The 262315-nt window shown below is 43.2% G+C and overlaps 4 protein-coding genes, 1 non-coding gene and 1 pseudogene across 11 annotated transcripts; 2 read left to right on the top strand and 4 right to left on the bottom strand.

The window, feature by feature from the left end:
- Positions 1-22667: 22667 nt before the first annotated feature.
- Positions 22668-59628, bottom strand: scn4ab (sodium channel, voltage-gated, type IV, alpha, b). Its single transcript, XM_055896962.1, has 26 exons — positions 59482-59628; positions 59128-59265; positions 58642-58760; positions 51375-51464; positions 50972-51100; positions 48923-49014; positions 48212-48508; positions 45102-45165; positions 44777-44918; positions 44348-44560; positions 43840-44064; positions 43006-43126; positions 42307-42545; positions 41941-42114; positions 39325-39681; positions 38027-38503; positions 30789-30915; positions 29546-29700; positions 29275-29448; positions 28980-29102; positions 28411-28692; positions 27644-27697; positions 27400-27537; positions 27140-27244; positions 26482-26752; positions 22668-26345 (listed from the first exon to the last, which is right to left on the bottom strand). Exons 1-26 carry the CDS (start codon positions 59611-59613, stop codon positions 25072-25074), a joined length of 5712 nt encoding a protein of 1903 aa, XP_055752937.1. The 5' UTR covers positions 59614-59628; the 3' UTR covers positions 22668-25071.
- LOC129834044 (U7 small nuclear RNA) lies at positions 35546-35600 on the bottom strand. Its single transcript, XR_008756173.1, has one exon. It is a non-coding gene; the product is annotated as a U7 small nuclear RNA (small nuclear RNA).
- A 26007-nt stretch (positions 59629-85635) lies between the features above and the next one.
- On the top strand, positions 85636-94460 carry LOC129833902 (myosin light chain 4-like; annotated as a pseudogene).
- A 5274-nt stretch (positions 94461-99734) lies between these two features.
- Positions 99735-141625, top strand: LOC129832873 (microtubule-associated protein tau-like). Of its 5 annotated transcripts, XM_055896956.1 has the most exons (13): positions 99737-99909; positions 116785-116985; positions 118228-118314; positions 122342-122371; positions 123743-125044; positions 126666-126709; positions 127161-127340; positions 127617-127707; positions 128222-128457; positions 128895-128987; positions 131588-131669; positions 131861-131967; positions 138332-141625. In XM_055896956.1, the coding sequence occupies exons 2-13, from the start codon at positions 116802-116804 to the stop codon at positions 138542-138544; spliced, it is 2649 nt and encodes an 882-aa protein (XP_055752931.1). In that variant the 5' UTR covers positions 99737-99909; positions 116785-116801; the 3' UTR covers positions 138545-141625. The 5 variants fall into 5 exon arrangements, with proteins under 5 accessions (XP_055752933.1, XP_055752935.1, XP_055752931.1 ...); XM_055896958.1 differs by lacking the exon at positions 128895-128987 and having other exon boundaries at positions 99735-99909; XM_055896957.1 differs by lacking the exon at positions 118228-118314.
- A 2489-nt stretch (positions 141626-144114) lies between these two features.
- On the bottom strand, positions 144115-224320 carry LOC129832872 (KAT8 regulatory NSL complex subunit 1-like). The gene is given in 16 exon segments (XM_055896954.1): positions 144115-144552; positions 144802-145099; positions 145788-145900; positions 146186-146243; positions 146583-146707; positions 146859-147001; positions 147358-147540; positions 148444-148635; positions 150776-150947; positions 153972-154173; positions 155493-155599; positions 156197-156289; positions 156915-157056; positions 192256-193537; positions 193540-193618; positions 222974-224320. Coding segments are annotated over 16 exon segments (3582 nt in total). The 5' UTR covers positions 223100-224320; the 3' UTR covers positions 144115-144285.
- Positions 224321-225470: 1150 nt separating this feature from the next.
- On the bottom strand, positions 225471-258299 carry LOC129832871 (cell division cycle protein 27 homolog). Of its 3 annotated transcripts, XM_055896951.1 has the most exons (20): positions 258110-258299; positions 245554-245672; positions 244135-244210; positions 243484-243631; positions 243084-243209; positions 242109-242206; positions 241678-241847; positions 239647-239864; positions 238473-238584; positions 238112-238230; positions 237754-237853; positions 237020-237224; positions 236538-236710; positions 234506-234658; positions 234073-234281; positions 228559-228676; positions 228236-228364; positions 228024-228098; positions 227419-227581; positions 225471-227063 (listed from the first exon to the last, which is right to left on the bottom strand). In XM_055896951.1, the coding sequence occupies exons 2-20, from the start codon at positions 245578-245580 to the stop codon at positions 226975-226977; spliced, it is 2508 nt and encodes an 835-aa protein (XP_055752926.1). In that variant the 5' UTR covers positions 245581-245672; positions 258110-258299; the 3' UTR covers positions 225471-226974. The 3 variants fall into 3 exon arrangements, with proteins under 3 accessions (XP_055752926.1, XP_055752927.1, XP_055752928.1); XM_055896952.1 differs by lacking the exon at positions 258110-258299 and having other exon boundaries at positions 225471-227060; positions 245554-245730; XM_055896953.1 differs by lacking the exons at positions 242109-242206; positions 243084-243209; positions 243484-243631; ... (1 more) ...; positions 245554-245672; positions 258110-258299 and adding an exon at positions 240021-240106 and having other exon boundaries at positions 241678-241751.
- Between the last annotated feature and the right edge of the window lie 4016 nt (positions 258300-262315).

Here is a 262315-nt window from a genome sequence, read left to right as displayed (position 1 = left end):
CGGATAACACGTGAATGCTTTCAGCCTAGCAGCGTGTGTGCTTGACTACACAATGCCACCAGCCCAAAGCCTTCACTCTATTTGTGCCGCACCACCTTGCTGTGCTGAGTGTATGCTGCACAGGTAGGTGTAGGTGTACTGTGTCTTGACACCTCTAAAGGTTACCTGGTCAATAGTCATGACAGTAATGAGATCATGGTTGACGTGTGTCATTGTGGCATACGGGGGAGTAGACTGATCCGGTGTGAACATATTCAGCGTAAGTTGTGAACAAGGTCCATATTCAGCGTTCAGGACACCGAGACGTGCTGAATGTCAGGCTAGGCCCAGCGCTGTCCTAATCCTTTCCTGGCGAAAACAGAAATGGATCTGTTAACCCGCGTCACTTTGGAAGGGTGGCTGCAAGTGCATTTACTGACCACATTACCTTGTTGAATATGTGACATTCAAAAGAGCCTTATACAACGGGTAGTTTTGGCCATGCTGTTTGACTGGATGTAGTGATTACTTGTTTTGAGAGTCCAGCAAATCAAAAATACTGTATGTACAGCAGGTATCAATAAAGATTTTGTTCCATCAACCAACATCTCATCACCTGGCCTCCATTGTGGGATATGTATTGCCTGTAGCAAAATGTCAGACATCACTCAAAAATGTCAGACATCACTCAAAAATGTCAGACATCACTCAAAAATGTCAGACATCACTCAAAAATGTCAGACATCACTCAAAAATGTCAGACATCACTCAAAAATGTCAGTTGTTCTTTAGGTTTAGTCATACTGCATCACAGTGGTTCCTAAACTTCTCTTTCCTTTATACCCTTAATGACCCTTATGGAAAATCCACATGAAATCACTTGCGAAGTGTTCCAAAAACGCATGTTTTCATGTGATCACGTGATCTTATGGGAAAGTGACAACCTGTAAAGTAACACGTGTGAAGTGTTCCAAAAACACATGATTTATTTCCCACGTGTGAAATCAAGTGTTCTTTCTGTAAGGGGACCCTCACCTACTCTCTCCGTTATGTTATTTTACTCAATCGGCTGTATGGCCTCATACCCATTTATGTTTTAACATGTGTCAAATGATCTGGATTAGCCAATTTACAAATGAAGTGGAAATTACTCTTGAACAATTATTATCAGGCTATAGAAGAAAGATACTCTATATTACAGAAAATGTCCTGCATGGGTATTGTGTGATACTGTTTTGAGCAATGCATACAGTTGAAGTCGGAAGTTTACATACACTTAGGTTGGAGTCATTAAAACTAATTTTCAACCACTCCACAAATTTCTTGTTAACAAACTATAGTTTTGGCAAGTCGGTTAGAACATCTACTTTGTACACAACACAAGTCATTTTTCCAACAATTGTTTACAGACATTATTTCACTTATAACTCACTGTATCATAATTCCAGTGGGTCAGAAGTTGACTTTGCCTTTAAACAGCTTAAAAAATTACAGAAAATTATGTCATGGCTTTAGAAGCTTCTGATAGGGTAATTGACATCATTTGAGTCAATCGGAGGTGTATCTTTGGATGTATTTCAAGGCCTACCTTCAAACTCCGTGCCTCTTTGCTTGACATCATGGGAAAATCAAAAGAAATTGTAGACCTCCACAAGTCTGGTTCATCCTTAGGAGCAATTTCTAAACGCCTGAAGGTACCATGTTCATCTGTACAAACAATAGTACGCAAGTATAAACACCATGGGACCAGGCAGCCGTCATAACGCTCAGGAAGGAGACGCGTTCTGTCTCCTAGAGATGAACGTACTTTGGTGCAAAAAGTACAAATCAATCCCAGAACAACAGCAAAGGACCTTGTGAAGATGCTGGAGGAAACAGGTACAAACGTATCTATATCCACAGTAAAATGAGTCCTATATCGACATAACCTGAAGACCGCTCAGCAAGGAAGAAGCCACTGCTCCAAAACCGTTTGGCCATAATGACCATCATTATGTTTGGAGGGAAAAGGGGGAGGCTTTCAAGCCGAAGAACACCATCCCAACCATATAGCACGGGAGTGGCAGCATCATGTTGTGGGGGTGCTTTGCTGCAGAAGGGTCTGGTGCACTTCACAAAATACATGGCATAATGGGGAGGAAAATTGTGTGGATATATTGAAGCAACGTCTCAAGACATCAGTCAGGAAGTTAAAGCTTGGTCGCAAATGGGTCTTCCAAATGGACAATGACCCCAAGCATACTTCCAAAGTTGTGGCCAAATGGCTTAAGGACAACAAAGTCAAGGTATTGGAGTGGCCATCACAAAGCCCTGACCTCAATCCATTATAACTTTTGTGGAAAGAACTGAAAAAGCGTGTGTGAGCAAGGAGGCCTACAAACCTGACTCAGTTAAACCAGCCCTGTCAGGAGGAATGGGCCAAAATGAACCCAATTTATTGTGGGAAGCTTGTGGACGGCTAGCCGAAAAGTTTGACACAAGTTAAACAATTTACAGGCAACGCTACCAAATACTAATTGAGTGCATGTTAAGGTTAACATGCACTCAATTAGTATTTGGTAGCGTTGCCTGTAAATTGTTTAACTTGTGTCAAACTTTTCGACCCACTGGGAATGTGATGAAAGAAATAAAAGCTGAAATAAATCATTCTCTCTGCTATTATTCTGACATTTCACATTCTTAAAATTAAGTGGTGATCCTAACTGACCTGAGACAGTGAATTTTTACTATGATTAAATGTCAGGAATTGTGAAAAACTGAGTTTAAATGTATTTGGCTAAGGTGTATGTAAACTTCCGACTTCAACCGTATTTTATTGATTTAAGTCTATAACACAACATGTAGGGAAGTGTTCTGCCCATCAAGGTTCCCTTGGCTTAAACCTACCAAATTCTTTGAACACGTGTGTCATGACTGAGTGTGTGAGTTTCATGTTAAATGAGTGTGCGCTCCTTTAAGAGTATTTATAGGCTAAGGGAGAGATAACCGGAGCAAGAAATAGAACATACAATATAAGAGTATAGGACAGAATGTAAATAAATGAGCCCAGGATGCACATATTCCTCACACTGGGTTCCCCTCTTATTACTAAGAACAGCTACACTAAGTGCAGTATGTCTATGTACAGCAGCATGTGCTTATGGGGCTGTCACAAATCACAGGTGTGATGTGGTTGTAACTCACTCCAACTCTGCCTGGGCCTCTGTGCCACATCACACTGACCTTATAAGTAGGACGTGTATTGGCGCACTATAATACCTCTCTGTGAAGTGAAATTACGCTGAACCAACGTGAACTAGACGTTGAATTGACGTCTGTGCCCACTGGGTTGTCTTGTTACACTTACCGAGATATAGCGCTTGTGTTGACATCAAGGGGATAGAGGTGAGCTATCTCTACACTGTTCTAAGGAATGGAACTGCAGCCAGGTGCCAGTGGGTGATTATAGCACTCAGTTCAGCCTCAGCTGCTCAACACCAATGAGCGAGGTACACGACCCACCGCCACTCTGTGTCAAACAAGCCTGAGACCCTGAAGCAATCAAAAGCGATATGCACATCCGAAACTTGAACCTCAAACGCTGACAATGACTTGGAGCGGAAAAACCCATGGCCCCCGTAGCAAACGCCAATTCTCCCCCACTCTCCCATCCCCTGGCAAAGAGCGGTCCTCCCTGGCCCCTAGAGTCTCTCCGTTTTTGGTCCCAGGCCAAGATGTCTTCATGCCTTCTATGCTATTCAGTCCCCTGTGCCAGAGACTGTAGCAGGAGCTAGATGAAGGAGAGAGAGAGGATAAGTGCATGGTCAGCAGGCAGGGTTTTACCTTGTGAGTACTCTTATGTAAATCAAATGTCAGCTCCTGATATTGATTTGTAGTTTCTGTTCTTGACATGTTGAGTTGTTCAGTATTTGTATATACTACATGGCCTAAAGTATGTGAACACCTGCTCGTCGAGCATCTCGTTCCAAAATCCTGCGCATTAATATGGAGTTGGTCCCCCCTTTGCTGCTATAACAGCCTCCACTCTTCTGGGAAGGCTTTCCATTAGATGTCGGAACATTGCTGCAGGGACTTGCTTCCATTCAGCCACAAGAGCATTAGTCGGTCACTGATGTTGGGCGATTAGGCCTGGCTCGCAGTCGGCGTTCCAATGAATCCCAAAGGTGCTAATTGGGGTTGAGGTCAGGTGTCTGTGTAGGCCAGTCAAGTTCTTCCTGACCGATCTCGACAAAAATGTCTGTATGGACCTCGCTTTGTGCACAGGGGCATTGCCATGCTGAAACCGGAAAGGGCCTTCCACAAACTGTTGCAACAAAGTTGGAAGCACACAGTCGTCTAGACTGTCATTGTATGCTGTAGCGTTAAGATTTCCCTTCATTGGAACTAAGGGGCCTAGCCGGAACCATGAAAAACAGCCCCAGACCATTATTCCTCCTCCACCTCTTCCTCCTCCACAGATGGCACTATGCATTGGGGCATTGTTAGGTGAGAATTATCTGTTAATTGAATGATTAGAATATTCCGCCCTGAAACACATAATTGTATGGAAGTGATTAGAATGTATCAAATCCTAATCAATAAATGTGTAGTCCTAGTCAGAATGAGGGTAAAGACAATGTGTCTTTACGGTATTATAAACACAGACTGTCTGAGCTTGGTGCCGACCTGACTAGAGATTTGGGAGAGAACAGGGAGTACTTGTCAAGAACAAGGTCACTAATCTCCTTCGGCTGGGTAGCAGGACATGTGTGTGCGTCTGTTTGTGTGTGTGTGTGTGTGTGTGTGTGTGTGTGTGTGTGTGTGTGTGTGTGCGTGTGTGTGTGTGTGTGTGTGTGTGTGTGTGTGTGTGTGTGTTTGTGTGTGTGTGTGTGTGCGTGCGTGCGTATGGTTGTGTGAATGTGTGGTCGTGAGAAGTCAGTATAAAATGAATTGTTTTGTATTCTTGACTTTAGAACGTTCCCGTGAATAAACCTTTTTATCTATTTTAGCTGGGCCTCCGTCTGTTTCATTCGACCAGGATCTTACAAATTCCGGTTTGCAGACTGAGTAATATAATTAAATTGGGTTATGAACCTGGACAACAAAATTCTCTTATCAGGCATGTAGCGTTCTCCAAACCCAGATTCGTCCGTCGGACTGCCAGCTTAGGGAAGCATGATTCATCACTCCACAGAACGTGTTTCCATTGATCCAATGGCGGCTTGCTTTACACTACTTCAGCTAATACTTAGTATTGTGCATGGTGATTTTAGGCTTGTGTGTAGCTGCTCGGCCATGGAAGCCTACCACTTCGCGGCTGATCCGTTGTTGCTCCTAGAGGTTTCCACTTCACAATAACAGCATTTACAGTTGACTGGGGCAGCTCTAGCAGGGCAGAAATTTGACAAACTGAGTTGTTGGAAAGGTGGCATCCTATGACAGTGCCACGTTGAAAGTCACTGAGCACTTCAGTACAGGCCATTCTAATGCCAATGTTTGTCTATGGAGATTGCATGGCTGTGTGCTCGATTTTATACACCTGCAACGGGTGTGGCTGAACTAGCCAAATCCACTAACTTGAAGGGGTGTCCACATACTTTCGACCATCTATTAGTCTAAATCATGAGATTTGTTTTCATCCTGATCAAATGTAGCCTATTAAACATTCTAATCCAATGAGTGAACGTCACAGATAATGTCCAACCTGAATTTTGATTCTTCACAACAGTGGTGATTTTAGCATGTAGATATTGGTGGGACAAACACTTTTTTGGGGAGGGGGGGCAAAGCCATTACACAACACAACACTAAACAATACATTAATTGCACTATAACTGTGACAAACGGTGCCCACAAACTGTTTGGGCCTACATAAAGCTGTCCCAACAGCAGAGTTCCAACAGCAGTCCCAACACCTTACCACTGCTACACCAGGCTATCAGCGGAGCCTTGTCTGGCAGCAAAACAGTTTATTCAGCCTAATTTACTGCCTTTTGAAAAACCATAGTGGATATGGCTAACATGTTTAAACAAATGTGGTTGCTAATGACAATTGAGATGTACAAACTATGGCGTAAGGGGACGACAAGCCGATAAGTGGCAATCCGTAATTTCGATTAAGACATAGTCAAACGGACGTAGTCAAAATAACTGTGTTCAGCACTTTTGAAATGTACAGCAACAGAATTCAGAACCTGGGCCGTTCTTACAGTGTTCTCCCTGTACACCAAGTCAGAACCGTAGAATAAATAAAGGGTGCGTATAAGCAGACAATGAAAGCGCTTACAATATTCAATGATTACATTTCTCAAAATCGAGTCATGCTTCATTGGCAGCATGGACAATGTTGAATGTTTATAATTTTAAGGAAAATAGACCCTTAATCTTAGACTTGGGACCACACAGCCACTCCACTGAATAGCAGTGTGCACCAGCAAGTCAAACAGTAGGTGAAATTAAGAGGTGAAAATAGACAAAATTATTAAGGTGAGGCACATGGGCTACTAACAGAGTACTACACAACATACACTTAGTATTACTTTCTTAGCTACAGTATACATATCTCCCTGGTATATTACATAATTTATGCAGCAGCATACAAGCCATTTTTGGACCTTGTTGTGCTGTGCTCACTTGATCAGGAAGGTGGCGCGGTAGTCCTTGGTGAGAAAATGTTGTCATTAAACTTTGTCATCAAAGTCTAGCATTCTCTGGATTTATGGTTCTTTGAAGACAACTGCGAACTTGGGGAAAAAATCATGATGACCTCGGTGATCTTCAGGTCGTAGCTCTAGAAAGAGGCCCGAGTTCTGAATTTACAATTCTGAGTTGGAGGAAAGTTCAAAACGTATTTTACCAGTTGTCTTGAACTCACTCAAGTCAGATTTTGCAGTTCCCGAGTTAACAGTTATTTTGAGAGCGGTACAAATCATGCTTCATTGGCAGCATGGACAATGTTGAATGTTTAGAATTTTAAGGAAAATAGACCCTTAATCTTAGACTTGGGACCACACAGCCACTCCACTGAATAGCAGGCTAATGATTGTTTTACAATGCTAGCCACTGATTCCTTCCAAACCACTCATTGTTGAATTTGCGATTTAAATCTTGTTGTGTAATGTTAATGTCCAATAGCCAATGAGCACTGATACGTTTTATATATCATTTTCTTCATTATTTCTCTTCATATGACAATGATTAAAAATGATTTTCCAGTAGATTGTCGACTTGATTCATGATGATGTACAATCAAAGCTGTTGTAGATATCATTTGATTTGACGTCTTTTCATCTGTGGCCAATGACCTTGAGCCTTCTTGGATGGGCACTTCTAATGCACTTCTCTATGCAGCACCCAAGGGGCTTGAATTTTATAGCTCTACCCTTAGACTTGGCGGTGACGTAGTGTCCCCATGAGTGACAGAACACTGAGCCAATCACGGCGCAACGCTCTGTATTTTCTGCTGACTTGCCCCACCACCACAGAAAGCACTGAGCTAGGCTGAAACACCTGCATTTTGGAGCTGCCTTACTCAAGAAAACAAAAAAGAGACCATGTTTGTATGTGGCTTTATTAACTCAATGATATATACATTTTTTTTTTTACATTGTTTGCAAACTGATATGTGACACGTATTAATGCCAAAATAACATGCAAAATAGGCAAGCCCCCCCCCCCAAAATTGCTAAAAATATGGGGCTCAAAACAGGTGAGGCTCTGTACCACCTGATCTGAATGACGGATCGCCATTGCTTCACAACCACCATGACTTCTATCACCACCTTACGTCTTGAACTTTGATTAAGATCTTTCAGCAGAATAGAATATGAGGATGTGATACTATAGAATCCCCTATCGAAATCTAGACAGAGAGCTGAGGAGCAGCAAGGCAAGCTGTAGGTCATTAAAATTACAAGATCTATATAGAGACGCCTGTCAGAGAATATGCTTCCGTTGCTCAGTGCTCACTGTCACCCTTGGCATCCTAAGCGAGGATACCATTCAGGGGCGTATTTAAGTTTGGGAAGACTACCAGGCTTCGGTATTTGCTGGCACATGTCCAATGTCTTCCAGAGTGTTCTGCAGGGTCCAGTAAATGTGCTGTGACACCCTGCGAGGTCTCCTGTCCCCATACTCTGTTATCCAATCAATAAACATGTTGGTTGGTTGATGGACAGGAACGTCACCAGGACTGGGCTTTTGGTGCTTAAGCCCTGAATTATTTTTTGTCAGTCCCAAATATTTTGCGCTGCTGCTGCTGAAAAAAAAAAAAAAAACTGTATATACTGAATGTGTTGCTTAGTTCATAGAACCGTGGTTACGTGAAACTCCCAAAGTCATCCAATCGTTATAATAAATGTAAGGCAATTGCCGTGTGTGGTCAACTAGATGGTAAGGATATGGTTTGATTGAGAAAAGCATGGGAGTTCGCCTTTATAAATCAATCAATGGCAACAACAACAAAAAAATCACTGAATCTCCGTTTGGATATTTGGTTACAGTTAGGCCGGGAAATGTTAGCTAAGTTGAGTACTCATGATCATTCGTCTAGCAAACTGAAAGCAATGCAGATCTTCTCTACACACACAATTAGGCCTATATAACCTACTTGATGAGCTTCCCTAATGTTTTCCTGAACATTAGTCACAGCCGGTTTCGAAAGCACATCTGTACACTTTTCCCATTGGCTATTCAAGCCATTTGTCATCTTTTCTTATTAGCCATATGAACATAGCAACCAGTGGTGTAAAGTACTTAAATTAAGTAAAACATACTTTTAAGTACTACTTAAGTATTTTGGGGGGGTATCTGTCACGCCCTGGCCTTAGTTATCTTTGTTTTCTTTATTATTTTGGTTAGGTCAGGGTGTGACATGGGGGATTTATGTGTTTTTGTCTTGTCTAGGGGTTTTGTATGTTTATGGGGTGTTTTCTAGTCTAGGTGTTTGTATGTCTATGGTTGCCTAGATTGGTTCTCAATTAGAGGCAGCTGTTTATCATTGTCTCTGATTGGGAACCATATTTAGGCAGCCATATTCTTAAGGGATTTCGTGGGTTATTGTCTATGTGTAAGTTGCCTGTGTCTGCACTTTTCGTATATAGCTTCATGTTGTTTTTTTGTATAGTTTTTCAAGTGTTCTTCGTTTCGTTATAATAAATAGAAGAATGTATTACTATCACGCTGCGCCTTGGTCCTCCTCTCTTCATCCAAACGACGAACGTGACAGTATCTGTACTTTACTTTACTATTTATATTTTTGACAACTTTTACTTTTACTCCACTACATTCCTAAATATAATAATGTACTTTTTACTCCTTGCATTTTCCCTGAGACACAAAAGTACTTGTTACATTTAGAATGCTCAAGCAGGACAAAAATATGGCACCTATCAATATAACGCTTTGTCATCCCTACTGCCTCTGATCTGGCGGACTCACAAAACACAACTACTGTGTTTGGAAATCATGTCTAAGTGTTGGAGTGTGCCCCTTTCTGTCCATAATAAAAGAATGATACAAAAATAGTGCCGTCTAGTTTGCTTCATATAAGGAATTTGATGTATAGCATTTACTTTTACTTTGTATGACAATTTAGTACATTTTCTACCACTGTACTTAAGTACATTTAAAACCAGATACTTTTAGACTTTTACTCAAGTAGTATTTTACTGGGTAACTTTCACTTTTATTTTCTGTTAATTAAGGTATCTTTACTTTTACTCAAGTATGACAATTGAGTACTTTTCCCACCATGGTTAAAAAGTTAATAAGGCCTACATCGTTTCTATAACGATATAGCTGAAACCACTATTGGCTCAACAGGAAAAAACAATGATTAGATAAAAACATTTGTTCATTTATTTGCAGAAATTGTAGGCTACTTGCTGATAGACTATTTTAAATATTATTGTAACAGTACTGTAGGCCTGCCTATGCAATAACCTCACATTTCGTTACTGACCACAATCCATTAAATTAATACTAAGTGCTGATTATTTTTGCATTGGGTAGTGTTACATCTGCGCCTGCCACGCCCTCTACTGCTCATCCTGTGTCTCCCTAACCTGCTGCCACTCCTGCAGTGCTCTCTCCTTCTTTCGCGGTGTGTGTGTGTGTGTGTGTGTGTGTGTGTGTGTGTGTGTGTGTGTGTGTGTGTGTGTGTGTGTGTGTGTGTGTGTGTGTGTGTGTGTGTGTGTGTGTGTGTGTGTGTGTGTGTGGGATTGTGTGGATGGAGACAGGTGTGCTGGAGGCAGAGCAGATCCCCACCAGCTGCAACCTGTTTTATAATCAAGACCTCTAGAAATACTCAGCCCTGCTGTAACGGGTGACGCTCTCCTCATCCTCGGATGAGGTGAGGAGAGAAGGATCTTCAGACCAAAACGCAGCTTGCGGGAAATAAGCCATCTTTATTAGAACAACGATAAAGATGGCAACACGAAACGAAACAAAACACTTTCAAACTACAAAACAAGAAAACGACGTTGACGAGACCTGAACATAAACTTACATAACTAAACATAAACTTACGTACAGGAAAACAGACGACATCGAAACGAAACAAACAAACGCTACAGTCCCATGTGGTACGAACAGACATACGGACACAGGAGACAATCACCCACAAACAAACAGTGAGAATGCCCTACCTAAATATGACTCTTAATTAGAGGCAAACGCAAACCACCTGCCTCTAATCAAGAGCCATACCAGGCAAACCAAAACCAACATAGAAACAGATAACATAGAATGCCCACCCAACCTCACGTCCTGACCAACTAACACACAAAAACTAACATAAATAGGTCAGGAACGTGACAGTACCCCCCCCACAAGGTGCGAACTCCGGACGCACCAGCACAAAGTCTAGGGGAGGGTCTGGGTGGGCATCTAACCACGGTGGTGGCTCAGGCTCGGGGCGCGGTTCCCACCCCACCATAATCCATCCTAACTTCCTCCCTCCAAGAATGTCCACCCTCTTTTGACCCCCACAAAATCCCCTTAACAACATATCTAATAGGGACAACACCGGGACAGAGAGATAAATCAAGAAAGAGGGATAGATAAGAATATAGAGATAGATGAAGATAGAGAGGGAGATTAGGATAGAGGGGCAACTCCGGACTGAAAGGCAGCTCCGGACAGAGAGACAGCTCTGGACTGATGGGCAGTTCTGGGTATCCAGCCTTTTCAGGCTGAAGGGCAGCTCATGGCTGACTGACGAATCTCGACGCTCATGGCTGGCTGACGGCTCTCGACGCTCATGGCAGGCTGACGGCTCTCGACGCTCATGGCAGGCTGACGGCTCTCGACGCTCATGGCAGGCTGACGGCTCTCGACGCTCATGGCAGGCTGACGGCTCTCGACGCTCATGGCAGGCTGACGGCTCTCGACGCTCATGGCGCTCTGACGGCTCTCGACGCTCATGGCGCTCTGACGGCTCTCGACGCTCAGACGGCTCTCGACGCTCATGGCGCTCTGACGGCTCTGGCTGCTCATGGCTCTCTGACGGCTCTGGCTGCTCATGGCTCTCTGACGGCTCTGGCTGCTCATGGCTCGCTGGCGGCTCTGGCAGATCCTGTCTGGTTGGCGGCTCTGGCAGATCCTGTCTGGTTGGCGGCTCTGGCAGATCCTGTCTGGTTGGCGGCTCTGGCAGATCCTGTCTGGTTGGCGGCTCTGGCAGATCCTGTCTGGTTGGCGGCTCTGGCAGATCCTGTCTGGTTGGCGGCTCTGGCAGATCCTGTCTGGTTGGCGGCTCTGGCGGCTCCTGTCTGGCTGATGGCTCTAGCGGCTCCTGTCTGGCTGACGGCTCTGTAGGCTCATGGCAGACGGGCGGCTTTGCAGGATCATGGCAGACGGGCGGCTTTGCAGGCTCCTGGCAGACGGATGGCTCAGACGGCGCTGGGGAGACGGATGGCTCAGATGGCGCTGGGGAGACGGATGGCTCAGATGGCGCTGGGGAGACGGATGGCTCAGATGGCGCTGAGGAGACGAATGGCTCAGATGGCGCTGGGGAGACGGATGGCTCTGGCCGGATATGGCGCACTGTAGACCTGGTGCGTGGTGCCAGAACTGGAGGCACCGTGCTAATGACAAGCACCTTCCTACTAGTGCGGGGAGCAGGGACAGGGCACACTGTATTCTCAAAGCCTACTCTACCCCTGATGCGTGGTACCGGCACTGGTGACGCCGGGCTGAGGACAAGCACATCAGGATTAGTAGGGGGAGAATATACAGTGTGTACAGGGCTCTGGAGACGCACTGGTAGCTTAGTGCGTGGGGCCGGAACTGGAGGCACCGGGCTAGATACACGCACTACAGGGAGAGTGCGTGGAGGAGGAACAGGGCTCAGGATACGCACTGGTAGCCTAGTGCGTAGTGTAGACACTGTAGGTACTAGGCTGGGGTGGGGAGGTGGTGCCGGAAATACCGGACCGTGGAGGCGTACTGGCACTCTTGAGCATTGAACCTGCCCAACCTTACCTGGTTGAATGCTCCCGGTTGCCCGACCAGTGCGGGGAGGTGGAATAACCCGCACCGGCCTATGTAGGCGAACCGGGGAAACCATGCGTAAGGCAGGTGCCATGTATGCCGGCCCGAGGAGACGCACTGGAGACCAGACGCGTTGAGCCGGCCTCATGACACCTGGCTCAATGCCCAATCTATCCCTCCCAGTGCGGGGAGGTGGAATAACCCGCACTGGGCTATGCACTCGTACAGGAGACACCGTGCGCTCTACTGCGTAACACGGCGCCTGCCCGTACTCCCGCTCTCCACGGTAAGCCTGGGAAGTGGGCGCAGGTCTCCTACCTGCCCTTGGCCCACTATCTCCTAGCCCCCCCCCAAGAAATTTTTGGGAATTACTCACGGGCTTTTTTGGCTTCCGTGCCAGACGCGTTCCCTCATAGCTCCGGTTCCTCTCCCCGGTAGCCTCTGCTCTCCTCCGTGCCTCCAGCTCAGCTTTGGGACGGCGATTTTCTCCTGCCTTAGCCCAGGGACCTTCTCCATTCATTATTTGCTCCCATGTCCAGAAATCCTTTCTCTCCTGTCCCTTACTCCGTTTAGTTTCCCTTTGCCGCTTGGTCTTAGCTTGGTGGGTGATTCTGTAACGGGTGACGCTCTCCTCATCCTCGGATGAGGTGAGGAGAGAAGGATCTTCAGACCAAAACGCAGCTTGCGGGAAATAAGCCATCTTTATTAGAACAACGATAAAGATGGCAACACGAAACGAAACAAAACACTTTCAAACTACAAAACAAGAAAACGACGTTGACGAGACCTGAACATAAACTTACATAACTAAACATAAACTTACGTACAGGAAAACAGACGACATCGAAACGAAACAAACAAACGCTACAGTCCCATGTGGTACGAACAGACATACGGACACAGGAGACAATCCAAACAAACAAACAAACAAACAGTGAGAATGCCCTACCTAAATATGACTCTTAATTAGAGGCAAACGCAAACCACCTGCCTCTAATCAAGAGCCATACCAGGCAAACCAAAACCAACATAGAAACAGATAACATAGAATGCCCACCCAACCTCACGTCCTGACCAACTAACACACAAAAACTAACATAAATAGGTCAGGAACGTGACACCTGCCACTTCCACGCTGCCAGATCGTAACCTCTGCTCAGTCAGATTCCGGTTTTAGCCATTTGTTCCTGCATAGATTCTGTTTTCTTGGTGTGCCTGTTTTCCCTTGCCTGACGCTTCCTCTCCGTTACAGTTCTGTCTGCTCTGACACTGGTCCCTGTCTCCAGTCCCATGTCTCGTCAGTCCTGCTACCCTGTCCTGGACCCCCCACTCTACCGCTTTCTTGGATTCCTCTCCAGACCTGCTTACCCAGCCCCAACTCCCCTCACTCCAGCCTCAGCCTCAGCACCTGGCTCCCTGCAACCCGCCCAAGCTTTCCCTGGCCTGCACCCCGTCTTCCCCCTGTTTTTCAATAAATACCTTGGTTACCTTATCCCAGTCTCCTTGTCTGAGTCTGCTCTTGGGTTCACCTGCTCCGCACCTCGTAACAGGTAGAGCACAAAGCATGGAAGAAAACATATCTGTGGTAAGGGGTGCTGGAAGTGCTGCAGATACATTATATAAATGTTCCTAATTATATAATTACTCCTGTCCGTACAGAAATAAATGAAATCATTGAAAATACTACACCAAAGAGCATAATTTAGCCACATATGATCAATAACTTCTTCTTTTTCTAAAATGCTGTTGATTGTGTTTTGTCACATCATCAGCACATAAAAGCCTACAGTCGGGAATCCGGCAATTGGGCAGCTTGCCGGAAATATCAGACAGCTGATTGTTGATTTGTGGCTGTCAATGTGACTGTCAATGAACAGAAGGCAGCAGTTAAAAGGTCTTTCACAATATTTCAAAATACAAAAAACTGTGTGTATGTGTAACGGTTGTCGAAGTCGTTCTCCTCCTGCATGGATCGGACCAACACGCAGAGTGGAAAGTGGTCATATTTTAATAAACGTAAACTGAACACTTACATATACAAAAACAACAAACGTGACAAAACCGAAAACAGTCCCGTGTGGTACGAACACTGACACGAGATACAAACACCCACAAAACACACGTGAAACCCAGGCTGCCTAAGTATGATTCTCAATCAGGGACAACGATTGACAGCTGTCTCTGATTGAGAATCATACCCGGCCGAACACAAACATCCCAACATAGAAAATAACACATAGACAACCCACCCCAACTCATGCCCTGACCAACTAAATAAATACAAGAAATAGGAAAAACAGGTCAGGAACGTGACATAACCTCCCCCCTTAAGGTGCGAACTCCGGGCGCACCAGCATAAAGTCTAGGGGAGGGTCTGGGTGGGCGTCTGTCCACGGTGGCGGCTCTGGCGCTGGTCGTGGTCCCCACCCCACCATAGTTAAACCCCGCTTCCTTGGCCTCCTCCCAATGGCCACCCTCCAAATTACCCCCACTGGATTAAGGGGCAGCTCCGGACTGAAGGGCAGCTCCGGACTGGCTGGCGGATCCTGGCTGGCTGGCGGATCCTGGCTGGCTGGCGGATCCTGGCTGGCTGGCTCTGGCGGATCCTGGCTGGCTGGCTCTGGCGGATCCTGGCTGGCTGGCTCTGGCGGATCCTGGCTGGCTGGCTCTGGCGGATCCTGGCTGGCTGGCTCTGACGGATCCTGGCTGGCTGCTCTGGCTGCTCCTGGCTGGCTGGCGGCTCTGGCTGCTCCTGGCTGGCTGGCGGCTCTGGCTGCTCATGGCTGGCTGGCGGCTCTGGCTGCTCATGGCTGGCTGGCGGCTCTGGCTGCTCATGGCTGGCTGGCGGCTCTGGCTGCTCATGGCTGGCTGGCGGCTCTTGCTGCTCATGGCTGGCTGGCGGCTCTTGCTGCTCATGGCTGGCTGGCGGCTCTTGCTGCTCATGGCTGGCTGTCGGCTCTGGCTGCTCATGGCTGGCTGTCGGCTCTGGCTGCTCATGGCTGGCTGGCGGCTCTTGCTGCTCATGGCTGGCTGGCGGCTCTTGCTGCTCATGGCTGGCTGGCGGCTCTTGCTGCTCATGGCTGGCTGGCGGCTCTTGCTGCTCATGGCTGGCTGTCGCCTCTGGCTGCTCATGGCTGGCTGTCGGCTCTGGCTGCTCATGGCTGGCTGTCGGCTCTGGCTGCTCATGGCTGGCTGGCTCTGGCTGGTCCTGGCTGGACGGCTCTGGCTGATCCTGTCTGGCGGAAGGCTCTGGCTGATCCTGTCTGGCGGAAGGCTCTGGCTGATCCTGTCTGGCGGACGGCTCTGAAGGCTCCGGACAGACGGGCGGCTTTGGAGCCTCAGTACAGACGGGCGGCTTTGAAGGCTCGGGACAGACAGACAGCGCTGGGCAGGCAGACAGTTCAGACAGCGCTGGGCAGGCAGGCAGCTCAGACAGCGCTGGGCAGGCAGGCAGTTCAGACAGCGCTGGGCAGGCAGACAGTTCAGACAGCGCTGGGCAGGCAGACAGTTCAGACAGCGCTGGGCAGGCAGACAGTTCAGACAGCGCTGGGCAGGCAGACAGTTCAGACAGCGCTGGGCAGGCAGACAGTTCAGACAGCGCTGGGCAGGCAGACAGTTCAGACAGCGCTGGGCAGGCAGACAGTTCAGACACTGGCTGCGCTGGAGAGGAGGAAGGCTCTGACAGCGCTGGACAGGTGGGAGCAGCTGGAGAGAGAACCCGGAGAGACAGCCTGGTGCGGGGGGCTGCCACCGGAGGACTGGTACGTGGAGGTGGCACCGGGTATACCGAACCGTGAAGGAGGACACGCGGTCTTGAGCACCGAGCCTCCCCAACCCTACCAGGTTGAATGATCCCCGTAGCCCTGCCAGTGCGGCGAGGTGGAATAGCCCGCACTGGGCGGTGCCATGTATGCTTCATGACATCTGGCTCGATGCCCAACCTAGCCCTACCAGTGCGGCGAGGTGGAATAGCCCGCACTGGGCTAAGCACGCGTACTGGGGACAACGTGCGCTTTACCGCATAACACGGTGTCTGACCAGTACGACGCCCTCTCACTCCACGGTAAGCACGGGGAGTTGGCTCAGGTATCCTACCCGGCTTTGCCACACTCCGCGTGTGCCCCCCCCCCAAGAAATTTTTGGGTCTGACTCTCGGGCTCCCAACCGCGTCGCCGCGCTGCCTCCTCATACCAGCGCCTCTCTGCCTTCGCTGCCTCCAACTCCGCCTTGGGACGGCGATATTCCCCTGGCTGAGCCCAGGGTCCTTTGCCGTCCAGGATCTCCTCCCAAGTCCACGAGTCCTGTGTCCTCGGTCTCTGCTGCTGTCTGATCCCACTCTGCTTGATCCTTTTGTGGTGGGTGTTTCTGTAACGGTTGTCGAAGTCATTCTCCTCCTCAGACGAGGAGGAGCATGGATCGGACCAACACGCAGAGTGGAAAGTGGTCATATTTTAATGAACGTAAACTGAACACTTACACATACAAAAACAACAAACGTGACAAAACCGAAAACAGTCCCGTGTGGTACGAACACTGACACGAGATACAAACACCCACAAAACACATGTGAAACCCAGGCTGCCTAAGTATGATTCTCAATCAGGGACAACGATTGACAGCTGTCTCTGATTGAGAATCATACCCGGCCGAACACAAACATCCCAACATAGAAAATAACACATAGACAACCCACCCCAACTCACGCCCTGACCAACTAAATAAATACAAGAAAAAGGAAAAACAGGTCAGGAACGTGACAGTATGAGTGAGTGCCACTGGAAAGTTGGTGGACTATAATTTCCTCATATTGTACAATCTGTGCCTCTATCATTTTGCATTTAAGACAGGGTTGTTCGTTTTATTGATCTCAGTATGTCAGAGTAGCCTGTCATTTTGATCATTTGTGTGATATTTAAAAACAGACTTGTAATGTCTCCATGTCATGTAAAATTATATAGAATTGCATGAAATTATTTTACAAAAGGCAATTTTTCTCGAACCTGCAAATACAATGATATGCAATGCAAGGACTGAGCCCCGAATGTTATGAAACTCTGACGCCACTGTTGGTGGAGCTGGGAGTGAGTCAGTCACGTGGTAGAGTAGGAAGCTAGCTAGATAATCACCCGGGAATTTCCTTAACAACTAATGGGGATTGCAAAGCAGCGGGAAGAGTTCAGTGTCATTCCACGTTAACGAATGGTTATGTTTCCCTTACCACGCCACAGGGGTGCGTTTTTTCGAACTCATTCTATGAATAGGAAAGGGGGGTGTGGGGAGGGGTAGAGTTGAATGATCCCGATTCCAGTTGTCTCTATTACATGCACCATCACCCACCCATCTGCCCACTTTCTCCTGAAAGTGCAAAGTTAATGTATAGTGCCATGTCGTGTCCCTTTTAGAAGTGACTCCAATAACTATTTTAGACAACTATCAAGTATCTCTCCTATTAACATTTGAGACTGTTAATTCCGTTCCTGCTGCTCCTGACATCTAAAAAAATAACATTGGGGTTGATGTTGGAAAAAGGAAACTGTGTCTGGTTTTGTCTATCAGCAAACAAATCTTATTTTGCCATCCAGTGTCACTTCTGGAAAGGTTCCGGTGGACCATACATATCTAAAGCTGCCGCAAATAGGCCTAGGATATACAGAGATTATGAATTCGATTAACGTAAGAGTTAGTTGTTACTTAAAGTTGTTTTCTTAAAACAACCTCTTAAGGATCGGACCTTTTTTCTCTCCAATTTTCGCCTAAAACGACATACCCAAATCTAACTGCCTGTAGCTCAGGACCTGAAGCAAGGATATGCATATGCTTGATACAATTTGAAAGGAAACACTTTGAAGTTTGTGGAAATGTGAAATTAATGTAGGAGAACACAACACATTAGATCTGGTAAAGGATAATACAAACAAAAAAACATGTGTTTTCAAAAAAAATATCATCATCTTTGAAATGCAAAAGAAAGGCCATAATATATTGCGGTTTAGGCGCAATTTAGTTTCTGGCCACTAGATGGTAGCAGTGTGTGTGCAAAGTTTCAGATTGATCCAGAGAAGCGTTGCAATACTGGACAACATTTTGTATCATGTCTGCCCAAATGTGCCGAATTTATACATTTTCAAGTAAATATAGAGAACAAACTAAAATTATATGGTAATACAAAATGTAAGTTTACACACTCCCAGGAATGTCATACATGATGGATCATTAGCTTATACACTAACTTTCACACATCTAGATGGCCGGGCAGGGTGAGTGTGGAGCCAGAGACAGCAGGGGTTCAAACTGTAGATCCCAGTTCCTACATTTGAATATAAAAATGGATTTTATCAAACAAAACTACGCTACATTTTATCTCTGGGACCCTCAGGATGACAAATCAGAGCAAGATTACTGAATGTAAGTACATTATTTACCTCAGAGGTGAATGTATCAAACCAGTTGCCACTGTTAAAAGTTTGTTGTTGTTGTGCACTCTCCTCAAACAATAGCATGGTGTTTTTTCACTGTAATAGCTACTGTAAATTGGACAGTGCAGTTAGATTAACAAGAATTTGAGCTTTTTGCCAATATAAGACATGTCTATGTTCTGGAAAGTTTGGTGATACTTACAACGTCATGCTAATCACATTAGCACACATTAGCTCAACCGTCCCGGTATAGGGACATCGACCCCGTAGAGCTTTTAAGCTAAAACATTTTGTGTGACCCTTTTGAAGTAGCTTACATTTTTGCTACATTTGTAACATCTGTCCCCTAAACTAGAATAAGTGGTAACTCGAGAAACCCTGGAGTTCCTAAAGGAACCATTGTTAGTAAATGGTTCATATTTGCGCCTTTGTTTAGTTGAGGGGTTCTTGGCAGGAACCTTTAACGGTTCAATGTAGCAATGGGTTTCTTGCGGAACCCTGGAGTGGGAGAGTGGCTTAGTAATGGTGTGGCTTTTATTTGGGGGGGGGGGGGGCACCCGTTAGAGTAAATGTCATTCCTGTTCATCTGTTCTGTTGTATTGTCATCACATGTTAAGGTTGAACACTGACAGTTTTGTAGCTTCACTGAGTTCCTCAAGAGCCTAAGCAAATCCCAAAGTTGGAATAGTTACCACTTTATTACTGTATGTAATCATCAATATTAATATTATTAATATTATATTACAATATGTAATATGCATACATTTTCAAGGGACATTTACATTTGCAGTGTACAAACTTAATATGACGAACAGGAATGACATTTACGCGGGTGACGAAAAATAATTATCTGAAAGCCCGCTTCCAATGCCACTTCTACAATAAATTATTAAAAATGTTTTTTAGTTTTTTTACCCCTCCCATCACTAAAAGGTTCCAGTTTGAGCCATTAGAGATGGGTTCTTTTAAGGTCATTTAGGAAAATCCTGGAACCTTTTTCAACTAGAAAGCAACCCAAAAGTTTCTTCCAGGCACTTTTACTTCTAAGAGTGAGTGTAAGGTGTTTCATAGCTTCACTCCACAAAGTCGATTACTACTGTACTGTAAGTATTTTATATTTTCTATATATTTTTTTTTATATTTGCCCTTAATTCGTAGTAGACATGTGGTTGGGTTATAAATGGTGTCATGTTTTATGGCTGCCATTTTTACGTCTCATCAGAGCGGCGGAATGGTACCTACAGTGGGTACCATGCACTAGCTGGTTGACTTCTGACCCTAATTGCCATCGGAGATCTAGGACTGGGCACCAGCTGGTCCCAGAGGGGGCATACCCTTGTACCCTCTCACCCCTCCTCACTAACACCCCCCCACCCTCTCTCCCTCCCAACTATTACTCACATTAGAACGCTTGATCCCTTTCTGTTTCCCTCTCCACACCCTAACCTTCCTCCCGCTGGTCTGCCCCTCTTCCTCCCCCCCTCCCCCCTCAGTCTTACATCAAAACACCTGTCTCCTCTCATGTTGCGACTCCCAGGAGGCTGCTGGGACTCTGGTTTGGAGGAGATTCCACGTATTGACAGGACAAGCCCTGCCAGTGCTTCACTAGTCTCACTTTATTGGGCGAAATCCACGCCACTCCCTGGCTATGCTATTCCCCCACAATCACATACACACAAGCATGTATGCACACTTACACATACACGCATACACTTACACATCAGCGTAACGCTATAAAAACGTAAAGTACTAAAACAGTGCCATAGGAAGTCCCGCAGCATCATCAAGGATCCCACACACCCCAAACACAAGCGGTTCACTCCCTTATCCTCGGGGAGACGGTATCAGAGCATGAGGTCTGATACCAACAGGCTCAGAGAAAGTTTGATCCACAAGTCATCAGACTGTTGAACACTCGAACTGACCATCTTGTACTCACTCTCCACACTCTTAGCACACATGCAATCACTCACACACGCACACACATCACAATTGCTGTTACCAGCCTCTTCTATTGCACAGACTCAAGATTTAATACTGCACAATTTAAACATTTGCCCCCCCCCCCTCAATCACTTCTTTCTCTCATACATGTGTAAATATTGTACTTTCAATTGTGCATTCCTGTATTATACTTATGCTAAGATATTGATTGTATTCTACTGGGCCATTTACTTTATGTTCGTATTCTTGTCTTTTGCTATTTCTTATTCGAGTTACATTGTCGAGAAGGAACCTGACCGTAAGCATTTCGTTGGATTGTATACCATGTTTATTCTGCACAAACCACTAATAAAACTTGAAACTAAACCTTGTCCTAAGTGAGTTTAAGGAAAAGCCTCACCGCTCATTGACCGTGAAGTTAAAACATATAGACTACACGAACAAAAGTCACACTGAAATGTCTTTCTCTAACCCTTTATAGCACACTTACACATGACATATCTTTAAATGAAATGATAACATGATAATGGCACCATTTGTTGTATTTTGAAACACATTCATGACACTATCAGATTGTTAGACTAGTAAGTTATATTAGCTGGCAGTTGGGATGTGATAGAATTTGAGTGAGCCTCTATTTTGCTCATTATGGTCACCACACCCAAGCCCCTTCCCTCCAGTCATCACAAGCATGTAGATAACATCTGTAGCTAATCTCCTTGACCTCCTGGTCGGTCATAGGGCCAAGCTTGGCATGTGTAACAGGGACTGGTCGGTCATAGGGCCAAGCTTGGCATGTGTAACAGGGACTGGTCAGTCAGTGTGAGGAGTGAATGGGTGTAACATTATAGTCGTGGTCCCACTCCTGGTCTTGCAAACTAAAGAGAGACATGTAGAACACACAGACCCTCGCTGTCTTAAGGTCGTTACGCACCGATGACCCCTGACTTGTGCTGTATGCTTGGAACTCGGAGAGGAATAGTCCGGCAGACACTTCCAGCCGGAGCCCCATTGCCCCCGCCACTCTCCTGAAGGAAGGGCCTGGTTAGAGAAAGAGAGAGTGTGTGTGTGTTTGTGTGTGTGTGCTCGTGTGTGTGTCTGGGGAAGAGGAGAGGGGTTGTGCTTGGTTATTGGAGGACAACTGCTCCAAACCCAACGGGTTCTGATTACAGTACTGCTGCTGCTGCAGTCATATGCCTGCTGGGTGAGACGTCCTGAAGGCACGGCTTAATGTTTTTCACTTGAAGTGAACACAACCAAAGATCAGCACTTGGAACAGAGCGTTTTGTTTTTGAAACGTAATGCTGCATTGATAGTGTTGGCAGGAAACAAACTAAATGGTCTACCACTGTTTAAATATAAATTATGTTTCTCTTGAGTTGAATTATACATTCATCATATGCATAAGGTATTTTTAAAACATTTAGTGCATCCTGTAAGCCTTTTACATGACAGATAAAGCTATGGTATGGCTGTGAGAGCTATCTAATCAATGTCTTTGAGACACGATAATAAGGTGAGAGAGTATTTATGGACCGCGAACTAAGTCCTAACACTATAGGTTTAAATCGATATCAGACTGCTGGTTATGCACCGCCCCACAGGAAATAGAGAAATGAACAAAATCTACATCTCAGAATTCACAAATGCTTAAGGGATTACATGTATTCTGGTACTCCAGAGGAAAAACCTCACATCTGGGAATTGCTACTGATCATAACTGGGAACAGAGATGTCGTGACTGGTAAACGTGAGATAACTGAACGCTACTCATGTCTGGCAGACAAGCTGTGACATGCAAGGCTCTCCAGCAGATGGCATATCCAGTATGCGTGTGAACAAAGACATCAATCTCCGAAATATTTTTGAAGTACATTACAACTGGCAGAGCACCCAGACCCATCTTTCTTTTTTTATTTGAAATGTATTAGAATTGTTAGAAAGTAAAGCTTTAAAACAGAATATGTACCGCTGTGTATTTGCGTTTATAGTTCACTATTACATGAATGAAATGCTCTTTATATCGATAATACAATCTACAAAAACCTCCACAATTGAGCATTGAACATACAATATGTACAGGCCACGTTCAGCCTCAGAAAAAAAATACAATATGCCATCCTTCTCTACTTCTTTCACACAGTATTAGTTTTGTAAACAATGGTGCATGATATCTATATCATTTACATATCACAATTCCAAGGTCCTCCGCTTGAATGTTCACACTGTGCATAGAACATGATTTAGAGGCAAACCCCTCTCCCTTTGGATGAACTGCTGTTGTCGGTAGCACTTACGTATAGGCACACTTGGCTTAACAAACATGGAAGAGCGTGTACAAAAGTAAGCAGTTGCTAACTTAGTATTTGTCCTTAATTCAAACTCAAGACCCCTTGTATTGACGTACTAATTGGTTAGAATTATTGAATCACTGAAATAAGTAGAAAATGTTATCTAAATTGTCCTCCACACATTGTTTTCGAAACGCAAACGGACACACATTTGACGGTGCTGTTAGGAATTGTAGTAGTAACTCGAGCTGGTTCCATGCATGTGTAGCTAATCCATGCGTTTCTCATACAAGCTTCCAAAAAAATCGCAGTGTGCTTGACTGTGCTAATCGGAGTGTATTAGTATCAATAGTCAAATGTGCCTCTCCAAACAGAGATTGTGTAAGATCCTGTACACACATTTAGGTGAGATTGATATTAAAGTATCATTAAAAAGTAGTTAACATTCCACTTTTGAATGAATAAACGGCATTCCCAACAAGGCTTCATTCTCCAGTACAAACAACGTTTCAAGGTGCTATCCTACTGCATTCCCATGATTAAGACATTTCTGTGTTAAGACTTGTATGGTAATTTGAGCTGAAACGTTAACACATATAGTATGTGCCCCTTGTGAAAATCAAAAAGAACAACTCTGGTGTTAAAAGCCCCATGTTCCAAAAACGGACCAGTAGATTTTCAGCATGTGCTCCTATTGTGAAGATATGTAATTATGAATTTCTATCATCATACTGCTTAATACCATAAATAATTGCAGATTAAAAACCGAACACTGTTAGTAGTACTTGTGTTACTACAATGAGAAAAAAATAAAGTCCATTTCCTTAAAAATATAAAAATCAAAGGAAATATACAGAAAATTAAGAAATTCGACAATAAAAGAAAAATGACCTTATAAAAATTTGACAAATTAAGTGTTATTCAGCAGAATTAGTTGATTATTGCAAATGCTAATCATTTCTCCATCTTTTTTCTAAACCTGTTCCTTCATTAAAGTTTTTCTCATTTCATATGTTAAAGGCACAGGTCATATTTATTATTAAATATATTTTGGGTAAAAAAAATTATAAAATACTTTGTATATACTGTACATCCCATTGTGAGTATTTGCTTTAATACCTTAAAATGAACACACAAAAGTGTTGGCCAAATACGTCAAACCAAACAAATAATAACTTTTCAAAATACAATTGTATTCACTGAAAAATATATTTAACATTTTTATTTGACATTCTTGTACCGGTATTTGGAAAAGGCTAGGGCAGTAATAAAAGTTTAGATTAAAATGACAGATGTACCGAAAGTCATAATTCCAAATGAAAAAACTATAATACTTTTTGAGAATCTTGTTTTTGGAGTCATATTTAAATTTTGAAGAAACAGCTGAGAATATTGTTGGCCTTTTTTGTTGCAATTTAATACTGCAAGTGCAGATTTGATTTGAAGAATACATCTTGAATAAAAAAAGGCATAAAAATACGAAAAGGAACATATTTATTAAATTACTTTCAGGGGACTGAAAGGTATATTTTTGTGAGATGGAGTTTAATTCGCTTATTATTATCTTATACATTGCTACCTATCTCTTAGGTTATTTAATTCCCAATTGATCTCAACTATATATTACAAGGGGTCTGTTACCACAACTGGGCTTACATCCATAAATGGGCCTAAAACTTTCAGCTCAGGCTTTGGTGATTGTCTTGCCAACAATAGCTATGATTTCTCAGTCAATACATTCCAGGTTATCATCATCAACATCAATTAAATTGACTGTTATATTCGTTATATCATCATCTCTTTGATTCAGTGGGCTGGGCTCAATGTGTCCCTCAGTCTTAGTTAGCGACAACCTTGTCTCTGACCCAAGCCAAACGTACCAAAGTTAGACTTTGGAGACGAACAAGCAGTCTCATCGTCAAAGACAGAAGACCATGATGATGCGGTGTTTATCCATTGGCTGCACTAGTTATTCAAACATCGGACTCTTTCAGCTGTGAGTTACGGATTGAGACAGGGATGACAAAGGGGGCAGAGTGCAAGAGGATCTCGTTCTGAAGCTCCACAGGCGGCGGCTCTTCAGCGGTCTCCACAGGAGGTTGTGTCTCTGTCAGTTCGTTGCTCTCCCGTTTTTCATGAGAATCCATATCTACAACGGTGTCATCCACTCCGAGGGATTGTTGGCTTCCATACAGTTTGTTCATCCTGATGGCAATCATACCCTCCGTCTCTGGCGGCGCTTCGTCCTCCTTGGTTAACGCTTTCTTCTCGCGGTACTTGTAGGAAGCGAGTTTCATCGAACGTCTCAGCAGATGCTTACGATAGGCTCTCTGAATAACAACAGCTGCTACCTCCTCCTGCTTTCGCCTCAGGGTGGTGGTGATTGGCTCGTATGACACTTTAGAGGGGTTGTTGGCCATGAACTTCTCCTCCATGCTTTCTTTCATGGCATCCATCTCCGCCGACTCTCCCAGCACCTCTGTGGTCAGCGCCAGCAGGATGTCCAGACAGTGGATCTTATCCCCAGGGACAATGGGAAGGTCCATGGTGATCAGCTTGATTGCGTTGGGTTTGGGGATCCTGAGCGGGTCTTTAAGCGTGTCACAGAACTCGGACAAAATGTCATAGGCGATGAATTGTGACGCGTCAGGGTCGAACTTCTCCCAGGTCTCGTAGAACATCTCGAAGTCTTCCTCACACAGCGGGTCGCCACTCTCCTCTGTGGCCACATTGAAGTTCTCGAGAATAATGGCAATGTACATGTTGACCACAACAAGGAAACACATGATGATGTAGCTGCAGAAAAAACAAATTCCCAAACCAGGGCTGCCGCAGTTGCCTCTTACATCTGTGCCGGGATTTTCCACGTCCGGGTCACAGTCCGGAGGTCTACTATTCAGAATGGGTGAGAGGAGACCATCCCAACCGGCTGAGGTTGTGATCATGAACAGACAAATTATACTGTTGCCAAAAGTTTCAAAATTGAACATATCGTCTATTCCGGCCTCCTTCTTGACATACGCAAAGTTGGACATTCCGAAAATGGAGAAGATAAACATGATGAGGAAGAGCAGGAGGCCAATGTTGAAGAGAGCAGGAAGTGACATCATCAGGGCAAACAACAGTGTCCGGATGCCTTTAGCTCCTCGGATGAGTCTCAGAACTCGACCAATCCTGGCCAGTCTTATGACACGGAAAAGGGTAGGTGAGACAAAATACTTCTCTATGAGGTCCGCCAGCAGTAAACCTGGAATGGAAAGAAAATAACAACATTTTAGTTTTCATTGTAATTACTATGTTCTTCAATCATGTTTAATTTCAGAAAAAAATTAAGAATTCTGTAGCTACATGACTAATGAATACAATCATTTCTTCATATTTACCAACGATGGAGAGAATGACTACGACAAAATCAAAAATATTCCATCCGACGGAAAAAAAATATTGCCGCAGTCCGATCAACTTGAGGATACACTCTGTGGTGAAGACGATGATAAACACCAGGTTGATGAGGAAGAGTATATCCTCCTTCTCCTTGCTCTGGCCGTCCGTCTCCACCATCATCGTTACCATGTTGAGGCAGATCAGCACCATGATGAAGATGTCGAAGAATTGTTGGGTGATCAGGTCGAAAATAAGGCCTGCGAATTTGTTCTTCAACCAGCCAATCAACAGAGACCAAGAGAAGGAGAGGATAAAACCGACTGAATTAGAGGTATGTTAGGTCAATGACATGCACATGAAAATAACAGTACGTCTCTATACTTTGGAAGGAAAGATATTGCCATGGGGGAGGAACAGAAACGGACAAGAGCAGATAGTGATAAAGTCTGGGCAATACCTTCTCATTGAGTGGTACTGTATATAGCTGAATGTTTTCCTCTTAAACATTGGTGATGATACACTTGTATTTGAACTAAGAATACTGTCAATGAAATGATGTGTAAGGGGCGGGTCACGTAAGGTAGTACAGTAGATGCTATGGAATATACATTATTTTCTTCTTAAGGCAATTAGCCAGTAACCCTAGCACGTGCTTACCTGGGGTCTGGGAATGGGTTTCTGTGGCTTCTTGGAACCAAGCTTTTTCATGGCATTGTAGTATTTCTTCTGTTCCTCTGTCATGAAAATGTCTTTCCCTCCAAAGTATAGAGACATACAGTTACTTTCACGTGCATGTCATTGACCTAAAATATTAGTAGTTTATATGTGTATCGTATTGTTGTGATAATGTGTTTTAGAAATGTATTTGATGCTGTGTTTGGTATTTAGTAATATTAGGCTGTAGGACGGCTACTTATCTTCTTTTTCTGTTGGTTGAAGTTGTCGATAATGACACCGATGAAGAGATTCAGGGTGAAGAAGGACCCAAAGATGATGAATATGACAAAGTAGATGTACATGTAAACATTATCCTCATATATGGGCTGGTCTTCCACCTTGTTGGAACAGAGAGGATAAAATCATAAGAAATCAGTTGGTGGTCATACTCATTTCAAAGTGTATAATTATTATTACTACAGTATTAAGAAGGAAGTGTCTTACAAAACGTGAATCCACAGCGCCATACATTATATCCATCCATCCTTTAAACGTTGCCTGGACATGAGAAGAAAAATGTTTGAAGTAAGAAACAGCAGTGATGTAAAGTACTTTAGTAAAAATACTTGAAAGTACTACTTAAGTAATTTTTGGGGGGTATCTGTACTTTACTTTAATTTTATATTTTCGGCAACTTTTACTTTTACTTCACTACATTCCTAAAGAAAAGTATGTACTTTTTACATTTTCCATGACACCCAAAAGTACTCGATACATTTTGAATAGTGGGCCTGGACAAAGGTTCGATTCGCGCACTTATCAAGAGAACATCCCTGGTCATCCCTACCGCCTCTGATCAGGCGGACTCACTAAACACAAATGCATCTTTTGTAAATGATGTCTGAGTGTTAGAGTGTGCCCCTGGCTATCCGTACATTTTAAAAAACAAGAAAATGGTGCCGTCTGCTTTGCTTAATATTAGGAATGTGAAATTATTTATACTTTTACCTTTGATACTTAAGTATATTTAGAACCAAATACTTTTAGACTTTTACTCAAGTAGTCTTTTACTGGGTGACATCAGCTTTTACTTGAGTAAATTTCTACTAAGGCATCTATACTTTTACTCAAGTATGACAATTGGGTACTTTTTCCACCACTGAGAAACAGTAAGCTATGTACGCCAACACCCGTATTACCACTTTAAACAACTTCAACTATAGAACGGTAGTAGGCTATATGATTAGTAAGCAACCTGTTTTGAAACTCACTATTTGCAGGAGGGAGAGGTAGCCCATGGCCACGTTGTCGTAGTTGACCTTTGCGTTCATCCAGCGCACATCGTCATTACCCTCCATTAGTTGGAAGCATTCGGTCTTGTTGTTCACAACGTCAGCAGAGAACCTCTCCTCAGACGTGGTGTTGAAGCAGTAGTAGTACTTCCCAGCAAACAGGTTGACTCCCATGATGCTGAAGATGAGCCAGAAGATGAGGCACACTAGAAGCACGTTGAAGATGGAAGGAATGGCCCCCACCAGAGCGTTCACCACCACCTGTGGAAAGCGTTAGGGTTCATTTTTAGAAAACCTACCAATTTGAGAAAACCTACAAATCAAATCCCTCGTAAAAGAAGAGCTTGTACAGTATGTAAAAAGGGATTCAGGTTGAACTGCTGAGACTCATTGGAGTGAAATACTCTTTGGATTGTTGATCAATTCCTGAAAATGTATCAGCAAATGCATTTCATTTCTAGGGCCACAGATTTACATGTTTGGGACTCATCAAATACACCAGCTCTCTTGTTTCGGTTTTCTCGACTTATGAAAGACTACTCACTCACCCTCATTCCCTCAAATCTGGACAGGGCGCGGAGGGGCCGCAAAGCCCTTAAAGTTCGAAGAGATTTGATTGGTCCAAGTTCAGCATAGCCCAGGATGTTAGCCGTTAAGCTAATCAAAGACACCTTGGAGATTTGGGATGTGACAATAACGTGAAGATTAGCTTTCTCAAATGAACTGAAATATTGCTCATTTATATTGATTAAATATGACTTATACATGTTGATCAAATAAAATATAGCTTATTATGACGAGGATGCACCACACAGATGGCCTGGGGTTACTACTTTGACTTACATCCACAATGAGGAAGTCCAGCCAGCACCATGCGTTTGTGAAGTAGGCCTGGAATCCGTAAGCCACCCACTTCAGGAGCATCTCAATAATGAACACGTAGGTGAAGACTTGATCGGCATATTCCAGGATGATTTTTATGGTCCTGCGCTGTTCAATGTATATGTCTTCAAAAGCCTGTGACGAATCGAGCAAAAGATTATGGACAGCGGTTTCAAAACACCGTATGTTGGTTATTCGCGTTGCACTGGAAGAAGGCATCGCTCTATCTCACCAAAGCTCCACTACTCATCAGGATCATGAAGATGATGAAGGTCTCGAAGTAGTTGTGCTCCACAATGAGGAAGCATGTCTTCCTGAAGTTCCACCAAGTCTTCCCTTTGCCCGTGGTGATGTCAAAATCAAGGCAAGGGCATCGCCCTATGCATTCTAGCAGAGATTTGAGGAAGGAGAACATATTAGTAAGATTAGGCAAAACAAACCTCGCACCCCATCTACCAGTACTATCCACATTTGTCAAGTCGGGGATTTCAGAGTTACAATCAATGCAGGGGAAGAAAAAAGAATGAATGAATGGAGATGAGTGCTAATTAATTCATATTCACTTAAAGTGTATTCTACCATTTGAACCATACAAGGAACCACTTAAATAGGCAGTATAGCCATTGTCATATCAACCAGGGAAATGCAACATGACTCAAACAAATCTACACTAAGTAAGCGAGCCCTGCTCTCTCTCCCTCTCTCCTCCTGAACAACTAAGTGAATCATTGGAGGCTGATGTAGGTTAACTACAGTATTACTGAACAAAAATAGAAACACAACATGCAACAATTTCTACGATTTTACTGAGTTACAGTTCATAAAAGATTAACAGCACGGCAATGGGCCTCAGGATCTCATCCCGGGTATCTCTGTGCATTAAATTGCCATCGATAATATGCAACTGTGCTCGTTGTCCATAGTTTATGCCTGCCCATACCATAACCCCACCACCACCATTGGGCACTCTGTCACAACGTTGACATCAGAAAACCGCTCGCCCACACGATGCCATACATGTGATCTGCGGTTGTGAAGCCTGTTGGACAATTTCTCTAAAACGACATTGGAGGCAGTTTATGGTAGAGAAACGAACATTCAATTCTCTGGTTACTGCTCTGGTGGACAGTCCTGCAGCCAATATGCCAATTGCACGCTCCCTTGAGACATCTGTGGCAAAACGGCACACTTTAGAGTGTCCTTGTATTGTCCCCAGCACAAGGTGCACCTGTGTAATGATCCTGCTGTTTAATCAGCTTCTTTATATGCCACACCTGTCAGGTGGATGGATTATCAAAATTTGTGCACAACATTTTAGAGAAATAAGCTTTTTGTGCATATGGAACATTTCTGGGATCTTTCATTTCAGCTCATGAAACATGGGAACAACACTGTACATGCTGCATTTATATTTTAGTTCAGTGTATATTGACTCCCATGGTAGCATCAAGCCTGTAAGTGGGAGATCCTCTTACTCTCGGTCCAGCAGTTCTCAGGGCTGGTGGGGTCTGCCTCTTCTTCCTCCTCTTCCTCCACTTCAGGGGGATTGTCCACTGTGCTGCATATTGAAGAGGCATTGTCCGGTGCAATAGGTTTCTTTAACTGTAGTGGGAGAGACATCTGTATGAGATAATACGGGATATCCCATTTGTAGCTAATCTTACAGCAAAAAAAATACATTAAAAACATCAAATGTGAACTATCGCATTTGTGAACTATCGCAAATGTGAACTAAGATACTATCGTATCTTGAAATCAGAGGTTAATCATGCCCACTGGGTTGGATTGAGACACATGTAATTCTATATCATCAACTTACTATGACCTTTATTTACTCACTGTTTCGAGCAGATTGTATAAAGATCTAGATGCGTCTGCTGGGACACAGCACAAAATGATTTGGTTTAGTAAGACGAGTACTGATTTAAGTTACCTATGTGTCTATAACTCTTTGCCCAGTCACAGATTCATATGGTATCTCTCTTTCACATACAGTGCCGCTTGTCACGTTAGACTAATGAGTAAACACACTGTGGGAAAGAAGTAGGACATAGCAACTGTCGCCCTACAGTCTCCTCAAAGTTTGTAAACATGTCAGCTCCAAAGAGTTATACAACCCCTGCACTGAAGGACATAAACTGTAATTCAATAATGTTATATGTTAACTGCGAGTTAATATGAAAAAAAAGACTGGCTTTGTTTATTTATACCGTGCGTCAATATGCACTGTCTGATAATTTGACAAGATGTAGTGTCTGTCTTATTGCACGTTTTGTTTATGTGATCAAACTAATTGTTTACCCTTTTAAAACTCATTTACACCATATTCCGAGAAATGGGTCTCAGCTGGGGTAGCTAAAGCAGAGGTCAGAGTTGAAATGCCATGGGTTTAGCCGTAAGCGGAGCTGTCATGTGAAACATGTCATTTGATCCATTTTAGAGGCACGCCAAAGGTATGCATTACTCAATCGTTCAGGCTTCAGCTCCTGAATGAAACAAATGTTATATGACTTGGCCTGCTGAGGAACTGACAAAGGCATGCCCTGTATTTACAAGACACTAAAACAAATATACGAGGTATATATATATATATATATATATATATATATATATAACTCATACGTATATATATATATATATATATATATATATATATATATATACCTCGTATAATTATATACAGTACCAGTCAAAAGTTTGGACACACCTACTCATTCAAGGGTTTTTCTTTATTTTTACTATTTTCTACATTGTATAGTGAAGAAATCAAAACTATGAAATAACACATATTGAATCAAATACATTTTACATTTGAGATTTTTTAAATTAGCCACCCTTTGCCTTGATGACAGCTTTGAACACTCTTGGCATTCTCTCAACCAACTTCATGAGGAATGCTTTTCCAACAGTCTTGAAGGAGTTCCCACATATTCTGAGCACTTGTTGGCTGCTTTTCCTTCACTCCTGAGCACTTGTTGGCTGCTTTTCCTTCACTCCGCGGTCCAACTCATCCAAAACCATCTCAATTGGATTGCGGTCGGGTGATTGAGGAGGCCAGGTCATCTGATGCAGCACTCCATCACTCTCCTTGGTCAAATAGCCCTTACACAGCCTGGAGGTGTGATTTGGGTCATTGTCCTGTTGAAAAACAAATGGTAGTCCCACTAAGCGTAAACCAGATGGGATGGCATATCACTGCACAATGCTGTGGTAGCCATGCTGGTTAAGTGTGCCTTGAATTCTAAATAAATCACAGACAGTGTCGCCAGCAAAGCACCCCCACACCATCACACCTCCTCCTCCATGCTTTACGGTGGGAACCACACATGCGGAGATCATCCGTTCACCTACTCTGCGTCTCACAAAGACACAGCGGTTAGAACCAAAAATCTCAGATTTGGACTCATCAGACCAAAGGACAGATTTTCACCAGGCTACTGTGCACTGCTCGTGTTTCTTGACCCCAGGAAGTCTCTTCTTCTTATTGGTGTCCTTTTGGTTTCTTTGCAGCAATTCGACCATGAAGGCCTGATTCATGCAGTCACCTCTAAACAGTTGATGTTGAGATGTGACTGTTACTTGACCTCTGTGAAGCATTTATTTGGGCTGCAATCTTAGGTACAGTAAACTCTAATGAACTTATCCTCTGCAGCAGAGGGAACTATGGGTCTTCCTTTCCTATGGCGGTCCTCATGAGAGCCAGTTTCATCATAGCGCTTGATGGTTTTTGCGACAGCACTTGAAGAAACTTTCAAAGTTCTTGAAATGTTCCTTAGTGGCTGACCCTCATGTCTTAAAGTAATGATGGACTGTCATTTCTCTTTGCTTAAATCATATCACCTCCACCCTCCTGGCCACCCCCGACCCACTTCAGTTTGCATACAGCCCAAACAGGTCCACAGACTATGTAATCGCCATCACACTGCACACTGCCCTATCCTATCTGGACAAGAGGAATACCTATGTAAGAATGCTGTTCATTGACTATAGCTCAGCATTCAACACCATAATACCCTCCAAGCTCATTATCAAGCTAGAGGCCCTGGGTCTCAACCCCACCCTGTGCAATTGGTTCCTGGACTTCCTGATGGGCCGCCCCCAGGTAGGAAACAACATCTCCACCTCGTTGACCCTCAACACTGGGGCCCCACAAGGGTGCGTGCTCAGCCCCCTCCTGTACTCCCTGTTCACCCACGACTGCGTGGCCATGCACGCCTCCAACTCAATCATCAAGTTTGCAGACGACACAACAGTAGTGGGCTTTTACCAATAACAAGACAGCCTACAGGGAGGAGGTGAGGGCACTCGGAGTGTTGTGTCCTCAAAACAACCTCTCACTCAACGTCAACAAAACAAAGGAGAATGATCGTGGACTTCAGGAAATAGCAGAGAGAGCACACCCCTATCTACATTGAAGGGACAGCAGTGGAGATAGTGGAAAGTTCTAAGTTCCTCGGCGTTAACATCAACGACAAACTGAAATGGTCCACCCACACAGACAGTGTGGTGAAGAAGGCGCAACAGCGCTTCTTCAATTTCAGGAGGCTGAAGAAATTTGGCTTGTCACCTAAAACCCTGACTAACTTTTACAGATCCACAATCGAGAGCATCCTGTCGGGCTGTATCACAGCCTGGTACGGCAACTGCTCCGCCCTCAACCACAAGGCTCTCCAGAGGGTGGTGCGGTCTGCACAACGCATCACCGGGGCAAACGACACCTACAGCACCCAATGTCAGAGGAAGGCAAAAAAAGATCATCAAAGACAACAACCACCTGAGCCCCTGCCTGTTCACACCGCTTCCATCCAGAAGGGGAGGTCAGTACAGGTGCATCAAAGCTGGGACCAAGAAACTGAAGAACAGCTTCTATCTCAAGGCCATCAGACTGCTAAACAGCAATCACTAACTCAGAGCGGCTGCTGCCTACATGGAGAACCAATCACTGGCCACGTTAACGAATGGATCACTAGTCACTTTAAACAACACCACTTTAAATAATGCCACTTTAATAATGTTTACATATCTTATATTACTCATATCATATGTATATACCATATTTTATACCATCTATTGCACATTGCCTTTGCCGCTCGGCTATCGCTCATCCATATATTTATATGTACATATTCTCATTCACCATTTTTAGATGTGTGTGTATTAGGTAGTTCTTGGGGAATTGTTAGAATACTTGTTAGATAGAACTACACTGTCGGAACCAGAATGACAAGCATTAAGCTTCACTCACATTAACATTTGCTAACAATGTGTATGTGACCAATAACATTTGATTTGATTTGATTTGATTTGTTCTTGCCATAATATGGACTTGGTATTTTACCAAATAGGGCTAACTTCTGTATACCACTGCTATCTTGTCACAACACAACTGATTGGTTTAAACGCATTAAGAAGGAAAGAAATTCTACAAATTAACTTTTAACAAGGCACACCTGTTAATTGAGAGAATGCCTGGTTGAGAGAATGCCAAAAGTGTGCAAAGCTGTCATCAAAGCTACTATGAAGAATCTCAAATCTCAAATATATTTTGATTTGTTCAACACTTTTTTGGTTACTACCATATGTGTTATTCTGCTATTCTACAATGTAGAAAAAAAGTAAAAATAAAGAAAAACCCTGGAATGAGTAGCTGTGTCCAAACTTTTGACTGGTACTGTATATAGAGCATAAATACATTTAGCTTTCATAGATTTTGATTTTGTACCCCGACACAGTAAGAGTATGAGTGGTGTGAAGTGTTTCCTTTAGGAGTGTGTGTGAGTATGCAGGTAGCTGTGTGTGTCAGGTTTGCTTAACATGCTGCGCTGGTCTTCTTTCCCACGCTCCGTCTTACAGTCACATGGTCTCTCCTCACTTTGCAACCAGACGATCAGAGATAGATAGATGTTCTCTCTGTGGCAGTGATCTTTATGAGCTTCTATCTGGGTCTGATGGTGCTGATCCCAGTAAATTGTTTTGCAGTCTTTACAGCAGTATTCACTGTAGTGTTTTTGTGGATCAAAGTCTGCTGAAACAATACAGTGAATACTGTGGTGTATACGGTTAACTATAGTATAATTAATGTAGTTAAAGAAAACTGTAGTATATAGTATAGTAATTAATGTAGTGTTTTTGCGGGTTGTAGTATACTGTAGTATTTACCGTAGTGTTTTGGTGACTGTAGTATACTGTAGTATTTACTGTAGTGTTTTACTTTTATCTTTAACATAGAAGTGAAGGCTTTCTCCTTGAGCAAACCTACTGGAGAAATACTAAAAGAGCAAATGTTCCATAACCTGCTGGTAGGTCGGTAGGACTGGGGTCTGAACGGATAGTTCAGAGCTTCTGCTCTTTTCTATAACTTATATGATCTATACTTGGCATGTAGGTTTCTCACTTGTCACAAATTGGGATATGGGGGAGGGGAATGGGCAGGGTAATTGCAAATTAAATACTGTAGTATTTACAATAGTCATGTTTTTGCGGACTGTACTGTTTTTGCGGACAAAGTACAATTCAGCGAGGCAACTCAAAGGCGAAATCCATTAAAGCTAAGATAATGGAATTCATTGCCCTTGAGAGTCAACCGTTCTCTGTCGTGGGTGATGTTGGCTTTCGCCGACTGGTCGAGCAGTGATACACAGTATCAAGTGCGCTATTTTTCAAATGTTACCCTACCTACCCTTACCCTACCGTTTCACAATAATAGAGTCACTGCTATTAGCTTCACGACATACATACTATGGAATGACGTTTGGGTCTGCAAAGGTCTGCAAACAAGCAAACGCCGGCCACAAACGATGCGTTTACAATACAGCGTTGGTAATAAAGCATAATTTGTTTGACCGCAACTTCTGGGGTAGCTAGCTTTAGCTTGGTACCTAGCTAGCACCAATACAACCAGCCTGAAAACAGTGACCAGTAGAAACTGCAGTCATTTTGATTATTCTTAGCAATGATTTCGGAATCTTTGTGAATAAGTATTAGATAGGTTGCCACTTGTTGTTCGCCTATTGAAATTGAACTTCAGTTCATGAAAATAAATCGCTAGCCAGCTACTTAACCCTGTTGCCCGAAGCTAACGTTATAAGCAGCCAGCTAGCTTCATCTGGTTAGTGAGGCTCGACCAGACTGGGTTGTGTTGTGAAGCTAGCTGCAATAATGATTAGGCACAGTAGTGGAATTTGCGGATTGCTTTCAAAATAAAATGTCATTGACAGTGATGCAAATGAATACAAATAGTAGAATTATGTCATACCTTTATTTTGAAGGCTAAACGCAAAGTCCACTATTGTGGCTAATCCTTATTATGGCTAGCTTTATATAGATGGGTCCGACCACCATTAATCAAATAAGAACTGTCTTATAAATTAGGGTTATTTTAGATGACATCTAGCTATATAGTTAGCTAGCTAACTATAGCTACTGAAACAGATGCCGTGTTATTTGACAAGTGAAATACTGTTATTTGACGTGTATCTTTTTTGACACGCAAAGACCCAAACGGCGTTCTATAGAAATCCTGGTTGAGAATGAAACGACTGAACAAAGGAACAACGAAACAGCACAGCAAGTAAGTGAAAGAAATTGTTTTTGATTATGTTTTACTGGTAATAGGGACATACGTAAATGCCCCAAAAATAACTTTTTGGTCATGTGGTGTGTGTGTGTGTGTGTGTGTGTGTGTGTGTGTGTGACCTTTATTTAACTAGGCAAGTCAGTTAAGAACAAATTCTTATTTACAATGACAGCCGGACGACACTGGGCCAGTTGTGCGCCGCACTATAGGACTCCCAATCACAGCCGAATGTGAAATAGCCTGGATTCGAACCAGGGACTGTAGTGACGCCTCTTGCACTGAGATGCAGAGCCTTATGCCGCTGAGTCCATGTGTGTGTGTTAACTATTTCACTGTACTAGAATGCTTAAAAGGCCGCACATTTTTTAAATATCGGTAATCGTTTTTTTTTTGGCAAGGAAAATATTGGATTTCGGTATCGGCCAAAATGTCATATCGGTGCATCACTATTTACTATAGTATTTTTTGGTGGATAATATTGTAGTATTTATTATAGTATTCTACAGTATACAGTGCTACAACATTCTATAGTAAGTACTACACATGATTGAGGGATACTACAGTGTGTAGTACAGTATTCAACAGTATAATACATATTACTACATACTTCTATAGTAAGTACTGTAGTGTTATATAGTAAACTGTAGGATTTTTTATGTGGGTAGTCTACCCTGCATGTCAGCAGCAGACAGAATTCTTTTGATTGTCACCGCAGAACAAAAATACTGTAGTTTGCTTAAGTGATTTGGCCATGACTATAAGAAACCAAAGACCTCATCAAATGTACCAAAAGGAAAATGCTCTTTATCTTATCAGTATTACAACAATACTGATACTGAATAGACTAATACTAGTACTAATACAATTGGCAATAGATAACAATATATGATGTGCATGTGCTTGTACATTGGTTATTTCTCTTGTCAGTATGAAGCCTTAGTCTTGATAACTCTCTATATTGCTTGTAATGAACGCTCAAAATATAACCCACTGGGCACAGACATCAATTCAACATCTATTCCACGTTGGATCAACGTCATTTCATTGAACTGAAACAATGTCGACTCAACCAGTGTGTGCCCAGTGGGAACAGATGCCTGTGTCATGTTTAACTAATCCGTAATGCAAAGGTCTTACCTCAGTATCTTCTTTAGCATTTCCATTTGCACCTTCTCCTTCTTCCTCTTCAGAGCAGTCATCCTCATCATCATCCGACTCCATTTTGGCAATAGGCACATCCAGGGTCAAATTGTCATTTGTAAGAAATCCACTTGGGTTAACGTCATCTATCCAAACGTCCAGCATTTTAAGCTCTAAATCAGCCTTTGGGTTGTCACTGGAGTTGACATTTTTCAAAGCCAAGCTGTCCTTTGGGAGGCCGTCCACATCCCCGTTACTACCCCCATTACCGTCAGCCCCGTCTCCATCCTCCTTAGGCTGCTTCCCGATGATGATCCAGACCTGCTCGATGACGTAGGCCTTGGCCCAGTCGATGCCCCTGGTGATCCTGCTGGTGGCGATCTGCAGGTTGTTCATCTCCCCGTCCTCCTCTGGAGCCGCCAGGTTGTCACCGCTGAACGAGCTCAGCAGCAAGGCCAAGAAGAGGTTCAACACCTGGATGGAGAGTTAGAACAACTGGATTTTAGCACATAGTATTTGTTATTGTTGTCCCCTTATGCTCTTGAACCAGGCTAGTGAAATTATTATTGACCAAATTCTTTTCTGGTTAATATTGTCAGAAGTTTTCGAAAACGTTTTCCAGAGGTCAGTTCGACAGTAACCGTGTAACTTTACCTCTCAATAGTATCTAACAGTGGTATTGGACTGACCTCAAACGCCTGTTACATCATCAGTAGACTTAAGGCTGCCCCCTCCATGATTCCTGTAAGCCCTCTGCTATTTTCTCTATGCCACCTGCCCCAGTGGATCCCCAAACACCCCAAGGTCAGAACTGCTGGCGAATATCATGGAGCTAATAATAGCCTATCCATTGAGTGAATGGTGTGTATCCTATCCGATGCCCCTGTTAGTCTATGGTATTCTCCTGGGAGTTTAGACAGAAAGCCCTGTTTGTCTTTGGCACATCGTTTGTTGTCAGGCTTTCGCTACCTCAACTGACATAGCTATTTCCTCTCTTCGTCCTATGAATAAACAAAGGAGGAAACACAACCAGTTTCGTTTACAGTGAAGCACCGCCTGGTATCCATCAAAAGAATGGCGCCGACGTAATCTACTCATTATCTAACAGCAACGTAAGAGCTGCATCTGTGGGTATGTGCACTGTATGCATGGAGCACTCCACCCGAACACTCTCCCTGATCTCTCGCTGTATGTATATTACACCTTTTGAGAAATCCATGAATTAACTAAACACCAAAATAGTTCAATGGCCACCCTCCAGTGCCCACATCCCCATGGTTCAATGCATCACTCACCACTAGGTTACCGATGACCATTACCATCATGAAGACGACGAGACACATGCCCTGTCCGGCTACCTCCATGCACTCCCACATGGTCTCGATCCACTCTCCGCACAGCACCCGGAAGATGATGAGAAAAGCGTGGAAGAAGTCATGCATGTGCCAGCGGGGTAGCTCGCAGTCCAAGGAGATCTTGCAGACACACTCTTTGTAGCTCTTGCCGAAGAGCTGCATGCCCACCACGGCGAAGATGAAGACGATGATGGCCAGGACCAGGGTGAGGTTACCCAGCGCGCCCACTGAATTACCGATGATCTTGATTAGCATGTTGAGTGTGGGCCAGGATTTGGCCAGCTTGAAAACACGCATCTGCCCCCAAAACAATCAGAGACATTATTAGGTTACATAGGGCTGGTCAACTTGATTTTCCATTGAGCTGTGTCCAGAAAACTGGCCAATAATTAGGTTTGTAGGATTAGTATCACTTTACTTGTGCCTAATGTGATGTTAATCTTGCATAGGGTTGCAAAGGGAGGGGATATTACTGGTCACGTTTAAAGTTTACCAGTAAACTACCAACATTTTTGTAACTTTCTAGTTAAATTTTTTTTTTATCACATGACATCTAGTGATCTTTTTGGCTACTTCAGATGATCACAGGTGTCTGGAATTATCTATGGCCCTCAGTATGGCTTTATCACATGTCAACTATTTACTGAACAAAGATATAAACTCAACATGTAGTGCTGGTCCCATGTTTCATAAGATGATATAAAAGATCCCAGAAATGTTCCATACGCACAAACAGCTTATTTCTCTCAGATTTTGTGCACAAACTTCTTTACATTCCTTTTAGAGAGCGTTACTCATTTGCCAAGATAATCCATCCACCTGGCAGGTGTGGCATATCAAGAAGCTGATTAAACAGCACGATCATTACACAGGTGCACCTTGTGCTGAGGACAATAAAAAGCCACTCTAAAATGTGCAGTTCTGTCACACAACACAACGTCACAGATGTCTCAAGTTTTAACGTAGCACGCAATTGGCATGCTGACTGCAGGAAAGTCCACCAGAGCGGTTGCCAGAGAATTTCTCTACTATAAACCACCTCCGATGTCGTTTTAGAGAATTTGTCAGTACGTCCAACCAGCCTCACAACCGCAGACCACGTGTAACCATGCCAGCCCAGGACCTCAACATCCGGCTTCTTTTTCTGTGAGGTGGTCTGAGACCAGCCACCCGGAGAGCTGATGAAACTGAAGAGTATTTCTGTCTGTAATAGAGCCTTTTTGTGGGTAAAAACTCATTCTGATTGGCTGGGCCTGGCTCCCCAGTGGGTAGGCCTATGCCCTCCCAGCCCACCCATGGCTGCGCCCCTGCCCAGTCAATGTTAAATCTATAGATTAGGGCCTAATTCATTTATTTAAATTGGCTGATTTCCTTCTATGTAATTCAGTAAAATCGTTGAAATTGTTCCATGTTGCATTTATATATATCTATATATATTTTTTTTACTGAATATTTAAAACATGCAATATACCTGCAGTGAAGCCGCTCAACAACTACATTGCATGAGTAATCTAACAGACTCACATCCAGAGCGACACACAGAAGCAACCCTGTTTGTGGGTGTTTGAAGGATCTGCATTTATAAGTGCCATTGCATTGAGCAAAGCCAGTACACTTGAAATGTAAAGATCAGTGTATAGAACATTATCTTCACACAAGATCAGAAGATCAAGGAAACTGATTTGACGTGTATCAGATTGCATAGTAAATCTCAGATGCTCAGGACAGGAGTTAAGAAAAGCATGGAACACCTGGAGATGTTTTGCATCACCCCTCCATAGAACAAAAATATCATCAATGTACCGTTTCCAAATAATAATGTTAGGCAAAAAAACATTTGTGAGAGGATTGAAAATAGACTGTTTCTCCATGTAACCCACAAATCGATTCCAATCAAAGGTGTTATTACGTGCTCCACTCCCTAGGAGAGGGGGTGACCTTGATAGTTTATTGTTAAAACGAGAGGCTGCCTGGATCTTTAACTTAAAGACCCTTGCTCCCTTCAGTCTCAACGTAGACTTTGATCTGAAGCCATTCTTGTGATTATTGTGACTTTGCCATTGTAATTGTTTGAAAGCTTGTGTAGTCTAAAATGAATCTATGATCGTATGCTATCCATTTGTTTTTTGTATCCTGCTCTTTGTATGCCATTTTTATATTTGAGAATTAACCAATGATATTAGGCCACTCTTGGCCATGATTACAGACACCTGTGTGTCTTTTGACACTATATAAACGAGTCATCCCGCAGTGTTTGTGATTACACCCTGATGAAGACAGCTTGTCTGTCGAAACGTTAAAAATTCAATTTTTGTATCTGAGCTTCTAGAGTGTGCGGCTCTCCTTTATTTTTAAGTTTTCTACTCCGCTAGCCAGCACCTCGCCTAAATAGGTGTGCGTTTCTTATTCTTCTAGAGAACTTTGGTAAATGACCCAGTAGTTTGAAACCCTACTCTTGCAACTATTTTATGAAAATGCTTTGATCTATCGGGATCCATTCTCACTGCACAGTTACACTGAGAGAGTGTGTTCTAATCTTTGGGTGGAGTTACTCACCAGACGGAAGGAACGGAGCACGGACAGACCCTCGACGTTGGCCAGCCCCAGCTCCACCAGGCTCATTGTCACAATGATGCTGTCGAAGATGTTCCACCCGACCTGGAAGTAGTAGTACGGATCCATGGCGAAGAGCTTCAGCACCATCTCTGCTGTGAAGATTCCTGTGAAGACCTGTACAAGAGTTGAGAGAGGGGAGGGCCTAGTGAATTATATTGAAAACTGTGCCATGTGTAGATTCTGCAGATTCTGCATGGTAACCTGCATTTTCAACATGATCATTTTGAGAGAGAGATTTCTAAGGTATCCTTATCATGGCTTCAGAGGAGGTAAAGTGGAAGAGTATCATTAGGGAAGGTAACTCACCAAGTTCCCCACACTCAGCACGTCTTCAAACTCTGGTGTCATGGGGTAGTGCTCCATGGCCATGAACATGGTGTTGAGCACAATGCAGATGGTGATACCCAAGTCCACGAATGGGTCCATCACTATGAAGTACATCCACTTCTTGAAAGTCACCCAGGGCACACAGCAGTTCCATTTCAGGAATATGTCTGAACACTTGTACCAGCAAGGCGGACAAGGTCTCAGTTCCTCCTCCAAATCTGTTGGAATGAGGGTAAAGGAGGAGGGTGTTAGTTATTTTGTACACAACCCTTTCACGATAAGGAGTTTTTATGGGTTCATGATTTGTTTTCAACCTTTATTTAATGGTTGCAGCACCTAAAGTTCAAAACTATTATTAAAGTCTATGTAGGTCTTGAAAAGTATTACTTATCTTGAGCACCTAAAGTTAAAACGTGTAAGGTCTTGGGTTGAAGGTCTTATAGCGGAAGAAGCTGACACAATGCGCCATCAGTGCATTAGATGGGAAACTTTGATGATGAAACTCTGCATAACTCACAAAATAATATAAAAGAAGCCCTTGCTCTACTACAGTAGCCATATGGAACACAGGTATTGGTGGATATCACAGTCCTATACATCACATTCCAGTCCCACACGAGGATTCCTTAGGACATTTCATTTCTCGTATATAGATCCATTGCTATTTCTGACAATTACCGTCCATGCCATCTTGGCTGTAAACACTGGATGAACTGGGTGTCTTCCTCTGCAGGCCTGCTACTTCCAGCTGGTCCTCGCTCCCCTTGGGATCACTGGCCCTCTTCAACCCAACAGCAGACTGTAGAACAAAGAGAAACAAGACACACTTAACCATCAGGCGCATAGCAACACACTTCAAAAATATATCTATATTTTACGCCCTTTTTTTCTCCCCAAATTCGATCTTGTCTCATCGCTGCAACTCCTCGACGGTCTCGGGAGACGAAAGTCGTGCCATGCATCCTCCGAAACATGACCCACCAAACCACGCTTCTTAATAACACTCGCCCGCTTAACCCGGGAAGGCAGCCGCACCAATGTGTCGGAGGAAACACCATTTGCCTGACGACCGAGATCAGCTTGCAGGCGCCCGGCCCGCCCCAAGGAGTCGTTAGAGCGCAATGAGCCAAGAAAGCCCCCCCGGGACAAACCCTCCCCTAACCCGGACGACGATGGGCCAATTGTGCGCCGCCCTATGGGACTCCCGATCACGGCCGGTTGTGATACAGCCCAGGATCGAACACGGTACAGTGCCTTAGAAACTGCTGCGCCACTCGGGAGGCCAGCAACCCACTTTTTCAGAGCCAAACCGAGCCTAACCAAACCGAGCTGTACTGAGTTAGTTACGCATTCATTGGTTATGCATTCATCATTGTTCCTAAAACCGTCCTGAAAAGGAAAATGTGAATAAACAATATCCGAGCCAGCACAGTTTGGTTCAGGTCGGCACATTAGTGTGAAAAAGGTCAGAACATCAAGAGCACAGCAACCCATCTGAGCCATGCAGCTCACCTCCTGGTCTGCCAGGACCTTGTTGGCGTTGGGACTGATCACGAGGCCTCCGTTGGAGTCCTTTATAGCCTCGCTATAAAGGCTGGAGGACGTACACGCCTCATCATCAGCGACCTCTTGATCTGCCTTTTCACCTTTCTTTTTCTTAGACGTTCTACTGGACAGTGACGTCTGACTGCCAGCAACTTCAGCGTGTTCATGGTGTTCATGATGCCTGTCATGTCTCTGTCAGTCAAATAATCAGTCAATCATTGACCAGAATCAAACAAACCAAGGACGAGAACGACCAACATGAGCAATAATCTGCAAATGAACACTAGGTATTTTGTGTATTCATCAAGTTCGTTAGACATTTGAATCTAGAGTTGAATCGACTAACGAAATCTTACTCTATCAACCATCATCGGATCAAAGAGTGCAATTTATTGTTAGTTGATTGGATTTATATACAGGGCCTTTTCTTTCCGGATGCTCAAAGCACTTCACATACATAGTAAGTTGATCACACCTCTTTGACCTCCGCTTCTCTCCTTTCCTTCAGCTGCACCATGATCATGGCGTACTCCTCCTCCTTCTCCTTGGCCTCGGCCATGGTGGCCTCGTTCTGCTCCGCATACGCCATGGCCACCACAGCCAGGATCAGGTTGATCAGGTAGAACGAGCCCAGGAAGATCACCACCACAAAGAAAATCATGTATGTTTTCCCTGCTGAGCGAAGAGTCTATGGGTAAGGGGAGGGGGGGAAACGGCCAGTTAAATCACCATGACATCGAGCGAGTACTCTTTCTGTATCAATATCCCTGATGACACATAAGATTGCAATCTCTCAAATTCAAGCCTGGTCTACCGGCTGATGTTACAGATGTACATTTCAGGAAATGTCAGAAGCAAGTACATCTCTATGTCGTTGCCATCGAAGCACATGATGTATACGCACCAGCTGGAATAGATTTTCCCAGAAGTCCTGTGTCATAAGCCGAAATAGGGCAAGGTAGGCCCATCCAAAACTGTCGTAGCTTGTGTATCCATAGTTGGGATTCCCTCCGGCCTTCATACACGTGTATCCTTCAGGGCAATTTCTGTCAAAATGCCAATGAAGTGGCACAACAAGTTGAACGGGACTTATGATCTTCAGCATTCAAAGATATGTTATATTTGAATTACGTTGAAATACTTTGCACCATATATTGCATTATCAACAGCGACAAGGCAAGATTATAAAGCTACCCATATGCTCAACTCTGACATCCCAAAAAACCTACCCAGCATCAGAAGCGTTTCCACAAAGAAGAGGGTCTAACATTCCAGGAAGGAAGTAATGGTTCACTGGAGGAAAACAAAGAAGGGACCTCCATTAGAAAGTGCACCAAGTTGATATACAGTGCATTCGGAAAGTATTCAGCCTCTTTGACTTTTTCCACATTGTGTTACCTTACAGCCTTATTCTAAAATTGATTAAATTGTTTTTTTCCTCAACAATCTACACACAATGTCCCATAATGACAAAGCAAAAAAAGGTTATTAGATTTTTTTTGCAAAAAAAAAAAAAAAAAAAAGATATCACATTTCCATTAGTATTCAGACCCTTTACTTTGTTGAAGCCCCTTTACCAGCAAGTACAGCCCTGAGTCTACATGGGTATGACGCTACAAGCTTGGCACACCTGTATTTGGGGAGTTTATCCCATTCTTCTCTGCAGATCCTCTCAAGCTCTGTCAGGTTGGATGGGCAGCGTTAATGCACAGCTATTTTCAGATCTCTCCAGAGATGTTCGATCGGGTTCAAGTCCGGGCTCTGGTTGGGCCACTCAAGGACATTCAGAGACTAGTCCCTAGGGGCACTCCTGCGTTGTCTTAGCTGTGTGCTTAGGGTCGTTGTCCTGTTGGAAGGTAAACATTCGCCTAGTCTGAGGTTCTGAGCACTCTGGAACAGGTTTTCATCAAGGATCTCTCTGTACTTTGCTCAGTTCATCTTCGCCTCGATTCTGACTAGTCTCCCAGTCCCTGTCGCTGAAAAACACCCCCACAGCATGATGCTGCCACCCCCATGCTTCACCGTAGGGATGATGCCAAGTTTCCTCCAGACATGACGCTTGGCATTCCGGCCAAATAGTTTAATCTTGGTTTCATCAGACCAGTGAATCTTGTTTCTCATGGTCTGACAGTCTTTAGGTGCCCTTTGGCAAACTCCAAGCGAGCTGTCATGTGTCTTCTACTGAGGAGTGGCTTCCGTCTGGCTACTCTAGCATAAAGGTCTGATTGGTGGAGTGCTACAGAGCTGGTTGTCCTTCTTGAAGGTTCTCCCATCTCCACATAGGACCTATGGAGCTCTGTCAGTGTGATCATCGGGTTCTGGTCACCTCCCTGACCAAAGCTCTTCTCCCCCGATTGCTCAGTTTAGCCAGGCGGCCAGCTCTAGCAAGAGTCTTGGTGATTCCAAACTTCTTCCATTTAAAAATGATGGAGGCCACTGTGTTCTTGGGGACCTTCAATACTGCATAAAGGTTTTGGTGCCCTACACCAGATCTGTGCCTCGACACAATCCTGTCTCGGAGCTCTACGGACAATTCCTTCGACCTCATGGCTTGTTTTTTGCTCTAACATGCACTGTCAACTGTGGGACCTTATATAGACAGGTGTGTGCCTTTCCAAATCATGTAATCAAATCATCAGAGCAGCTCACAGATCACTGCACCTGTACATAGCCCATCTGTAAATAGCCCATCCAACTACCTCATCCCCATACTGTATTTATTTATTTATCTTGCTCCTTTGCACCCCCGTATCTCTACTTGCACATTCATCTTTTGCACATCTACCATTCCAGTGTTTAATTGCTATATTGTAATTACTTCGCCACCATGGCCTATTTATTGCCTTACCTCCCTTATCCTACCTCATTTGCACACACTGTATATAGACTTTTTCTACTGTATTATTGACTGTATGTTTGTTTATTCCATGTGTAACTCTGTGTTGTTGTATGTGTCGAACTGCTTTGCTTTATCTTGGTCGCAGTTGTAAATGAGAACTTGTTCTCAACTAGCCTACCTGGTTAAATAAAGGTGAAATAAAAATTTAATAAAATGTCAAATCAATTGAATTTACCACAGGTGGACTCCAATCAAGTTGTATAAACTTCTCAAGGATGATTAATGGAAACAGGATGAGCTCAATTTCGAGTCTCATAGCAAAGGGTCTGAATACTTATGTAAATAAGGTAATTCAGTTTTTAAAATGTATTCTAAAAACCTGTTTTCGCTTTGTCATTATTGGTTATTGTGTGTAGATTGCTGAATAATTACTGCAACTCGCTGTTGGCTGGGCTCCCTGCCTGTGCCATTAAACCCCTACAACTCATCCAGAACGCCGCAGCCCGTCTGGTGTTCAACCTTCCCAAGTTCTCTCACGTCACCCCGCTCCTCCGCTCTCTCCACTGGCTTCCAGTTGAAGCTCGCATCCGCTACAAGACCATGGTGCTTGCCTACGGAGCTGTGAGGGGAACGGCACCTCAGTACCTTCAGGCTCTGATCAGGCCCTACACCCAAACAAGGGCACTGCGTTCATCCACCTCTGGCCTGCTCGCCTCCCTACCACTGAGGAAGTACAGTTCCCGCTCAGCCCAGTCAAAACTGTTCGCTGCTCTGGCACCCCAATGGTGGAACAAACTCCCTCACGACGCCAGGACAGCGGAGTCAATCACCACCTTCCGGAGACACCTGAAACCCCACCTCTTCAAGGAATAACTAGGATAGGATAAAGCAATCCTTCTGCCCCCCCCCCCCCCTTAAAAGATTTAGATGCACTATTGTAAAGTGGCTGTTCCACTGGATGTCATAAGGTGAATGCACCAATTTGTAAGTCACTCTGGATAAGAGCGTCTGCTAAATGACTTAAATGTAATGTAAAAATGAATAAGGCTGTAAAGTAACATTACGAAATATGGGAAAAGTCAAGGGGTCTGAATACTTTCCAAAGGCACTGTACATTATATCATATAGTACTGTGACAAAATCCCAACGAATTTATAGTTGATGGTTCAGTAAGTCATAATCAATTCCCTGAATCAATGTGCCATCAAAAGCCTGTCACTACCTTAATCATTGACGTATGCATCGTCCCACGTGCTGTTGCCCCGCTCTGTGTCATTATTGCCCACAGTTTCACTGAAGCATGCATTGTTTTCTATTTCTTATCCAAATGTGTATACTTCTCATAGAAATGTATATACCTATACAGATGTCTATACATATTTAAAACTATCATACAGTAAGTGCCATGATACAGTCCCAATTAACGTAATACAATGGTTCATTGGGCCATTATCAACTCCCCTTCCACACGTCAATGTCCCATCAAAAGCCTGTCAATACCTTTATCGTCGATGTACGCCTTGAAGTCCCACGTGCTGTTGCTGCTGTTTGTGCCACTGTAGCCCATGACGTCATTAAAACCATCGGTGTCGTTGAAGGCCACAGTGATGTTGTCCATGTCGGTAGAGTTCAAACGCCATTCCACAGGGGGCCAGTAAACACACTTCTGCTTCAGGTTTCCCATGAACAGTTGAAGGCCGACCAGAGCGAACACAGCCAGGCAGAACACTGTCAGGATCATCACATCAGCCAGCTTCTTCACCGACTGGATCAAAGCGCCCACAATGGTTTTCAGACCTTAAAATAACCGCCCCCCCCCCCCCCAAAAAAAGCATTCAAATCATCCGTAACCTGAAAACGATTCGCCCGAAGAACGAATAACATAACGTTGAGAATATTTTGATTGTGCTTGATATCCTTGTTCTCCGCACGGCGTCATGAATAACCCATTTTGTGTTGTGTAGCTTGCAGAGCATTGTACTGTGTAGCTTGCAGAGCATAATATAATAACAGATGCAATTTAGCAGATGCCTTTTTTTCAAGGTGACTTACAATACGGTGCGGGAATACAACCCAAAGCCGCCCGGGGGTTGCTAGCACCACACACTTACCGACTGAGGTACACATGACCCAAAGCAGGTGTTCAAAAGCAGGTTGTGCAGTAAACAAACACACCCCGGTGGGATTTGGACATTCTTATGTGACACATACCGGGAATTACAGTGATCGTTTTAAGGGCTCGGAGCACACGGAACGTCCTGAGGGCAGACACGTTACCCAGGTCAACGAACTCTGTGAGGTACCTGCGCGAGCACAAAACATGACAACACAACCACACATTAGAATAGAGGAGGTGACAGTTGATGTGTCAGTTGAACCAAAATCTCTTCCGTTTCATGGACTTTAAATGTACATTTAATTCAATACCATTGGCTGAGTTGTTATTCTAACATAGAGGATCAGAGGGTTGCTATGGTAAAAGATATGGTTTAGCGGAGGATATGTTTAGCTCAGGGTAACTGTCCACTTCTAGAGCCAAATGGCAGTGTTATCTGGAAGCTGACTGCAGAAGGCAGGAGTGTGACTAGACCAGTAAGACACCATGTGGAGATTTAGTTATGAAGTGGCATACGTCATGATGTGGCTGGGACTCACCAGCAAAAAAGTTTCAATGTTCGAAGAAGGACGACACTTACAAAAATTACATTTGATAGAAACTAGATCACATTGGGCTCCACAGAAACAAGCTCTGTTTCAGATTTTGACAGTAGGATCCTTAATCCACTTATATGTACAGTAACTCAAATATTTGTAATCTTATATTTACATGATTGAAACTAGCTGGATGAACTGTATGGTGTTACTTTTCATCGGGGCTCCAAGGCCATATAGAGTGCAGTCATAGTGCAGCACTTTGGACCGCCACAGACCTTCAGCCATTTGGTACTGGGACAAACAAAGCCCGGGAAGGAGGTGAGCACCTATAAATAGACCCAGAGTGTGGTGTGTGACCGTCCGTTGCAAGTGGGCAAATATTTTCATTCATTGGGGCTCCATGATAAAGCGAGGCAAGTGGTGTAGAATGGCATTATGGAGAGAGAAAGAGTGAGAGAGAGAGAGAGGAGAGAGAGGGATGGAGAGATATATTATATATTTATATTTGAGTCATTTTGCAGACGGTCTTATCCAGAGCGATTTACAATTAGTACTCCTTAGCCAAACAAAATCAAACGTAGCTGCTTAAAAGAAAAGGAAATACATGCAAGCTTTGTACTGTTTACAAAAGACTAGTCGAATCTGAGTCACAGAGTTCACACTTTTAGCAAACTTCTGACCCTGGACGAGACACAGGGCAGGGAACATGTCCACAATAATGACAGGGAAGTGTCATGGTGGCAGAGAGTTCCATTTCAATCCAGTCAATTCAGGAAATGGATTGACATTCCGTCATGAATGAGACGTTTCCCAATATTTCAACTATGGTGAATACTGAATTTCACCTCACTTCCTGAATTGACTGAGTTGAAATAGGACTCGACCTAAGGTGAGTGCACAGGTGTGAGGATCGGAGGCAGGGGGGACTAGTCCTTTCTAGGTGGTTTTGAGCGGGTAAAGTTGTGCTCTAGATGGTTTAGACCAGGTCGTGGATGTGGAAGTCATCGTCGTATTTGATGTAGTAGACAGAGGGTTTAGAGACAGAGTGAATGGGGGAGGAGAGAGAGAGAGAGAGAGAGAGAGAGAGAGAGAGAGAGAGAGAGAGAGAGAGAGAGAGAGAGAGAGAGAGAGAGAGAGAGAGAGAGAGAGAGAGAGAGAGAGAGAGAGAGAGAGAGAGAGAGAGAGAGAGAGAGAGAGAGAGAGAGAGAGAGAGAGAGAGAGAGAGAGAGAGAGAGAGAGAGAGAGAGAGAGAGAGAGAGAGAGAGAGAGAGAGAGAGAGGAGAGAGAGAGAGAGAGAGAGGAGAGGAGAGAGAGAGAGAGAGAGAGAGAGAGAGAGAGAGAGAGAGAGAGAGAGAGAGAGAGAGAGAGAGAGAGAGAGAGTACATAGGGTGCTGGGGCCTGGGGGGAGGAGAGGTAAGGAAGCAGACAAGGCCAAAGTCAAACTCATTAAGCCATTGGAGATGTCCTTTGACCTTCCTGACCTTTGACCTTACTCCTTCACTCATGCACACAAAGAAACACAAATAGACACACACTCTAACACCTGCCCCCGTGTCTAATGGTACTGCGCTGACCACTGACGGCAATCACTCTCCCAATACTCACGCCATGCTGATCACCATAAAATCCAGCCAGTTCCATGGATCTCGAAGGAATGTGAAATCTCCAACACAGAAGCCTCTGGACAACACTTTAACTGTTGCCTCAAAGGTATAGATACCAGTGAAAACATATCTGCAATACAAAAGAGGGGAAGAGAGAGAAGCTTTATAAAATAGCTTTTGGTGAACCTTAGTAGTGGTCAAAATTACTCTCAATAATGTTATGACCAACCTTTTAAATAATTACAAAAAAATCACTGATATTTATATGAACATTTACACGTTTTTTAATAAAAGTGCCCCCACCCCAAAATGTAGGTACTGACTTGAAAATACATGGGATGCTGAAGCAGTCAATATAGTTTCGACAAAACATGAATAATCTCCTAAATAGGTTTGAAACTTACTCAACAGTTTTACTCCATGCCGGAGGGTCACTCATCGTCATGAACACACAGTTGGACATGATTGTTAACATGATGAACATGCTAAATAATGTACACATATTAAGGAAATAACATGGCAATTTAATGGTATTCAAATCTAATTCTATGGACCAATATAATTAGTCAATTTTTTAATAACACATTTTATTTTATTTATATATTTGATTCATATGAATATAGTAATCAGTAGTCGCTAATGGGTGACATACTGGATAGTAAAAATCAATTGATCAATTAGGTGTGTTGTAACTGTTGCCAAATAATGACATGAACATATATTGCTACGGACGTGTGAGTAGGGTGACTCGCCTAGCAGGTCTCAAACCCAAGCCACCAGCGCCAATGACGAACACCCTAACCACTGTCCCAATAAGGGATATCTCTAAGGCATGTGCTTATTGGGCCAGTATAGTTAGGCCCTGTCCAGAACAAACCATAACCCCTCCTCCCTAGGCACATATGTAGAACTGAAAGAACTTCATATGCATAAGTAATAGGGTGAATGCACTTTGAAGTAAATCTCATCTCTGTTAAAAGTACACTCAAGACAAACTTTCGTTGATCCTAGTGATTCAGGAGTATCCTTAAAACAGGTTAATATGCCCCACCAACATCAGACAACTATGCAGAAAAACTTGACATTTTGAAATAAGTAAATCAAATCAATAATGAGAGAATAGTCAAATTAACTGATAACTGACACAGACATGATGGTGTAGCAGGAATATCTGAATGCCGTGAACCATGAGGTTGTGAGTTCAAATCCCAGGTGTTGAATAATAATCACTGTATACACTGAAGGTGTACAAAACATCAAGGACAACTGCTCTTTCCGTGACATAGTCTATCCAGGTGAAAGCAATGATCACTTATTGATGTCGCTAGTTAAATCCCCTTCAATCAGCGTAGATTAAGTGGAGGAGAGAGGTTAAAGAAGGAGTTTTAAGCCTTGACAATTGCGACATGGATTGTGTACGTGTGCCATTCAGAGAGTGAATGGGCAAGACAAAAGATTTAAGTGACTTTAAACAGGATATGGTAGTAGGTGCCAGGCACATCAGTTTGTGTCAAGAACTGCAACGCTGCTGGGTTTTTCACACTCAACAGTTCCCTGTGTGTATCAAGAATGGTCCAGCACCCAACATACATCCAGTCAACTTGACACTGGGACAACTGTGGGAAGCATTGGAGTCAACATGGGCCAGCATCGTTGTTGAACACTTTGGACACCATGTAGAGTCCATGCCCTGATGAATTGAGGCTGTTCCGAGGGCAAAAGGGCATTCCCATGAAACGTGTCTAGAATTGTATACACCATGTCATTGTTCCATACTCCTTTCTGATTGACTTGAAGGACATTCTAGAGCATTTAGTATTTCCCTATAACGCACTGTATATTTGCAAGGTAGAATTCAATGGCTATAGTTCATTCTTACACGTTCTATGTTTGAGCTGCTTTTGAAAGCAAAAGTCGAATTGGAAACAGTATTGGTATTGTTGAATTCTATTTTCATAATAGCAAGCTAGGACTGATTGTTTGGTTAGCTAAGCTAGCAAGTCTGTTTGTTTGGTTAGCTAAGCTAGCAAGTCTGTTTGTTTGGTTACCACGCAACAATTGCAGCTATCTAGTTGACTTGCTGGCTCCTTCAGTGAATGTTGAACACATTTCTACCAGTAAATTAACACATTTCTAGTGGCAAATCTGTTAAAATATAGCCAGGGTGTAAAAGTGATAATCAACTCGGGGCTCTATGCGTTGTCTAGAAAATAATACAACTCCGTGGAGTATGTTTGTGGGACATTGATGGAAAATTCTCCTAACCCTCAGAAAACTGGACGCTCAAACATTAAGGGAACATTACGGGTAACATTACAAAAGCGTTCTTTCTCCCTAGAATTGTTAACTGGGATGTAAATAAAAAATATCTATGATAAGTACAAAGCCATCCCCCTTCCCCACTTCAGCCAATTAGAACACGTCTCTCTGTTCCTACTCCCTGACCTACAAGCAGCAACTCAAGAGAGAGACACCAACACAGAGAATAGTGGGGCGCTGGACAGAGAAGGCAGACTCCATGCTGCAGGACTGTTTTGAGAATATTCAAAGATTCATCCACTCAGGACTCATCCACTGACATTGAGGAATATACACTACCTACTCATTCAAGGGTTTTTCTTTATTATTTTTTTTACTATTTTCTACATTGTAGAATAATAATGAAGACATCAAAACTATTAAATAACACATATGGAATCATGTAGTAACCAAAAAAGTGTTAAACAAATCCAAATATATTATATATTTGAGATTCTTCAAATAGCCACCCTTTGCCTTGATGACAACTTTGCACACTCTTGACATTCTCTCAACCAGCTTTATGAGATAGTCACCTGGAACGCATTTCAATTAACAGGTCTGCCTTCTTAAAAGTGAATTTGAGGAATTTCTTTCCTTCTTAATGTGTTCGAGCAATCAGTTGTGTTGTGACATAGGGGGGTATACAAAAGATAGCCCTATTTGATAAAAGTCCATATTATGGCTAGAAAAGCTCAAACAAGCAAAGAGAAATGACAGTCCATCATTGCTTTAAGACATGAAGGTCACTCAATCCAGAAAATGTAAAGACCTTTGAACGTTTCTTCAAGTGCAGTCGCAAAAACCATCAAGCGCTATGATGTAACTGGCTCTCATGAGGTCCGCCACAGGAATGGAAGACCCAGAGTTCCCTCTGCTGCAGAGGATAAGTTCATTAGAGTTACCAGCCTCAGAAATTGCAGCCCAAAAAAATGCTTCACAGAGTTCAAGTAACAGACACATCTCAACGTCAACTGTTCAGAGGAGACTGCGTGAATCAGGCCTTCATGGTCAAATTGCTGCAAAGAAACCACTACTAAAGGACACCAATAAGAAGAAGAGACTTGCTTGGGCCTAGAAACACAAGCAATGGACATTAGACCTGTGGAAATTTGTCCTTTGGTCTGGAGTCAAAATCTGAGAATTTTTGTTCCAACCTCTGTGTCTTTGGGAGACGCGGTGTGGGTTTATGAATGATCTCCGCATATATACACTGCTCAAAAAAATAAAGGGAACACTTAAACAACACAATGTAACTCCAAGTCAATCACACTTCTGTGAAATCAAACTGTCCACTTAGGAAGCAACACTGATTGACAATAAATTTCACATGCTGTTGTGCAAATGGCATAGACAAAAGGTGGAAATTATAGGCAATTAGCAAGACACCCCCAAAAAAGGAGTGATTCTGCAGGTGGTGTCCACAGACCACTTCTCAGTTCCTATGCTTCCTGGCTGATGTTTTGGTCACTTTTGAATGCTGGCGGTGCTCTCACTCTAGTGGTAGCATGAGACGGAGTCTATAACCCACACAAGTGGCTCAGGTAGTGCAGCTCATCCAGGATGGCACATCAATGCGAGCTGTGGCAAGAAGGTTTGCTGTGTCTGTCAGCGTAGTTTCCAGAGCATGGAGGCGCTACCAGGAGACATGCCAGTACATCAGGAGATGTGGAGGAGGCTGTAGGAGGGCAACAACCCAGCAGCAGGACCGCTACCTCCGCCTTTGTGCAAGGAGGAGCACTGCCAGAGCCCTGCAAAATGACCTCCAGCAGGCCACAAATGTGCATGTGTTTGCTCAAACGGTCAGAAACAGACTCCATGAGGACCCGACGTCCACAGGTGGGGGTTGTGCTTACAGCCCAACACCGTGCAGGACGTTTGGCATTTGCCAGAGAACACCAAGATTGGCAAATTCGCCACTGGCGCCCTGTGCTCTTCACAGATGAAAGCAGGTTCACACTGAGCACATGAGCACATGTGACAGACGTGACAGAGTCTGGAGACGCCATGGAGAACGTTCTGCTGCCTGCAACATCCTCCAGCATGACCGGTTTGGCGGTGGGTCAGTCATGGTGTGGGGTGGCATTTCTTTGTGGGGCCGCACAGCCCTCCGTGGGCTCGCCAGAGGTAGCCTGACTGCCATTAGGTACCGAGGTGAGATCCTCAGAGCCCTTGTGAGACCATATGCTGACACATGCACATTTGTGGCCTGCTGGAGGTCATTTTGCAGGGCTCTGGCAGTGCACCTCCTTGCACAAAGGCGGAGGTAGCGGTCCTGCTGCTGGGTTGTTGCCCTCCTACGGCCTCCTCCACGTCTCCTGATGTACTGGCCTGTCTCCTGGTAGCGCCTCCATGCTCTGGACACTACGCTGACAGACACAGCAAACCTTTTTGCCACAGCTCGCATTGATGTGCCATCCTGGATGAACTGCACTACCTGAGCCACTTGTGTGGGTTGTAGACTCCGTCTCATGCTACCACTAGAGTGAGAGCACCGCCAGCATTCAAAAGTGACCAAAACATCAGCCAGGAAGCATAGGAACTGAGAAGTGGTCTGTGGTCACCACCTGCAGAACCATTCCTTTTTTGGGGGTGTCTTACTAATTGCCTATAATTTCTACCTTTTGTCTATCCCATTTGCACAACAGCATGTGAAATTTATTGTCAATCAGTGTTGCTTCCTAAGTGGACAGTTTGATTTCACAGAAGTGTGATTGACTTGGAGTTACATTGTGTTGTTTAAGTGTTCCCTTTATTTTTTTGAGCAGTGTATTTCCCAACATAAAGCATGGAGGATGAGGTGTGATGGTGTGGGGGTGCTTTGCTCGTGACACTTTCTGTGATTTATTTAGAATTCAAGGCAAACTTAGCCAGCATGGCTACCACAGCATTCTGCAGCGATAGGCTATCCCATCTGGTTTGTACTTAGTGGGACTATCATTTGTTTTTCAACAGGACAATGAACCAACACACCTCCATGCTGTGTAAGGGCTATTTTATCAAGAAGGAGAGTGATGGAGTGCTGCATCAGATGACCTGGCCTCCACAATCCTCCGACCTCAACCAAACTGAGATGGTTTGGGATGAGTCGGACCGCAGAGTGAAGGAAAAGCAGCCAACAAGTGCTCAGCATATGTGGGAACTCCTTCAAGACGGTTGGAAAAGCATTCCAGGTGAAGCTGGTTGAGAGAGTGCCAAGAGTGTGAAAAGCTGTTATCAAGGCAAAGGGTGGCTATTTGAAGAATCTCAAATAGTTTTGATGTCTTCAGTATTATTCTACAATGTAGAAAATAGCAAAAATAAAGAAAAACCATTGAATGAGTAGGTGTTCTAAAACTTTTGACCGGTAGTGTACATCGTCAGTCACAGGCTTCATTTGGAAATGTGTTGATGATGTTGTACCCACATTAACAATCCGAACATACCCAAACCAAAAACCCTGGATGAACAGAGATATCCGTACCATGCTGAGTGCCCGTACTGCAGCATTCAATGTCAGCAGAACAAACCCAGATGACTTGGTGGCTTGCGACACGTACAAGGCAAGAAGATACGAGCTCCGCAAAACCATTAGGGAAGTAAATAGACAATACAGACTCAAAATGGAATTGATGCTTGACAACTCAGACTCGTGAAGCATGTGACAAGGACTAGACTATCACGGACTACAAAGGCAAATCCAGCAGTGTGGTGCCAACCGAAGCCTTCCTTCCAGACGAGATTAACACATTCTACTGTATGCTCGCTTCGAGACAGACAATACCGATCCATCCAGGAAGAGTCTCGCTGCTACGGATGACCAGGTGCTTTTGCTCTCCAAGGCTGACGTGAGGAAAACTCTCAAAAGAGTGAATACTCTGGCCCAGATGGCATTCCTGGGAGTGTGTGCTGACCAGCTGGCGGGTGTCTTCTCTGACATCTTTAACCTGTCCCTGTCCCAGGCTGTAGTCCCCACCTGCTTCAAAGAGACTTCCATCGTCCCAGTGCCCAAGAAAAACAAGATGACATGCCCAAATGACGATCGCCCCATCACTCTCACCCGGTCGTCATGAAGTGCTTTGAGAAGCTGGTCATGGACCACATCAAGGCCAGCATGCTAGGCACAGTGGACCCACTCCAATTTGCCTACCGCTCCAACAGATCCACAGAAGATTTCCATTCCCATTGCTATTCACACGGCCGTAACACATCTGAACAAAAGGAACACCTACTGTATGTGAGGATGCTGTTCATTGACTACAGTTCAGCATTCAACACTATTGTTGACACCAAGCTCAGAACTCTGCGTCTGGACACCACTCTCTGCACTGGATGCTGGACTTCCTGACGGGCAGACCACAGACTGTGAGGATTGGCAACAACACCTCCTCCACACTGACTCTTAACACAGGGGCCCCCCAGGGGTGTGTCCTCAGCCCTCTGCTGTACTCCCTGTTCACACACGACTGTGTGGCTTTGCACGACACCAACTCCATCATCAAGGTTGTAAGCCTGAACCAACAACGACGAGTCAGCATATAGGGAGGAGGTAAGTGAACTGGAATTGCGGTGCCAGGACAACAACCTCTCCCTCAAAGTCAGCAAAACAAAAGAGTTGATTATTGACTTCAGGAAACAGAGGAGGGAACATGTCCGATCCACATCAACAGGACTGCAGTAGAGAGACTCAGCAGTTTTCAGTTCCTCAGTGTTCACATCACCAAAGACATGACATGGACCAACAACCCCACCACTCTTGTCAAGAGGGCACAACAGTGTCTCTACTCCCTAAGGTGGCTGAAGAAATTCGCAATGCCACCCGGGTCCTATTCATATACTACTGCTACACCATCGAGAGCATCCTGACTGGTTGCATCACGGCCTGATACAGGAATTGCTCCATCCATGATTGCAAGGCCCTCCAGTGAGTAGTGAAGATGCCTCAGTGCCCACACCCATCCAGGACATCTACTCGAAATGGTGATGAGGAAGGCCAGCCGCATCATCAAGGACCCCACACACCCCAGCCTCGAGCTGTTCACTCCCTTACTGTCGGCCACATGGTATCGGAGCATGAGGTCTGATAACAACAGGCTCAGAGACAGTTTATATCTACAGGACATCAGACTGCTGAACACTTCTGAACTGGACTAACCACCTGCTCTGATTCTCCACACCTTTGCGTGCACACACACACACACACACACACACACACACACACACACACACACACACACACACACACACACACACACACACACACACACACACACACACACACACACACACACACACACACAGTAGCACATTTCTTGGACTCTGAACATTCAGCAGGATCCTAAGTTATATGTATTTATAATGTAGATCAGTGAGATACTTGTATTGAAAGGATATGAATGTATGAGAATTTTGATGGATCCTCTCCTGAGAATACTGAAGGGTGTTAGAATATAGCAGGCAGGCTCAGCATTGAACCTGAATATTGTATTCCCTTTGGTGATGACAATAAAGGTCTGAAAAACAAGAAGTAAAGATTAGTGAGGAAGTATTGGAAGTCCAATATCATCTTTACTTTAATTGAATGTCTTGATGTTTGTTTTAAGGATATTAGCAAAATAGAGTTCGTTGTAATTGTTGTAAATCAGAGGGCATTTACACTCTGAATAATAACAATATGTTAATATTACTTGGAATGTGTAAATACACCTCTGATTTGAGCTTATTGTAAAGGAAATAACTTTGTGATGATGTCTGGTTCTGTGGACACTCAGTCCTCAGGCCACTAAGGGACATGGTCTGCAGTGCTCACTTTGTGATGATGTCTGGTTCTGTGGACACTCAGTCCTCAGGCTACTAAGGGACAGGGGCTAAAGTGCTCACTTTGTGTGATTTGTAGAAAGGATCCAGTTCCTCCAGGGGCGTGTTGAACAGCTCAGGTGGCGGGTCTCCGTAGATGAATGGCAGGGCCTTGCCGGCCTCCAGGTCGACGGCTGGCTTTGGCAGGTCCTCCTCTGCCACCTCCGGAAAGGTACAAAAAAACATGATCACAAACACTTGACCATTTCTTACGAGCACTGGTTTTGCGGATAGCAGCAATTTTGAAAGAACGTTTTACTTGCAATGGCTTGACTGTGATTTATTGTCATTTTAACTACCTTATTTAAATCCACTGATTGTAAAGTCACTCTGGAATCTGGATGAGTGTCTGCAAAATGACTCAAATGTTAAATGTACCTCAATGTTCAGGGCCTTTTTTCTCTCCTGCTCCTCTGCTTCTTCGGCCATCCGCCTCTCGATCTCCGCCAGCGACTCAAGGGTGAATCGGCGAAACACTTCGGTGCCTGTGGGAGGGAGCAGGGCGACCATCTTGGCATTCTGCTGGGCGAGAAATGCAACCACACCGGGGTCTCTCAGCAGGTTTTTTTTGTTGTTGAATGTAACCTTAATTTAACTAGTGTGCTGTGAGTTGGAGGGATGGATCAGGAAGATGAAAAGATATTAGGCATGAAAATGGAAGTTGAAAAAATACATCTTTAAAATGTTTTGGCATATTGTTTCATAAGGGTATTTCATGGAGAGGGACAGGTACAAAGAGAAAAGACTGGGTGAGGACACTGTGCAGCAGCTTCAGCTGAAATGTGAACTCAGACATGTGGGTCCTTTTCTGTGTTTTTGAGCAGCCAAGCCTTCATCTGTACTTTTTACAACAATCCGTAGCCTTGAAACTACTTTACAGAATCCTCTTCCCTTTCGTCAACAGAAACTCCTTTACAATGACAAGACAACTTCCAAATAATACCATATTAACCATACCAAGGCAGTGTGGCTGGTGGCTCCACAGGTGTGCTTGCACGCCAGTGGCGACCCATCATTCAGGTCAGGTCAGCCCGACTTGAGTCCCACATTTTTTGCCAAATGTTTTATCCCCCCAAAATATCTACATTATTTTTTGGGGGGGGCTTGCCTGTTTTGCATGTTATTTTGGCATTAATACGTGTCACATATCAGTTTGCAAACAATGTAAAAAATAATAATAATATATATATATAATTGAGTTAATAAAGCCGCATACCAACAGTCTCTTTTTTGTTTTCTTGAGTAAGGCAGCTCCAAAATGCAGGTTTCAGCCTAGCTCAGTGCTTTCTGTGGTGGTGGGGCAAGCCAGCAGAAAATAGGGAGCGTGATTGGCTCAGTGTTCTGTCACTCATGGGGACACTACGTCACCGCCAAGTCTAAGGGTAGACCTAGAAAATTAAAGCCACTTGGGTGCTGCCATAAAGTTACTTTAGAAGTGCCCATCCAAGAAGGCTCAAGGTCATTGGCCACAGATAAAATGACGTGAAATCACGTTATATGTACAGTAGCTTTGATTGGACTGATCATGTCAACTTAATACTTTCAAAATCTTAGCTATCAGTCATCATCATGTATCTAGTCGACAATCTAATCTAATCCTTTTTATTCCTTGTCATATGAAGAGAAAAAATGAAGAGAAATTATCGATAACATGTATCGGTGCTCATCGGCCATTGGACATAAACACTGCACAAGTTGGAAATCGCAAATTCAACAATGAGTGGTTTGGAAGGAATCAGTGACAGTGGCTAACTCTGCAAGTATTGCAAAGTAATCACTAGCCTGCTATTCAGTGGAGTGGCGGTGTGGTCCCAAATCTGGGATTAAGGGGCTCTTTTCCAAGTTTAAAATGATAAACATTTAACATTGGCCATGCTGTCAATGAAGCATGATTTGTGCCGCACTCAAAACAACTGTTAACTCGGAACTGCAAAAAATTGACTTGTGAGTTCAAGACAAATGAGAAGTTGGGAATAATCAAGCTCCGACTGGGAAAATACATTTTGAACGGTCATCCAACTCGAGCTACGACCTGAAGATCAATGACATCATCATGATTCAACCTTGTTTTTCCCCCCGAGTTCCCAGTTATTTTGAAAGCACCATAAGTCCAGATAATGCCAGACTTTGATGACAAAATTTGACCACGACGTCCGTCCTAGCTCGCTCATTAATGTCTTAATCGAAATTACGGATTGCCTCTTATCCGCTTGTCATCCCCTTATGCCATAGTTTGTACATCTCATTAGAAACTACATTTGTTTAAGCAAGTCAGCCATATCAGCTATGTTTTTTTAAAAGGCAGTAAATGAAATGGCTGAATGAAGTGTTTCGCTGCCAGACAAGGCTCCGCTGATAGCCTGGTGTAGCAGTGGTAAGATGTTGGGACTGCTGTTGGTGCAGCTTTATGTAGGCCCTAGCAGTTTGTGGGCATTGTTTGTCACTGTTATTGTGCAATTCATGTATTGATTAGTGTTGTGTTGTGGCTTTGATGGCGTGCATCGTACTTTTATTTTTATTATTTGCCCCATCAAGACTTACAGTCGGAAGTTTACATACACCTTAGCCAAATACAATTAAACTCAGTTTTTCACAATTCCTGACATTTAATCCTAGTAAAAATGAATTCCCTGTCTTAGGTCAGTTAGGATCACCACTTTATTTTAAGAATGTGAAATGTCAGAATAATAGTAGAGAGAATTATTTATTTAAGCTTTTATTTAGTTCATCACATTCCCAGTGGGTCAGAAGTTTACATACACTCAATTAGTATTTGGTAGCACTGCCTTTAAATTGTTTGACTTGGGTCAAACATTTCGGGTAGCCTTCCACAAGCCTCCCACAATAAGTTGGGTAAATTTTGGCCCATTCCTCCTGACAGAGCTGGTGTAACTGAGTCAGGTTTGTAGGCCTCTTTGCTCACACACACTTTTCAGTTCTGCCCACAAATGTTCTATAGGATTGAGGTCAGGGCTTTGTGATAGCCACTCCAATACCTTGACTTTGTTGTCCTTAAGCCATTTTGCCACAACTTTGGAAGTATGCTTGGAGTCATTGTCCATTTGGAAGACCCATTTGCGACCAAGCTTTAACTTCCTGACTGATGTCTTGAGATGTTGCTTCAATATATCCACATCATTTTCCTTCCTATTTTGTGAAGTGCAATAGTCCCTCCTGCAGCAAAGCAACCACACAACATGATGCTGCCACCCCCGTGCTTCACGGTTGGGATGGTGTTCTTCAGCTTGCAAGCATCCCCCTTTTTCCTCCAAACATAAAAATGGTCATTATGGCCAAACAGGTCTATTTTTGTTTCATCAGACCAGAGGAAATTTCTCAAAAAAGTCCGATCTTTGTCCCCATGTGCAGTTGCAAACCGCAGTCTGGCTTTTTATGGCGGTTTTGGAGCAGTGGCTTCTTCCTTGCTGAGCGGCCTTTCAGGTTATGTCGATATAGGACTCGTTTTACTGTCAATATAGATACTTTTGTACCCGTTTCCTCCAGCATCTTCACACGGTTCTTTGCTGTTGTTCTGGAATTTATTTGCACTTTTCGCACCAAAGTACATTCACCTCTAGGAGACAGAACGCGTCTCCTTCCTGAGCGGGATGACGGCTGCGTGGTCCCATGGTGTTTATACTTGAGTACTATTGTTTGTACAGATGAACGTGGTACCTTCAGGCGTTTGGAAATTGCTCCCAAGGATGAACCAGACTCGTGGAGGTCTATAATTATTTTTCTGAAGTCTTGGCTGATTTCTTTTGATTTTCCCATGATGTCAAGCAAAGAGGCACGGAGTTTGAAGGTAGGCCTTGAAATACATCCACAGGTACACCTCCAATTGACTCAAATTATGTCAACTAGCCTATTAGAAATTTCTAAAGCCATGACATAATTTTGTGGAATTTTCCAAGCTGTTTAACAGGCACAGTCAACTTAGTGTATGTGAACTTCTGACCCACTGGAATTGTGATACATTGAATTATAAGTGAAATAATCTGTCTATAAACAATTGTTGGAAAAATGACTTGTGTCATGCACAAAGTAGATGTCCTAACCGACTTGCCAAAACTATAGTTTGTTAACAAGAAATTTGTGGAGTGGTTGAAAAACTAGTTTTAATGACTCCAACCTAAGTGTATGTAAACTTCCGACTTCAACTGTACATGCTAAAATCACCACTGATGCACACACACACACAGACGTCACGCAGGTTTCCTGAACAACTAATTAAAAAAATGTAAAAAATTATGTTCCAGTTGATAAATCAAGAAAATGCAAATTTGTATCATATAATTTCTCAAATATTCCATTTGCAATGATTGTAAAATAATGCTTTGAATATCTCCTTTAGGTGTAGGTGTTCTAAAATGTTTGACCGGTAGTGTATGTTGTTAACTTTCATTCGTGGGCTAGGTTGTAGCAACCTCGTGATGGGTATAGGGAAAATGGGTGAATGGAATATGAATGACAGTCATCCAATATGCTGTAATAGAAATAAGGCCATCCTCATAAAAACATAATTTTGTCCTCCCTCATCTTAAACGGCATCTACCACCACTGGTTGGGATGTTGTCATGATGAGGGTGAGTGACTGTGCAGATTTGCATGATTTTTTACCCCTGAGGTCAATGTAGGGACCTCACATTAGAGGATGGAGTGGGCCTGCCTGGGTCATATCATGGCTGGCCTAGGAAAGTAAATGGTTCCAGGGGAAGTGTGGTTCTTCCACCAGTACCCCTCTCTACATGGTGGCTGCCCAGCTGCTACAGACAATCATGGTAAGGCGTCGGGTTACAGTACCGGCGATGACTCTGCTCATTCCTAGCTCCTCACTCGCTAGCCCTCCGCTCCCTCCCTGCCTTACATCGTGCCGATAAACAGGCCGTTGGCATTCCGGCTCAGAGCTTTCTGACAGCTCAGAACTCTGCCACATTCTATTTCGCATGGGGTTAAAATCCTATCCACTCTGTTTACACGTTCCAGCCCCCTCCACCCCCCTTTCACCCCTGCCCCTCTCCTAGCACTTGACTGCTTCCTTCAACACACACACATGTCAACCCCTCCCTCCTTAATGTATGTGCCTGGCCTGTGACAACCCCCTCTATCCTCCCCTCCTCCTTCCAACATGTCGCTCCCACTTTTGTCTTGCATTTCTCCTGGCAGAGATGGCTGCCTCTGGTTTCCCACAACTATTAGGCTACACTGCTCCATTCTGGTCCTGGTCTGCTGCTATGAAACAGGCCACTGCCAGATCCTTCACTGCTGTGAAGTCTGCAGCACGCACACACGGCACATCAACAAGACGCTTAACATCATCAAATCGAACATGCTTTCTGAAAGAGTCCTGTCGGTCTGTGGTTCTGCCCGTCTGCTTGCCACCCTGTCTGTCTGTCTGTCTGTCTGTCTGTCTGTCTGTCTGTCTGTCTGTCTGTCTGTCTGTCTGTGTAGGCTACCTGCACCTCCAACCTCTCTCCCTCTCTTCCCACCCGCCAAAGTTCAGTTGCATCTGCGCCCTACACTTGTCTTTCCAAAGCATGTCAACATCTATAGCTTGCAAGCTCCATAGCAAGCTGCTCGAAGTAATTCAATGTCAAGCTAAATATAATGTAAAGTTTAAAAAGGAACAGAGAGGAACGATATAAACCATGATTTTTTTGTTTGAACCAGTTCAGAACTTTAATTTACTGGTCGGAACAGTGAAACAAAAAATATATATCATTTTGGTTCCAACCCTTACTACATAGTGCACTACTTTTGACCAGAGCCCTAATGGGCTCTTTCTGTGTCAGGAGGCCTCCTTCGCGGAGTTGTTAACATGTGTAACTAACCTTATGTTGTAAAGCCCTGGGCCCCAATGTGTGACCTGCAGCCCAGAGTGCCAGGGGGGGGGGGGGGGGCTGTAGACGAAACTGAAGTCATCCAAACCGGGCACTATTTGATACCACAACATTTGATACTGTATGTAACAGCCGAGCAACAGGCAATAAGACAAACAGTGCAAAAACGTCTCCGTCAGTCAGCCTCAGTTATATGAGGCCGTCAGCATATGCTATAACAGGAAGAACAGGCACCTTGCAGAAAGCTTAGACTTTGTGTTCTACGGGGTGGTATTTATGCTTGAGGCAGCCCAGTACTCAAGGTATGCGTTTGTATGAAGTGTTCTGTCTCTCTTGTTGTGATGTGTGTTTTGTCCTATATTTATATTGTATTTTTATTTATTTTTTATCCCAGGCCCCCGTCTCCGCAGGAAGCCTTTTGCCTTTTGGTAGGTCGTCATTGTAAATAAGAATTTGTTCTGAACTGACTTGCCTAGTTAAATAAAGGTTAAATAAGATAAAATAAACGAAGGGAGATGTTTACACCGTTAGCCAAACGCTTGCAAGCTCTCCATTATAGTCCTGCAAATCGACTAAAGACGACAGAAACCAATTTTCCATCCAACTATTTCATGCGGATGAATTACCTGACACGTGAAAAAAGTCACGACGGTGCTGAAGAAACTATTTTATAAATGCTGATAGACAATTTGTTCCTTCGACATGGTGGGATCTTTTTGTGTCGGGAAAATGTAATTATGCGAGAAATGGTGTGGAAACACCTTTTATGCGCAAATATTGATATAATAACTATCATATCGAAGTAAACTTGGAGTCACGCGATGTTATGGTGTGTGGTCCTCCCGCTACTGCTCGGGAAACCATGCGGTTTATTAGGATACAGATGAAATAAGTTAAGATGAGATTCACAGGGTGGTGAACGTGCAAAGTGATGAGCTTTAATGCTCCTTTCCAATAAATATCGAGGGTCTTATTCTGCTGACATGACGATCGATGCTTGGCTGCCATTTGACAAATAAAAATAATATTACTTTTATCCATAATAATCTCATAATGTACATAGCCTACCCGCACTGTGTCTGCGAGCTGTTGGCTAGAGCACATGTGGCAAGACCAGAGTGGGCACGTTTGCTATATAACGCAATAGTGTTGGTAGTTTACTGGTAAACGTCAATCGCTTCCAGTAATATACCCTCCCTTTGCAACCCTAGCTGCATACAATGTGGCCTATAAACTACTTTCAAGCTAAGAAAATGTACGTAAATGTGTAATTTGAATACCACCCCTTTAAGATATTCTATACCCTAAACCTCATCTCAAGCATGGGCTAAGCACGGAAGTTAGCCTAAGCTGTTATATAAACTTCATCTCAAGCATGGGGCTAAGCAGTAAGCACGGAAGTGCACTATACGTTGTGCTTGTCAACATGCAGCGGTCTACAGGACTATTCTGACAAGAGACATACCGGAGGGATAGAAGCGGGTGGAAGAGAGGATACAGAGGCCCAATGTGTGTCACACTATCCAGCCAGGGAATGCAGAGTGATGGTATTCCTATCCGGAAACTAAGTTACACAGCTTTAGGCTTCTGGCTCCTGCGCAAAGATAATTTGGTAGACATTAAAGGCTGCCGGCGCTTACACGCAAGAGCGACAGGGGTGGGGGACAGGGGTGGGGGAGGCGCTCTGGAAGGACTGGGTAGGTATCCATGTTTCTGAGGCACGAGAATCAGGGTCAACTTCAGCCATGTCCAGAAATATCATCCACCAGCCCGAAAAAGTTTGATGTTTTCCTCAGGAGCAGCGCCAGCGACTGACCCCTTTACCCCTTTAACACCAAGAAAACCTTCTTTGTTCACATTTGATTGGACCAAATGCGGAAGACACTCTCCTCGCTTATGGCCGTCCTTCCTAACTGTCAAGCGCCAAGTCATCTCATGGCACCCACTCCAGACCCACAAGCCCTCGCCACGCCAGATAACGCATGTGAACTCCATGAGATCATGTCGTCCCCGTTGTTCCACCGCGTGATATGAAATACGGCAGGACCGTCATCTCACAGGGAGCCACCCGTCACCGACATGTCAGAAATCCACTTATCGCTGCGATAAGGGACGCCACACACCATGCCCGGGGAGCGTGTCGTGTCGGCCCGGGTTGTAAAGGACACAAACACTGGGAACTATGTTCCTTCTCTCTGTCCCCATGGCTGGCTGGCAGTACTCCCCTCAGGAGATACACAGCACAGGGGTGGCCTTTCCTGATTTTTTTCTACCCTCCCCTCCCCACCAGCCCGTGAGTTTCTCTTTCTTATGGCTCTCATGGGGAGCCATATCTCATACCTCTCGTCCCGCTCTTCAACGCCCTGTCACCCACGAGTCAAGCCCACTCAGCATCCTCACCCAGCAGAATGTTGTTCATCTAGACTGGACGTAGCTGAACGACCAGCTCCAGCACACTCAGGCCAGGGGACACGAAGGCAGCTGCGTACTGTTCTCGAAACGCTTGCCCACCAGGGATTTTAAGTCCCTTCTGGCCTCTTTCATAATGCTGTACTGTGCTGTATAGTATTACCTGAACTGTTCTGTGCTGGTTCAGACACGATCTTTTCACATTTGCCTTTCCATCCTGGTTCCCAGCGAATCAAAAGCCTGTTCAAAAATGGGTCATAATATAAACCTCAAACAGGTATCACAGTCATAAACAGAACTTATCAAAAAGAATAGCACATGGTTGAGATGGCAAAGTAGAGCCGTGGTGTGTGTGTGGCGCAGATTATACTGATGGAGGACCCTTTCAGAAATAGGTACAGTAGGTGTGAGGTTTAGACCTCGTCTTCAGTTGGTAAACCAATTCTCAGATTGCCCTTTTTCTATGGGGAGCTGACCAGAAGAGAAAAACTGATTCCCTAACAAACTCTCACACCCTCTGGGTCCAAGTGTACATGAGGCGTCTGCCACTCTGCATGGCGCCTGCCTGCCTCTCCCGTTACCCCCTCTGACCCTCATCCTCCACCCAGGGGACACACCCTGTTCCCACCACTGAGCTGAGCCAAACCAAGCTGTACTGCACCAGCCTGGTTACGCATCGGCCATAGTTGCTGGAACCATGCTGGAAAGGACAATGTGAAAGAAAACATAATCAAGCCAGCACAATATTGGTTAGGATTTGCCACGAAAGCACGAATTGCGTAAGTATCTTTCCTACTCTATCCCACAACAGAGACCAACAGCTACAGGAACCTTAGAAACACATCAGGTTATCCCCAAAACCCAAGTACCCCTTCCCAGCACAAGTCAGATGGCCTTCTTTAACTGTCACACACAGCCCACAGTCACCAGAGAACAAAAAGTCCCCCATGGCCCTCCTCGACTCCACAAGTGCCAAATAGTTTCCCCTTACAAACTGACCAAAAACTCCAAGGATCCCCACAGGATCCTCTTGTCTCCGCCAGTGACCTCCACAGAAAAGCCGCCAAATGACAAAACGACGTGTTATGGCCAACATCGTCTCCTCGAGGGAAGGCGAACAGGCGGATGGCGCAACACAAGAGTCAAGGCCGTAGGACAAGGCCCAAGGCCTCTCCACCAGCAACGGGACTTCAACGGAGGGGACAGTGCTGACAGTTAATAATACAGAAAGAGTTACAACCTGATCTACTGTACATGTCTAATGAGGGCAATCGGGGAGCGGCGCAAGGCCCCCAGAGACGTGCCTCCGTCTGTCTTGGACGCCAGAGGCTCCGATTTGCATGGTTTGGCATAGAGGGCTGGAGGAGCCGCGGTCAAAGCTTAGACACACGTATGCAGCATCTCTTCACCCTCCCTCCCCGTGTGGCTGGAAATGAAGCCATCATCTCTATAAATAAGACAACTGGGCCTAGAGGGGCAGGTGAGACAGGAGCCAAGCTGGGGGAGACAGGTGCAGGTGTCCTCTAGGCCACCCCCCAACCCCCTCAACACCTCCTCCTCTCCATCGCATGTACCTGTTTGTGGGGGCATCCCGCCAAGCACCAGAGACTTCTGAGAAGATCTTACTCACCCATACCAACTTCTGACACTGTCATACTCACTCATACCGCACGCAGACATTTGGTGCGTTTTCATCTTTGAATAACTCGGTCAGACAGACACACACACGCGCTCGTGCACGCACACACACACACACACACACACAGAGAGAGAGAGACTCTAGCCTCATACACTTAACTTTCACATCTAACTCTTCTAACCTGCTGTTGCAATGGCAAAGAATCACTCTCAATTTCACTTGCTGTTATCACTCTAAGCCATTGCTGTCAAAATCACTCAAACCCCCACACATATCTTTTGCCTGTAACAGAAGTACTGCACAGCACTAACACACAAACACAGTCTAATATGTGCCTCCCTCTGACACCGATGCGATGCACCAGCACGGTGGGACGCAACACAAAACCAAACCACAGAATGCCCGGCAGACAAAGCCAGCTGAGAGGCATTTCCCCTGATGCAAATAGCACCACTGAGATGGACAGAGATTCGATACAGGGTTGTCAGGATATAATGGTATCATCATCAAAGGGAATTCCCCTCCAACCACACACACACAAACACAGTGAGATCCTCCAGCGAGATGAGATACAGTGTCCTGTGCTTTTAGTACGCTCCTCTCCCTTCTAATCTGAGAACACACACACACACACACACACACACACACACACAGACACACAGACAGACAGACAGACAGACAGACAGACAGACAGACAGACATCTCCTTCTCCTCCGGTCTGAGATAATAAAATAAAAAATCTGATGGAGCGCCTACGCAAATAAAGCCCAGCTAGCTGCCTACTGCAATAGGATGAGGCGTTAAAGACTTCAAACGACGGACACTGTGTTCTAATGTTCAGCTTCCGCTTCCATCTTTCACATTGCAGAAAGAAACGCGCATGTGACAAATTGGGATTATGCTGTGACCTTTGACTCCTGACCTGTGAATTTAATAAGACCTTGATTGTTTTGATAGAGGCTCCCGGCCTGGTTGTGTCACTGAATTCACGTAAAGGAGTTTGAAAAGAAAGTAGACATTTTAAATACATTTTCATGATCTATACCAGGGGAATTAAACTTTTACCCTATGAGGCCCGGAGCCTGCTAGTTTTCTATTCAACCTGATAATTAATTCTACCCACCTGGCGTCCCGAGTCTAAATCTGTCCCTGATTAGAGGGGAACAATGAAAAAAATGCGGTGGAACTGCCATCGAGGTCCAGAGTTGAGTTTGAGGGCTCTATACTATACTGGAAGTTCCGAATCACAAAGTGGCATTGCACTCATCCATCATCTATGACGTACTCTGTAAAACCTAATAAAGGATACACGCTCACCATATGCAAGTTAAGATGCACTCTAAATTGAGCACGGCTGGCCAGACAACGTTTCCACCATTGCGTGCTCTACATCACGTTAAAGGGAACGTTCTGGTGTATTCACTGACTCCAATCTTGATGCTTTTCACACACATACCAGTAGTAAACTCCTAATTCATTGTCTGTAAGGGACATACACAGTTGTCTCCTGTGTCACAGCAGTGGCTATTGCATACACGACGTGCTATGTCCATGGCATGTTAACCTGCTGAGCATGCCATTTCTCCAAATCGCATCTCACAGCAGCCAGTACGGTACTTGTGTCATGGCATCGATCCTTTGATCCAAGTTAAGACGTCCCCATGAGTGTGTGTGCTGTTGTATCTTTACATCCAAAAGGAGATTTGTCTCACTGGTAACGAGAGAAACTGCAACAGAATTTCAAATGACGGATTACTTACGGAACTGGCAGAGAAAGTTGGTTCGTTCATGCAATTACCAGCAATTATAGGCTATTGCTGGAAATTCTTGGCTAAATCCACACCTCTGAACTTCGTGCCATTTGGCTCATAGAGGACCTTATTTTGTATTATCGATAACACAGTCAACTATAACGCATGTTGAAAGAAAAAAACATGATCAAGGATATATCACACTCTTAATATTTGTTGATATCCACGCAAGTGGGAATGTCCATATATTCGGCGTACAAAACTGTGTTGAGAGGACCTACTGATGACAGGTGAAATACTATGAAATACATCACAAGACGATGAAATACATCACAGAGCAAACTTATACTCAGCAAAGTCCAATATGGTTTCCCCCCCTGCTTATAAACTTGGGTTCAGTATATCCCATAATTAACCAGCAACTTAAGCAACATGGTTAGGATGTGAAGCACTGGGAAAGTAATGACCCATGGATGACTCATAACGTCTTTAGGAACTTAATAATATACATTTTCAATATAAATGACCAATGTGTCAGTCATTTAAATCATGATATCATAGAACTGGATCACAAGACCAGTAAACTAATCGACTGTAGCCTACTTGGGTGAGACAGGTGTAGGCTTGGCTATGTAGGAAACCGGCAATAGCCAAGGCGCTACACTTGTTTCTATAGATAGGCTATAAAAATAACTTCGAGATGTCAGTGATTAAATTATTTACTTGGCAGGAATAAATTCAATCTTGTAAAGCCACCGGCCATGTTGTCATGATCGCACCACACTGTAAACATAACACGAAGATTACGTGAAGTTCAAAACCCCAACTGATAGACTGACTTCAAAAAGTTCAACGGCACTTTTCCTCCCACGCAAACGAACCGCTCAGTGCCCCCTCAGCAAAAGACCACCGCGGCGCTAAAAGATGACGGACAACTCGGTGTTTCTGTTTACCCAACCTTTACCTTGTCCTGTCACAAAAAAGAAAGGTATTTCCACAAAAGCCAAGTCACCCGGTGGTAAAGTCTTCTTTCAAGCCTTCGCTGATAACCTTTCCTCCTTCTCAGAGACCGTCCACGCTGCAGGACAGCTGTTGCTGACGCATGGTGTGTCTTGAATGAAACCCGAGAGTTCTCTCAGGTAGGATCATCACTTAGTCCAAGCTTTTCACACTTTGACAGCGGCTCGTTTCTCGTGATTTAGTAAAGATAGGCTAATGCACTACGAAACTTTTTTTTTAACGCATTACGAAACGTTTATTTTAATTTGAAATCTATGACAATTGAGGACATGACAGCAACATTTACTACAGGAATAATAACACAGTAATGCAGTCGTGACTTGAGGAGTATTTTAGCGCGCTGTTCCAAAACTTTGTGGGATGCAAGAGAACATTCAAGACTATCCATTTCTATGGCTATCCTATCATTTATACTTAAAAAAAAAACAATACAGGCGAGGAATATGCTGCTGCCTACCACTCTGACTGGCCTGTTCTGCTTTTTGTCTCGAGTGGCCTAGATAGATTATCTATGCCAGTGTTCAAGTGGTAGTCTTTCTAAAGCTCTTTTTTAAAGTTTTTAAAATGGTGTTATACAATTTAAGGGACATTTGAGTGCCTGGCACTTGAGTTAATGTAATGTTATAACCTACACATGCATGCATATAGGCTACCTGCACTCTAACCTATATAAAATAACCCATGCAGTCAATCACTGCATCCTACATTACACACATATTATAGATATTTCGTAAAATGTTATTCATTTTAAGAAGGCATTATATAACTCTGAAAATGGTTTAGGCCTAAAACTCTTCAAACGAGGGAGCACTTGTAAAGGCATCTCCCCGTAGTTGCTATCTGAAAGAACGACTGTCTTGTTGTGAAGTGTGTCTGCCTGGCTGGGTGCACAGTGGGAGACATAGCCAGGCGTAAATGAATAAACATTTACACTCTGAACTTGCTTCAGATGGCTGTCATTAAATCTGAAGGATAGCTTTAGTTCCCATGATTTGTATAGCACACATTTTGAATAATCATCCTCAATTCCAGTTAATTATATCAATTATGGCATGTCACATTGTGCATAAACACATGTTTGATTGTATGAAATTACATAAAGTTGCTCTATAAATGTACTCTGAATGTCATCAAAATCTTGATTAATTAAATCGTTTTTAAAACGCGTGCTAGAAAACACAAGCGTGTTTTCTAGCATGGTAAATTAGTAGTTTGAAGATGCCGTCTTTTTCTGTGCAAACAGATAGTATTTCATCTCACGACAAGACAAAGTCACATTGTAACATAGCAATTATCACCAAGCGATCCAAAAATGATGACACAATTATCTTAAACCAGAAATCTAAACACAATATTTATTTGGATCGAGTTGATTTACAAGGAGTCTATTTGTGGATATGTTCTTTGGCTTACATAAATCCTTCTGGTTTGTCAATAACCAACAACTATTCCCTTGGTCAGTACAACTCCAGTAATACGATCTACCAACAGTCGGGTGAGAACATACCCAGTTTCTCACCCAAGAGCAAGACAGAACAAAACTCCATCAAAGGACCTTATGAAAGAAAGCAGTCCAGATATATAAACGTCAATGACACATTTTTATTCCATTTAGTAATGGTTCACGACGGTCCATATTTACCCTTAATCTTTACTGTGTCAGCACTGTGCCAGCATTCATCCCATTATCATTCTCATTGTGGATAAAAACAGGAATGAGATAATCAGTATGAGAGAATAGGGTTATATTGTAAATGGACTGGATGAATTCCTTCACATGGATAACATGTATAACCCATGTATCATGCATGGAACCAGAAACAGGATGCCTCGTCTTGTTTTCTCTTCCAACTGAAAAGTCTTTGAAGGTCAAATGTCTTCTGCATCTCACTATCTTTTAGTGTAATTCTCTCTCTCTCCCTCAGAATCTTTGAGAGTGCCAGAATCTTCCCCCGGCTCCTGCCACAGATAAAGCAGCTGAGCACAAATGTAACCCTGACCACCATCTCTCAACATCTGATAATGTTGCCATATCGTAACATAATGAGCACACATATTCTCAGAAGGCCTGGAGCGTTCCTGCATTGACACTTGCTCCTGAAAAGACAGACTCTCTGTGTGTGTGTGTGTGTGTGTGTGTGTGTGTGTGTGTGTGTGTGTGTGTGTGTGTGTGTGAATGTGTGTGTGTGTGTGTGTGTGTGTGTGTGTGTGTGTGTGTGTGTGTGTGTGTGTGTGTGTGTGTGTGTGAATGTGTGTGTGTGAATGTGTGTGTGTGTGTGTGTGAATGTGTGTGTGTGTGTGTGTGTGTGTGTGTGTGTGTGTGAGTGTGAGTGTGAGTGTGAGTGTGTGTGTGAGTGAGTGTGTGTGTGTGTGTGCGTGTGTGTGTGTGTGTGTGTGTGTGTGTGTGTGTGTGCGCGTGTGTGTGTGTGTGTCTGCTGACTCTCTGCCTCTCTCTGGTTGCACAAAGCTGCTGCAGGCATCATGTTCCGAAGAGTAACCGTCTGGCGTCGTGTTGGATACAGACCCAGGCAGACATGTCCACAGGAATTGTGAAGCTGTCACACTACTAGATGTGGCGGTGCTGATTGCAGAGATTTATAGAAAACTATTTAAAATATATTATGCCTATTGCTTGAAGTTAGGAACATGGCTAACAAGTCAATCTGGTTATGCTACATGTGTGTTAATCTCATTCAAAGTTGCATCACTGCAATAGGGAAACTTGTTAGAGCAGCTTACAGCATAGACAGAGCATACTCAAAATAGCACAACTCACTGGTGACATTGTAAAGTGCCCTCAGAAAATATTCTAATCAAAGCAGAGAGAAGCTTTTTCTCCCTATAAATTACGAAGTCTCGAACTTTCAGTTGCATCAGATCCAATAGCTTAATCATACAGTTATTTATGATTTTTTCTGACTCACTATTACAGGTAATAGATTTAAACCTTTACATTTAAACCTGATTTCCTACCTCCTGTTCATAGCATGTATTTCTTTCTTGTTTAGAAAGTAATTTAAGTCATATAAAAGTCATTGTATACATCCCTTTCCTGCAGTCGATCGCCCTCTAGTGGCCTCATGGGTGGAATGTTATTCATATTTTTCATAATTAATCGACTATGTCGAACTGTATTGTTAAATTTCAGTCTTCTGGGATGTATATAAAGTGTAATATTGGGATGCAAACTCAAAATTGAATACATTTCAACTCTATATCTGACATGGTACAGGTGTCTTCTTGTTTTAAACCCATAACCATGTGTGTGAGGTGTATACTTTTGTTTCAAAGTAGATTTGTTTAAGACTGCCAAGAAACACTCTGTATGACCCTGATTTAGCCCACTGCAGTAAAAGGTTTAACCAACTTTAATCCATTAACTCTGATGGAACAAACAAGTCCCCCGGATAAATGCTGGCCCATGGTGGGTTGAAGCATGGGACTGGGCCCGGTGGGAGGTTTATGGAAATTTATGGTGAATCACATTGCTTGGTGTCTCCTGGGATGGCCCGACACGTCCGCCACGTTACTGGCCTGTTACCTGGAGCTGATCCCAGAACCAGCTGGAGGGCCAGATCTGACACAGAGCCCCATGCCAGGACCCCAGGAGCCAAACAGAGGCTGAGTCTCAAATAGTACACTATTCCCTACATAGTGAACTAAAAGTAGTGCACTATGTAGGGAATAGGGTGCTATTTGGGACACACAGAGAGCGGCAACTGGTGCACCCCGACCCTGCAAGCCGGATAAACAGATGGCTGGATCTCTCACACCTTCCATCCCAGCGGGTCAAGCAGACACGCACACAACCTTTAAAGAGAGCAGAGAGCTGAGATAGGCTCTGTCCCAAACATCATGCATGGAGAGGAAACCATTTAAGAGTATTGGCAGGATGGTAGTCATAGTTTGTAATGATCATGTGAGATATTTAGGAGCCACGAATGGAACAAATTCCATATTGAGTGTAGTATCCCTTACGGAAAAACCAAATGAATTTCACGTGATCACGAGACAACATGTAAAAGCACATGTGAAAGTGAAAATTCAATTTTCACGTGAACGTTTTTCACATAGGAAAATGCAATTCCACACGAGAGTTAGGCTTTCACGTGAAAGTTCAATATTCAAATTCAATATTCACGTGAAAATTGTTCACGTGACACTGCAAATTCCATGTGAGTCTGCAATTCATGTGAGGTGAAAACATGTTATTCTTCTCACATGAAAATTGTGGTGTTAACATGTGAACTTTCGATTGAATACATGTGAGCACGGTTTAACATGTGTAAGGATATAATGGCGCCAGAGGGAATGGCTGCTGATTTATGGGCTCTTAAACAACCGTGCTATTTTGTTTGTTTGTTTGTTTGTAACTTATTTTGTAGATAATGTTGCTGCTACCGTCTCTTATGACTGAAAAGAGCTTCTGGACATCAGAACAGCGATTACTCACCTAGCAGGATAGAACAGAAGCCTTTGGTAACAAGAGGTGGCGGTCTGTGTATATTTGTAAACAACAGCTGGTGCACGACATATCTAAGGAAGTCTCAAGGTTTTGCTCGCCTGAGGTAGAGTATCTCATGATAAGCTGTAGACCACACTAATCTCCCAAGAGAGTTTTCATCTACAGTTGAAGTCGGAAGTTTAAATACACTTAGGTTGGAGTCATTAAAACAAATTTTTCAACCACTCCACAAATGTCTTTTTAACAAACTATATATTTGGCAAGTCGGTTAGAACATCTACTTTGTGTATAACACAAGTCATTTTTCCAACAATTGTTTACAGACAGAAATCAGCCAAGACCTCAGAAAAATAATTGTAAGCCTCCACAAGTCTGGTTCATCCTTGGGAGCAATTACAAAACACCTGAAGGTACCACGTTCATCTGTACAAACAATGGTACGCAAGTATAAACACCATGGACCACGCATGGGACCACCACAATCCTATAGAACATTTGTGGGCAGAACTGAAAAAGTGTGTGTGAGCAAGGAGGCCTACAAACCTGACTCAGTTACACCAGCTCAGTCAGGAGGAATGGGCCAAAATTCACCCAACTTATTGTGGGAAGTTTGTGGAAGGCTACCCGAAACATTTGACCCAAGGTAAACAATTTAAAGGCAATGCTACCAAATACTAATTGAGTGTATGTAAACTTCTGACCCACTGGGAATGTGATGAAAGAAATAAAAGCTGAAATAAACAATTCTCTCTACTAATATTCTGACTTTTCACATTCTTAAAGAAAGTGGTGATCCTAACTGACGTAAAACAGGGATTTTTTATGAGGATTAAATGTCAGGAATTGTGAAAACTGAGTTTAAATGTATTTGGCTAAGGTGTATGTAAACTTCCGACTTCAACTGTGTATTCTCCATAGCTGTCTATTTACCACCACAAACCGATGCTGACACTAAGACCGCACTCAATGAGCTGTATACGGCCATATGCAAACAGGAAAACGCTCATCCAGAGGCGGCACTCCTAGTGACCGGGGACTTTAATGCAGGGAAACTTAAATCCGTTTTACCTCATTTCTACCAGCATGTTAAATGTGCGACATTAGGGAAAAAAGCTCTCCCTCTCCCTCCATTTGGCAAATCTTACCATAATTCTATCCTCCTGATTCTTGCTGACAAGCAAAAACTAAAGGAGGAAGCACCAGTGACTCGATCGATAAAAAAGTGGTCAGATGAAGCAGATGCTAAGCTACAGGACTGCTAGCACAGACTGGAATATGTTCCGGGATTCTTCTGATGGCATTGAGGAGTACACCACATCAGTCACTGCCTTCATCAATAAGTGCCTCGATGACTTCGTCCCCACAGTGACTGTACGTACATACCCCAACCAGAAGCCATGGATTACAGGCAACATCCTCACTGAGTTAAAGGGTATAGCTGCCGCTTTCAAGGAGCGGGACTCTAACCCGGAAGCTGATAAGAAATTATTTTATGCCCTCTGACGAACCATCAAACAGGCAAAGCGTCAATACAGGACTAAGATCAAATCGTACTACACCGGCTCCGACGCTCGTCGGCTGTGGCAGGGCTTCCAAACTATTACAGACTACAAAGGGAAGCACAGCCGTGAGCTGCCCAGTGACACGAGCCTACCAGACGAGCTAAATTACTTCTAAGCTCGTGTCAAGGCCAATAACACTGAAACATGCATGAGAGCGTCAGCTGTTCCGGACGACTGTGTGATCACTCTCTCCGTAGCCAATGTGAGTAAGACCTTTAAACAGGTCAACATTCATAAGGCCACAAGGCTAGACAGATTACCAGGACGTGTACTCCGAGCAAGCGCTGACCAACTGTCAAGTGTCTTCACTGACATTTTCAACCTCTCTCTGTCTGAGTCTGTAATACCAACATGTTTCAAGCAGACCGCCATGTTCCCTGTGCCCAAGAACACTAAGGTCACCTGCCTAAATGACTGCCGACCTGTAGCACTCACATCTGTAGCCATGAAGTGCTTTGAAAGGCTGGTCATGGCTCACATCAACACCATCAACACCATTATCCCAGAAACCCTAGACCCACTCCAATTTGCATACCGCCCCAACAGATCCACAGATGATGCAATCTCTATTGCACTCCACACTGCCCTTTCACCCCTGGACAAAAGGAACACCTATGTGAGAATGCTATTCATTGACTACAGCTCAACCTTCAACATCATAGTGTCCTCAAAGCTAACCACTAAGCTAAGGACCCTCCTGTACTCCCTGTTCACTCATGACTGCATGGCCAGGCACGAATCCAACACCATCATTCAATCAATCAAGTTTATTTTATATATCCCTTCGTACATCAGCTAATATCTCGAAGTGCTGTACAGAAACCCAGCCTAAAACCCCAAACAGCAAGCAATGCAGGTGTAGAAGCATGGCGGCTAGGAAAAACTCCCTAGAAAGGCCAAAACCTAGGAAGAAACCTAGAGAGGAACCAGGCTATGAGGGGTGGCCAGTCCTCTTCTGGCTGTGCCGGGTGGAGATTATAACAGAACATGGCCAAGATGTTCAAATGTTCATAAATGACCAGCATGGTCAAATAATAATCAGGAGTAAATGTCAGTTGGCTTTTCATAGCCGATACTTAAGAGTATCTCTACCGCTCCTGCGGTATCTAGAGAGTTGAAAACAGCAGGTCTGGGACAGGTAGCACATCCGGTGGACAGGTCAGGGTTCCATAGCCGCAGGCAGAACAGTTGAAACTGGAACAGCAGCAAGGCCAGGTGGACTGGGGCCAGCAAGGAGTCATCATGCCCGGTAGTCCTGACGCATGGTCCTAGGGCTCAGGTCCTCCGAGAGAGAGAAAGAAAGAGAGAAGGAGAGAATTAGAGAGAGCATACTTAAATTCACACAGGACACCGGATAAGACAGGAGAAGTACTCCAGATATAACCAACTGACCCTAGCCCCCCGACACATAAACTACTGCAGCATAAATACTGGAGGCTGAGACAGGAGGGGTCAGGAGACACTGTGGCCCCATCCGATGATACCCCCGGACAGGGCCAAACAGGAAGGATATAACCCCACCCCCTTTGCCAAAGCACAGCCACCACACCTCTAGAGGGATTTCTTCAACCACCAACTTGATGAAGGAAAAGGAAACCGCACACTGCTCTTGATAGTATCACCGATATTTAATAAGCTTACGTATCGGCCACACGGCCTTCGTCAGAGCTTTTGGGATTTTTTGAAAGTTGCACCCTTATGTAGACCTGGCTCCACCCACATCCGTTCTACACATCGAAGGGGGTTGGAAGCAAAGGCTACATAAGGGTGCAACTTTCAAAAAATCCCAAAAGCTCTGACGAAGGCCGTGTGGCCGATACGTAAGCTTATTAAATATCGGTGATACTATCAAGAGCAGTGTGCGGTTTCCTTTTCCTTCATCTTGTTCAATTGATGCCATGCACCTGCAAATAAGATTGCTCAGATGTGCGAGTGCCTTTTTGTATTTGTTCAACCACCAACTTACCATCCTGAGACAAAGCCGAGTATAGCCCACAAAGATCTCCACCACAGCACAAACCAAGGGGGGGCACCAACCCAGACAGGAAGATCACGTCAGTAACTCAACCCACTCAAGTGACGCACCCCTCCTAGGGACGGCATGAAAGAGCACCAGTAAGCCAGTGACTCAGCCCCTGTAATAGGGTTAGAGGCAGAGAATCCCAGTGGAGAGAGGGGAACCGGCCAGGCAGAGACAGCAAGGGCGGTTCGTTGCTCCAGAGCCTTTCGGTTCACCTTCACACTCCTGGGCCAGACTACACTCAATCATATGACCTACTGAAGAGATAAGTCTTCAGTAAAGACTTAAAGGTTGAGACCGAGTCTGCGTCTCTCACATGGGTAGGCAGACTATTCCATAAAAATGGAGATCTATAGGAGAAAGCCCTGCCTCCAGCTGTTTGCTTAGAAATTCTAGGGACAATTAGGAGGCCTGCGTCTTGTGACCGTAACGTACGTGTAGGTATGTACGGCAGGACCAATTCGGAAAGATAGGTAGGAGCAAGCCCATGTAACGCTTTATAGGTTAACAGTAAAACTTTGAAATCAGCCCTTGCCTTAACAGGAAGCTAGTGTAGGGAAGCTAGCACTGGAGTAATATGATCAAATTTATTGGTTCTAGTCAGTATTCTAGCAGCCGTATTTAGCACTAACTGAAGTTTATTTAGTGCTTTATCCGGGTAGCCGGAAAGTAGAGCATTGCAGTAGTCTAACCTAGAAGTAACAAAAGCATGGATACATTTTTCTGCATCATTTTTGGACCGAAAATTTCTGATTTTTGCAATGTTACGTAGATGGAAAAAAGCTGTCCTTGAAACAGTCTTGATATGTTCGTCAAAAGAGAGATCAGGGTCCAGAGTAACGCAGAGGTCCTTCACAGTTTTATTTGAGACGACTTTACAACCATCAAGATTAATTGTCAGATTTAACAGAATATCTCTTTTTTTTTTGGGACCTAGAACAAGCATCTCTGTTTTGTCCGAGTTTAAAAGTAGAATGTTTTCAGCCATCCACTTCCTTATGTCTGAAACACAGGCTTCTAGCGAGGGCAATTTTGGGGCTTCACTATGTTTCATTGAAATGTACAGCTGTGTGTCATCCGCATAGCAGTGAAAGTTAACATTATGTTTTTGAATGACATCCCTAAGAGGTAAAATATATAGTGAAAACAATAGTGGTCCTAAAACGGAACCTTGAGGAACACCGAAATGTACAGTTGATTTGTCAGAGGACAAACCATTCACAGAGACAAACTGTTATCTTTCCGACAGATATGTTCTAAACCAGGCCAGAACTTGTCCGTGTAGACCAATTTGGGTTTCCAGTCTCTCCAAAAGAATGTGGTGATCGATGGTATCAAAGGCAGCACTAAGGTCTAGTAGCACGAGGACAGATGCAGAGCCTCGGTCTGACGCCATTAAAAGGTTATTTACCACCTTCACAAGTGCAGTCTCAGTGCTATGATGGGGTCTAAAACCAGACTGAAGCATTTCGTATACATTGTTTGTCTTCAGGAAGGCAGTGAGTTTCTGCGCAACAGCTTTTTCTAAAAGTTTTGAGAGGAATGTTAGATTCGATAGAGGCCGATAGTTTTTTATATTTTCTGGGTCAAGGTTTGGCTTTTTCAAGAGAGGCTTTATTACTGCCACTTTTAGTGAGTTTGGTACACATCCGGTGGATATTTGTAAGTCGCTCTGGATAAGAGCGTCTGCTAAATGACTTAAATGTAAATGTAAAATGTAAATGTAGAGAGACGTTTATTATGTTCAACATAGGAGGGCCAAGCACATGAAGCAGCTCTTTCAGTAGTTTAGTTGGAAATAGGATCTAGTATGCAGCTTGAAGGTTTAGAGGCCATGATTATTTTCATCATTGTGTCAAGAGATATAGTACTAAAACACTTAAGAGTCTCTCTTGATCCTAGGTCCTGGCAGAGTTGTGCAGACTCAGGACAGCTAAGCTTTGGAGGAATACGCAGATTTAAAGAGAAGTCCGTAATTTGCTTTCTAATGATCATTAAGTTTGCCAATGACACAACAGCGGTAGGCCTGATCACCGACAACGACGAGACAGCCTATAGGGAGGAGCTCAGACACCTGGCCGTGTGGTGCTAGGACAACAACCTCTCCCTCAATGTGTTCAAGACAAAGGAGATGATTGTGGACTACATGAAAAGGAGGACTGAGCACGCCCTCATTCTCATAGACAGGGCTGTAGTGGAGCAGGTTGAGAGATTCAAGTTCCTTGGTGTTCACATCACCAACAAACTAACATGGTTCAACCACACCAAGACAGTCGTGAAGAGGGCACAACAAAACCTACTCCCCCTCAGGAGACTGAAATGATATGACATGGGTCCTCAGATCCTCAAAATGTTCTACAGCTGCACCATCGAGAGCATCCTGACTGGTTGCATCACTGCCTGGTATGGCAACTGCTCGTCCTTCTGACCACAAGGTACTACAAAGGGTAGTGCGTACGGCTCAGTACATCACTGGGGCCAAATTTCCTGCCATCCAGGACCTCTATACCAGGCGGTGTCAGAGGGAGGCCCTAAAAATAACCTCAATTACCTCGACTAACCGGTGCCATTGTCTCTGTACCAATACCCCCTGTAAATAGCCTCGTTATTGTTATTTTACTGCTGCTCTTTAATTATTTGTTACTTTTATTTATTTGTTTGTTGTATTTTTCTTAAAACGGCATTGTTGGTTAAGGGCTTGTAAGTAAGCATTTCACTGTAACCTGTTGTATTCGGAGCAAGTGACAAATACAATTTGATTTGTGAATCTGCAAATTTCACATATTTTTTTATAAGGGAAGTCATGTAATGGTATGGCCGTTTAAGGTAAGTGGTACGCTGTTCAGCTGAAATGTGTTTTGAAAAAAGTGTGGAAATCTTTAATCAATATGATCCCTCAGTACTGACAAAATGGCTGCAACTGGAATTTGATCTCACAACCTCTGGACTTTGATTACAGTGATATTACTGCTGCACCACAAAGTCTGTAGCATTCCCAGAAGTCCCCTACAGATGTATTACCTTTAAAGAAAATATATTTTTTAAAGAGTGACATGTGCACTGCTATTTTAGTCATCAGTTTAATGAACTATTCTCTCATTATTGGTTAGATTTAGTTATCTCAGCAATTTCAGGGTTTTCTGTATACTTGTCTAATGTTGTTGGGGCATACTATTGTGTTTTAATGTTACTCTTGAATCACTACGATACATATAATAGTTTTTTTTGAGCGTATTTGACAAAGATACGATTTACTTTGAAGTCCAAAGTGTAGGAATACAGGTGAAACCAGTCATTGACACAGAAATGGTGGCAAAGCAGGACGATCAGAATGCCCTGAACCAAGAGGTTATGAGTTCAAATCCCATACGAGAACATATTGAATAATTACAGTATAAATAAATGTGCATAATGTCAAATATGTACGTGGACAACACCGGGGCTATTTTGTGACGTTACGGGGACATCCTAACGACTTCTTGATTGCAGGGCACCATGTGACAATTTGTATCTACATGTGAAATGTTACGTGATCACGTGAAGTGTTCCAAAACCAAATTTCACGTGACAGGTTGTGATCGCGTGAAAATCCAAATGGTTTTGGAACACTTCACATGTGATGACATTTCACGTGTACAAAGCATATGGACATTTCACATGTGAAATCATGTGATTTTCCAGATTTTCCACATGTGAAATCATGTGTTTTTTCTGTAAGAGAGGGAATAGTTCCATAGGGGACAGGCCTTGCAAAATGAGACATTATTGTATTTCAACAAATACAACTGATTTCAGTGATGCCCTGATAACAATGCAATAAAACTAGATTCAATTGACTAGATTCATTAATTGAAAAGTGAAAGACTAAAGTTACATACATGGGATGCTTTAGTGAATTTCAGAAGGTCTGGAATAGAAAAGGCAGAAATAAAACAATTCAATAAGCATTCGCAACCAGTCATCCAAAACATAGTCCTATGCAGTCGTTAAATTCCTATAGAAGGCTGAGGATGTGTGTTCAACAGGCAGACAAGTTTCAAACCATTTAAATGCCTTCAAATCATTTTTGTGAAGAACTTTATTGTTATTGTCAGGTTTCTGCATGAATATTTGTTTCACCGTTTAATTTTGTATTATTAAAATAATTAAGTCACTTCAAGGGATCTAGTCAGTAAGCAGTCTAACAGAAGACCAAGGTTACTCCAGATAGCTTTGCTATGTAACTGGGTAACACTGTTCCTCACAGATGCAGTGCTCTCCAAGGTGCTGGAAAATGCTTCTTCCAGGCATAACTTTCCTTGAACCTTTACTCCAATTAACATCTCATACAAAATGAATGTCAGAATGTTGAGTTTCTTATAGATCCTCACACAGCAGCCTCCAACCTAGAGGGCAGAAACAAAACATTAATCACTGTGAAATATTGGTCTACAGCACCCTCTTGTGATGAAAGATATTCAGTCCAAAAACGAAAGCGGTAGAACTGCAGAACTGCAGCACCAACATAAAGTGCCTTAATAGGGTGTTGGGCCACCACGAGCCTCCAGAACAGCTTCATTGTGCCTTGGCATATATTCTACTTAGTGTCTGTAACTTTGAGGGATGCGACACCATTCTTCTATGGGAAATTCCATAAGTGTTCAAATGGATTGAAATCTGGTGACAGACAGACAGACAGACACACACATTTTTATACATGGCCCTAAGCATGATGGGATGTTAATTGTTTGTTTAATTAACTCATGAACCACACCTGTGTGGAAGCACCTGCTTGCAATATATACTTTGTATCCCTCATGTACTCAAGTGTTTCCTTTCTTTTGCCAGAACCTGTACGTTGTAATACAGTGAGCTCCAAAACTATCGGGACAGTGGCAATTTGTTCTGTTACTTTTGACTCTGTACTCTAGCGCTTTGGATGAAATGATAATGACTATGGAGGTTAAAGGGCAGACTATCAGCTTTCATTTGAGGGTATTTTCATCTATATCGGGTGAACCATTTGGAAATGACAGCACTTTTTGTACATAGTCCCCCCATTTTAGGGGACCAAAAGTATTGGACAAATGCACTTATACGTGTATTAAAGTAGTCTAAAGTTTAGTATTTGGTCCCATATTCCTAGCACGCAATGATTACATCAAGCTTGTGAATCTACAAACCTGTTGGATGCATTTGCTGTTTGTTTTGGTTGTGTTTCGGGTTATGTCGTGCCCAATAGAAATGAATGTTAAATAACCTAATGTCATTTTGGAGTCAGTTTTATTGTAAATAAGAATCAAATATGTTTCTTAACACTTCTACGTGAATGTGGATGCTACCATGATTAAGGGTTATGGTTAAGGTTAGGGTAAGGGTAGGTTTTAACATTAGGGTTTAGGGTAGGGACGTCCCAACGACCCGTATAACACTGACCCTAACACATGTTCTGACAGGAGTTTATAGTTACTATGAACATTCTACCAGTAGCATACTTTCTAGTTTCTAAGCACTTGGTGGACTTAAGTGACTCAATTTAGAATCAGCTGTGTACAGCAAGACCACATAACCTTTCTCAATCCTCTAACATGAGCATAGCATAGAGAAAACAGTGGGTATAAAAGTCAACTGGCCTCTCTCACCGCAAGGTTAGAGGTCAGATATCAGAGTGATGCTGTCCCCCTGTCCATCAAAGCTGCCACAATAACACTGTATTGAGTAATGTCCTTCTAGATAACAGACTAGTTATAATCTACAAACCTGATTGCTTGGACAGTGAATGGGGATTCCAAGACCTTCACGTTCTCTCCAAAGGGGGAACTCAAAGACTGTTGGATTTTCATCCAGATGGCAAGAACACAGCCTTTTGGGCCGGGGGCGGGAGCTTCGCCCTGCCAGCGTCTCCAGGCGGTTGGGTGAGAGCGCACACACTGACCAGAGCACCCACTACTAGGAGCGGAAATTGTCTTTGTATTGTATTGTTTTAATAAAATAATAATATTTATAATAAAAACAACGCAGCCCTGAAAATTGCATGGGTTTAGAGGTGAGAGTCTATGGAGCGTTCGGAAATTTACTCGGGCTATCTACTCCGATTTCAGGGCACTCTCTTCTGAGTGTGCCAGAGCGCAGAATAACTGATGAATTTACGAACGCTCAACACCGGTTTATGGCCGGTGTCAGTAAATGTCGGCAAAAAAACGTCATTGCATTGTTGACAGCAGCACAGTTACAGTCACCAACGCTCTGGATAATATGATAACAAAGTTTGTTTTGATATGTCAACCTGCGTGTCCTGATGGTGTCTGGTTTGGGTGGACAAAATCAGCATGCGCGCGCAAGCGGTCTGGTCAGCATGTGTGACGATCACGTCGTAACAGGCTGCCTCTTACTGCCAAGTCCCGACCGCTAACGTTATAGCTAATTTACAACGGTCGTGAGAAGCCACTGGTTGGGGTATAGAGAGAGGAGGTAATAACTCGAATAGTAGGAGAAAGCTACATTTCTATCAAATTTTTTAAAAAATATACAGTTGAAGTCGGAAGTTTACATACACTTAGGTTGGAGTCATTAAAACTCGTTTTTCAACCACTCCACAAATGTCTTGTCAACAAACTATAGTTTTGGCAATTCGGTTAGGACATCTACTTTGTGCATGACACAAGTCATTTTTCAAACAGTTGTTTACAGACAGATTATTTGCCTCTAACCCTATTACAGGGGCTGAGTCACTGGCTTACTGGTGCTTACTGGTGCTCTTTCATGCTGTCCCTGGGAGGGGTGCGTCACTTGAGTGGGTTGAGTTACTGACGTGATCTTCCTGTCTGGGTTGGCGCCCCCCCTTGGTTTGTGCTGTGGTGGAGATCTTTGTTGGCTTTACTCTGCCTTGTCTCAGGATTATAAGTTGGTGGTTGAAGATATCGCTCTAGTGGTGTGGGGGCTGTGCTTTGGCAAAGTGGATGGAGTTATATCCTGCCTGGTTGGCCCTGTCCGGGGGTATCGTCGGACGGTGCCACAGTGTTTCCTGACCCCTCCTGTCTCAGCCTCCAGTATTTGTGCTGCAATAGTTTGTGTCGGGGGGCTAGGGTCAGTCTGTTATATCTGGAGTATTTATCATGCCTCAGGACTACCTGGCCTGATGACTCCTTGCTGTCCGCAGTCCACCTGCTCGTGCTGCTGCTCCAGTTTCAACTGTTCTACCTGCGGCTATAGAACACTGACCTGTTCACTGGACGTTCTATCTTGTCCCGGACCTGCTGTTTTCGACTCTCTCTCTACCGCACATGCTGACACTAACTTTGAATGATCGGCTATAAAAAGCCAACTGACATTTACTTCTGAGGTGCTGACCTGTTGCACCCTCTACAACCACTGTGATTATTATTATTTGACCCTGCTGGTCATCTATGAACTTTTGAACATCTTGGCCATATACTGTTATAATCTCCACCTGGCACAGCCAGAAGAGGACTGGCCACCCCTCAGAGCCCGGTTCCTCTCTAGGTTTCTTCCTATGTTCCTGCCTTTCTAGGGAGTTGTTCCTAGCCACAGTGTTTCTACATCTGCATTGCTTGCTGTTTGGGGTTTTAAGCTGGGTTTCTGTATAGCACTTTGTGACACCGGCTGATGTAGAAAGGGCTTTATAAAGACATTTGAAATTGGATTGATTGTTGAAGATAACATCTGAATGAAGTTATGTAGGAGGTAAATCAAAGTATATTATAAGCGTTCCTAATCAAATTCATATTTTTTGGCATTGGCAACTGGCATTCACTGTACGATCAAGGACTGTTGACGTAGCAGCACACATCCAATAAAACTTTCCAGACACAAATTCCTTCACAGTAGAATTGGTAAATGTGCTTACAATGATGAGCTGGGAAAAATCAGTAGCAATATTGCCACTATTGAAGTGTTCTTTTTTTTAATTTCAGATTGTGTTCACTGCAGACCAAATTGACGGTAAAATTGACGGTAAATCTTTTGATGTCAATTTTTGGGATGACTAGTTTTTTTGGATGACCTGATCTGTTGATGGCTTGCTAGTTACCCCAGCTAATCCTAATGATCTGTGTGCTTCCCCAGAGTTCAAAGAGACCTTCATGTTTTTCGACAGGACCACCAAAATCAAGATGAAGATCTCTTACGCCCGGTGTGGTGACGTGATGAGGGCGCTGGGCCAGAACGCCTCCAACGAAGAGGTCATGAGTCCTATGGAAACGCAAGCCATGGGGTCAGTGGGCACACCAGTATTCATTAGACATTTTTTTCACCTTTATTTAACCAGGTAGGCTAGTTGAGAACACGTTCTCATTTACAACTGCGACCTGGCCAAGATAAAGCAAAGCAGTGCGACACGAACAACAACACAGAGTTACACATGGAATAAACAAACGTACAGTCAATAACACTATAGAAAAAAAGTCTATATACAGTGTGTGCAAATGGCGTGAGGAGGTAAGGCAATATCAAAATAATTACAGTTTAGCAAATTAACACTGGAGTGATAGATGAGCAGATGATGATGTGCAAGTAGAAATACTGGTGTGCAAAAGAGCAAAAAAGTAAATAAAAACAATATGGGGATGAGGTAGGTAGATTGGATGGGCGATTTACAGATGAGCTGTGTACAGCTGCAGCAATCGGTTAGCTGCTCAGGTAGCTGATGTTTAAAGGTTAGTGAGGGAGGTATAAGTCTCCAACTTCAGCGATTTTTGCAATTCGTTCTAGTCATAAGCAGCAGAGAACTGTAAGGAAAGGCGGCCAAAGGAGGTGTTGGCTTTGGGGATGACCAGTGAGATATACCTGCTGGAGCACATGCTACGGGTGGGTGTTGTTATGGTGACGAGTGAGATGAGATAAGGCGGAGCTTTAACTAGCAAAGACTTAAAGATGACCTGGAGCCAGTGGGTCTGGCGACGAATATGTAGCGAGGGCCAGCCGACGAGAGCATACAGGTCGCAGTGGTGGGTGGTATATGGGGCTTTGGTGACAAAACGGATGTCACTGTGATAGACTGCATCCAGTTTGCTGAGTAGAGTGTTGGAGGCTATTTTGTAAATGACATCGCCGAAGTCGAGGATCGGTAGGATAGTCAGCTTTACGAGGGTATGTTTGGCGGCCAGTTCTACAATGTATAGTAGAAGTGGTCACTGGTTACATGTTCACACAGACAAAGAGATCACTCATTTGCTCTGCAAGTGTATCCATCAGGAGCAACATTTTAACTGATGGCATCACAGTTTGTAGACACATCTGCCTTTGGACAATGACTCCAGCCTTTGAACATGTGCATGGCCACACCATTGCTTAAGTCGCCATCTTTCTCCTACTTTCCGTTATCTCTTTATTCACCTTGAACTCTGTGGAGGCTTGTATGTCGATGGGTTGGGTTGGTTTCATCGAAAGTAACTCCTTCCCTTGCTCACTGTGCCACTATAGAAATGAACACCAAGCTGATTGGCTTTGAGACCTTCCTACCAATGTTCCAGCACATCTCCAAGTCCAAAAACCGGGGTACCTTTGAGGACTTTGTGGAAGGACTGCTTGTCTTTGACAAGGAGGACAACGGCACTGTCATGGGCTCCGAGTTGCGTCACGCACTCGCAACTCTTGGTTAGTACCCATGTTCTTTGTAGCTATAATCTCATGTTTATGATGTGATTATAGATGTGTAATGTATGCTCTATGAAGTTAATGTGAAACCCCTAAGGGTATCTGAAAGGAGGATTGGTTTGGGGTTTGTCTTCCCTTATGGAAAAACCACATGATTTCACATGTAACATTTTATTTCACATGTGAAATTTCACATGACCACTTAACCTTTCACATGTGGATTTAGATTTTCAGGGGATGCCCTGCAAACAAAAATCAGTCGTTAGGATGTCCCGGGAAAGTCACACATTGTTTTTGACTTACATATTTTGGCACACCTTTGCATACATTATTATAATAATTATGTATACAGTAATTATTATTCAACATGTCTTCACCTGGGATTTGAACTCACAACCTGTTGGTTCACAGCATTCAGATCTTCTTGCTAAGCCACCATTTCTGTTATGATGACTGACTCCACCTGTATTCCTACACTTTGGACTTCAAAGTAAATCTCAGCTCATGTTAAGAATACACTCAAGAAAAACTATTATATTTATCATAGTGATTGAGGAGTAAGATTAAAACAAAATAATATGTTGCACCAACATTAGACTTTACAGAAAACCCTCTAATTGCTGAACTTCTGAGTATGTGTAACGGATGTGAAATGGCTAGCTAGTTAGCGGGTACGCGCTAGTAGCATTTCAATCAGTTACGTCACTTGCTCTGAAACCTAGAAGTAGGGTTGCACCTTGCTCTGCAAGGGCCGTGGCCTTTGTGGAGCGATGGGTAACGATGCTTTGTGGGCGACCGTTGTTGATGTGTGCAGAGGATCCCTGGTTTGCGCCCGTGTCAGGGCGAGGGGACGGTTTAAAGTTATACTGTTACATTGATGCTGTTGACCCGGATCACTGGTTGCTGCGGAAAAGGAGGAGGTTGAAAGGGGGGTGAGTGTAACGGATGTGAAATGGCTAGCTAGTTAGCGGGTACGCGCTAGTAGCGTTTCAATCAGTTACGTCACTTGCTCTGAAACCTAGATGTAGTGTTGCACCTTGCTCTGCAAGGGCCGTGGCTTTTGTGGAGCTATGGGTAACGACGCCTCGTGGGTGTCAGTTGTTGATGTGTGCAGAGGGTCCCTGGTTCGCGCCCGTGTCTGGGCGAGGGGACGGTTTAAAGTTATACTGTTACACATGTTATAGACTTTGTGGTGAAAAAGATCAGCATAACCTAAATCAAGAGGTTCTGAGTTCAAATCCCAGGTGGGGTCATATTGAAAAGTCAGTACAAAGTGATCATGTCAAATGGATTCATATTGTCATTGGTTAAAGACTTTTACACTATTTTAGCTGAACAGCGTACCACTTACAGTGAGGGAAAAAAGTATTTGATCCTTTTCTGATTTTGAAAGTTTGCCCACTGACAAAGAAATGATCAGTCTATAATTTTAATGGTAGGTTTATTTGAACAGTGAGAGACAGAATAACAACAACAAAATCCAGAAAAACGCATGTCAAAAATGTTATTAATTGATTTGCATTTTAATGAGGGAAATAAGTATTTGACCCCTCTGCAAAACATGACTTAGTACTTGGTGGCAAAACCCTTGTTGGCAATCACAGAGGTCAGACATTTCTTGTTTGTTTTTTTCTGGATTTTGTTGTTGTTATTCTGTCTCTCACTGTTCAAATAAACCTACCATTAAAATTATAGACTGATCATTTCTTTGTCAGTGGGCAAACGTACAAAATCAGCAGGGGACCAAATACTATTTTCCCTCACTGTACCTTATTAAGACCCCCACACCATTTAATTACTTCCATTACAAAAAACATGTGAAATCTGCAGTTTCACATGTGAAATTTGGTTTTCACATGTTGAGCTGAAATGTTCACATATGAAAGCAAAAGAGACACAAGGTAAGGTCAGTTGTTCACATGTATTAAATGTAGAGATTTTCACATTTGAAAACTTTCACATTTGAAAAACTTTCACGTGAAAATCTAACTCTCACATGTGGAATTGAATTTTCACATAAGAAAAACATTTCACATGTGAAAATCTAATTTGCAGTTTTACATGTAGTTTCATGGTATCACATGTTGAAATGTTGCATCCTCGTGTTGTCACATTTATTTTACGTGAGATTATGTTTTCACATGTGCTGAAATGTTTTCACGTGTAGTTTTACGTTATCACATTTTTTCTTTTACATGTTGTCACATTATCACATACAGTAAGTACACGTGATCACATGTAATTATGAGAGATCACATGTGAAACATTCTCTCAACCAGCTTCATGATGTAGTCACCTGGAATGCATTTCAATTAACAGGTGTGCCTTCTTAAAAGTTCATTTGTGGAATTGATTTCCTTAATGCGTTTGAGCCAATCAGTTGTGTTGTAACAAGGTAAGTGTGGTATACAGAAGATATCCCTATTATTTAAAATAACAAGTCCATATTATGGCAAGAACAGCTAAAATAAGCAAAGAGAAATGACAGTCCATCTTTGCTTTAAGACATGAAGGTCAGTCAATCTGGAAAAATTCAAGAATTTTGAAAGTTTCTTGAAGTGCAGTCGCAAAAACCATCAAGCACTATGATGAAACTGGCTCTCATGAAGACCGCCACAGGAAAGGAAGACTCAGAGTTACCTCTGCTGCAGAGGATAAGTTCATTAGAGTTACCAGCCTCAGAAATTGCAGCCCAAACAAATGCTTCACATTTTCAAGTAAATCAAATCAAATCAAGTTTATTTTATATAGCCCTTCGTACATCAGCTAATATCTCGAAATGCTGTACAGAAACCCAGCCTAAAACCCCAAACAGCAAGCAATGCAGGTGTAGAAGCACGGTGGCTAGGAAAAACTCCCTAGAAAGGCCAAAACCTAGGAAGAAACCCAGAGAGGAACCAGGCTATGAGGGGTGGCCAGTCCTCTTCTGGCTGTGCCGGGTGGAGATTATAACAGAACATGGCCAAGATGTTCAAAATGTTCATAAATGACAAGCATGGTCAAATAATCAATAATGGTCAAATAATCATAATCATAAATGTCAGTTGGCTTTTCATAGCCGATCATTAAGAGTTGAAAACAGCAGGTCTGGGACAGGTAGGGGTTCCATAACCGCAGGCAGAACAGTTGAAACTGGAACAGCCTCAAGGCCAGGTGGACTGGGGACAGCAAGGAGTCATCATGCCCGGTAGTCCTGACGTATGGTCCTAGGGCTCAGGTCCTCCGAAAGAGAGAAGGAGAGAATTAGAGAGAGCATATTTAAATTCACACAGGACACTGGATAAGACAGGAGAAGTACTCCAGATATAACCAACTGACCCTAGCCCCCTGACACAAACTACTGCTGCATAAATACTGGAGGCTGAGACAGGAGGGGTCAGGAGACACTGTGGCCCCATCCGATGATACCCCCGGACAGGGCCAAACAGGAAGGATATAACCCCACCCACTTTGCCAAAGTACAGCCCCCGCACCACTAGAGGGATATCTTCAACCACCAACTTACAATCCTGAGACAAGGCCGAGTATAGCCCACAAAGATCTCCACCACAGCACAAACCAAGGGGGGGCGCCAACCCAGACAGGAAGATCACGTCAGTAACTCAACCCACTCAACCCCTCCTCGGGACGGCATGAAAGAGCACCAGTAAGCCAGTGACTTAGCCCCTGTAATAGGGTTAGAGGCAGAGAATCCCAGTGGAGAGAGGGGAACCGGCCAGGCAGAGACAGCAAGGGCGGTTCGTTGCTCCAGAGCCTTTCCGTTCACCTTCACACTCCTGGGCCAGACTACACTCAATCATATGACCTACTGAAGAGATAAGTCTTCAGTAAAGACTTAAGGGTTGAGACCGAGTCTGCGTCTCTCACATGGGTAGGCAGACCATTCCATAAAAATGGAGATCTATAGGAGAAAGCCCTGCCTCCAGCTGTAACACATCTCAAAATCAGCTGTTCAGAGGAGACTGTGAATCAGGCCTTCGTGGTTGAATTACTGCAAAGAAACCACTACTAAAGGACACCAATAATAAGAAGCAATGGACATTAGACCGGTGGAAATCTGTCCTTTGGCCTGAGTCCAAATTTGAGATTTTTGGTTCCAACTGCTGTGTCTTTGTGAAACGCAGAGTAGGTGAATGGATGATCTCCACATGTGTGGTTTCCACCGTGAATCATGGAGGAGGAGGTGTGATGGTGTGAGGATGCTTTGCTGGTGACACTGTCTGTGATATATTTAGAATTCAAGGCACACTTAAACAGCATGGCTTCTACACCATCCCATCTGGTTTGAGCTTTGTAGGACTATCATTTGTTTTTCAACAGGACAATGACCCAACACACCTCCAGGCTGTGTAAGGGCAATTTGACCAAGAAGGAGAGTGGTGGAGTGCTGCGTCATGACCTGGCCTCCACAATCACCCGACCTCAACCCAATTGAGATGGTTTGGGATAAGTTGGACTCTAGAGTGAAGGAAAAGCAGCCAACAAGTGCTCAGCATATGTAGGAACTCCTTCAAGACTGTTTGAAAAGCATTCCATGTGAAGCTGGTTGAGAGAATGCCAAGCGTGTGCAAAGCTGTCATCAAGGAAAAGGGTGGCTACTTTGAAGAATCTAATATCGTTGTTTAACACATTTGTGGATTACTACATGATTCCATATGTGTTATTTTATAATTTTGATGTCTTCACTATTATTCTACAATGTAGAAAATAGTAAAAAATAAAGAAAACCTTCAATGAGTAGGTGTGTCCAAACTTTTGACTGGTACTGTATGATCACTTGAAATTAGTGTTTTTTCCCCCAAAAGGGTTGTGTCTGAGGATTGTTTAACACCATTTGAAATATCTCACACCCCTCTGTTACACCTACAGGAGAGAAGAGTACAGAGGAAGAGGTCGAGGTAGTGATGGAAGGACAAGAGGACGGCAATGGCTGCATTAACTAAGAAGGTGCGGCAATAGACTACTTTATGCAGTGTGCTGTGGGCATCTATTGCTAATACAATTTCTGTTTCTATCGCTCTATTTCAGCCTTTGTGAAACACATCATGGCTGGCTGAAGGATCAAGTGAGTACAGCGTTTTAACCGTAAAGTGCATGACCTTTTTGCCTGCACCCTGAGTCCTGCATCAAAATGTTCAAACTGATGTTAATGACAGGTGTCTCTCTCTGTTGCAGAATTCAACATGTCGCTGACCTGAATCTTTCTTTTGTTCCTCGCCTCTTTTGTTCAAATCTTTGTCCTCAATGTGTGCGACTGATTCTGTCCATGTGTGTGTGAGTGGATGTGGGTGTCACAACGGTTTTCGACAATGAAAATAAATGTTCAGTGTCAAACATCTAGGTCCAACGCTATGTTAATCCTTATTTCCATGGTGTGGTTGCGTGACTGTTGCAAAGTGGCAATATTGAGAAATGGTAACTATTTTCTAAATGTTGTGCACTTCCTCTGAAATAGGAGTGCGGTGTAATCCCTAAAGTGGGGGAGATCCTCTCTTTCTTTGGTGGTCCCCATTGAAATCCATTACGTAATGGGTCTCTAGTGCATTCTGCGGTTTCACATGTCAAAAGCCTGTGTCTGTCACGTACGCATATTTAGACTAGCTAATGGAGCGATGACATTCCAAACAGGTGAGTGACAACTGCGCTTCTGTTTGTCAACTACATATCTGCGAGGGTTGAGGATTTACAGGGAGGGAGGGAGAACTAGTTGTGAAATGTGTATATTCATACATGTACAGCATATTATGTTGCTAAGGAACTGTTTTCTACTGGTTGAACATTAACTAGAAAGAATTACTTTGTGTCTATGTAAATTCAGTCGTATTAGCATTATATGTGATGGGATGTAATTTAACCTAAGCACAATTCATAACACTGAATCCATAAACCAAAATTATTATTGCCTCAATGGTAATGCGAACTGGCACCAGAACAGTTGAAGTGTGTAGCTACTGTAAGTCAAAGTAAATGAACAATAATTGGAAAATCCCTAGCTTTGCTGGTAAGATGGACTGATTTGGAGGCTTGAGAGGATCTGACCCTATACACAGAGGATGAGACAACTGTTAAGAGCTCTCCCTATTCAGTGAGGGATGCCAGAGCCATTGGGCGCAGCTGCTGTTGACCTAAGCTGGAGCTTAGGGACTGTTGTACCGACCGACTTAACACTGAAGTATAAGGATGCCCAGCCCTGCAGATGCAGAATCGTAAAATCTAACACACACACACACACACACACACAAACACATTTTTCTTAAACAACAAATATGTTTGCATGATCTAATTTCTCATAAATCAACCAACCTGTCTGTCTGCCTCCCTCCACTAATCACCTGTTGGTCATGATGAGACACCATAAACGTTGGCATCCCTTCTTGGCCTTTTTCACATGACAGTAGCTAATCCACATCAGCTGTTGTTTTCACTTTGTACTTGTAGGGTTAGATAATATGTAATAGTGTGTGAGTACGTGTGATTACGTGTGAGTCAGATGTGCGTACCAACATCTCTGGTCTTTACCCATTGTATGGAAGAGGAATCTGGAGAGGGAGGGGAGAGGAGGGGTCTGTGACACCACGCAAGTCTGGAGGTAGTGTAGGAGGGTAACCTGCCAGATTATCTTCAGGGACAATAGCCTTGGCCGGTAAACAGTCCAACAGCCGCACCATCTGCCCACCCAAAATACACCCTTGACCTCTCCCTGAAGACTGGGCTTGGCTTGGGCCGGAAAGGAGAAGATAGACATCTTCCAGGCATGGCTAGTCAGTTGGTGTAGCACCCTACAATTTGTGGTTTTACAGCAGAAAAGATGATGGAATGATGTGAAGAGTTTGAGTCACTGACCAGTAGGACTTCAACACAGTAATGCTAATGCAAAGTATTGAGCGTCACTAATACACTACGGTAAGTATGCGTCAATGCATGTAACTGTGGTAAACCACACAAAATACTTATACGAATACTCTGCAACTGTATGTTGTTTAGTACATGAATTTATCCATTATCAAAAGTTACAGTAAATGCATGATTATAATCCTTAATCATTGATGACATGGTTATATCCCTTGATAGTACGCATATCATTTAAGCACATTCCTCATCCTTACATATGGGACAGTCCCCCCCATCTGACACATTGCACAGAAAAAGGGTTCAGGATAATGAAGATGTCCATCTCGCTCATCCTTTGTACACCACTTGCAACGCCTTCCTTTACGACAAGGTTTGTGTACATGGACAACCTCATAACCATTAGACTCTGGGCCAAAGACAGGAAACCCTGATCAAGATAATCATGACAAGCATATCCTCCTCCTGGTGTAACTCCATATAGGCAGTTTGGGTTTCCAAAAGGACAGTCAAGTGGTCCTCCAAGAGCATCGCATGCTTTTCCATATCTATCTGTATATTGCCCAGGAGCCCCCGGCACAGTGTTTACTACCACCGGTGGGTTGTAATTACCTATCGCCATCTGTTTTACTGCAGTTTGAACCAAAAGAGATTTCAACAAAGGTAGGACACAGCAAAAAAAAACGTTTCCCATGACCACCAGTGCGACTCCTATCGTTATAGCCATCTTTGTAAACATTGCCCCCCATTTTCCCTAAGTCAAGTCCAGCCAATCCCAAGCATGGCTATCAAATCAAAATCCGGCATTGTCTTTTACTTCTTGCCGTAATCCTTTCAGCTTGGTCATAGCTGTCGTGAACGATCCATCTGGTGCAGTGTTATTGGGTATGAAGGTGCAACATTCGTCTCCGAACATTACGCAGACTCCACCTTTCTCAGCTAAGAGCCAATTCAACAAAGCCTGCCTATTCTGCCATGTCATTTTGCTAGCGGCCTGTACCTGCTCTCCTAAGGCTGTCAATGCAGAGTCGGTATGGTTAAACAGCATTGGTTACACTCATAAAGAAATTGTTCAGAATGCATGCATGTCTGTCGCAAAATGTAGGCCGCTAAAACGAGTAGCCGGCACTTGTGTATGACTAACAAATAAATGCCTGCTACAGTACGTTTTATCCATGTTGTGCATAGTGCTTTGACCTCACAATGACACAAGTTTCAGCGTGGGAGACATGCATGCTTGTACCAACTCCTTAGAGCAGAGTCTATGATCGCACACTGAGTGTACCAAACATTATGAACACCTTCCTAATATTGAGTTGCCCTCAGAACAGCCTCAATTCATAGGGGCATGGACTCTACAAAGTGTTGAAAGCGTTCCACAGGGATGCTGGCCCATGTCTACTCTAAATCAAATCAAAGCAAATCAAATTGTATTTGTCACATACACATGCTTCCCACAGTTGTGTGAAGTAGGCTGGATGTCCTTTGGATGGTGGACCATTCTTGATACACACGGGAAACGGTTGAGCGTGTGTAAACCGGTGAGCCTGGCGCCTACTACAATACCCTGTTCAATGGCACTTAAATCTGTTGTCTTGCCCATTCACCCTCTAAATGGCACACACACAACCCATGTCTCGAGGCTTAAACATCCTTCTTTAGCCTGTCTCAAACCCTTCGTCTACACTGATTGAAGTGGATTTAACAGGTGACATCAATAAGGGATTATGGCAGTCGATGTCATGGAAAGAGCATCATGTTTTGTACGCTCAGTGTAAGTCTGTGCTGGGGTATGTTATCCAGAGAAACAATGCCACCCTGTGGCTAAAAAAATCAAGGAGCTTTTTCTCTGTTCGTACTTGACTGCCTTTAGTTGACATCTAACATAAATCTGTCTCACGGGCCTAAATCCAGACCAGAACAGACTGACATATTCTGTCTTCTACACATACATTAGATTGACCCTGTGATAGACTAGTGTCTTGTCCAAGGGGTGTACTTGTACATCAAGCTGCCTCACGCTATAGAAACAGCCAAGGCTAATGCAAGGCTACTTACTTACACTAATATGACAATTAAATATTGCAATTAAATGAACAGTGCCGTACCATAGCCTACACGCGATTATGCAAAGCTGTATGGCATAGACAGAACTATTTCAAACCACACAACTGCAGATGAGGATTTATCTTATTATATTTAGCTTTGAATAACCTTAATCAGAAGTAAAATATTAAGATTTATTTCAAGGTATGTTAAGACCAATTGTTATATATTGTTTACAGTTTAAAATGAGGAATAATGTCAATCACCTAACAATAAAATGCAGACCAAACACACCATAGTAATTTCAGACATGTACCATCTGCCTCTTTCTCACCCTCTCCCTCCTTTGTCCCTAACTGGAGAATAAAATGCATGCTTATCCTCCAGTGGTCTGGTTGCTAAGCAACTCCAGGGGCTAACCTCAACCCTGCCTCATGGTTAAGACTTCGTCAATAAAATGTATGGCACAATGCAATGCTTTCTGGCAACACTCTCTGTTGCTTTGCAAAACATTAGTATGTGTTTCTAGGAGGCTCTATCTCCTAATAAACATACCAGACCTAGGGTGAAATATGCCAAATAGTTTCATATTATAAACTTGAGGTGTGCTTGATTTAGCTTGGCGTTTGCACTTTGGGGACTATTCCATTGGTTCCATAAGGAAACAAATGATATTCTATACACTGTAAGTGTATGTGTAGTCTAGTTACACACCATTACACCATTGTAACCAATTACTGCCCCCTAGGGTTGGTTTAGTATGGAGGAGTGTTAGATCAGTCAGTCTGCCAGAGCAGTAAAGGCCTATAGATGTTTAGAGGTCACTAACAGTGGCAGGCACAGTGCTTCCCTTGCTATACCCCACCCACAGGTTTTACGGCAAGAGGGGTATTGCCACTCCAGATCCTTCTAAGCAGGTTTTCCAGTAATTCTTACATAATCATTGGTAAATTGACACTAAGCCAGAACTAGAGGAATGGAAATTCAAATATATTAGATTAGATGAGACATTGGTTTAATGTGAGAAAATAACAAAAGATGGCCTATTGGTAAAAATGGTGTCTGTCACCTATTACATAGGGCAGAAGGCTATTTAACAAGTTAGGTCTACCATTGTGTCATTCGTTTGGGTTAGCATTGTAGATCATCTCTGAAGACCTGCAATTTGTTTATATCAGCTAAACTAGTTTTAATATCATTATCTTCTAACACCATCTTATCAACAGATCAGACAGGGGAGGCTGGTGGGAGGAGCTATAGAAGGCTCATTGTAATGGCTGGAATTGAATAAATGGAAAGGTATAAAACACATCAAACATACGGAAACTACATGTTTGACTCCGTTCCATGAATTCCATTCCAGCCATTACAATGAGCCCGTCCTCCTATAGCTCCTCCCACCAGCCTCCTCTGAGATCAGTGTAGGCCAACCTACACACAAACCTCTTTTATTCAAGCATCTGTGCAGAACGCTCAGGAAGAATTTCAGAACAATCTCTGCCTGTACTCTGGCGCCCTCCTCCCCTTAAGGCCGCCTAGCGAACTACTCTTCTCTGTCGGGTGTCCACTGAGTGACTGCAGCTGGAGAGACAATAACTGTCAGCCACACAGGTAAGAGAGAAAGACGCTTTATCTATTTATAGCAAGCCTAGTACATTCCGCAAGTCATTGCTCCTAGGTGTCTTCGAATGATGAAGAATTCGAGGAGTTGGCTTTTTTTTTTGCCGGGGTAAAACAAAAGCGCCATTCAGGCTTGTCATTTAGCTTTGAGGCACCGAGCTTATCTTTTTATCGTTGCGTACTCTAGGTCTGGGTGTGAGGAGAGGTTGGGCCTGGGTACTGTCTTGCCTTGGCTAGCAAATTCATCGCACCAGGCGGGAGCCCCAAACTAGCCATGTGGATAATTGGATCAAAAGTGGCTAAATGGATTTGTCCATAAACACGCACATTGTAGTTCAATGTTATATATTTTGTCTTTTACGTTCATTATTAAAATATGACAGCTGTCATGATGTGTTACTGAGGCTAAGCTAGCTAATTAATGTAGCCAAGGGGTGTAGCTTGCATGCTACAAAATGATCTAGGTAGCTATCAAACTAATTAGCTGAGCGTTAGCTATCTAACTCGCCAATTATTATGGCCACAGATTTGTAGCTATGATTTTAAGATAGTGGTGCCCTTCTGTTTTCCCTACTTGAGGCATGTCTTTACTTTGGGTAGCTTGTCTTGCTTGAGAAAACTGAAAGAAGAAATCACACAGTGTTCCTTACAGGATAGTTTTTTTTGCTTTATATAGTATCTGTTTTGATCCATGTACAGACAGTAGCAAACCTTTATAGCTACATCAACACTTGTGTGTCAGTTAGATTTTTTGTGCTGAATCATAGGCAGTAGCATTGCCTCTGGAGCCGATGAAATTGGATTTCCGCAGCTTTCCGCCGTCAATGGTGCTGATGTTGGCTTATCAGCTCGCCACTTGCTGCCTGGTGGCTACACCTTATCACCAGGCCACTTATTGTCAGTGGCTTGCCTGACTGTAGTTACTTGCTGTCCACTATAGAAATCCAAAAGTAGACTGTGAAACTAATGTTATTTCACCTGCTTATTACCTAATTTGCTAACTCGCTAATTATTCATATTTCAGAAATGCTTTGTAATGGTTTGGTCGGCACCTCCCTTTCCAGGGACGCATGCAATGTAAAGTATTGTTATTACAAGTAGTAGGCCGGGTATTCTTTTTAAGCCACTTTGTTATAAAATGTAGACCTCTACATCTTGGCTCAATGTCCAATCTAATTTTTGAGGAGATGCATTCCGCGTGCCCTTGCCATGTGGTGCTTTGTCTGAAACAAATCGATTCACTGTATAATCGATTCACTTTTTTCCCATACTATTTCGATATTACTCAGCACACTTGTAATTTTCATATTGAGGTCTATTTTTGCCAAATTGGGCCATAACATGATGGCGTTTTGTCGGTGTTTTCTATGTTGCGGACACACCTCATTCTCGCTCTGCTCTCCGTATTTTCTTTCATTGCTCTTGTGCTTTGAGTTGCAGTGAGAGATGAGCATGCATGATCTCACTCTGATTTCGCGACTTGCCGATAGGTCTGTACATTTTGTTAGATGAATCAACACTCCTCCATTTATCCCTCGACTATTTTTGCTCGAGGTCGAAAATCATAGGCAGAGTCTATTTCAAAGGAATATCGAGGGACAAAGGCTTATCTCCATCTCTCTCTCCTATTCAATTCCTCCTCCACGCCCATCTTGTTAAATGTATCCCGGGGAATGCTGTAAGAATTGGACTTCCCTGATCTCACATGTGGGAAATCTGTAGAAATGACATTGTCCTGTTTGAGTAACTCTTCAAGAACTAGACCTAATTTCCATTAACATTGTATTCTATGCTCATTAGTATTGGTATATAGCCTGACTTAAGAAAATAAGGTCAATGGTTTATTCCTAGCCATCATTTTATGGTTTTGTTGATACAAAAAATGCTGACAAATGGCCCTCTGCTCTCTGACAAACCTTTAGTTTTCAAATGTACATGCATAATTTGATTGGACCGCCCAATTAGGGAGCTCTGTAAAACATGTCTAAAGCCTAATTGGATGAGCTGGTCTGCAGGCTACATGCTACTGCAGTGTAGTATGATAGTCATACTACATACTATGATTAAATTATGCCCCTAATTTATGGCGGTGATTTGTTGTTCTGTGTTCTCGGCAGGGAATTTACATCTGCACTCGTTCGTTTTGACCTCACTGAATGTGATCAGAGGCAGGGACCATAATTCAGTTAGCCCTAGTTCTACGACGTAGCCCCAGTAACAATGCTTTTAGGGTTCATTTTCAAGTTAAGATTAAAGACTAAACTAAAATTGACAATCACCTAACTCTTTATAAACAATATGCACAAAACTAGAGTGCATCATTGTTGATTGGATGACGAAAAAGAGATCCTAGCCAACACTAATTGGCATTGGTCCAATATTTAGCCAAGGCACTCCTTACTTTCTGCACTTCTACACATGTCAGGGTGCACTATGAATCAAAGAGTTGTCTCGGAGACCCATGCTGAGTGCATTAGCATAGCCTGGCGTAAGCTGCTTCTGGACCCCAGCTGTAGGGAATAGGGTGCCATTTGGGACGCTGTCTGTCTGCCCTGCCACAAGCAGCTGTACACATGCAAATGTCTCTCACACTCAACCCCTGGCCAGATGAACAGGACATGACTTGTTAACTTAACATGATCGCTCACACCCGTGAAATAAACCTCAAATCTCAAACACACCGGTCCATTATTCTTAAAGGACATTGGATGTAGAGGAGACCAATGTTTCCAAGTATGTCATGATTGACAACTCTTACTAGCTCTGTTGGTTGCCTTTGAGGGCATGATTAAGGGACTTAGTTTCAAAGCTGTCTGCATCCTTGCTTTCTCTCTTGCACTCTGTTATAAAATGTACCTACGTTTAGGATTAGTATCACATTTTCAGTACAGAATATAGGTAAATGCCAGACATTATTTGAGGGCCACTCTCACTGATTGCTTGCGCCATGAGCCTCTGACATCTTAGCATATAAATACAGAATTACTTGAATGTGCTAGCTAGGGCTGGGCGATATGACGATATATATTGTGTGACGATAGAAAAACGTCTATCGTTTTCACATTATGCTCGTTTATTTCGTTGTCGCAAATCACACTCTTTACGGCAATATTTTTTGTCAATTGGACGTTGGTTTTCGTTCTTCCACACATGCCGCGTGGAAGGAAATTTGCAACACAAACAAACATGGTGGAGAGTGAACGTGACGCAGAGCATGGAGACCGTACCTAAAACAGGGGCCACTTCGGTCGCATGGACGTGGTTTGGGTATGAAAAGTCTGACAAGGGCAAAATATGCCGCAGGCCGGTCCCGACAACAGCCTCAAACGCCACTAACTTCTTTTACCACCCATGCAAGAATCATGTGAAACAGTACGGAGAGAGTCTACGGATAAGACCCCAAAAAGTATAGTTGAGTGCTCAAAACAAACCCCCGACTCAGACGTTGCAAGAGGCTTTTGCTCGCGGCACACCATATGGCAAAGAATCACGAAGATGGAAGGCGATAACAGCTGCTGTTACAACTTACATCTGCAGAGACATGGCCCCAATTTACACGGTCGAGAAACGGGGGTTTTGTGAGTTGGTGCTAACACTTGACCCAAGGTACCAAATGCAAATTGATAGTATGCGACACATATTAATGCCAAAATAACATGCAAAACAGGCAAGCCCCCCCAAAACAGGTTTTATTATATATATATATATATATATATATATATATATATATATATATATATATATATATATATATATATATATATATTTTTTAGGCCTATATTAATTTTGTTTGCAACTATAGTTGACGTGTTTTCTATTTACCTTTTTAGATTTTATACACTTTTATAATTTGTTACATGCTTAGTTGAAAATTTGCACAAAGGTTCAAAATAAAAGGTGAAATAATCAAATTTGAGTAAGTACCTTTTATTTGTTCAGTATAATTCAAAATGTAATAAGAACTAGTCCTTTACATGTGGTAATTTTATCTAAACTATTTATTCATTGAATTTACAGAACATATGCTATATCGTGATATGTATTGTTATTGGGATATGAAATGACTTATATCGGGATATGAGATTTTGACCAGATTTTGACCAGATTTTGACCATATCAATCAATCAAGTTTATTTTATATAGCCCTTCGTACATCAGCTAATATCTCGAAGTGCTGTACAGAAACCCAGCCTAAAACCCCAAACAGCTAGTAATGCAGGTGTAGAAGCACGGTGGCTTGGAAAAACTCCCTAGAAAGGCCAAAACCTAGGAAGAAACCTAGAGAGGAACCAGGCTATGAGGGGTGGCCAGTCCTCTTCTGGCTGTGCCGGGTGGAGATTATAACAGATTATAACAGAACTATGCCAAGATGTTCAAAAATGTTCATAAGTGACAAGCATGGTCAAATAATAATCTAATAATATCGCCCAGCCGTAGTGCTAGCTATAAACAAACTAGAAAAGCAGGTCCACCCTTATTTATACAGTCATTGGATTCACCTAACGTTTGAGAAAGAATAGGCTACGTACATTTTAGCCTGCATTTAATGTGGAATATAAAAACCTAGCAATAATATTGACTCAAGTACTTGAGGATACCTTTAGCCTAATTAATGAACCTATACCTCATGCAGGTAGGTGATCTCCAGAGCAGATGCTAGGTCTTGTCCTGGCTCTCTGTCAGATCTCAAGGACACGCATACTCTACTGTAGCACAGGAGGTTAGTGGCACCTTCATTTGGGAGGACAGGCTCGTTGTAATGACTGCAGCGGAATAGGTGGAATGGTGTCAAACGCACAGCTTCCGTGTGATTGATGCCATTCCGTTCCCTCCATTCCAGCCATTATTATGAGCCATCCTCCCCTCAGCAGCCTGTAGTGCTCTGTAGTGTAAGGGTGGTGTAGGTAGCAAGGTCACTGAGCCACAGCACTGCAAAGAGAGAGAGAGAGAGCCCAGATGAGCTTCCTTTGGTTTGGCCGGCTCTCTACTAATCTGGGATGTCTTGGCCTCGTTGTCATGCTGATTCTTTGAGTCGTGGTTCAACTCTGCCTGTAGGGATGTTAGGCTGCCTAGCCTATTTCCTCTTAGTTGTTTTGAGTGAAAATACTAAACTAGGCCTAATGGTATTCATTCTCCACCACCACTCATCACGTTTGTGCATTGAGGAGACTGACATCTCCTAACGGTAGGATCAAACGCACCCATGAGTCCTGATTCAGCACTGGGCAAACCCTGGGCTTCTGGGCAGGAACACGGTCAATGTTTCTCATGTATTTTTGAACCTTGGGACGAGCTGGTTCTCTAGCTCTGAGGAGTGGTAGCCTAATGCTGCACGCATGAGCGGTTTGTATATCCATTTGCAGGGGCACTCGGAGAGCATCTCTGATATGTTTCCAGCGGATACTGATGCTTCCAGAGGAAGTCGGCAGCACCAGCTCTCTCTTTCTCTCTCTCTCACTATCGCTCTTTTACTTCCCCCCTTCCCTCACTGTCTCGCTTCCTCACACACTCTCTCATCATGCTGAGCAAAGATCGCTGCAGAGAGCTGCCTATAGATTGCCTGCTCTGCCCTGGCCTGGCCTCTGAGGCACCCGGGGCTTTCCTTGCTTCCACAGACACGTCTGTAGTAGGAGACCGGTGTTCATGGTTCACATGGATGCCGTTAGAGACAGAGAGGGGAAATAAAGAGAGAGAGAGAAAAGAGAGCGTGGTGAAGTCCAGCTTCTATCCCATCCATTCCTAATAGCAGGGACTGACTGTGGAAACTAGGTCAGATCCACTGACTGAGGCAGACAATTGTGAGTGGAGCGGGCGGGCAGGACTCCTGGAGTGGGTGACCCTCTGTCTGTAAAGACGAACACACACACACACACACACAGCCCCATAACCCACTAGCCAAAACCTCAACTATAAACATGAACGACTCTATGATCTTGTCTTTACCGTCATCTTTACTCTTACAACATAATTGAGCCGATTCATGGTTACTGTCAGCCTTGAGTCGGATGTATTGACATCACGCAGCCTGACTCTGTTTGCAGACTCGGCACGGTAACAATGTTTCTTAACATGTCTCTGGGTCTTGGGGCTGTTCACTGCATAATGGAGAGGCTGCTTGTTCTATCAGTGGTCTATCTGTAGCAGACTTCGACGGCCAGTTAATTATGGTTAGCCTGGGTGGTCGACATGCTTAGTAGAAGATTCAGACCCAGCGGGCAAAACGGGTTGCGATGATATCATTCCAATGAGTTGATAATGACGCAGCTGCAGCCAGCTATGCCCGCTAGGGAGTGGTTCGTTTCTCTGGCAGTGTGAGGATGTCCTCGAGCTAACAGTAGAGCGTCTAACAGTAGAGCGTGTCCAGGCATTTTGGCTAAATGGGTGCTGCTATATTTTGGTGCCGGGGTGGGGGGGTGGGGTGATGACTACCTTGAAATAGATGGTTCACTTTGAGTCCATGAATGTCAACGGACTCGCCGGAGCCGTCCGTTTTATTTATGGTCGATCCTCTGTCACGTCATGGTTGACTAGACTGCGCCCCAGTTATCCTCCTCCTCGGTGATGATTGAAGGCTAGCTAAACCTTATTTAGGAATGTGGGGTGACGTTCGAAAAGGAAGGAACCCTTGTCAATTTGTGTTAGGAATGTTGCCTAGTCCCAGGAAATTCAACCGATTTGCATAAACCAGGCTGAATGGAAAGCAGCTGCCCTGATGACTTCTTCTCTGTCCGCGTCCTGAACAGATTCCTTTCACGTCCTAATCCACTGTAGACAGAGAGCACACAGGCCCGGGCCTTGTTTGAAATATGTCATATGTATGTTTGAGGATATTATTGCTTATTTGATATTGTAATACATTGTAATGTAATATATTGCAATACAGTGTGGTATACAGTGTGGTAATGATTCTCAATATCACTCTCAATAGTATTCCTGTCACATCAATTTCCCCCATTTTCATTTCGGCATACCCAGAAAGTGACCAAAACAAGGTTTCTAATAGAGCTGGGATGATAGACGGAAAATTACAGACATTGCCTTTATCTTACCGACGCGTTTAGTTTACGTCAGTAATTCGAGGTGATTTTGCGACACGACGTTCCTGTAGGTCAGCGGTACTCAAGTACTATTTGAGGAGGTTCGGGTCAAACACATTTTCTAGGTGGCAGGTCTGGATTGATGATTTAATTTATTTCCTGCAATTCTACACGTTTTGCATGGGGACTTTTTGTTGTTGCTGTTTTTAAGGGAATATCCTGCAATTCTACGCATTCTTCCATGTGTTTTGTATGTTTATATAAAACCAAGGGTCGAAGCCCGACCGAGTAAGAAAATAAAATACAATTATATATTTATTGAGGGGGGGGGGGACCCGCGGTCCGTATTGACCCTGTTCTGGGTCTGTATCCTTTTCGCGGTCAGCCAGTTGAGTATGGGGGCTGTAGATTGTTCTACATTTTTTGGTCAACAGTAATAGCCTATGCATTATGTTGATTCCTGCTATGAAAATGTCTTCCTGTTTCGCTGTCGGCTGTCGGCTGCTGTCTCTTACTCCCTCTCCCCCACTGTGGGCACTTTTTTATCCATAGGCTACCATCTCAGTTGCCTTACTTGGCACTTGGAAAAAAAATGTCTACAGCCCTGTCGCTATTGTAAAGTAACTGTCCATAAAAAAAATAAAAAAAAATGGTTGTATTTGTTATCAGGCATAATACTTAGATTTATCGCGATATGACTTTTTGTCCATATCGCCCAGCTCTAGCACCCCCCCAAAATAATTTCTTGCAGATTTATCATTATCGCAAACAATGGGTCAATTTATCAAACTATGGATATGTTCCTATATCGCCCAGCTCTAGTTCAAAACCACGTAGCACAAACAGGTCCTCCAACCAGCTACATAAATCCGGGGAACATGTTTTGCTAGACATTTATCAGGCCAATGAAACTTCTGCCTCTATGTTCAGCCTCTCTCAGCCTGTCCCTCCCCTTGCTTCCCAGAAGCCATCATCTTAATGCTCTGCTCTGTACTGTTTACGGGCACTACATCCATCACCCATCCCTGCTCTGAACTGAACACCGGGAAGAAGAGCACTGCTTTACCCACACAGTGGCATCGGAGGATGGTGCGTCTTTTTAATCTTGCCATGAAATAGCCTAGCCAAACCACAATAAACTAAGGCATTTGTACTTCCGACACGTGAGAGTGCCTTGGAAGATATCTTCGGAAGCTTTCCCACTTGTATACCTATGCATTGTTCACACAGCCAGGATCAACATCAACATGGCATCCCTAAGTCTATATATTGCGGTTACATTGCACAACCTTCAATGTTAAGTCATAATTATGTAAAATTCTGGCAAATTAATTACGGTCTTTTTTAGGAAGAAATGGTCTTCACACAGTTCGCAACGAGCCAGGCGGCCCAAACTGCTGCATATATCCTGACTTTGCTTGCACAGAACGCAAGAGAAGTGACCCAATTTCCCCTGTTAAAATAAATTCATGTTAGCAGGTAATATTAACTAAATATGCAGGTTTCAATTTTTTTAACTTGTGTATTGATTTTAAGAAAGTCATTGATGTTTATGGTTAGGTACACATTGGTGCAACGACAGTGCTTTTTTCGCAAATGTGCTTGTTAAAATCATCATTAGTTTGGTGAAGTAAGCGGTGATTCGATGATAAATGAACAGGCACTGCATTTATTATATGCAACGCAGGACAAGCTAGATAAACTAGTAATATCATCAACCATGTGTAGTTAACTAGTGATTATGTGAAGATTGATTGTTTTTTTTATAAGATAAGTTTAATGCTAGCTAGCAACTTACCTTGGCTCCTTGCTGATCCCGCGTAACAGGTGGTCAGCCTGCCACGCAGTCTCCTCGTGGAGTGCAATGTAATCGGCGATAATCGGCGTCCAAAAATGACGATTACCGATTTGTTATGAAAACTTGAAAATCGGCCCTAATTAAATCAGCCATGCCGATTTAATCGGTCGACTTCTTCTAGTTTGTAGTGAAGTCAACGTTGGGGCCCACATGCCCTGACTGAACTTCTGGAGAGTTGAAGCGAATGGGGGGGGGGGGGTGAGGGTGTGTCATGGAGGACATCACCGACAACAATGTCTTCTCCCTGACCCCCTGACCTGAGTGAGTGTGTAGAGCCCGGCCTAGTGACGGAGGAATGTCGAGAAGCATGTCGGTCAGTCAGCAGATGGGACGTGATCAGCATGACTGGAATGTCCCCTCTCCTCACAGCACGGCTCATAAATAGATACTTTCTTTGGCTTCTGTCACCACAGTGAGGAACACAAGAGCTCACAGATGAAGACCGTGTCCCTTGTAGAAGATACAAGACCTAGCCTACTTTTTGGGTTTGCGCGTCATCGTCCACTCCTGAATCACTGAAAATCATACTGTGACTAAATTCGTATTGGGACGGATGATGGTCAGTAGGTCTGAGTTCATGGGGTATTTTTATGCCTCTGTCAGTGGCAGCAGGTCTGTTGCCCTAAATTAAAGAGGCAGTTCACCAAAAATGACACATTGGTTTCCTTACCCTGTAAGCAGTCTATTGACAAGGTATGACAGCAATTCATGCTTTGGTTTAGCTTCCCTAGCACTGTTTCCAAATGCTAACGTTTTAGCATATGTGGCACAAATCCCAGTCAAGTCATGGTACCGATATTAGCATTGTTTGCGCATCTACAGTATATTCCATAGACTGCTTACAGGGTTGTAGTGGGGTAATATTTGACATATGCATATTATATGTACCTCCCCTGCGGCTCATAAGACTAAGCAATTAGCCTGTTAAAATGTTTTTCTGACTCCATAAAATATAGTTAAACCATGTGCAATCAAGTATTATGTGTTTGGCTGACTAAGATCAAGGACTGGTCATGAGGAGCGAATGTCACAGCAAGTATTATTTAATACGTTCTCAAACGAATGGACTCGCATACAAGGCATAAAGCTTAAGGTGCAAGGCAATACTGACATTAACAAAGCATCATTCTAGGCATAGACACTTAGTGTACAAAACATTAAAGGACACCTGCTCTTTCCATGACATAGACTGACCAGGTGAAAGCTATGATCACTTGTTAAATCCACTTCAATCAGTGTAGATGAAGGGGAGGAGACAGGTTAAATAAGAATTTTTCAGCCTTGAGACAATTGAGGCATGGATTGTGTACGTGTGTCATTCAGAGGGTGAATGGGCAGAACTAAAGATTTAAGTGCCTTTGAATGGGGTATGGTAGTAGGTGCCAGGCGCACCGGTTTGTGTCACGAACTGCAACGCTGCTGGGTTATTCATGCTCAACAGTTTCCCGTGTCTATCAAGAATGGTCCACCACCCAATGGACGTTCAGCTAACTTGACACAACCGTGGGAAGCATTGGAGTCAACACGGGCCAGCATCCCTGTGGAACACTTTCGACACCTTGTAGAGTCCATGCCCCGACGAATTGAGGCTGTTCTGAGGGCAAAATCCATGTCTCAATTGTCTCGAGGCTTAAAAAGCATTCTTTAACCTGTCTCTTCCATTTCATCTACACTGATTTGAAGTGGATTTAACAAGTGCCATCAATAAGGGATCGAAGCTTTTACCGTTACAGGCAGAAACGGATTGAGATTATGACGTCATTTCAACCAGTTTTGCCCAGTATTTCCCCGCTGAGTCTGGGTTCATGATCCGCATTATCCCCAAACAATACCGGCTTCTCATCTAGTCAGGATAATGCCTGCCTGAGTTGCACATCAACATTTTCATTCAGGCATCTGAAAATAGAGCCAACGTTAAGGGGATTTTGGTCCGATCACCAGAAACCTTGTTTGAATTTTCCCCTAATCTTCTCTGTAATTACACGAAAGAAGGCCATGGTTTCCTCTTCGGGGAGAAATCAATGCAAGGCTTTTGTGAACTAAATTGTGTAATACTGTGGGGGTAATTTCAGAACAATCCTTTCTTCTGTTTTACATAAAACCGGTCTGCTTTCCCTTAGCCTTGCAGCGTCACCCTCTCGACTATCGCAAGAGGGCAGTCTTCCAGGGCTGCGTCACATCACAGCTACTGTACAGAATGGCCCTGGCTGGAGCCAAACGGTGACAATGTTAAGAGCGGGCACTCGGACGGAGGACCCCAGAGAGGGCAAGGTGGATGCATTGCTGTAGCCTTTCTGGGCACTTTCTTTTCTGGTGTTTTCTGGGACAGTGAAAGCAGGAAACCCCGAGTTCAGCACGTTAGAAAGAAACATCCCACTGTTCCATATTGCAGCAGCTTGTTTTCATGTGTCATGCATTCCATCTCTGTCCCACACGATGCTCCACCCATTCTCCTCCTGACTCTCCCCTCTGTTTCTCAGAGGGAATTAGACTGAACCAGCTGTTTTTGTCAAACGTTCCTTGTCATTCTGTGCGTCCCAAATGGCACCATACTCACTGTAGGCACTGCTTTGGACCCTGGTCCAAAGTAGTGCACTATATAGGGAATAGGGTCCCATTGGAGACATTATGGGCAGCGAACACTCCGAGCCTCAGACTACAACCGTTTTTTCCCCCCTCTCTCCTCCTTTAAAATTCTGTCTGACTGTGTCCTGTGGTTCAGCTGCAGACCTCGAATGACACCTCGAACTCTACGGTTACACAACAGTCAGGTGGACTTCTCTTCGTCGGCACGTTCTGCTCTACTCTGTTGTCACACAGAGGAGAAAGTGAATGTCGAGGAAGTGGAAAGGACTCTACTTTCAACGCAGTCCGGCCTGGAGCCGCCTGTTTCAGGAGCAGTATATCACTAATCAGGTTCAACAATAGTCTTGCAAGAGTTTAGTGGGTTAGGGTTACGTGACGGGGGGAGAACTTTGTTTTGAAAGGGCTTAGCTTTAATCAAACCTCAATTGGGTCATTAAGCTCATCTCATATGGTCCCCCCCCCCCCCAGAAACGTCTCTTAAAAAATATTCTCATATTCGGCATGTGTTATGCTCAAATCACCCACGTACTCTCCTCTAGCCTAATTTCACATGGATATACATGGTATGCTGAAACCAATTCAAGTGGAAAGCTCTCGCCTAATCTGAGAGGAAAGCGTCTAGGCTATTCTGCAAAAAAAATGTTATTGGAAACGACACCATAGGAGAAATGTCTCTATTTAATCTCTAAAATGTCTCTATTTAATCTCTAAAATGTCTCCAGTTCATCTCTAAGATGTCTCTATTTTATCACTATCTACCGTCTGACATTGGGGATGTAGGCTAGATTGAGAGCCAAGCATTAGAAGACTGAGGAGAGTTCCTCCATTTCTTCTCTTTTGGATTCTGCTGTATCACGCCGCTGCATTGGGCTGGGCGTGTGTTTCCCCCTGTCTGAGCATGCGCCAGCTTTCTTTCTGCAAGGACCAGAGGCTTTGCAGGCGCACCTTCCCTCTCCCTCCCTTACTCCTTTTGCCTCTCCTCTCGCTCTGCCTTTCCCTCTTCCAACAGCAGTCTCCTTCCCCTTGTCCCCTTCCTCTCTAACAGTCTCCTTCTCTCTCTCCTCCCTGTCAGCATCAATCTCTGCCTCTTTTCTTTCACTCCCATTCCCTCTCCATCTTTTTTTCCCCCTCCCCTCGCCCTTTACCGCCCCTTATCCTCTCCCGTAGACACGGTCCCTCCCCGTCTCATTCTCGTTGTGTCGTTCTCTTCTCTCCATCGTTGAGCTGGGCTAAATCCCACGCGGCATACTTTGTCCTTGCCGTTTTCTATCTGCTGCTCTAATACTTTCTCCCTTTTAGCTTTCCCATGCCTTTCTTACAGCAAGGCAGTGGGGTAAGGGCTGGGTCGTCTCTGACGCGTTCGTGTTTAGAGTGGACCCCCCCCCCCCATCTCCCTCAGATTCCCCCTCTCTCTTTCCTTCTCTCTGCTTGCTGCAGCGACTGCTGATGAATATTAAAGAGGAGCGAGAGATAGAGAGAGAGGCTTCCTTTGGGCGCTGGCTGGCCGATCAGCAGGCTGGCAGCTCTCTGAGTGCAGCGCTGCTCTAGCTCCACCCCCCCCCCCCCTTCCCTGGCTGTCTCCAGGCTGACAGAGCTCCAGATCATCTCAGCCATTTTATTCCTCCCGCTCTTTAAAACTGCAATATGTCACTTTTTGGGCAACCCGACCAAATTCACAAATAAATGTTGAGTTATAGATCTGTCGTTCTCATTGAAAGCAAGTCTAAGAAGCGGTAGATCTGTTCTATGTGCGCTATTTCTATGCTTCCCGTTCTTAAGTTTCGTTTTTTGCGTCTTTTTACTTTTGATTTTGTACACCAGCTTCAAACAGCTGAAAATACAATATTTTAGATTGTACAATAAACCTGCTTTTTTTTTTCACAAACTGAGGGAAAAAACACGATGACACTTGCAAGAGCAGGTTTCTTCTTCTTTCTCATCTTATTCAACTGTTACCATGCACCTGCAAAAAAAGATGGCTCAGATATGCGAGTGCCTTTTTGAATTTTGTCACATAAACTGAAATTAGGTGAACGTTTAGAATTTTAGCAACCAGGACATGGCGGAGAAACTTCTGCATATTGCACCTTTTTAAAGTATTACAGAAAGACAATCCACAGAGGAGATGACCGGGAGGGAGAAGACATGGGATGAGAGACTGGGGCGTTTTTAAGGTGACGGTCTGACATGCTCTGAGATTTGACTACTTTTAGGCTATGTCCTAGACAAATAAGAGACATTGGTTAACACGTCTTGTCTCGATGCTTGGGTGTAAAACTAGAATCGGGACCAACAAATCAACAATCACATAAACGGGGTGTAGGCTAGGCTTACCGTGGCAAACATGGAGAAAGTGTTTATCCAGGCCTAGTGCTTTGCCTTTGATGACATGTTCCTCGACTAGGGGTGTGAACGTTTCAAACGGAAAAACAATGTTTATTTTGTTAGGGTTTTCTTCTCCGCAACATTTTAATCACAGTGCAGCTGGGTAGCTTGCTCTTTCTCTTCGCTAATGATGCGAGACGAGTGTGTTCAGTCTTCCGTCTGTTCTGTGTAGAATATCCTAGCCTATTTATTGAGGATTGGCCCTGCTTCACACAGGGGTGTGTGTGTGTGTGTGTGTGTTGGCCTGGCGTTGGAGGGTGCTCAGCTAAGTGCGGGACAAAGATTAGGTGTAAACGCCTGTGAGATGCTCAACAAAGAGGATTAACAAGAGCATCCATCTGCCCCTCTGGCATTTCAGATCAAAAATCATACCACCAATTTGGTCTCCTCTCTCCCTCCCCTGCTGTTTTCGGGTAGTTGCCTCGTTTCTTTGTGTCTCTCCAACTAGCTGAATGAAGGCGTTCACTTGTACAACTGACTAGGTATCCCCCTTTCCCTTAAATGGGGCCCTGCTCCCTCCTCTTTAGTAACCGAGTGAGCCTATTCACCAGTTAGCCTACGTCTTTCCCCGCACCTCTTTGTTCGAGCCCTAAGGCAGCCTAATTGCAGTAGATTGACAGTGCACAAGGAGGTCTGTGGTTCTGGTGATGGTTCTGGCTGTGATGTGATGCACTTTGTGACTGCTCTGTCTGTGTGTCTCTCTTCCCCTCTCTCTCTCTCTCTAGGGCTACAGCAATCAGCCCACAAAAGAGAATCCGAACACAGCTGCCAGACCAGTCACAGGCCAATACAAATTACAGGTTGGGCTTGGCCAGAACATGGTTTCAACCCTTCTCCCTTGCCCAATACGCCCATCCCCCGACTTCTGTCACTGGGAGAAATTCTATTCTGTCTAAAGATCACTGTAGTCCAGTCGTGGTTTGTTAAATGCTGTGTGCCAGTTCAGTTTGCCTTGTCCCCCTGACTATGTTTTTTCCTACAAACTTCACCAATATCATCTTGTACTATTTATACAGGACATAGGCTAGCTAACAGTGGCCAGGTGCTCCGACCTCACAGATCTCACAGTGGCCAGATCTCAACCTCCTTACTCTTGGTCATATGCCTATTTAGAGTGAGGTGAGGTCATATAAAAAAAATACTCTTAAGATAGGTTACTTGTATGGAGATCAAGTTATGATGGGGTTAGCTTTTTTTTGTCGGTACAGGGGTCCGAAGCAGGTCCGACGCAGATGCTGATTGTGTTTCGTCAGAAACTCAAAAGCAATCCTCTGTGCGGTATCGCTAAATGAACCAGTTCTACAGTCTTGTAAAGGCAGGCCAGAAAATGCACACATGGAAGAAGCCCACATCGTCAAGTGACCCCAAAGCACAACAGAACACAATCGCCCTCTTAATAATAAACACTAAAACACGCCCTCATAACACCAACCAAACCGCTGGACGTAAGGAAACAGAAACAGGAAACGCCTGGCAGGCTGCCATGTGAATTTTGAGAGGAACTTCCCCTTCGAGAAGACAGGAGGAAATCCCCCCCCCCCCCCACATTAATATGACCCTATTATTGGTGCATCTGATCTTGTAGTCTATGAGCTGCAGTGCAAAGCTTGTTTCTGCAAGAGGAGGGAGGGGCCCGTGTCTGTGTGTGTGTGTGTAGTCTCTAAGCTGCTGTTTCTGAAAGAGCAGCTCACAACCTCATGGTTGGCCAGTGTTTATCTTGGCCACGTCCATCATCTTGCTTCATAACAAATAGAAGCATGCTCACATTACAGTACGCCAACCCTGACATGATGACAATCCGTTAAAGGGAAGTAGCTCAATATCACATGTAACACGGATCACGATTCTCTACGCTTAGCCGAGGAAGAGGAGGATTGCCTCGAGTCTGTGGAGCAACTCGAAACGTTTCGACTAGCCTAGGTGTCGTCTCTCCACACTCACTATTGAGGGTGACAGCTTTGCTTGGGGACTCGAATCAGGGAAGAAACAGGCTAGGCAAGCTACGTTGAGACATTAGGCCTACGTTGCTTTGGTATGTCCCTCGGTACCACATTAGACATGATGGTACTTTAGACCCTACCTAGCAGGAACCTGAAGAAACAAAAGACACCTAGCCTAGTCCATTCAAATCACGATCACTGAGAAAGGGCATCAGACAAATGTTTCTGGGATTTCATCTCCCCCTAGCCGCCAGTTCGTTGTTGCACCACGTCTGCCTGCGTTGGCAAAGCCGAGTGCCCTTTCAGCTCCTAAAGTCCCTTTGATTACGTAAAGCTTATATAAAGTGAGGGGGAGACAATGGAAAAAGTCCCGATTGTCCCCCATCAGTCCCTATGAGGGGGCGACATAGAAATCGCAGTGTCGCAGCCCGTTGGTGTGACAATGGCAATAGGAGTTGGCAAGACAGCAGCGCAAACAGATCTGGGATCAGGCTCGGGCTGCCTGGGATGAGGAGACAAATCCGTTGTTGTTCTTGTATGAAGGGTCTGTGTTGGTGACTAAGGCCTTTTGGGGCCGAAAAACACTGCACAATAAAACTGTGGGAGAATTCAACAGTGCGCTGGTATCTGTCTGTCTTTAGCTCAGCAGCCATATCCCTCTCTGTGGGGAACAGCACAGGCCCAACAAGCATGTGTGCTGGGTGTCGATTTGGAATCGCTGTCAATGACCTCTTTCACCCTCGCCCTTTGACATTGTAGCCTATTACGGAGATCCCGCCAACTTTGGTTGGTTCTCTCAGGCCTCCGCTCCTCTGACTCCCTTTTGAAGGAAGCCGACAACAACAGCTATGTTTAGAATCCTCGCAGTTCAGTCCGTGTTCTGCGCAGGCCCCCCCATCTCGTTTTTTCAAGGCGTTATTGAAAGCAGCAATTATCGGTCTCCACCTGCCAACGTAGCTTGTGCGGATGACATCAAAACGGAGGTATCCAAAACTGAATGGAGCATTTAACTCCTTGTCTTCTTCTTCTTCTTCCCTCCGTCTCCTCTCTCTCCTCCCAGCCCGAACTTGCTTCGCCATGGATCAGCATCAGGACTTCAACTCGGGCATGGACGGCCACGCCGCCCTGCAATTCAACTCTGGGGAGACCACGGCCTCGGCTGCCCTGGCCAACATGACCCTGAAGGAACCCCTGGACCAGCGGGAGGTCAAGAAGCCTAACGGGATGCCAGACGCACACATGGGACCTGGGGACATGAAAGGTCAGTGATGGACTAGGTCACTAGGACTGTAGATTCTGACAGCGGGGGGTTATGGGAAAGAGAGCGCATCAGATACATATTCGTGGAAAATAAGTTTCTTAGAATCTGGTCAATCTGTCTTCGCATTTCTTGTAGACCTTAATAGTAAAAAGCAGACTGGCGATCTGTTTCATCCAGACAGATGGAAGTCGAGGATGTTATTGTTGCCTGTTCTCTGCAGTGCCCTTCCTTATATTGCATGGTTAAATAACCCTACAGACGTGTGTGTGTGTGTTTACGTTTACACTAATCCAGGCATTTTGGTCAGTCTCTCCTCAGACAGGCATTCTATCCTGTATTATACAGAGCCAGCCCTCTTATCCAGAAAACCGGATTCAGATGGTGAAACAAATAATCCTGACGGGCCACAAGAGCAGGGATGCATATGCTGATAATATAAACACGTTTTGGTTTTTACCCTCAGCTACGGACCTTAAAGGGATACTACGAGATTCTGGCAATCAGTCGCTTTTCTACTTACCCAGTCAGATGAACTCGTGGATAGCATTTGTATGTCTCTGAGTGCCGTGTGAAGGACGTTTGAGGTAGTTTCAACCAGCCAATGCTAACTATCGCTAGCGCAATGACTGTACGTCTACAGGTACGGTAGCATACGCCCGAATTTCCCGAGTGTCCCTCTAACGTACAGAGTTTTGCCCAGTTCTATTGGATGACATGCACCAGCTGTCTCAGCTTTTTAGGTTTTGGTTACTGTACTGTAGGCCGACAGTATGTCAGGGACCAGATGAGGCCTAAATATTACATGAGACAGTATCTATATCTAGAAAAGAAAGGAATACATATTCCATCAAGGATGTGGCTTTACGTTCTCCAGTCGGGTATTTTTATCCTCAGTTATTTCGCTTCACGTAGAATACTTCCTCTTTAGAGAGCAGACGGGCATTACTACCGTTCTTATTGTACAGCGTACACTACGCCACTGAAGATAAAAAGGAACAACTTCTAAAGCAAGGCATCTTGTGTTTTGAGTTGGAAATGTAGGGCACACTGGGACTGGGGGCTGTTCTTTAAAAATATATATATATTCCACTGTACCTCTTAACTGACTCACTGCGTCCTCAATATGTTCACCTACCTCAAAATATAGGCTAGCCCGCTCTTTTGTTCCAACTGACGTGATGTGATGCCCGTTTTTTGTTCTCTCTCTCTCACTATTTATAATCTTGCCTCTGTCTCACGTAGATGATTTGCTGGAGCTGTCACCTGAACTGAAATCACAGCCTCAAGCAGCAGTGTCAGAGGTCTCTGTGTCTAAGAGCGCCCTCTCGGGTATGCCGCTCCTCACATCCAAACCCTTTATTTCTAACAGGGGCTGTGTGAGCTGCAGGGTTGGGCTCAATTCCATTTAGTTCAGTGTCCATTCCCGAAATGTTTCAGGAATTGATTCATGAATCGGAAATACTTCATAAACGAATCATAAGTTGATCATGAGTAGATTATTATGAAATGGAATCGAGTCCACCTCTGGTTGTGATTGTGCCTCTTGTCGTGGCTTCAAAAGCAATTTGCTCATTGGTTCCATTTGGCCTCTGCCTCTTCGCGAATCATCATCCAGCTTCTTGTCACAACCTCGACATGCATTTGTTTCAGCTTCTTGCTTCACAGCTGCCTGCTTCACTTTTCACAGATAACCCTGTAGCACCTGGATTCTGAGTGCCTTTGTATCCCCCAAAGTAATGTGCTTCCTCTCTTTTCCTGTCTTCTCTTCCTCTCTTTTCCCGTTTCTTCCTCCAGTTTACGCAATCAGCGCCCAATGCTTCTTTTTAATGAGTTGCCTGTCTGTCTCTCTGTCTGTAGGAATGAGAGAGAGACAAAGGTCAGTTCTTCTGAGGGCGTCTGCCTTTCCTTCCTAATGCATTTTTAATGAAATCTCCTGTCAGGATTTGAGGATGATACCGCTGCTCCCCTGCTGCTGGCCTCACAACAATCCATGCTATTTCCTGCTTCTGTTCATAAATTGCATTTTTTTTTTTAAATTCTGAATTATTATGCCATGCTTCTGAGTTCTGTTCTGAGTTCTGTGTGGGTGAACTATCTTGTTGTTGTAGCTTTTCAGAGCACGTTTCATTCAGGTCACACTGATAGAAAAAAGCCAGCTCCCCCCCAGATCGTAGCATCATGCGTCAGGCCTGGAGTTGTGGTCTCTCGTAATCACGATTGTCAGCATCCTAACTGTTAGCATTACGTTTTAGGCTGTCGTCAGGACAAAGACAGTGGACGTAAGCTTCCTGTATTTAGACAAATGTCCCGTCGGCGGTCGGTAAGTTAAGAACCGTTGTGGTTTTGAATCTGAGAACACGGCGTGGCATAAGGGGCACTCTGCAGTAACATGCTCTCTCAACGGTCACGGCCAACAGGCCAACCTCAGAATAAGTGAAAGGGGTGGGGGGGGGGGTGTTTCTGGGCTAATGGGTCAATACGGTCGCCACTTAACCGGTGCTGTTGCCTTGGTCAGCACGGTGGCGCCATGGTAACAGAAGGCTGAACCTCACCGTCCCTATAGAGCCATAGCTAGTCACCCCAGAGCATTTTAAACATGGCTCGTAGGATTGATGTCATGGGACTTCGTTCATCCTCACACTCGGTTTTCATTTACCATAGGAAGTGATGGTCATGGCGCTCATAATGCTTCGTATAGTCGTGTCCTCGGTGTTATAACCCCTTTAGCTATTAACACACTCAGTGACTCCAGGTCTCTCGACTGTCACTGGGCCTTTATTCGACAATGATTTATGGTATTTGCCAAGGACAAAAGGCACTTTGGCCAGTGGTGTTGTTCTCTCAACAACAGCCCACAGCTAAAGATACCACGGTGTCTGCTCTGCTGTGCACTACAGGCCAGCCTTGGCTCGAACCCCTGTCCACGAAAACATGAAAGATTTGAGCAATTTCCATGAATGGAACAATGTGCGTAATGTAATTAGTTCCAAACCTTCCTTGAAACACTGGCATGAACAATATGCCGCAGGACACGACAAGAGAACACAAGGCTAGATGTCTAGATTCAGGCCTACGTTGTAGGAACTCATGTTCATTTTCCCGTGCGTACTGTAGGTCTACTACCAGCAATAGTCCATAAGTTACACTTGTCAATACAGGACAGCCAACTGTAATACAAGGGTCATGACTATGATGCATGTGTCTGGTGCTTTAGTCCTTAACTGGGGTTCGGTGTCTATGACTGCCCTATTAGCTGTAGGCAGAATCGTTTATAGCCACTTAGATGATGCTGAGCTTGCAGACTGAGAACTGTTAATGGTTGCCATGGCGGAATCATTAAGCTTTCCTGGAATGATAAAGCGTTTCTTATTAACACCTGTGCTAACCCCCCCCCCCCCCCCCCCCCCCCCCCGCCGACCCCAGAAAATGTTAGTTACAATGTCTTCGTGAAGTAATTAATAGCCCTTGATTTATTCCACATTTTGTTACTTTACAGCCTGAATTCACCCATCTATACACAATAGCTCATAATGACAGTGAATTTCTTTTGTTGACATTTTTTGCAAATTGATTGAGAATGAAATACAAAAATATCTTATTTACATAGGTTTAAGTCAGTCTCTAATAGCTTTCCACACCTGGATTGTGCAACATTTGCCTATTATTATTTTCTAAATGCTTCAAGCTCTGTCAAAGTGGTTGTTGATCATTGCTAGACAACCATTTTCAGGTCTTCTTGTAGATATTGTGTTATTGACTGTATGTTTTGTTTATTCCATGTGTCGCACTGCTTTGCTTTATCTTGGCCAGGTCACAGTTGTAAATGAGAACGTGTTCTCAACTGGCCTACCTGGTTAAATAAAGGTGAAATCAAAAAGTTCAAGTTGATTTAAGTCAAAACTGTAACTCGGCCACTCAGGAACATTCACTGTCTTCTTGGTAAGCAACTCCCAGTGTCGATTTGGCCTTGTGTTTTAGGTTATTGTCCTGTTGAAAGGTGAATTCATCTCCCAGGGTCTGGTGGAAAACAGACTGAACCAGGTTTTCCTCTAGGATTTGGCCTGTGCTTAGCTCCATTCCATTTATTTTTTATCCTGAAAACTCCCCAGCCCTTAACAACTACAAGCATAACCATAACATGATGCAGCCACCACTATGCTTGAAATGTTGAAAGTTGTACTCAGTAGTATGTTTGGGGCAAATCCAATAAAACACAATACTTTGTATTCAGGTAAAAAAATAACATGTATTTGCCATATTTTATGCAGTATTAGGTCTACTTTAGTACCTTGTTGCAAACAGGATGAATGCTTTTGTAATATTTTTATTTTGTACAGGCTTCCTTCTTTTCACTCTGTCAATTCGGTTAGTATTGTGGAGTAACTACAATGTTGTTGATCCATCCTCAGTTTTATCCTGTCACAGCCGTTAAACTCTAACTGTTTTAAAGTCACCATTGCATGGTGAAATCCCTGAGCGGTTTCCTTCCTCTTCGGCAACTGATTTAGGAAGGCCGGTTGTATCTTTGTAGTGACTGGGTATACTGATACACCATCCAAAGTGTAATGAATAACTTCACCATGCTCAAAGGGATATTCAGTGTCTGCTTTTTTTTTTTACACTTACCTATTTACCAATAGGTGCCCTACTTTGCGAGGCATTGGAAAACCTCCCTTGTCTTTGTGGTTGAATATGTGTTTGAAATTCACTGCTCGACCGAAGGACGTTACCTTAACTTGTGTGGGGTACAGAGATGAGCTAGTCATTCAAATATCAAGTTAACTATTATCGCACACAGAGTGAATCCATGCGACTTATTATGTGACTTGTTAAGCACATTTTTACTCCTGAACTTATTTAGGCTTGACATTACAAAGTGGTTAAATACTTATTGACTCAAGACATTTCAGCTTTTCATTTGTATTGAATTTATAAACATTTTGAAAAACATTAATTCCACTTTGAGGTTATGGGGTATTGTTTTGTCACTAGCCTACACACAATCTCAAATGAATCCATTTTAAATTCAGGCTGTAAATGTGGGAAAAGTCAAGGGGTGTGAATACTTTCTGAAGACAATGTAGATCAACAGATGGACGGTGTAGACAGTCGTGCCCCTTCATTGCCCACACTTGACCGAGAGTAAGTTAGTGGTTTTAGCGAGCTTTAGACTAGAGGATTTATTTCAGCAGTGTGTGTGTGTGTGGTTACGTTTGATCATAATTGTGTGAGTGCTCGCTGAACGTTGGGAGATCAGCTTACCGGTACCTGTAGAAAAAGTCTAATGAAGTCCCCCTTTTTCCTTTTCTCGTCTTCCCTATCCTCTTCCTCTCCCATCGAACCCTGGACCATGCAGCTACCCGAGGGACGACCGCTACAGGTCAAGGTATGACTACAATACCCATCTGACATGTCTCTTCCTCAGACTACATGTAGCCATGAGGAAGTAGAGTTTCTGAGACCAACTGCCGTCCATATCGAATCATCATCAACGTCTCTATTCATTCTATTCATTCCAATAGCTCATACAGCTCATTGAAACCACGGTTGGGTTTACCATTGAGAGTAATGGACAAACTCCAGTATCGATTTGAACCACAACTCATCTCAATCACCATTATAGTAGTACCACAGCGTGTGCATTATAGAACAGAGGACACTGTCCGATTTGTAATCTGTTTTACTATATAGATTCACAATTTTATATTGATCCCTTGAAATGTATTTATCTTAAGCGGGTAATGGAGTTTGATTACGAGAGCAAAGTCGATCCTTTTCAAGGAGGCCAGAATTGATCTTACGCCGAGTGATACCACACCGTAACTATAGTTTGTAGTAAACATGTCATTTGTTTAACGTCACAAACATTGGAGTAAAACGAGCTTATTTTGGGTTCTGATGGGACATGACTGTTGGAACTAAGATCTCGAGGCAAAAGTTATATTCTCCAAGAATCAATGGGTACATATCGCTCATTTCTAAGTCCAGAAATGGATGTAGCACCTGCAGATTTCCCCTTTTTAAAAGGAAGAGAACCATGATGTACTGTATGTGAGGCTAGCAGCCAGAAAACCCGCCGCAAAGCCCATTTGCAAATTGGACCGTGCGGCAGCCAGTAGCCTGGCATTGATTCATCGCCATTGCAATTTCATTTATCACATGGCTTTTCACAACAATCCAAGAGAGGGAGAAATACAGCGCTGTCGGGTCATTGTGAGTACTGTGTTGAATGAGAGACTTTTCGTATTGATGTGACACAGCTTTGCTTTGATTTCTGCTGTGGATTTGGTTGATGGCAGAAGTTGACAGTTTAGTGTTCGAGCTGTGAGGTGCTTTTTATGAACCCATATTTACGTACATAGTTCATAGCTCTCATTGCATAGTCTACCCATCTTTTCTGCTGTAAACATGGACGCAAAATGTTTGCAACTGCAAACTGAGCTTCTTTATTAAAAAACGCCTACAGCTCTCAACATTTAGGTGCAAAAACGATCCAGATAATTGTAGTTTATGCATTTGATGTTTCATTGTTGTTCCTGTTGATGCCAGCAAAAACGGTTCCTTTGCCCTTTGTTTTGTGTACCTTCTCCTTCAGTGGTTCTTTTCTTTCCTTTCGATTCTTTCTTTCCCTTATTTCTGTTCCTTTTGTTGGGTGTTGAATGTGTGTCTCTGAGGAGGAGGTAAGTGTCTCTAACACCACAGTCCTGCTGTGGATCTATCCCTCTGTCCCTTATCGTTCTGCTTCCCACCACACCAGAGGAGCTCACCGCGTCGCTCAGCCCCACGCCAGGAGGCCTCAGTCCTGCCACAGAGAGCGGCCGCAGTAGCAGGTCCGGCTTTGCCGACGGTGGGAGCGAAGATGGGGAGAGAGCTGGGTCGGTGAGCCCCCGGGCGTCTCCTTCAGCCCCTGAAGCCCCAATCGAGAGGGACACTCCAAGGCTCTTCTACCCAGACTCACTGGGGTCTGAGCTGAAGAGGAGCCCGTCTGACAAGGTCTCTGATGTCTCTGTGGGCCACAGCCTGAGCGGCTCTGGGTCTGAGGACGAGGATAAGAAGGACGTGTGTGAGAGCAAGGAGGCTCCTACCACGGCCTATCAAGACATGACCAGTCCTGGGAAGCCTCAGAGCCCTCTCTTCACAGAAAAAGAGGGGACGAAAGAGCAGGAGGATGAAGAAAAAGAGGAGGATAGCGACGAGGAAGAGGATGAAGAAGAGGAAGAGAGAACAGAGGTGTCAACGATCCGCAGGAGGCCACGGCGTGAAGCCAGCTCAGAAGAGGAAGAGCAGCAGAAAGATGAAGGTCGCACCCCTGTCATTCCCGTTGCCATGACCCCGGAGGAAGCCAAGCAGCGCGTCCTGTCCTTTGACTACACGGAGCCAGAGGGACACCCCCCTGGTCAGGGCATCCCTGCAGGGTGGCAGAACGGAGCAGACAAGACCCCCCCAGAGAGCAAGAGCCCTGACTCCAACAGGGCCGACCCTGGATCTCCCTTCTCCCCTAGCACCGCAGCCGACCGGACCCAGGACCAGTTTCCTCTCATCGAGCACCAGCCAGACACCCGCGACGAGGTGGAGCAGGTGACTGAGGAGCAGGTGACTGAGGAGCAGGTGACTGAGGAGGAGGTGCAGGAGGAAGAAGACGTGCAGGAGAAGGTAGCTAGTCCCCTGCCCATGATTGCTGTGCCCCAGATGGAGGTTGAGCCCGTCCAGATGGAAGACGAGCCTGTGAAGACCTCAAAGGACGCTCAAGGCCAATACCTGGAGTCTGCAGACGAGGACGACATCGCAGCGGTGACAGCAGCTCAGTCGGCGACCAAAGCCAAACCTGCAGAAGCCAAACCTGCAGAAACGAAGCCTAAGGCTGGCAAGCCTGCTAGTGGCCTCAAAGGTGATGCCAAAGGAGGTGCTCCCACAGCAGCCAAAGGCCCGGTCAAGAAAGATAAGAAAGTGACCGCTACTGCTGTTGCCCCTCCCACCGCCGCTAAAACTCAGAAAGCACCCCCAAAAGATGCCGCCCCACCGGGCAGAAAAGCAAATGTTCCAGGTGCCCAGCTCAAAGGTCTGTTGTCCGTTCTAGTTTATCAATCCCACCTCTCCACCACCTCCTTTCTTTTCTCTCACAGATATTTTTTTTGTTCTCACTAGAGCAACACAATAAAGCAGCACCCTTTCTGAAAAACACGCACAAAACGCAAAATATGAACGTGTTCGGTTGATGAAACGGACTGCTTGTAGCCACCACCACCGCCGGTTTCTTTCTTGTCTCTTCTTTGTTCACTTCGTTCTCTTTCGAGCTTTTTTATCTTCTCTGTGTTTGTGGTCTGTGTTCTGTCTGTGTTTCCAGCCCCTGTTTATGTCACTAACCCTCCTGTGCCCAAATTATTTTTGCTGGCAATGTTTTCCACTGGTCAGCCCCTTTTGCATGTCACTTGCATGTTTGTTGGGTGTGCAGCATCAGATCATCGTGACTGTGTATTTATGGGTCACCTTCCCGTCCACCTCCCGTCTTCTGACACACACACACACACACACACACACACACACACACACACACACACACACACACACACACACACACACACACACACACACACACACACACACAGGCTACTGTTTCCTAACCATCTATCATATTACCAGAAAAGTGTAAGTCAGCACAGTTTGTCAGTGTACATGGATGCCTACGTTAAACCTATCATCCCCATCAGTAGTGGTATGTGTTACACACTACCACTACTTATCAATAGATGGATCACTGGTTCTCTTTATGCGAATCATCTGAAGGTTGCCTTAATTGCCACTTATCAATAATGATCAGATGATCGCTGATAAGCACTTGCACATGGCATGATGACAAAGTGATTCCCGTTTCAACGGTACATTTTCGGTAAAAGCTTTTTTAAAAATGATTTACCGGACTCCCTAGAGTCTAAATAATGAATCGGTTTAATGGGAACCACCCACTCTATCAATACAGCCCTGTCACTCACTCAGGGTCCTAGTTGGACTAATGGGGGTCGTCTATTGATAAGAGATAAACGTTATTGCCTGCCTAACTAACGTTTTGCAAGCACCACAGTCACCACGGAGACCCAATTTCGTGCTTATCCAATAACACGCAGGCTTGACGTAAAAAAAAAAGTTTAGTTTATTTGTTTATTAAGCAGTTGTCTGTACCACATTCATTGGCCCTAAAAACTAATTTAGTTCCCCACTCAAATGATTAGCCTATTCCCAGACAGTGTATTATGATCTCTGTGATTCTCTGAGTGGACTGATTAGGGGGATAGAAATCAGGCCAAGAGGCTTGAAGTCATTTTTGAGAGTCTAGTTTTTAATATAGACAACTTAATGTGCTAAAACCTCCCCATGCGGTGTAATGTCAATACACAGATAATTGCGAATCTGGGGCAAGTTTCAAATGAAAGTTCAATAAAAGTTTATGACAAATGTACTTTCTGGCAATTAATTTCACGGTGCTGACAATTACTATGAAATCCAAAAGCAACTTTAAAGCATCCGGATACAGCAACTAGAGTAGTTAACAACACGCATGAACAGGCATTTTAGCGTCAGAGAGTTAGCCTAGCCTAGCACAGCGAGGTCTCAACGTTGCTGATGAGACGGGACTATGATATTAGCACTGACTCAAGTTGCGTTTCTTTGACCCTCTCTTGCAGCCAAGGCCGGTGCAGGGGCTGGAAAAGAAGCAGCTGAGAAAAAGGTAGGTGATAACAGATGTGTGGACCAGAGGTCTGACCTCTGGAGTGACCTTGCGATACAGCAGGCATCAATATATCTCAGTGCTTTACTTTACAGCTGGTAAAGGAGGTTCCAAACATGTTGGCTCAAATTTGACGTAAACTTTTGCATCAACCATCGGTCTTCAACTGAATGCCCTTAAAAAAGAACGGTTTTGCTCTGCAATTGCAGTACAGCACATCTGCATGTAAAGCCATTCACCAATCACACACAGTATTTGATTGATTTTAAGATTTTTACTGTTTACATTTTTTTTTAAATTGCTTAAATTGGTTTGAATTGTTTTCAAGTCTATATCGCTTATAGCTTTTTGTTAAGTTCCACCATCGTAATGCATTTCTTTAAATGTTTGCTTTCACTTTTGTCTTTTCCTTTGTGTTTCATAACACTTATTTACCACCTTTGGTCACAAGACACCCAACGCCACCACACCTGCCAAAGCATCCACCCCCAAACGACCCTCCTCGGTCCAAACCACCCCCAACAAAAAGCCTTGGTCCTCTTCCTCTGCCCCAGCCTGCAACACTAGCAGGCCCAGCTCAATATTTAAACCCAGTCCAGGCAGTGCAGGAGCCAGAGAACCCAGGCCAAGGGTAAGTAACACATGGACAGGCCTCAACTTTGACCACTATCCCAGACCCAGGCCAGCCTATCCATAGACTCATAATGCTCAATGGCATTATGACTCGAATACTTCAAACTTCCATGGTGTTTGAGGATCTTATGCAATGCCTCTCCTAAACCCCGAAATACTCAGTTAGTTCTTTCCCAAATTAGTCAGGAGTCTTTTGTTTCAACAGGTTCATCGCTTGTTGTGTAGTTTCTAGTCTTTCCCCATTCTAGAAGTAACCGTGCTGTTTGGTTTCCAGACTGGAGATGGGAAGACCGCCAGCACCAGGACACCGGGTGCAAAACCCCAGGGTGCTGGGTCCAGGATGCAGACCAAGACCACTGGTGGAGGTCAGTCAGTACTCGGGACATGTTCAACAGATGCTCAACTCTTAATTATGTTCCTTTAACTAAACTCGTACAGCAGTACCGACAACGTGAACAGATGCAATCACCTTTAATCCATTGAGAGTTCGCCAATTCGAGAGAGGTTAACAAATGGAGTGTGAACAGAGATGAGAGAGCATGGTAAGGACATGGTCCGACTCCATATCCCCATTGAAAAAGGTTCACCATACATTTGCCATCTCTGACACGTGGCAGCTTGACTACATTTACATCCCCAGCCCGTTGGATGGTGTCGCCACTGTTTGCTGTGCTCTCTTTGGAATGGAGTGATGGGGAGAAAAATGTACCTAGAAGTGTCTGGACATTTTGGCTTTAACTACAGGCTGAGCAAAACATCACCGTCACCTAGTTCAAATAATTAAACTTTTGCAGGTCTTGTTCCTGAAAACGTATTCTCAGGAGTACAACATAGATTGGAATAACCTAATCCAAGATTATGTTTCTCCTAACCTTGTAGTGGATTCCCCCAAGACGCCCCAAGACCGTAGTGGCTATAGCAGCCCCAGCGCACCCAAGTCCCCCGCCAGCCGAGAGGTGAAGAAGGTGGCGGTGGTGCGGACCCCTCCCAAATCCCCTGGGTCCATGAGGGGACGCAATCCGGTGCCCCTGGCCGTCCCCATGCCCGACCTGAAGAACGTCCGGTCAAAGATTGGCTCCACGGAGAACATCAAGCACTCGCCTGGTGGAGGACGGGTAAGGGCTTGAAACCGTTTACTTTCGTTTTTTTATGATATGTAGGGTCGAAGAATTACAGAAACCTTCCCAAAGTGTGCAGGTTTTTCAGAAACCCAGGTTAGAGGGGAAGGAATCTGCCAACAGAAAATCCTCCAACCGGAATTTCTGAAAAACCCAGGAACTTTTGAAAAGTGGCCTGAAATGTACAACCCTTAGTGCTGTTGTTCTTAGCTATCTTTCCCCCAAGTCTCAAGTTGTTTATCACAGGCCGGAATCCACGTACTACTCCTTAACTCCAGTAATTAGCCTTTCAAAGCTTTTGTTCGAGTTGTGATCACAAATGGCTTTACGGTATATGTTGAATATGTCCAGAACAATAAAAAAAAAATGGTTTGTTCTGTATTAGTTCCTTGGATGTTGTAAGGACAACGCTTTCTTCCCCCTGACTCTTCCAGGTGCAAATAGTTGAGAAGAAGATGGATTTAAGTAACGTTCAGTCAAAGTGTGACTCCAAAGCCAATCTCAAGTATACCCCAGGAGGTGGCAATGTGAGTAACACTGACGGCATGGCGGTCAAGAGACTGCAGACAGAGACATTACCCATTTCAGGACTCCTACAGTACACAACCCACAAACTTCCATAAAGACTGGTCACTTGATCATTGATCTGTAACTATTTTTGAGATCAGTGCATGTCAGATATCCCTGACCTGTAAAATAAGGACATTGCCTCACGCCTGTATGTTCTGTTCTGAGGGTGAGAAATCTAGCTATTGAATTGGTACCTGCAGTGCAGACACCAACCACGGACTCTGAGGCTGTCTTGTAGATCATCTGGTTTAAGTCAATTGTAAAATAGTAGTCAGCAGCAAGGTCCACATCGCAGCCTTGCAGCTGCTGCCGCAACCTGCCAGAAAGATAATGTTATTTTCGCCTCTCTACCTCTTCCAGATGCAAATTTGACATAAGAAGATCGACTTGTCTAGTGTTCAGTCTAGGTGTGGCTCCAAAGAAAATCTCAAGCATGTCCCCAGAGGTGGTGACGTAGGTAACTTGAGGATGAACTCATGGCTTGGTCTTGAGTCTTCCTGCAGTTAGGACCAGATCATGGCTTTGGCCAGAACATAAAGGCTATTCCTTCTCCGCTCCTCCTAGACTTCAAGGAAATGAGGACTTCGGTAGTTTATAGCTAGATAGTTTACAGAATGATAGTTACTTAAGTTTGAGGAGTTTACAGGCTGATAGGGTAAGTTTGTGTTTTCTTCATTTTTGTTCAATTTACTTTCCAAAATAGAAGAGTAGCAGACTAGAGTTGCATCTGAGACTAAATCTTACTTGCTTCAACTTTCTGCAGAGGGCAACACAAAAACCACCCAGAAAGCCAAGATAAAGACCTAATCAATCTCTTTCAAAACGTTGATTTCATTCAACTGCAATGGAACACTGGTTTAAGGTTAGGACATGGCAGGGACAGGTGCGTAGTACCTCGGCCCCTTTTGAGTCCCTGAAAACGGATGCATGAGTAAGGCATTACAGGGGGCAGGGCGTCCTTGCCTGGAGATGCCGTTGCCAAGTTTGTGTTTTCGGTCTGTCTGCCCTAGATCTGTCTCCTCAAATGTGTCTCCAATAACCCGTTTGATGCACCCCCAGTGGCTCTTGTAGTCTCGAACTCTCCAAGTCCAATATACGGTTCAGCGTCTTGAGCTGAAACCCTCCACATCAGTGCTGTTGTTACCTTGCATGACACGGATGACGTGAATGCAGTAGTGAGTGACAAAGTAGAATGTCGTTGTCGTCGGTGTGTCCATGGACTTATATTGACGGCGTGGTTCTCCAGGTTGGTGTACGACCGTGAGCATGCAGTCCCAGCGGGCAAAATCTGGGACGGTAAACGTCATTTTCTGGTTCTACAAATGTCTGATATACAACCAGTCAAAATCATCTCGTTCATGACAATATCAAGATGTCTGGGAAAGAGGTCATATTTGAGTTGTCTGGTCAGATAATCAGTTAAATGGCATCTTTTAGCTAAAAAAAAAAGACGTTAACAAACATGATTATAATCAAAATGCAACTTGACCATGACGTCACAAAAGACAGAATGACGTTGACCATTGCAACCAGTTTTTTGCCCGCTGGGCTCAACCTGAATCCTGTCAATTGTGGTATTTACATTCAACTCATTGTCCCCTCCGCCACCACCCATCAACCTCTGTCAATCAATACTGTCTGTACTATATAATCTACAAATCAAGAGAGCATGGCATTAGGAAAACCACTGTATAACTATGATGTATTTGTTTATATAGGCCGTAACTAGTGGCCTCTGTAATGCATTGCTGGTGGTGTCTAAGTAGATATGTAAGATTCAACTCTTACAACAGAAATGATGAGGCCAGTTTGTTTATAGTGGTACCGGTAAGTGGCTAGTGATTGGGCTGCGCTGAGTTGGATGTGGCTGCAGCGTCGCAGTCCTGCTGTAGTCGCGTCTCTCTGCTTGGAGAAACAGGGCTGGGCTTCTGTTCTGTGTCGATAATGAAGTGACGAAAGCCTGGCTCACTATGCAGCAATGACACCACCATGTGTCTGTACTGTGTAAATACACGTTCAAACTGCATACCAGCAAATAGCTGCATGCTTGGATGTGTATATGTTTGTGTGTATGTAGACTAGTGGGGTATGGTTGAAGAAAGAAAATCGGCATATTGTTTATTTTTTCATTTTATTCAAGAGAGTAAACCCATTTCGCTTAGGTTGCTTTGGGGATTTGATTTAGTCTAGATTGTTGTGTAGACTTGTTTTAAATCACGGATGGGGTGATTTTATGAGAGTTCACGGAAATATACTGAATACTGAATTCACGGAAATATTCCAGCTATCTTTTCATTTTTTAAGGAATTTCTCATGTGTGGGTGCAATCGAATAATCCCTCTTTCCCTTTTCCAACCAACATGTATTAAGGACAATGCCAGAAGCAAGTCTATTCAGGAAGCCGTTCATGGCGGTGTCCTTGTCCTTGCATGTGACTGATGCTGAGTCATTCTGTATTCTGCCTCCTCGCAGCGCCCAACAATGACCACTCCTCTGGTCTGGTTCTATCTGTGGTCTGACGATCTCCTTTGTTGTCTCTCCCCATTGCCATATCCAGGTTCAAATTACTCACAAAAAGATTGACCTAAGCAACGTACAGTCAAAGTGTGGATCGAAGGCCAACATTCACCACAAACCAGGTAACTTACGTACAAAATAAAACCTTGGTGACTGAAATGGAAAAAACGTGCAACAGAGATGGTCTATACTCGGCCATATCAGCAAATATATCAAATAATTGTTTGATGTGCTCCCTGACGAATGTGAAATACAGGAAAATGTGTTGAAAATACCCTTTGTCAATCTTTACCATTACAATGGTCTTGATTAGGTGGAGGCAATGTGGAGATCAAATCTGAGAAGATGGACTTCAAGGTTCAGTCTAAGATTGGATCCATGGACAACGTTGGTCATGTGGCTGGAGGTGGCGGGCGGAAGGTAAACAAACAGACTCACTATCTAATGTCCGCATTGACACACACGTCTTTCAAAACAATACTTTTCACGTTTCAATCTTTCAGAAAACAACATGTACAAACCTATTACAATCAATTACTCATTTCTATTCTGAAATACTGAATTATTCTGCCGAATCCTGGAGTCTGCACTCTCTCTGTCTTCAAATCTCGGAAAATCTAAACGAAATGATCAAACTCCTCTCGCTTGGCGCAAACTCTTCCTTAGCAAACTGAGCATGCCGTGAAACTTGCTTGTAAACATTTCTAAAATGTGATGCAAAAGAGCGATTAACACAGGGTCACATTGATTACTAAGTACGCCTATGTCTCTGCATTGCCAATAGGCATATGCCTAAGTTTGTTATGTACTTACAAAAAGTGTATTTACAAACACATTTTTTTATATCGATATTTAATATAAAGCCTAACAATAGATCATAAATATATTTTTTTATTGCAAATACAGACTTCCCTCAAGGTAACTGATCCCTGTTAAAAAAACCTCAACCTCACATAGTACACAAAGGCCAATTTTAAAGTCTATACAGTAAAAAACTGAGGTAGTATTTTCCCTAATCTTGGCACCCAGAACCAAATGAGATGCTCAATATTTTAATTATTAAGAGTATAGCAAGAGATTTATATTTTCTCAACTCTGGCGACCCATTCTCCTGCTCTCCTTCCTCTTCTCTTTTCCCAGCATGTTTGGGTGGCAGCACCTCTTCTCATTTAGCCTGTGTACCAGTCTCTTTAGCTAATCCACTCCATGTCATGTGCCAAAGAGAGTGGCCTTCCTGCCATCTTCAAATATGATCATTCTATCATTAATGAGCTCGAGGAGAACGGAGGATTTGATCCTGATTCGTTCACCCTTAGAGCTATCCTCCAATCACAACTGTTGTGCAAATATTTTAACTTTTTTTCTCTCCACAGAACACGTGAGTAGGGTCTACCTGCAGACCGCGCACTACATGCCACGCCCACTACATGCCACGCCCACAACACCCCACTTACTACATGTCACGCCCACTGCCATTAAGGCTGCTAGCTAGCTAGGAGACCGGCAGTTGAGAGGAACGAGCTTGTTTGAAATGGAAAAGCGTCGCGGTAGCTATTGACGAAGAAGAACATCAAGACTAAGCAGCTGCTTTACAAGTGGGATGAACTGTTGAGCGCTACATCCCGAGGGGTTCGTGCTGATTGTACGGCGATTATGACAGCCGGATAAATGGCGTCCCTTGACAAGGCAAGAACAAGACGTATGTCAGGAGAAGTGCAGTATTATCATAAGGAGATACTTGGAATATGGAGGAGGAATGGAGGGAAAAGGAGGGGCAGAGGAGGTCTAAGAGAGAGAGAGGGAGCAAGAGGGTGATCTTGAGTCGTTTAAAAATGGTGGGGGAAAAAAGGAGATGGTTGGTTAAAGAAGAAAGTTAGAAAGTGTAAGCAGAGTGAGCTGAAGACAGGAGGAGAAATGGAAGTGAATGAGGGCGAAGTATCGGAGGTGGTAGGTGTGGTGAAGTCCTCGGAGCCCAGGCTTGCACCGAGGGTCAGGATAAAGAGGAGTCTGTGACAGTAGGAGTGAAGTTTTTGGATAAAGTGGACCCGTGCCTTTTTGGCTGATCCATTTGAGGCTTCAGGGTGGGTGAAAACAGAGTTGGGTGCTGTGGAATCGGTGACGGTAACCAGAAGTGGTCTTGTAATGATTGTGTTTCTTCTGGTCAGAGGGAGCAGGCGCTCCGTGTTTTACTCATGGGGGCAAGAGATGTGAATTGTTTTGCTCTCAAGAAAAGGGCGCCATTGAAAGGAGTGATTTCCCGGTGTTTGTGATGCTCGTCGTTTGGTGCGACTCAGACGGGGGGGCGTGTGGAGAAACAGAAGAGTCATTGTCTGTTCTTTTTTAGTTTTGATGTTGAGTCTTTGCCCGACAAAGTGATGTTAGGATATATAAAAGTTATCCTGCATAAGCTTTTGTGCTGACTACATTACGTTGTTACAGGTGTCAAGCTCATGGGCATGTGGCAGCAGTGTGTAGGAGGGAGGTTTGTAGATGTGAGAAGTGTGCAGAAGGGCATGAGACAAAGGAATGTGTAGCATTGGGGAAGGTAGTGGTATGTGTTAATTGTAGGGGTGCCCATCGGGCTGGGGATCAGAAATGTCCCATGTGAGAGAGGAAGGTTGAAGTTTCCAGGGTTAGAGTAGTGCAGAAATCGTCATTTGCTGAGGCAGTGAAGAAAGTAGAGGAAGATGGGTCATGGGGGAGGGTTCCTGAGAGGAGTGGTGTGAGTAGTAGATCTGTACAAGTACAGAGGAATAAATCAACAAGTGATATGTTTCAGTAAAATTTGATTTTTGGGATGGAACGTAAGTCGCAGAAAATGGAGGTTGTGGTGGCAGCTGCAGAGAGGTATTTGGGTGTGCAAGACTTGACATCAGAAGAGTGACAGGGTGTGTTAAGTGGTGGTGTCCCATCCTTTCAGGCTGTTGGCCTGAAGTAGGACTAAATAGATTTAAATAGTGGAGTATGGTATTTATAAAACAAAATGTGAGTGTTGTGTTAGATGGTAGGGTATTTGTTGTCATTTTTGTATTATTATTTTTATTTTATTGAGAAAAAAAAATGATTCTGCTGAGTATAAGGGAGTTATACCCCAGTCTAGTAGGTGGCGGTAATGCAACATTTATTGGATGCCAACCAGCAGTTATTTTAACATTATGGTGAGGATAATCACTACCCGGTAGTGCTTGGCAAGCGGGGGAGAATGACACTGTACCGGTGTTCTAGTCAGCTAGCTAGCTACTTCCCTCGCCATATCGTTAACAGAACTGGAGGAAAGCAGTGCCCGGCAGGCGGGGTCGAAGGACACTGTGTACCGGCCCCCTTCTTAGGTGGGGGTTTTCGGCGGTTGGCATCCAACGTTGGTGCATTACCGCCACCTACTGTGCTGGAGTGTGTGCCAGAGACAGCGTTAGCAGCCGCAATGGCAGTGGGCGTGGCATGTAGTAACCGCAGTCTGCAGATAGACATTATTGGAACACATTGGTATCCGGTTGCTGAGCAACCATTTGTCCAGACGAAACTAGTCAGTCAAAAGTTGCTAGCTCATGTCTAAATTCTCAAACTAAATACTGCAATTCCAACCACAAAATAGATTTTAAGCCTCAAAATACAACAACTTGCCTAACTAACAGCTACATTTTTGATTTTGTTATTAAATTATATTTTGGAGGATCCCCATGTTCTCATGGAAAATATTGTTACTTCCAACAACTAATGAGCAACTCCGCCATAAATCTAGCGCATATTTGAATGATGAGATTGCCGAAAGGCCAGTCTCTTTGGCAATGGCAGAGTGTCAAGGAGTGGAATGTTAGCTAAAGACACTGATACTCAGACTACCTCTCTCTCTCTCTGATAACAAGTTGGCACTGCAGACCAATCTCTTACTCAGCTCATTCAAGCTCATTCAACTACAATTTTTCTTTTTAGTTTTTAAACAACTTGCATGTATTTCGTTTTTATTCTTCTCTCTCTCTCTCTCTCTCTCTCTCTCTCTCTCTCTCTCTCTCTCTCTCTCTCTCTCTCTCTCTCTCTCTCTCTCTCTCTCTCTCTCTCTCTCTCTCTCTCTCTCTCTCTCTCTCTCTCTCTCTCTCTCTCATTCTCTCTCTCATTCTCTCTCTCATTCTCTCTCTCATTCTCTCTCTCTCTCATTCTCATATATTTATATATATATATATATAGTCGAAGTCGGAAGTTTACTTACACCTTAGCCAAATAAATGTAAACTCAGTTTTTCACAATTCCTGACATTTAATCCTAGTAAAAATTCCCTGTTTTAGGCCAGTTAGGATCACCACTTTATTTTAAGAATGTGAAATGTCAGAATAATAGTGGAGAGAATGATTTATTTCAGCTTTTATTTCTTTCATCACATTCCCAGTGGGTCAGAAGTTTACATACACTCAATTAGTATTTGGTAGCATTGCCTTTAAATTGTTTAACTTGGGTCAAACATTTCGGGTAGCCTTCCACAAGCTTCCCACAATAAGTTGGGTGAATTTTGGCCCATTCCTCCTGACAGAGCTGGTGTAACTGAGTCAGGTTTGTAGGCCTCCTTGCTCAGACACGCTTTTTCAGTTCTGCCCACAAATTTTCTATAAGTTTGAGGTCAGGTCTTTGTGATGGCCACTCCAATACCTTGACTGTGTTGTCCTTGAGCCATTTTGCCACAACTTTGGAAGTATGCTTGAGGCATTTGTCCATTTGGAAGACCCATTAGCAACCAAGCTTTAACTTCCTGTCTGATGTCCTGAGATGTTGCTTCAATATATCCACATAATTTTCCTGCCTCATGATGCCATCTATTTTGTGAAGTAGACCAGTCTCTCCTGCAGCAAAGCACCCCCACAACATGATGCTGCCACCCCCGTGCTTCACGGTTGGGATGATTTTCTTCGGCTTGCAAGACTCACCCTTTTTCCTCCAAACAGCAAAGGACCTTGTGAAGATGCTGGAGGAAACAGGTACAGAAGTATCTATATCCACAGTAAAACGAGTCCTATATCGACATAACCTGAAAGGCCGCTCAGCAAGGAAGAGGCCACTGCTCAAAAACCGCCATAAAAAAGCCAGCCTACGGTTTGCAACTGCACATGGGGACAAAGATCGTACTTTTTGGAGAAATGTCCTCTGGTCTGATGAAACAAAAATAGAACTGTTTGGCCATAATGACCATCATTATGTTTGGAGGAAAAAGGGGGAGTCTTGCAAGCCGAAGAACACCATCCCAACCGTAAAGCACGGGGGTGGCAGCATCATGTTGTGGGGGTGCTTTGCTGCATGAGAGACTGGTGCACTTCACAAAATAGATGGCATCATGAGGCAGGAAAATGATGTGAATATATTGAAGCAACATCTCAAGACAGACAGGAAGTTAAAGCTTGGTTGCAAATGGGTCTTCCAAATGGACAATGACCCCAAACATACTTCCAAAGTTGTGGCAAAATTGCTTAAGGACAACACAGTCAAGGTATTGGATTGGCCATCACAAAGCCCTGGCCTCAATCCTATAGAACATTTGTGGGCGGAACTGAAAAAGCGTGTGCGAGCAAGGAGGCCTACAAACCTGACTCAGTTACACCAGCTCTGTCAGGAGGAATGGGCCAAAATTCACCCAACTTATTGTGGGAAGCTTGTGGAAGGTTACCCAAAATGTTTGACCCAAGTTAAACAATTTAAAGGCAATGCTACCAAATACTAATTGAGTGTATATTAATTTCTGACCCACTGGGAATGTGATGAAAGAAATAAAAGCTGAAATAAATCATTCTCTCTACTATTATTCTGACATTTCACATTCTTAAAATAAAGTGGTGATCCTATCTGACCTATGACAGGGAATTTCTACTAGGATTAAATGTCAGGAATTGTGAAAAACTGAGTTTAAATGTATTTGGCTAAGGTAAGTAAACTTCTGACTTCAACATTACATACATACATTAATTTAGATTTATTTTGTTTCATTCGTTTGTTATGTTTCATTTATTTTGTTTAACCCCAACGCATGTTTTCCATCCAAACTGGATATGGTATCCATAAATAGAGAGAGGAGGAGAAGGAAGCTGAGGGGGTTTCTGGAGGAGACACCTCCCTAAATGGGGAAGGTCCTAGCCCCAGCCCTACTGGCCTCTCCACTGAGCCCCCTCAATCACCCCGTTCTGAACACAGCCCAATCGAGGGGGCGTCCTGGTAAAGCTAGAAGTCTCCAGTAAGTACACAACGTCTTACTTCAGACCAAAGTCGTCAAAATTGTCCAATCAATTGGATGGATGCAGCCACAACATAGATACTCATCCTTGAAATGAAGGCCTAAATTCCCCCATTAAAAACACGCACCCACCCACACAGCATGTCCATAGGACTCCACACACTATCAAGAGGGAGATTTGTATATATTTAACCACAAGAGGGCATTAACACAAAGTCAAGAGCCTTTCAAACAACAGCATCACTGGTAATGTGTTCAGTGATATGCACATCCTCTGTTTGCCATACTACATTATGATGTCATCACATAGAAAATACAATACTGGATTTGCTCTGATTTTACTTCCACTCATCCCAGATGCAGATTATGCCTAGTCCTTGACTAGAATACATTTTTAATGGAATTTCTCCATTTAGAATACATTTTATTACACGACTAAGCTAAATTAACGGGAAACTTGGCCCTAAAGGTTTACACACATACAATCCACGAATGATGCATAATTACACATGGAAGATTTCGCTCATCACTAGGTGCCCATGCTTGCCATTCACACCTAATTTATCACTCCTGCAGATTGAAAGCCACAAATTGAGTTTCCGTGAGACGGCGAAGGCCCGCACCGACCACGGAGCGGAGATTGTCCCCTTGGAGATCATCACAGGCGGCTCACCCGCCCATCTTCTCAGCAACGTGTCGTCCCCCGGAAGCCAGAACATGACAGAGACGCCGCCGCTATCCATGCTAGCCGACCAGGTCTCCGCCTCCCTCGCCAAGCAAGGCCTGTGATTCGACCACGTCCCTCCCTGAAAAAAAGCATTGTAGGTTACCAAGGGAACCAACCGCGTGATACAAAAGAGAAACGAAGAGAAAAAGAAGCACCTCACTCAGTCTCTCCCTTCTTCCTTGAAATTCAAATTCGCTCGCAGGATTTGCCGACCGGGGTCCATTAATGAACAGCTGTTTATGGTCTTGATAGTTAGGTAGACACATGTCATGAAAAGATATACGTGAAAGAAAAGCAACATTATTCTATACCCATAAATTCGCAGCCAGGCCTGCTTATAAGATACATTTACCTTACTTTACATTTAAACAGTGCAATTAATTGGGCTGCTCAATTTGAACGCAAATGCTCGCATGAAAATATTGCGCATTGCCACGCTGTGGATGTTTTGAATATGCTAATTTAGGCCTTAAAATGTGAAGTAGCCAAAGACTCTCTTTTCTTAACTAGAAAAGGTCAGCTAAATTCAAGTGATACTGTACTATACCATTCAAACGATGTCAAGTGCCAAAAAGACCGCTGCCCTTTCGTGCTTAAATCACTCCGATATTCCCCAGTTGAGAAATCCGCGAAGATTTATTTACGGGATTCTGAAATTGGAACGTTGTCGTAAACAGTTGCTGTGATGTAATGAATAGCGTGTAAGTAAGGCACATTGACTCTGCCTTTGAGATGATTAAAATAGACATCGTTTGTGAAATTATAAAATAAACTATTTATGAGAAAACACCCAACGTATTTGACTTGGAGTTAAAGCCCATGTCCTGTTCAAAACAATTCAAGGATCCCATTGCTGAGCAATTGAAAGCAATGAAGTAATCAATGAATTATGATTTAATGGAGTAATTGGGCTACAACGTTAATCGATTGAATAAGATTGCTAATTTGAAGTTGAGGGTTTTTTGTTTGTATGGTATAGTCTACTTGCCGGTATGTTGATGGTGTATCATCAATACTATGTTTGAGAAATGTATAAATGCCTATTGGGAATATATTGACTGATTCCTTATCATAAACATAGCTCAAATTTGCCACAGAGTTAAAAAGTGCCTACCAATGGCTTATAAATTCACTGCTCATATCTAGTCAACATTTCAGAATAGTTAACGGTACAATTACGGAACATTCATAATTGTGATTTGTGATTATAGTATAAATTATAAATTGTGATTATAGTATTTAATGAATGCATAATAAATGCTTGCCTGGCTACCCAAACTTCTTGCTCCTGCTAAACTTCACGCCCATGGACATTAGTTTCTTCTCAGCAGTAGGTCTGGATTTGAGTAACTCCCCTCCGATTTGTAGAATGGAAATCCATTCTAGACCATCTGATTGGTCCAGAGCCAGAACACACCTGGGTATAGGGTCGTTTTGAAAATTCGTCATTGGCTTTGATACTCTGATTTGTTAGAGATGACCCAATCGCTGATGACTTTTTTTTGTACAACACCCCTCATATTGTCACCACAAACGACTTGAATGATGGCTGTCTCCGACTGAAGTATGTAGGAACGATAGAGCAGAGGAAGAATTCAGTTTGAGTGGCCAGGCAATAGAAATGCCACTGCATACCCACAACACACATGCCTAGACAATAGTCTTGATTTTCCCTGCATGAAATTCTAAAGCCTGACAGGTTGCGCTCCAAATCTCTACCCTACTCCCAAAGTGTGCACTTGCACACTCCCTCTCTCTTGTCATAGATGATCAAATGATCATCCTCTACCTACCCACAGCGCACCACTTACGTAGCGAATTTTAACTAAAGTAAATATTTCTTCGCAATGATCGAGCACCATTTTTTTTTAGTAGATCAAAACTTATCTTGCGCACTTTCTTTCCTACTAGTAGCCCTATTCTGTGGATGTAAGACATATTAAACTGATATTTACGAATGCTTGTAGATGCACCTGCTGACACCCCCTGTTTTTTTTTAAATTTTTTTTTTAAACTTCCGACCCTCACGATGCATTCTTGTTTTTGCAAGGTAGTTTTTACACTGAAGTTCTCAAGTTGACCACTACTAAATGTGTGGCAATGATAACTGGCTAGCTCTCCTCATTCCTCATGGTCAACATGAACAATATGTACTGTGCTGAACATATATAAAGTGTGTTAAGCGGATTATATTAATTGTTACGATTGAACAAATCTATTCAAGGTAAGACATGTTTGCATATTAGCCCCAAAATACTAAAATCAGAACATGACAGAGACGCCGCCGCTATCCATGAAACGCTTACTTATGAGCACTTCCCAACAATGCAGAGAAAAATAATAAGGAATGAACACACAATGAGTAACGATAACTTGGCTATATACACAGGGTACCAGTACCGAGTCGATGTGCAGGGGTACAAGGAAATTGAGGTATATTTGTACATATAAGTAGGGATACTAAGACTGATATTCACGTTAGTCCACATAAACTTTTAGACTGTTTTAGAGTATTCTAGAAAGGGTACCATAAAACAACCCTATGCACTTTGTGTGGTGAATGATGTTACGCAAAAGTGTAAGGCTGTTTTTCCCAAATGAGTTATTTCGAAGCTGAAATTTGAAATGTCATATCACTCTTCTAGTTTTAGAACCACATACAGTAAGTGAATCTGAAGGAGTGGTTTACTATTCTGAAAGGACAGCATAACCTCAAGTTTATAATTCATTAAACGTTTTCTTAAAATGACTGACATTTTAAGCAAACTGATAATTGTACTGTAGTTAAATATTTCGTGACAAGAGGGGGAGAAAGTTGGTGCAAAGGATGTTGTAGGCCTAGGACTTAATGTCATTTTAACTTAAGGGAAAGAAAAGAATGTGGAAAAGACAGGGTAATTTGAGGCTTTTCAGTGTAGTAAATTACTTTTCGCCTCTTAACTTGTATCATTGCTCCCTTTTTATCTAGCTTCTCTCTCCATGCTCTCATGTCCCGTTTTTTGTTTCTCCTTCTCTGCTGAGTTTGCAGTTTTATCTTGACAGTCGTGATTGTCCTTATTGTGATGTGCATTTTATTAATATTTGGTTTACACTGATAACTTGTTGCTGTAAACGTGGATTAGGAAATAAAGTCAGTAATGGAACAGCAATGTTAAAGGTTTCTTCTTTCCATTACATTTATGAAGACACTAAGGAGTGATGGTGTTTCAAAGAATGACAAGGGTATTTCCTGTCAAACTTACCTTGTTTGTGAAATATGCGAGGGCTTTCCACATGTAGAATATACAAGATAGGGAACACAAGGACACAGTTGATACAATATAATTCACTTTTATTTTGAGAAGCACAAACGCTGCCTGCCCGTCGGATTCGTCAATCATACACTTTCTTTTTTGCCTCTGCATAAAGAAAAGTGTTTAATATTTTGTACTTGTCGTGTCTTCTCCCTATACAATCAGGACAGCTACAGCCTGAACGTCAAACAGTTAAGTTATTTACAAAATATACTTTTTGTACAAACTATTACATGCTAAAGGATATACCAGACTCACCCACCCCCATACACCACGTTGGAAAGTATGAAAATAGCCCAGACAATACAATATCTGTTTAACGCTAGTCAAACCTTCTTGTACATCGAAACAGTTTCTGGTGGGTCCTCTGAACCCCACTCGCAGACAAACCATAGTTGATCATGATTCATGACGGGGACTTCTGTGAGGAGAAAAGGATAGGGACATGCATCGATGGTCCCTAGAAATTGAGTCAGGTTTGTCTTTTGGTCTGTCTGGACCGATCAAGGGGACAGACTCTGGGAGAATGATTCAAAGGATTCACCAGTGAAGACCTCACGTTACCTCCTCGCAATGACAGACAGCAGAATGAAGGAAGCGGGTGAAGACAAAAATAAAGGCTCAACTGAACAGTGATCTGAAGGATTTTCCCCCCACACTCAAACATGACATGATTCCAAACTAGCAGTAATTGGAACAAGAGCAGGGCATTGGTTGGGGCTAACATGTGGTTTTAACTGCTGGGGCAGAGCATGAATCAGACTTACCAAGTAGAAACGGCCAGGCGGCGGGGAGGTTTGGTGAAATGGTCAAAGTGACTCCACAACTGATAAATCCCTACATAGCCTCCTGTGTGTGATGGCCACAGCCTTCTGACTTAGTGACTCAAACATAAAAAGCCTTTTTAGATGGAGCGATTAGTCGAGAGGCTTTCTGTACAATGCTCCACTTCATCTGCTGGGAGGGACACAGCAGGGGGTGCTGGGAACTAGGGCAGCTGACTGGGCAGATCTGGGTGTTCAGTATGCACCAAACGGAATATAACAGGCAAGGACTACCTGGACTTGTGCACTTTTTTTTAACCATTACACAACATTTTCCATTTGTCTGCTCTAATGAACAACCCAAACTTGGAGTTTTCTTTTGCATTGTTACATGAAAAGCATTTGACATTTGAACACCCAATAAGACTCGGAGCTTGAGTGATTTTAATCCAATTGTGGAACTGCATTGACAATCCAACAGGTACACTGACATTATCTGCCTTGTGCAATTCCAAAAACAGTGACACAGGCACGAGATTAATTATGTACATTTACATATTTTTCCCTAATTTGTCTCATGTTCTTTTTTTATTATACCAAGTGACATGCAAATTGCATGGCAATTATGCATTACAAGCTGGAAACATTGCACCGGATGTGAACTACGCCAACCTGTGTCAATAGCTAGGGTACAGAAATGTAAAATAGAGCGAATAATGAAGGGCCTTGATTCAAGATAAAGTCAAAATACTACATTCAAAAACATAGGAGCTTTCTTTGTAATTGGAACCTGACTGCACGCTTTAGTAATTTCTTGCACATTCTCCAAACCAAATCAGAAAAGCGTGAAATAACCGCAAGCACACCACAAAGAAAACGAAGACAGAAATCCAATATGCACACAGTTGAACACTCATATCACCTCCCTCCATTTCTATAGGATCATTCCTATGTAGGACAGGTGATGCGTTTTTTCTTCTTCTGTCGTTATATTAGTTAACGTTTCACTTTGGTTTGTTCGATATCATATCGAGGGTGGTGTTACTTGCCGTGCTAAAATGATTTTATACACCGCCCGCAACCACTTGTTCCATCAGTCTATGTGACGGGGTTGAAAGGAAATATCTTATTAAACCTATATGTATAAAACAACTACACCAATGCAGACAAACAGATGAACGAACAGCACAGACAGACATCAAGGAAAATAGCTCTGTGGAACAAGTGCTTAAAGGAACATTTCAGGTTCACGCCGATGCTCTGGGGAGGGACAAATATTATTATGTTGATTCAAGGGGACACAACATAACAAGCTATGACAACAAGGCATTGCTGTTTTTTGTTTTACTCACTCCATTTTAAACTGACATGGGGCGGGGAACAGAAAGCTACAAAGGTACACACACTGCCTGAGTTGCTGCTTAGCCCTCAGCCCATTGGCCCAGAAACAGGAAGCAACTCTATGCCCTGCTCATCACAAATTCAGCTTAATTTCTCTCCTTTTTTCATTCACTTTTATATATATTTATTCATTTCAGTGACCAGGAAAAGAACAAAACGGATTTCTGACGGGGGGGGGGGGGGGGGGGGGGTCTCTGTCTATGTTCACTAAAAACTGTGAAAGAATTTGACTGATGTTTGAATATCAAACAACAGGAGTCCATTATTCCATTGTTGATGTAGTTCTTGTTTTGAGTCTTGTGAAAGAAAAAAGTGCAGAGTCCTTTATGCAATGAGAGCCTTCGTTCATCGGTGGGAGGGTCTGGTGAGAGTGGTGGTGAGGGTGGTGGAGGGGGCTTTCTGCTTGCTGCTGTCGTCAGGGGGAAGGAGCGGCGAGGGGGGACCTCCGGTGTCGGACTCAGACCTGGACGAGCCCGTCTTGCAACCGGAGATGTGGCGCATGGTTCTATAGGGGCGCTCCTCGGTGTTCCCTGGCTGCTCCTCGGGCTCCGGCGGCGGGTCGCTCTCCAGGGGGAAGCTCCTCCGGTCCCACGGGTGTACTGGGATGGGAACCTGGAGAGGGAGAGAGGAAACTCCCGTCAGAGACTGGACAAGAACCACACCACTTAACACAGGGCTATCACCCACTTATCAAAGATTATCGGTCTGTCTGTCCATTTATCCCCCAAAGGCCTGATGTCTTCTCATATATCCTCTACAATCTGCCACAGTATTCACAAAGACTGCATACACACTGATTAAACAGCTGAAGTGTGTCAACGTGTGTATAGTACGGAAGTGTATGTGCTATGGGGAGCCTACCAGTTCTTCGTAGGTGCCGTCAGGCGTGGAGCAGCGCGTGTCTTCGTTGGAGAGCAGGCGGTGGGAGTCCCTGGAGCCTATAGGGGTGTAGGAGTACCCTCCCGCTGTGTAACACCCTGGGGTGTAAGGGTAGGACAGCAGGTCAGGGCTGGCCGGGGAGCAGGGGGAGGCGGCGCTGCCGTAGTCCTGCAGGGCGTGGAAGTGGGCTGTGTCTGGAGAGGAGGGCTGCGGCGTGGAGGGGTTAGTGCTGCTCAGTAGGGGAGTAGTGCGACCGTCCAGCCGTCCACTGACATACGAACTGGAAGGGGGGGAGGAGGGAGTTAACTTGACATGGAGAACAGAAATTACTTCAATTGAACAGCTAGACTACAATTGAACAGAAAGGAGAATAGCCTTAAGTAGAGAAACCTATCATCTAGATTCTAGAAGGTCAAATAGGGGCTGATTATATTTGTCCTGTTTCACCTAATGTACAAGTGGGTAACCTGTATGAGTGTATGAATTGGAAATTCGTTTTTTTAATGCATATCCCAACTCGCCGAGACACCCTAGGAGAGTGGGATCAAGGCCAGGGATCACGGCGACGCTGGAGCAATTAGGGTCAAGTGCCTTGCTCAAGGGCACATCGGCAGATGTTTCACCTAATCCGCCCGGGGATCTGAGAACCAGCGACCTGGCCCAGCACTCTTAACAGCTAGGCTATTTGCCAAGGTGTTCCCTGTGCTGCACTGCAGTATAACGTGCTGGATCAGGCTATTTTAGGGAGAAACGACAGTGCAAAAATGTAAAGTTTCTGAGATAAGAGCATCACAATCAATATGCAGCTCAGAACCTCATCTCTGCTACAGATCGCATCAAAAAGACTGATTGCTGGATGAATAAACATAGAAAAACCTCCACACACACTGCTTCTTGGAAAAACTATGGTGAGTGGGTGGATTAGGGCAGACCGTGGGGGGGGGGATGTTTTGGTGTGTGTTACTGACCGGCTGCCTCTCCTCTTGGCGATGGCGCTGGCCGTCCAGCTCCAGCGGGAACGCTCCTGGTCCTCGCAGGGCTGGTGCAGCTGGGAGAACGCAGTGTCTGTCAGGTCCTCAATCTGGGAGGGAAGACGGGAGAGAGACCAGCACTCCAAGTTAGTGCAGTAACACTTGATGAACGCAGCTTGCGGTCAAACGTTGGTTTGGTTATTACCATTAAAAGGTATTGCGTCAGAGCTATACGGTGAAAAGAGAGCAGTTCTTTGGGGGTTGGTGGCAGCTCTACCTAGATGTTTGACTTCTTTGGACAACACTGTGCAGCTGAATCATACTTCTGGTCTGCATCGGTAAACTACACCAATTGAGATTCTGAAAAGGTCATACCAAGAGAAAATCCTTTTTACCTCCTCAATGTCAGCCTCCTCAGCGATTGGCTTAGCACAAATGTCAACCTCCTTCCAACTGCAAAATGGAAGCCAGATAATTAATACATCAGTAATACACCACCCACGTGTGTGTGTGTGTGTGTGTTCAAGTGAGTGTACAGCTGATGTGCGTAGCTCTGGGCAGTCTCAGATTTAGGATCAGCTTACAGACCCCCCCAAATCATATCCTAACAATTGTTATTTGCCCTTCTGGACATATCTAGGATCAGAATTACAGTCCCATATCCTAACCGTTATTAATCTATTAGATGGGGGGAAATACCCAAACTATCTCTGGATCTGTGCTTAGTTTCCTGACTTTAGGCAACTTCCTCATGCCGAGGTAGGCATGGCGGCCATTTTGTGTCTTGCGTACCTGGGGGTGAGGATCTCTTTGTACTGCAGTTTCTCCACGCGGGTGGTGGCAGCCACAGACATGGGGATGACGATGTTGTTGATGTCAAAGGAGCTCTCTCCCCTCCTCCTGCGGATGGGCTGATGCTGTACGGGGTAGAAGGGGAGCAGGGTCAGTCACCGTCAATCCAACTGCTAAAGTACTTCTACAAATTACGTCACTGTTATTGTTTCAATCAATCACACAGGACACGCATGCGCACACGGGTGTAAAGGCCAGATGTGGTGTGTATCGTACCGGGGTGCTGTTGAAGGAGGTGAAGGGCATGGAGCAGGTCTCTGAGGAGGCTGACAGCTGTCGGAGCAGGGAGCTGTGGGTGGGGAGCCCAGCAGATAGAGACTGGCACAGACTGCCCCCATCCAGGTACAGCTTAGGGGTGTCTGAGGAGAGAGAGAGTATGGGGGAAGAGAGAGCGAGAGTAGGGAAAATCATATTAAATACACTGGAATCCTCCAGACTGATTGATATACATCCATCTCTCAAGTATTCGAGCCTTAAAAATTCAGTAACTGACACTGGATAAAATGGATACTGAATAAAGATGGACCTTCTAAAAAGTTTAAGTGATATGGAAAGGGTCAAACGTAGAGTGAAAAACGGTGGAAGCGGTGTGACAATTACCCTTCAGAACTCATTTGAACTGCTCAAGCTATGAGACAAGTGCTGAGTGAGGGAGAGGGAAAGATACAGAGGCAGAAAGAAAGAGGGGAAAATAAATAGACTGTAGGCAACTTACTGTCCATACTGTCCAGTGACAGTGAGTGTTCTCGGGGTCTCTTGCGTGCGTGGCTCTTGTCGTAGGGCCCGTGGCCCTGCTCCCCTCGGTAGTGGGGGCGGCCCTCCAGCTTGGTGGACCCCAGCAGGCTGTCCAGCTGATGCCTGTGTAGCTTCTCTGAACGCACCTTGTGGTGGGACAGGCCTGGGGAGTGGGTAGAGCAACATAGGGGGGGGTTAGGCAGTGTGTATATTTTTCACACACACACAAACAAACACATAGGGATATATTGTCTATTATATGAATATATTTTCTACAACCAGTCAATATATATATATTTCCGATTTTGTCCAACAGTGTTAATTGACTGTAAAAAAAAATCCTCATAAAATAGACCCCACCACGTCACTAAAGCGGTCCTATTTTCAGCAAGGTCTGTGAGTGAGTGGGTCTGCGTGAGAGTAAAAATGCAAACAAAACTGGCTTAGAAATGTACATTTTAACATTGTGCTGAGGAACTCTGGAGAGCACTGAGCATCAATTATGTAACGTCGTAATGAAATGATTATCAGTGTATCACGCTCCATCCATCTGTGCTCTCTGAATAGGGTCCATGCATTCTAAGCAGAAAACTACATAAGCTTCTTTATCAATCACACAGAGGAAAGCGCTGAGTCACTGTATTTACCAGGAAATGCTGGGCCACACACTCACACCTGAATACTACAGAGTACCAAACAAAAGAAACGCTTGTTATGTAGGACTGAAATTTCAGGCTGGTGGGGCCTCGTACGTTTCGCGTTGTTACACAAGTATATGAACCGACAACTGATCATATCTCTAAGAGCTTTGTAAAACTAAGATCCTTCCTATGCGTCACCTTAGTTTACATTTGGGTCTGTTGCGTTACACAACATTTAAGGTGTAGAAAATGAACATGCTTAGAGATAAATGGCTAAACTAGCCTTCCCTACTGGGAGGCAATACCCCGGTGCTTGGCTTAAAGTCTAAGGCTTTTAGAGTTGATGAGCCTTTATCTACGGACTGTGGAGAGGAGGGAGTTGGTCATCTTGCGTATGTCTTTGGAGGTGAAGAGGCTTTACTTACGGACTGTGGAGAGGAGGGAGTTGGTCATCTTGTGTTTGTCTTTGGAGGTGAAGGAGGCGGAGGGGTCGTGAGGGCGTCCCACGGAGAGCTTGTGCTTCACGGAGAGCTTCTTCAGGGGTTTCATCTTCTCCAGGGGCCGGCTGTTCCAGTGGGACTTCAGGACGCGCTGCAGGTGCAGACTCATCGTCACATCTGCATAAACACACGGGGGGTTGTGGTTAGCAGCAGAAAATAACAGTTTTAAAAATACATGTTTTTTTACAAGCTCTCAAACTATGATGTTTATGACTCATGCTTTATTGATAATTCAATGTCCATATAGTTCAGCTGATCATTATCTTTTACTTGTGTTTTACATTGTATGACATCAAATGTTATGTTTGTTTCTGCACATGTAGAAGAAAAAGAAACGCACACCTATTTAGGCGAGGTGCTGGCTAGCGGAGTAGAAAACTGAAAATAAAGGAGAGCCGCACACTCTAGAAGCTCAGATGCAAAAATATAATTACCAACGTTTCGACAGACAAGCTGTCTTCATCAGAGTATAATCACAAACACTGCAGGATGACTCGTTTATATAGTGTCAAACGACACAGGTGTCTGTAATCATGGCCTAATATCATTGGTTAATTCTCAAATATTAAAATGGCATACAAAGAGCAGGATACAAAAAACAAATGGATAGCATACGATCATAGATTCATTTTAGACTACACAAGCTTTCAAACAATTACAATGGCAAAAGTCACAATAATCACAAGAATGGCTTCAGATCAAAGTCTACGTTGAGACCGAAGGGAGCAAGGGTCTTTATATTAAAGATCCAGGCAGCCTCTCGTTTTAACAATAAATTATCAAGGTCACCCCCTCTCCTAGGGAGGGTGACATGTTCGATGCCAATATAACGAAGAGACGAAATCGAGTGGCCCGCCTCCAAAAAGTGGGCCGCAACTGGGTAAGTCAAGTTTTTGCACCTAATGGTGCTACGATGCTCTGAGATACGTACTTTTAATTCGCGCTTTGTTTTACCCACATAATTTTTACCACAAGGACAAGTTATAAGATAAATAACTGCCTTAGTGGAGCACGTAATAACACCTTTGATTGGGATCGATTTCCCCGTTTGTGGATGCTTGAAGGATCTACATTTATAAGTGCCATTGCATTGAGCACAGCCATTACACTTGTCATTTCCATCTAGTAGGGGTGCAAATAGTGTATGTTTCTGCATATGTACCGAGATGTTCAAATAAACCTACACCTAAACACATTGGTCCGGCAAAACAGAAACAAAGCACCGGTCAGGTATCGAGAACTGTATAGGCGTAGATTCTAGAGGGACTACAGATCAGATCAAACTTATAAAAACGACAAACCCCGTCAACCGTGCACTATTAAAAAGGCCAACGCCGTTGTGTGTGCCAGCTACAGCAGGTGGTAGCCCCTCGCTGATAGCCCCTCGCTACCACCTTCAGACAGACAGTAGCATTGCATGGTCATAGACCGCATTGCCTGTTCAACCACCAACCATCGCCTCTCTCACCAGTTGACCTACTTGACTGCACCATCCATCTCCAGCCAGTCCTTTATACCTCATTACTCTGCAGACTTTTGAAGCTTTCACATCTCTCAGACCTAGCTAGCTGGCTAGCTCCTCTCGTGTGGAAAAGGCACATCTGGGACTGAGAGAGAGGGGGAGGGTGGATGCATTGAGCAGCAGTGCTTTGACAGAGCGTCAGAGTGGGTTTCTCACTCAATCCACCAGGGGGAGGACTTCAGCAAGTCCAGACCAGAAGCTCTAGAAGCCCCTCCACCCCTGCTGACCCCCCTGAGGATTTGGCCTGCTTTCATCCTGCTCTCTACATCCTATTTCCCCTTGCCTTAAATCTTAGCACTGGCAGGCCCAAGAGTCAGAATGAAATAAACGCTACATGACATGTGTCGAACAATGACCCTTGATTGGATTGAAGCTGGTGGTGCTGCAAGTTCTCAATACGTCAAAGCTACAGCTCAATTTCTGCCTAGAAAATAGTCTATATAAAATGGGGTGTGCCTAAGTATTCCATACTGGATCTTTATCACTTATAAACCAACTATGCTGCTCCACTACCCAGCAAGCACAGGATGGCACAGCAACCCCTGTCCCTTGTTAGCCAACCCTTGACCCAGGGCATGACGAGGTCGGAGCTACTTACAACTGTGAGAGAAAAGACGTGGTGCACGTAGCTACTAGGCGTACCCAGTTTTAATGCAACGTTGTCTCCGGCGGGAGCGGGTTTGGATGCGCGTTTATGATCAAATCAATTTAAATCAATCAACCAATCAATCTTACCGTCTGAGAGGGAGAGGATGGGGTGCACGCAGGGATCGAACTGGGACAGCCTCTCCAGTAGAGGGCGCTCGTACTGGACGTCAGAGGAGGAGAGGGTGCGGCCGCCACACGTCATACACTGGGGGTTGACCTCGCAGCCGCAGCGAGGACCCGGTACGCACAGCCTCTGGCCCTGGAGAAGAGAGGGAGGGAGGGGGAAGGAAAGTGGGAGGATTCTTTAAACATATTTAACCAGGTAGGCCTGAGTAATTGAGGGAGTACAAATCCTCAATGCAATAACAAGCGTGTAATATCCAGACACATGGGGAACATGTAAACAACAGAGGGAAGCTCGGATAGAACTAGTCATCATATTCCTGTTCCAGCAACAACTTACTGTTGCACAACAGCAATGAAACCGCTGCAAACATGGAAACTTTCTACAACGCCTGCCTTCTTGCAAGGCAACCAAAAATTGGACCAGATTCAAATGGTTTAAGAAATAAAACATGCACAGATAGCACCATTCGCTTAGCTTTTATTCGCCATAGCGTAGGCGAAGCCTTTGAAACTGCGGCGGTGCTGGTTTAACAAGATAAGCCAGAGTTCCTGTTTAGTTTATGGCGTTAACAACTATCTGAAACACTAGGAGCTGAGAGGACAGCTTGTTTACAGCGCGTTCCCGTTATGTCGGCGTTTCCTGTTACTGAACAGAGTAGGAGTGTTGATCTAGGATAAGTGCCCCCCCCCCCCCCCCCCATCCCGTCCAGCCAAACCTTTTTGAATTGTGGGTTTCTGTCAGGCAGCTCCTCCTAGTCGAGAAATATAACAACACGTCTGGTTTTAATAGAACACGAGTCAGCAGCATTCAGCCCTACCTGTGTCGTTGGAAACTAGCCACCTGTTCCAAGTCCACTTCGCACGAAGGAATAGACCTCTTTGCAGAATGCAGAGGTAGAAGTCTACTATGTACACACACCGAGGGTATGAGAGTTCTAATGCAGATCCTTAAATGTACTGGTGTGGAGGGCTGGTGGTCACTCCTCACTAACCCATATGCTGTAGTTAGTACATTAACAAAACACGTACACTCCCCACGTGGAATCACACTTAATGCTAGTACAAACACAGATGCTCGCATGTCCTTTTCACACTTGTAACTCAAGACACGCACAGACCGGCATACATTCACTTTTTTAGCCACTTGTCCTCTGGACAAGTAGGACCGATTTTGTACTTATCCAAAAGCTCAAGTCACTTGATGGTCTGTAACACCGTGGGCCAAAAGGGTGACTTGATGCAAGGTATCACTTTACAAAATACAATGACCATTATTATTACCATACAGAGAATCACAAAAAATGTAGGCTACCCTCTGCCAACAGGCTTCTTTGCATATTCAAGCCTGTCTGAAAATAGAACACTGCCCCTTTAAGGCTCTCCTGGAGGATGGTTGGCCGAAAACATATTGCAACTAAAAACATTGTCTTTATAACATAATTCCCAAATTTAATGAATCAGGGATCAAACGGCTACGGTTGGCTACCTCAAAGCAAGGTAACTAACATGTTTATCTGCATTGTAAGGCTAAACTATTCAGCTTTCAGTGGAGATCTATTGACAGCATTGGGAATAATTTGTCATTTGGGCTAGGTCAAATCATACAAATATTTTAACGCTGTCAGAATGACATAGCCAATGTTTAATATAGCTTTTCAAATGTGTCAGATTTATTTCTCAACTCCCAATTTTGAGTGCTTGAGAGGCGGTTTCACAACAGGAGCTTTACACCCGTTCATTATTCACGACGAGTGCTAGTGGAATGTTTGTTTGGGACGTCGGACATGACAACGACATTAATAGATGCAGCTTTTAGATAAATACTTAACTACTGAGATAACTAGCCAGGACACAATATGTTTTGAATTGGCTCTCTAGTTTAATAGGTTGTCCATCATTATTTTATAGGCCTACCTGCTGTAATGTCTCCCTCTCTCTCCTCGGGCCCAATCAAACAGGCACCAAAGCAGGTGATGCCCATGCCATGACTTTTCAAGGATTTTCATGACCATACGAACCCTGTTTGCTGACCAAAAAATGGGCTATACCTGGGCAAATAACTCACTAACTAGCAAGGGATATGAAGAAATGTGCAAACGTGGCTACGTGCGGCTCTGATCTCAAAAGTGATGGACATACCCAGCCTTTCAATGCAATACAATCATATTCTGATGGCGCTCTACATACATTGGGAGAACAGTGCACAACAACGCATGTGGAGGATACTCTGGTCCAATTCTGATGTGAGTAATTGTTTGATACTGTGACTTGTGTGATTTCTTTTACTTGTCCATCCGGACGACATACAATATTCTGCTTATATTCAGTATTCTATATTCTGCTTGTCTCACGTCTCATGTTGTGGCCTGCTGGAGGTCATTTTGCAGGGCTCTGGCAGTGCACCTCCTTGCACAAAGGCGGAGGTAGCGGTCCTGCTGCTGGGTTGTTGCCCTCCTCCACGTCTCCTGATGTACTGGCCTGTCTCCTGGTAGCGCCTCCATGCTCTGGACACTACGCTGACAGACACAGCAAACCTTTTTGCCACAGCTCGCATTGATGTGCCATCCTGGATGAACTGCACTACCTGAGCCACTTGTGTGGGTTGTAGACTCAGTCTCATGCAACCACTAGAGTGAGAGCACCGCTAGCATGCAAAAGTGACCAAAACATCAGCCAGGAAGCATAGGAACTGAGAAGACGTCTGTGATCACCACCTGCAGAATCACTCCTTTTTTGGGGGTGTCTTGCTAATTGCCTATAATTTCCACCTTTTGTCTATTCCATTTGCACAACATCATGTGAAATTTATTGTCAATCAGTGTTGCTTCCTAAGTGGACAGTTTGATTTCACAGAGGTGTGATTGACTTGGAGTTACATTGTGTTGTTTAAGTGTTCCCTTTATTTTTTTTAGCAGTGTACGTATATAGGCTATACACAGACAAAAATCAGCCAACCTCTCCGTAGTTCAAGGACACTGAGTCATACTAGCAAACAATGCACCCATTCACTACCCAGTAAACAACAAAAAAAGAGCTGAAAACACACAGAATGACAATGTAGCAGTGGAAGCGTACCAACAAAAAGACATTACAACACACACACACACACACACACACACACACACACAGTAAAGCGCAAACACACACACAAACAAACCTTGCGGTTGAGGTTGGTGACGGTGCTAGGCCTGACGAGGCGTCGTCTCTTGCAGCTGAGGAGGGGGCGTGTGCGGGCCGCCACACACGTGTCGTCCTGAGGGGAGCACGATAGCTGGTGCTGGGACGAGGGCAGGCTCTGCTGCTGCTGCTTCCTCAGCTGCTCCTCCAGGTCAGAACACTCTGGAGAACCAGGCCGCAGGCTGGAGGGAGGGACAGTCACTCATCAATACTACGCTACACGAAAGAAGAAACCCTGTGCACAGCAGTGCATCTAGACCTGACAGATGTTAGCGCTGAGTCCATTAGTGCTGTTTGAGGTCGGTTTCGATTATTTGGGTTGAATGCTGTAACACTGAAATAACACAATACAAGTCCCATTAATGGTAGTGACTGCCCATCACCCATCATTACACCACTACCCATTATTACTTATTAACCATCATTTATTCACATTACTTCAATAAAAATATTTCAGTTGTGTATATTTGACGACTATTTAATTCCAAGTCATCATCTCATCTCTATAGAGCCAATGCTTTCTGACAAAAATCGTTTTGTAGTTCTTCAATGTAAATAAGGCATACTTTTATGACTGCTGAATACCAACTATCAAATCACTTGGATCATGTATTTTCAGGTAGTGATACCTAGCGAAGCAACAGATGCTCTCTATATCACCTCACAATCGCGCATTCTTCTGCCTCTTCCCTAGCAGGCATAAAAGAAACAGAGATCGTACAATGGATTATGGTCATTGTAGTTAATTACCACGTTTTATGAGCTAAACTATGTAGAATATTGGCCTGTTGGAAACTACAACTCCCTACTACATCGCACAGTTCAGGCTGGATCTGAGTTATCTCTAGAGAAACGGTGCAATGTGCACATTGAGCTCACAGAATAAAACTGAACAACATGGAACTCAAGTAATTGAACCGCTGTCGGTCAACTAGTTTAAAAACCCAAAAATAACAGAAAATTCAGATAGTCGCCCAGCACTAACAAATATGGACAATCTATGTCTATAGACTTATGACATAAGCTGCAGGGAAGATCACTGATCAACACTGCAATACATGACTCTGTATATTACTACTACTACGATTGATAATGTTCATCATGATAATTCTGGATTTATGTTTTGACTGTCCATTGAGTAGCTTTATTTGGTAGGTCTCAATGTAACAGCATGGGGGGAAAACTCCCATCCCATTTATAAGGAGTGTGAATACGTATCACTCGGTGACAGAATGATTATGCCATTCACAGTTCTGCATTCCACTAGATGAAAAAGGCTGCAGCATGAACACATGTACGTACAAGCTTGTACAGTGCTGTGTGTACAAACCCTGTGGTATGTTTGGGAAGAACAGTGAGCAGCTGCAATTCCCACATGGATCATATCCCCTCACACACACCCCCTTTTTGTTCAGACGGAGTGGTTGGCATAGAGGCCGCCTTGCTGAAAGGACACAGACCTAGTGGACGGGTAAAGAGGGTTCATTCCATCGCGTCGTACCTGTTGATGATCCCGTTGACCCGTCTCCCGGACGCGCAACCTTTCCTCGGGCCCGTTTCCACGGAGACCGTTCCGGGACCTTCCGCCCCACCGTCTGAGCCGCACTCCTGGAACCAAAGACAAGGTTGGCACGGCTAACATGGAACTCCCCTTCGAAACTCTCTCCCAACCCACCCTCCTCAACTCCATTCCACTACAGCCTAGCCCAGAACAGTTGAATGACCTAGTGAATTCCTCGGGCCACAACTGAATGGATAGAAAGGTCAACACTACTTGGCATGACAAAACAAAGACCACCACTGTTTTGGGACCTCCCCCTCCTCTTCCCGAGATAGTAGTCCCTCCCTCCCTCCCTCCCAAGTCCCGGGGGCTGGTTGGGGTTCTGTGGGAGAGTCTTGTTCCCGTCTCTCTATTTTGGGCACAGTGCCATCTTGAGCGGTGTCTTCTCTCCCTCCCTCTTCTCTTTCTCCCCTGAACTGGTAGGGAGGGACCACACTAAGTGGAAAAGTCGCATCTGATTCTTTCTCTATGAAAACAGCGCATCATACTACATGACTTAAGAGGATGTCAGCACTAATTGAAATGTGTACCTATTCATCTAAAACTAGGACATGTTTAGGATACGCGAGTTGATGTCGAAGAAATGAAGACACACAGGCTTGTTGAGGATCTGATTGGACAGTTACATCGTCAGACTCATTTACCTTTATTACCGGGCAACCAACAGGCTCCGCCTTCACCTCCCCGTCCTCAGGTGACACGTCAAAGGGGGAGGTCTCTGCCAGCATTATGGAACCCTACGAGAGCGCAGATAGGCCAGGGTGAGCTCTTCAGTCCTTCTGATTCATAACACCAGAGGTAACAGTGGCTTTGCACCAATGTAACTGGTTTTGGTGTAGCCACAGACAAGGTAAGGGGCACCATGAACAAGCTACACATTTTACCAGGAAGGCTATGATATTCCACTGGGAAATTACAGTTGGATGGATGAAGTGAGAGAAAGAAGGAAAGAAAAAGTGGGAGAAGCAGAGAATAAGAGTGGGGAAGAAAATGAGGGCTAAAAGCAGACAGGCATGTCAGAGGTATCGAGGTTCGCAACATACTCTTGATAAGAACAGAGTAGAAAAGCGTTCCCACTTTTCTCATCCGTAGTCGAGGTGTGAGCTAAGCTAGTTTGAGCGCGGGGATTGAGAGACACGTTAGGTCACGTGACATGCTTCTACATCCCCATCTACCAATGACATGACTTTCACCCGGTCCGCCCCTTCCCTTCCACTCTTGAATGTGTTGCCAGGGCAACCAGGTGGCTGAGACCGAGGATGCTGACCATAGAGAAACACTGAATTACTTTTTAATTTTTTTAAAACACGTAACCAGTGTTAAGAACCAGTGTTGTATGTATTGTGTGGTGGTGGTGCTGACCTTGTTGGAGCGGAGCTGACGGTAGATGTCCGTCTGCTGGCGGATGCGGTACTCCAGGTCAGACACGTGGGCCTGCAGCCAGTTCCAGTGGCTGACTATGGAGGCCCTATCCACCGCGTAGCGCCCCTCCGCACGTCTCCATCTGTCGGTTAGAGCGAGGGGAGGACAGGGTCAGAGCAGAGAAGGGAGTGTGCGCGTCAGTGTGAGAAAGAGATTGTGTGTGGGAAGTGGGATTGCTTGTTTGGAGGAGGGTCCGCGAGGGCTCCGAGGTCAGTGACAAGGACTTTTGGAATGAAGTAAAGGGGCGTCACACAAATAACACTAATGGGGGGAAAAAAGCCTCAAAAACATCCACCCGCCTTCATTCACAACACTAGCCACAGACTTTTGTTATCACATCTAAGCCACCACACACACGGGATGGATGGGTGTGGTTATTCGAACGGGCGTTAGTATTTGGTTACTTACAAGTTCATAAAAAGAAAAAAGTAAAGGCTTTGTCTAAAATTTGATTTAATTATCTGTGACATTGCTACATTCTAGGACAGACCTTGCCACTCGAAATGTTTATATCCCAACAGTTCTGACGAATGCGCCCCATAAAAAAAAGACGCATCGGTAGCCTCGACACTTTTCACACGTCTAGCTCGTTATTGCCGGTCAATCAATCAGAGAAGCTTCACGTGTAGCAAGTGAATTGGGACATTTCTAACCAATGGAAAATCCCCCTCTCTCCAACAAGCAAAGTGCACCACCTCTCCTGAGTCACGTGAGCAAGTTGCCATTGAAGTAAAAAAATATATATATTCATGATATTATTTGAATAGTAAAATCAAATGCCCATGCCTAACACACACACACTTCCAGTCCCCCAGTGACTGATGACCTTTATTGTAATCAAATCGACACTTTCTCTTGGCTCCCCGAGCTGCTCGACTTTGTTTGTATTTCTTACGTTTAAATAGCAGTAGCAGCACAAAACTGTAGTGTTCTACACCTGGGCCTGCACGCCTAGTAGTTGCCTCCCCAACCCTGAATGAGCTGTGTTCAAGCCAAGATTTCGACATGATGGCCGATGTGAGCGAGGGACATTTTGGGCAGGAAATGACTCAAGATTCCCCTCGATCACTCTGTCCCAGAAAGAGGGAGAGAGAGAGAAAAACAAGGGTGGGAGGTTGCGACAGAGAAGACCGGGACAACGAGGGCAAGAAATCAGTGCAATGGGGGTAAAAGAGAGGGCAGGGAAAAGAGAGATGATTAGAAATGGAGAAAGTGAAGAGAGCGAGAGAAAAAGAGAGGGCTGCTATGTTCTTTCTATAGAGCCAACATTACATAACCCACTTTCCTATCAGTCTGGTGAGATGGCTGGAGACCAGTGAGGCCTCTGCTGTTACAGGCCCTCCTCCTCCTCCTTCCCCACCCCCTCATCTACTCTGACTGGAATTTAGAGGACAACCTCTCAACAAACATTGCATCCCAAATGGCACACTACTCCCTATTTAGCGCACTCATTTTGACTGTGGTCCATAGAGCTTTGGTGAAAAGTAGTCAACTATATAGGGGATAGGGTATCATTTGGGACAGTACCGCCGGTTCAAGACTCGCCCAAGCACCCATCCCCCTACGGCTCTCATTCTCACTCTCTTTACAGCTATCAATAATCAGTACAAACCAACCGAACAAGGTCACTTTTGGCTTAGAAGGGGCTGTGTTCTCTCTTCCAGAACTCTTATACTGACAAAGAGACTAGTATAGCAAAACATGCTGTTTTTTAAGAATGTGGCAATGTAAAATAGAAAACGTCTTTCCAAGAGTCAGAGACTTCATGTCATACATTCAGAAGAAGGTTCCAAAGTTTCGCCTGTCTACACGGGCACAAACACACACACACACACACACACACACACAGTTTCATGACGGCTAGATATAAATACACTCCTCTTCACAGTTCCCTTTAGGAAAAAGACATGATCAAATGGATGTGCATGAGAACATGCATGTATAATCCCTCTCTTTAGCACAATCACACACACACACACAAAACTGTAGGAAAAAGGAAAGTAAGGCAGCCTCCCATTTCCATTGGTAGTGTGATCTAGCAAAAGGAGCGTGACGTGGCCAGTTCCATAAAGGTAGCCAGTGAGCAACAACATATGGGAGGACTTCAGAAGACGGAATAATCAGCTACTCAGAGATAGTGTATTTTATATTCTGATGAGTAAAAAAGGACACACGGACTTATAAACAAGGCCATTGCGGGGCTGGAGGTGGTGGGGATAGAAACAATTAACTCCTCATGTTTAACCAAACAAACACAAATCTCAACCAGGACACCTGAATACAGCTTTTCCAGTTCATTATAAATTAACAGTGCTGTTTTCTACCCCAAGTCTTTTTTTTTTCAATAAAAAAAATTCCACATGGGCTGTGGTGGGTGTGGGGGAGGGGCAGTACTGTAGTAGGCCAAGTACTGCAGTGCCACAGTCAACCACCGGGGGCAGTGGATGGGCGAGAGAATGAACCATGCGTTGTAGGGCTATGGAGAGGAGGGAGAATGCTGTGTGTAGTAGGGCTGTGGAGAGTGAGGTGAGAGAGAGGAAGGGACAGAGGGAGGAGTTTTGGCTGCTGCTTGCTGCTGTAGCGACACAATGAGTCGTCGTCCCCCCCCGCCCCTCTCTGTGATCCACGCAGGAACAGGAAGCAGGCAAACAGGAAGTAGCCACAATCACATTCTCTCACAGACAGACAGACAGACAGACAGACAGACAGACAGACAGACAGACAGACAGACAGAGACAAAGACAGACAGAGACAGACAGACAGAGACAGACAGAGACAGACAGACAGAGACAGACAGAGACAGACAGAGACAGACAGAGACAGACAGAGACAGACAGAGACAGACAGAGACAGACAGAGACAGACAGACAGACAGACAGACAGACAGACAGACACAGACAGGTCTTGAATGATGCAGAGGTCTTAGTGTCACACTCCGGATGGAAACAATTACACTAGAGCTACCATTAACATAAAACACTGGCGACCTACTGGTGTAGGGGTTAGTCTCAGTGGAAAAGCACCAGTACAGAACACCAGCACAGAAACACCCACACAGGAAAACACACACAATCTAAAAAAATAAACGCCAGGACAGGAGCTCCGACAAAAAGTCACTCTCACACAAAACATGACGTGTGTGTATAATAACAACACTCTCACAGAGGGCATGTGAAGTGCCCCTGCTGACTTTCAGAAATCCAGACGAGGTTCTTTAGAAATAACAAGACATTTAAATACATTTTACATTTATTCACAACTCATTTCAATAAGTGCTCAGAGCCGGCGAGGGCGTTCGGCAAAAACAGGCCTCTTCCTGGACTTTCTGACAATACCATAATACAATTCTCTGTGGGAGTGTGACGGCCATCGGGAAAAACCACAGCCACTCTTCATCTCTGACTAGTGCAGTGTAGCTGATATTCACTAAACACACACTGTGGATTTAGTAGCTGCCAAACACATACCACTGAGTCACTCGCTTCTCTCTTTTGACTTTTAGCTGACATTCTCGGTTGCATGCACGCGGTCTCCGACTTGTCGGGGAGAGGTTAAGTGGCCATGTGCCATCCTCTCTGGTGAGGCTCCCTCTTATAGATCCATCCATCTGCATTGACCCTTTTTGCTAACTTTTTATTTGATCTTTTAGACTCATCACGTACTCTGCTTCTACTGTTTATTATCTATCCTGCTGCCTAGTCACTTGATTCCTAGTTATGTGTACATATCTACCTCAATTACATCATACGCCTACACATCGACTCGGTACTGGTACCCTGTGCATATAGCCAAGCTATCATTACTCATTGTGTATTTATTATTACGTGTTATTACTTGTCTATTATTTCTCTCTGCATTGTTGGGAAGGGCCCGTAAGTAAGCATTTTACTGTTAGTCTAGACCTGTTGTTTACAAAGCATGTGAAGAATAAAATTAGATTCCTGTGTGTCTGTGAGAGGCCTGACGTCAGAGACACATACAGAAGGGTCAGAGCTCTGGGAGGCCGTATCTGGGTGAAACAAGCCCTGGTGGAAATATAGGGATATACTGCCTGGCATTGAGAAGAAATCCAGAGTAACGTCGGTAAGGAGTATTACTGGCTTTGTGGTAGGAAAGTGTGTGTGTGACCTTGAAGCATGGGGTCCTGTCCTCTCACCAGGGATGAGTCATTCACACCTGTCTCTACTCTGCTCTCACCTAGGAATGGGAGCTGTTTTGCAGGGCCAAGACGATACCAGTATCAAGATACTCGTTAGTATTGCTGCAAGGAAACAAAACACAAAGTGGATTTCACTTCTGTAAGAGAACAGCCCTAATGTTGGAAACAAACATCATTATATGGTTATCCATGGTGACTTTTATATATTTTACATACAACAGGTTTTTAAATGCATGGCATTATCATTTTTGGCATGGACAAAATATTGCGATACTGGTATCGTCACAGCCCTACTGTTTTGTAGTGTGTGTTGTGTAGCTAGACAGTAGCAATGTCCATAGTAAAGGAATACCAGACCACAAGATGATGGCTAGCTGGTAAACCAGAGAGAAATAAAACGGAATCTCATGCTCAACATAGCACTGATAACATCAGATAGGAAGGGAGAGAGATAGGAAGGGAAGGAGAGAGCCCACCACTCCAACATCAAACCAAGTGCCTTATGATTTATGTAAAAATCTAACACTTTGATTAATATTTCAGATAGTTTCAGAAGTCAGCCAGTAGTGTACACACGCACACAAACGAGAAACCCGCCCAACCAGGAAATGAACGCTGCGAGCAGTGAGGCAAAACAAAAACACAGGATATAAAAGGCGGGTGGTAATCGTCATGGTCGCTGAGGTAACAGGGACCGAACCGTCAAAGGAAATAACATCTGACTGTTAAAAGGGTAAAGGAACGAGCGCAAGGGGAGAAAAATCATCCGCCCTTCTTTAAAATACATGAGCATATCTAAATACCATTAGCAGTGTGGGATGAGCCAGGAGCCTCATGCTGCTTTTAGCAGCAACAAAAGAGCAAGAGGGAGGGAGGGAGGGAGGAAAGATAGGAAGAGAGAGTAGATCTTCCAGTCAGCCTGTGTGTGTGTGTGTGTGTGTGTGTGTGTGTGTGTGTGTGTGTGTGTGTGTGTGTGTGTGTGTGTGTGTGTATGGGCGGGGTTTAGTGGAGAACAAAGGGTTTGATGTGCTGGGAGAGGGGAAAAAAATAACGATCCCACCCACCTCCCCTGTCACATGACTAGCCTTCATGGCGCAGCAAAGGCGGCACGAGTGAGAGAGACGAGTGAGAAGGCGGGAGTGAAAGAGCGAGGCGGAAAAAATTGCGGGAGAGGGGAGTGAGGAGCCGAGAGAGAAGCTGGTGAAAGAGAAGAGGGCGAGGAATGGAGAAGTCTGGGAAGGGCATTTACAAACCCATTCCATTCCTGCTGAAAAAATACAGGGAGCTAATCAAGGCTCTTCTGAATGGTCCGACTCCAACACTATTATTGAGTTTGCAGATGACAAGGCGGTGGTAGGCCTGATCACCGATGACGATGAGACAGCCTACAGGGAGGTGGTCAGAGACCAGGCAGTGTTGTGCCAGGACAAAAACCTCTCCCTCAATGTCAGCAAGACAAAAGGAGCTGATCATATACTACAGGAAACTAAAAGGTAAGAGCACGCCCCCATCCACATCGACGGGGCTGTAGTGGAGCAGGTCCAGAGCTTCAAGTTCCTCGCTGTCTACATCACCAATGAATGAATTATCATGGTCCACACACACCAACACAGTCGTGAAGAGGGCATTACAATGCCTCTTCCCCCTCAGGAGGCTGTAAAAAAATTGTTATGGACCTTCAGATCCTCCAAAAGTTAGACAGCTGCACCATTGAGAGTATCTGACTGGTTGCATCACCGCTTGGTATGGCAACTGGTTGGCATCCAGCCACAAGACGCTACATAGGGTAGTGCATACTAGAGGTAGACAGATTATGATTTTTCAACGCCGATACCGATTATTGGAGGACAAAAAAAGCCGATACCGATTAATCGGCCGATTTTTTAAATGTATTTGTAATAATGACAATTACAACAATACTGAATGAACACTTATTTTAACTTAATATAATACATCAATAAAATCAATCTAGCCTCAAATAAATAATGAAACATGTTCAATTTGGTTTAAATAATGCAAAAAAGTGTTGGAGAAGAAAGTAAAAGTGCAAGAAAGTGTAAGAAAGATAACGTTTAAAAGTTCCTTGCTCAGAACATAAGAACATATGAAAGCTGGTGGTTCCTTTTAACATAAGTCTTCAATATTCCCAGGTAAGAAGTTTTAGGTTGAAGTTATTATATGACTATTTCTCTCTATACCATTTGTATTTCATATACCTTTGACTATTGGATGTTCTTATAGGCACTTTAGTATTGCCAGTGTAACAGTATAGCTTCCGTCCCTCTCCTCGCTCCTACCTGGGCTCGAACCAGGAACACATCGACAACAGCCACCCTCGAAGCAGCGTTACCCATGCAGAGCAAGGGGAACAACTACTCCAAGTCTCAGAGCGAGTGGCGTTTGAAACGCTATTAGCACGCACCCCGCTAACTAGCTAGCCATTTCACATCGGTTACACCAACCTAATCTCGGGAGTTGATAGGCTTGAATTCATAAACAGCAAAACGCTGGCAAAACGCACGAAAGTGCTGTTTGAATGAATGCTTACAAGCCTGCTGGTGCCCACCATCGCTCAGTCAGACTGCTCTATCAATTCATAGACTTAATTATAACATAGTAACACACAGAAATACGAGCCTTAGGTCATTAATATGGTCGAATCCGGAAACTATCATCTCGAAAACAAAACGTTTATTCTTTCAGTGAAATACGGAGCCGTTACGTATTTTATCTGACGGGTGGCATCCATCAGTCTAAATATTCCTGTTACATTGCACAACCTTCAAATGTTATATCATAATTACGTAGAATTCTGGCAAATTAGTTCGCAATGAGCCAGGCGGCCCAAACTCTGCGTGCAATGAACGCAAGAAAAGTGACACAATTTCACCTGGTTAATATTGCCTGCTAACCTGGATTTATTTTTAGCTAAATATGCAGGTTTAAAAATATATACTTCTGTGCATTGATTTTAAGAAAGGCATTGATGTTTATGGTTAGGTACACGTTGGAGCAACGACAGTCCTTTTTCGCGAATGCGCACTGCATCGATTATATGCAACGCAGGACACGCTAGATAAACTAGTAATATCATCAACCATGTGTAGTTATAACTAGTGATTATGATTGATTGAGTGTTTTTTATAAGATATGTTTAATGCTAGCTAGCAACTTACCTTGCCTTCTTACTGCATTCGCGTAACAGGCAGGCTCCTCATGAGGCAGGTGGTTAGAGCGTTGGACTAGTTAACCGTAAGGTTGCAAGATTGAATCCCTAAGCTGACAAGGTAAAAATATGTTGTTCTGCCCCTGAACAAGGCAGTTAACCTACCGTTCCTAGGCAGTCATTGAAAATAATAATGTGTTCTTAACTGACTTGCCTAGTTAAATAAAGGTGTAAAAAAAATACATATAATATTTTTTTCTTTAAATTGGCGTCCAAAATTACCGATTTCCGATTGTCATGAAAACTTGAAATTGGCCCTAATTAATTGGCCATTCCGACGAATAGTTCGACCTCTAGTGCGTACGGTCCAGTATATCAATGGGGCCGAGCTTCCAGGATCTCTATACCAGGCGGTGTCAGAGGAAGACTAAAAACTGTCAAACTCCAGCAACCCAAGTCATAGACTGTTCTCTCTGCTACTGCACATCAAGCGGGAGTGATGCACCAAGTCTGGAACCAACAGGACCCTGAACAGCTTCTACCCCCAAGACTGCTACATTTTATTTGACTGACCGACTGAGACCAACATGCCATAAGCACTGACAGGGAAACATGGTTTAAAGGGGCAATATGTGTTTTAAATGAATGATATAGGCCTACATCCATTAAAACAGTGGTGGGGTGACCTGCTTCAAAACATGTTTTATAATGACGCCAGATCAAGGGTGAGCCAATCCGCTACAATGGCTTACAATCCTCAGGCCTACATATTCCTCTACCATCGTCCTCTACTATGTAAAAGTGTGTTTAGACCAAGTGATGGAGGACAGATATCAAAGGCTCTTGCTAAACGCTACTATTAAAGATGAAAGATTGTCACTGACCAACAACTCATTAAAATTGAAAGCTGAAATGTCAGTAAGTATTCAACCCCTTTGTTTTGGCATGCCTAAATAAGATCCGGAGCAAAAATGTGATAAACAAGTTAATGTTGTAGTGTGCAATAATAGTGTTTAACATGATTTTGGAATGACTACCTCGGATCTCTGTACCCCACATATAAAATTATCTGTAAGGTCCCTCAGTCGAGCAGTGAATTTCAAACACAGATTCATCCACAAAGACCAGGGAGGTTTTCCAATATATGCAAACAATTTTTTACATTGAATATCCCTTTGACCACGGTGAAGTTATTAATAGCACTTTGGATGGTGTATCAATACACCCAGTCACTACAAAGATACAGGAGTCCTTCCTAACTGCCAGAGAGGAAGGAAACCGCTCAAGGAATTCACCAGGAGGCCAATAGTGACTTTAAAACAGTTAGAGATTAATGGCTGTGATAGAAAACTGAAGATGGATCAACAACATTGTAGTTACTCCAAAATACTAACCTAATTGACAGAGTAAAAAGAAAACGTGTATAAAATAAAAAATATTCCAAAACATGCATCCTGTTTGCAGCAGAGCACTAAAGTAATACTGCAAAAAATGTGCAAAGCAATTAACTTTTAGTCCTGAATACAAAGTGTTATATATCGGGCAAATCCAATACGACACATTACTGAGTACCACTCTCCATATTTTCAAGCATAGTGGTGGCTGTCGCTCGCAGTCGCAAAAACCATCAAGCACTTTAATTAAACTGGCTCTCATGAGGACCGCCACAGGAATGGAAGACCCAGAGTTACCTCTGCTGCAGAGAAGTTCATTAGAGTTAACTGCACCTCAGAATGTGAAGCATTTATTTGGGCTGCAGAGTTAAAGTAACAGGCATCTCAACAACTGTTCAGAGGAGACTACGTGAATCAAACCTTCAGGGTCAAATTGCTGCAAAGAAACCACTACTAAAAGGACACCATTAAGAAGAGACTTGCTTGGGCCAAGAAACCCGAGCAATGGACATTAGACCAGTAGAAATCTGTCCTTTGGTCTGATGAGTCCAAATGTGCGATTTTTGGTTCCAACCGCCATGTCTTTGTGATTCGCAGAGTAGGTGAACGGATGATCTCTGCACGTGTGGTTCCGACCACGAAGCATGGAGGTTGTGTGTTGGTGCTTTGCTGGTGACACGGTCAGTGATTTATTTAGAATTCAAGGCACACCTAACCAGCAAGGCTACCACAGCATTCTGCAGCAATACGCCAACCCATCTGGCTTGTGCTTAGTGGGACTATCATTTGTTTTCAACAGGACAATAACCCAAAACACACCTTCAGGCTGTGTAAGGGCTATTTGACCAAGAAGGAGAGTGATGGAGTGCTGCATCAGATGACCTGGCCTCCACAATCACCCGACCTCAACCCAATTGAGATGGTTTAGGATGAGTTGGACCACAGATTGAAGGAAAAGCATCCAACAAGTGCTCAGCTTATGTGGGAACTCCTTCAAGCCTGTCAGAAAAGCATTCCTCATGAAGCTGGTTGAGAGAATGCCAAGAATGTGCAAAGCTGTCATCAAGGCAAAGGGTGGCTACTCTTAAGAACCTAAAATATATTTTGATTTGTTTAACACTTTTTTGGTTACTACATGATTCCATATGTGTTAGTTCATAGATTTGATGTCTTCACTATTATTATACAATGTAGAAAATAGTAAGAATAAAGAAAAACCCTTGAATGAGTAGGTGTGTCCAAACTTTTGACTGGTCCTGTATAATTTTTTTTTTGTTGATGAAAATAAATAACCTCTTATAGCCCATACAAGCACATTGAATAACAGATTCATGACATGGAACAACAAATCGTCCCCAAAAAAGCTCCTCTCTCAAATTTTGTGCACAAATTTGTTTACATCCCTGTTAGTGAGCATTTTTCCTTTGCCAAGATAATCCAACCACCAGTTTTCAGCTCATGAAACATTAGACCAACACTTTATATTTTAGTTCAGTGTAGTTTGTAGGCCAAACCGTTTGTGTGTGGATGCGGCAGATTGGGACGCATCCAATTTAAAAAAAAACTGACTTGTATGGGGATTTCTTTTATTATGCCAATTAGATTTCCGCGGGGGTGCGGACATCGATCTTAGGGCATTAATCCCACTTTGTAACAACAAAATGTGGGAAAAGTGAATACTTTCTGAAGGCACTGTGTGATTAAGACTGTCTGTAAATCAGAAGGGGTTTATGTGAGAATGGTAAACTCTCATGTCCTGCATACTGCAGCTTCTTGTCATTTCAGCTTCTCTACAAGGACAAGAATGTCCACCATCGAAATGCAATCAAATAGTGGCATTGTCTACATTTCCCCCCTCCCCCATCATACTCTATCCCCTTCCACAATACTTCTTCCCCTAACCCAGCCTCCACCCCACCCCCCACTATTAGGCAACTGGTGTGGGCGATAAGGCAGTAGAACCCAGTGAATAACTCCTGTTGTATGACGGTGGCGAATGGACCAGCCTAGCCGGAAGGCTCCTCTCTGGGTCCCCCGATAACATACCTGATTCTATAGACACCATGAGAGACATAAATCCCCAGCCATCCAAAAACCTGGTCTGCATCCAAAATGAAAAACTCTTGACGTTAATAGTAGTACACTATATAGTGATAATAGGGAGGCATTTGAGATGCAACCCTGGCCCAGCATATTCCACAGGTTCTAAACATGGCCGGATGGGAGAGGAGTGACTGGGGTCATTCTTGACCTCGCTGCAATGAGGGGCAATATCTCGCAGAGAGGAGATAAGCCGGGAAGAATAGCAGAGTACTGCATTTGGAAGTCTTGTAAACAATTGTGGATGTTTTAACTGGGGGCACAGACCCAGACAAAAACAACAAGGCTTGTTTCTACGACCCTACCAAAAAGGTAGGACACATCTGGTTTACATATTTGCTAGGTTCATAACATATCCTTCTTTGATTATTCAGACAATGGTTTTTGCATATGAATTGCTTTTTCTGCACACTGTTTCGGGGGGGGGGGGGGGGGGGGGGGGGGTGACCTCCACTGGAAAATAAAATCTTTGTTATAGAACAAGGTTGAGGATGCCTTCCTATCTGGGGAAGGAGACAGATCTAACCCCTGAAGGTCACATGCCTCCCTGTCTATTCTGCTGTAACCAGGCAGCTGAGGAATGCTGGAACACAGATTTAAAACTCTCAGGATTCTGTAATATGGGGCAACAGGCAAGGTTCTTGTGTTCCCAGCGAGAGTTACTTTGGGAAAATTCTAGAAAGGAACAGGAAACTAAGATTGACAAGACATGCTGTCGAAACCCAATTTTTCATGTTTGTGTTTACGTTTGTCTTTTAGCGCCTGGCTTCCTGGAAAGCATTTACCCCCTTTCTCTGCTAATAAAACACACATGGAAGCTTCAATCCATACAAAGAGAAGCACAGCTGCTTTCCAGGGGGAAAAAAAGACGGGGACGACGACACTAAATACCGATAACTCGATGCAATAGCCAGGCAACACCCACAGCGTTCTTTGAAAGGGGTAGGACTATACTGCAATACATTTGGGCCGCAGATGATTCAAAGCAAACGGTTCAACGGGTGCAGACCGGACGGGGATAAAAGACTGTCGGCCTGTATTCCCGGGGCCTTCTCTGTGCTCTGTGACGTCCCCGGCCGGCGTCTTGTTTCTAGGTGAACGGAGACACAGAATGTGTGCTAATGGGACGCCAGACCAGACCGTGGCTGGGGCCTGGGCCCGAGGGGGTGGGCGGGGGCCTAAAGCCCTGCTGCTGTGACTTTAACGGGGTTAAGTGGGGCTGGAATGTTGGAGTCATTACATAAAGACAAAATAATGAGCTAGAGAGAAGGAGTAGGGGAGAGTGAAAGTAGAAGAAAGAGGAAGTAGTAAAGAGCGAGTAGAGATATGAATTAGGGTGAGAGTTGAAGAGGGAGAACAGAGTGTGAATAAAGAGTGTGTGTTATGAAATTGTTGTGGGTTGGTATTGGGAAGGAGAGACGGTGTGTTGGCTAACCCAGTCCAGATGTGAGGATGGGAAAGGGGAAAATGACACGTTAGTAATAATATTGCGTGTCCGATTGCACAACCCACAGGGGTTAGGCAGGAACTCAGATACCGGTTTGAGGCTCCACTCCTCTGCATGTTCCAATTCCACACATCCCTATTGGCTCAGGCTTGTCCAGAGAAACATCACCATGCTGTCCAGAGATGGCCGGATAACCTCTAACGAGCACCTACCCCGGGTCCGGGAGCACCCCCCACCACACTGATTAGCATCGCTAGCATAGCGTCACAATTAAATAGTAGCATCTAAATATCATTAAATCACAAGTCCAAGACACCTAATGAAAGATACAGATCCTGTGAATAAAGCCACCGTTTCAGATTTTTAAAATGTTTTACAGGGAAGACAAAATATGTAAATCTATTAGCTAACCACGTTAGCAAAAGACATCACTTTTCTAACTCCATCAGTTTCTTACTCCATCAGGTGCTATCACCAATTCGGCTAAACTAAGATATTGATAGCCACTAACCAAGAAAAAACCTAATCAGATGACAGTCTGATAACATATTTATGGTATAGGATAGTTTTTTTGTTGAAAAATGTGCATTTTTCAGGTATAAATCACAGTTCTACATTGCAGCTGCAATCTGAAATAGTGCCGACGCAGCAAGAACAATTACAGAGACCAACGTCATATAACTAATTACTTATCTTTAAACATTTCAGAAAAAATACACAGCGTACAGATATTGAAAGCCCAACATCTGGTGAATCCAAACAATATTTCTGATTTATTAAATGTTTTATAGCGAAAACAAAATGTAGTGCTAAATTAGCATAGCCACGCCAGCCAGAACCAGCTGGGCGCCCACGACCAGTTCACATGCACGACAGATATATGAAATAACATCGTAAATTGGGTCTTACTATTGCTGATCTTTCATCAGAATGTTGATCAAGGTGTCCTTAGTCCTGATGAGTCGTTCAATCCATTCATAATGGCAACTTTCCCTCTTCATTTAGCATATGTACTGGTCGACTGGCCAAAGTAAAAAAAGTCACAGAACGGAACACGGCAAAACTCCCGAAAAAATTAAAATAATCTGATTAAACTATATTGAAAAAACATACATTAAGATGATATGGTCACATGTATCAAACAAACTTCGAGACGGAGATAGTTTTCATCCGTAACGGCAGCAAAACAGTAGACAATCGCACCTCCAAATCGCGCGATTCAGAGAACCGGAAGTTGTCGGTCACGCCAAAGAAATAGGTCTTATTTCACGTCAGTACAAGATAAACAGAAAATTTCTCCTCTGACGTCCTCTTGACACCCAGAGGAAGACGAATGAAGTGTGTTTCGGGTCATAGGTGGCGTGACCATATATAGGCAGAGCGTTGAAGCGAGCATACACATCTTGCATTCTTCTTCTTGGTCAGGGAAAGTGCTGTCAAATGACTTCTGTTTCACTCAGAGACAAAATTGAAACGGTTTTAGAAACTATAGATTGTTTTCTATCCAATGGTATTAATTATATGCATATAGTAAGAGAAATAATTGAATAAGAGGCAGTTTAATCTGTAGAGGAAATTATGCTAATGCGAAAACAGCACCCCCTGTATTCTCAAGAAGTTAAGAGAGATCACCATGAGAGGCAATTAAATCTAGTCCGGATGAAAATATTGAGCTAAATAACATATTCTGTTGACAAAAAAAAGACCAGAATAATCCAGATCTATCCTTTTTTGACACTGGGTGTTAGTCATCATACAATAACTTCAGTAGCCAAAATAAAATATTAGGCCAGGGATGTTAGCCGCAGACGCACCAGGGTTGGGGCCAATTCCATTTCAATTCAGAAAGTAAACAAAATTCCATTTAATTCCACATTTTCCTCATTTAATACAATTTGTATTGAGTTTTAGTGTACTTCCTGAATTGACTAGATTTGATCTGGAATTGCACACCACTCTTTTTCTGTCCTAATCCACAGCATATTCCTTCATAGGTTCCCCACAGGGAGGCTGGGCGGCTGCATGTTATGGTGAATCTTTCCTAGCAATGCAACACCTTCGTAGAGTGGTGCCAGCCAGCAACAGAGGAAGATATCTTGCCTTTAGCTGGTGATAGGTGGACGAGGAAGAGTTTCAGGTTCGGCTCCATGTGAACGTATTTCAGTGCCAACGACTTCAAACTACTTGTCCCGACAGCGCTCTGCATCGGCTTCGATAGGGCTGACAGCCTGGCACCTATAATTAAGCTGTTTTACCTTTAGTTCATCTTCAACCTATCACGTTGGAGCTACCGTCGTTGTTTTCCTGTCATCTCCTGTCAACCGACTTCTCATTAATCAAACAATGGAAGTCTTACTTATTGTGACACTTCAGTTTAAGTTGAATGCTGTGACATTTACAATCCAATTAAGAGAGAATTGATATACTGACGTATACTACTGTTGATGGGTGGTAAATCAAGTAGGCTGTCAATCTATGTTGTGATGGGTGGAAAGGTGACCCTCTAGATTGCTGCACAGGGGAGGTGTCAAGCCAGTGTTGCATGCTCTACCATTCACCTTTGGCCCATATAGGTCAATGAAAGCAAAATACAAAAAGGACCATTTGAATATTCAAATCGAAAAGCTAGATTCATGAACTCTCAACACAAATACCACCGAAGGCCAAATGCTCCCTGTTACTTGGCAACCGGACGTATTAATACTTTAATCGCAATAGAAATTTGCTTGACAAAAAACTCCCTCCTCCCAAGCACTCGACACTTGACAGCAGGGTCGTATTCAACCTAGGTTATATGCGCCGTCATAAAAACAGGTGTAATTGGGGGTAAGGCTTAGTATAGCCTATCTACCTGCATAGAATACAACCCAAACATTACTCAAAAGACTCAGACAGTACACAGGCCTTGAAAATCAGCCTTGGGCTACCTACAGTGTACCATACTCCCATTGTTCACCTCCTGCCTGTCTGTCAGAGAATATAACAAAAAACCATGACCCAGACAGAGCTGAGCAGAGCGGACACCGTGCTCCGGTGAGGGGTACTTGTGTGCTACTAGCTTAATTACCACAGTGACGCTGGTGACAAGATAGCAACAGGGACGGTGACGTCACCCAGCAGAGCGGTGACTCTGTTGAACGGGAGGGGGGGGGGGAGGCTGTGCATATTACAACAACAGATGGGAGCAGCGATCAAAGCAAGCCACATCAAAGTAAGCCACGCTCCTAGTCTACGCGTAGACAACAAACGCAGTACACAACACAAAGTCTATACTGGCCATACAAGCAGACAGACACAGGGACGTCGGCCCTAAATTCATACAACCTTGAAATATAGACGTTAACACTAAGAAATACATAGGCCTAGATGGGTCAAAAAGAGGTGGTGTACGAATCAATCTTACCAGCCATCCTTTATTTGTTGTATGAAAAGGATGACAGAGCTTACAGAACTAAATCTGTTACGGACATTAAAATGGTGGCTCACACAATAATCCATTATAGATTTTCAAAAGGACAAAACAACCACGCGGCGGAGTTAATATCAGAATCAGTAATACAAATTGCCTCCATAGGTTGTGAGCTATGACTCGGCTAGCCTACCCTTTGAACATCTTTTGCTATGGAAACCAAGCACCCTTTCCAGTTCGTGGAAGGCCTACACATTACATAAATGTCTTAAATAGAAGCGGGAGCTGTGAGGGCTGGGCTGCTGTGTCACAGGCGGGCGCTAGGCTCCACTCCTCCTCCAGACTACCGCACAATCTGACTGGCAGCAGCTCTCCTCTATGTATTATTGAGCAGGCCAGGCAGGCAGGCTGCTGGGCTGCAGCTAGCTCACCGCCAGGCCCGGGTTGGGCCCTCCCTCACTCTAGGCTTAGCACCAGCCCTGGAGGAGACCGTCAAAAGGTACCATCCTAGCCTAGCTTCCTCTCTGTGTCGTCTGGTTTTGTGTCCGATTTTGGCAAGGGAGATGACCAATTGTTTGTTGCCTGGGCTTGTATCAGTTGCCAACGTAAAAAAGTGAGGACAAAGACCAGCACATTACAATCACATCAAGGGAAAGAGTTGTGTACCAATGAAATAGAATGATCGAGAATAAAATATGTTTAAAAAAAATGTTTTATGGCAATTCAGCTGCTGAAAGGACTGCGGTTGAAATAAGGATTGGGGATTAAATGTAAATGACCCTATACCAGCAGCATTCCAAGTGGCATCCCATTTCCTATATAGTGCATTACTTTAGCCGTGGACTTTTGCCATAGGTCCAACAGGGAAGGGAGAAAACCCACGATGAGTCTTAGTGTCAGTAATGGTATCCCATTCTCTACCACAGACTCGTAAAAAGTAGTGCACTATATAGGGAATAGGGTGCAATTTGTTAAGTAGCCTTTGGCTGTTGCCTGGATATAACATCAGTCTGACTGCCGGAGATTCTCAACCAGTTGATTGGGTTAGTTAGCCTAGTGGACCATGTGACCTGCCAGTATTCCTCTTGGCCAATCTGGTTGGCTGTTGGTGCTGAAACAGGAAGAGGAAACAGAACGGTCTGTGTGCGTGCGTGTGCGCGTGATGAATGAGTCTCAGGCCTTGGTAGAAGACTAGGAGTGGGCGTTGTGAATGAAATAAATGAGTTTATCTGTGTAACAGTTGGAAAAAGTGTATGGGTGTCTGTGTATGTTCTCATGCCTTGTTTTGTGTGTGTGGGCAAGACTGGTACGTGTCCATGCATTCTGATTTTGGCCTATGCATGCACCATGTCCAGTGCCCACGCTGACTAACATACTCATAACAAGTCGACAGTAGTTCCAGTTGATTTTGCATGAAGGCCGAGGAGCTCGAGAGTCTGAGCTTCTGGCAGGGCCAAATCTTTAACACGGCAGCGTCAGGGCAGGAATCCTCTTACCAAACAAACCCTGAGCAGAGCCCAGTAGACTGTTCTCTCTGACCCGACTCCCAGCGTCTGTCCTGCCGGAAGGAAAATAAACTCAAGAACCCAGTGGCTTCCTCCATGGCACTGCCCACCGGTCCAGGAATGTGTATTGTTGTCCACAGACAATGTCAGAAAACAACAAGATTATCTCCAACGCATTAGTGCCTCCTCGGAATTAACACAAACACATACTCAGTGGAAAGTTTATTAGGTACACCACACCGTTCACGGAAATGGTTTGCTCCTACAGACAGTAAGTCAAGTGGCCATGGCTTGCTATATATAGCAGGCAGACAAGCATTCAGTTACTGTTCGATTGAACGTTAGAATGGGCAAAACGAGTGACCTAAATAACCTTTAGCGTGGTATAATCGCCGGTTCCAGTATCTCAGAAAGGTCCGGCCTCCTGGGCTTTTCACGTACGACAGTGTCTAGGGTTTATCAAGAATGGTGCGACAAACAAAGAACATCCAGTCATCGGCAGTCCTGTGGGTGAAAACAACTTGCTGATGAGATATCGGCAAGAATCGTGCAAGCTAACAAGCGGGCTTTAAAAACAGACAAATAACAATTGTGTTCAGAAAGGCATCTCGGAACGCACAACTCGTTGATCCTTGTCACGGATGGGCTGTTGCAGCAGACGACCACCCAGGTGACCACTTCTATCAGCTAAAAACAAGAAGAAGTGGCTCCAGTGGGCACGTGATCATCAACACTGGACAATTGAGGAGTGGAAAAACATTGCCTCGTCCGACGCATCCAGGTTCCTGTTGCGTCATGCTGATGGCAGAGTAGGGATTTGGTGTAAACATGAGTCCATGGCCCCACCTTGCCTGGTGTCAACAGTACAGATTGGTGGCAGTGGTATAAATGGTGTGCGGAATGATTTCCTGGCACACATTATTTTCCTTGATACCAATTGAGCAATGTTTCCACGCCTCGAAGAGTTCAGGCTGTTCTGGAGGCAAAGGGGGACCCAATACTAGATGGGTGTACCTAATAAACTGGCCACTGTGTACATATAGGCCTAAGCACAAGACAGGGGAAGGAGGCTCAAGCAGGGAGCATCAGGGCGTGTAGCTTTTAAAGTGCTTTCAACAGGTTAAGGATTACATGAGAATCTTAAGTAAAGCCTAATTCACAGACAGATTGATATACTACCCACCACCCCACGGAGAAAATATGCAAATTGTGAGTTATCTGCGGCCCCATGACTGATGTCATGCTAATATGGTTAACATACATGGTTTCTGTTGACTTTCTTTTTCTCCATAAAAATGTCATGCTATTTCAAATGTAGTCACAAGTTGTTAAACATATAATGGTCTAAGGAGAAACCACGTGAGGGTGTCAACTTGAGAAAAACATAACGAGACGATGCCAAAACCCTGTCCACTTACACCCTTTGCTTTGCTTTGCTTTTGTTTTCACCTTTTCCCCTTTCTCGTGGGTAACCTTTGAATTACACCATTTACAGTTACATTTTAATAGTTGTAATGTGTAGCAGTGTGTAGGCCTTTAGTTCAGTGTATATTTTAGTGTGTCAAATCTGCCAACCTCCAAGTTTGGAGGGCACCAGAAGTTGTCCTGTTCCAACAGATGTCTAGCGTGCAAAAATCTATTTGTTTACGGCCTGGTCTTTAAAAAAAAAAGGACTCAATAGCATCGTAATTCCTCAGTCACAGTGCCCGCCTGCCTCCATTTTGTAATAAACCCACTCTGAGCTGTGAGGTACAATTACGGAGGTAGTAGCCTACAGCAAATGAAAATCCACTGCAATATGAGGATGGTGTGTTTCTAGAGGATTCAAGCCTGGGGTGGTACAGTTTAGTGGACCATCGCCGTGCAGTCCCCAGTGGTCCTGAGGCAGCAGACAGGCTGGTTGGGGCTCAGGCTGTCTTCTCCTCGCTCTCTGCCCTGTAATCTCATTTTCCATCCAGCAGACCTTTCCGCCACAGAGCAGCAGAAACAGGACTCATTTGGCCCAGGGATGAAGCACGCTCCTGGGGGACTGAGAACGCCCCCCCCGCCCCCATTAATTATAAATATACTTGAGACTAAGCGATATGGAGACCAAATTAATAGCAGCGCCATCTCTTCTATTTTTAGATCATTGTAACAGTCAGTTCCTCAACCCCCACCATTTCCAACTGAAACTGAGTAAGTTATTAAAAGTCAGTGTTTTCTAAAACAACAAAGGAGGGAACAAGTACATTAGACATTAAAATGAAATAGGCCATGACCACCATGCGCAGCGGAATAAAAAAAACATACAAACCTTGCAAACTACACCCATTCACAAGCAATCAGAAAAGTTCCATATAGGCATGCGAGCACAAACACACTAGGCACATTAGCCTTATTCACACTGCCACCCACACACTGGAGCCCTTTCATTATGGGCCCGGCTCTGCCAGTTACAGATGATGGGGGGTGTGTGTGTGTGTGTGTGTGTGAGTGAGTGAGTGAGTGAGTGAGTGAGTGAGTGAGTGAGTGAGTGAGTGAGTGAGTGAGTGAGTGAGTGAGAGAGAGAGAGAGAGAGGAGGGATAGACAGGACTATAGGAGGAGGGAGGGACTCTGCTGCAGGTACTGAGGCAGCACACAGAGACGGGATGAGAAGAGCTCTTCACACACACCGAGCTCGGGCTAGGCCTATTGGGAGAGGGGGGAGGAGGAGGAGGCGGGGCAGCAGCACCCTCTAAATGAAACCAAGGGTGTGTTGCAGCTACCAACTAAAACCAGGAACTGATGAGCATACTAGCTCACACCTCCGCTGTTTCTCCAAGCACTTTACAAAGGTAGGCAACCGTAGCCGAAATGTTGACCGCATCCAACCCTATCCAGTACATCCATACAAACAAGCACGTTGCTCCACCGAACACGGGTAGGCCGTCTCAAATAGGCCTCGCTACTCAACGTCTGGAATAAATTGTCGTAGAGCTTGTTCAGCAGAAGATCACTTTGACGAACGCCATGCAAAGGGTAGGGAGACAAAGCCCAAGGCTGCCAGGTTCTGAAAGAATGAAAAACCGCAACATTGATATAGAGCATCCAAATGTCATATTCCATCAACCCTCTGTCTCGTAAAAGGTCAGAGGAGTTCTCGCCGATAAAGCGTTAATCAGACTGATGTCCCAAATAATTCTGCCATTCTAAGGAGGAAGGACCTGAAGAATCTGACAAGCAGAGCAAGAGAGGACATGCTGCTTGGCCTGAAAGAGAAAAGCCACATCCATAAAAAAAAAAAATATATAATAATATAGAGTTTGATTGACTAATAAAGGCTCCATTTTGTATTAGTTGGTAGCGCCGTCCCTGGTTAGCTTTTCTATGCTCTTTTATTTATTTATTTTAATTTAAAAAAATTACCAGGGTGCATTGGGTAGTCCAATGGGTATACGCTGTGAGTCACATAAGGCCTGTATTAGCCTGGGGTGAAGAAATATTATCATAGATGATCATGTTACTATAAAACGCTCCCACTGGACTAGTAAGGCGTAATAAAACAGAATATCCAAACACAGAAAGAAACCAAGCGAGCGTAAAAGGGAGGAGAGAAGCACAGGTCAACGAGAAATCTAACCTTATGGGTAATGATACACCACAGTTCACAATGGCGGCACTCCTCCTTCCTTTTCTCAGCTCCCAGACACACAAACTGGTCGGTCAGCCACCTTAGCTTGACTGGAACGAGATGCACAACAGGAAACACACCGCCACACACACACATCATCACACAAACACACTTCCTGTATCTGTTAAAGAGCGGGAGGAGAAACTGAGAAGGTGATGCGACAGCTGGTTTGTTGAGCGAACAAAGCTCACTCGGTCTCTGCGCCTCTGACTCAAAAACACACTGCCCACATGTGCGCACACACACACACACACACACAAAGATGGCAGTGGCTCACATTGACAGCTCCGGAGCAGTGCACAGAGGGAGCTGCCCTTTAAAACAAGTCAATCTCCTCTCTCTGCTGCAGGCAACAGGATACCTGAGCAGCCAATCTAGTCTATTTACACTGAGTACCACAGCTACTTCTCACGCACAGGCTCTATTATGTACTGTGTATGAGGGAAGCTCCACTTTACTAGGTTAGCACTTCTTTTTTTCTCTCCATAACATGTTGCTACAGCGTCACACGTTACAGGCTCATCCAAACCAGACACTAAACACGCCTAACCTTTCATACACACAAAAGAGAATATGAGCTGTGGTATTTGTGTTACAATAGCACCGAGACCAGCTACACTGTTATCTTGTTCCTGATACTTGAACTGTGACAGATGTTTTACATGTGTGACCTGCTCCCCTCTACACGACCCCTTCTCTTGAGCACACACACCATCAAGGGTAGAGGTCGACCGATTAATCGGAATGGCCGATTAATTAAGGCCGATTTCAAGTTTTCATAACAGTTGGAAATCTTATTTTCAATGACGGCCTAGGAACGGTGGGTTAACTGCCTTGTTCAGGGGCAGAATGACAGATTTTTACCTTGTCAGCTCGGGATTCGTTTTTGCAACCTTCCGGTTACTAGTCCAACGCTCTAACCACCTGCCTTACATTGCACTCCACGAGGAGCCTGCATGGCAGGCTGACTACCTGTTATGCGAGGGTAGCAAGAAGCCAAGGTAAGTGGCTAGCTAGCATTAAATTTATCTTATAAAAAAAACAAATCAACCTTAACATAATCACTAGTTAACTACCCATGGCTGATTATATTACTAGTTTATCTAGCGTGTCCTGCGTTGCATATAATCGATGCGGTGCCTGTTACGTTCTTATCGAATCACAGCCTACTTCGCCAAACGGGTGATGATTTAGCACTGTCGTGGCACCAAAACTAACCATAAACATCAATGCATTTCTTTAAAATCAATACACAAGTATGTATTTTTAAACCTGCATATTTATTTAATATTGCCTGCCAACATGAATTTCTTATAATTAGGAAAATTGTGTCACTTCTCTTGCGCTCCGTGCAAGCAGTCAGGGTATATGCAGCAGTTTGGGCCGCCTGGCTTGTTGCGAACGGTGTTCCTAACAAAGACCGTAATTAATTTGCCAGAATTGTACATAATTATGACATAACATTGAAGGTTGTACAACGTAACAGCAATATTTAGACTTAAGGATGCCACCCGTTAGATAAAAAACGGAACTGTTCCGTATTTCACTGAAAGAATAAACGTTTTGTTTTCGAAATTATAGTTTCCGGATTTGAACATATCAATGACCAACGGCTCGTATTTCTGTGTGTTATGTTATAATTAAGTCTATGATTTGACATTTGATAGAGCAGTCTGACTGAGCGATGGCAGTAGGCTCATAAGCATTAATTCAAACAGCACTTTCGTGCATTTGACATCAGCTCTTCGCTGTGCTTTAAGCATTAAGCTGTTTATGACTTCAAGCCTATCAACTCCTGAGATTAGGCTGGTGTAATCGATGTGAAATGGCTAGCTAGTTAGTGGGGTACGCGCTAATAGCGTTTCAAACGGTGACGTCACTTGCTCTGAGACTTGGAGTAGTTGTTCCCCTTGCTCTGCAAGGGCCGCGGCTTTTGTGGAGCGATGGGTAACGATGCTTCGAGGGTGGCGGTTGTCGATGTGTTCCTGGCTCGAGCCCAGGTAGGAGCGAGGAGAGGGACGGAAGCTATACTGTTACACTGGCAATACTAAAGTGCCTATTAGAACATCCAATAGTCAAAGGTATATGAAATACAAATGGTAGAGAGAGAAATAGTCCTATAATTCCTATAACAACTGCAACCTAAAACTTCTTACCTGGGAATATTGAAGACTCATGTTAAAAGGAACCACCAGCTTTCATATGTTCTTATGTTCTGAGCAAGGAACTTAAACGTTAGCTTTTTTACATGGCACATATTGCACTTTTACTTTCTTCTCCAACACTTTGTTTTTGCATTATTTAAAACAAATTGAACATGTTTCATTATTTATTTGAGGCTAAATTGATTTTATTGATGTATTATATTAAAGGTAAAAGAAAAGTGTTCATTCAGTATTGTTGTAATTGTCATTATTACAAATAAAATAAAAATCGGCCGATTAATTGGTATCGGCTTTTTTTTGGGTTCCTCCAATAATCAGTATTGGCATTGAAAAATCATAAATCGGTCGACCTCTAATCAAGGGTTCTCCAATTCCTTCTCGAGCAGCAGCAGCAGAGGAACTAATTTCACAGCGACATGACCAGGTTTTATAACCACTAACCAGTTCACCTGCAGCCCCCAGCATCTAACTGTAGAGCTAGGAGTTCCTCTTAAAAGGGAGGTAGGGTAGTAACCACAGGTTAATATAAGTAGGTGGGGAAACCATCCACAGTCCACACTTCCCTTTAAATTGTCCAGCAGAGGGACATTTGGCCAATCAAATGGCTTAGAGGTAATTTATATGCAGAATGCAGACTCATGCAGGTTCAGGCAACGTGTTCACCTGCAGCCGCAATGAATAAAGCACTCAACCATGAAGGAACACACATTTATTTTGAAAGGAAGCACTGTCCACCTGAAACGTAATCCAGGTTATAACCTCTGAAGGGGAAAGGAACTGGTCCGGTTAGGATGACTAATTTCTAACACATGCAGGTGTGGATGAGACACTGGCACACACACGCACGTAACCACGCAGGCACAGTGATGGGAGGTTCTGATCTTTTCGACTTGTTCAGTCAAAATAACTAATCTTTCGACACATTTAGTTAATTTGAGTCAGTAATACCCAGAGCACGCGGGACCCCCCTACCGGTGAACGATGAACAGAAAACTCACAAACCTCTTGGTCCCAATAAGGGGACTGTTTGAGATGTAATATGCAAAAGACGTGTTGTTGATTGCTAGGCATAAAAATAAGATCATTTCTTGGTACATTTGAAACGTGGTCTAATTATGGCCGCAACCAGACTAGATTGTGAACAACTGTTGGTGGATGCATTGCTTGACTGCCGTGAGGTTGATAGGCACAATATCGTCTGCAGCACCTCGGAGGTTGTTGAGCGGAGGTGGTGTATGTTTTTGTTCTACGAAGCTGTGTCCATTGTAACATTCAATATTCAATTAATTGAATTCATTCTTGCACCACACAATCAATTATCAGTTTTAAACATGTATTTTTCTTGTCTATGCTGCCTGCAGCATTATCTATATTGCCTGTGCACTTATGAGTCTTTCTATAAACTAGGGTACCAGTGAGGATTTACTACGCTGGACAACTTGTCATAGCTGTTGAGAATTTATTGATAATAATCTGCCAATTATTTTTTGATTGATTGGTTGATTTAAAACCTGTTTAACCCTTCCTCATGGTTGGCGTCTTGACGGATTTGTCCAGAATCATGTGACATTAAACATTAGTTTTCTAATGAGTTTACAGTGTAAGTTGTCGTTATATCATTTATTAAGCTGTTAGACATAGAACTTGAAACCTGTATGAATCCTGGATATAGCTGTCAGGTTTTTTTGTACAGAGATTTCAGAAATGCAGTGTAACTACGAAACATTTCATGTCTCCATATGTCAGTTTATGGGCACACAAATCCAAAATATTTTTTGCGATTGAAAAATCAAATGCTTCTAACCAAAAGAGTCACCGTAAAATAGATACTTAAAACAGATACGGTCATTAACGTTTCTCTTCAATAATTATGGATAATACTTGTTTGATGTGCATTTGGTGTCGAGCTGTTTAATTACACCGTGATAATTTCACATATCTTTTTTTACCTTTACCTAGGCAAATAAAATGAGATAGACCATAATGAGTGGGCTGGACATGCCGAGAGGTGAGTTTAGATTGGTTAACCATATAGCACGCGTCTGTCTATTGGAGCTGGTCAGTATGTCTAGCTAATCGTGTCAAAAGCAGGTTTTTTTCTCCCTCAAATGTATCGCGTAGTAAAACTGCATAAACCTAATGTCAAGTTAAAGTGTACTGTTAGCTAGCTAACGTTGTGTATGCTCTCCACTTTCTGGAGGACAGAGTTTTGAAATCAGTGGAATTCGAGAATGATAGCTAAGGAGATGAAGAAAACACCGTTCTGGATTACATCATCAAAGGGCAACCATTCATGGCATCATACAGGAGATGCGTCCAACCATGACGTATACAGGTAAGACAGCTACATTTTTAGATATTGCACGTTTCAATTTTGACAGAAACTGGTTTCATTTCAAGTGTGCCGTTAGCTAGCTATCGTTTCCTGGCTGGTTTGCTAGCTAACGTTATGTGTATGATCTTATTCTTCGTATCTCAGACACATTTGCTTGACTAGTTATAGCCATAGAACCTGGTTGGTTTGCTACCTGCAGATTCATGTAGGGTAATAACATCATGAGTTGTGATTATGGTCCATTGTTTAGCTAGCTAGCAACAGGTCTTAATTGTTTAGCTAGCTAGCTTCAGGTCTTAACTTCTTCGGGATAGGGGGCAGCATTTTCACTTTTGGATAAATAGCGTGCCCAATTTCAACTTCCTTCTACTCATCCCCAGAATATAAGATATGCATATTATTAGTATATTTGGATAGAAAACACTCTGAAGTTTCTAAAACTGTTTGAATCATGTCTGTGAGTATAACAGAACTTATGTAGCAGGCAAAACCCCGAGGACTAACCATTCAGATTTTTTCTTTTTGATGTCACTGTCTGTTCAACGAGTTTTCATTGGGATACTAGATTTCTAAGGGACTTGTTTGCAGTTCCTACCGCTTCCACTGGTTGTCACGAGTCTTTGGAAATTGGTTGAGGTTATTCCTTTGTGCAATGAAGAAGTACGGCCATCTTGAGTCAGAGTAACGTTATGTGTACTGTTTGAGAGTTGCGCAAGACTAGAAAAGTAGCGTTAGTTTGTTGTCCTCCTGTATTGAAAACAGATAGACCCGTCTTCAATTTGATCGATTATTAACGTTTAAAAATACCTAAAGTTGTATTACAAAAGTAGTTTGAAATGTTTTGGCAAAGTTTACAGGTAATTTTTGAGATATGTTGTAGTGACGTTGCGCAAATTGGAAGCTGTTTTTTTCTGGATCAAACGCGCCAAATAAATGGACAGCACAACCCCCACCTGTGGACGTCGGGCCCTCATGGAGTCTGTTTCTGACCGTTTGAGCAGACACATGCACATTTGTGGCCTGCTGGAGGTCATTTTGCAGGGCTCTGGCAGTGCTCCTCCTTGCTGAAGGAAAAGGAAACCGCACACTGCTCTTGATAGTATCACCGATATTTAATAAGCTTACGTATCGGCCACACGGCCTTCGTCAGAGCTTTTGGGATTTTTTGAAAGTTGCACCCTTATGTAGACCTGGCTCCACCCACATCCGTTCTACACATCGAAGGGGGTTGGAAGCAAAGGAAAATAAATAAGTGCTACCAAATATAACAATGTGCATTTCATAACTCTTACAAAAGTGTATAAATAAGGCGTATTGAACACTTCTGTATAATCTCAATGAGGACATAGCAAGTTCATTAGTCATTGGGTACATCATATGAAAAACGTCAGAATAATCTACAAGAGACACACATTTCATGTTCCAATTCACAGCATAACATACAAAGGCATTTCATCATTAAGTCCTTTTGGAAACAATGTCTGGAGGGTGAAAATCCAAAAACATTCTCTTTTACTCAGAGTATTATTAATATCACCTCCCCTGTCTGATATCTTAACTTTCTCTATGCCACAAAATCTAAAGGTGGAAATGTCATGCTTCATGTCATTGAAATGTACAGCGACTGGATACTCCCTGTCGTTTCTCCTGATTGAACTTTTATGTTCACTAATTCTCTGTTTAAGAGAGCGGGTGGTTTTACCGACATAACAGAGCCCACATGGACATTTAATAATGTAAATAACATGGGTGGTGGAACACGTAATAATGTCATTTATTTGGAACCTTTTTCCTGTGTGTGGGTGACAGAAATATTGACACTTCATCATGTTGTTGCACTGTGCGCATCCTCTGCATTTATAGCTACCATTTGGTAGAGGGCGTAAAAGTGCTTGGCTAATTTTCTTAAGTGGCTGGCAGTTGGCATGAACCAATTTATCGCGTAAATTGCGACCTCTCCTATACACAATACGTGGTGGATATTTAAATTCAGCCGGCAAAGCTGGGTCAGATGATAAAATATGCCAGTGTTTCTTGACCACCTCTCCCACTTTTCGCGAATTCAAAGTATATGCTCCTCCTTGCACAAAGGCGGAGGTAGCGGTCCTGCTGCTGGGTTGTTGCCCTCCTACGGCCTCTTCCACGTCTCCTGATGTACTGGCCTGTCTCCTGGTAGCGCCTCCATGCTCTGGACACTACGCTGACAGACACAGCAAATCTTTTTGCCACAGCTCGCATTGATGTGCCATCCTGGATGAACTGCACTACCTGAGCCACTTGTGTGGGTTGTAGACTCCGTCTCATGCTACCACTAGAGTGAAAGCACCGCCAGCATTCAAAAGTGACCAAAACATCAGCCAGGAAGCATAGGAACTGAGAAGTGGTCTGTGGTCACCACCTGCAGAACCATTCCTTTATTGGGGGTGTCTTGCTAATTGCCTATAATTTCCACCTTTAACGAGCCAAGAACAAGACATTTCAATGCCACTTCAGGCTCGTCTTGTACCTGTGAAAGGACGAGGCCCACCGGCTTATTTAAACGAAACAATTTTTCTGGTGGTTGCCCTAGCGAACTATTCAGTCAATGTGCTTGCGATTGTTTTAGTAGAGCCCAATAGAAATTCCCAAACCAGTTATATTGATCTATCTGGTAGCAACGGAAGGCACCGGCATCCTGTCCCTGGGATAGGCCTAATCTTGATCAGATGCATTGGCACAGCCTGCAAGACACAGCAAATCTTTTTGCCACAGCTCGCATTGATGTGCCATCCTGGATGAACTGCACTACCTGAGCCACTTGTGTGGGTTGTAGACTCCGTCTCATGCTACCACTAGAGTGAAAGCACCGCCAGCATTCAAAAGTGACCAAAACATCAGCCAGGAAGCATAGGAACTGAGAAGTGGTCTGTGGTCACCACCTGCAGAACCATTCCTTTATTGGGGGTGTCTTGCTAATTGCCTATAATTTCCACCTTTTGTCTATTCCATTTGCACAACAGCATGTGAAATGTATTGTCAATCATTGTTGCTTCCTAAGTAGACAGTTTGATTTCACAGAAGTGAGATTGACTTGGAGTTACATTGTGTTGTTTAAGTGTTCCCTTTATTTTTTTGAGCAGTGTATTTTTTGGTACACACACAACTCAATATTAGGAAGATGTTAATAATGTTTGGTATACTCAGTGTATTTAACCCCATATTTTTGTTGGCACAAAACTACCTCCATACGTCCATTCGTTTGTATGGGTTACCTTCAGACGAGGCCTCTGACACTTGTGGGGGCCGTAGAGCAAAACGGAGAACATCATCGTGTTTGTGAGTCACCTCTTTCCATTATCAATAATTTGTAGCTCAAACCAATCAGACGCTAGACACGTTGTTGTGAGAAGACAGATTTTCGGGATGTCTGAAACACCGCTGTATTTCTGCCACCTTCTCACAGAAGGTTTCAAAAGATAGCACCAAATATAGACCTACTCTGTCTACTGCACAAACAACTCCATCGGACAAAAAAAAGATGTACATGAACAGGAGCCTCTTGTTGACATGTTTTCCAATCCCCCTGGATTGTAAATAAGACTGATGTCATATAACATTATATAAAATGAGACTCCCCTTTTCATTCATTTGAGAAGACAGTCTAAGCCTAGTAGCCTACCATGCCCTGAAACCACACATGAACATGACCGTCTGTACCCCATCCATCTTTCGGTGGTATTCGTCCAAGGATTTAAGATATGCTGGTTTTCTGAGAGAACCTCAATGATCTTTGAATCCATTAGTGAAAAGCAAACACAGTGGTGTGAGAGAGAGTGAGTGAGAGACAGATGGTGAAAGAGATAGTGAGAAAGAGGGTGAGGGAGAGAGAACGGCTACGCTTCAAATCATGCAGTCACATCACCACATGTGTGGTGGTTAACTAGTATTTGTATGGCATTTCCTACGATCACAGAGTGTGAATGACTCTGGACAGCACTACTGCATACACAGAGTGTCATAGTGACTGCAAACACACACAATGGAGGACTTGACCCCCATACCAATTTGAACATTAATAGATTCATGGGACTACTGCCAGGTAATGTTAAAAAGCCTGGTTACCATCTACCATCCTAATGTGTGCCAAATCCCAAGGGCACATCCCAGGAGTATTCATGAGGCCAACATTATAAGACTCCCAAAGTGCACACTGGGAAACCCTGTTTCAAATGTAACAGAGAACAAAGAGATCCGAGGCCAACCTCCCTGGAGAGCAAAAAATTACTTAATGCCATTGCCTGCCTATGCATTGCTTGTTCTTTGAAGTTTGAGGCTGGTATCTGTATAGCACTTTGTGACAACTGCAGATGTGAAAAGGGCTTCACACATAAATGTGATTGCATTTGAGTAAGAATGAGTCTTACGACTACTTCATTATTTCACTATGTAGCTATTTCTTCCCATTGTCATTGTGTTGTGCAGCCATGCTGTGGGTGTGTCACATAGCAGCTTCCATTTCAATGAATCATAGGAAGCATTAACGAGCCAAGAACAAGACATTTCAATGCCACTTCAGGCTCGTCTTGTACCTGTGAAAGGACGAGGCCCACCGGCTTATTTAAACGAAACAATTTTTCTGGTGGTTGCCCTAGCGAACTATTCAGTCAATGTGCTTGCGATTGTTTTAGTAGAGCCCAATAGAAATTCCCAAACCAGTTATATTGATCTATCTGGTAGCAACGGAAGGCACCGGCATCCTGTCCCTGGGATAGGCCTAATCTTGATCAGATGCATTGGCACAGCCTTGCAGTAACATCAGTTGAACCATTTCAGCTGGGTCGTGTCCATTAGGCACTAAATGGAAGAAGTGAAAGAGGAAGGGACTAACCTGGACTTGTCCAATAAACGCTCATGTTCGTTTTCTGTTGCAAAAGATTATTTACGCTGTGCCCTAAATCAACACAACCCTGACGAGGAAAACATTACCATCCAACTCCCAGGGCGTTCATTATGGGGGGGGGAGGGGGTGAACCATATCCTACCATAAGCTACAGAAAGCCATCCTGAGAAGGCAGGCGTGTTGTCGTTTCAATCCCAACCCATTAATCTAGTGGTGGTGGTGGGTGTCTGCTAATCCAGCATGCTCGTAATCTCCAGACTGATTAAACAGACGTCTAATGCACCATGTGCTACCCAACACGGCCTTCTTTTCACATCAAGATTTTTCCGTTGGAAACCTTCTGGTTAGATAAGAATGATGAACAATAAGAATGATCTATAATGAAAAAAATGTGGCAAACAAAAGTATTACCTTTGTGGCAAAAAACTATTTTGTAGTGTACCCTTGCTTTGGGGCGAGATAACATGGTCATTACGGACATTACAGATAGACCTGTAGTGTGTGAGAGGAGCAGATGAGGGCCATTTGAGACGCCACATTACTGTTGAACACTGAGCAGCTAGAGTCAGTCCGGGTGGGTTTTTTCATTTCACTGCCCAGGGGTGCAGCTGAACAGGACCCAGGATATGGCGACATGTGGTACGGACTGCAGAGAGGACACGTTGTATGGAAACGTCAAGAAAAGGGCTAACAGAGCCTGGCGTCAGGCTGAGAGACGGATGAACAGACATACCAGGTGAACGCATCAACACAAGTCAGGGAAAGAAGAGACAAAAGGAAGGCAGAAAGAAGAGAGAAAAGATGGGACGGACATAAAGACGAGAACCACCCACACAAAGAAATCCAAACCAACCCGCTTGCATCGAGGATCCTGCGAGCTAACTGGCTCAACTGGAAAGCCAACCGACAGGTCAGCAAGCAGGAAGGCGCAAGGACGTAGTGGATCCATTTGTAAATGAGCAACTCGGGTCCTTAAATCACACGAAGGACTCTTGGCACAGCCCTGTGAAGCACACAGAATAATTGAAGGACAGGGCATATAAGACCAAGCCTGTTGTTCCATAGTTTGGCTAGAAGGAGCTTAGTTCCTCTCATGCTAACTAGCCTAATGTAGGCCTAGGCTACAGCTATGTGCCAAACGGCCATGCAATAAAAGGAACCTGAGCGAGCATGAGAGGAAAAACAAAATGTTGCAATTATGGTAATGTTGCAATTATGGTAATAAAACAGACAGACTGGGAACCAATCAGGACTAAGCTCTCACACACCAGTAACAGAAGGAAGAGGTCGGTAAGTGCTTGAGGGCTTTACTTATTTAAAACCTTGACACACCTCAGTCATCTCTCCCAATTTCCTTGCCATTGTTTTGGTGCAGAAGAATATAAAACACTGTTTTGCACTTACAGCAAATTGGGATGCCAAAAGTATTGGTACAAACGAATCTCACTTAATTTGCATTAGGTCAACATTCACATGCCCCACCATCACACACTATATTTCACACCAAGTTTAACATCAGTTGGCGCAAAAAGGATAAGGACCTATTTCTCCATGTTGCATTTGAAGGGATTGAAGGAAGAAAGGTATTGCACCGAGACCATGTGAGAATGAGTTGCAGCAGCGACACGACAGTACAATAATACATGAGGCTTTGTGGAGATTCCCCTTAAGATGAAGAAGAGCCTGTGAGAGGTGAGCACAGACGAGGAAGAGCGCGTGAGAGAGAAAAAAGCACTACAAAAAATATAAACATCCTGTTAGCAAAGGCCGTGGGTATGCATAATGGATGCTTGGCTAGTTTCAGGCTTTGAGATAGACAGCTGCTGATAGGAGGCGCTGGTCTCTGGAAGAGGCCAAAAAAATGGAGCGGACAGTGGAATGCACCAGAATAGGCCTATCATCATCCTGAGTCAGGGCACTGCAGCACTAAGGCTGAAGGAGTAGAACATCAGAGCCCATTTCCACGAAGCGTCTTAAGAGTAGCGAGTGCTGATCAAGGATCAGTTTTGGCTTGTAGATCATAATGAACAAGATTATATGGATAGATCCTAGATAAGCACTGCTACGCAGACGCTTTGTGGATAAGGGCCCAGAGCCTACTGGGCCATGTTGATCAGACACTTACCTGCACAGGTGACATGTCCTGTATTCCAAACATGCTCTCCAGGAGCAAGACAGGTTTGCCTGGGTGTGTTTTGACATGGGGAAGGGGTTCACAGGGAGAAGGTCACCAGAAGGCACATAATTCTCAAAGCAACAGTATTTCACAAACACATTGAGCCTATGGATGAGTAGATATGAACCTAAAAACAACTCCTGTTAGGTAGAACTGAAAGCAATAGAAGTTCATTGATTTTGCAATGAAATAGAAAAGTTTTATTCTTGAATGCATACTATTTAGGGTTATGGGAGTGAGTGAAACATTTGGCCTATAGGGTGCTACAAGACCTTGCCTGGAAGGAAGCCAAAGGTTAATGATTACAAACGGAGGATATAAGGCTAACTAACAGAGCCTAAAATGAACACCGGCCACCTGCCAAACACGGGTATATTTTGGCACGGGCGGGTAAGAATGTCTAATTCAACAGCCATGTTGGCGCGTGGTAACACTTCGGACTCTACAGTGTGAGTGCAACATAAAAACAAGTGCGAGTTGCGATTTATAGCAAAATAAATGCTGCAGTAGCAGTTTTCAAAGTATTTCTGTCGTTTGGTTTCATACCTGGTAACGCACAAAGAAATCTTAATCCTAACGTTATAGTTATCCCACCTCGCACAGCAACACTGCCCGTCTGGAGGGTTTTGAGCACTGAAAGATTTGTTTATAGAAGCAATGGGCACAGGCATAAAAGTTGGTCTAATTTACTTAAGTCTACTACTTTGTCCTTGTGTTTCTTGGTTATTTACATAGTTTTGTTCACAAGCTCGGTTGCTTTTCAATGTTTGAGTTTGCTCCCACAGCTAACAAAAAGAGACATCGTTGGCCTCTACTAGTGACATTGTTGCAGGCACATGTGATGACTTGAGTGGCCCTGTTACCAAGGTACCCTTAAAGGGGCAGCTAAACATTTGTTAAAATACTCCGGTCACAGAATATTAAATCGAACAATATACCACATTACTTGTTTTATAAACATTAAGCATGCTCATCCGTTTTTCTTTGTGTAATTATGGTAAAACTGATATTTTGGCTGGTAAAAAAATCTGAGTGGTTTGGTAAACCGCTACACCCCTAGTGTAATTACGTGTGGGCCAGGACAAACACCGCGTGCAGACGGACATACAAGACACATCACACAAATCAAACTCATCCTCAGGGGGTTGCTCAGAGCTAAAATGTTAAAATGATCTTATTGTGGCTGCATCAACACCACCATAGCGACATCAACTGGTTTGGAAAGAACAAGCTTTCCTTACACAAGACGCAACAGACATCCAGACACACACGACATGGTGGTACCGTCAACGAGCTGCCGACCTAAACTATGAAAAGCAGGAATAGGTCTGTCTGGTGAGTTGAAGTGTTTGCAAACATGTTATATCTGTTCATCATATCCACTTCCGTAACCTTCTATGAGTCATGTACAAGAAAAAAGAAGAAAAACAAAGTCCCCCTCCCTCGCAGCAAGAGGAGTGCCCTGTCACTTCTTAAAGGTGCAGGCGCCCCTATTTTCTTCTCCCACACGGACAGTCAGACAGAGACTGTAAAAAACAGCAGCTGTGTCATCATGCTCTCTCACTATAATCTGCCTGGAAGTAAGCCTATTTGGTCTTACGCAATTGGCCATGTGACCGACCAACTGCCTTCATCATGCCTGAATGTAGGTTATCCCTCATGCCGTCGGTCCGTCTTTAGCTCACAACATTCAAACAAGGCCACTGTGACTCTGACCCAGTCAGGCTCACGTGGAGTCCAAAATGGCTCCTTATCCTCTACATGGTGCACTACTTTTGATCCTAGCCCTACGGGCCCTGGTCCACAGTAGTGCACTATGTAGATTGATTAGAGTGCCCATGGGCCTCGCACTACACACAATAACCAGTGGGCCTTGTGGAGCCGGAGGAAAGCTGCAGGGCTGACTATAAAAAGATCCAAACATAGTTGAGTAACATGTGGGCACTGAGGATCATAAATAAAAGGCCAATCCAACTGAATAGGAACATCTAGCATAACCAGCAAAAGCTAGCCAGCGCTATTCAAAAAGGTAACATAGGACCAATACTGAATACTTGAGGGTGGAATGTCAATCTACTCCTACATCATTTCATCTGCATGTAAAAAAAGAGATTGAAACATCTATTAGGTTCAAATCTACTCGTGCGTTGATCACATTAAGTGCCTCATCCACTGGAGTCAACAAGGCAAAAGATCAGATATCGGACATAGGATAACAATTGCACTGGAATTAACCTAACCTGGGGCCATGCCAGCTTTTTCTGGATATCTCTGCCTTCACTTCTCTGAAAATGGTGGTTTCTTTCTCTGGTAAATGCCTTAGATCCAGGCTTATCCCTGAAGACATAAAAGTGTGTTTGAACCAGAGGACCGCACTGCACCGCAGCATCAGAACACAACAGCGTTTTATTAAACAGGGTTTTCATTCACTTTCATTACCCATCACTTCATCAGGGTCACCTTCCACACAAAGGAGGGTGCAAGCCACATCCTCATGAACACAGGAAGATGTAGCGCACACACATGCGCTTGTACGTAACATGAATGGGCCTGGATTGGGCTTACTTTCAGCAGCAGAGAGTGGTAAACTGGAGATGAACCCTGAAACTGGCAGTGTGTTACTGCTAAAACAAGGCTACAGATCCCCAGTGGCTAACAACCCAACAAACCAAGCCAGGATGGAGTCCCTCCCTGTCACTCACTCTAGCATCGTTGTATTTTCCACTACTTCAGTCGCTGACTCCCTCTCTGCTTTCTCCCCATCCTAAATTCCAATTTAGTCAACATTCCCCCATTCAAAAAGGCCCATTCTACTCTGTCTTTATCCAATACATTTTCTGTTAAGCGGGAAAAAATACCTAATAAACATTTTGTCCAGGTACTAGGTACTTACAGAGAGATGTGTCGCTGCTCGATGTCCACCCTGGTGAGCTCGTCCTCCTCCACGTCAGTCTCTCCTCCGGAGCTGCTCTCCGTGGCGTCTGAGTCGAAGGCGCTCTCCGTGGACCTCAGGTTGGTGGTTCCGCTGAGGGACAGGCGCTCCAGCTCTGCTGGTACAGAGCCGTCCTTCAGGAATCGCCCAAGCCCCTCCCTCTCCTGCGGGGTGAGAGGGGCGTCCTTGCCTCCTCGTCTCCCGCCAGTTCGGAGGGCATCCAGTGGCCCCAGTGTGCTCTCCAGGAGCCCCCCCAGCTGCTGTTGGACGTGGTGCTCCACCTGCTTGGCCTGAACCACCTGGAGGCGCTTCCTCAGGCGCCGCAGACGCCCCTCAATCTCGCCCTGCCGGCTCTGGCTCTGCTGAGTCCGCTCCTTAACGTCCACTCCAAGGCTGCCCAGGCCCAGGGAGGTCTGTCGGTCCGTTGGGGAAAGGGATGATGTGTCCGTGGCCAGCGATGGTGGCCGTTCGGAGGGTTTGCTGTCGGGGCAGTCCATGGGGGTGTTGGAGGCTGCGGGGGGTGCTGGCTGTTCAGGGTTTCCGGCAGGGTTGTAGGACAGTCCTGTGGGCTGCTGGTGCTCCCCTCCTCCGTTGAGAGGAGAGTTTCCTCTAGAGGCAGTCGTGTTGGGTTGGGGCACCGGGGAGTCCAGTCCATGTCCAGCAGGAGGCCTGTTATTACCTCCATTGACCGTTGTCATACTGTCCCAGTCTGGCCCGTTTTTGGCGAACTTCTTAGCCACGCCGTTGACCGGTGGCGGCGGGCTTGACAGGGCAGGGGGACCACCCCCTCTGCTGTTACTCATGATGCTCTTGAGCTGCTCCTCTGAGAGCTCCAGTGTCTTGTGTTTCCTGGGCAGGAAGCTGGGCAGAAGGCCGTGTTTCTGCAGCAGGACGCCTTGCAGCTTCAGTGACTCCTTGGTAGAGGGAACGGACGTCACGTCTGAGCACAGGTATGATGCCACCAGCGGCTGTAGTTTCCCAAGAGGTGTGGAAGAAGCCTCGTTGCTTCTCGTCGACTCCTCCTTCCCCTTACCTGTGATGGAACCCCCGTGAGGACCACGCTCTTCGGAGGCCTTGCGCTTGACGGCGCCGTTGCTGGAGACGAGGATGTGACTGGTGCCTCCGTTGCTCTCCACGCCGCTCGGGGAGAGGTTGGAGGAGGGCGGAGCCAGTTTGAAGCGGATGCGGTGAGCTTCGGCCGGGGCGTCGGTTAGAGCGGGCGCCATCGCAGCCATGCAGCACAGGGGGGGGGCGGGCGAGGGGGCCTCTCCCGGTGCCGAGGCCAGCTCCACACCACCCACCTACTGCCTCGCCAGAGGACAGCCTAGGAGAGAGAGAAAGTCAGAAAGAGGGAGAAAGAGGGGTAGAGAGTGTGTCAGAGATTTACATGAACACAGCACAACATCCATGTGCCATTTCAAACGTTCAACCTTGACAAATCATCATTCACGGTCATCCAAACCAGTCTTACACCACACCAAAAGCATTCTATGTAATGCTTCAAATTTGCCTATAGTAGTCATAATGATCTGGGCCCAATACCACATTGCTACTCTGCAAGAAAACCGGTTGCTGAAGCTTTGAACACATATGAACTCATCAGATATCAATGACATGTTTCTGGAGCATAGAGGAGCAGGTGCGTAGATGAAACCATAGCTGGAGGATAGAGAGAAGTGGGGGGAGGGGGGCATTTACCAGCAGAACTACATTGAGAGGAGCAATGCAGCTTAATTTATGTCTGCATGGGACACAAGAGGCAACAGCTGATCTCACCAAATGTAGGTCAGAGCCCTAGCTGGAGCGAAGGCCTACCGATACACATCCAGACAAGGGGGATTTCAGCAGCCAAGCAGTAGACCAACGGGGGGTGGGGGGGGCGTGTGATGGGAAAGAACCCTACCAGGGGTCACATCTGTATTTTCAAAGTATTCTCATGGAGCTCAGAGGGGCTTTTAAGACCCCATAGCCAAGCTAAGCTCACCGTTTCAATGTGCAATTTGGTTAAATGTTTGGCAGGCTGCCTGGCTAATGTAATTCAAGAACAAGGGAGGGTACAGACTGAGGAGAAGGCAGGTAAATCCTAATGGTGGAAGGAAAAATACGTAGGTGGCTGGCTAGCTTCACAAGTGCAAATTATTCTTACATAACTGCTCAATTGAAAAATCTAATATTTCTAAGAAATGTTCAGTCATGAATACAAACACAGGCCAGGCTGACAAGACGCTACATGAATTCACCATTCATTTCCTGAGAAGTAAACTAAGAGAGAGAGAGAGAGAGAGAGAGAGAGAGAGAGAGAGAGAGAGAGAGAGAGAGAGAGCAGATTGGTGTGTTATTATGTTCTGAAAGGGTGCCGTGCTGTAAAACTGCAGATCCGAAGGGTGTGGTGATGGATGACACAGGTGTTGGGTTACATTGTGCAGCTGCATAATAGGATAGGCTACATGCTCCATCATTTCCTATTAGATTAGGGCTAGGCTTAGAAATCACAAAAAAAGGCAGTGTTGTGTTCCGCTTTATTACATGTCAACAAAGAATGCAATAACGTAAAGAAATGCAATATCGTAGAGAATCACGTAGGCTTATCGTGTAGCCTACGTCTTCATTACAAGGCAAAAACAATGTCCCCATGTTTCATCTTCAACCTAAATGAAAGCATTTTTCTGGGCTATCGACCCAGTAAATCAAAAACGAGACATTCAAACTATTCCTACATGTAAAAATCATTTTCCCAATTGGACTCAAAACAAACATGTTGCAATAGTGATCGTTTCTCAACGGGGGTGTTTTCTTAACAGTCACAAGTAAATATTGACCTATCGCTGTTTCGCTGAACAGCTGCAATATTTTAAGCAACAGCGCTAGCAAGCAGAAAGGCAAGAACTTCCTAAAAAAGAAACTGAAAATGCAAATGGCAACACCTTCGAAATAAGGCCAGCTGCTAAGAACTGACGAGGGGGAGGAGGGACATGTCATAGTCATCCTAATCTTGTGATAATGTTTTACTCAAAATGCCTTGCGTGTGACAGCCATGGATAGGCTGGGACAAGCTGGGACGTTGAGCTGCTGCAGTAGGGGGGAGGGGAGAGGTGTGAGGAAACAAGTTGTCTGCCCCCCCCCCGTCTGGCCAACCACATCTTATTGACGGGAAAACACTGACAATCAATCGAAGCTGAATGACAGTCAGTGCAACCAATCAGACGGCTCTGCATGATTGGTAGGTGGGGAATGTTGAACAGCAATGCAGATGAGGGCATATCTCGTCACAAAATGTATGGAAAATGTAAGGGAGAGAAAGAGTAAAAGAGGGGGACGGGAAGGCCTAAGTCAATTGAGTTTATCTAAAGCCATTTCTGGAAGCACTTTTCAGAAATGCTCTTTGGTGAGTCGAAAGGCTGTTCCCTCATGTTGCTGGTTGAGTGGGGAGACGGCTTAAGTAGTAAACAGATTCTAGAACATTCTGGAGGGGTATGTTTATCTGACATGCATGAGAGGTCAACTTAACCGTGCTAATCTGAACCCGTCGTCTGTGCTGCTGCTACCATATGATGAGGGGTCAGGTGGGGATGGAAGGCCACACTTTAAAAGGAGGGATGGAGTCACTCTCCAGTTGTGGACAGGGCCCCAGGTGTTTATTTTTGTATGGCCACCCACACACACACACACACACACACACACACTAGTGGTGCGCGGGTCACCTGCACCAGCCGGCAATTGCTAACCCATCCGCAACCGCCCAACTATACGTGACAAGTGAAAATCTGAGGCCTGTGGGGCGCAGGATTTAGATGTTTCTGCTTACAATTTCCAACATTTTGGTAGGCCATGTTAGTCAGCTTGTCTATAACTAGATACATGTAGTTTCTCTCCTGTCATTACACAGTATGTTCCCCTTGAATACTAAATAAACCATTGCTTACCAGAATATCATGAATCGATAGAGTGAATGTTTCAATCTAGATGACGTCGGTAAAGCTCTCTGTCATCTCTGATTCTTTCACGGAGCAAAACCTTTTAGGGACCGGGGAGAAAATTGAAAATGTCCAAATGACATCAGTTTGACCGATCGTAAGGAAAACAGAAAGCTGTGAAAACAACCTAACGTGTTTCCGATAAGATCTCAGTTCCTTTTGGATAGTATTTCAACCACATACAATCAGCTTGTATGATGCTGATAAAGATAGATACCGCCTGTAAAGGTGCTAACAGCACACATGCATTCTCTCAAGATGCTGAATGAAAGAAATCATATTTCCCCACTCCTGTCCCCTAGTCAAAATGTAGCCTACATTTGGTGTATTATTTTACTGTAAGAAATGCCTTATTCTGCAGGAATTAATATTAAAGTCTATGTGAGAGGTTATAGACCAACAGTCGGGTGTGCAGATTTCAGTTTCCATTTATCCCATCTGAATAGTAAGCTACAATTCCCTTGACGTGCCATAGGCCTATTTGAAGTCCCTGTCTTGTGCCTGTTGAATTTGTATAGCGCCTCACAATCACCACATACCCATATCGTTCCCAGACATTACTTTCCTGCCCCACCCCCTTCTCTTTATTTTCAACTCTCCATTTCACAGCTTCAATGTAGCCTATATATATATAAATTGCACAAGAATAATGCATTTATGGATTTACATTATTGTTTTCTTATTATTCAACCCGCCCGCCATCCACCTACCCTTCCTCCACACAACATTTCATGACCCTACACACGACCGAGCCACGGATATAACAGTGGGGACTGCGGGTTATGAGTCAGCCCAAGCATCACTAACACACACAGTCTCTTTAAAGAGGAGTGCTACTGTAGCTTGGCATTTAGTCACATCACACTAGACACTAGAACCATGCAGCTGTGTCAAATATCAACTGAGACAATAGCCAGAGCCCAGAGCAAATGAAATAGCAGCACCTAGCAAGACCAGGGCAGAGATTAGGTCTATTTAAAGGTGAAGGAAATGATAGAAGATGTTTAATACACGCATGATTACCCAACACACACACACACTCTCTCTCTCTAAGGATGGGCACGGTTAATCAAATATCCGGATATCCGAACGGACGGTTCGTATTCAAAACAATTGAGAGTATTAATTTCTGGAGATCATTTTTAGGCCTATTTTAACAATGAAAAAGCTTCATCTAAATGATATTGTCCATGTTACATTGTTACACACAAGGACATACTATGACATTTGAAACGCTTAATTGAATAAAACAAAACTTTATAATGTAGTGTTTACTTAAGGCTCTTTGAGCTACTGCTGCTTCAGACGCAACGTGGTGTTGACAGTCATTGTTTACAGTTGTGCACTGTAAATGTAGCCTACAGTTCTGATGACTCACAAAGTAATTGCTTTATTTTCAAGCTCATTTTCACTCTTATGGGCTATGGGTTGCATTTTACACAAAAATGTATTTTATTATCATAGTGCGTTAAGCCCTATGGTCAGCCCTGACAACGGTATGCTCTTTTCCCAACTTCAAATAGCAATTAGCCTACAGGCACGCACACCAATGGTGAGTCCTCAAGACCTGCCGGCAGATCAATACAACAACAAAAAAGTACTCAGCAGAAAAAAAATCTGTTCTATGATGGCTAACATCAGACTTCTCTTTCACCGTTGTTGTTAGCCAAAAAGTACTGCTATAGCACCCTGGAAACACCGGCGCACTGTCTGGGACGTATTTATTACATTGTTGCAAAACATTTCCTAGATGGAAACAAACGTAACGAAGCGGGAAGGGACCTACCTGAATTTGTCCAATTATTAATTGGACAATTATTAATCTAATTGTTAGCTTATGATTACACCTCAGCTGTTTGCATCATTGTGATTGGTCAATTTTTTTACATTGTGAATATCCGGAAAATAAATATTGATAGTATTTGAACAGTGAAATAAATCTCTTGCCCAAGTCACCCACAAAATGAAAAATCAGTGGAGCCTGCTCTTTCTCTTCGCTAATGATGCGAGTGTGTGTTCAGTCTGCCTGTTGCATGTAGAACATCCTAGCCTATTTAATGACGATAGGCCCTGGTTTACTGAAGTTACAAGGCAAAAGAAATTGCGAAATACAGCACACCATTGCGAGATACAACTTTGATTGCCAATAGATAGAAACAGAACCCTGCACTATGCCTATCTAGACAGTGCCCCTCTCTCTCTCTGTCCCTTGCTAGTTCGCTTGTGTTCGTTTGTGTTCTCGGAAGTACAAGTACAATCAGTCTCCTCCATTCCAAAAATACAGAATCTTAGGAGTCGATTCCACTAAATGTCTTGGTAAGTCACTGTATTTAAATAACTTTGGAGGTACTTTAAAAAAAGAAATTGGGGGGAGAGTGGTCTGCACAGGCAGCTCAACATTATTTGATTGACAGTTCTGGTTGTCTAGAGATAGACATGAATCCCGCTTCATTGCCCGACCCTAGCGGTCATACATATGCAGTGCTTGACTGGGACTGGAATAGATGCCGGTACTGCTTATATTTAGGTACAGGAGCGCCACAATACCCTTGAGATAATATTCTTTAAGAGGTGCAGGAGCTCAAGCAGTAGAAAATGCGAAGTGCCGGTACTCGCATCCGGTGAGCTCCTGCACAACTCAAACACCGTACATACTAAGAGGACCATTATTCTGCATTGTGAATTGATGTGGAATGTTATGAATTTTTCTTATCAATTTAATGGAAAACCGATTTAAAAAAAGTTAGCAGTTGAAACATTAAGCAACATGTTCAATTTGTCACATCGCTAGTCAGATCCTTGCTCTGTAAAGTGGTTCCTTCAAAATATGTCCAGGCACACAAACGCAGAGACATTTATAGTGAAACTCAAAGGATATGCACCGACTGGCACCCTATTTCCTAATGGGCCCTGGTCAAAAGCAGTGCACTGTATTGGGAGTAGGGTACCATTTGGGACCCAGAAACAGCCTGCCTGCCTAAAGGAGGAGCTATGTGTAGGGAGGAGCTAATCCAGCCGCCTGCTAGTAGCACATTACTAATACAGCAGCCAGGTTCAATCTCAGTTCACCAAACCTCAATCAAATAATCCACTACAGTAGAAAACAAGTAGGCTACGGTACAACCCCTCCCTTCTCAATGTATGTGTTCACAATTCCCTAGTAAACGGACGGGGGAAGGGGGAGGGGGTGAATGACAGTATGATTCAAGTAGGTCTATATAAATTGAATGTACTTCGTAAAATTAAGATGCAAATATGGCCCGAGGACAAACATGAATCTTGTTTGTCCTATCTTAGCCTAAAATTGTGTGTGTGACAAGAACAGCTTGGTACGTAGTCTACCAGAGGTGCCAGTTACCTCTTGTATCAGCTACTGCAGCCCAGGGTTTCTTAATGGGTGCTTTCCCAAGTGTCTCTACATAGAAAAGCCTTTTATCAATACCTGTTGGGGATGGGGGCGCTGTTTAGACTATTTATGCTAATTTGGCTAATTTTTGAAACGGCTTCCCACAAAATCCTTGATCGTACAATATGCATATTATTATTATTATTGGATAGAAAACAGTCTATAGTTTCTATAGGAGTTGAAATTTTGTCTCTAAGTGGAACAGAGCCCATTCTACAGCAATTTCCCTGACATGGATTCAGATTTCAGAAATGTTGGCCACTGTTCTGAAGTCAGTTAAAACGGCACTGATATTGCTATGACTATACGGACACTTCTTACGTCTTCCCCTGGATGCCTTTACGTGATGACGATTCCAATGGGGTCGATTGCGCGTTCACAGGCCCTATAAATCAAAAAACCCTGTAGCTAGCAAGTCTTTCCTTGCTGCGTAACGCGCGTGCTGGACACCGACCCGCTCCTGTTCCAAGCGTTAGTTTAGCCTGTTATATTTCTCCGGTCATCTTTTCACTCGTTATAGGAGTTAAAAACATCATAAGGTAGTTAATTTAAAGCGTTTTATAGCAATTTATATCCGTTTAGTGCGATTTTGGGACATTTATTTCTTTAACGCTGTGAATAGGTGGGCACGCTTTCAGTTCATCCCGAACGCAGTTGGCATTTTCACATGGCAAGAGGACAGCTTTCCACCAAAAGACGATTCCTCCCAAGAAAGGATCCTTTGCCCAAGATACTGATGGAAGAACAGCTCAAGGTAGGACATTTTTATTATGATAAATCGTGTTTCTGTCGAAACATTTTAGTGGCTTAGGACGCCATGTTTTTTGACGTAGCTTCGCTTGGCGCAAACTGTATTGAAAAGTAAGGATAAATTAAAAAATGTAATAACGCAATTGTATTAAGAATTAAATTGTCTATCAATCCCTGTCCACCCTATATTTTTTAGTCACGTTTATGAGTATTTATGTATAAGAGTAGATCACTGTCTAAGTGGCGCAAGGACTTTTTCTTTACCAGCTTGTCTACATTTCACATTGTCTAACCATGATTTTGGTGGCTAAATATAAACATTTTCGATCAAACTGTATATGCATGTTGTAATGTGATGTTACAGGAGTGTCATCGGAAGAATTCTGAGAAGGTTAGTGAAAAAATTAATATCTTTTGTCGATGTTGACTTTTATCGCTCACTTTGGCTAGAATCAATGCTGGGCTGCTAATTGCTATGTGCTAAGCTAATATAACGATTTATTGTGTTTTCGCTGTAAGACACTTAGAAAATCTGAAATATTGTCTGTATTCACAGGATCTGTGTCTTTCGATTCGTGTATGCTGTGTATTTTTACGAAATGTTTGATGATTAGTAAGTAGGTAAACACGTTGCTCTAAGTAGTTTTTCTATTCCATTTGTGACGGTGGGTGCAATTGTAACCTATGCCATCTACCTGAAATATGCACTTTTTTCTAACAAAACCTATCCCATACCATAAATATGTTATCAGACTGTCATCTGATGAGTTTTTTTGTTGGTTAGGGGCTATAAATATCTTAGTTTAGTCGAATTGGTGATGGCTACTGGTGTTGGTGGACAAATAAAAGATGGTGGATTATGCTAATGTGTTTTTAGGTAATAGATGTACATCTTTACATATTGTGTCTTCCCTGTAAAACATTTTAAAAATCGGACAAGTTGACTGGATTCACAAGATCTGTGTCTTTCATTAGCTGTATTGGACTTTAATGTGTGAAAGTTAAATATTTTAAAAAAATATTTTTTTTGAATTTCGCGGCACTGGTTTTTCAGTGGGGGGGGGGGGGGAGGTGTGCCGCTAGCGCCACGCTGATCCTAGACAGGTTAAGCCTTTGAGAGGCAGCAGGGAGGGACAGAAATTAGGGAGTTAGGCTGTCTGGGGAAGTCCCGTCCTACACTCCCCAAATGATGTTACAGTTTGGATGTAATCATGATGGAAAGAGAACACCGTTTTCCCTATTCAAAAGGGGGGAAATAATTGTATGTTGACCAACCTTGACACACACGCATGTGCTCGCACGCACGCGCACAAATACGCTGAAACAACTTCGCTCAGCTATCGCTCAGCGCCACTCTCATAATAACCCAGGAGAGTAAAGATCCAGTGAGGGTTCGGAATGTAAGGTTACCTCCCTTGGGCTGTTGTGTCAGAAAGTGAGATCAGACTATGGCAATGACTCAGCAATACCTCACTCTACACAAGGCACCAAGTAGACGACAGAGATTACAAGTAGACTACATTCTGGAGGATGTCTGATGCAGCCAGGGTCAAAAGTAATGCACTATGGCCTATACTACGGACATAGGGTTCCAGTCAGGGAGGAGGAACAGAGCAGTAATACACCACTGATTCCAGACACCTCTAGAATGTTTATTCACAAGGTGATGTCATAGACCAGGAGAGAGAGAAACCATGAGACATTCTTAGCACACATTTACTCGTGACATAGGCTACTTCCTTTGCATACAGCATAGCATGTTTTTAACCTCTGGTCATGTCCATGTAAAAAGGCCCCATGAGCACCAACATGTGAAGTTCAGGTCAGATCTGGTGCCAAATGAAAGCTAGGTGTCTACATTTTTTTGAGAAATGAAGGCATACATAACTTTAACCATTTTCCATCCTCAAAATTAGGAATAATCAAAGGCTTTGATTTCTGGTCAAACAGATGGAAAAGTCTTAAAGGCATTTGAAATATATCAAAACACAATAATGCAGAAGTGAAGACACTGCCAACTAATATCAACACATATTTTGTTTAAGAAACATTGGCATGTGCCTTAATTCTGTTACCAAAAGCCCATATATCTTTAAGATATTTTCTCATTTCTCTCGCTCATGAGGGAGGAAAATGAAAGTTCACAGAAGTAACAAGGAAGAAACCATATTCATTTGGTTTCTTAATTATTAAGTGATTAAAACTTTAAATTAACCAAATTGGTGACAGAATTTCCTTAAAATCAGTAAAGGAATTACTGCAATTGAATTGGCTACAATGGGAAATCAGTAGTCACAAACCAGTCTTCCCTTCCATTGGCATATTATTACGTTAAACTCAACCATTTTCATTGTTGGCTGGTGGTCAAAGCTGGCTCGCTCCCTCTCACCCTCTCAAATACAATCAAAAGTGAACTAAACAATCAAGAATTAACAGTAAACTCAGGTTACAAAGGAATAGACATTTCAAAATGTCATATGGCGACGTATAGTGTTATAACGGGCAAATTGTACATGAACTAACGGGAAAATAAATAAACACAAATATAGGTTGTATTTACAATGGTGTTTGATCTTCACTGGTTGCCCTTTCCTTGTAGCAACAGTTGACAAAATCTTGCTGCTGTGATGGCACACTGTGATATTTCACCCAATAGATATGGGAGTTTATCAACATTTGATTTGTTTTCGAATTCTTTGTGGGTCTGTGCAATCGAGGGAAATATATGTCTCTCTTTCCTTAAATTTTGGGTCAGTCACAGTGGTCAGGTATTCTGCCACTGTGTACTCTCTTTCAGGGCCAAATATCATTCCAGTTTGGAAAGAATTTAACAAAAACCAGAGTAATGTGTCAAGTAATTATCTTTTTGTTCTCTCATGATTTGGTTGGGTCTAATTGTGTTGCTGTTGCTGTCCATGACCCACTTGCTTAGGGGATTCTTCTCTAGATTAATCTCTCTGTATGTGATGGCTTTGTTATGGAAGGCTTGGGAATCGCTTCCTTTTAAGTTTTTGTAGAATTTAAAAAGGCTCTTTTCTGGATTTTGATCATTATTGGGTATCGGCCTACTTCTGCTCTACATGCATTATTTGGCGATTTACGTTGTACACGGGGGGGATGTTTTTTCAGAGTCTCAATTAGGTGTTTGTCCCATTTTGTGAAATCTTGGTTATAAGATCTCAACCATAAACGGCAATGGGTTCCATAACTGATTCAAGTATTTTTAGACAGATCCTAATTGGGATGTCGAATTTATGTTCCTTTTGATGGCGTAGAAGGCCCTTCTCACCTTGTCTCAGATCGTTCACAGCTTTGTGGAAGTTACCGGTGGTGCTGATGTTTAGGCCTAGGTAGGTGTAGTTTGTGTGCTCAAGGTCAACGGTGCCTAGACGGAATTTGTATGTGTGGTCCTGGCAACCGGACCTTTTTAATGGAACACCATTATTTTTTGTCTTACTGAGATTTACTGTTGGGGCCCAGGTCTGACAGAAGATCTAGGTGATGCTGTAGGCCCTCGGTGTCTCTCTCACACACATACACAAGCCCCCTCTCTTTCCTTTTATTGTAACTCGCATCTGAGCGCCAACCAACACCGGACGTCAATGGAAGTGGAAAAGTAAATGAAATTTGGTCAGTCGGCCCTGATTTCAACATCCAGAGAATACGTTTTTGATACGATCTGGACCGGCATTAATTTCCACATCCACAGATGTTTATTTTTGTTCCAGTCCGGCCTTGATTTGGCCCATACATAGACATCCATGATTGGTTCAAATCTAAACCAACCATAGACGTTTGTTTTACACGTGTGAAGAGCCCCGTACAGTAAAGATAAATAGTTCGTTTTTTTAAGTTGAGTATAGTTCAGTACAGTCCTGTATGGTACAGTATACTATTGAGTTGAGTATACTATAATTTACTGTATTGTACTATGCTCCACTGCACTAAACTCTACTGTGCTGTACTTTGATATCCAAACTTGTGAAACATAGACGTCTATGATTGGTTCAGATTTGGTCCAGTCCAACCAAATTTGGTCTTGTTTGGGGGCGGAGATCATTAAAATAATAGCCAGTGTGTAGAATAATATGCAAAGGAGGATATTACATAATTATACATTTCTGTAGGCGTGTAATGTATGAAATATTTCAATACCACAAACCTACCACTCATCAATACCACCCATTTCAAAGTGCATGACCCCCAGATGTCTACTTAGAAAAGCTGAAAACAAATAAGCGCACACATCCAACAACTACTTGAAAGAGTAAGAACATTTCAGTGAGACAACTCAAAGGCGAAATCCATTAACTGCAAGAAAATGGAATTCATTGCCCTTGACAATCAACCAATCTCTGCCGTGGATGATGTTGGCTTTCGCCAACTGGTCCAGCACCATGATTCCCGGTACACACAACCAAGTAGGGCGCTATTTTTCAGATGTTGCCCTACCGGAGTTACACAGTATTGTTGAAACGCACATCCATGAGTTACTTGCTATGGGCGTCACTGCTATTAGCTTCACAACTGACATTTGGACCAGCGATGTCAGCCCCATGAGCATGCGGAGTCTGACAGCACAGTGGGTTGATGAGGATTTTGTACTGAGGAAAGCCGTATTGCATGCCCTAGAATATGCTGGTTCTCATACTGCTGCTGCCATGTCAATGGCATTTGAGAACATGTTTGAAACATGAACACACTCCTAGCTCCATTCGAACGACTGACTCAAAGCTCACCAACTGCATCTGCAGCACACATCATACCCTCTGTCATGGCATTGAAATGCCTGCTCAACAAAACTGCGACACAGACCGTCGGGTTAAAACTTACAAAAGTACTCTACTAGAGGCTGTGAACAAGCGAGTCGGTGGTATTCTCTCTGAGCCTCTTTACTGTGTCGCCACCATGCTCGATGCTAGGTACAAGGACCGCTACTTCGACGCAGACAAGAAACAGGGTTTACGTGAAATGTTAGACACAGATGGACAAGATGGAATTGGATACAGTGACAGTTGGCACAGAGGAAGAGGACCCACGACAGAAGAGGCAACGGACAGACAGAGATGAAACTTCACTGCTTGACATGTATGATGAAATCCTGGGTGAAAATTAAACGACTGAACAACGAAACAGCACAGCAAGTGAAACAAAAACCTTTTGGTCAGTAAGTGTGTTTCAACTATTTAACTGTACTAGAATGCTTAAAAAGGCCACTCAAATTTAAAATATCAGTTATCGGTATCGTGTTTTTTGGCAAGGAAAATATTGGATATCGGCCAAAAATGTCATATAGGTGCATCCCTACTCCTCACCATTGAATTTGACACATTTATTCCACCTATACAACCAGGCAAGCAAGAGCGGCTCTCAACACACACACGCGGTGATACAAACAAATCCACATTCTCATGGACGACCCTGAGCCATAATGCTCGCCATGCATGGCGGTGTGCGGAGCCGAGCGCTGGAAACAGGACTCCTGTTACAGAGCCCTTTAAGACCAACCCTCCCAGTCTAACCAGTTGCAGGCGTATAAGAAGCTCCACCCAGCCAGCGATACCCTGTCCAACCAACCGCAGGCTACGTTTAGGACATCCCCCGCGATGGCGCGAATTTCACACTATCACCTTATTCCGATGAGGCCCCTCTCACCTAGTCATGATGCGTATTCTACACCCATCACCCTATTATGCATAGATGTAATTAAATGAGGCTATTCTTCGGTGGAGGCCGCCTTCGCAGAGGTAGCACCAGTAAAACCTGAAATGGATCAACCTCCAGTACAGAGGGAAGAATGTAGCCTGTGCTGTAAAGGTTAACATTAGGAAAACAGGCTAGCCATTTTGCCATAACACAATATACTGTACTTAGCATTTATGATGGTTAAGCATAAAGACCTAGGCCTAATGTTGGTCAAAAACATGCTAAGTATCTCACAGGAAGGCCAAAAAGATCATCAAGGACATCAACCACCCGAGCCACTACCTGTTCACCCCGCCATCATCCAGAAGGCGAGGTCAGTACAGGTGCATCAAAGCTGGGGCCGAGAGACTGAAAAACAGCTTCTATCTCAAGGCCGTCGGACTGTTAAACAGCCATCACTAGCACATTAGAGGCTGCGGCCTGTAGGCACAGACTAGGAATCACTGGCCACTTTAAGGAATGGAACACTAGTCACTTGAATAATGTTTACATATCTTGCACTAATCATCTCATATGTGTATACTCTATTCCATAGTATTCTACGGTATCTTAGTCACATAATGTTTATATCTGGCATTACTCATCTCATATGTTTATACTGTTTTCAATACTATATCTTAGTTAGTTCCGCTCTGACATCGCTCGTCCATATGTATAGTCTTAATTTATTCCTACTTAGATTTATGTGTATATGTTGTGTAATTTCTTAGATAATAATTGTTAGATATTACCGCACTGTCGGAGCTAGAAGCACAAGCATTTGGCTACACCCGCAATAACATCTGCTAATCACGTGTATGTGACTTGTAAAATTTGATTTGAAATAGGGTCTATCGGTAAGAATTATATACACAGTTGAATTCGGAAGTTTACATACAACTCAGCCAAATACAATTAAACTCAGCTTCACAATTCCTTACATTTAATCCTAGTAAAAAAATTCTTGTTTTGGGTCAGTTTGGATCAAAACTTTATTTTAAGAATGTGAAATGTCAGAATAATAGTAGAGAGAATTATTTATTTGAGCTTTTATTTCTTTCATCACATTCCCTGCGGGTCAGAAGTTTACATACACTCAATTAGTATTTGGTAGCATTGCCTTAACATCGTTTAACTTGGGTCAAACGTTTCAGGTAGCCTTCCACAAGCTTCCCACAATAAGTTGGGTGAATTCTGTCCCATTCCTCCTGACTGAGCTGGTGTAACTGAGTCAGGTTTGTAGGCCGCCTTGCTCGCACACAATTTCCCCCACAAATTTTCCATAGGGTTGAGGTCAGGGCTTTGTGATGGCCACTCCAATACCTTTACTTTGTTGTCCTTAAGCCATTTTGCCACAACTTTTAAAGTATGCTTGGGGTCATTGTCTATTTGGAAGACCCATTTGCGACCAAGCTTTAACTTCCTGTCTGATGTCTTGAGATGTTGCTTCAATATATCCACATAATTTTCCTGCCTCATGATGCCATCTATTTTGTGAAGTGCACCAGTCCTCCTGCAGCAATACACCCCCACAACATGATGCTGCCACCCCCGTGCTTCACGGTTAGGATGGTGTTCTTCGGCTTGCAAGACTCCCCCCTTTTCCTCCAAACATAACGATGGTCATTAAGGCCAAACAGGTCTATTTTTGTTTTATCAGACCAGAGGACATTTCTCCAAAAAGTACGATCTTTGTCCTCATGTGCAGTTGCAAACCGTAGTCTGGCTTTTTTATGGCGGTTTTGGAGCAGTGGCTTCTTCCTTGCTGAGCGGCCTTTCAGTTTATGACAATATAGGACTCATTTTACTGTGGATATAGATACTTTTGTACCCGTTTCCTCCAGCATCTTCACAAGGTCCTTTGCTGTTGTTCTGGGATTGATTTGCACTTTTCGCACCAAAGTACATTCATCTCTAGGAGACAGAACGCGTCTCCTTCCTAAGCGGTATGACGGCTGCATGGTCCCATGGTGTTTATAGTTGCGTACTATTGTCTTGGCTGATTTCTTTTGATTTTGAAGGTAGGCCTTGAAATACATCCACAGGTACACCTCAAATTGCCTCAAATTATGTCAATTAGCCTTCTAAAGGCATGACATCATTTTCTGGAATTTTCCAAGCTGTTTAAAAGGCACAGTTAATTTAGTGTATGTAAACTTCTGACCCACTGGAATTGTGATACAGTGAATTACAAGTGAAATAACCTGTCTGTAAACAATTGTTGGAAAAATTACTTGAGTCGTGCACAAAGTAGATGTCCTAACCGACTTGCCAAAACTAGTTTGTTAACAAGAAATGTGTGGAGTGGTTGAAAAACTAGTTTTAATGACTCCAACCTAAGTGTATGTAAACTTCCAACTTCAACTGTATATATACACATGTTATTTTTACAACAAAACAATATCCTACCTATTGACTGAGAAACATCAATGATTCTCCCTCACCTGGTCCAGTACCAGGTAAATCCATCAGACTCTGCAGCTACTAGGATTGCAGCTGAAGGTCATAACCTTTATCTCTGCCATCCGTGGGAACCATCCACCAACTCACATTAAACCCAGCCCTTGAATGCGATAAGGATTTCTCCTGCATGCAGCAGTTAATGTGTCTGGATCAAAGTTCCCAGGCTACACTGATAATGACTGTGTGTGTGTCCATGCATAGGCCGGTGTGTGTGTGTGTGTGTGTGGTGTGTGTGTTCAGCTGTTGGAAGCTCATGGAGCGATGCGCAACGCTAAAAACTGCTCCGCGGTCAAGAAAGAAAGTAAACTCCCAACTCCAAATTCGCACCATTCATTAAAAATCACAATTTAACCAACATCCATCTATTTTTGTGACTACCTGGACCTACCAATTTGTTGAAGTATTGAAACCAAGACATATGGATTTGAATGAAAAGTATTTGAATAAACATGAAATGGTGAATGTAAGAAGCAAACATAATTCCAAATAGGCTACATGTCAGATTAAACAGCATAAAACACTAAATATAGGTCAGGAACCAGACAAGTAGCCGAAGGATGAACGAAAAGGAAGTATTTAGGTTATATTATTTCAATTATTTCAAGGCTATAGCCTACAAAGAAATACATTGTGAAGCATTTGAGAGTGTGACAATAGGCTGGTAGGGACATAAAGCGCTCAGCATTTAGACAACATTTCGTTGTATTAAATCATTAGGCCGGACAAAGTTGAATTACTATTTAACGGATGCCCCGTCTCACTTTTCTACACACACAGAGGAAAAATTTTAATAAATCTGATGTCGTTTTTTGGCCAATATACACGGCTATTTGTTTATAATGCACTGTTCGCTCTCCCTTGAGGCTTTCCCAAGTTGATGCCCAAGAGACCAAACAGCCTCAGATCACGCGCTCAGATCAAGTTCAAGCCTCGGATTGGACAATGAAACACACACACGCTCGCACCTGCACGCGATGTCCAGTCATGGCTGAAGCCAGCGCATACTCCTACTATTTATGTGTCCAGGTTAAACGTGGGACATCCCTCATTATAAACAAACACTCGGTTAAATTCATGGTATTGCATCATTTTCAGATCTATCAGAAGCGATTAATAGACAAAACAACAATGTAATTTATAGGGAAGCATGAAATATCGGTGAACACATCGGAATCGGACGATATTAGCTAATAATGCCAACATCAGTATCGGCCGATGTCTAGATTAATGCACATGTGAAAAACCGATGTCAAAGCTGACGTGTATACCTATATAACGTAGGTACATGATGTAATGACGCCACATAAAAATGTTGCGCTACAAGTGCTACACAGCATTCCTAGCCAACAATGTCTGCTATGTGGATTTAGCAGTCAACAAAGTTGAGCAGTCATTTGAAAGAGTAAGAACATTTCAGTGAGACAACTCAAAGGCGAAATCCATTAAAGCCAAGATAATGGCATTCATTGCCCTTGACTGTTCTCAGTCGTAGGTGATGTTGGCTTTCGCCAACTGGTCGAGCACCAGTACACATTACCAAGTGTGCTATTTTTCAGATGCTGCCCTGCCGGAGTTACACAGTAATAGCGTGACTGCTATTAGCTTCATACATACTATGGAATGCCGTTTGGGTTGTTGCGTGTCAAAAAAGATACAGTAGCACTGTCAAAGCTGTACAAAAAAAGTCTGCAAACAAGCAAACAGCAGCCACGAATGATGTGTTTACAATATCGCAATGGTAATTAACCATAATTTGTTCGACCACAACTTCTGGGGTAGCTAGCTTTAGCTTGGTACCTAGCCAGCACCAATACAACCAGCCTGAAAACAATGACCAGTAGAAACTGCAGTCATTTTCATTATTCTCGACAATGATTTAGGAATCGGTGTGAGTAAGTATTAGCTAGGTTGCCTCTTGTTCACCTATTGAAATTGAACTTCAGTTCATGAAAATAAATAGCTAGCCAGCTACTTAACCCGGTTGCCCAAAGCTAACGTTATAAGCAGCCAGCTAGCTTCATCTGGCTAGTGAGGCTCGACCGGACCGGTTTATGTGTTGTGAAGCTTGCCACAATAAGGATCAGGCACTAGGGTTGCAAAGAGTCGGAAATTTTCCATGGGAAGTTAAGCACGGGAATTTTGCTTAAATTCATCAAAAAAAGTTAGCTTATAACAGTGAATTTTTTTCGTGGGATACACAAGGCAATTCTAGGTCTTGTGACATATTTTGGTTAAACTATCCCCAATTCAATGGAATTGCAACCCTCTGCATGCACAGTGCATTTTCCCATCAAATGTACAGCTGATTCTCAAGATCTTGCACACTAATGAGATGCTATTGAGCCCACACTACTACACTGTCTGAGCCAAGGACTACATGCTTTCTGGTAAGTTTTTATTACAATACTGGGTGAGGCGAAAATACTTTATTTGACATACATGATTTTTTGTTAACTAGTAAATAGTAGCCTACAGCAAAGTGTATTTAAATCATTTCTAACTTGTTAATTTCTGCTTGTTAGTTTTTGCTATTATGTGGGTTTTAGCTTGCTTGAGCCTGCTAACTGAGGAGTGTTAATTCCCCTGTTTCCATACTGGAAACAGGAAAATTATGCTTCATTTTTAAAACATTGATCTTACAAAGGAGTTGTTTAATCTAACTGCTTAACTATTTATCTGTACATGGAATTTTATTTGTTGACTCAATAAAAAAAAATCTTTACAGGAAAATGCCACAGGCACTATCTGATGTGTGGAGACATTTCACTGCTGCTAATGTAGAAGGAAAAGCTGTGTACATTTGCAAATACTGCAACAAAGATGCAGCATCATCTGGCAAAGTGCATGAAGTTCCCTCAGCGCTCACAACAAGCAACCTCTGACAAAAAGTACCCAAAATTATGAATCAGACACCTTATCGATAGCAACAGCTCATGGTCCTTCTGGAATCAATCGTTTTTGACTCAATGGAGGAATGTAGTCAGAGAAATGCTGATGAATGTCTTGCTCGAGCTGTGTATGGAACTGGTTCACCTCTGATGCTCACAGGCAATGTGAATTGGAAGAGATTTCTGAATGTTCTTCGCCCAGCATACACCCCTCCAACCAGACATGCTTTATCTACTCATTTGCTGGATGCAGAGTTCAACAGACTTCAAGTGAAGGTCAAGCAAATCATAGAGAAAGCAGACTATTGCAATCATCTCTGATGGGTGGTCAAATGTTCTTGGGCAAGGAACAATTAACTACATCATCTCCACCCCAACCAGTATTCTACAAGAGCACAGACACAAGGGACAACAGACACACCAGTCTACATCGCAGATGAGCTGAAGGCAGTCATCAATGGCCTTGGACCGCAGAAGGTATTTGCACTGGTGACAGACAATGCTGCAAACATGAAGGCTGCTTGGTCTAAAGTGCAGGAGTCCTTCCTTCACATCACACCCATTGGCTGTGCTGCTCATGCATTGAATCTGCTCCTCAAGGACATCATGGCACTGAAAACAATGGATACACTCTACAAGAGAGCCAAGGAAATAGTTAAGTATGTGAATGGGCATCAAGTTATAGCAGCAATCTACCTCACCAAGCAAAGCGAGAAGAATAAGAGCACCACATTGAAGCTGCCCGGCAACACCCGTTGGGGTGGTGTTGTCATCACGTTAGACCGTCTCCTGGAGGGGAAGGATTCTCTCCGAGAAATGGCCATATCAGTCTGCCGATATGGACAGCCCCATCAAGAGGATCCTCCTGGATTATGTATTTTGGGAGACTGGTAAGCAACCTGAAACTCCTGAAACCTATAGCAGTAGCCATTGCACGGATTGAGGGAGACAATGCCATCCTGTCTGATGTTCAGACTCTGCTTGCAGATGTAAGAGAACAAATATGTACTGCCCTGCCCACTTCACTGTTGCTCCAAGCAGAGGAAACTGCAGTTCTGAAATATATCAAAAAGCGTGAAGACTTCTGCCTGAAGCCCATACACACCACAGCGTACATGTTGGACCCCATGTATGCTGGCAAGAGCATCCTGTCTGGTACAGAGATCAACAAGGCCTATGGTGGCATCACTACCGTGTCTCGCCACCTTAGCCTGGAAGAGGGCAAGGTTCTTGGCAGTCTGGCGAAGTACACTTCCAAGCAAGGGCTTTGGGATGAAGATGAGATATGTTGGTACAACTGCCATGTTGCATTAGCCACCTGGTGGAAGGGACTTTGTAGATCTGAGGCTTTTTCCCTGTTGCCTCCATCATCCTCCAAATCCCACCAACATCAGCCGCCTCAGAGCGCAACTGGTCCTTGTTTGGGAACACACACACCAAATCATACAACAGGCTGACCAATATAAGTGTTGAAAAATTGGTGGCCATCCAGGCAAATGTGATGGTTTTTGAGCCTGACAACATGCCATCCTCAACAAGGTTGAAAAGTGACAGTGAATATGAGGCCTCAGAGTCTGACGTTCAAGAGGTGGACATTGAGGAGGTCCAGGGAGAAGACATGGAAGCCTGAGAGGAAGACAACCAAAGCTTTAGTTTAGACTATCATTTTACAAATGTATGTTGAAAACATTTTTGGGAGATGCGATAGATCATTGGGGATCATTCAATATTCCCTTTCTTTTGTTGTTCAGTGAAATCATCCCATGTGAAGAGTCAACTCATTTATTCAAAAGTTAAATTCGTAACTAAATTGTTTTTTAAAATTCTATTGGAAGGATTTAATAATTTGCAATTATGTCTACTTATGATAAGGTAAAATGTTTATATTTCTGTCTCCATATGATACGGTAAATATATCCAATGTAAAAAACATCTACATTTATAGGATATGAATATTAATTTGCATATATTTCCACTGAAATTTACACCTCTGAATATTCCCCAAATGTGCAACCCTATTAGGCACAATAGTGGAATTTGCAATTTGCCTTCAAAATAAAAGTATGTCATGTCATTGACAATGATGCAAATTAATACAAATAGTAGTAGAATGCCATACTTTTATTTTGAAGGCTAACCACAAAGTCCACTATTGTAGCTAATCCTTATTGTGGCTAGCTTCACATAGATGGTCCAAACTACCATTAATCAAATAAGAACTGTCTTATAAATTAGGGTTATTTTAGATGACACCTAGATTGTCGTTTTGCTATGTTTTTGGGGAAGAACATTGTTTGCATCCATGAGCTAGCTAGCTTTTTTTATGACCAGCCCTGTAGGTGCGCGAGACAACTTTACCAGCATCACAGCACACATATGACATATGAAAAACGAGTGATAGTGTAATCAATGTGTAATAACTACGTAAAACATGTATGAACGAATTAAATTATGTGACGTGCAATCATATTCAGGTCCTGGTTGGCCAACAAGCTTATTTGACACGTCATAGTGTTATTTGACACGTCTATCTTTTTTGACACGCAAAGACCCAAACGACGTTCCATAGAAATCCTGGTTGAGAATGAAACGACTGAACAAATAAATGAACAAAAAAACAGCACAGCGAGTAATGAAAGAAATAGGTTTTGATTATGATTTACTGGTAATGGGGACATACGTAAATGCCAACAAAATAACTTTTTGGTCGGTGTGGTGTGTGTAACACTTTTATTTAACTAGGCAAGTCAGTTATTAAGAACAAGTTCTTGTTTACAATGACAGCCTACCCCAGCCAAACCAGGACGACGCTGAGCCAATTGTGTGCCGCCCTATGAGAATCCCAATCACGACCGGATGTGATACAGCCTGGATTCGAACCAGGTTCTGTCGTGACGCCTCTTGCACTGAGATGCAGTGCCTTAGACCACTGCGTCCGTGTATTAAATATTTATTTGAGGGGCCTCCCGGGTGGCGCAGTGGTCTAGAGCACTGCATCGCAGTGCTAACTGCGCCACCAGAGTCTCTGGGTTCGCCCCCAGGCTCTGTCGCAGCCGGCCGCGACCGGGAGGTCCGTGGGGCGACGCCCAATTGGGCTAGCGTCGTCCGGGTAAGGGAGGGTTTGGCCGGTAGGGATTTCCTTGTCTCATCGCGCTCCAGCGACTCCTGTGGCGGGCTGGGCGCAGTGCGTGCTAACCAAGGGGGCCAGGTGCACGGTGTTTCCTCCGACACATTGGTGCGGCTGGCTTCCGGGTTGGAGGCGCGCTGTGTTAAAGAAGCAGTGCGGCTTGGTTGGGTTGTGCTTCGGAGGACGCATGACTTTCGACCTTCGTCTCTCCCGAGCCCGTACGGGAGTTGTAGCGATGAGACAAGATAGTAATTACTAGCGATTGGATACCACGAAAATTGGGGAGAAAAGGGGATAAAAAAAAAATATATATATATATATATATATATATATATATATATATTTATTTGTAATATAATGCTTAAAAGGCAGTAAAAAAAATATGATAATCGGTATCGGGTTTTTTAGCGCGGAAAATATCACATACCGGTGCATCAATAGTAATTTAACCAACTGACTGGCCAGAAATCAGTGCATTCATCAGCAAAGACGCAGTGCAAGCTGACAGTACCTTGGACAACCAAATTTAACTCAAACTGATTGATGAAATCAAATTCTGTCAGCTGTATGGTGATTTGTGATTAATTACTTACATTTTACCGGTACTACCAGTAGCAGTAGGCCAACCGATAACACCGCGACGGAATGCGTTTGAAGTGATGATGCGCTGCCGAGAACAGCTAGCATGTCCAGCAAAGTACATCGCCAGTGGCACTCGTACATAGCCAGTGGCACTCGCACACTTCGTGCAGATCAGCAGGCGGGGGCTTTTTGTGGAAGCCAGACGAGACAATCGAAGGAGGATGCGGTGAGCAAAGTAACTGGGCTCGAATTTAGTCAAGCTTGCTCTATTTTGATTGATGCTTCTAATTGTGCATGTTATAAACAAATAAACAAATCTTTTTTTTGATGATGATTAAAGGTTATACTGGATTTATGTATTTTTTTCCCAATGCTACATTCATGTGGCAGACCTAACTTGATTGACCCTCTTTCTACAAGGCCTCGTCTATGAGAGGCCTAATCACATTTGTATGAATATTTTGTTAATGCCTAGGCTATAAAGATGCATTCAGGCAATTAATATAAATCCACTAGTGTTTTATAATTACACTATTAGTTTGTGTTTCTTACATCTGCAAACAGCTAGTTTGTCTTTTCTTAGCAAGTAGGGCCTAAATCTTGTTAGCTGCTTAATGCTAATCGCTAGCTAGCTAATAAATGTACTGAGTCAGCGCAAACATAATTAGCTATTTAGCCTGATAATACCAGTGATGGTGTAGACTTAAAATCAGTATGTTGTTTGTGCAACAGTATCTCCTAAATCAAAGAATACGCAAAGCAAGAATACGTTAGCTACATGAAGTAGCTAAGAGAAAACATTCAATGTAGCCAATAATTATAGGGTCCCTTAAGAAACACTTATCAACACTTTGGTTCCTACCCTGTTGCAATAACTCCGCCCTGGCATTTTCATTCGTGTCATGTCAATGCACTGTATTCAAAGTGCCCACTATTATATTCTAACGATAGAATTAGAATTGCCATAATGCCAACAGTTCACCCAAGTATTTTGCACTAAATCGCAAGTCAAATCGCAATTGTAACATTGGGTTAACAATAAGGCCTACATGTTTTGCCCATATCATGCAGCCCAATGTGGCAGTGTGGAAATGATCTCAAATGAGCGCAGGAAATACAGAATTTGGGGGGGTTTAATTGAACAGTACAAACAATCAGAATGGAGAAAGACCCATTAAAATCACTTAAAATGTATGTGTTGCTACCCTTGGGCCACACAATACTCACAAAGCATATTTAGAACTTGTATTATTCAAAAACATACAATACTGTCAAATACCCAACACATTTTTTTTTTATACCATGATATTTTGGCCATGTTGCCCAACCCTACTTCTACCATGGGCAAATACCTAGGCCTAGATACATTTTTGTTCAAACCAAAAGGGGTGTAGTCAAAAAGTGATTGAAATCATATGGAACGACCCAGGGAGGAAGGGAAGCATGTAGTTTTGTGCAGTTTTAATTGGGCCATTAGCCCATCAGGGAGCACAGGCCACATCACACTAAACTTTAGACTATAGGTCGGGTTCAACCCGTGGGTATACTCACTCCTCTCCTCATACACAGTGCAGCGCACCTGTTTTTGTAAACACTGTGCCAGTGGTTTCTGCCTTTGAAGTCTCTTAATCGTTCAGGTTTCTCCACGAGAAGGGAAAAAAGCTACAGAAATACACAACAAAAAATGGGACCACAATTGGGTCTGAAAAGAATTCAGAGTTTCCTCTGTTCCTCTAATCTCAAACGTTGCGATTTCAACCAGTTGTCTGAGGTACTACCAAGCTGGGGCAATTAGTTGACCGTAGGGTTTTAAAAAAACACAAAAATAAAAGCCAGTGTCTGAATAGGCTAACTGGCATAGAGAGAAGTAAAACTCTGAGGAACCAGCAAACCTGTGGTGTGTTACTGTGAACCACAATTCACCCGATGATATATGATGCATATGGTTCCACTTCCAGACTGGTTTGGTGGCTTCAGCAGAGGAGCGAATGGGGGCCCGTGTGTCAGTCGAGCTACTCCCTGCTGAGCCTACCAGTGGTCAGGCTTCCTCTGGACCCTGTCCTGACCTCTAGGATCTGGGCAACTCGCTTGTCTGAAGTTAGGCCTGGAAGGGTGAAACACTTTGGCCTTTAACATCCTACTGAGGAGCCATGACAAGTTTTAGGCAGGAGTCTGGTAAAATAGCCCATTGCCCTTAGCCCATATCCACCCCCCCTCCCTTTTTAATCAAAGCTTATTTGGGGATTTAAGTCATTTTCTCCTCTGGTTTCTCTTCAGGCCATGTACATTGTTGAATGGGGTTGATTTATTTTTCCTGCTTCTCCCACGTGGCTGGCTGGTCCATGTTTCTCTTATGTCAGGGGGCGGGGGGGGGGGGGAAAGGGGGGAAAAACTTTCAGGAATGGAGCATTCTGGGAGGAGAGTGAACAAAGGTATTGTTTCAGGTGTGTTCCAAGCAAGGTTGAGTTCAGAGGGAGGCACTGCCCCTTGGTTTGAGATGGATTGAGGTGGAGGGAGGGGATGTTGGCTTGAGGGCATGAAATAGGAGGTTGTGTGCATCTGAATGTACTTGGCCTTGGCAGACTAGGCTTGCACTATCAAAACAGCCAGCAACGATGTTGTTTTAGTCAGCCAAATGTCACCCTTCAGCTCTTCCTCTAGTCAGGATTCCAGGAAAGAGACTAGTGTGTGTCCCCACATAAGCGACAGCTCAAGTATATGCCAAACCAAGTTGTAAAATACCTGCAACCCAAAAACATGAGCAACAACAACTTCTACAAAAAAACACAACAGCAGATCATTTAGATGCATGAATAAAGCTGTGATTGCTCAGACAGATTTCAAGTGTCTGACTGGAACAGATTATTCATCATGAGCTGAAGTCTTCAGAGAAGCCAGACATTAACCGCCTGAGGGGGCCTGAACAATACCAAGTAATAACATCAGTAATACCAACAGGTTCTGCTTTCATCTCGCCAACTCAATAGTCTGACAGGATAAATCCCAAACCCAGTGCGCCAATGAAAACCCACTGCAGATCCGTACATATAGATTTGCATTATCATCAGAAATAGGCCTACATTTAGGCCTAACCAGAGAAACAGATGTTGCTTTATGTACATTATGGTCTACAGCCTACAGCAGTAACCAGCCATACCTCTATTGGTTGTTTCCTGGCAACTTGGCCTCTATATTGATTGGTTAGACGATAAATTAGGACATAGAAGGATCTAGAATATAGGCTGAGGAAATTGCCATATGCTCCAAGTGGCTAGGTGCTAGGATAGCCTAAATCAAGGCCAAAAATGTATACACATACCTTTGTAATAACTTACAGCAGGACTATTACTTAGTCCACAATATGGTCTTACATAATGCAACATTTCTTACTTAAAATGCAACCAGCAAACCATAATAATTTCATACTTTCAGTTGGCACTGGCAGTATCTAACATTTGCAACAATGAGCCAATTTTCTTGGCGTGGAATGCCCTGGAAAACTGATTAAAGTGGGGCACCGTGCCCCTAAAATAAGGGTATCATTGCTGGGAAGGACAAAATCTGAGTGGGTGGCTTTTATCCATTCATGTTATTGAGTACCCTCCTCTGGGTCAACCAACGGCCTCCAAATTCATAAACTAGATACTTGTTGTGTTAGCCTCCTAGGGTTGCTCCAATACCACACACATACGTCTGGAAGAGAGCTGATAGGATTCCATCCAGATCTAAAGGGTCAATGGGGGGGGGGGGGGGGGGGTCTTGCTTTGTCAAGTGTGTGGCATATCAAAACAAATAAGAGGAGTGAAAACAGGCAGTGAGGACTCACACTTTCAGCAGCACATTCTCCCAGTCCTACACCATATCATACAGGCTAGGGAGGGGCCATGTCATCTGAGTGAACCGCGCTCCATTAAATTGGGTATAACATGGAGCCAGGCCTGAGCTAGCCGAGCCATCGGTCCAACTCAGCAGCAGGCGAGGTGCTCATCACCCTCTACTCATATAATGTCTCTTTGACTCCAACATGTGGGCTGCAATGGGGACAGGGGCGTGGGGGACCCTATCTGGCCAATATGAGCAATCAGTAGGCTTTTTTCTCTCTATGCTCCAGTCAGGGCTAGTCCTGCTTATGTGTATCTAACCTCCCGAAACCATTTCCCAAAAAGCACGTCACCCAGACCCTGAGCTCTCTTGAAATTCAGTCAATGGATTTGCAATCTGCAGAGGCCCCAGTACAGCAGCAGAGCACAACAGTCAAGGCCTCACTAGCTCAGCTACATCAAGAGTGTACTGTAGTGTACCCGCCCATAATGACAGCAAACAATCATCAGGAAGATAAACTCCCCTCACCACAAGACGAACATTGGTGAGATTATTTGATCTTGGAGCAAGTTCACACATCAGAAAATGACAGCATTGAAGTGCTGAGATCACATATGATACAAGGATATGCAATTTAACACATTATATAATGGAAACCTACAGATCTTGTAACACACTAACCAGGGATTGAGCAGGTTAGTGTGCAATTAAAGGGATTCACATGAACACAGTTCCTGGTTGATAAAGGGATGGGACAAAATTACAGTATCTGCACTGACGTTAGACAGTATACAAGCACATAGGAAACGGTTGAGATCATGGCATGGTAAAACCTTGATGTGTTGATAATGAATACAATGATTATATTGTTCATTGTTTTTTTCTAGCGGCCTTGTGTATATCGCTAAATCACAATTTAGGCAAACTATCTTGGTTTCTGCTAAAGAAATTAAATTATTTTGATATAACAATAGTAGAAAAACGTGGCGCCTGCAACTGCCAGTGGCTGCGCCATTATGAAAACCTCGCCATAAATTACTAAATTGGAAATGTATCCAAAATGATTACAATGTAATCTATGCGACAACGCATTTTCTAGGTTAGCGTTGAAGGATTGCGAAAATGGTTCCGCTCTCACACGATTGCGATCATTCGATAGAATTGCCTGGGTGTGTACATTATGCACGATTAAGTTTAGAATGCGGTGGCGCAGGGATGCATTATATAGTAGGCAATACAGCAAGCTTGCAAACTAGGTTTGTAGACGGCCTATGCCAGTAGACTGACTAGGGGTAATTTGGATACTCAATCTAGAGAGAGCTTCGGTGAATAAGGTTTGACATTGACACAATTCTATCTGGTACAGTTAAACGCTATTACCAATGTTTTATGATTATGTCTCGCCAGCTGTATTTTCCCTTGCACTCTCCCATAATTTACGAATATCATGGCTCATCTTGACTGGTTAGTTGTAGATTACTATAATGGTGTACCCTTGGCAGCAGAACATCCAGCTAATGCAGTAAAATAGTAACAAACCTAACGTTACCTACACTGTCTGTAACTAACGTCAGAACTTGGATTTGAAATGAAGGTAGACCCGGCTATGGAACATATATATTTTTTTATCACACAAAAAAGGTTGTACATTACTATTAATGAGAGATGATTGGTGAGTAGGTTACCTAACAAGTTAAACGCTAAATGATGTTGCACGATTTCAAAGTTATTTTTTACTACGGAGTTAAAAGTAACAAAGAAAAAAGGAGGAACCTACCACGTGATGAGGAGCCGAGTCCGGGTTATTTTTTTTAGAAACAAATCCCGCACTTTGATAGTAATTTCATCAAAGAAACAAAATATGTGGGAAAACAAATAATTCGAGAATGCCCCTTCACAAAATCCGTCTCGTGCGTTCCAAATTGGGTAACCCCGTGTTGCTCCCGGAATCACGAAATGGGCGAAACAACGAGTAGTTGAGGAACCGAGTCAGCTTGCTCTCTTCTCTTTGCAATTATTAATGCTCAGTCTAGTTTATTTCAAAGGTGGTTTTATTCAAATCGAATTGGTCTTGTCATTTTTCCCAACGCCATTTATCGACGACTTGTTATGTATTTACCCCGGTAATCCGTTTTTATTGTTGCCGTTTTAGGGAGAGCGTCACACAGAAAATGGCGGCTCGCTCCTCTCCCTCGGATTTCAAGTCTGACAAACAGAACCCGAGAGCAAAGCCGCGGCGGGAGACATTCCTCACACTCGCCACTAGTGGAACGTCAGCATGTCTCCGCTAGAGGGAGCCAAAGTCAAGCGTTCCATTTTCTACACGTCTGAAACTGGGTTGCTGTGTCTTCCATCATGGCTCAATTAAATCGTGACTTGCAGTTATTACATTTCACGCAAGAGCCGGAATGGATACAGTTTCATTATAACCCAGAATCAAAACATGTGGTTCTGAAGGATTGGAGAAAGTGGATGGTTATGGGATCATAACCAGGACAAGGACACACGGTTAGTTATAAATATCTATGATGCTACCCTGCAATATGATAGCATGTGCATCAAAGCATTCCCCTATGGGAAACACTCTTTTCACACCAATTCGATACCAAAGTGACTTTTTCATAGCAGGTTACGAGAACTTACACAGCAGGTTAATATAATTAATGTAGCAGGTTAGGAGACTGTGGTTAAGGTTAGGAAAATAGTTTGAGAAAATGGTTTCCTAACCTGCTACGAAAATAACCTTGTATCTATGTGTCATTAAAAGAGTGTGTCCCATTCCCCCCATAGAGGAAATATATGGGTGTTGTATAGAATTCTAATGTAAGGCCAGGGGGAACCGAAGAACACAACACCCTTTTTGCAATGCAACAGAGGGCACAGATGGGCAACATAGCCGATTCTGTTTGCTCCAAATGAAAACTAGAGTTTCTTCTGAAAAAATTCAGGTAGGTCTTGCCCCGTTTGCTTCTGTTTGGTTCTTGAACAGTAAACCATTTCTGTTGCAAGACAATGAATACACCCCTGCCTTCTCAACAAAGCCCAATATGAAAAAAAAAAAACTTCCCCTGGCCACGTACCATTTTTGTGTGCAGATCTGAAGGTAACAGATTGGTTACAGTTACACGGGTAGCCTATAGAGAGCAATAGTTATGGCGTCACTTTGTAGGCACTAACTCTGCCATGGTTCATTGGACAAAGTCTGAGTTTTGTAGGGTTTTTGGATAAACCCAGAAAATTAGGTCTGTGGTAAACACAGGCTTAGGAGATCTTATACATTTTGTTCTATGAGAATCTATATCAGCTAACGTCCCTTTTTGTGAATTTTGAAGAATTTATGTAATACAAAAAAGCATAAAAAAGGCTTCATAATTCATAAAGGTCATGTTAACTGACTGATATTATCTCATAGAACAAAATGTATAAGATCTCCTAAGCCTGTGTTAACCTCAGACCTTATTTTCAGTGTTTATCCCAAAACCTTGGTTACAATCCTTCACTATATTACTTACAAATCCTGTTCCTTTCATTTGGCAAACGCAAAACTACTTACGGTTTCAGACAACAATCAACATCTATATATGGATGTCATATCCCCTGCCTTATGATCACCGCCATTGATATTCCACCTGTTCTGCAACTGTTCACTCTACTAATGTGCTATTCTGCCATCTAGTGGTCTTTTAGTAGAGTTAACACCCCCTATCTTGGATAAACCACCCCTCCACCTGTGTCAGCATCTGACTCCAGCACCAAATTTCTGTAGCAGTCTTTAGGTTGCTATGCCAGACAGTAACACAATATTATAGTGATACATCATGTCAGATTATAGTGAAATGCCAACCATAGTCATTTATGGAACAATGCACTTTGGAAATCTGTCCAAAGATATTAAACCAAGCTCTATGAATGAAATAGCTCTATGCATGATGATGATACATAATCAATACTGTATCATGAAACACATGTTGTGTATACATACCTTGCAATAGCAAAGCTCACCTCCCACCAAATCCATCCTTAGGGGAAAAATATCCACTGTGTATTCCAGGTACAGTGCATTCAGAAAGTATTCAAACCCCTTCACCTTTTCCACATTTTGTTGCATGACAGCCTTATTCTAAAATGTATTAAATCGTCCCCACCCCCTCAATCTACACACAATACTACATAATGACAAAGTAAAAAAATGTTTTTAGAAACTCTATTTTTTGTATGTTTTTTTATACATTTGCGAACATTTTTAAAAACCTGTTTTCGCTTTGTCATTATGGGGTATTGGGTGTAGGTTGAGGGGGGAAAAAATATGTAATACATTTTAGAACAAGGCGTAACAAAATGTGGAAAAAGTGAAGGGGTCTGAATACTTTTCAAATGCACTGTAACTTCCACAAGGTAATCCCTCCAGTTCTTTGTCCAAGGGACCTGTACACACAAACAAATTGCATTATAAATCAATAATATATAATAATAATATACCAATAAATCATTTGACTGACACAGGCCTACTTGGTATGGCACTACAAAGAATGTCTAAAAACACTATGTACAGAACATTGATTTATTTTTGTTGATCTGAGTCTATATGACAATCATAATATATTTATAGAATGACCTGCCATTGTGCCATATTCTAAAATTATTCTGCAAATTATCTTGTTGAATTTTGGTGAACATTTACGTGCAGCTACAGTAACACTGGACTAGGGCACAATCTCCCAGTCTTTTAAAATAAGAATAAACTGTATTGAATTCAGACTCAATAGTCTGTTAGCTTGACTGATTTTATTGTGGAAACGGGCTGTAGCCCATAATCAACTATGTTGGCTAGCTAATAGCTAGCGAACTGGCTAACAAACTCCACGGCCCTTGTTCTAAGTAAGTTAGCTAGCGCGGCTAGCATAACTTGCTAGCAATCCTTGCGCTAAAATCTATTACTACTTTATAAACGTAGCAAACCATACACAATATCATGCACTGTGACTTACTGTGTGAAATTATACTGTAAATATTTTACAATGTTATCACAATTATTATTTACTATATAGTGTATATAATTTTGCAAGTGTGTGTGCCTACTGTACGACACCCGAAGAACGATAGCTAGCTAACGTTAGCTAGATACACTATTTGGCCTGTTGACTGCAACCCCACAGTAACGTTCGCAGTTTTACCTTTGCATTTCAAACTGGATCATTAAATAAATCAATAACATACAAGATAACACACTTCAATCCCATCTCTATTCATTTTATCTAATAATATAATCCGTTTTGTAAAATTACCTGAGATAAACTGAGTTTTAACATGACAGAGTCAAGACTTCATGTTCACTTACCTGCACAACTCAACCAGTCTTGAACCGGAATTACCCGCCTGCCTAGCCCTGTGATTCGTCAATTTGGTTATGCAGCGATGGCGATTGGTTTATTTATCTTCTAGCCTGCACGGATGGTCGTCCTGTTGAAAGTAAATAAATGGAAGTTTACCAGTTGTTGTCGTCATTAATATACAAGCTCAATAACTGTGCAATACTTTACAATAAAATTATTTGGTTAGACTAAATAGTTGGCCAATTACTCTTCAACGTCAATTTGACCAAATGATCCCGGTCTCCACCAAATAATTTGCCACAAATTACTTTGTATTTATTCTCCAAATTTCAACCCATTAATTGGCTAAACGGAGCATAATTTGTACCTAGTAATAGCCACTGAGAACAGTCGAAGCTTTTTAAGCAACCTAATACGGTGTTAGATGTGTTGACAAGCCGATGCTGAGACAACTGAATCACTGTCGTGAAGGGGCTTTTCTTCAGGCTGCTGTAGTGTAGTAATATTACATTGCTGGACTAAAATGGAAATATCCAGAGATAATGGTGTGAATGTGGTGGCCCAGTTGTTGAGGACCTGAAACCTGACTAGGTGTATTGTCAGTTAAAGTCATGCCTCACTCGCATAGGTCTTTCTGTCCTTCTACATGATAAGACTAACCTTCCTAACCTCCATACACTGGTTCCAAGTTCCTGCTTGCATCAGATGCAATGTTCTGCTATGGCAGTGAGGGCAAGGACACATCAGATGCAATGTCCTGGTATGTCAGTGAGCGCAAGGATACAGCAGACGCTCATCCCAGTTCTTCTCTGTGAAAATATCCTCCCACTGCTGTCAGAACCACTGAGTTATCTTCCTTCATCTCCTGTCCTGAAACAATCTTGGTTTCCCCCACTTATAAATCATGAACTAATCATTAGTGTTCTCAATGCAATTAATTATGAGACTTGTGATATAAATCCATACATCAAATTTTAACTAGGCTATAAACTGTTGTTCAGTCCCCCAATCATTAGCCAACTTGCTCTGATCAGCATCTACTAAGATACATTGTCTTATCAGGTCTTCGTAAAGGCAGATGCAGCCAACAAGTCTTACATTTACTGACATTCACATTTTGGGGGAGTACAAGGCAGTCAAATAGAGCACATGTTTAAAGTAGTTTATTCTATCATTTCAAATATCCTTAAAATGAATAGCACATATATACATGAACAGACATTATCCCCAAAGACAGAACACATTTTAAATTAAGACCCCAACGCGCTTGCAAAATGAGAACATAATAATTTGACCCGGCTGTGCAGAGGACACATTTTAAGTGTGTACACTATGCCTTAGAAAAAATGATCAGAACTTTAGGAAAGGCATTTCAACTCCTTGATATGGGGCAATATTTCCAAATGTGGCATTGAGATTTTTGCCTTTCCCAACTGTGTGTTAAGAAGCACATCAAGACACATTGTATACATACACACAGAATCAATGTGAAATTCCCCAAACACACATTTGGATATTTGTGTGATTAATTCACATGCATCCAAATATTGAAACTGGGCATTTAATCCCCATCATCATACCTTGTATTAATGTGGTCAGTGAGAACCAACCTGTGTTAGCCTTGTCCCAGATCAGTTTGTGCTCTTTCCAACTCCATTACTGTCATTGTCAAGCCAAACATGTTTGGCACGACGATGAATGACAAGTAGTTGGCATGATAGCACAAACAGACGGGCACTCAGGCTAAACCTGTGGATGATTATCATATTTTAGCACATTTGTTTCTAGAAGTATTTCATGATGAATCACATCAAAAGAACTGCACATTGAATCTTGTTGACAGATTGGAGGAACAACTGGCTTTTCACATCATTGTCAAGAGGCACTTCTAAAACAAACATGGTTAAATATGTCACTTTTATTTATTTGTGATCGAGACATCGATCATTGCTAGATCTCAATGAAACTCGCCGGGCCATAGATAGGTTGGATCACCTTGGACGTCCCAACGCCTCGGAGAAAAGGCGAGAAATGTGCTGTCCTCAATCCTCTCCCATACATTTACTCACGGACCAATCAGCAGAGGGGAACCAAAGAGTTATAGGCTATAACAAGTGTTTATTCAGGGTAAAGCTGATAAAAATAACATTAAAAAAAAATAACTAAACATTAAGACATGAACGTCCATGAATGTTTGTTGTTTATTTTTCTTCCGTGGGCATGAACGCAGCGCCCCAAACCTAAAAGAAGCGAAAATGATGTCTTTCAATGATGAGGGGTGGGACATTCAAAATCAGCACTGATGGGGCGATGTGGTGCTGATGAGGTATTCTAGGAAAAACAAACCAAAAAATGTAAAAAATAAAACACATCCACACATGGCTGCAATGGGACCTGACGATAATGATAAGCCAGTGAGGACTAAGGCATGAGAGGAGAAGGATGGTGGGAGTTGGGGGTAGAAGAAAACAAAACCAAGAAATAGCAGATGATAAAAAAACAAAAAAAAACGTAGGTACTGTATTAGCAGCAGTTTGTTTTCCTTTTTTTCCTCTTCCTCTTTAATACTGGAGTCCAGAGGTTGGCTCCAGGTTGGCATGGTTTTTAAGTCCAAAGGAGGGGTCTGTGTGAAGGGGTAGGGTCTGGGGGGTTACAGGACCTCATCGCTCTCAGCGGTGTGGAGCTGCGTGTCGTCTGCGTCGGTCATACTGCTCTCCTGCGACTCCTCCACCTCAGCTGCTGGGGACAAGGTGGAGGTCAGAAGTCAAAGCATGGCTCCTGACAGTGACTTTTCAGCTTCCTTCTTGAAGTAACATTAGACAGACGCCTGACCATATTGGCATTCTCGCCCTAAAATATGTACTTTAGTGGTAGGCCACACCTTTCTGGAGTGTTTCACATATACTATTCAAATTCAGAAGTATAATAACTCAAAATGACTTACTACTAGTACTCAATGTTTAATTTTAAGGCTGTCAAATACTTTGCATTCCTAAATGATCATGTAAGTCATTACAAATGTACAGGTCATTAACAGGGAACTAAATGGTCATAGCTATGCATCAGTCTGTCATAGCAGTCACAGTGGTTGTACCTGAGTCATAGGGGTAGTCCTCAGTGACAGGCTCCTCGTCGTCAGGGAGGTACCTCTTGTCTATGGCCTCTTTGATCTGATTGTTGGCTCCTTTGGGATCCAGGTCCATGGCCCAGGAGAAGTTCATCAATGCCAAGTGTGTCTGGCCCAGCTTCTTATACACCTGAGGGGAGCAATAGGGAGGAAAGCATATGATTAGAGCAGGACACACCACCCATGTGAATACATTCGTAAACTGTCTCAATTACCTCAACTTACCCATACACTGACTCGGTACCCCTTGTATATAGCCTCGTTATTGTGTTACCATCTCTCCTTTATTTAACACATTTCTTACTTTTTAAGAACTCTGCATTGTTGGTTAAGGGCTTGCAAGTAAGCATTTCACAGTAAGGTTGTATTCGGCACATGTGACATAAAATTTGATGTCAAACATTTCATAGCTATTTAGTGCATTGCACAAAGTCGGACTGTATGAGATTTGAGAAGTGAGTGTAAAGTGGTCTATTATTGAGTACGAATATCAAAGTGACAGTAAATTCTTCACTTAGTCGACTCCTTTCCTCATAATCCCCACAAAGAAAATAAAGTTTCCAATTGCTTACCTTTCCTATTAAAAAGTAAACAAGGGACTCTTTGGGCACTATTTGTTTCAGCTCTTCAAGCTCTTGTAGAGCCGCCTGAAAAGGGAACACACAAAAAACTTATCTTAAACTTAACCAGTAGAAAATGCAGTGAATATTAATATGGAAGAAGAGGAATTGTGCTGAAAAGTAGGTTAGTCGGTGTTCGCTTGTGAAATGTCATATGGACCTACCTTGTACTTTTCATTAGCGAAGAGGATGGAGGCCCTGTGGAATTTGCATAGAGGGTTCTTGGGGTCTATGTTGATCGCTCTATTCAGGGTTTCCAAAGCATGGTCAGACTTCTTCAGTGCATGCTGAACCTGTGTGGAAACAGGCAACATGGAGGGAGTTAGTGTGCCATAAAGAACATTGGAAATATGACTCAAGTACCAAATGTAAAATACCGCAGGCTTTGAAAATAGTAACAATAATAATACATATGATTTCTAAAGTATTTTTGTAAGTGAGCTGACTGAGTGAGCTGAAAGAGACTTGAGTGTAGCGGGCCACTCACCACTCCGATGTGGCAGAGGAGCACAGAGCTCTGAGGGTTGATGCTAAGTGCCTTCTTGAAGTGAATCTCTGCCAGGTTGAATTTCTCCTGCTTATAGTAGATCATCCCCAAGCCATACCTGGAGATGGAGGGACGGAGAGAAAACAAGATAAAAGGTGAGGTAAGTGTCTCCCATAATCATAAATTATTCAATATCATCAAAATATGACGTTTTAAATTTAATTCCTTAGAGACTTTAGATTAAGGTAATACACAGTGTTGTGTTCGGGAATACCTAAAGCGAGACCAATTCAAGACCAAGACCGGATCGAGTCAAGACCGGAGGGGGTCCGAGACAGTCAAGACCAGAAAAATGTGAGTCTAATTCAAGACCATGATTGTAATTGTCAAATCACCACCATAAGAGGTCAATATGTCCAGTATCTCAGGATTCATATTTCAGAACATATGGATTCTTTAGACATTCAGAATAGTGAAAAAATGCATGCTGAGGAAAAATAGAGCCACTACAAATGATTACTAACCCAAACACAGTGGGGAACAACAGGCCTTCTACACCTTCAGAGAAGGCTAAGGATTAATAAAATAATAATTATAATATTTTCAATGGTGTTCTGATTTAAATCGCTTCAGTTTGTGTTTGTGTTGTAAAAAAAAAGGGTTAACGCTGCAAAGAAAAGAAAATCCAACCAGGATTTTTCTTTGCCGGTCTCTGGGGAGATAAATCTAGCTAACTAAGTCAGCCATTGGCTAGGCCATCAGAAGCTATTTATTTATTTATTTACCGTTATTTTACCAGGTAAGTTGACTGAGAACACGTTCTCATTTGCAGCAACGACCTGGGGAATAGTTACAGGGGAGAGGAGGGGGATGAATGAGCCAATTGTAAACTGGGGATTATTAGGTGACCATGATGGTTTGAGGGCCAGATTGGGAATTTAGCCAGGACACCGGGGTTAACACCCCTACTCTTACGATAAGTGCCATGGGATCTTTAATGACCTCAGAGAGTCAGGACACCCGTTTAACGTCCCATCCGAAAGACGGCACCCTACACAGGGCAGTGTCCCCAATCACTGCCCTGGGGCATTGGGATATTTTTTAGACCAGAGGAAAGAGTGCCTCCTACTGGCCCTCCAACACCACTTCTAGCAGCATCTAGTCTCCCATCCAGGGACTGACCAGGACCAACCCTGCTTAGCTTCAGAAGCAAGCCAGCAGTGGTATGCAGATAAATTCATCTGCCATTCAACTGTAATAGGGCAAAATTTGGAGTGACAAAAACGTATAGAAACTGCCATTTTTAAGGCCAACAGGTCACTGCGCAATAGCGAGCAGTAGATTTCCCACGGTCTAGCTAGCTAGCTTTTGTTGTCGTCTAGTTTGCAGCGGCTGCAGCAGGTGTTATATAAGAGGATGTTGTTGCTAATTTGTTAGCTTCTCCCTTTTCAAGAATAACTTTCAACAAGTTGTTTCAAATAATCATCCTCTGGTGAGTGGAACTGTTTATTGTAGCGCACTTGCTGTTAGCCAACTCTTTGAAAATAACTTGTTTTTTATTTAACAAGGTAGGGTAGTTGAGAACAAGTTCTCATTTACAACTGCGACCTGGCCAAGTTAAAGCAAAGCAGTGCAACACAAACAAGAGTTACACATGGAATAAAACAAACATACAGTCAATAACACAATATAAAAAAAGTCTATGTACAGTGTGTGCAATGGAGGTAAGAAAATAAATAGGCCATAGTGGCAAAATAATTACAATTTAGCAATTAAACACTGGAGTGATATATGTGCAGAAGATAAATGTGCAAGTAGAGATACTGGGGTGCAAAGGAGCAAAAAATGTAATTAGTAACAGTATGGGGATGAGGTATTTGGATGGGATATTTACAAATGAGTGCAGTGATCTGTGAGCTGCTCTGACAGCTGGTGCTTAAAGTTAGTGAAGGAGATAGCTGGAGTCTCCAGCTTCAGTGATTTTTGCAATTCATTCCAGTCACTGGCAGCAGAGAACTGGAAGGAAAGGCAGCCAAAGAGGAATTGGCATTGGGGGTGACCCGTGAAATATACCTGCAGGAGCACGTGCTACGGGTGGATGCTGCTATGGTGACCAGTGAGCTGAGATAAGGCGGGGCTTTACCTAGCAAAGATTTATAGATGAGCTGGAGCCAGTGGATTTGAATACAAATATGAAGCGAGGGCCAGCCAACGAGAGCATACAGGTCGCAGTGGTGGGTAGTATATGGGGCTTTGGTGACAAAACGGATGGCACTGTGATAGACTGCATCCAATTTGCTGAGTAGAGTGTTGGAGGCTATTTTGTAAATGATATCGTCAAAGTCAAGGATCGGCAGGATAGTCAGTTTTACGAGGGTAATGATGCTTTGTTGCGAAATAGGAAGCCGATTCTAGATTTAATTTAGGATTGGAGATGCTTAATGTGAGTCTGGAAAGAGAGTTTACACTCTAACCAGACACCTAGGCATTTGTAGTTGTCCACATATTCTAAGTCAGAACCGTCCAGAGTAGCGATGCTGGACGGGCAGCGATCGGTTGACGAGCATGCATTTAGTTTTACTTGCATTTAAGAGCAGTTGGAGGCCATGGAAGGAGAATGTGTGAAACAGTGTTGCATTTAAAGTGGAACTGACAGCATTTCAGCAACATGAAATCTTATATACATCTGTTCATATACACACCAGGAAGAATGACACTAAAAAAAACAATTCTGACAATAAATTATTAGAATGTTTGGGAATTATGCATACTAACGGCATTTGTGAAAATTATATAGCAATATAAAGTGGGAAAGCGGCAGTGCATTTAGACAGACCGGTGCGCTATAGCCAATCAGAACTACAGTAGACCTTTATACAAACAAGCCATTTGCCACATGGGCCTGCAATCCTTCACTTTGAACTGGACTGTGTTTACAGGCAGTTGTAACATAGCAATTTTAGATCATTAGAACACATTCGCCAAACGCCACAAAATACACCTGAATGGATTTCTGCAAATATGTAAAACATCACGGTCATAACGTGGCATTTGGGAACTTTACATTTTTATTGATCAAACAACCATGAAAAGGTAGGTTCTCTCTACCTCAGTTATGCACATCAACAAGAACAACTACTGCTAGCCAGAGCAAGATAAAAATCTAACGAAGGAACATTAGATAAACACTCTCCAACTTTTTCAGCTAAACAATGGGGAATTGTGCCCTCGTCCTTCTGCAGCTTGCCTGCCAATGCATGCTTGTACCAACCAAGCACCTAAGCACACCTCACTGACCATTTTACTCAACGTAACAGAGCTGGTTACATGTTATCTAGAGAGTTCTTGACTATTATCTTTTTTTTTTTGCCTACGTTTACTGACACCGTTCATATTCAGCAGGTGTTGTGCGTTCGTAAATTCAGTTCCGCGCTCTGGCACACTCAGACGAGAGTGCTCTGAAATCGGAGTAGAAAGCCAGGGTGAATTTGCGAATGCAAGAGATATGCTAAGTCGTTCAAGTTCTTGCTAGCTAACCAAATTACACCTGCATCTCTAGCTTTGTATAGCCACGAAAAAACGATATGTGGGGAAAAAATTGTCACTCACTCCTCCGATGGCATGACATCCTGCTAGCTAGCTAAATAGCTAGCTAGTGTTCGGCTCCATGTTTTTAGCTTGCTACATAAATAGATACGCTAGCCTATTAGCCACGTTATGACTGACTTGTGATCCTTGCTGGTTTGATTATGTTGACATTCCCAACCTTAGTTACATTCATCCGTTTTTATATTGAGTCATTGAAACAATGCATCCCAAATGGAGGCAGCAAACAATGTACCAGGCCAGCTGTGATTTACAGCCTGATAAATATTTTCGGGATTACCAAGAAATGCATTGGTGAATTATATGAATCATGCATTGAACTCTATCCAACTATTCTGCCAACAAAGCCTTATTTGACTTAACATTCCATGACGTAAACTATAATAAATTGTTTAAAACCTCTTATACAGTTGGTTTTGTAGCATAAACTGGGAATTTGATATTTTTTACTGATATTATGATTGTTTCATATCTGCAAAGTAGTTAAAACACTGTCAGTCCCCTTTAAAAACTTTAGGTTACCGGTTGGTTACTTTGTGTGCTAAACGTGAAATGTTTTTTTTGCAATGGGAAGTAGTTGTAGTAAATTTTGATTGAGAAATGCTTAATGGTTGTGTTTTTGTATTCTTATGATTGGGACCTACTGGCTTATTATGTCTGAGTTTATGGACTGCTGATCCTTTAACATCATGTTGTGTGACTGCTGTTTTTCCATCGGCCCTATGCAGTGTTGTAGTGGTGCCTGGAGAAGTCAGTATACTCTAATTTTGCCAAAACGTTCCCAAATGGCCCGCCCAGTGAAGGAAAGGCTCACTGTGTGAAAAATCATGTTTTCCTATAGATTTCAGATGCTCTCTCAAAAATCACTTTTTTTGTTGAAAAAACAAACAAAAATATGATGTCTAAGTACACAACAATGCTTAAACCACAACAATCTGATTGGGTGGGCCTGTCAGGGCCTGGCTCCCCAGTGGGTGGGCCTCTGACAACACAGGCTCATCCATGTCTACGCCCCCGATGCAAACAATTGCGCATCACAAATAGCCAACACTTCAGACTAAACCTTTTCAAAACCTGGTATGCATACCCATTGTTGCCTTAGTTAGCATTTACTAGTAGATATGTTGAAACGTCTGTCCTACCCTACCGGCTACCAATGCCATTCTTCTGTGACCTACTCCATGCCAAAACCAGTTGACAGCTTCACACTCTTGCTGCCTGCAGATGATATTCCTCTCAAACGCGGCGTGTGCGGCACGCATGTGAATATATTTCACGTGCTTTGCGATTGTGTAGGCTACTTTTTGCATGATTTCTCTATTGTACTATATAATTGATCAGTCTCATATCGCCACTACACTACTTTGATACGCATCAGTAGGGATTAAGTAGCGAGTATAAGCAATGCCCACTGAAAAACAACTGGGTATAGGGTTTATACCTGGCTATACCCTCCACTACACCACTGGCCCTTTGTGTGTACAAAAAGTGCTATAGTATTACGGTTGCTGTCCTTCCAAAATCCCGAACCTGTCACACACTGAAGGCCTATAGGTTCGCCACTGCTCAAACATGTCTATAATAGATATAAAGGCTGTTAAGACATTAATGTTGGCCTGGCGAAGCGGTTTTATGCGCTGACTGAATGGAAGCTGATAATTATGAGTGTTTTACTCTGCTGGTCTTGGGAAGAAATTACGGGTCCTCACTGTCCAAGACAAGTCAGAGTACAAATGTATCCGACACAAGAACTCAATATGTGGTCTCGAGACCGGACTACTACGACATGGAGGTAATAAAATAACATAGTATGGTAATATAATAAACATAAGAGCAGTTTCATCTATTACGATTGGAATTCAGATTTTGTCACATCCACTATCACTCCAAGGTTGTCCCCTAACTCACCAGGCATTGTAGTGGCGTGTGTTGACTCTGATGGCGTTACGGAAGCAGGCCAGAGCCTTCTCCAGCTCCTCTGTGAGAACAAACTCATGGCCTAGCAGCGTGTAGGCGTAGGCAAAGCCCGGGTTCACCTGGATGGCACGCTGGAAGAACTTAATGGCTATGTCATGCTCCCGCTGCAGACTGAAACAGTTACCAGCCACGCACCATGCCTAAGGGGACAAAGAGAGTGTGTGTTGGGGAGGAGGGCGGGAATATAAGGAGAGAAAAGGGTATGAGTAATGATAGAAATAGGAGCAAAAGAAACAAAAATGGAATCACTTGTAAGCATTTCCCAATTGAAAAGTCTCAATTGAACGTACTTTTTAGTCCAGGGCTAGACATGTGGATACGGTACATGCAACTGTTTGTCCCAGTGTGTTACTTAACTACCTACCTCTGGTGAATTCTTGTCCATGTCGGTGAGGTCTTTGGACAGGGCCGACAGGGCCACGTCCTTCTGCAAGTGCCACAGGGTGGTGGAGTAAATCTCCATGCCCTCCACCCGGTAGCTCTCGATGCGCCGCACCTCAGAGAAGATCCTCTCCGCCTGCAGGAAGGGGAAAGGAGGCAAAGAGTGAGAAGTTTCTAATCGAGCCATTGAGAAGTAGCAAAAGCCACCATACACAGCCATCGACCACTCGTTGCATTCAATTGACAATCCTAACCCTGTGAAATTGTAGTAAGGACAGGAGTACATCTAGCTTCGGATGCCCACAATCCGTTTCAGGTATAATAAGAATGGCGCTGAAGGAGATGGCTGCCGTTTTACGATCCCGTAACCAATTGTGCATGTTTTTTTTTTGCGTCATTTGTAACTTATTTTGTACATAATGTTTTTGCCACCGTGTCTTATAACCGAAAAGAGCTTTCTAGATATCAGGACAGCGATTACTCACCCCGCGCTGGAGGAATATTTTTTCTTCAACGAGTCGGACAGGAAGGATTTACTTCAGACGCCCGACAAGGCCCTCGTCCCAGTCATTTGCAGGAGAAAGAGACGGAGGTATCAAGGACGAAGGTCCGGGTGCCTTGTAAGGATCCGTCGCCGAGAGGGTAATCTATCTTTACCATCAGTCCTATTAGCCAACGTACAATCAATCGATAATAAAATAGACGAACTACAAATCACGTATATCCTACCAACGGGACATTAAAAACTAATATCTTATGTTTCACCGAGTAGTGGCTGAACAACGACATAACATACAGCAGGGGGGTTTTACGCTTTTCGGCAGGATAGAACAGCGGCCTCTGGTAAGACAAGGCGTGGCGGTCTATGTATATTTGTAAACAACAGTTGGTGCACGAAATCTAAGGAAGTCTCAAGGTTTTGCTCGCCTGAGGAAGAGCATCTCATGATAAGCTGTAGACCACACTATTTACCAAGAGTTTCTGTATTTTTTGTAGCTGTCTATATACCACCACAAAACAATGCTGGCACTAAAACCACACTCAATGAGCTGTACACTGCCATAAGCAAACAGGAAAATGTTAATCCAGAGACGGCGCTCCTAGTGGCCGGGGACTTCAATGCAAGGAAACTTAAATCTTACCTAATTTCTACCAGCATGTTAAATGCGTAACCAGAGGGGATTTTATTTTTTAATAACTCTACACCACCTTTACTCCACACAGAGACACGTACAAAGCTCTCCCTTGCCCTCCACTTGGCAAATCTGACCATAATTCTATCCTCCTGATTCCTGCTTAGAAGCAAAAACTAAAGCAGGAAGCACCAGTTACTCAGGCAATAAGAAAGTGATCAGATGAAGCAGATGCTAAGCTACAGAACTGCTTTGCTAGCATAGACTGGAATATGTTCTGGAATTCTTCCGATGGCATTGAAGAGTACACCACATCAGTCAATAAGTGCATCGATGACGTCGTCCCCACAGTAACTGTACCCCACCAAGAAGCCATGGATTAAAGGGAAACATCCACACTGAGCTAACGGGTAGAGCTTCCGCTTTCAAGAAGCGTGACTCTAACCCGGAAGCTTATAAAAGATTCCGCTATGCCCTACGACGAACCATAAAACAGGCAAAGCGTCAATGTAGGACTAAGAAAGGCTTCTTGATAGCTTCTACCCCCAAGCCATAAGACTCCTGAACAGTTAATCAAAGGGCTACCCAGACCCCTCTTTTACGCTGCTGCTGCTCTCTGTTATTATCTATGCATAGTCACTAACTCTACCTACATGTACATATTACCTCGACTAACCGGTGCCCCGCACATGACTCTGTATATAGCCACGCTATTGTTATTTTACTGCTGCTGTTTAATTATTTGTTATATATATATTTTACTCAACACTTTTTTTTCTTAAAGCATTTCACTGTAAGGTCTACACCTGTTGTATTTGGCGCATGTGACAAATAAAATGTGATTTGGAAAGGTGAACCTAGCAAAAGAAGGTCCTCCCTTACCTGCATGTATTCGGCCAGCTCAAAGTGGGCCCTGCCGATCTGTCCCAGGACCCACCCTGTGTTGTAGTGATGGGAGGGCAGCTGGCTCAGGATGCTGATGGCCTCTTTACAGTTGTAAGAGCAGAGGGCCAGGTACCCCCGGCCGATGTCTCGCATCAGCAACATCAGGCCATCTGGAACACAGAGGGGAAAGAGGGGTTGGAGATAGACTTGTGAAGGCATCTTTGTAAGGACATTGTTCACTTGTGTTTGTGTTAGTCATAGCTAAAGTATGACAAGGTGGCTAAGACTATAGAAATGTATTACAATTATAACAGCAACTCAAAAAAAGTCAGAAAACTACTGCATTACTTCGACATAATTTGTTTAATGGTAGTGTATCCCGACGTCTCAGCTCAACATCTTGATATGGTCAGGTAAAGAAGACGCATTGAATTGAACATCAATGTCTGAGAATTCATTCTAACAGCGTCCCAACTCACCTGCAGCAGCCTTCTGCAGACTGAAGACCTGGAACTGAGGAGAGCCCATACTGACTTTCCCCTCTGTCATGGACGAGTCCAGCTTGAGGATCTCAATGCTCTCGTTCAGGTTGGATGGGGTGATGCCTCCCTTGCCCGTTTTTGACTTGGTCTTCCGGTTGGGGATTTTGGTGGGGAACTTCATTTTCAGCTTCTTGCTGTTCTCCTGTTGAGGAATGCATGTTTGTTTGTGTTTAGCATCTCAAAGACCTCTGCTAAGGTCAGATACATGTCCCCCCCCCCCCCCCCCCCGCTTTTGATATTTGGTTCTGACAAGAGTACTAGGAAAAATAATGTATTTGCCAAGAATCTCAGCAGCACAGCCCAGTGCCAGTCTGTTTTGTGTCAAACTCTATTCTACATAGAACTAAATAATACATACTACTTAAATGCTAGACTTGAGAGCGAACTGATGTTTTTGTTCTCCTGGTTCAAAAGATGCACCACAAATCCTACTGTCCATCTCAATCCCAGTATTTGGTTATTTGTTTCAAGTAAAAATCCACTCAAACTATATTTTGGTATTTGTTTCATTAGTCCACTGTTGATAATACCATAATAGTCCCGTAATGTTTTGAATATCAGCAGTCAAGTTTTCAAGATATTGGAAAGTGTCACTTGTCAGATCATCGTGATGCATTTAGAAGAAAACATTTTTGAATGGCAAATTCCCAAAGGAGTCTCTGCTACGTTACCTTGGCAGTAGAGCTGGCACTGGTGAAGAGTCTGGAGCTCCGTCTGGGCTGCACGTTGGGGGGAGCAGCGATGGTGGGGCTCAGCACTTGAGGCGTAGTACTACAGTAGGCACAGAAAAACAGAGCAGAAAAAATGGTCATCAGGTCTTCATACTCAGACAACCATAAGCACAGAGAACACTAACGCCATGAGTGACATTTCAAGTTTAAAGCACAACACTTAACTCAAAACAAGTATGGATCACAATTTCATAACATTTACACAATTTCACCTTGCATGAATTGTCACTGAAAATGTCTTTTTTGGCAACATCTCTGCATTTCCATACTGTAATCATGGGTCCATATGAGCACATACCTGGTCTGTGGGGGGGCAGTGGTCTGAGTCTGGTTGAAGGGGATAGGGATGACCTCCCTGCTGTTACCACTCTGTGCAAACACTGACTTCGTCCCCACCTGACTGATTCTCGCTACAGACTAAAGAGAGAAAAGTGGGAACAAGCTGTTAAAAAATGTCCAACAAAACATCTGACCTTCTTCATTGTTCAATCCATCACTGAAATTAAAAAGGAATCTCCTCTGAAGTTGAAATGTTTTCTATTCAGATTGCATAGATCCATTTTTACACACAGTATGTTGCTCTTCGATCAACACCCCAGATAGGAGAGCCACATAACAGATGGCGTGTCGTCTTCATTATAGCGATGACGCGTGCGTACCTTCTTTGGTGGGACTCCGGGAGGGGGCGGCTCCATCCCCGAGCCACTGTGAGAGTAGTTCTGAAGATACAAGGGTTCCCCTGGGCTGGGCTCCAGGGGCAAGATTCCAAAACTGGGAATAAGATCAAATGGTTTCTCAGCATAAAAAAATACATTGTTGACTTATTCAGCTCTGTATGATTTAGCCGATCATCCAGAAGTCCCCATGGACGCCATTTACATCCAGTTACAGTACCAGAGAAGCCTGTAACGCAGGTAGAAAAGACCACACAGAACAAAGCCGTCGTAGAGGACAAAAGGCTGGAAAGCAGTAATCAAGAAGTCCTCTGAAGCCAGTTATCATTACAGTCTCCCTAATTACAGACTAGTGGACAATGGAGCTGGAGGATGAATGAATGAGAGACCAGTATGTACTGCAGCCAGGTGCACAATATCAAATTATAGCCCAAATAAATGTTATTTGACTACAATTTTCAAAGCCATGGACAAATTACTAGCGGAGTGATCGCTGACAACAGAATAATGTTCTGAGGAGAGTGCCAGCGCATATGCCTCTATAATGTAGGGTGTCCAATTAAAAACGCATCTTTTGACCAATGGGTAAAATAACATTAATTGGGCATATACTCCTCTAAGAAAACCAGCGCTCCAAAACGCATGTCTCTATCATAATTCATTCCAAAAAGTTATTGGAGTTTTCACCATTGTAGGATGGCCAGAATAAGGGTGACAAAATCAATGGAGGCCAGAGAAGAAGTGGTCAAAATACAAGAAAATAGCATTGCGTCAACTAGGCTGGATGCTGTGAGAATGAGGGCAAACTGAAAGACCCCACTGAAAGATTCTTAACATTAATAATCATATTTGTCTTGGTAAAAACGGATTTTATATCATAAGTGAAATTATCATCATCAAAGCGCCTTTTCCCTCCCACTCTGGGCAGAGTGGGTGGACACCCTACATAATGACACTGTAAACGTAGTCGAAGAAGGAAACATGTGGGAGTGCCTCAACACAAAGGGAGTACACGCCAAACTCAAAATACTGTGCCACAGATTGACACAGGCACGCGTCATCTATCCACTTATGATAAAAACAGCCCAACACAAGTAATAGAGCCTCTACTGAGAAAAAACATCTCATATGTGAGTGTATGGGGTGAGACCACCAGTACCTAGGTGTGAGGGGGCTGAGACCTGCCGGTCCTCCCAGTAGACTGCGCCCACTCTTGGGTTTGTTCTGCACTTGTTTGGATAGCAGGGAGCCGCCTGTCCCCAGAGACCCTACGGTGTCCGGGGAGATGACGGACGAGTCGATGTAGGACATGGTGGAGTCTGTGTTCAGAGACGAGTACTTGGAGTTGGAAGACTCTAGGTTCAGTCTGTTTAACTCCTACAGGGGAGGGAAAGGGAACGAGACAAGAGTTGTCAGTTCTTCTGTGCACATTTGGTTAGACAGGTTATTAAGGGGGGGGGGGGGGGGGGGGGTTTAATTGGCTCATCGCGCTCTAGCGATTCCTTGTGGCAGGCCGGGCGCCTGCAGGCTGACCTCAGTCATCAGGTGAGCGGTGTTTCCTCCGACACATTGGTGTGGCTGGCTTCCAGGTGAAGCGGGCGGAAGACACATGACTCGACCTTCGCCACCCGAGCCCGTAGGGGAGTTGCATCGACGAGACAAGATCGAAATTGGAGAGAAACACACACACACACAATACAAATAAGAATTGGAGATCCACAACAATGCGTAAACATCAGGAAACATGGTAGAATAATAGGAAAGACATCAAAACTATGAAATAACACTTATTGAATCATGTAGTAACCAAAAACGTGTTCAACAAATCAAAATATATTTTAGGTTCTTCAAACTAGTCACCCTTTGCCTTGTTGACAGCTTTGTACACGCTTGACATTCTCTCAACCAGCTTCACCTGGAATGCTTTTCCAACAGTCTTGAAGGAGTTCCCACATATGCTAAGCACTTGTTGGCTGCTTTTCCTTCACTGTGCGGTCCAACTCATCCCAATTGGGTTGAGGTCGGGTGATTGTGGGGGGCGAGGTCATCCTACGCAGCACTCCATAACTCTCCTTCTTGGTCAAATTGCCCTAACACAGCCTGAGGGTGTGTTTTGAGTCATTGTCCTGTTGAAAACAAATGATAGTCCCACTAAGCGTATCGCTGCAGAATGCTGTGGTAGCAATGCTGGTTAAGTGTGCCTTGAATTCTAAAAATCACTGACAGTGTCATCAGCAAAGCACCCCCACACCATCACACCTCCTTTTCCATGCTTCACGGTGGGAACCACACAAGCGGAGATCATCCATTCACCTACTCTGCATCTCACAAAGACATGGCAGTTGGAACAAAAAATCTCAAATTTGGACTCATCAGACCAAAAGTCTAATGTCCATTGCTCGTGTTTCTTGGCCCAAGCAAGTCTCTTCTTATTATTGGTTTCCTTTAGTAGTGGTTTCTTTGCAGCAATTCGACCACGAAGACCTGATTCACGCAGTCTCCTCTGAACAGTTGATGTTGAGATGTGTTACTTGAAAATGTGAAGCATTTGTTTGGGCTGCAATTTATGAGGCTGGTAACTCTAATGAGCTTATCCTCTGCAGCAGAGGTAACTCTGGGTCTTCCTTTCCTGTGGTGGTCCTCATGAGAGTCAGTTTCATCATAGTGCTTGATGGTTTTTGCAAATGCACTTGAGAAACTTTCAAAGTTCATCTTTTTCTGGATTTACTGACAACTGAAATGCATACCAGGTGACTACCTCATGAAGCTGGTTGAGAGAATTCCAATAGTGTGCAATGCTGTCATCAAGGCAAAGGGTGGCAGAATCTCAAATCTATTTTGATTTGTTGAACAATTTTGGTTACTACATGATTTAATGTGTTATTTCATGGTTTGATGTCTTCACTATTATTCTACAATGTAGAAAATAGTACAAATAAAAGAAAAACCCTTGAATGAGTAGGTGTTCGAATTGGACAGGTCCCCATAAGAATAAGTTTACCATTACACCCCGAGTGTTCACAGATCACATTCTTCCACAGTCCCAACCCCTGACCAAACACCCTCATCTTGGTACCAACGCAATGCAAGCCATCATTGTAAAGAGAGCCAAACCTGGCTGTAGAAAAGTATGGATGACAGGAATACTGGGTTTAAATGGACAGGGGGAGGGAGAGTCGAAGGGACGTACTAAGGTGTCCTGGGGCGTCTCCATGAGCACCGTGTCCACCTGGCGGTGGGGCATGTTGTGGCTAGGCGTGTGGGCGGGGCTGATGGGGAGCAAGGAAGGGGCTCCACTCCCGCCGCTGAAGCACTGCAGGGACGTCAGTCTGAAGATCTGCTCCGGGTCCGGACGATCACCTGACAACAAAGATACAAGGTAATATGATCAGCTTAAGAACAGGGGGAGGGAATAGAGTGGATTTGAGCACGAGCACTGGTCAGGGAATTAGATTTGGTTCTGCCATCATGCATGGGATTAGGACCAGTGTAAATTTCCCGTTTTTGTCTTACCATGACAAGAGAATCAAACTCTATTGTTCATGCAAATACATATTCTATCATCTTCACATGCATTATATAACTACCCCCCCACCCACCCTAGCTGATTGACCGACTCACCGATCTGACAGAGGGACTCAAAGGGAGACCACAGGAAAGGATTCATACTCAGGCTCTTCTGATAACATTCCGAACCTTTAGCCAGACGATCCGTTTTGCTGCACAGACAGAAGAAAATTATTCTCGATATTGACTGATGCATGTGGGTGACAGGCACGCACGTGCAATCACACAACAAAACACATTGCATCTGGTCACGTTAACCTAATTTAGAACATTCCAGCTAATATCTTTGCCAGGATTAGCTTGTTTCTGTACCTCAAATCTAATGTATAAGAGCAAGCAACCACTCACTGGGCATTTATGGTTCTATTACAGTTACACGTGTTAGATACCAGACCAATTACTTTTGCTTAACCTCTACATTGGTTTTCTTGACATCACAAAGTAATAATGCAACAGCACTGTGAAATATACCAGAATACCACGTTGTTGTTTAGAGTCTGATTTCTGAGATGGTTACACTTTAGAAATTGAGACAATAGCATTTTGATTGTGATTCATGCATGTCTAAATTGTAACATGATGTTCATGACTAAGTGATAAACGCTGACATTCTAGCCCACTGGCTGAGCTTACATCATGTTCTAAATACGGTATCTCTGTAGAAAGGGACACATCCTTTGCTTAGGAGGCTGCTGCAGCCCCTTGCTGCATTCAAATAGTCCATTTGAATTGACCAAGGTAACATCCAAATATCGTTAACAGACATGCCTCCTCTCCAATTCATTAGCAACACCCTGGGAAGCTGAATAAACAAAGTTTTCTTTGGGATACAATAAACATTTCCATCTCAACAAACATCAAAGCACTGCTACGCCCAAACCTCTGCACTAGGTTACAATGTCTATCTCTCAGTTGCATAGTAAAACATTAGGTATTGCTATGTGATAGCTAGCACACAAGCAATCAGCTCTCAATTGAGAACATGCTTTAGATTGTTAACCAATGAAGTAATGAACATGATTATCCTACCAATAGATTTGCCCCAACATGGATAACGTGAAACAGGCAGAGTCTCCAAACTCTGTGACAATGTCCTCCTGGCTCTTCTGTTTGTTCAGGACCCCCCCTGTCAGGATCTGCTCTCCCTCTGCAAGCCTGTGAAGAGAAGAGGACCGGACCACTGATGTGAGCATACAGGGGTCAAAGAGGGGAGCTATATAGGCCTCTTGTCCTCGGACTGGCCCTCCTTAATCCTTGTTTGAGGAAATTTTGTATTAAATTCTTGCATGACAGAAGAGCAAGATCCTAAATCCATTTGGCTGCAGTATGCAGCATGGCCAAGAAAATAATATGTTGGCACTCTGGATTCAAAGCATGCACAATGTCATAGCTATGAGGCCTAAAACATCAAACAAAATAACATCCTTACTTGCTCAGTTCTACACAGCACTTGGCGAGGAGGTATTTGCATTGTGGCGTTGTGCAGCTGTGCCCCTTGAGAAGGCGGTATGCCTTGTAGGCCTTTCCCGAACGATAGTAGCAAGTGGCTAACAGAAAGAGGGCCTCCTCCGAATGCACTGTGAGGAGGATAAGAGATGCATCCAAATAATGCATAATTTAAATGAACATACAGATACCCTGACACACAATCTCATTCCCAGAGGACTAGGAGTTATAAATATAAATGTTATTAATTTGGCTCTAACATTTTCAGACTTGCACTGACAGCATTAGATTCCTTTTGGCATGTGACGAAGGTTCATACTTGATGTGTTATTTTGATCGACTCACGTCTACGCTATAGCTTAATAGTCCACTGCAGTGTTGTACGTTCCACATTAAAGCAACAGCAGCCTACAGGCTATTCTATAAGAAATGACAATGTCTTCTAAAACCTGTTTTGCATGTGTCAGTCAGGCCTCACAAGCCACCATCATGTCAAAACCTTTTAGGAGTATCTGTATGGATTAAAGAAATCAGATGGAACTGTACAGTTGTCAGCACAGTAAGCTGGAACAGGAGGTGCTCGGGTGTGCTGCAGCATGGACAGGATCTTCTCAAGACGGATAGATTTCATTACCTTCAGCATAGAGTCTCTCAGCCAGGAACACGGCATCTCGGTAGGCATAGTGGTTTAGTGCATGCCAAACAGCAGCCTAGACACAGGGAGACAAACAAACACATAATGCCATGTCTCCCATTTCCCCTATCTGCATCTCTACATTTTGCCACATAGCCTACTGTGATTGTCTGATCTGGCGGTGGCCTAATCAGTCAATAAGCACATGCGTTGATAACATTCTTTGAATACAAAGCTTGCAGCTTATTATAGCAGACTATTCAATACTATTGCTGGCTGTTAGCTAGATGGCTATGAAATGTTGACACAGCAAACAACCATTAGCTAGCTACATTCGACTGGCAGGCAATGCTAGCGAAAAAAAAAAGGCGAAATCCAGTTTTTCGTGGCAAGTGTCAAACATTTAGCTAACGTTATTTCATCGTTCGAAATCAATACCAACATATGTGGCCATAGGATAACTTAGCAATGTAACTAACTAATGTTAGTTGCGGTAACGTTACTTGGCTAGGTCAGATCTGATTATTTAAGGTTACCGTGGCTGGCAAGTGTCTACCGTTAGCTGCATCAAATGTTCAACAAACGCCATGTCAATGCAGGCAGCAGTTATCCATGTAGCTAGCCAGCACTGAGTAGTTAGCTAACTAGCCAGTGGTTTTCATTATTTTCAAGTCAGCTGTCAAATGACCATTTACTATACAACCCGAAATAACTGTTACACCTTGGACGACATGTTAGCTATAACTTACTAGTATCTAACTTAGCTTAACGACTTTAGCGTTAGCCAATGTTATGCTGCAGAGAAAGAACGACATTGGAATAATGTTAAACATCAATCTGATCAGCTGTAATGTTTAGCTAACCAACTTAGTTAATTTAGATAACGTTATCTGGAACAACTCACTTTACTGTCATAGTTTAAGTTAGTAATTAGCTAACGTTAGCAAGTTATGTTAGTCTAACCATCTAATAGAGTTTGCCAGTAGCTAACTCGTTTGCTAAAATTAACCAGATAATTCAAAACAAACCTTGCATAACTAACATTAACTCACTAACGTTAACGTAGCTAGTTAAACTAAATATGGCTAATGACTGAGTACCTACTTCAGTTAAGTTACCTGGCACCTACCGCCATCTAATTTCGGATACCTGGCTGACAGTGGCAGTTCGAAAGAGTATCCCCTGTGTAGTAACGTTATATATTGAATAACAGGTACTAGTTTTTGACAACGAACCGATTTTGACAACGAAGCAACTATTTTGGGGAATGCTAGCTGGCTAGGCCAAACATTTGTTTTCAGGCCTCGGTGTAGCAGTAGTGGATCTTTCTGGTAGGGAGAGAACAGTGCAAGCCACAATACATCCCTCCTGTCCTGCATGTGACAGTTTTCTTCTTGGTATAGCAAACTGTTTCGTTACCTGAACAGGTTCCTGCAGGACCGTCATTCCGTTGTCCGGCTCCTTCTCTCGTCCACTGTTTTTTGTTTCCCTCTTTCTTCAGTTCCTTTCTTAGTTCAGTATCCAGGCCAGAAGTAGCTCTGAAGATTTGAACACAACGACCGTTACCGACCATGCCGAAAGCTCCCGAACATATCCGAAACAGATGCGAAAGTATCAGCATACGAATAGAATCGAAGACAGCGTAAATAACCGAAACAGTCATTAGCCGAAAAATAAACTCGTGTATAAACCATAGAGATAGATAGGGACTCATCTTTATAGCTGTGCAATTGCAACCTTGTGTCAGATAATTTCGTATTATTCTGCAAGTAAAACCGAGACACTACATTTAGTATGATATGTCACGTTTCATATGGTATGTATTAATTTGTGATGTCCATCATCCACTTCGTATGTTACGAAATGCAATTCCTACAATATTTCACAAATTTTGTAAACGTATGATATGTTACGCATTCCAATTTGTTGTTGCTAACGTCAGCTACGCTAGGGGTTGGGGTTAGGGTTAAGGTTAGGAGTTAGCTAACATGCTAAGTAGTTGCAAAGTAGCTAAAAAGTAATAAGTAGTTGCGAAGTTGCTAAAATTCTAAAGTTGTCCATGATGAGAATCGATCACACAACCTCAAATCAAATGTTATGTCACATAAACGTGTTTAGCAGATGTTAATGTGGGTGTAGCGAAATGCTTGTACCTTTGGGTTGCTAGACAATCACGTTACCAAACACACTCCGATCATTTTTGCCTTAATAACAGGGCTTGACATTAACTTTTTTAGCCACTTGTAAGTAGGACAGATATTTTACTTGTCTGAATGCTCAATTCAAAAAAGTGCTATAATACCATGGGCCAAAAAGGTGACTGCAAATTGTGTTGTATGACGCAAGGAACCACTTCACAAAATAACCTTCATTGTTATCACTGGTATTGATAATGGAAGGCTTCTGGTCTATGATACTATGTATTATATTTTCTGCCGTTGTAGCCTTTTAACCCCCCACAAAGTAAAATACTGCACGGATAGGCTACTGTATAAAACACATGTGGTCCTTCAACCCTCCACCTGGAGAGCTACTTGATGTGCAGGATTTTTATCCAACCCTGCTCAAACACACCAGATTTAGCTTAAAGGTAACTGTTTTTTTAAGAGGGAAAAAAAGTGGTGTGTTCGAGCAGGGCTGGAGCAAAGGCCTGCACACCCAGTAGCTCTTGTGGACTCCAGGAGGAGGGTTGAGCACCTTGCAACATTACAATTACAACCAAATACATTTTATGTTTTTATAAAATAATTCCCTCATTCAATGAACCAGGGATCATATTGATAAAGTGAGTGAAGTAGCTAACTCAGATGTTTATCTATTTGTAAGGTTAAAATATTCAGCGTTCAGGGGAGATCTTGACTAGAGGTCGACCAATGATTTTTACGCCGATACCGATTATTGGAGGACCAAAAATAGCCGATACCGATCAATCTGCAGATTTTTATACACGCTGCTCAAAAAAATGCACATTTGTGGCCTGCTGGAGGTCATTTTGCAGGGCTCTGGGAGTGCACCTCCTTGCACTAAGGCGGAGGTAGCGGTCCTGCTGCTGGGTTGTTGCCCTCCTACGGCCTCCTCCACGTCTCCTGATGTACTGGCCTGTCTCCTGGTAGCGCCTGCATGCTCTGGACACTACGCTGACAGACACAGCAAACCTTTTTGCCACAGCTCGCATTGATGCGCCATCCTGGATGAACTGCACTACCTGAGCCACTTGTGTGGGTTGTAGACTCCGTCTCATGCTACCACAAGAGTGAGAGCACCGGCAGCATTCAAAAGTGACCAAAACATCAGCCAGGAAGCATAGGAACTGAGAAGTGGTCTGTGGTCACCACCTGCAGAGTCACTCCTGTTTTGGGGGGTGTCTTGCTAATTGCCTATAATTTCCACCTTTTGTTTATTCCATTTGCACAACAGCATGTGAAATTTATTGTCAATCAGTGTTGCTTCCTTAGTGGACAGTTTGATTTCACAGAAGTGTGATTGACTTGGAGTTACATTGTGTTGTTTAAGTGTTCCCTTTATTTTTTTGAGCAGTGTATATATACACATATACACACAGTTGAAGTCGGAAGTTTACATACACCAAATACATTTAAACTCAGTTTCACAATTCATGACAATTAATCCTAGTAAAAAGACCCTGTCTAGGTCAAATAGGATCACCACTTTATTTTAAGAATTTGAAATGTCATAATAATAGCAGAGAATTATTTATTTCAGCTTTTATTTCTTTCATCAGATTCCCAGTGGGTCAGAAGTTCACATAGCATATACTAATTGAGTGTATCATTGCCTTTAAATTGTTTAACACTTGGGTCAAATGTTTCAGGTAGCCTTCGACAAACTTCCCACAATAAGTTGGGTGAATTTTGGCCCATTCCTCCTGACAGAGCTGGTGTAACTGAGTTAGGTTTGCAGGCCTCATTGCTCGCATATGCTTTTTCAGTTCTGCCCACTAATTTTCTATAGGATTGAGGTCAGGGCTTTGTGATGGCCACTCCAATACGTTGCCTTTGTTGTCCTTAAGCCATTTTGCCACAACTTTGGAAGTATGCTTAGGGTCATTGTCCATTTGGAAGACCCATTTTGTGACCAATCTTTAACTGATGTCTTGAGATGTTGCTTCAACATATCCACGTCATTTTCCTGCCTCATGGTGCTATCTATTTTGTGAAGTGCACCAGTCCCTCTTGCAGTAAAGCATCCCCACAACATGCCACCCCTGTGCTTCACGGTTGGGATGGTGTTCTTCAGCTTGCAAGGCTCCCCCTTTTTCCTCAAAACATAACGATGGTCATTATAGCCAAACAGGTCTATTTGTTTCATCAGACCAGAGGACATTTCTCCAAAAATGATCTTTGTCCCCATGTGCAGTTGCAAACTGCAGTCTACCTTTTGTATGGCGGTTTTGGAGCAGTGGCTTCTTCCTTGCTGAGAGGCCTTTCAGGTTATGTCGATATAGGACTCGATATAGATACTTTTGTACCGGTTTCCTCCAGCATCTTCGCAAGGTCCTTTGCTGTTGTTCTGGGATTGATTTGCACTTTTCGCACAAAAGTATGTTAATCTCTAGAACGTGTCTCCTTCCTGAGCGGTATGACGGCTGCGTAGTCCCATGTTGTTTATACTTGCGTAATATTGTTTGTACAGATGAACGTGGTATCTTCAGGCATTTGGAAATTGTACCCAAGGATGAACCAGACTTGTGGAGGTCTACAACATTTTTATGAGATCTTGGCAGATTTCTTTTGATTTTTCCATGATGTCAAGCAAAGCGGCACTCAGTTTGAAGGTAGGCCTTGAAATACATCCACAGGTACACCTCCAATTGACAAATTATGTCAATTAGCGTATCAGAATCTTCTAAAGCCATGACATCATTTTCTGCAATTTTCCAAGCTGTTTAAAAGGCACAATCAACTTAGTGTATGTAAACTTCTGACCCACTGGAATTGTGATACAGTGAGTTATAAGTCAAATAATCTGTCTATAAACAATTTTTGGAAAAATGTCTTGTGTCATGCACAAAGTAGATGTCCTAACTGACTTGCCAAAACTATAGTTTGTTAACAAGAAATTTGTGGAGTGGTTGAAAAACAACATTTAATGACTACAAACTAAGTGTATGTAAATTTATGACTTCAACTGTGTGTGTGTGTGTGTGTGTGTGTGTGTGTGTGTGTGTGTGTGTGTGTGTATATATATATATATATATATATATATATATATATATATATATATATATATATATATATATATATATACATATATATATACATACATATATACATATACATATATACATATACACACACACATATATACATATATATATACATATATACATATACATATACATATACATATATATATATATACGTAATAATGACAGTTACAACAATACTGAATGAACAATGAACACTTATTTTAACTTAATATAATACATAGATAAAATCTATGTAGTCTCAAATAAATAATGAAACAAGTTCAATTTGGTTTAAATAATGCAAAAACACAGTGTTGGAGAAGAAAGTAAAAGTGCAATATGTACCATGTAAAAAAGCTAACGTTTAACATGAGAACACGTGAAAGCAGGTGGTTCAATATTCCCAGTTCTTCAATAGTCTCAGTTAAGAAGTTTCAGGTTGTAGTTATTATAGGAATTCTGACGATTCGACTATGTCTCTCTATACCATTTGTATTTAATATACCTTTCACCATTGGATGTTCTTATAGGCACTTTAGTATTGCCAGCCTAATCTCGGGAGTTGATAGGCTTGAAGTCATAAACAGCGTCCTGCTTCAAGCATTGCTAAGAGCTGCTGGCAAAATGCAGTAAAGTGCTGTTTGAATGAATGCTTACGAGTGTCCTGCTGCCTACCACCGCTCAGTCAGACTGCTCTATCAAATCATAGACTTAAATATAATAAACACAGAAATACGAGCCTTGTCATTAATATGGTCAAATCCAGAAACTATCATTTCGAAAATGTTTATTCTTTAATTAAGTGAAATACGGAACCATTCTGTATTTTATCGAACGATTGGCAACCCTAAATCTAAATATTGCTGTTACGTTGCACAACCTTCAATGTTATGTCATAATTATGTAAAATTCTGGCAAATTAATTACGGTCGTCACACAGTTCGCAACATGCCAGGCTCCTCAAACTATTGCATATACCCTGACTCTGCATCAACTGAACGCAAGACAAGTGACACAATTTCCCTAGTTAATTCTGCCTGCTAACAGGATTTTCTTTAAACTAAATATGCAGGTTTAAAAATATATACTTCTGTGTATTGATTTTAATTAAGACATTGATGTTTATGCTTAGGTACATCTGTGAAACGATTGCGCTTTTTTAAAATCATCAACCGCTTGGCGAAGTTGAAGTAGGCTGTGACTCGATGATAAATTAACAGGCACCGCATTGATTATATGCAATACAGGACAAGCTAGTTAACTACACATGGTTGATGATATTACTAGGTTAACTCGTGATTATGTGAAGATAGTTTTTTTATAAGATAAGTTTAATGTTAGCTTGCAGCCACAAGGTCCTTTTGACGCTGCACTTGCGTAACCGGTGGTCAACCATTCAGTTTCCTCGTGGATTTCAATGTAATCCAAAGAGGCCGATTACTAATTGTTATGAAAACTTGATTAATCGGTCGACCTCTAATCTTGACAGCATAGGAGTTACTTGTCAATTACGCTATTCTAAGAATATTTTTTTATTGACAGAATTACATGGCCGGTATTAAAGAGAGGAGAATTCTAGCCAATTTTAACGCTTGAGAGTTGGTTTTACAACCGGTGTATGCAGCATTGGTTTCATCAACTGTGTGTTGGAAATTTGCGGTTAAACACGAGTGCCAGCGGAAAAGTTATTTTAGGACATCAGACATGACAATTACATTAATGCATGCTAAATAGTTAAACTAGCGATATAACTAGCTCATAATGTGGCTATCTATTTGGTCTGTTGTATATCATTATTTTACCTGCTGTGAAAATGTCTCTCTGTCCTCTGGCAACGACCCACTGACACACACGCAGGTGATGGACACACCATGACTTTCCAAGATTTTCATTGCTAACCAACATTTTGCCATAGCTGGTCAAATAACTAGCAATTATTAGCAACAAGGCTCGCTTTGATGTCAAAAACGCATCTTGCGACTGCATGATTGAAAGAGCGCTCATGCGCTGGCCTACAATAATTATACTCCGCTGAGCTCTGCAGAGATTGGGAGGGCAGTGAGCAAAACATTGCATCTGGAGGACGCTGTGATCCAATTCTGATTGGAGTAGCCTAATTGTTTGATATTGTGATTTTTGCTTGATTAACTTAAACCTATCAAATCAAATGTATTTATATAGCCCTTCTTTTTTTTTTTTTTTTTTTTTTTCTTTTTTTTTTTTTTTTTTAGGGGTGGATCAGCTTAGTATTGCGGAAAGAATGTTGCTTCCAATGTAATTGTCTGCATCATTTCCATTCCCCCATATTTTTTTGGGTAAATATATATATCCATACACGTATGCATACATATACACATATATACATACACATACCTATATAGACACACATACTTTTTTAAGGAATATGCCTTTATTATTATTCCCCGCGACCCTACCACCAATCCCCCAATTGGAGTAAACTTATAAACACTTCTGCTTTTACCTTCAATTTCTACATCTTATACCTATCTTACAGACACAGTCCACTTTACAATAGTTCTCTCTTATTTGTTCTTAGTCCTTCCTCTATTTCTGTTGTCCATCCAATTTTATTTCCACTTGTAACTGTGCTATTTCACAAAAGCTCCGCACCTATACACATTTCACAGATCCCGTATGCCCTACACTGTTTATCTTGTTATTAGTCCCACCCTTCAGCTCCACCCAACCCCTCCCATCTATCTTCCAACATCATCCATTTCGGATTTCTATTTGCCATACATTTCTCAACTGTGCTGTGATGCTTCACAAAAGACCTGAACCTTCCTATTCTCATAGCTTCTACAGATTGTAAATTAAAAAATAAACATCTTTGCCAAAATAATTATTATATTATTGATTGATTGACTATGGCTTTTCAAATCCCCCAGTATTGCTATCTGTAGCGTTAGTTTTAGGCAAATGTTGCAATTCTTCAGCCATTCCTGGACCTGTGACCAAAAACGAGCTACATATGGACAATACCAAAATAAATGATCTAATGACTCTGCCTCCTCACAACAGAATCTGCAGAGCTGGGAAGATTGTATACCCCATATATATAACATTCTATTAGTTGCAAGAATTTTGTACAGTAATTTATATTGAAAAATTCGAAGTTTTGAATCCGGCGTTGTTTTGCGTATCAATTCATAAACCATGTGCCATGGAATGGGTACATCGAAAATCTCTTCCCAACTATTTTGCAATTTATATGGCACAGCTGTCAGTTTTTTGGTCCTTAAATGAAATTGGTATATGTTTTTATTTATCACACTTTTCTTTAACCATTTTTGTTCTTTAATACAGGGCCGACATACAAGTTCCTTACTTTTTTCCCCTTCTACTTGCCTCTTCCATTTTTGTGGTAATGCTGCAATTAATTGGTTGTAATTTTGGGTAGAGCAGACTTTTCCATATGTCTGTGTTAGCTGCATGTGTGACATAACTCCACCAGTCCTATTTATGATATCATTCACAAAAATTATACCTTTTTTAAACATTTCTTCGATAAATACAGTTTTTTTATCAATTATTATATTTGAATTTAACCACAATATTTGTTGTACTATTTGTTCCGTCCTTTCAGGTGGATTAAACTGAAATTGCAACCAACTTTCTAAGGCTTGTTTAAAGAATAAGGATATTTTGGAGATCATTTCCTTTTCAAACAACCGAAAGTGAGCAGGTGTAATCTGAATAAAGGGAAAAAGGCCCTTCTTGAACATAGGATGAGACATTCGTACCAGTTTACTAGAGAACCAGTTTGGATTTAAGTATAACTTTTGTATGATCGATGCCTTTAGTGAGAGGTCTAATGCTTTAATATTTAATAATTTCTGCCCTCCGAATTCATATTCGTTATATAAATAGGCCCTTTTAATTTTATCTGGCTTGCCATTCCAAATAAAATTGAATATTTTTTGTTCATATAATTTAAAAAACAGGTCACTAGGTGTAGGCAAAACCATAAGCAAATAGGTAAACTGTGATATGACTAAAGAGTTAATTAGGGTGATTTTTCCACAAATAGACAGGTATTTTCCTTTCCATGGTAGCAAGATCTTATCTATTTTTGCTAACTTTCTATAAAAATTTATTGGAGTGAGATCATTTCTTTCTTTTGGGATTTTTATACCGAGTATGTCCACATCTCCGTCAGACCATTTAATTGGTAAACTACATGGCAATATAAAATGTGTATTTTTTAGTGATCCAATACGTAATATGGTACATTTATCATAATTTGGTTTTAATCCAGAGAGGATAGCAAAGGTATCTAGATCCTCTATGAGGCCCTGGAGAGACTCTAGTTGTGGTTTTAAAAGAAAACATGAATCATCAGCGTACAATGACACCTTAGTTTTTAAGCCATGGATTTCTAATCCTTTAATATTAATGTTTGATCTAATTTTAACAGCTAACATTTCGATGGCAATAATAAATAGATATGCCGATAGTGGACAACCTTGTTTTACTCCTCTAGATAGTTTAAAACTTTCTGAGATGTAGCCATTATTTACTATTTTACACCTAGGGTTACTATACATAATTTTAACCCATTTTATAAGAGATTCCCCAAAATTGAAATATTCTAGGCATTTATATATAAACTCCAGTCGTACTTTATCAAAAGCCTTTTCAAAATCAGCTATGAAAACCAGGCCTGGTGTCCCCGATATCTCATAGTGTTCTATTGTTTCCAGTACTTGCCTTATATTATCTCCAATGTATCGTCCATGTAAAAAACCTGTCTGATTAGGATGAATAATATCTGACAAAACTTTTTTTATTCTATGCGCCAAGCATTTTGCTAGGATTTTTGCATCACAACACTGAAGTGTAAGAGGTCTCCAATTTTTTAATTGGACTGGATCTTTATATATACCACTTGGGTCCTGTTTCAGTAATAACGATATCAGACCTTCTTGTTGTGTGTCTGATAATCTACCATTTATATAGGAGTGGTTAAAACAAGTTAATAATGGTCCTTTGAGTATATCAAAAAACGTTTTGTATACTTCCACTGGTATGCCATCCAGCCCTGGAGTTTTCCCATCTTTAAAGGCCCCAATTGCAACAAGCAGTTCCTCCTCTGTAATTTGGCCTTCACATGAGTCTTTCTGTTCAGATGTTAATTTTACATTATTAATAGGAAAAAAATCCATACAATTAGTTTCAGTTAGTGGAGATGGAGGAGCCTGAAACTAAAAAATATTCTTAAAGTACTTTACTTCCTCTTTCAAAATATCATTTGGTGAATCATGCGTGACTCCATCATTTGTCACAAGTTTTAATACATTTTTTTTTGGTAGCATTTCTATATTGAAGATTGAAAAAGAATTTGGTGCATTTTTCCCCATATTCCATCCAGTTCGCTTTATTTTTATAATATATTACACTGGATCTTTCTTGAATAAGTTCCTCCATTTCTTTTTGTTTTTCCTCTAAATTATTCTGTGCCTCTATGGTACCGTTTTTATTGCTATCTAACTGTACTGTTAGTCCTTCAATTTCCTTTGTTAATATGGACTCTTTTGATCTAAATTGCTTTTGTTTTATAGATGAGTACTGAATTGCATGGCCTCTAAAGGCACACTTAAAAGTGTCCCATACAATAAGGGGATCTGCTGTACCTATGTTATGTCTGAAAAAGTCAGTTATAAAATCTTCTGTCCTAGTTCTAAACAATTTATCATCTAGTAGACTTTGATTAAATTTCCAATATCCTCGCCCACGTGGAAATTCTGTAAGAGAAATATATATGCCAATTATGTGATGATCCGACCGCATTCTATCCCCTATCAACACTTTTTTAACTTTTGGTGCCAGAGAGAATGGAATTAGAAAGTAGTCAAGACGACTAGCTTGATTCAGCCTCCGCCATGTATATCTCACTAAATCAGGGTATTTAAGTCTCCATATATCCACTAATTCCAATATATCCATGACATTCATGATTTCCTTAAGTGCCTGAGGGTGATAATTTGTAGTGTGATTTCCTTTCCGGTCTATAGAGCTATTTAAGACCGTATTAAAATCTCCCATTATAATAATAGAGTCTAGTGTTGCTTGTAGAGTTGATAAGTTCTTATATATATTTTCAAAGAAGCTTGGATCATCATTATTCGGACCGTATAGGTTAACAAGCCATATTTGTTTATTGTCCAATAACATATTTAAAATAATCCATCTACCTTGAGGATCTGTTTGGACAATTTGCACATTTGGATCAAAATTATTGTTAATTAAGATCATCACCCCTTTTGAATTTCTTTGCCCATGGGAGAAATATATTTTGCCCACCCAGTTCTTTTTCCACAAAACTTCATCTAAAACTGTTGAATGGGTTTCCTGTAAACAATAAATATTATAATCCTTCTCTTTTAGCCAGGTAAATACTGATCGTCTTTTCTTATTATCTGCTAAGCCATTACAATTGTAACTGGCTATACTTATTTCACCACTTACCATGAGACACACCTTTCATTCTTTTAATCAGAATATATTTTTGTAAACGTACTATTAAAAAGTAACATAATGATTGAGTGTCTATATAGTTGTACCATGATATTTGCATTTCTACTAAGTAAACCTCCAATTGGTCCCTACTATTCCACCCGCTAAAAGGCCTCATCTCGAGATGGCTTGTCATCCCAATGCCCGGCAGACAACCCTCGACCCCCTGTATCCCATAGCCCTGAACCGACTGGGATCCATTCTTTGAAAAGAGCATACAGTTCCATTTACCGAATTGAAGTAAATCAATTGCCATATGCATTTCCATTGCCGTCACCTCGATTTGTATTATATATAGCTGTGGATCATCCTCTATTGTACCTTACATCTTTTACTTCTTCTTTCGCAACAGTTGTGGGATACACACATACACACTCAGCCCTTACCCCCACACAACCATAAGCTCACTTTCTCAACATTTGCACCATCCCAGAGCCCAACTCAAGATGGGTCATGATTTCCAAATGCTATTGCAGTTGCAGCTGCATGAGAAGGCCTGCAAGACCGCGCAAAAAAATAAGCAAAAATTGAAATTTATTTACCATTGTCATATCCTAGATAATTACATTTACATTTAAGTCATTTAGCAGACGCTCTTATCCAGAGCGACTTACAAATTGGTGATGGCAGTCAAATGTACACCCTATTCCTGAAAAAAACACCCACAATACGGCCACCAGTCATGACCATGTCCCCACGCATCTCCATGCAGTCCGACCTTGATTCTGTGCCGCCAGGGCCACAATAATATACCCCCTCTCTGAATGTCCGAGTGTGACCCCCTCCCCATGGGTTACTGCAGCTAGTGTTGCCAGCACTGCCACTGCCTGGGTGGGGGTACCCCACCGGAATCCCCACCGGCTAGGTACAAGGTCGTCAAGGTTCTCATTAGCAGCTTTGAGAAATTCCTTGTATATTTTCCTCTCCCTTTAGGGGGCTTTGGCTTTGCAGGACCAACCCTGCCAAGCAGGCTCAGAATCTTGAGGGGGCAGTGCTGCTCTTGGTCTCTGACCTCATTTTAGCTGCATATAGACCGCTTACAGCGAGCACATAAAACAGTTAGGGACTTCTCCTTAATATCTGGGTCATTCAGGTGGGTGTCTAGGGTATAGGGCCATAGACAGTACCATTAAAATAGGATAATAATTAGATATAATTTATTAAGATAAAAAAAATGTAGTTTTCCATGATAGGACAATAAATAAATAAGACGTATAATTCATTATAAAAGTATATCCATCATCTGAACAACATTGAAAGCCCTCTCAGCCCTCTATATAGCCCTTCTTACATCAGCTGATATCTCAAAGTGCTGTACAGAAACCCAGCCTAAAACCCCAAACAGCAAGCAATGCAGGTGTAGAAGCACAGTAGCTAGGAAAAACTCCCTAGAAAGGCCAAAACCTAGGAAGAAACCTAGAGAGGAACCAGGCTATGAGGGGTGGCCAGTCCTCTTCTGGCTGTGCCGGGTGGAAATTATAACAGAACATGGCCAAGATGTTCAAATGTTCATAAATGACCAGCATGGTCAAATAATAATAATCACAGTGGTTGTCGAGGGTGCAACAGGTCAGCACCTCAGGAGTAAATGTCAGTTTGCTTTTCATAGCCGATCATTCTCTACTGCTCCTGCTGCCTCTAGAGAGTTGAAAACAGCAGGTCTGGGACAGGTAGCACGTTCGGCGAACAGGTCAGGGTTCCACCATGCTTCCTATAATCTGCTTGTTCTACATTTTTGTTTTAACTTGCCCCGAGGAAGCGGACAAGCGTTTGTCAACCCCTGCTTAAGTAACCTGCCGTCTTATGTACTGTAATCATACCAAATGTAACATATCATACTAATTTGAGTGTCCCAGATTAAAATGTACTATGCTACGTCTAGTCTATGAGACCAGGCTGGGCATTATAGTGTCTGTGACAGCATGGGCAATACCATTGAGGCTATAACCCATAGGAATCCTCACTCAGTTGACTCCTTTGAGTACTTTAAAATGGTGGAAGCCCTCAATGGCGCTACCCATGCTAAAACGGCCGTTTAGCCACTAGAGGCATTCATCATTCTCTATGGTACCAACGTTTCATATAGTCCAACACAGTGGACGCATCATAATATCCATAAAACCGAGTGGTAAAACCAGGTAATGGTTCCAATCGTTTTTTCAACATAAATTTTTGCATCTTGAATTTTAGAACTACTTCATATTAGGTCTGTGTTTCGTGTAGACTTACCCTGGCGTGATCCTTTGATAGCCATGTAATTCTCTCTCGGACAACATGAGTTTTATCAATATATCCGCCTCAATTTACTCTCCCAAAATTTGAAACGCTAATTAGCAACTGAGCAGACCTCAGCCAGACTACAAAATTCCTGCAGGAAGCTCCTACACATCATCTCTAGCCCACATTGTCGGCTACCGTTCACCAACGCGATCAGAGACCTGTGTCCTATCGATTAACTTCTTCCGTCCCCTTTCTCGGTCTTAGCTAGCCACTGACTATACTTTAGTTATCTAGTTAGCAGAACAGTTATTTTTTTAAACATGGTTTTACTTAGCCTAGACAATCGTTTGTGCAGTTTTGTCGGCGTTGGTGTCTATTTCAGACCTTATGGCATTTTAAGGATGAGTATTACAGCAAGTGCAGCTAAAGTGAGGAGCAATTTACTTACCTGTTTGGTCAAGGCCAACATGAGGGATAGTTTATCCTGTGTCAGTGAGTGTAGCGATTAGGTTACGTTTGAGCATCTTATCAATACAATGTGTTGTATACACCTGTCAACATTCTACAAGGAACGAGCCACTTATTCAATGATATAATCATTAACTAGATTACCCTGGATACCAGACGTAGAATGTAGTCATTGAGGAGAATTAATCAAAAAAATCTATTGACTTCCAGAATTGACTTTGATTAGACATCCAGCCTTTATTGTCGTTTCATCAGCAGAGACAAGTCTTCAAATGCACGGTATTTATTTATTCGGGGTGGTACATGCATTCACACAGTCTTGATTTTATAGGATCCTTCCCACTATATGGTTGAAATGTTAAGTGATAAAATCCCAAATTATCAATTTAAAGTTTATTGAAAAACTGCACTTGTCCTCGTGTGAAAATTACAGTTTATTAAATATCCTACAGCTGTAATGTCAATCAAATCAAAGTTTATATTTATATAGCACATTTCTTACAACAAATGCATTTCAAGGTGTTCAAAGTCATGCATTAAAAGGCATGTGGCACTTAACATCCTTCCTCTTGACAGGTCTCTATAGGTAACCAGGGGATTCTCTCTACCACATGTGAATGCCCTCCATGCGGCTGCATTGGCTATTTTTGCAGTTCACAATATCGGTTGTACAGATGTGGAATGTGAAGTGGAGGAAGCCAGCCATGCCCAACCAGGTGCAGTCATTGGAGGACCTGTACCCAGCCGAAGACTACAACCCTTTGTCCCGAGAGACCACAGAGGAGACTCTTCAGTGGCAAAGGAACCGTCTCTGGGGCAGGTTCAGTGGAATGGCATGGCTCCTCGAACCTGAGACAGAAAAACCGCTACCCTCCCTGTCATCCTGGTCGGTACCGGACATTTATTAAAAAACAAGGGCACCTGGGGCATGCAGGCATCCTGGCTGGCATGGTACTGTCGGTTTTACAGCAGGAGGCTATACGTCAGGCAACCCCAAATGGCACACCATGAGGAGAGGGAGGTTGACGGCCAGCAATTTTGGAGCAGTGGTTAGGGCCAAGCGTGTTACTCCGTCGCTGCTTAAAAGGGTCCTCAGATCAGTCGTTGGTTGGCGCGTTGTATGTAAAGTGGGGCACAGAAGAGAAGGGCAACAGATGGTCTAGTCGGCACTACAGCAGTGGTGGAGGTCAAGTGTGCCTATAGTGCAAGGGACCTTACCATTGAGAAGGCAGTGAAGTCAAAGGATTTCTATATCCAGGAGGAGGGCGGGTCTTACCACCTTCGTGAAGACCATCCTTACATGCACCAGGTCCAAGGGCAGCTCCACATCCCTGGAAGGGACACTTGTTTATTCATTGTGTGGACCACCAGAGGCTCCATCACCATCCAGCGTGACGACCTCAGGCAGACACATATTGCTGGACTAGAGGAGTTTAAGGAGCACATGCTCCCAAAGTTGGCACTGCAACAGTGGCAATCTGTCAATATCTTGTAAATAGATTTTCCACACATCAGTTTTTGTTTTTATTCTAACTAGGTGGATAATGTTAGCTAGAGTGCTCATTTTAGCTAGGCTAGGGGTTAGGTTTAGGACTGAAGAGGCAAACAAATAGGAGAAATGTGGTGGACCCTCTTTTAAAATTACACATTTCTTGCAAAAATATGATCAATGGCTCATTCAACAGAAGACAACCTCCCACGTTATGACATCGGTCAGTTTTGAAATCTAACTTGTATGATACACGTTTTTGCAATCTAAAAGTCGTATTCCTATTAACTTCCAGTGTAGTGAGAGCGGCTTTATCGCAGTACTACGTCATACCAGCCAAATTTCTGCCTGCTGGAACGGCAATAGCTCAGATACTCATGAAAGCATAAAATTACCCCAGCAATCAATAGAACAGAGATGCACAGAAACAATATGACATTAAAAATGGGTGAATCTTTCCTTGAAGTACTAATATCAACTAATACATCCCAAAGAGCATCTCTACCAAATTGTTTGTCTACTGCGTAACGTTTTCATCACTTTTTGATGCTAAGGCCCTGGATAGATGGTTAGCTAAAAGAGTTAAGGTTAGGGGAAGGGTTAGCTAACATGCTAAGTAGTTGCAAAGTAGCTAAAAAGTAGTAAGTACTTCAAGTTGCTATTTAGCTAAAAAGCTAAAGTTGTCCGTGATGAGATTCAAACCTTTGGGTTGCTAGACGTTCGTGTTATACATCCACCCTGACCAACCACTCGTTTTTCCTTGAAAGGTTATGACCTTTTTTTAAATTTTTTGGCCTAAAATGACATACCCAAATCTAACTGCCTGTATGTAGCTCAGGACCTGAAGCAAGGATATGCATATTCTTGATACCATTAGAAAGGAAACACTTTGAAGTTTGTGGAAATGTGAAATTAATGTAGGAGAATAACACATTAGATCTGGTAAAATATAATAAAGAAAAGTGTTAAATAAAATGTATTTGTCCTATCTTTGAAATGGAAGAGAAAGGCCATAATGTACTATTCCAGGTTAGGAGCAATTTAGGTTTTGGCCACTAGATGACAGTGTATGCGCAAAGTTTTAGACTGATTCAATGAACCCTTACATTTCTGTTCAAAATGTTGTATCAAGACTGCCCAAATGTGCCTAATTGGTTTATTAAATACATTTAAAAGTTTCATAACTGTGCACTCTCCTCAAACAATATCATGGTATTCTTTCACTGTAATAGCTACTGTAAATTGGACAGTGCAGTTAGATTAACAAGAATATGAGCTTTCTGCCCATATCAGATATGTCTACGTTAACTCAACTGTGCCGTAAGGGGGGGACACCGATAGAGGTTCATTTTTAAACTAGCACCCCTTCTGGGATGTTTTCATATAACCTGAGAAGTGTTTGTACCAAATGTCATGTTTTTATCCCCTTTGTAATGTTTTTTTCCCCCCTCACTAAGGCCCCGGACTTATCAATACATGTATTTATTGTTGATGACCATTGACCTAAATTATTGATAAAGTAAAGCATGGACTATTTATAAACATTTTGTATGGCACTGATATGTTAATGTAAACAGCTAAACAATGTAAGCATAGAAAGCCAGGATGTACAGTTGTGCTATTTTCGAGGAGAGTGAAGAAATGTATAAAGATGGCACAGTTGAGTTCAGGTAGACATATCTGATATGGGCAGAAAGCTCATATTCTTGTTAATCTAACTGCACTGTCCAATTTACAGTAGCTATTACAGTCCTGGCAACATATCCTGGCAACATTGCACAATGCCATTAATTTCATCCACGAGGCAGTGTATCAGTCATGAAACACTAGATGGTGCCAAAAGACTGTCGAGTTTAGAACAATGACTACTACTACTGTACCTCTCTCCACTCAACATATGCAGCTTCTATTTCCATGTAGCATTCCTATAGACCTGATTTGGCCCCCTGCTGCTATATCTTTACGTACAAACATAATATCCACATACAGCAACATACATATTATTCTTGACGTTGTAACTTCTTAATGTGCTTATGACATTCAAAATAGATGAGTGATCAGGCCAGAAGAGCAGGATCCATTGTTCTCTCTCAGCCATCTTGCAGTTATCCCCCAGAGATAACACAACACAAAGGTCACGACATATAGCACACATCGGGCCCATCATATCCTGGCAACATATACTTTCTTCACAGCTGCTCGAGAATGATGCTATAGGGGAATGAGGAATGTTTTTAAATTATTGTCCAGTGTCACCG

This window comes from Salvelinus fontinalis, chromosome 34 (genome assembly GCF_029448725.1).
Source record: "Salvelinus fontinalis isolate EN_2023a chromosome 34, ASM2944872v1, whole genome shotgun sequence".
Classification (NCBI taxonomy): Eukaryota; Metazoa; Chordata; class Actinopteri; order Salmoniformes; family Salmonidae; genus Salvelinus; species Salvelinus fontinalis.
The sequence above is the reverse complement of the archived record's forward strand: the minus strand, read 5'-3'. Positions and strand labels throughout refer to the sequence as shown.

Coding starts and splice junctions, on each gene's coding strand:
- LOC129832871 (XM_055896951.1), bottom strand. CDS start 245,580: ATGACGGTCCTGCAGGAACCTGTTCAG. Junction 244,211..245,553: donor TCCTGCAGGAACCTGTTCAG/GTAACGAAACAG, acceptor CCCTGTGTCTAG/GCTGCTGTTTGGCATGCACT. Junction 238,585..239,646: donor CTCAGCCCCCTCACACCTAG/GTACTGGTGGTC, acceptor TCTTATTCCCAG/TTTTGGAATCTTGCCCCTGG.
- LOC129832873 (XM_055896956.1), top strand. CDS start 116,802: ATGGATCAGCATCAGGACTTCAACTCGGGCATGGACGGCCACGCCGCC. Junction 122,372..123,742: donor GACGACCGCTACAGGTCAAG/GTATGACTACAA, acceptor CCACCACACCAG/AGGAGCTCACCGCGTCGCTC. Junction 131,670..131,860: donor CAACATTCACCACAAACCAG/GTAACTTACGTA, acceptor GGTCTTGATTAG/GTGGAGGCAATGTGGAGATC.
- scn4ab (XM_055896962.1), bottom strand. CDS start 59,613: ATGGTCGCCCTGCTCCCTCCCACAGGCACCGAAGTGTTTCGCCGATTC. Junction 58,761..59,127: donor CTTTCTACAAATCACACAAA/GTGAGCACTTTA, acceptor CTTGTTTTTCAG/ACCTTTATTGTCATCACCAA. Junction 29,701..30,788: donor TGAGAACTGCTGGACCGAGA/GTAAGAGGATCT, acceptor AATCTCTGCTAG/AATGCATAGGGCGATGCCCT.